Source organism: Neofelis nebulosa, chromosome 13, assembly GCF_028018385.1.
Source record: "Neofelis nebulosa isolate mNeoNeb1 chromosome 13, mNeoNeb1.pri, whole genome shotgun sequence".
NCBI classification, from domain to species: Eukaryota; Metazoa; Chordata; class Mammalia; order Carnivora; family Felidae; genus Neofelis; species Neofelis nebulosa.
In genome coordinates, this window is record NC_080794.1 from 42425444 (window position 1) to 42712543 (window position 287100).

General features: G+C 48.6%; 3 protein-coding genes and 3 long non-coding RNA genes across 12 annotated transcripts; 2 read left to right on the top strand and 4 right to left on the bottom strand.

The window, feature by feature from the left end:
- Positions 1-24137: 24137 nt before the first annotated feature.
- LOC131492881 (uncharacterized) lies at positions 24138-35264 on the top strand. The gene is made up of 2 exons (XR_009252326.1): positions 24138-26685; positions 30550-35264. It is a non-coding gene; the product is annotated as an uncharacterized LOC131492881 (long non-coding RNA).
- Positions 33354-162461, bottom strand: DLG5 (discs large MAGUK scaffold protein 5). 4 transcript variants are annotated; one of them, XM_058696804.1, is made up of 32 exons: positions 161591-162461; positions 111353-111421; positions 99974-100136; positions 97712-97855; positions 96919-97102; positions 83597-83856; positions 82070-82382; positions 76492-76676; positions 74833-74958; positions 72098-72230; positions 71545-71672; positions 70694-70869; positions 70228-70331; positions 67160-67252; positions 64228-65220; positions 63311-63434; positions 62816-62960; positions 60800-60912; positions 60049-60138; positions 59601-59751; positions 55768-55930; positions 55532-55665; positions 54703-54849; positions 53223-53406; positions 52468-52616; positions 51431-51601; positions 50376-50572; positions 39154-39297; positions 38794-38921; positions 37479-37588; positions 36671-36780; positions 33354-35179 (listed from the first exon to the last, which is right to left on the bottom strand). In XM_058696804.1, exons 1-32 carry the CDS (start codon positions 161892-161894, stop codon positions 35076-35078), a joined length of 5739 nt encoding a protein of 1912 aa, XP_058552787.1. In that variant the 5' UTR covers positions 161895-162461; the 3' UTR covers positions 33354-35075. The 4 variants fall into 4 exon arrangements, with proteins under 4 accessions (XP_058552787.1, XP_058552786.1, XP_058552788.1 ...); XM_058696803.1 differs by having other exon boundaries at positions 64201-65220; positions 161591-162460; XM_058696805.1 differs by lacking the exon at positions 111353-111421 and having other exon boundaries at positions 64201-65220; positions 161591-162460.
- Positions 162462-185520: 23059 nt separating this feature from the next.
- LOC131492883 (uncharacterized) lies at positions 185521-188400 on the bottom strand. The gene is made up of 2 exons (XR_009252328.1): positions 186749-188400; positions 185521-185727 (listed from the first exon to the last, which is right to left on the bottom strand). It is a non-coding gene; the product is annotated as an uncharacterized LOC131492883 (long non-coding RNA).
- A 6-nt stretch (positions 188401-188406) lies between these two features.
- Positions 188407-193206, bottom strand: LOC131492882 (uncharacterized). Its single transcript, XR_009252327.1, has 3 exons — positions 191922-193206; positions 189072-189153; positions 188407-188735 (listed from the first exon to the last, which is right to left on the bottom strand). It is a non-coding gene; the product is annotated as an uncharacterized LOC131492882 (long non-coding RNA).
- An 8106-nt stretch (positions 193207-201312) lies between these two features.
- On the bottom strand, positions 201313-254133 carry POLR3A (RNA polymerase III subunit A). The gene is made up of 31 exons (XM_058696807.1): positions 253942-254133; positions 251238-251373; positions 250870-251007; positions 249553-249724; positions 249151-249305; positions 241050-241289; positions 240777-240939; positions 240462-240598; positions 239033-239136; positions 238022-238163; positions 234700-234840; positions 230615-230684; positions 229841-229968; positions 229375-229513; positions 227955-228119; positions 224437-224609; positions 220766-220877; positions 218913-219031; positions 217368-217505; positions 215377-215547; positions 214327-214440; positions 209799-209885; positions 209626-209708; positions 208882-209052; positions 207702-207795; positions 207424-207516; positions 206003-206167; positions 205377-205541; positions 205030-205161; positions 203651-203783; positions 201313-201962 (listed from the first exon to the last, which is right to left on the bottom strand). Exons 1-31 carry the CDS (start codon positions 253983-253985, stop codon positions 201814-201816), a joined length of 4173 nt encoding a protein of 1390 aa, XP_058552790.1. The 5' UTR covers positions 253986-254133; the 3' UTR covers positions 201313-201813.
- Positions 254134-256200: 2067 nt separating this feature from the next.
- Positions 256201-262506, top strand: RPS24 (ribosomal protein S24). 4 transcript variants are annotated; one of them, XM_058696811.1, is made up of 6 exons: positions 256211-256274; positions 257751-257816; positions 257906-258115; positions 259022-259132; positions 262015-262036; positions 262424-262506. In XM_058696811.1, exons 1-5 carry the CDS (start codon positions 256272-256274, stop codon positions 262015-262017), a joined length of 393 nt encoding a protein of 130 aa, XP_058552794.1. In that variant the 5' UTR covers positions 256211-256271; the 3' UTR covers positions 262018-262036; positions 262424-262506. The 4 variants fall into 4 exon arrangements, with proteins under 4 accessions (XP_058552791.1, XP_058552794.1, XP_058552792.1 ...); XM_058696808.1 differs by lacking the exons at positions 262015-262036; positions 262424-262506 and adding an exon at positions 259258-259695 and having other exon boundaries at positions 256201-256274; XM_058696809.1 differs by lacking the exon at positions 262015-262036.
- Positions 262507-287100: the final 24594 nt, after the last annotated feature.

Sequence of the window (287100 nt, forward strand, 5' to 3'; positions counted from 1 at the left end):
AGTTCAAAAGGTAGGAGGAGGTTGACAAGAGGCTATTACCTTGAAGCTAATGAAGCCTGATTTCAGGACCCCACACTCACAGGACCTCTCCTCCAGTTCTCTCCCTTTTTTCTGCCCATCTAGGGAAAATTGTATAAATTTGATTTTCTGCTTTTACTGATTTTACAAACTCAAATCAGTTCGTGGGCACAGATGGAAATTTATATTAGAAACAAAAGCAAAAGCAGTTAAGTGCTGTCCTAAAAGCACTGCACATTGGAAAGTTAGCCTGGGAAGCATCTGGACCTCTTTTCAGACCATAGGTTACTGGAGAAGACAGGAAGAGCTGGCTGGCAGGACCGGGAGCACAAGAAATACCTCATTGGAGGGGTCCAAGGGTGGAGGGTGGGTCAGCCACCAGGACTAAGCTTAGCCTCCCCCACTTCCTGTTAGTCTTGAGGCCTGATTGCAGCTCTCTCCCCTCCCAGCATAACCAGGATGCCCCGCTAGGATGCGGGGATAGTGGGCTAAGTGCCAGGCAAAGGAGCACTCTTTTACTTCTCTTGGGGTATTTACCTAAGTGCTTCCTTTCACAGCCCTCTGGACTTAACCCTCCCAGTAATATGTGCCTTGATGCCAAGGCTAAAATCCTCCACATCTCTCTGCTCCATCCAGGAGCTCCTAAGGTTTGCGCAGAGTACCTGGCAACATGCTCTTGGGGATGGAAGTAAAGAACACAGGAGCCAATAATAAACTCCAAGTGCATTTCCAGTCCTATTGTAATCAGACACTAGTAAGCACACTCAAGTCCCACACGTCAGTGAAGCAGCACATGAGAGTTACCAACAGTCAGGAACAGAGAGGGGTGCAGGTTTTATGTGGGCTGGAAGTTTCCAAAAACAGGAGATCTGAGAACTTCAGGGTAAACAGCCCGTGGTCTTGCAAGTGGCTGGTGAAGGTGCTTATGAGATGGGATTTGAGTTTGGTGGACCTCGAAGGACAGGCAGGATTTGGAAAGGCCTGTGTGGCAGGATGAACAGAGATTTAAGAATGCAAGAGAGCTAGCTGCTCGGGAGCCAGGGGCAGACCCATCCAGCTGGACAGGAACTTTGCAAAGCACAGGCGGAGAGACAAGGAAGGCAGCCTGCGGAAAACTTGAGTGCAGACCGTGGGACCTGACTGGTATTTCACGGGCTACAGGAGCCACGGACATTGTTCTTACATGTCCCTGAGTGATCTGAATAAAATGTTTTAGGAAGACCGGCCCAGCTGTTTTAAGGCAATGAAGCAGGGGGAGTTTTATTATAAGAGTCCAGGTTTGGGGAACAAGGGCTGGTGGCTGTGTGGAAGGGAGTAAAGGGAAAAAGCCATCTTGATGGGCTGTGGTGGTTTAGGGACCAAGAGGGAAAGCATTCCAAGATGACTAAAGCTTCTGCTGAGTGTTAGCTAGAGAAGGGCTGTACCAGGAAGGGGAATGCAAAGATCAAGAACGGGGGCAGATCTGAGGAGGGAAAATAGAAGGAACATTTTAGACGTTTAGACTTGAGATGATGGAGGACCTGTGGACTTTGAGATGGATATCTGACCCCCTAGGAAGTAAGGAATGGAGAAGTCTCATTAGGTAATCAGGGCATCCATTTATTCATTCATTTAACACGCACTTGTCGGTAGCCTCTGGCACACCAGCCCTGTGTTGGGTGTCGAAGGGTGTAAAAGATGAAGTGTTCCCTCCCTTTGCATAATTGAATGTAGGCTCTCAAGAGAGAAGAGACAGAGGGGAAACCAGTTGAGTAAGGCAGGGTCTGTGGGGCATAGAATGAGCAAGGCAGAAGTGGGGGAGTTGGCTGTGACATCGGTCACCCTGTTGATTCCCAGAAAGTCTCCCTGTTGACTCCACTGACTTATGGATACCTTTACCACAGGTGACCTCGAGTCATCCTGTTGACCCCACTGACTTGTGGATACCTTTACCATCTGGATACCCCTCTACTTCTCCCCAACTCCACATGTGTTCTGAAGGTAGACTTGTCTGAAGAGAACAACGTTCCCAGAGCCCATAACTATACTCTGGTCAAGGGTCCTTGAGTAACATGGGTGGTAAAGACAATGAGAGGAGTTCACAGGATGGAGAAATCCCTAGGAGAGGAGGGACAGTTAGGCCACGCTCCTGGATTCTGGAGGAAGTGATACTGGATCTGAATCCCAAAAGGTTGAGGGATTTGCCTAAGAGAAGTGGGGAAAAGACCTGGCCCTGAGAGAGAAAAGGCTTCATTCATCTAATAAGAAGCACCTGGTATTGGGCAAATCCTCTTTAACCCGTAAAACCTCAGCTAGGAGGAAACCTCAGCTAGGAGGAGGAGGAAGCAGCCTTCCCCGTGGCAGCCGTGTTAAAGCAGGGACCATGTCCCCTATGAAGGTAGTATAATCTCCATGGTCTCACTTGCCTGACTCCTCTTGTGCTCTTCTCTCCATTTGGAATGGCTTCACCAAGAAGCAAGTGGCAGAAACTAAAGAAGGGGAGGGGCGCCTGGGTGGCTCAGTCGGCTGAGCGTCCAACTTCGGCTCAGGTCATGATCTCGCGGTTTGGTTCATGAGTTGGAGCCCCACATCGGGCTCTGTGCTGACAGTGCAGACAGAGCCTGGAGCTTGCTTCGAGTTCTGTGTCTCCCCCTCTCTCCACCCCTCCCCGTCCCCCCCTTCTCACTCTCTCAAAAATAAATAAACATTAAAAAAAAGAAGAAGAAAGAAAGAAAGAAACTAAAGAAGGGGAAACGAGTAGAGGTGGGCAGACGGAAGGAGCCACCAGGTCCAGGGAGGAATTAGGCAACAATCTGAAGACAGTCAAGTACATGTAAACTCCCAAATTCGAACCTGAAGATGTCTTCTTGGTAGCAAGCTTGTCTAGAGCTATTTTTGCAGTGCCTTAAAATGAATAGGTGATGCTTTTTCCCCCCTAACTTCTATCACCAAAGTGTGTGTGTGTTTCACTTTCCTTCCTTCACTATGCCTTTTCTTGAGCATTCTATGTGAATGTGTACAATACATATTTCAAATGTAACACATTGACTTTAGGGAACTCGGATCAAAACGGCCACTGTTGAGGGCCATCTGAAATCCATTTCCCTCTTAGCAATCAAGCAGCGCGTCTCACACTATTAAGAAAAAAACATGCACTGCACACCTTCAGAACATAGAGATGGTCGTATCACCAAAGATGCTATGTGTGAGCTATCATTACTCTGTGTCTCCTTGGCTGCCTTTTGCTCTCCAGTTTTCTTTGCCTGCCATGAGTAAAGTGAAGACAGGAAATATCAGAAAAAGGAAGAAGTGGCAATCAAGTTAATTTTGCCACTTGTTCCTGCTCAGCTGCCCCGCCATGATGTGATGCTGAGGCTTCGAATGTGATGAGGGCGTGCAGTCCCTCCCTGGCGGAGCCCCATACTGATAGACCAGTGGCCCATGGAGCAGGAAGGCTGGGCACTTCTCTGCCGATGGAATGGGGCTCCCATTCCCATTTGCGCCAAGTACCGAATAAGCTCACCCTCCCACAACCTGAGATAAGGGGTGGGGCTCGAACCCCAGGGGCTTTGCCTGTAACTTCAACTGCCAGTATCCCTGAAGCTAAGCTTCTTGTCATGACCCCTGCAAAGTTCTCACGTGGAAGAATCCGACCCTCCTCGCTGCAGGAAGACACCTGCTCACACTTAAAGCTCCTTCCAACTGGAAATGGAAAGGACCTTAGATAGCAAGAAAGACCTCTTTGTTCCCTGATCATGAAATATTTCAGCAAACTGAACAATACTGAGGATGAATCCCCATATACCCCCTACCTAACTTTAGCAAGTCCTACTATGTTACTTTGCTGGTTCAGATCTTTTTTCAAGAAGGTTAAATATGATTGATGTCTATGGGGCTTCTGTTCTGGCATCGGGGCAGACCAGGATAACCTGAAAGGCTTCCTGCAGCAAAACACCTAGAAAATACTAGGTACAACTTGTCAAAGAGAATTTTAATGCATAGTGGAGCTTGCCAGAAGGTAAGGGAAACTCCCCTGGGCCAGAACAGCAAGAGAACGGAACTCCATAAGCAGCTGCTGTTGCTGCCTAAGGCAGGAGGGTGTGGGAGTGTGGGACCATGTTTCACAGACCTGGTCTTCAATGCCCACACACAGAGCAGAGACTGTGACCTTGTTAGGGGGTATTGGAAGTAAGACACTCCTCACACAGACGAAGTTGGAGCTTTCTAGAAGCAATACTTAACTCTCAGATAAAGTGAACATTAGAAAAGTTCACACAGGAAGACAAGGGAATCTGTCTATCGGAGTCTGAGTTCTGGGTAGAAAAGTCTCCCCAGAGAATTCTTAACCAATGTCTAGGCCTCATAGGCTTCTGGGTTTAAATATACACTCCACTCATATTTGGGGAACTAAAAAAATTGACGCTGAGCTGGTGATATCCTTTGGCTACCTGGCATAAGCAAATGAAATATCTCTGTACAGGACCCACGCACAAGCCAGGGCTCACAGGGGTCCCACAGATAAAACCCTTCTAAAAATGAGTTCAGAGGTAATAATGTTTAAGGGAACAATTTGCTCCTTGTCTTGTATTTTTTTTCTCCACTGCTTTCAGCTACAAGCCACCCCTGTTGTATGATACTCTTCCTGTTAGCAGCAAGTTCCTGACGCCCAAGAACTGTGTGCCCCTCCCCTATCTTGTTCCTTCCTCCCTTACAGCAACCACTAAATCCCTGATAATTCCCATGCATCATCTTAAACTACACTGAGTCCATAAGTAATACATACATTTGTTTGCAACCTCAAGCTTATGGATGAAGAAAATGATGCTCGATTACAAAGGCATGTGAATCAGCACATGCCAGAATTGAGTAGAATACAGGTCCATTGATTCCCGGGCTCCTACTCTTTCCAATTCACTATTTTGCTTCTCTCTTTCTTACGGCCAATATTTGCATTATTAAAACTCGCTTCATTTCTCTGATAATGCACCAACAATATTTGAGAGAAAGCACCCGAGAAGTTGGTTTGTTTTAAAAACTGTGACTAATTTCCAACACAGATGATCTCTGATTGGATGATTGTCACTTGACTGTCCACCAGAGCATGGCTGACGTAGAGAATTAGGGAGGGATGTGTCAGGATCACATGTTGAAGTCCATTAAGAGGGGATAAAGCCACATGTGATCAAAAATGACCAATGAAGATCTACTAAATCACCGAGACACTGAAAAGCCCGGGGGTGGTGGGGCAGTCGAAAGACTGGAGGGGAGGCTGGATCAGTCAAGGACTCTGTTTTGCTGGGAGCCCATTGCTAAATGAGGTGCACATCCCAGAGTCCCGACAGAGGCTGAGTGTTCCCCATGACTATGTGGAAGGTGAGGGACCCTTCTGGCATCAGCATCACCAGATGGTTGTCAGCATTTCAAGGGCAGGGCCCGTGCCTGATTCAATATCTTTGTATCTTGAGCACTCAGAAAAGAATACGGCACCTGTCAGGGCCCATGAAAAAGTTCACTGGATGATGAATTAGGCCACTCCCCTGGCCCAGTATAATAACCACCAAATCCCCAACTCTTCTGACAACACATTCAAGGCAGGCAGGTGGGAGAAGGCAAGGGAGACCGGAGGTGGGAGGCTCTGAACTCTACAGCTACAGGGCCACACTCTACAGCTGTGGCCCACAGCTACAGGACCAGCAGTCCAGCTGGAGACCCTAGAACAGCCATCACACTGAAAGCACTGCCCCTTCTCCTGACCCACATGTCCCCATCACTCTCTACAAATTACCCCAGCTGTTTGACAGCACCTGCTGTAACTTTCTCTCCTGTAGCTTTCTCCTCCCTGATCCACTTTGGCTGCCATGATACTGGGCCATCACTGAGATGATGATGTTCTGTGCCTGGAGAGACAGGAGGGGCCTGTGGGCTCAAGTGCAGTCCGGCCTGTTGGCTTGGGTTCAGGGCCTCTCCCTATTCCAGACACTGTTGGCCAGGGTCCCACGGCCCTCACCGACTACCGAGTCTCCTGAGTGATTGCCCTTGGAGCAGCCCCTCCCAGCCACACAGCATACCCCGGCCTCTTTCCAAACAGTGTTTACTGAGAGTGAGGCCAAAAGGAAGGAAATTGGGGAGGGAAGGAGACAGTATTTCCGACTTCTGAAACAAACTTAAACATTAACTCTAACCTGGCCTGAGCTTTTCTACAACACCAGTCTGTGGAAGCCCCCTCACCACCGTGAAATCCTTAGACTCACTTCTAGGAAAAAAGCCACATTTCTGTCTGTCAACCATTAATTATCCTGCATTCTCCCTCCTACACCCCACAGTCCCGCCACCCTTACCCACTCTGCTCCTTCCTAACCTTCCACTGGCACTGTCCTGCCCTCACTGACCCTCGCCTGAGGGCCCTGTCAGCACAGCACACCCTTCCCACCAGAGCCGCCCACACCCGGGAAGTAGCAGCTCCCCTGGGAAGACTTTTACTGGTGGCTCAGTCAGACGGACGTAATTTCCTGTCACCACAGTCAGCATCCCCATTTGTAGTTCTTGTCCTTTGGAGGTTCCTGAAGTGACTTTTAGAAACTGAAGAAAAGACACAAACCACTAAGACTTGTGAGCCCTTGGGAGACTCCTCCCCTAGGGGATCAGGGCAGACAGGCCTGTCTCAAAGTGGTGCATCTGACCATGACTTACCCAACTCACAAGGAACCCATTTCCCCATCCAAGCAATCCACCATATTATCCCCACTCTGCGCTCTCCCAACTCCACAGCACCCACCGCCTCAAATGGCGCTGGCCATGAAGGACTCTCTCTGCAGTGAAGAGCTCCAACACTTGCCTCCTGCCACACTGGCTCCTTGTTCCAGGAGTTCCCCACCACCATCTTCTGCTTGTGGCAGACCCTCTGGCACCAGATGCACAGGTACAAGCCACCTTGGCCTTTGGGGCCTTGTCCCATGTCCAGCATAAAGAGGACAGCAGGAAAATGCCACAAGTGGAACGATCCTCCACATTCAGCTGAGGAAAGGGACAAAGCATTCTAAGCCCCACGGAGCGGACACAAAACTCTTGTCACATGGGAAGGCAAGAGGGCAGGGAGCTGCCTGGACGGAGCTCCACCACGGCGCCCAGGCACCGATGCACAGCCGCCTGGCACGCCTGTCCCCCACAAGACCGTGAGCTCCTGGGGACAGGGACCATGTCTTATTCACCTTTGCTTCCCTGTGCACAGCATGCACAGCTGCTCGATGAATAAATGAATAAAAGCAATGAATGGAAACTGCAAACGAATGGTTCCACTCAGGAACCAGTCAGGGTGCCACCTAAGGAGGAAGGACTTCTCTGAATGAACCTTCATCTTCAACTAGAGTTGAGTTAGAGCTCTCCCTCCGTTGAAAGGGGCAATGGGGGATTCAGGGGATAATGAAGAATTGGGTCCACCCAGCCCAACATGAAGACAGGCTATCTCAGAGACTGAACAGAAGGAACCCGGCTTCTGATAGTCTCCAGGGACCGCCTCTCACTCCCACTGTTCTTACCTGAGCCCTTCCCATAGGTCAAGGCCTATTTCAAACACACCTTTGCTGGGAAGCCTACCTATGCTCCCTCATACCACCACTCCCTCTGCCTCACAAAAGGAGCTTGCCTTTGACCTCCTGGAGCCTGGTGCCCAGATGGCCCACTCAGGTGTGGAGACGGGACAAATGTCAGGAAACAAACAAAACAAAATCAACAGTTAAGTAACAAAAAAACAAACAAACAAAAAAAAAAACCGGGGCACATGTCTGCTTGTTGCTCTTTGCATGTACTCTCTGGAAGAACTCCCTGGAAATGTAACGAGTTCTGGTGCCATGGCTGTCTCTGGTGACGGGGACAGGAGTGGGGCTGGGTACCACATGTAACTGAGGGAAGCTTACTTTAACTGGATATTCTTCATAATGTTTGGGTTTTTACCATATGCACACAATTTTTTTTAAAAGAAGTATAATATCAGGGGTGCCTGCATGACTCAGTCGGTCGAGTGTCCGACTTCAGCTCAGGTCATGATCTCATGCTTTGTGAGTTCAATCCCTGCATCGGGCTCTGCTGACAGCTCTGAGCCTGGAGCCTGCTTCCAATTCTGTTTCTCCCTCTCTGTCTGCCCCTACCCCACTTGTGCTCTGTCTGTATCTATCAAAAATGAATAAAGGTTAAAAAAAATCCATTTTATAAAAAATAATTAATTAAATAAAAATAAAAGAACTATATCAAACCACAGAGAAAATCAGACGTTCCAAAATGTAGAAATCTTTACAGGCCACAGTCACAGACCTCGTTATAAATAATTGAAGTTCCAGCATCATCAAAACAAGATAAATGACAATGATGAAATGGAAGACTTAAAGTCTTTCCTAAAACAATAAACAAAATCAAGAATACAATGAGCAACTATTTTGAAAGTAAAAATACTATCAGTTTAAGTGAGAAGAAAGAAGTTTTCAGAGGAAGTTTTTTTAATGCTTATATATCAGGAAATATTAAGAAAAAAAATAAAGGAAAGGGGCGCCGGGGTGGCTCAGTCGGTTAAGTGTCTGACCCTTGATTTCGTTCAGGTCATGATCTTATGCCCGAGCCCCACATCAGGCTCCACGCCGACAGTGCAGAGCCTGCTTTCTCTCCCTTTCTCTTTGGTCCTCCCCTGCTTATACTCTCTCTTTCTCAAAATAAATATTTAAAAAAAGGGGGGGGGGGAATAGGTGAGAAAGAGGACTGCCAGGAAACCAGGGAGGGAGGAAAATTTGCTAGCCACCCTGAATCCACAAGAAATTTCACATCGAAACAAGTTCAGCCCTCAGGTGTCATCGTTAGGAACACTCAATTTATGCAGGTCTTACCAGTACCTTCTTAACCGGTTCCTTCCTCTGACCCAACGTCCCTCGCCTCCAATCCATTGGGAAATACTCCTCCTCCCAAAATCTGATGCCACCATGTTCATTTTAAATTTGCAACAGCTTCCCAAATGATCTCCTATGGAATATACTTCTGAATCACATCCCGTGTCTGGCTTCATCCTCTCGCCTGTCTCCTGGGCCCTTGGTTCCAGCTCTGTGGGCCTGACTGTAAAACACAGGCCGCGCCTCCATGCTACTAGCTCTGTCTACCAGCCGCTCCGGTGGCCCACCTCCACTGCTCTGAATGGCCAAATCTGACTCTTCATGTTTTAGCTCAAATGTCACTTCTTCTGTGAAGCTTTGTTAGACTTTCCCTGGAAGTTTCTCTTCCACAGGGCTTTGTTCATGCAGCTAGTGATTTCTGCGTGTTTTGTAACATCTGCCTCACCCAAGGAGTTAGGGAAGAGACTATGCCTTGTTCATCTTTGTATTCCTAGCTCCTCCCATGCCAGCATATAGCCCAGAGCTTAGATACCCCTCACTGAAGGTACATTGGGTGCCTCAAGTGACTTTTTGTAAGAAGCAAAAGAAAGCTAGAAGACTTCCCAATCCCAAGCCCCAAGACAGCCCATCTACCCATCTTAAAGTCTCCTGCCCACCATGGACCTCAGGCTCACAGACATTGCTCTTCATGATGGTACCCAGACAATGCCTTCTCTGGCTGAAGCTTCTTTCACTAACTATTTAGGACCTAGGTGCACTGCTGGGGATGTCTGAACTCTGTTCACAAAAGACCACCCCATTTCCATTATGATTCTCCTTGTCCTTGATGGGTCTTACCCAGATAGGTCCCCAGACTCTTGTACACAAATGCCAGTGATTCCATACCCTGCTCCAGGACCTGGGTCTGGGCAGAGCCCCTATCTAGCTCCTGATGCAGGGTCTCAGACCTAAAGGAGAAAAGCAGATGCATTCAGTTATGCATCCGGTTGTTTTCCTACATTCCTCCTGATCTCCTGATTGGACAGCCCAAAGAGAAGCTTTATCTTTAGATACTCTTCCACAAGCCCAAGAGAAAAATACTATGCAGCAGCTGAGTGCCCACCACAGTTCTGTGTATGAAGGTGATGGGCCCTCCCTTATTGCCAACACCAACCAGATAGTTGTCAGGATCTGAAGGGCAGGGCCCTTCCATCCTGAGCACTCAGAAGAGAACCTGGCACACTGTCAGCTCTCCATCAATAAGTCAATGGGATGATGCAGTACCAGGGCCACAGAGCAGGGTCAGACCAGAGGTAATGAGTGACACCACTCCCCTGGCCCACTACAACCTGCAAATCCCAGCTTGGCAAGCCCACATTCCCGGCAGTCAGTGGGGAGGAGAAGAGAGACCTGGGATGGGGAAGCTCTGAACACTCCACCCACAGCTACCAGCACATGCTCTATCCTTCAGAAACTTAGCTTTCTGGTACACATTTGAACCTGAAAAAAAATGACACTTCTCAATCTTCAAAAGGGTTTGTTTTAGAACACAAGTTTCTAGAAAGCAGATTTTCCTTTCTGTATAACAGCAAGCACAGCACTTTTCATTCATAAATATTATTTGATAGGGATATTACTTTACAAAATGGGCAAATATTCCTGCTTGGTTATTTTCAGAAGTAACTCCTAGAAGAAGAACTCCATGTATCAGGTAGAGAATGCATTGCTTCAACAGAGGGTGATTAGCATGTTCTCTTCCAGCACATAATCCTAAAAAGGGAATCCTTTCTAATAGTGGTAAAATTAGTACCCTCTCAAGGTTGTATATAGTGTTTTAATTTTAAACCTGTTTGGTTGGGGAAGCTCAGAGAAATGTAGTCATTTCCCTACACATCCAGCATTTGAACTCCCATCTAAATCTCTATAAGGACAAAAAGCTCACTACCTCTCGAAAACCCCTACCCATTTTCAATCATTTCTATTAGAAAACATTTCCTTACGGCCAATCCAGTTTTGTCATTAGAATACTGCTTGCACACCAAAAAACAAAACAAAACAAAATGAGAAATAAACCCAAGACTCACTACCAGATGCTGGCATCGAAACGATCTTCCTGCTCTATACCAGTGCTACACATGTGACTGTCTTCCAAATCCTACAGCTGCTCTCTGTTAAAGTACATTGGCACATTTTTGAGTGAGGAATTTGACCTCAGCTTTCTGTAAAGGGTATCTGTTGGGGTTAAGCATGGGCCCTGGGGCTCTTAGCCTCTTGAGTTCTTATCTTAAAAGGAAGATGTCAAAAAAAAAAAAAAGAGAGAGAAAAGGAAGATGTTGCATTAAATATATTTCTCAAGGTGATTCATGTTAAGTATGGCTGACTATGTTTTGACCAAGACTTAACCCAACTCACAAGGAATCCCTTTCCCCAGCCAAGCAATCCATCATCTTATCCCCACTCTGCGCTCTCCCAACTCCACAGCACCCACTGCCTCAAATGGCGCTGGCCATGAAGGACTCTCTCTGCAGTGAAGAGCTCCAACACTTGCCTCCTCCTGCCACACTGGCTCCTTGTTCCAGGAGTTCCCCACCACCATCTTCTGCTTGTGGCAGACCCTCTGGCACCAGATGCACAGGTACAAGCCACCTTGGCCTTTGGGGCCTTGTCCCATGTCCAGCATAAAGAGGACAGCAGGAAAATGCCACAAGTGGAACGATCCTCCACATTCAGCTGAGGAAAGGGACAAAGCATTCTAAGCCCCACGGAGCGGACACAAAACTCTTGTCACATGGGAAGGCAAGAGGGCAGGGAGCTGCCTGGACGGAGCTCCACCACGGCGCCCAGGCACCGATGCACAGCCGCCTGGCACGCCTGTCCCCCACAAGACCGTGAGCTCCTGGGGACAGGGACCATGTCTTATTCACCTTTGCTTCCCTGTGCACAGCATGCACAGCTGCTCGATGAATAAATGAATAAAAGCAATGAATGGAAACTGCAAACGAATGGTTCCACTCAGGAACCAGTCAGGGTGCCACCTAAGGAGGAAGGACTTCTCTGAATGAACCTTCATCTTCAACTAGAGTTGAGTTAGAGCTCTCCCTCCGTTGAAAGGGGCAATGGGGGATTCAGGGGATAATGAAGAATTGGGTCCACCCAGCCCAACATGAAGACAGGCTATCTCAGAGACTGAACAGAAGGAACCCGGCTTCTGATAGTCTCCAGGGACCGCCTCTCACTCCCACTGTTCTTACCTGAGCCCTTCCCATAGGTCAAGGCCTATTTCAAACACACCTTTGCTGGGAAGCCTACCTATGCTCCCTCATACCACCACTCCCTCTGCCTCACAAAAGGAGCTTGCCTTTGACCTCCTGGAGCCTGGTGCCCAGATGGCCCACTCAGATGTGGAGATGGGACAAATGTCAGGAAACAAACAAAAAACATCAAAAAAAATAACTAAGGATTCAGTGCTTCCTTTTATTTTCTGTTTGAGTGTCTTGTTTCCACAGTTGAACTAGAAACTCCTGAGGTGAAGAACACAATCTCCTCTTCCCTGATCTCCCCACAGCAGCCAGCACTGGACTGGGCTATGCAGTCTGCAAGCGTCACTGCACTGCCCGAGCAAAGGGCCTCACAGGCCTCTGTCTCAGGTGCAAGGTCCCAAATGAGAGCCTCCCAAATGCAAATGGGCCTACCATAGATCCCCACTCCCTGTTTAAGGAAAAGGCACCTTCCAGGGTTCTTCTTTTTGCAAACAACAGTACTGGTCACCACATCTGTCTGTGAAAGGCAGGGTAGAGAAGGTGAGCCTCATCACTTCAAATCCCAGCTTTACTATGTTGTAGTCATGAGATCTAGAGCCAAATTATTTCTCTTTCTATCCTAGGCTTCCTCATTTATTAAGTGAGAGTCAAAAGTAGTTATTTTTCTAGGGGCATCTGGTTGGCTCAGTCAGTAAAGCAGGCAACTCTTAATCACAAGGTCATGAGTTCAAGCCCCATGTTGGGCATGGAGCCTACTTAAAATTAATTATTTCAGTAGTTATTTTTCTAGGTCATTGTGAGGATACAAATAATACATGTAAATTGACTGGCACATGGTAGGCCCTGAAGAGATCCAATATGGTCATCATCAATTTACTGTTAGAGCAAATAGAATCAGCCACATGTGCTCACTGACCAAGCAAGCTCCAGAATGCTGCTGCCCCGTCCTGATCTCCCAGCCAGCACATCCTCACACCAGAGGGTAAGGGAGCATTGCTTGGAGAAGTGGCAGGAGCCCCCCGCCCCATAGGTTATGCTAGGCCAGATCACGCAGACTGCTCTTTCTTCTTCAGCGATTTTTCTGTCTACTGCTTTCATATTAGGCTTAGTATATCTGCCCCCAAAAATCCTCTCCAAACTGGAATCTCAATTTTTTGGCAACTGCAAAACACTGATAATGTAATAATTTTTTTATCAGAGGTCTTTTTTTATTATTTGAACCTTTTACAATAACAATTTTTTTTTACTAATTTGAAAGGTCAATGTAGTAAGTAAAAAAAAAAAATCAAGGAAGTTGGTTTTTATCACAACTTTAAACTGTACACCATTCAACCCAAAAATTCCATTCTGAGCATCTATCCTAGGAAAGCATTCACATGTAGATAAAGTAACTTGCACCATTTTTAGGAGGTTTTACGGCAAAAATGTCCACCGTCAGCCGGGGAACAGATTAGTAGTAATCAGTACATTAGGACACATCTAAACTATTGGAATTCAGCAACAAAAAAGCAAAATTTTTTGAACTCCAGATGCTATGCCTATACAAATCACAGGTCTGTTACCACTTTTCCACCAAGGCCCAACTGCAGAAATACAAGGCAGAATTTAGCTGTCATGAGAAGAGGAAGTGCTGAAACAATCCCAGCCCCAAGACCCGCACACACAGAGTCTGCCTAAGTCTAAGGATGACCAGAATGATGGAAAACCCCTACCAGTCCCAACCTGAGCAGTAGCAAGTAATAAGCCACCACAGTCTACTGCCAGAGGGGAGGCAAGAGCATGTAGAGACACCCTCTCTGTGGTATAAGTGTGCACTTGTGAAAGCTGGTGGTGTATCAGGAACACAGAAAAACCCTCTTGACACCCCCAGGCCCAACTTTGAACACAAGTTAACAGCCACCCACTGCTAAAGGAATTTGAAGTCTGTGATGCTCTGGAGTGATGACATCAAAAACATCAAAAACTATCCATCTCATGACTAGATTGATTCCACCTCTATACTAACAACCTGACAAAAGAGCCATGCTCATTTCTGGGCATAAATACTGAATGTCTTAGTCTCTTCTAGTTTTCCAAAATGATGTCCAGCATTAAATTTAAAATGTCAAGACAACCGACTGGGTGGCTTAGTGGGCTGCGTGTCTGACTCTTGATTTTGGCTCAGGTCATGATCTTACAGTTCGTAAGTTCAAGCCCCGCATTGGGCTCTGTGCTGACAGTGTGGAGCCTGCTTGGGATTCTCTGTCTCTCCCTCTCTCTCTCTGCCCCTCCCTCCCCCCCTCTCAAAATAAATAAGATTTAAAAAGGGGGGGTGGTGTTTGTGTGGCTTGGTTGGGTAAGTGCCCAACTTCGGCTCAGGTCATTATCTCAGTTTGTGAATTCAAGCCCCACATCAGGCTCTGTGTGGGCAGCGTGGAGCCTGCTTTAGATTCTCTCTCTCCCTTTCTCTCTGCCCCTCCCCAGCTTGCACTCTGTCTCAAAAATAAATAAATAAACATTTAAAAAATGTCAAGACAAAGCAAGGTTAAATAATCTATTATCAAAAAATAAAGAATAAACACAACTCTATTCAAAGATGACCCAGATCTTGGAACCATCAAAGAGTTTAACTATTAAACGGTCCAAAGGAAAAGGTAGATGGGGAATTTCAGCAGACATAAGGAAACTATAAAATAGAGTCAAATGGAAATGCTCGATATAAAAAACATGATGTCAGAGATGAAGAATTACTTTAACAGGCTGATCAGCAAACTATACACACCTGACGAAAGAATCACCGAGCTCAAAGAACAGGTCAATAGAAATTATCTAAATTGAAACACAAAGAGAAATGAGTGAAAGAAAAAATACCCAGAAAGAATATTCAAAATTTGTGGGATAATATCAGTCTAGAATAAATGGACTTGCAAAATAGAAAGCAGAATAAATATTTGAACTAATGGTCAAGAATTTTCTAAAATTAAAGGCAATAAACAATACACCCAAAAAAAACCCAGGTACCTCAGAAGACAATGGAATGACTTCTTTAAAGTACTAAAAGGGGGGTAGGGGGGAGACCAAAATCGTCAACCCAGAATTTTATAACAATGAAAGCATCTTTCAAAATTGAAGGTGAAGTTCATCAAAAAGTTAAGCAGAATTACCATATATGACCAGCAATTCCATTCTCTTAGATATCTACCCAAAAGAATTGAAACCAGGTATTCAAACATGTTAAAAGAATGTTCATAGGAACAATATTCACAATAGCCAAAATGTAGAAACAATCAAATTTGGGGGTGCCTGGGTGGCTCAGTCAGTTGAGCATCCATCCAACTCTTGACTTCAGGCTCAGGTCATAATCCCAGGGTCATGGGATCAAGCCTCATGTCGGGCTTTGCACTGAGCCATGGAGTCTGCTCAAGATTTTCTCTTTCTCCCTCTGCCTCTCTCTCTCGCTTGTTCTCTCTCTCTCTAAAAAAGAAAGAAAGTGGGGCGCCTGGGTGGCGCTGTCGGTTAAGCGTCCGACTTCAGCCAGGTCACGATCTCGCGGTCCGTGAGTTCGAGCCCCGCGTCAGGCTCTGGGCTGATGGCTCGGAGCCTGGAGCCTGTTTCCGATTCTGTGTCTCCCTCTCTCTCTGCCCCTCCCCCGTTCATGCTCTGTCTCTCTCTGTCCCAAAAATAAATAAAAAACGTTGAAAAAAAATAAAAAAGAAAAAAGAAAGAAAGAAAGACAAAAGACAAGACAAAGAAGAGAAAAGAAGAGAAAAGAAAAGAAAAGAAAAGAAAACAAAACAAAAGAAGTAGCCAAATTTCCATCAATGAATAAGTGGATAAACAAAACGTGGTATACCCATACAAGAGAGTATCATTCAGCCATGAAAGGAAGGCAGTACGATAGATGTTACAATCTGGATGAACCTTGAAAACATGCCCAGTGAAGTCAGAAACAAAATGCTACATGTTGTAACATCTCACTTATATGAAATATCCAAAATAGGTAAATCCATAGAAATGGAAAGCAGATTAGTGGCTTACAGGGGGTGGCAGGAACAGGGGAGGGGGGACCACTTTTAGAACTAGACAGAGGTGATGGTTGCACACAGTCTAAATATGCTGAATGCCACTGAACTGATATTCTAAAATGGTTTTGTGTTATGTGAATTTCACCTCAATTTCTTACAAAAGACACCAAAAAATCAGACAAAAAATAACTATCTGCTTTAAATTAACTATGTCCAGGCACTTCCACTGCATGGTGTGGAACTCTATAAACAGCTATAGCCATGCAATCAATAGAAAAGTCACCCTCAAAGGTAGCTTAATTAATAAACAGCAGCTGGCTTTAAAATCACTACAAAGGAAACATAACAATAAAATTCACTTGATTTTTTTTAAAAAATATGAAAGAATTTTTCTTACCACCAAAGCTGAAAAAAAGTCATTGTCATTAGACCTATACTTTGAGAAATACTAAAGAAAATTCTTCAGGCAGAAGGAGTATGATACCAGATGGAAACTTGGATTTACACAAAGAAACACAAAGTTTCACCAGAAACAGTGAAAATAAAGGAAACTCTGGCAAGTTAGTTTATTCAAGTCAGTTGTAAACAACTTACAATTTACTTATCAAGGCTCACTGGAAGACCCTCTCCTCGGTGTTACCGATCCTAAATTATAGTATCCTAAAACTTGCTAATCTCAATCAGTTTCCTGTCTGCCTTAAACCACCCAAGTCTAGACCCAAAGCTTCAAAATTATCCAGCTTCCAAACTTCCCTTTCTGGGACACTGCTAAGATTGTCAAAGTGTTCTTTCCTACTGCAGTGAATTCACATAAACTTAGTTTGTGTGTGTGTGTGTGTGTGTGTGTGTGTGTGTGTGTGTGTGTGTGTGTGTTTTAAACAGCAAGTAATACAATATATTCCTCAGTAAATGTACTACATTCCTCAGTAAATGTACTGAGAAAGACCTGGGCAGGTAGGTACCCACCAAACCCTTACAACAATCACAGTGGGAGAGGAATGTGCTGAAAGGTTCTAGGAACAAAGGGGACTGACTTTCCTCCTTCATGCTATATGCTTCTGTGTTAGTTGAATGCTCCACAGTAAGCAAATATTATCTCTGTGATTTAAAAATCCAATGTCTAAAAGAATGACAAATTGAAGCTTAGGCCATACTGTTATGAGTTCAGGGGAATATGTTTGACTCAAAATGCAGCATGGGTCAGTATGACCTAGGCAGGGAAGTGTTTTATTTTGACAAAATTTTGTCTAAGTCGCAAAGTATAGGAGTCATAATCAGACTTTCACTCAGCCCACTCTTAGAAGAAAATTAGCCAATAGGGTGGAAACCTTTCCCCTAATGCAAAAAGGGTCTGGGGAGGAAGGCAGTGGGGTGCTGGCCCTGCCCTAATGCTCGGGAGGCAAGTACAGGGGACACTGGAGGAGGAAGGTCCGGCCCCAGAGTACCGCAGCCACAGGCAGACTCAACTCTGCTTGGTCAGACCACACTCTGAGACACAGTCGACTTCTGAGCAACTTTCCCTATGACCCCAATTCAACCCATCCTAGTCCAGACCAAGAGGCATCATTACCACCACATCTAGTGCCAGCCGCCCTATCCAAAGGGTGGGCAACCTGCATCAGCGTGGCCACGGACTCCTCCCCAAATACCACAAGGTCAAGGACTCCTTATGAGGCTGACTGCTCTCCTAGGGGGATCCTCCACAATGCCTTTTCTCAAACCTATCTTTACAGATGGGAAAACTGAGACCCAAAGAACTTGGGTAACTCTGGCAAGGTCACAGTGAGGCAGACCCTTTTAATGCTGACTCCCTTGGCTTGAAAAAGAAAAAAAAGAAAAGAAAAAGTCTGGCACTTAGAAGAGATTTCTGTACTCGGAGAAGAACTTAACATCATACAAGAAACTTCAAATGGCTTGCTTACTCGATGCACATGCCCTAAGCCAGATCAGAATTCCCACTAACTACATCCAAGCAGTTTGGTCAGGCTTTCTACGGAAGCTGGGACAGCAGCTGTCATTCTACGTCTCGGCGGACGTGTGCTGCTGTTTCTTCTAGTTCCGAGAGGAGTGTCAGTGAGACTTCGTTAAGTCGTTTCAGTTGTCATTTTTAATAAGTAGGTGTTAAATCGGCCATCAGAAGCTGTATTCTCAACCTCCTCCCAACGGGGTTCATCTACAGGGACCCAAACATACATTCCAAAGAGTCAGTGCAGAGAGAACTTGAACTTGGCCTCCTCCTGGGTTTGCTAATGGAAGCAGTCCTGCCCCAGGGACTGGGCAGCCCAGAGAGCTGATGGAAGAGCTCCACGTGCAGGGTGAGGGGCTGCCCACCTGCAAAGAGCCATGCAGGAGCATCTGGGGAGGGATCCTTTGGGAACCCCCAGACTAGCTCTGTGTGCAGGCAGGGAGCTGCAACCTGGGACGGGACCAGGTCAGTAAGGGAGGAATATCGAGGACACGAGCCCAGACAATCCATAAGTCACTTGCCCTGCCTGGTGTCTCAGTGCCCCATCATACCACACAATGGGAGCAGTAGCCAGAAAGCTCTTCCCCAAACTGAGCCGTAACCCCCCTCCGGGAACTTCTGTCCTTGGGCCTGGTTCTGATAGTCCTGCAGATATTTGAAGCCAGGCATCACGTTCCCCCTAAAATGTTTTTGGATTCATCCTCAGGGTTTGCTGCAGGGCTGGACTGTGTAGCGCCTTCAGGGACAGCCGCAGGGGCTCAGGGAATCTGACTGCGTATCTTATGTCTGTGTGAGCATCCTGCCTGCTCCAGTGGCCAAATTGACAGCACGTTTTGTATCACTTTCGTGTAGACCTACTCCTGACCTCCTGCCTTCTAGATTAAGAGGCCAGCCCAGGATCTGTCCTGGGGACTTCTTAAGCTGCCAGAGACTCCCTGGAGTTGCCCAGCCTGTTCCTCTGGCCTGGGGCAACCAGGAACCAGCAGCCGTATTTTGTTGGCATTGCTTCTGCTGCTTCTATACAGTGTTGCTGCTGACCCCAAACAGTGAGACACCCTCTTGCCTGCGAATAGGATGGTGTTCTCGATGGTTCGGATCCCCACTGATGTCAGGAGCTGGTGCTGCAATCCCACATACACTCAGATGCTCTGTCCCATCCTCAGGATTCTCCCATGGGGCCAACCAGGTTCCTCACCATGACAATGCCTCTCTGGGTATCTTTTCTTTGGGGTGGCCCTCAGCTGCAAAGGCTAAGGCTAAGTACAATTCCAAGGGAACCTACCTCTCCGAAGGAATACACACTGAACCACACCTGTCCCTAGGGTCACAGTGGAGTAAAGGGTCCCACAGCCCCTCTCGGGTCCTGCCCTAATGGCCGATGCCAATCTTGCCTCTACGTTGAAGTGGACAGTGGCAAGGCTGGCTGTTTTGAGTCTCCAGCCATGGCATTAGCCCCAAGGGCTCACATGCCCTCTAGGTAGGGCATGAGGAGGGTAGAAAGGCAGCTGTTTTTATCCTGAGGATGTCCCGCAGCTAAGCATAACTTCAGAGCCCACGGTCCTCACTGGGACTGGCTGAGTGTGGGGGAGAGGCTCCATGTTCTCTGGGGGTTCCCCTTCCTTCTGGCTCCCACTTCCCTTAGCAAAGTTATGTGCCCTGTTGGGTCAGCATGCCTGCCATTTCCTGCAGACAGTGGTCCTCCTCCCAGGTTAGGCCAGGTGGCCCAGATCTGGGAGGAGAATGAACGCCTTCTCAATTGCCTGGCAGGCATTCTAGGGGAAGAGTTAAGAGCATGGAGTCTGGCATTGCCACATTTATGACCTTAAGCATAAGTTTTTCAACTTCTCTGTGCCTCAGTTTCCCCATCTGTAAATGGGGATAATGGTACCTAGCAAACAGTGTTGTAAGTTAATATATATGAAGCACCTAGGGAAGGGTGGCACGCAGTAAGGACCACAAGCTATTATCGTTACTGTTTTTCCTCCGCCTGCCTCAGGACATCATAGCTCGTCACGCCTCCGGCTGCCCACGGTTGAGCTTACAACTAGTTGAGAATCTCTCATTGGACGCCTACAGCCCGGAGAGACTCACCCACCCTTACCAAGGTTCCCTGCTCTCTTCCACTTCTTTTTGTCTTGGGGGAGAAGTGCTGACCAGGGATGGGAGGCAGCCCCTGGCCTTGAGGCCGCAGGCTGACGTTACTAACCCTGCAGTCACGCTGATGTCAGGGAGGCAGGGAGAGCGCATCTTCGTGGCAGCAGAAGCCCCTGAAGGGTGCTGAGTCTTCAGGCAAGTCTCAGTTTCCCCACTCCCAACCGATAAGGCTGGGAACAGATAATCTCCAATTTTCTTTAAGTACTGACATTTTAGGATCTGGCTTATTCAAAAGGGTCCCTGAGATACCCATGGGTCTTTATAATCCGCCGAACCTAAATTTAGGGACTGTGGAATATGCCCAGTAGAAGGCGCCCTTGGCAGATAGGAGGGTTTAAAATCTGAGTTGACTGACATCCAAATCATAGAAATGAAGTTCTCCACATATATGGGCTGGTTTTCCAGATGACGGACGCTCACTTTTCTAAAAGCACCAAAACTTAGAGCTCAAAACTGTAGAATGATAGGAAAGAAAACAATTGGTGTTTTCTGCATCCTCTTTTAAGGCTGATTTTCAGGAAAACCAAGTTGCAAACTGCATTTTAAAAAGTGGCAAGTGGAGGAAAAGCGCAAACTTCGGTGGGAAAGCGTGACGGGTAGCACAGAAGCAGCTGCTGTAAAGAGAGGCTACAGGCCCCTCCTCGGGGGCTTCCACGTGCCCAGCCAGGGGGCCGCTTGGGGCTGTGGCCCCCCCCCGGAGCTGGCAGTGCTGGGCTCTCCACCCGAACCTTGGTTACATGTATTTGTGCTGGATGTACATTGCATGCCTGGTGGCATTTCCCAGTAGTAAGGGATTTCAAAGAGCAGCAAAGGAGTTACTTGGGCAGATTTAACAACCGTAGCTTTCTATACTTCTTATGTGCGAAGAATCCAGCTCAAAAGTCACCCCTCATTTCGTCAATACGTTGTGGTGGCCGTGAAGATGCATCACCCACTCTCCTTCAAGAGAACCTGCTGTGGGCAGATCTCCTCCCCAGACTGACCGCTTTCAGCTGTTGCACGCACGAGCCCCGAGGCCCTGCTTCCCCTGGGCTGCTATCCAGGCAGAGGTAGTCATGCCGGCCCCCTCCTGCCAAATGCAGGGCTCTTCTAGCACCTTCCAAACGCAGCTTTGCTTGGGGCCTTTGGCCCGGTTGAGATTTTCTCAGAATTGCACTGCAGTTTGAGGCTCTTCCTTCTCGGTCCTTCCTTCCCTCTTTCTGTCACAGGAGTCGGGCCCACTGCCAGCTGAAGGCTTCTTTGCGCACCAACTCCCTCCCCTTTTATCCTTCACAGGCGTTTCCCCCAATAAACCTCTTGTATGTCTAATCCCATGTTGGCACCTGCTTCTCAGAGGACCCACACGGGCACCTATATTACAAGGCTTTTCCCCTACACATCTTTTTAAAAATAACGAGACCACCCTCGATGAATGGTTTTGTATATCTTTTCATTGACCATATTTTGAGCATTTTTCCATGCCATTAAATGTTCTTCAAAAGGGGCTTATGAAATGGCTGCATATTACATGTTACGAATGCACCACACTTACCTTAAGGCATTTAGACTCATGCTGTACATTTATTGCTTGAAGCTGCCCAGCACCTTTTTTTTTTTAATGTTGAGAGAGACACAGTGTAAGTGGGGGAGGGGCAGAGAGAGAGGGGGAGTCACAGAATCTGAAGCAGGCTCCAGGCTCTGAGCTGTCAGCACAGAGACCAATGCAGGGCTCGAACACACAAGCTGTGAGATTATGACCTGACCCAGTCGGTCGCTCAACTGATTGAGCTACCCAGGTGTCCCTGCCCAGCACGTTTTGAATAGCCTTCCTCCATATGGGAAATCCCTCACGTTAGGGGGTCCTGCCTCCCCAAGCTAAAAACCCACATTTGCTTTCTTGGGCTCCCTTACAGCTAGGGTGTCGACAGATGACTCTACCAGAAGCGGTCACAGGAAACCTGAATTAGAAGTGTACTGTGTGGGGAACATCTTCTACTGATGGCAGTGACAGGGATGTTCAGCTTTCCGGGCAGTGGTCCAGGTGGTCCCTGCTTGTGCCTCATCCTTCAAAGGCATTATTTTATTGGTTGTAAGGAAGTAGCAGGCCCATTTATAAAAAAGGACACTAAATATCAGAGATAAGTGCTTAAAGTGACACATCCATTGTTAGGTACAAATCAGTTGAGGTATTTTTGACTCTTGATCAAATGCCCCCATATTACACACCAGGTGACAGGTCAGTCTCTGAGAGGCCGAAGACAAATCAGTCCCAAAAGGGGGGGATGCTAGAAAAAGCAATTGTTTTATGAACACTGTGTCAAGGGCTCTAGAAACATGAACTTGGCTTCAAAGCCTGGTTCTCTCTCTTACTTGGCTATGTGTCTTCGGGAAAGCAACAAGCCTGTTTCCTTCCATGCCTCTTTCACTCTTTGAGAGAATTAGATAATGCTTCTAACAGCAGAAAAACTATTTATAAAAAGTACCAATATTAAATAAATGATGGTTCATTCATGCAAATAAATACTGTCATAAAAAGAAGAGGCAGATTCACATGTTTTGATATGGAGAAGTCTCCGTGGTATTGGTGGGGAAAAATCAAGTGACCAGGTTATGGTTTTATTTAAGTAAACATATAAGGGAGAACACAAGTCTGTTTCTTCCTTGTGTAGACATAAATTGTAACTGTGGTTATTTAAAGGAAGTAGAACGGAGAGCAGGTCAAAATACTCTTTTCTAAGTGTTACAGGAAGAAGTTCAGACAAGTGTACTTTTCTGTGATGAAAACCCAGGACTCACCATCCAGATCTAAAACTACATTTTGCCATGTGGCCTCATCTTTACCTTGCTGAACCACTTCAAAGGAAATGACACTAGGCGCCGTGCCTCTGAAGAACTGAGACAGCATTGCCACAACACATTGCCCTAACACCCCAACATCTTGACCCATTCCCTAATACAATTTCACTCGGGGTCCATATCCAAACCTCAAGTTTCCCAAATGTCTCATAACTTTTTTTCTTATAGTTGGTTATATGTCCTTAAGACACTTTGAATTTAAAACAGTTTCTTCCATCCATCCACCCTGCCCGCACCGCCCCCCCCTCCCGCCCCCGCCCCCCCCCACCTCCCACCCCCCCCCTCCTCCCCGCCACACACACACCTTTTTCTATACCTCGCACTGAAGAGACCAGGTGATTACCTTGTAGAATACTCCTCATCGTAGATCTCATTATTTCTTCATTCCCTAAACTTCTGTAAACCGGTGCCTGGATTTAATGGCTTGATGTGATCCAGGGGAAACATTTTTGGCACAAACGCCTCACAGGCGATGCTATGTCCTTACTTCACACTGCATCTCATCATAATAGCTGGTGATTCCATTATGAGATTGAATATATTAATGGACAACAGCAGGTCATATATAAAAATAGGACTTGGACCCACAATCTGTAGCCACCAGGCCAGACAACCTCTATAACAGTTGGCTCCAAACGGTCAAGAGTTGGTCAATACCTGCCAGCTTCCGTAATTTTTGCCGCGGCATCTAGCTTAGTAAAACCAACCACAGAAAGCCGAATAAGCACCCTAACTGATCACGCAGGATGCCCCCCTGCTAGTTAGCCTGCCTCCAGCTTCCCAGGCCAACAGACTGATCAGAGCACACCTGACCCTTTCCTTTTCCACCACACAGCTTTCTCACTCCCCTGCCTGCCTTTGAGTCTCCACCAAAGGCAAGTGCTGGGGGCTGACTCCCTTCCTACGGCAAGCTGGGAGTAGCCCTGGCTTGTTCTCATCAGAGCAGCTCCTATTTATTTCCACAATTGTTACTGATGCTAAGTGGGATCACATTTAATGTGGTAACAGCCAGACCTCTCACAATGTCAACGACAACAGAATCTAACGTCAATTCTTGCAAATACTATTTGCCACATGCCTGTTAATATTTACAAGAAAAAGATGGTTTAATTTTTTTTCTCTACAATGTAATTTTTTTAATTAAAAAAAGAAAGTTTGTGTTTTTTTGTTTTTTAACTAAGTGCCTCCAACTAGGCAATTTTAAGTCTTGCATATCTGGCTCAATAATGCAAAATAATGTCCTGTTGCTTTAAAATGACAGGGTTTCATCCTCTTTTCATTAGACATGTGGTTAATTAAATTGACCTCCTAAAAATGAATTTAATTTAATTTGAATAAAAGAATGCCACAAATACTGATTGCTAAAAAAGAATAAAGAATTTTAACCCTGGAAAAAACGTAGAGCACAGAGCCTTTGAAAGTCACCTGGTGTAATACATGGCACATAGTTAGTATCCTGCAATATTAGGGCCCATTGCCATGGTGGTGCACATGGCTCATGACCAGCCCTTTTTTCTGTCAGGTTATGTTCGGTCACAATCCGCAGTGCATCCTAATAACCGCGTTGCCACCCCACGGCATGGTGGCATTGCCACAGGGCCACCAACCTCTCCTAGTGCCCAGTGGGAGGGAAGTACAGCACCATTTTCCTCCCTGGACAGCATCACATATTTCCTCACTTTCCGGGACCCTTGAAGAACACTCAGTGTCCCTTGGTCCAAGTCCCTCATTCGTGCCTCAAGGTCCTAGACGACACATCCGGCTCAGGATATTCTATAAGGATCAAGGGCGTGAGGCAAGGCGGGCACTCTAACTTGTTGAGTGCTAGCAGAAAACCTCCACCCCCCCATGACCCCAGGGAACCCAGGGCTATTACAAGCACATAAATTACTACCCACAAACCCTAAAGCAGGGGCCAAGACTTCTCCTAGCACCCCCACCCCCAACATGTGGGCACAGAGCAGAGCTTCTTGTCTGGCTTGACATGAAACATCTTTAAACCTTTTTTTTTTTTTTTTCTTTTTCAACCACATTCCCTGTTCTCCACTACCTAAGAAAGACAGGAGATAGTGGATGCCCCCTCCACACACTTGCCCCTCACCCCGAACACCACCCCAATCTCCGGCCCATCTTCGGAGGGGCATTGTCAGGGAAATGGGCTCTCTTTGGTGGGATGTGAACCTTGTGCCCACTTCACATGGGCTTGTACTTTCCCACCTCTACTGATGGCACCTGCATTTGCATTCTCAACTACAAGAGCCCCATCTGCTGCCATTGTAGTGTGTGCAATATAGAGCGAAAGGCCACACCAGCGTTTTGGGTTATGCAGAAAAAAGTAGGATACAGAATACAGGGTGTGTCCCTTCTGGATGAGAGGGGCGGGTGGGGAAGCTCATCTGATTTAGCTGGTGTCTGCTTTAAGAAGCCATAGGGACAAGGATGAAAGTCTGTCCTCTTTCTGGGATGAAGGGTGGAATGAACCCGAGAGGAGACATCTCATGTATAAAAATATACATTTTTATATCTTTTCTACTTTTGAAGCAAAAAATAAAAAATACTCCAGGAAGCCCTGATCAACAGATCCTTCCAGAGAGAGATCTTCTAAGCCAAGGAGGCACCTCCAGTCCCACCCACTGAAATCCTGAAATCCTTTACTCACCCATCCCACCTCATCACCCGATGTGTTTCCAGCCACTTCCTTTCTTTCACATCTCCACCTGGTCCCCCGGGGTCACGTGAGGCCTGCAGGGGCAAAACCACAACAAAGAGTCCAAGAAGCCTTTCCTGCCCCCCAGCACTTCCTACAGATGGGCCGCCTCACAACAAGGGGACACACACCTCCCCCACTGTGGGCCTCTGGCCTTTCATCCCTGCATTTCCCCCCCATAGATTGGCTGTCATACCGGACTATTTCGACTAGCCTGAGGACACCAAGTACATCCTAGAGGATGTCTTCGGGTCAGAGCCCATGTTTGATCCTGCCAGCTAACGTAGTAACAAGTATTGTAACTGTGGCTCCTGGTGTCCATTCTAAGGCTTCGAACCCAGCACATGATGGTGTGTGCTCTATCACCAACTGGCTGCTGTGGGGACATCAGAAAGCCTTCTGCGTGAGAGTTTAACCCCTCCAGGGTATCTGATGGAGCCTGTTTGTCAGCCTTCTTAACCTCTTCTACTGCAGCAGGAATGGCTGAATGTCTGCTTCCACTTGGCAGACCGCAATCCCAATGTTGGTTTTGGCTCCCCCTGATGGTGCTGGCTGCTGTCATCTGGGCACATTCAGACATATCTTGACTTGCTCCTCCGCTAACTCCTTCCCTGATTGACCTCAGGACGACAGCCATCATGAGGATCCAACCCAAGGCCGCACACTGACCCAATCAGTGTTTGGTGCAGAGAACTGTAAGTGATCAGATCAAAGACTCAGTTCCTGCTAATGGACAGACACCACAAAGGCCTTCAACCTCTTTGAAGGTGATCAGCACCGCGTTACCTTCTCCACACAGCAACAATGCCAAAGAGTGTACCAGGGACACTTGTGCAGATTGACACAACTTTGATCGCAGTAGCCTGTGCAGAGCGCCTGCTACAGTGACTTCTGCTGGCCGAGCAGCTGGATGGTAAGCAGTAGCCCTTGACCTCTCATGAATAGCACCATCGTCAAGAGCGTCACATAATCCATTTGTTACACAGCATAGGAAATCAAGCCTGCTGTTACGGGATTGAAGGATGGACTCCAGTCGGGATGAGGCATTGCTTTGGCACGAAGGCCAATACGCTCCTGTCCCCCCATACCTGGGCCCTCCTCCTTGCACTGTTGGGGAAAACAAGTTAGCAGTCTCCTAAAGACCCAGAGAAGTTCTCCTGCTAGGCTTCCATCCATGTTCTTTTGCATTTGTAGACATTTTGAGAGGCTCCTTCCCTGCATTCTTAAGGGCCAATTATCTGGGCTTTGACCTGAAATAAGGGCCCTGCCTTCTGATCTTCAACGATATGTACATGGACACACACCTTTCAGATTCAACTCTGAGATTTTTGGTTCTAAAGAAACAACTGTATTCCCCACAAAAGATGACCTCAAGCAGCAGCCTCCTTAGAGAGGTGCTTGCTTAGTCTAGACCCTGTAACACTGCAAAGAGATTGAGAATGCCATTAAAATGGAATTTTTAAAAAGACACTGATTTCTAAGAACAAAGGGAACTGTTTAGAAATTATAAAATGCTATCAAAATACATTCCAAACACAAAAATGTAAAAGTTATTGTACTTCAAGAGACACGTAAACTTGCAAAATGCAAAAGTTAAACATAAATTACCTTCATGCTAAGTATTAGCAGATAATCTTTAAAAGTAAGCTGTTCGTAGGGGCGCCTGGGTGGCGCAGTCGGTTAAGCGTCCGACTTCAGCCAGGTCACGATCTCGCGGTCCGTGAGTTCGAGCCCCGCGTCAGGCTCTGGGCTGATGGCTCGGAGCCTGGAGCCTGTTTCCGATTCTGTGTCTCCCTCTCTCTCAGACCCTCCCCCGTTCATGCTCTGTCTCTCTCTGTCTCAAAAATAAATAAACGTTAAAAAAATAAATAAATAAAAAAAAATAAAAGTAAGCTGTTCGTCAAAAGAGACCACCGTTTTCAGTAAAATATCTTGCAATTTTAGATACATTACTTTCATTATTTCCATAGAGAACGAAGACCAGCATGCGTTGTTACTGAACTCAGAGGACCTTCTGATTCTGCTGTTTTACCATAATGTATTCTCAGACGCTGGCCATGCCACACCACGAGCGGCAGAACGTCCCAGTCTGTGGCTGGACCCCAGGGGCCCTGCCAGTCCCTCCTTTACCCTCACAGGCACTCGGTTCTCAGAACCTCTGTCCCTCTTTCACAGACTCAAGCAGGCGTGAAGTGGCTTAGATGATTAACATCCTCAGAATGGGTAGCATCTGTACAAAGATAAAGAGAACTCCAAAATAAGCACGAGATTGGTTTTATCCCAAAGGTAACCTGGTGTTAGAAAAGGGCTCAGGCAATCTCCTATAACTGCATAAAGCCTCTCGATGTCTGATGTCCGTATCTGTGAGGTACCGACTCCACATTGAAGCTTCTATGAAGATTAGGCTAAGTGAATCTATAAACAAACAACAAACTTAATCTGAATGCCCATTTGTGGGGAACTGGTTAGGTAAATGATTGGTAAACGCCCCTGTGATGGTTTTTTGGAGGATGGTTTTTTCGACTTGGCTAGGCCACAGTCCTCCATTACTCAAACACCCAGCTAGGCATGGCCATGAAGGGATTTTTCACTTGCGATTAAAGTCCCTAATCAGCTGACATTAAGAGCAAGGGAGTATTCCAGGATAGTCTGGGTGAGCCTGATTCAGTCAAAAGACCTTGGAAGCAGAAAGGCCTGTAAAGGGGAGACCTCCCTGGAATAAGGGAAGAAACTGCACGAGTGGACAACAGTGTCCGCTCCCCTGAGGAGTTTAACCTGCCCACTCTTCCCTCCGTCAGTCCCCTGCCCAGGAGACCCACCGGCCTGGGACCTGCAGGCGGGACCCCCAGCCCTGTGGACCTCACGCTTGCTCGCCAGCACTCACTCTCCCATAAGCCCATATCTTGTCACAGGTTCATGTTCACACACCCACGGTCTGGTTCCTGCTGGCCCTGCCTCTCCTGTCGAGGCTTGAACGACATACCCCCCAACTGGAAGAGACACTGCTGTTGAAAGGCATGCATTTGAGGTCCTTCCGGGCCCCCAGTGAGATCAAAAGAAGTGTAAAGGACCATGAAAAAGTGTAAGCCTGCCTTCTGGGATAAGAAAACAGAATGATACATACACTGCATTTTGTTCCTCCATTAAAACAAAGTAAATATAGGAAAAGGATTTCTTTTTAAAAAACTATAAATCCAGAAACACAGGGAGAGCAGAGAAATAGCCACCACAAAGTCACTTTAGAAAATGAAAAGGAGGGGCACCTGGGTGGCTCAGTCGGTTAAGCATCTGACTTGGGCTCAGGTCATGATCTCATAATTCGTGCGTTTGAGCCCCATGTCAGGCTCTGTGCTTGCTGACAGCTCAGAGCCTGGAACCTGCCTGGGATTCTGTGTCTCCCCCCACCCCCCACCCATTCCTCCCCCACTCATGCTCTCTGTCTCTGTCAAAAATAAATAAACATTAAAAAACAATTTTTTTTAAGAGAAGATGAAAAGGAGATGGGCCAGTGGCAAGTTATGTAGCAGACCTAAGCATGCCCGATCCTAAAACAACAAGGGAAAACAAGGCATTCTCTAATGCAAGGAACCGAGGTATTGTTACTTCTAGAACCTGGGGTGGAAAGAAGACTCAAGGAATTTCGGAAGGCCAGAAAGAGACTTATTCCTAGATTCCAAACTCCAGGGCTCCTGCACTTCCCTCAACTCAGCAGAAGTCAGGAAGTTTTCTCCCTGAAGAATGTAAGAGAGGTTTTCTGGACAAGGGAATGGCAGACACAGACCAGAGGATTGATGGCACACTGAAAACGAAAGGAGTATGTGGCTGTGTGCTGCCATATTGAATGCTAAATGTCAAGTATCGGCCTTCCCCCGCCAATGTGGTGCCACACATGCTGCCAGGCCTGCCCTTCTGGTCAGACCCAAACGACTCCTCTGGGGAATCCGACCAACTCCTGCAGACGTAAGGGGCTCATCACTGACACTGCCCAATGAGTGGCACAGCCAGTCCATGATAATCCTCAGCAGACACCCAAGGATTCCTAGACACCTGAGGTCAAATCCTCTGAGGTCAAATCCAAGGCTGAGGCCAAGACAAATAGGAAAAAAAAAAAAAAATGGAGAAATCAGATTCAGGAGAAAAGACAAAAGAAAAAAGTCTATCTTCAGACAGAATATTGTACCCAGGAGACAAATCCAGAATGACATAAAGAAGAACGTTCAGGGGCACCTGGGTGGTTCAGTCAGTTGAGCATCCGACTTCAGCTCAAGTCATGATCTCGTGGTTCGTGAGTTCAAGCCCCACATTGGGCTCACTGCTGTCAACCCGTCAGCCCAAGAGCCCACTTTGGATCCTCTGTCCCTTTCTCTCTGCCCCTCCCCAGTTTGCACTCTCCCAAAAATAAATATTAAAAAAATAAAAGACCATTCAGAAAATAAAGAGTTCTTGGAAATTAAAAGCAAGATAGCAAGGATGAGAACTCACTAGAAGGGAATGACAAAGTTGAGTAAATCTGTGTGAAAGAACAGCAAAATGACAAAATATACTGACAGGGGATCAGAAATGGAAAGACTCAGTCAAGTACAGCTGACACACGAATAACTGAGGCCCCATGCCAGTTGTCGATGCAGTTCCTTCTTATTTGGGCTCTTAGCATCGAGGTGCTGCCTCCCAGGCTTCCTGACCCAGATGTACCGATCTGGAGACAATGGTGAATACAGACTTGGCTACTCTTTTCTTAATTCAGAACTCTTCTATTTTTTTCTTCTTTTTAATTCAGAACTCTTCTAAAAGACAGTGTCAGGAGAAGGTAAACCAAGTCACCCTGCATATTCCGATATTCCAATATTGGAAAGAATTCCAATATTGACCCTTTCTTCTCACAAGTGGCACCAGAAACAAGAGATCCATCAAGAGAGAGGAGAGCCCAAGAAAGAAATGATGAAAATCCCCAGGAAAGCAGAGGAGAGATTTTGGCATGAGAGCTGGCACCAGACTTCTTCAAGGGCAACGAGTCAGGTTTGGGGCAGGGACTCAAGACAGAAACGGGAAGGGCTGTTAGCACCAGTGTCTCTCTCTCCACGTGGCTTTGCTAAGAGCAGTGCATCCGGTGACCCTGGTGCACATTCTCATTTCTACTAGGCTTGTCTTGACATGAGCTGACAAACTTCCTGCCCTGCAGATCACCTTGAGGTATCAGCATTCCATCCCACAGAAGTGTCTCTCTTTGAGTTGCTGGCAAAATCCAGACGGCGGTGGTGAGCACGCAAGCAGCAGCATCCCAAGTCCTCCGATCACATTTCCGTCAGACGGTGAGGACCTCGTGTACGGAAGGCACCGCTGCCATGTGCCCCGACTGGCGGCCCCGACCCCCCTGCCCCTGGGCCCATTCTAGGCCTTGTGTGCTGACTCCCCCAGAAGGGGCTCCGGTAAATTCCCAAGGGGGCTGAGAGTCACTCTGACCCAGAGATCGCATTACTCTTCCTGGCCAACTTCATCTAATGGCGGCAATATTGTTCTCTCCCCACACAGCTAAGTTGGTACTGGATGCCAGGTGTTTGCAACACTGAACACTATATTCTTTCAAGATCTCTCTGTCGGGGATAAAAACAGAAAAGCAAGGAAATTATTAAACTACAAGTCAGGGCACGGCTTCCTTTGGTGGAAAAGGCAGAGAATTTGACCATGTTGGGCCTAAGAGGCCTTCTGAAGGATTGGTAGTGTTGTGTTCGCTGAAGAGAAACACCCTGCCCATTTTATTGTTGTTTGGGCTGTACGATTACATTGGACACACTATTCTATATGTAGGATACACTTCACAGTTGAAATATTTATAGATAGATAGATAGATAGATAGATAGATAGATAGATAGATAGATGCATAATTGCAAAGAGAACATCAAGGGGAGCCATCAAAGGGCCAGAGACTAATTCGGGCGGGTACGAGCCGGTGAGGATATAGACAGACGAAACAAGGTCAATGAAACCTGCAAGTTCGAACACCAGTGGCAGGGGGCAGTGCCACCGCAGGCCCTGTGAGAGGATCAGCCCTCTGATGCCAGCCACATGCTCCCCGGTGGCATAGGCTTGCTCTGAGTCCCGCCCTGCACGTCCTTGTATTTCTCTCCATCCTTGGTATCTGATCCAGGTGGCCCTCTGCCCTGTCCATCTAAGGCGGGCAGCAGGTCGGTTTCCTTGCACCAAACCCTTTGTTCCAGCCAAGGAGAGGTCCAAGACTCTGGGGCGGAGCCTGGCTCCTAGCCCAGACCCTGTCAGTTTCCACTCGTAAGCACGAGATGTCGAGCAGCTCCTCTGACCTCCGAAAAGGCTACCTGGAGCTGGGGTTCTGTTGAAGCCCCATTTCTCACACCTACCCCGGATGTCAGCACGGGAAGGGTCTTAGAGATGATGTAGCCTACATTTGTCTTCAAAGGCCCAGGTGCTGAGGCCATGAGTGTGATGCATCCAAGGCCTCACGGCCAGACGAAAGTCAGCTCTGCCTTTCCAGAAGGATCTGAGCCTGCATGAGACAGACACCTGCTTGGGGCAGAGCCCCATCTGCCTCTGCAGCCCTCCTTGCTGCCCCAGTCTCGGCATGGCTTAGAGACGAGCATGAATTCCCTCAGTGGTACTTTGTAGCATCCAGAAGCAAGCGCTCTGGGATCTTAGCAACTCAGCGGGCCTCCACTGTTAAAAGCCATAGTAAAAAAAAAAAAAAAAAAAAAAAGCCATAGTTTTTTTCCTTGTAATCATAACAGAAAACCAAGTTTCCTATAGGAGATTTGGAAAATACAGATAAGTCTAAAAGACCCATTGCTAAAACAAGTGGCCCTTGCCCCCATTTGCCAGGTGGGTGACAAAATCCGTGCAGCCGCTGCCGCTCTCACCCTGGCTCTGGGCAGCCCGGTGGCTGGGTGCACATGGACAAAAAGAGGAGGCCCTCTGGGCCCCGGCCAGCCGCACCAGCCCCCCACCCCCACACCTCAGCTGCCACAGTCCACACAGCCCTGTGACTCTCGTGGCCACCAGTGAGCCCAAGACTGCAGGTCCACGATGGAACTTCACCCAGCAAGAAGGGACCAAGGAGATACTAACACCAAGTCAGCCCCCGCTGGCCAGGTCACCGCAGCGGCATGGTGCGGTGCCCCTGCACGCCTCCAGGCAAAAAGAGCAGAGGAGAAGGACTCTGCTCTGACGGAGACCTCGGCGCATCTAATGAGGCCAGTCTGGGCTTCCTGCCACCCCAGAACTCCAGAGAGCCCTACGTGGTACTGCAATGCTGGGTCCTATCACAGTGCAGCCCCCACACCAGGCGCGGCCTTCTTTAGCCCCAGGCCTGACCTGGGCCTCCTCCCCCTACTGAGGACATTAGGGGATCTCCGTGTCCTTCAAATCTCCTTTGCTCTTCACAGCTCTGAATGTAAGCAGCTGAGGGTGCAGGCAGCAGGTCAAAGGGGCTCCTGAGCATCACAGGCGCTGGAGAGAACCTCGCACACCAGACAATTCCGGCTACATGCAGAGAGCCGAAGGACGGGGAACAGACGGAAAACCAATTTAAAAAACAGGTATCTTCATTTCAACAGGTTACGGAAATTGACCTTTATTTATTGTACTAAAGTCTGTGTAACTTTTGATACAAAGTAAGGTTTTAGTACAGAAAATCCCAGTCTGTCAGAACAGTACCTGTGCACACTACCATCACAGTCCCACTCGGGCCGCAACCCAGAGAGACAGCCAGAGGGCACCAGGTGGGACCGGACAGCCCACCGTCTGTCTTGGTTGTCTGAGCTAGAAGACGACGCGTACCTGTGAAACAAAGGGCAGCACTGAGGACTGACACATGTCTCTTTTTGAACAACTGTGCAAGAAAATATATCCCTTTTTTTAAAAAAATGTCAGTTTGGCTAATCTACAATCTAGTGTCTAGAATTACAAAGAATAAAATGAAATCAAAGATTTCTTGCTAGTAAAATGAAATGTTAGGAATAGTATTAAAATATAGGTCCTACCCCAGTGACACTTCCACGGAGCCCAGTACAGTACCTATTATTAACAGGACGCACAGTTTAAGGAGGAACCACATCAAATCTTCAGCCGGAGATATCCAGCATCAGAAGTGCAAAAAAAAAAAAAAAAAAAAAAGAAAAAGAAAAAAGAAAAGAAAAGAAGAAAACCCAACCAAAACAAAACCCCCAACAAAGACGTTCTTGTGGGGTCGTGTTTATGCTGGGAGCACGGTCACCGAGACTAAGAAGGTCCTCAGCCGCTCTCTAGATGTCTGACAGTGAGGACACTCAGCATTAAGCTTCCCCTAAGCGCTCTGGGTTCAAAGTCTGAAACACGAGTGTCTTCACATCAGAGACAGCTGATGTACCTGCCCCAGCCCCCAGCGTTTAAGAGTTACCCTGCAAAAATTGCACTGATAAAGCGGTCATTATTTACAGAAGCTGAAGAGGTCCCAGTAGCACGCGCCAGCCCTCGGTTAACTAACACCCTGCCCAGAACTACGGTGTGGTGGTGACCCCAGGTAGAATGCGGACGCAACAATCACAGATGGAGAAGAAATGAGAGAACACGGAAGGTAGGAGAGAAAGCCCGAGCAATGAGGGTGCAGGAAGCCTACGTGGTCTTCCTGGCGCAGGAAGGGAGAACACGGCTGCTGGTGACTCAGCCCTACAAAGGCACTGGTCCTGCCACAATAGCGGCTAAGCCTGCACAGTCACCGTGTCCCTTCCAGGAGAGGTGCCACCGTGGAGTGGGAAGTTTCTTGAAGCTCTGGTCCCACCGACAGGAACCTCCCAGAGCAAAGTGGGCCCCAGCGAGGTTCCAGAGTCATTTTGCTAAAAGCAGGAACAAAACCCAACACACACCAAAGCAACACGGGGGGTGGCTGACAGAGGGATAGGGCTGGGCACCGACAACATGGAGCCGTTCAAGTAAACATAAGCAACCAATACTTAGAAAAGGCTTGTAAACGTGTGATCTGAAAGGTTGTCTTTGCAGCATCTCTGATCGGCTGGCTAAAGAAAGGGTGGTGTTGAACCCCTCTATCGAAAGTCTTTTGTGTTTTTTTATTTCGTCTTAAAGCACATGTGTGAGAGGAAGGCAGTCCAATGGCCTGGGCCCGGATCCTGTTCACTTGTGGCCCTGGGTCTACAGAGGAGATGCTTCCGGAGTCCATGTGCACAGGTCCTTCCCCTCCATGTTTATATACAGATAGACTTGTACTTTCAGTCACTGAGAAGGAGCTGGGCCAGACGTTTATGCCGGCAGACAAGCCGCAGCGACTTCCAGCGTGGCATTCTTCTACAGCGGGCAGGCTGGAATCCACAGGACTTTGTTTTGTTCTTGATTGACCATTGCCAAGATCTGAGTGCAAATGCTCGACAGGGCTCCTCCCTGGATGACCCCTGCAAGAGAGCCCCCAAACACATCATTGAGTTCAGAGTGAGTGAGACCCCAGGCTTGTGGCAAATAAATACATCTTTTACTCTTTCTGGTTTTCTGCCTGTTTGGAGCTGCTTGGTTTTCTTTCCTCGCTCTCTTCCATCAGCAAGAAATTGGGGAAGAGAAAGAAAAGAGTTGAGTGCAAATAACTTTGGTTTTTTTATCTGTCCCTCTGCTCAGCTGTTGAGTAGGAGGATGCTGAAAATGCGGACTCAGATGAAGGTTGGTGTCAAATTTTGCCAGGCTCAGGGGCGCCTGGGTGGCTCAGTTGGTTAAGCGTCCAACTCTCGGTTTTGGCTCAGGTCAGGATCTCACGGTTTCGTGGGTTCGAGCCCCGCGTTGGGCTCTGCGCTGACAGTGCAGACCCTGCTTGGGATACTCTCTCTCTCCCTCTCTGCCCCTCCCCCACTCACGCTCTCTCTAAAAATAAATAAACTTTAAAAAAAATTTTTCTTTTGCCAGGCTTCGTGGGCCCCTGTAACAGGGATGACCAGGATCTGCCCACTCACACCAACTGCACACTCTCACCGCATGCCCTGGGTGGGGCTTGCCTAGTCTTGCAATGTGGAGCCTGGCACATGGGAAAGCAGTTTGGGGCTCTGTTGCGATGGTTCAATCAGCAGCAGGATTCTCCAGAAACAAGAATGGGTTTAAGGAGCCGGGGCATCCCCATAGGCCAGTGAAGACTCCCAGGCAATATGATGATACGTCCCCAGCTATGGCCAGCCCTGCCCTGCAGGCTTTCAACACCAGAGGTCCCGTAGACACTAGCCCAGAGCTCTCAGTGTGCTCCATGGAACAGCACCGGTAGACAAAATGGTCCCCGGCCACTTCCCACAGGTATGGACAGAAATAGACAGGGAGCATTTAGAAACTGCTGTTGAACTGTGACAAGAGTAATTTTATGTCTGTTGAAACTAAGAGAAGAAAGTCAAAGGTTATATTGTGTAAGTTCTGGAGTTTTAAATTTTCATTTCTCTAGTAATTACTAACATATTTGACTAAATACTGGTCTGTGACAGATTGCAGATTGAAACTCCCATACACATACATAGAAGCTCCGAGTCTGGTTTTTGAGACCCACTGTTTTGCACAAGAAACACAAAACCAGATCACAACAGTCCCTACAAGTGAATTAGAATCACGGTCCTTGCCTCTGCGAGCCCAGTGTTAATTAACCCCACCACAAAAGACTGGTTTCATCAGAGGTTGAAAGCCACAAAGTGAAGTGCTTCTTTTGGTTCGCGGTGCTTCGAAGATCAAAGCTGGTAAGAGTGCAGCTTTTTCTTCGCCAAACCGTACGGCGAGAGTGGAGCGCCCTGGAGGGTGTGAAGGGTAGATGGCCGCAGCCACCAACTAGAATGCTGGAGCTCTACGCTCGGCACCTGTGCTATGAGATGAAATTGTTGCTGCCTGGGTAAAAGTCCGGGTGGACAAGGCCAGACCACACCTACCTGTGAAGTATCTACTGTACTCCTGTTCGATCTTCTGAGCCGTCTCAAACTGCTCTTTGGAATGCCTCTGAGTCACCTTGTCCTTCAGGTAGATGGGGTCTCTCTGCTCCCTATCAGACATCCAGAGAAGCAGGCTGAGTCTCCTGCCTCCCTGGGCCCTCCGCCTTCCAGAGTAACAGGGCCTCTGTCAACAGGGCCCCATGCGCTCCTCTGGTAAAGCACAGCGACAGCCTGCAGGCCCCATGGAGTGCTCTGGGCAGTAGGCGGGAGGTGGGCGCCCCACTGCGGGCACACAGAGAACAGACACACCCCCCCCCCGCCCCCCAGCTGGTCCCCAGGTGCAGGAACCAGAAGCTTAGAAGCACAGAAAGGCAAAATGGAGAGGAGGGCTTGACGAGCTGTCAACCCAACCAGTGTGAAAACTAAAGCTCAGTGAAAACAAAGGCTCATCCATGACCCAAGCCAGCTCCTAGCAGACCTGGATCCAGCCCAGGTCAGCTAGTCACCGTGTCCCCGTGAGCACCAAGCTGAGAGGCGGAAGGGCAAAGAGGGGTGGGACGCCCAGGAAGCAGAGCAGACAAAGCCGCGCATACTCCGGGAACCGTGGCAGCAACCAGAGAGGGCAAAGGTGCAGTGGGAGGAGGGCTGTGCTTGGTTAGCCCTGCCTGACTGAGCGCTGAGACGGGGAGGGTCCCACACACACTGCCCGTCTCATTCTCCCACGTCCGCCCCCACTGCCTAGCGTTTGAGCCAGCAGCCCCATCCCCAGCAAGGCCGCTGCCGAGCCCCCGCCGAGCCGGGCACCTACTTGATGTGTTTGGCGCTCTTGTAGTGGATGAAGATGACAATGGGGTAGATGTGCATGTGGTGCAGCCGCTCGATGGCATGGGGGGAGATGTCCAGGAGACAGTGCCGGTTCTGAGGGGGGGAGGGGGAAGAATAAGTGCCCCGGGACAGGCAGGGGGCGGTGGGCTGGGCCTCAGAAACACTGACACCCTTCTGAGGACACCTCCTGCCTTTCTCTGCCACTGCTGGGTCCCACCTCTCCCACACTGCTCTCCCTCACTCCATACACAAACACGAAGGTCTTACCCGCGAACCAGGCAGCATGACCAGTCTTCCACGAAGACCACGTAGGAAAAACCGTGGGGAGCTTTACCCCAGAAAATCTCTCCCCCACAAGCTGTCAACTCTGATGGTGGTCAAGGCTCGGAGCCAGGGTGGAGTGGGGTCTGGACAGCCCACCTCCAAACTTCCTGTCCTTCCTCTGCCCAGATACAGGGAACTTTCTTAAAGCCCACCCCCAGCCGGGCCTCAGAAGCCTCACTTCTGCCAGATTGAGCAAAAGAAGACATGGAGATTCAGCAGAGCCTGCCCCAGGGAAGGGGAGTGCGTGTCTTTGAGTGGCTGTGACTGAAACGTGTCCCGGGGTTCCCTGAGCCTGTGGGCAGAGTGTGAGCCAAGGAAAGACCACGGGCCCTCTGCACGTGGCTCTCCCCAATGCCCGCAAGCTGCAGAGAGGGAGCCCAACGTCGGCCAGCTTTCCACCTTCCTGGAGCACCCCTAACTGGAGCACATCCACCTCCTTCACTCAGTGAGGAGGAGACCAAGGAGTAGCCACACCTTCAACAGCTGCTTTTCCAATATCCCTTCCAGATTTCCCCACTCTTCCTCATGCTGCCTGGCAAACGGACCCCAGTACCTTCAAGAGCCTTAAAGACACACAGAAATGGCTCTTAATCCTTTCAGGGGCAGTGACCCTGATGGAGGCTGGGAGCCCTGTCCCCAGAACAAGGCACATGTAAACACGTCTGCACATAAGCAGAGCAGATGCAGGACCCTGCTGTAGAATCCCCCATGTGGGGCTTTCCTAGAGTTCAAAGCTCCCATCAGATCCCCTCAGAGGGACAGAGGTGACATGTGCGCAGAGACTAGCATCCTGTTGGTGACCGTGGAAGCACACAAAAGCAGTGGGGGCAACCCTCAAGGAGAGCGACTTGGACTAAAGGGACACAGGCAAGTTCACCGAAGGCCCAAGAAACACGCAAGGCAGAGATCCAAAAGGGCCAGGCATCCAAGTCCAAATGCTCAAACCCTAACCCTGGGTCTGAGGCAACAGGTACCTTTTCTGTGATCTCCTTTATGGAAGCCACTGTGGTCACATCAAAATGGCCACTCCTCCGCTTATAGTCGACGAACAGGCAGTCTTTGACGCCCCGCTCGATGGCCTGCTGGGAGGCCTTCATCACCTCTGCAAAGCACAGACACGGGAATGAGGGTGCCCCCTGGCATGGTGAGCTGTCCTGGCACATTCTGGGCAAGGACACTGTGCAGAAGAGCAGTTCTGCCATCCTTACTTCCAGAGAAGGATCCAGAAGGCACACAGCAATGTGACCCAAGTCAGGAGGGCTCGGAAACACCGTGGAACGCAGCCCCAGGGGACAGGTGGACATAGCCCAGTAGGCACAGAGGGTGCCCCTTACCAAGGGGGCATCTGCAGAACTTGCCGGGCGCCTCGTTCACCAGCATCTCCTTCACCACGTCCAGTAAGGGCCCCAGAATGAGGACGGGCCTCAGGGAGGTGCAGTCTACTTTCTGGACCCGCTGATAGGCAAGGCTCACCGAATCTGTGGGAGACAGGGGCAGTGTCACAGGCACGTGCCTGGAGCAGAGGGAGGGAGAGAGGCCGGGGACCCACTGCTGCCCTGACCTTTCTCAGCCCAGGCAGCTTTGCCCACTTCAGGCCACACATCCAGAGCCAGGTGGAGTGAGCAGCTCAGCACGGTTCGCCTGTTCAGTACTGGAGAGTCCCCTTGTCCTGGGCACACCAAGCTCACGGGCAGAATTGAGGGGAAGTCTGTCCCCTCCCTCACCCAGACCTCCACACCTCCACACCTCCATACATGAAGATTATCCATGTATATCTACATGGCTTCCTATAGAGCATTTCTCAACCTGGTGACCAGCTGACCTGTTCCGGTCAGCAGGGGAGGGTTTGATGGCCACAATGACCATCTGGGAACTCCTATGCATTTCTGACTAAAGCCTCTGAGGAGTCCTGGGGCAAAGGAACTGCTCCACGAAAAGATGAACACATCTTCCCTTTTAAAAATCAGAACATTACAGGTAAGGCGAAACAGCTCTGACACCCATTCTCCAGTCCTGGTCCCCGCCAGCCTCCTCATAACCACTATTATGAGCTGGAAGTACATCCTTCCAGATGTCTGTTGTTGTCACATGTTGATTTTTACATACTCAAAAAAGACTAGTAAATATGCTGTGTGTGTGCATGTGCCCAACAAAAATGACACAACACTATAAACATTCTGCACCTCCCTCTTCCAGTCAGTGTTATGTTTCCGGAAGGCATCCCTGTTAATTCATACTGCCCTCCCACATTCCTTCTGAACTTCCCATGCATGGATACACTGCGTCTACACCTCCATTTCCCTGTGTATGGACATCAACTCACTATGCCTTCAACTTATTTGAGCAAGAATCATATTCTACCCTAATGACTATGAACATTCCACACAGTGGGATACCAATTTAGAAGATTCCTGTTCCTCCCTGAATAATCTGCTTTGTTGGAAGTCCTCACAATTACAGATTCAGAGAGCTATAGAACATCTCACAAGTCATTAAATCCAACCACAGAAAATATAAAACTCCCTGGGAAGAGAAAAGATACATATAGAGAATCTGGAAGTAACATAATGTAGGCATGTAAATCACTCTAAATCTGGTGTAGATATTTAAAAACGAAAGCATAAAAGTAATTATAAATCTATGCTAATCTATACACTGATAGAAAAAGAGGTAATAGGTGTCATAAACAACATAAATGGGGTTGGGGTCACAGAAGTGTAACATGGAATTTTTGCAGGAGACTGAAATTAAGTTATTATCAGTTTAAAATGGATTGTTATAACTTTAAGACTTTAAGGGGTTTTATGTAATTTCAATGGTAACCAAAAAGAAAATCTCTTAAAAATATACATGAAGGGAAATGGGAAGGGAATCAAAACCTGTCACTACCAAAAGCAAACAAAAAAACCCGAAACCCACAAAGCATACAACAGCAGGCAGCAAGGGAGGAAGAGATGGACAAAAATGGTATAAGACACACAGAAAACAATTCAAGTGGAAATAAGTCCTCCCATATCAGTAATTACATGTGAATGGATGGGCTGAATGGATAAATAAATAAGATCCAGCTACATGCAGTTTGGGAGAGTCACTTTAATTCTAAGAATACCCACCGGCTAATAGTGAAAGAACAGAGAAAAGCTATTTCGTGCAACTGAGAACGTAAAGAGAGCAAGGTAGTCATGTTCTAGCAGCCTACACAGACTCTCAGGCAGACGATGTCACAAGAGACAAAGTAGGACATCATATAATGACAAAAGGGTGAATTCTCCAGAAAGATACAACAATTATAAACACACATGCACACCTAACATCAGAACTCTCAAATACATGACACAAACATTGACAGAACGGAAGGAAGAACCAGCAACACAATATTCATAGGGACTTCAAAGCCCCACTTTTGTTATGGACAAAACAGCCAGACAGAAAATAAGGAAAGAGCAGCTGAACCACAAAGCACTACATACCACGTGGACCTAACAGACAGGCACAGAACACTCCAACCAGCAACAGCAGAATACACACTCTTCTCAAGTGCACAGGGAGCATTCTCCAGGATAGACCACAAAATTAATTTAAGAAGACTGATATTATATAAAATATCTTTTCTGACAATGGAATGAAACTAGAAATCAACAGCAGAAAGAAAAAAAAGGAAAATAGACCCATACTTGGAAATGCAACAAGTCACTCTTAACCCAAGGGTCAAAGAAACAAATCAGAGAGGAATTTAGAAAACTTTGGAGACAAATGAAAACAACACAGCATACCGACGCTTGCAGGATGCAGAAAAGCAGTCCTAAGAGGGAAATCTGTGGTAGTAAATGCTGACATTGAAAAAGAAGAAATCAACAATCCAACTTCACGCTTTGAGGAATCAGGGGGAAAAAAGAAAAAACTAACCCAAATTTAGCAGAAGGAAGGGAAAAATAGAGAGCAGAGATAAATCAGAAAACAGAAAACCAGAAAAAAATCAATGAAACCAAGACTTGGCTTTTTAGTAAGGTCAACAAAATTGACAAACTCTTAGCTAGAATAAAGAAGAACAAAAGGGGGAAGCCTAACGTAACTGTAGTAAGTGAAGAAAGGGACATAACTGATTTCACAGAAATAAAAAGGATTATAGAAAACTACTATGAATAATTATATGTAAACAAACTGGACAGCCTGGAAGAAATGATAAATTCCCAGAAACATAGAATGTATTATGACTGTGTCATGAAGTAATTTTTAAAAATCTGAACAGAGCTATAACAAGGAGACTGCAAGTAATAGAAAAAACTTCCCAACAAGAAAAAGCCCAGGACAAGATGGCTTATTCAGCAGAGAATTCTACCAAAATAAAATTTAAAAAATTAGTATCAGTCTCTTCACACTCTTCCAAAAATTGAAGACGAGGGGGCACTCCCAAACTCATTCCTCAGCACAACAAGAAAACTACAGACCAGTATCCCTGATGAATATAGACACAAAAATCCTCAACAAAATACTACCAGACTGAACTCAACAACACATCAAAAAACACATCATATGCCATGACCAACTGGGATTTACCCCTGGAATGCAAGGATGGCTCAACATACAAAAATCCATCAATGTCATACACCGTATTAACAAAATGAAGGACAAAAACCACATCACCTCAATTGACACAGAAAACGCATTTGACAAAACTCAATACCCTCTCATGATAAAAACACTTTACAAACTAGAACAGACAGAAAATACTTCAACATAACAAAAGCCATATGAAAAGTCCATAGCTAACATCATATTCGATGGCAAAAGATGGAAAACTCTCCCTCCAAGAGCAGAAACAAAGGCAAAGATGCCCCCATTTGCCACTACTATCCAACAGGCTTACTGGGAATCCCAGCCAGGGTAATTAAACCAGGAAAGAAAGACAGCATCCACGTTAGAAAACAAGTACTAAAATTATCTGTTCACAGATGACACAAAATTATGCAACAAGTTCTAGAGAATACACACACACACACACACACACACACACACACACACACACACACCCTGTTACAACTAATGATTTCAGCAGTTTCAGAATACAAAATCAACATACAAAAATCAGTTGACTTTCTATATGCTAACAATGACCATTCTGCCAAAGAAATTAAGAAAACAAACCCGTTTACTAGAGCATCACAAAGGAAAAAATACTTAGGAACCAACCTAACCAAGGAGGTGAAAGACTTGTAAACTACAAACTACACAATATTGCAAAAAGAAATCAAAGAAGATACAAATACATGGAAAGACATCCTATGCTCTGGACTGGAAGACTCAGTATTGTTAAAATGTCCATACTACCTAAATCAATCTACAGATTCAATGCAATCCCTCTGAAAATCCCAATGGCATTTATTGCAGAAAGAAAGAAAAAAAAAAACCCTGAAATTCATATGGAATCTCAAGCGACCCTGAATAGCCAAAAGAATCCAAAAAGAACAAAGTTGGAGGCCTCACACTTGCTGATTTCAAAACGTACTAGGAAACAACAGTTATCAGACAGTGTGGTCCTGGCATAAAAACATATATACTGACCAGTGGAAGACAGAGAGAGCCCAAAAATAAACCCTGTATAATGGCTACGTGATTTTTGAAAAGAGTGCCAAGATTACACAGTCAGGAAAGGACTTCAACAAATGGTGCTGGGAAAATTGATACCCACATGCAAAAGAATGAGGTTGGACCTTTATCTTACACCATATACAAAAATTAACTCAAAATGAAATAAAGATCCAAACAGAAGACCTAAGATCATAAAACTCTGGGAAGAAAACAGAGAACAACCTTCATGACATTGGTGTGGGCAATGGTTTCTTTTTATTATTACTTGAGAGAGCACAGGTGAGAGTGGGGGGCAGGGTGGCAGAGAGAGAAAGAGAGAAAGAGAAAGAGAGAGAGAGAAAGAGAGCTAGAAAGTGAGAATCTTAAGCAGGCTCCACACTCAACACAAAGCCCAAAGCAGGGCTCAATCTCACAACCATGAGATCACGACCTGAGCTGAAATCAAGAGTCAGATGTTTATGGAATACTATTTGGTAATGAAAAAGAATGAAATCTGGCCATTTGTAGCTACATGGATGGAACTGGAAGATATTATGCTAAGTGAAATAAGTCAGGCAGAGAAAAATAGTTACCATACGTTTTCACTCATATGCAGATCCTGAGAAACTTAACAGAGAACCTTTGGGGGGGGGTGGGAAGGGAGGAAAAAAGAGTTGCAGAGAGGGAGGGAGGCAAACCATAAGAGACTTAAATACTGAGAACAAACTGAAGGTTGATGGGGGGTGGGGGAGAGGGGAAAGTGGGTGATGGGCATTGAGGAGGGCACCTGTTGGGATGAGCACTGGGTGTTGTATGGAAACCAATCTGACAATAAATTATATTTAAAAAAAGAAAAAAAGAGTCAGATGTTTAACCAACTGAGCCACCCAGGCGCCCTGGGCAATGATTTCTTGAACAGAACAAAAAGCACAGGCAATGAAAGCAAAACAGACAAATGGAACTACATCAGATTTTAAAACTTCTGAGCATCAAAGCAAATAATAGAGTGAAAAGGCAACCTCTGAAATGGGAGATAATATCTGCAAAACATACATCTGATGCTAACATCCAGAATTGATTTTTCGAGGGTTTATTTAAATTTCAGTTAGTTGGGGCACCTGGTTGGCTCAGTTGGTTGAGCATCTGACTTTGGCTCAGGTCATGATCTCACAGTTTTTGAGTTTGAGTCCTGCATCAGTCTCTGTGCCGACAGCTCAGAGCCTGGAGCCTGCTTCGGATTGTGTGTCACCCCCTCTCTCAGCCCCCCTGCTCCTTCTCTCTCTCTCTCAAAAATAAATAAATATTAAAAAAAAATTCCAGTTAGTTAACATACAATGTGGTATTAGTTTCAGGAATCGAATTTAGTGATTCAACACTTACATAGAACACCTGATGTTCACCACAAAAGGTGCCCTCCTTAATACCCATCACCTATTTCACCCATGCCACACCCATCTCCACTCTGGTAACCCTCAGTCTGTTCTGTATAGTTAAGAGACTGTTTTTTGGTTTGCCTCTCTTTTTTCCCTATGATCATTTATTTTGTTTCTTAAATTCCACATAGTGAAATCATATGGCACACTTAGCTTTCTCTGACTGATTTATTTGGCTTAGCATTATACTCTCTAGCTCCATCCATGTTGTTGCAAACAGCAAGAGTTCATTCTTTTTGATGGCTGAGGAATATTCCATTGTACATATATACCACATCTTCTTTATCCCTTCATCAGTTGATGAACACTTGGGCTGTTTCTATAATTTGGCTATTGTTGATAATGCTGCTATAAACATCAAGGTGCACATATCCCTTTTAATTAGTATTTTTGTATCCTTTCGGTAAATACCCAGTGGTGCAACTGATGGATCACAGGGTAGTTCTATTTTTATAAAGAATTTCTACAACTCAACAACAAAAAGACATATAATTTTTAAAAACAGGCTAAGGATTAGAACGGACAATTCTCCAAAGAAGATATACAAATGGCCAACAAGTTTATTTTTTTTTTAAATGCTCTACATCACTAATTATAAGAGAAATGCAAATCAAAAACTACCCTCAGATATGACCTTTACACCCATTAGGATGGCCACATGAAAAGAACAGAAAATAACAAGTTGGCGAGAATGCAGATAAATCAGAACCTTTGTGCACTGTTGGTGGAAACGTAAAATAATGCAGCCATTATGGAAAACAGTATGGAGGTCCTTCAAGAAAATTAAAAATAGAGGGGTTCCTGGGTGGCTCAGTCGGCTAGGTGTCCGACTTTGGCTCAGGTCATGATCTCACGGTCCGTGGGTTCGAGCCCCACGTCGGGCTCTGTGCTGACGGCTCGGAGCCTGGAGCCTGTTTCAGATTCTGTGTCTCCCTCTCTCTCTGACCCTCCCCCATTCATGCTCTGTCTCTCTCTGTCTCAAAAATAAATAAATATTAAAAAAAAAAAAATAGAAACCATACGATAAAGCAATCCCACTTCCAGTAATATAGCCAAAAGAATTCAAAGCAGAGATATTAGCACACCCATGTTCATCCAGCCTTCTTCATAAAAGCCAAGAGGCAGGAGGAACCCAAATTCACTGCAAGATGAATAAAAAAAATGGGGTAGGTATACACAATGGAATACTATGTAGCCTTAAACAAACAAACAAACAAAAAGAAATCCACAGAAATCCTGTCATACTACAACATGGATGAGACTGCAGGGTATTTGCTAAGCAATTAAGCCCATCATAAAAAGCCAAATGCTGTATGATTCCACTCATATGAAATGTCTCAAGTAGTCAAAATCATAGAAACAGAAGTAGAAGGTGATGTGGGTGTCAAGGTGGGGAATGGGGTGGGGGAGGGAAAATTAGTGTTCTGTGGGTACGGTTTCAGTACGGCCCGATAAAAAGTTCTAGAGGTCTTGGGCACAACGGTGCAAATACACTTAACACTACTCAACTGTACCACACTTACAACTGTTAAGATGGTAAATTTAAAGTTATGTGGATTACTGAGCAAGAAAAAGGTCTGCTGAAAACATCCAGGCTCTCCAGGCTGAAGCACCCGGAGACAAAAAAAGAGATGGAAAGGCATATAAAACATAAGGGACATCGCCAAGCAACTGACGTACAGGAGAGAGAAGAACAGCACAGAAGGAGCTTACGAGAAACACCGGACCGTCCTTTTCCAAAACTGACGAAAACGTCCGGCCTCAGATTCCGGAAGCGCTAAGAACCACCCACCGCCACCACCGAAGCCCCAGCCGAGTAGACATAAAACCACACCTCGTACCTCGTGGTAGGACTGCTGAGAAACGCAGACAAGGAAGATCTTCAAGACAGCCGGGGGGATGGAGAAGGGTCAGACACACGTTACCTTCCGCACGGCGAACAACGTGAAAGATGACTTCTCACCGGAAACGACGTGGGGGGAGGCTGCAACGCGCCCCCTAGAGCAAGTCTCCCCCAGCGCCGGAACCTGGGACTGTTCCCTTACAGAGCGAAGAGTAACTGAGTGAAGCATCTTCGGAGGAGGCGCTCATCCTGGATCGCCCGGGCCCTGAGCGCAATCACGTGGGCCCTTGTGAGCGACAGAGGGAGTTCTGAGACAGACAAACATGGAGAAGGTGAAGGAACACGGAGCAGAGAGATGTGAAGATGCTGGTGATGTGGCCACACGTGTAGGCACGCTGGCAGCCACCAGAAGCTGTAAGAAACAGATTCTCCCCTAGAGCCCTGGAGGGAGTGTGGGCCTGCCATGCCTTTTTTTTTTTTTGGACCCAAAGGTAGATTTTGGACTTCTAGCTCCCAGGACTGTGAGAGAATAAACGTACATTGTGTTAGCCACAACACCTGTGATTATTTGCTACCACAGCCTTAGGAAATGAATGCCCCACGAAAGCCAGAAGACCGTATCTTAAAAACGCAGAAATAAAAGACTGCCCGTTTAAAATTCCATATCCGTTTGCATATCCATATCCAAAATATCCATATCCATTTTTCACTCCATTTGGAGTGAAAGTCTCCAAAGATGATGGGAAAACACATAAGCAAACAGGGAGAGAATGTGTCGCCCAGGATCCTGCATGACAGGAAGTGCTAAAGGTCACCCCACAGCAACAACAAAACACCCACTATGTGAGGTGAAGTAACACGTTAACTCACCTTGCTGTGGTACTATGGTACCTACTGCGCGACACACGTAACAAATCATCACGTTGTGGACCTTAAACCCACACAGGGTTACATGTCGACTCTATCTCAAGGAAGCAGGGAAACAAGAGACGCTAAAGGGAGCTGCTCGGCGGGAAGGAGGGAGCATGCGCGGGGGGCAGAGCTGCAGGCAGGCGTGAAGAGCAGGAGGCAGGGCGCCTACAAGTGAATGACTGGCGTGCACACCAACGATACGGTCTCCGGCTCAAAATACACGTCGAATGAAAGTGGTAACGGGAATGGCGGGGAGGAGGTACCTGGAAGTCAGAAGGTTCCCGTGTTTTAGAATTTTTAGGGAAATGGCCAGAGTGATGACTTATGTTGGTGCTGAGGCAGACACGTACGCCGTGAGGCCTCCTGCAACCCCCCCAAGGAACAAACAAAATCAATTAGGAAAACGAACAGACGGACTGGGGGACACAGAATAATGAAAATACTTGATGCAGCCAAAAAAAAAAAAAAAAGGTAAGCAAGGAAACAAAAGAAACATAAAACAGGCAGAACCACAGAAAACAAATGGTAAGACAGTAAAAGTAAATCCAAACCTACCAGTATATTTAATCGGGTAATTAAATACTCTGATCAGATGATAAAGATTGCTACAAGTATGCTCACTCAGACTGTGAAAGCTCATGTCATACACTGTTCTGTAAATGTATGTGCACTTTCTTCACATATATGATATTTCAAAAAATGAAAAAAGACAAATTGTCACAGTGGGTTTAAAAAAAAAAAAACAACCAAAACCAAAAAAACCCTAGGGGTGCCTAAGTGGTTCACTTGGCTAAGGTCATGATCTCGCGGTCTCTGAGTTTGAGCCCCGTGTCAGGCTCTGTGCTGACAGCTCAGAGCCTGGAGCCTGCTTCAGATTCTGTGTTGCCCTCTCTCTCTGCCCCTCCCCGCTCATGGTCTGTCTCTCTCTCAAAAATATGTAAACATTAAAAAACAAAACAAAAAACAAAAACAACAAAAACACCCTACAACCTGCTTACAGGAGACATTTACATATAAAGCTACGGAACAGTTTAAACAAGAGAGACAGGAAAGGTGAACTATGCAAAACTAACAAAAAGAAAATGGGTGTCACAATTCAGACAAAACAGACTCTAAGGCAACAAACATTAATAGAGATGAAGATTATTTCATAATGAACAAAAGGGTCAATTTACCAAGGAAGGATCATAAATCAAAAGGTGTGTGTGCCTAAACACAATTTCCAAATATGTAACGTAAAAACCCCGAAGAACCAAACGAAGAATGGACAAATTTCTATTCTTCAAAGACGTCCCCAGGACACGCATGGAAGACACCAGAGATGGTGTCTACGGCAAAAGGGGAAGGGGAATGTGAAACTAAAGATCAAAAAAATGAAAGGGGAAAAAAACCAAAAAAACTAAAGAACAAAACCTTGCTTTAAGATATCAACAGATTTTTCTGTAAAGATCAACAAAACCAAGCAAAAGTTTTTGCCAAAAGGTTCATGCACCTAAAGATAGTCTTTCTTACATTTTACATTTAAACATGTAAACATCAGGGCGCCTGGGTGGCTCAGTTGGTTAATCGCTTGGCTTTGGCTCAGGTCATGATCTCGCAGTTTGTGTTCAGGCCCCGCATCGGGCTCTGTGCTGACAGTGCAGTGCCTGAAGCCTGCTTCAGATTGTGTGTGTGTGTCTCTCTCTCTGCCCCTCCCCTGCTCACACTGTCTCTCTGTCTCTCTCTTAAAAGTAAATAGATATTAAAAAAATAAAAACAAAATAATAAATAAAATAATAAAATAAAAGAAAAGAATAGAGTAGAGTAGAATAGAAAAGACTACACAGAAAGATCCATTCTTAGCTCCAGGACACAGAAAAACAGATGTGGCCCACTGGCTGGGGTTTGCCAACCCTGTCCTGACGGGGAGAGACAGAGACCATGAACAAGGGTGGGATTCACTCAACCCCCTGTGCCTAAAGCCTTAATTTTAAAAATAAAAAAGGGAGGAGGGGAGGAAGGCAGGGAAGGAAGAAACCAGCTATCCTACTGGCTGCTGCTCAGTGCCACCTTCACTGCCTGCCTGCCCGTGAGGGCGACATTCTAGGACACTGGACACACACCCGGGTCCCAGGAGCGGCATTCACAAGGGCCTCCTGCTTTACAGGACAAGTGCACCCTTTCCACAAGGGCAATCTGCCAGGGGACGTCTGACGCTCCCAAATATGCAACTCCAGCCCTGGCTGGGTGCCTGGTCCTGGAAAGATCTTGTAAGAATCACCAATGGACACAGGAGTGAAGCCAGAAAAGGCCAAAGATCCGCAGAGACTGGTGGCTCTCGGTTACCACCAAACAGCCTATGATAACCCCAAAACAAACCAGGAGCAACGCATCGAGCAGAGGCTGCTTCCGCCCATCCAATGCCTATCCTTCCTCTCTTCCTTACTAGGTACTGAGGCCGGCACAGTGCCAGCTAAGACCCTGCTTTTTCAGGGTCTTTTGCCGATGCAAGTAGCCAATGAGATGTGAGCAGAAGTCACACGGTGGGACTTCCAGGTAAGCCGTTTAAAGAGGCGCACGCGGCTGCAGCACACTCTCGCCCCATCCTCCTTCCTGCTGCCTGGACACGGATGTGACGGCTGGAGCTGCAATGTCACACAGAGGGCAGGCCCTGGGGACAGCAGCGCCGCCACCCCAACCCAGACAACTGCTTCTGCACGAGAGCAGAGCAAGCCTCTATCTTGTCTAAGTCACTGTCACTGCTGTGCGGTTTCTGCGGTCAATGGCAAACCTAATTCTGAGCAAGTGTGCTCAGCCTTGCCTTCAAAGAGTGGAATGGTGTCGTTGGAAAAGGTGTCCAAGGCCAGGAGGTCCTTCCCATCTTTGGACCCGCTGCGTTTGTGCTTATGTTTCCTTCGGAAGAAGGATCTGCGTGCAGCTGCCGACAGCGTCTTTGTGGCGTTGTTGTCGTCTTTGACTTCAGACATGCTGAGTCTCCTGGAGAATTCTTGGTCCATCCTGTCACAGGGAACAGTGGTGCTGGGAAGGGCCTAGGGACCACCTCTCGCCCGTCCTGCCCTGCCCGTGCAGAGGGTGCGAGCCAGGACTCCAGGCTCCTCCAACACTCCTCTCCAGGTTCCTTGGCCACATCACCCACCCATGCCACCAAGGACCCCTTGGGACCACTGCTGTGGGGGCGACACACACCCCAGTGCTGGGGGAGCTCTCAGAGCGGGACAATTGCTACACTCAGGTGAGTGTCAAAAGGAGCTGCTAGGACAGCCCTCCCTTGGTGACAGGACAAGTTACACTTCCTGCCAAAAGAAGGAATGAGACACGCATGCACACCGCAACATGAAAGCACCTTGAAAATGGTATGCTAAGCGCAAGCAAGAACCCAGTCTCGGAAGACCACACTCACATGAAAGTCCACAACAGGGAACTCAACAGGGGCAGGAAGCACAGTCATGGCCGCCTCGGGTAGCGGGGGCAGGAGGCAGCTAATAGCTAACGGGGACAGGGCTGCTTCTGAGGTGATGGGAAGGCTCTAAAATGGATGGTGGGGACAGTGGCACATGGCTGTGAATACACTGAAAGCCACTGAACCCGTACACTTTGGGTGAACTGCACAGTGGATGAATATATCTCAATAAATCGGTTAAAAATAAAAAAGTTATGTCTCCTAAGTTGCCACCGTGCTTCCGTATAGCAGTGACTTACAAACATTGAATTGTGCTAGGAGCAGCTTTTTGGACAAGCGGTGTGGGCAAAACATACAGACCAGAGCCAGGGTGCACGGCAGAATGTGTCCCAATCCTGTGGGACAGCCCCAGGTTGGGCCCCACCCTACCCCCAAGCCCAGACACAAACACTTACACGTATTTGCTGGGGATCTGCCCGCGCTGGATCTTCTGGGCATTCTCATCCAGCTGCCAGGCCATCCAGGACCCAAATGTGCCCTGAGGCAAAGTGTCGTCAACGTAGAGGATGTCATCTTTCTTAAAGCTCAGCTCATGCTCCACCTCGGCCAGCCGGTCGTAGAGGGTCCTGGACCAGGTGACAGAAGGACCGGGATCAGAAGCTGCTGGCTACTGGAGGACTGACCAGCCACACAACTTGGCAGCCAGTCTCCTGGGACAGTCCCCTTGCTCTAAGCTTTCCCCAGGCCATGATCAGGACCCACCTCTCCCCTTCCTGGTGGCAGTTCCCAAAGGAGGGAGCCCCGGCTTTACATAACAGGACAAAGTCACCTTGCCTCCCTGAGACCGGGGGCTCCCTGGGGACAAGGGCTGCCTCACATCCATCAGAGAAAGATCTTGTTGCCAAGGACCAAAACCATATCGCCCCTTCCAAATGGAAGGACTTTCTTCCCTGAGTCAAGGTCAATGGTTCCTATAGAATGGAAACTCCTCAGGATGGAAATGTCATCTCCCACCAAGGAAGATGTCCTAGAGACAGAGACCTGCACCTTATGGTACACAGTTAGTTGATAGGCATTTTTATTCATTGTGGCTTCAGAACTTAGAGAACATGAAGGAAATGTGAGCCCCTTCTAGACAACACCTGCTGTCTGAGCCACACACAAGTCATAAAGCACTTTGGGCACACACTGCAGATGAATCTGCAGACTTGGGTTGCGGGGGAGGACAGGAGAAAAGTGCAGCCCACTGGAAAATGGGGTTCTGTGGCCTCAAAATTTCCCAGGCCCCAAACCCTAGGGAGCCTGTGTGGTCCTGCAAACCCTCAGGCATTTTCCTAAGTCATAAGCATCTCACCGTGAACTTGTGGTTTGGGACCCAAGCAACAAGGACCCTGGTCCCACCCTCTGTGTTTCAGAGACACTCATCAGGACCAGTCTCCTCAGGAAGCCCCGCCCCTGGCCCTGAATCCCCAGAAGCCCTGGCCCCTGGTACCTGATGTAGAAGCTGTCACCAGGCAGGCCCTTCACCTTGGTGAACTCTTCAGGGCGGTACTGCACCTTGAGACGGACACCGTCCTTGGGCTTCAGCATCTCCACGTAGACCTCCTCCACCGTCTTGCCGCGCATGTCCAGACTGCCGTACTGCCCAAGGACAGGGAATTGAGGTCAGAGGACAGGGGCCGGGGCGGCCCGGGTACTCATGAGTGGGCAGTTGTGGGACAAGGCAGAGATTTAAGATCCCCTCAACTGGGAATCTGCCTGCCTCACCTCTGCAGGTAAGGCCTAGTCCTCTGCCCAGAGGCAGTCTGGACCTGCCAGTCCTCTGCCAGGGTCTGCCCTGCCCTCAACAGTTTCTCCCAGGAGAGACCCTGTGCCAGTTCCCCAGCAAGTAAGGGTTATAAAACATGGCACTTTATCTCACTCGTGCTACTTGTGTCTATGAACACCTATGAGCCCTCTCCCCCATCAAAGGGAAGACCCAGCCAGAGGGAGAAGACACTCCATCAGACCACAGTCCTGCTGCTCACACAGCAGAGCATCCTGCCTCCTGCTTCCCTCCTGACACCAGCGCCCAAGCCAGGGCCCTGCCCACATCCCTGTGACCCACCCCGAGGATCCTCAAAGCATTCAACAGGGGGCACCAGACAAGAAGCTGTGCTCTCTGCCTCCTGGGCCACTTGAGATCACAAGAGTCCAGAGGTGTGGGCAGAGAAGGGCGGGCCTGCTGCTCGGCAGCCCAGAACTCACCTCAAGGATGAGGTCTCCTGGCACAAGGCCATCGGGGCCCTTGGCAGGACTATCATCCTCCACCTCAGCCACAAATACCCCGTGCAGGTTCCCTCCACATAAATGCACGCCAAGCTCCAGCTGGGACTTTTTGATGAAGACAAGTCTCGGCTCTGGGGTCTTCTTGTTGGCTTCTCCCACCATCCTTTTGGTTAGGAAAATAAAGTTCCTCAATCGCACATGGCGGGGAGCGGGGCATGAATGACCAAACAGGCTAATGACTGGACAGTTTTCCGCTCACTCCATGAGGTCTCAGAACCACTGGGAGCTGACAGGTGGTTCCATCTGGGTTCTGGTTCTAGTGACTTGGTTTACAGGCCGGCTGCTGGGGTTTGTAGAGGTGAAAACGTGGCCCCACTTGAGAAAACGAGCTGGGGATCGAGTAGAAATCAACACCCCTACTTCCTGGCCCAGCTGCCAGCCGAGCGCCATAGGCAGCGTCTCTCCCCACCTGGACGGCACGTGTTCTCCTGACCTTGTTCTGCCAGAACTGAGAGCCAGTCTCATGATTCAGGGCACAAAACAAACCATTCAGCAATGTTTACTGAGCAGCTTCTATGGCCCAGAGACCATGCTAAACCACGAAGAGAGGGCCCCTTGCCATCAAGGAACTCACAATGTAGGAGGGAGACTGAGTGCCAGCAAACTGAGTGGAGGCAACACGACAGTGCCTGTCACCGATGAGGGGGCCCCAGGGGACAGGCCGGCTGTGATTACTGCAGACAGGTTCCAGCGAGATGGACCCAGGGCAGAGGACAGAGGTGGCTGCATCCTGGGTGAGGCCGGGGCTTGGTCAAGGGGATGGCTCTGTCTGGAACTACAGAATGACTGCCGTGTGCCCTGGCCCGGTGGCCCTCTCCTCATCTTCCCTCTGGATCCTGCTGCTACACAAAAGTTGACCCCCTCCTCCTGACCCCTCTCCATGCCCACCACTTGCGTGGCTAACCCCTGCTCACCCTGAACATTTCAACTTAACTGTCACAGCTCCCTGTCACACTCTCACTGACTGCTCCGTCATGGCCCACAGTGGCTCTCCCAGCACATGCTGCACATGCCTGGACACCTGCCTGTCACCCTCTAAACCCGCGGCTCCCTGGGGCAACTGCTGGTGATGGCCACAGCCCAGGTCCTGGTTGGGTGTTGACTGTGGAATTCTGTCTAAAGACAGTCAGAAAACGAGTAGATGAAAAAAGGAGGAAGGAAAGGAGGCAGAGCTAAGAACAAGTCAATGAGAAAAAAGGAAAAAAACAAGAAAGTGAGGAAAGGTCAGGACGGAGGGAGGAAGAAGGAATGGCACGCTTCCCATCCCAGATCCTGACAAGCTGCTCTGCGGTCTGCGGCACAGGGAGACGCCGGCAGGATGTGCTCAGGCCACAGCGATGGCTGCCTGTCCACCCCACCGGGCCGGGGAGCAGATGCGGAACAGCACGCATTTGCTGACCTGGAACTGGGGGTGCTCTGCTTGGCCGGGGGGGCACCAGGGCCCTCGTCCTGCTCCATCAGCGGGTCGATGACAGAGGGATGCTCCGGGCTGGTGGCACTGCTGCCCTGGAGGGTGGAGTGAGCGCCAACAGGGTCCAGGTGGGAGCTGGGGACCGAGGTCAGGAAGAGTAAGGAAAGGCACACAGTCCTCAGCCATCCGCAGCCACCCGCTCTCTAGCGGTGACCAGGACTGGGCTGTGAACAGAGACCGGGTCACATGGCTCTTAGCCCTGAGAAGAGTAGCTCTCCTGGGAGCTTGGACTCGGGTCATCCACCCGACAGGATCTGCCTGTCTTCTCCTCCCCATCCGTCCTCAACCAGGGGGTCCTCTCTGAAGGTGTCGGCCTGGGGGCACACACATTCACTGTGTTTGCACATCCCGCCCCCTTCGCTGAGCTGCGCAGTGCTGCATGGCAGGGGCAGGTGCTCCCCTTCTCTCACGTGCCCTGCAACCCACAGCTCGGGGGCAGAGACAGGCAGCGTCTGCTCGGGGACTGAGGGCCAGAACACTGTGCGTGAGAATCCCGCCCCCAGGGCCTCAGCTCCTGGCTACCACACACCTGTGTGGGGCTTCCTGCTGCACCGGGGGACCCAGCCACATGCTTCCAAACCCACACCTCAGGTATCCTACTTCACATCCTCCCCCTGTATGTCCTTCTCCCCAAGTCCAGGGCTGGCCAACTCCCTTCTTATGGCAACCGAACAGCCCAGAACATACAGCTAGCACCTTGGCTGCATCCTCTCTCCTCCCCCAGCCCAGATGGCCCCCGTAGAGGCCAGGCCCTCACCTGGACCGAGAGTGGCAGCTGAGCTGGTGCATATGTGGGTTGTACTGGGCCAGAATGGTGATAGTGTCACACTGCTGTCCAATGATGAGCCGGGCCTGTTGCTCCGTGGCGCTCCGCAGGTTTATGCCATTGAACTAGGAAACATGCAGAGCACGCTTGGTGACGTGGTGGGGGTGGGGACCGGGGGAGGAAAGGCGGAGGGAAGTACAAAGTGCAGAAGGCCAGCTCCCACTTACCTCAAGTAACTGATCCCCATACTCGAGGCCAGCCTGGTGGGCAATGCTTCCCCCAGTCACCTTGGAGACGTAGACCCCGCCCTTCTCTCCACTCACGATGGAGATGCCCAGAGGCTCCGAGCCCTTCTGCAGCTTGACGTGGCGTGGCTCCTCCACATAGGGCCTTGGAAGAGAGCCAACAGTTGTGGGGACTCAAACACAAAGGAAAGGGATGGGGAAAATCTGAAGTCGGGCATGCAATCGGCTACGCAGAAAGGGCCAGGGATCGCCAGGTGCTCCTATAATGACGCAGCTGGATGAAAACACAATGACCCCACTTTGTATGGCAGTGGTACACATTCCCACAACCTCATGCAATATAAGCACGACACCCCCAAATGGACACAGAAGCACCCAGTCCCAAAGACACAAAGAATGGGCCATGTGAATTATAAACACTGATATAGCAGGGAAAAAGCGCAAAGTTTCATACGTGAGAGTTGCCTCAACAGAATGTGCAATTTACAAACCCCAGTGGGGTCCCAAGATGCCCCAGGAGGAAAAGAAATGGCTCCTGTGATGACAGTCACCCAGAAGAAACAATATAAAGTATCACTTTTTATATTTACCAGTATATAGGGTGATGTACAATGACCATGGAAATTAAGCCGCGGCAAACCCAAGCCATTAAAAAGGGAGCAGGGAGCCTCGGAGCAAGGCGGTGACCATGCACTTGCTGGCCCGGGGGCAGCCGTCCACCGTGCCAAGGGCACGAGGGGGCTCAGGCGGGGGCCTCATGTCAGGCCAACCTCAGACTCCTCAGGGAGGAAAACCTGGGCCTGGTGGCCACGGGCAGTCTCAGGAGGGATCTGTGGTGGTGAAGACATCTGGAAGGTGCAAAAAGTTAGAAAGAAAAGAGGGATGCTCAGAGAAGGATGACAGACGCCTGGAACCTAACGGAGAGAAAGATGGCCAGGTGATGCCAAATCATCCCATGAGGACTGTGCTGTCCTAAGCTCTTCCTCTCGGGACAAAACCGCAGCCAAAGGTCCAGGGAGGAGCCAGCTGGAGCACCACGTCCTTGGGCTCCCCTCCAGAGCACGTGGGTGGGGGCAGACTCACAGACCGTGACAGACTGCCAGACAGACCGGCAGGCCGCTGAGCCACCCTACCCCTGCCACCTAGAGGCACAGTAGTCTCTCCAGCACAGCGGGCCTTGGGCTGGGACCCCACGGCCCAGGGCTCAGTCCTCTGGCGATCTGAGATCACAATCCTTCTTGACTCATCCCTTCACCTTCCCTGCCCTCTCCTCCTCCCAAACTCACCCAGCCGCAATGCCCCCCCTGACCCTGCAGCTCAGACACCTCAGTCCCTGGCTTGCACCCGTGGTCACTTCCAGACGCAACACGTATCAGAGCACTAGCAGTCTGGAGTTATAAGAACCCTTATCCAGCAGCCACCACACCATCCTCACACCCCCAGCCAGCCTCGGAGGACAGCACAGCAGGTGCGGGCAGATCTCGTTTCTGGTCTGGGCTCCTCATCCCCTGCTGATCACCCTTCCTGTGTTCCACCTCCAAAACATACTTCTATCTCAAAAAAGCAGGAGGTAAGAGCCATATAACAGAAGGCACAAAGCCGTTATGAACGATATGAGTCAGGATTTGCCGACACGGAAAGACACAGAAGGCACACACTGCATGAGCACACAGGTGGGTGTAATCCTATTTACATAAACCTGTACATGTACACGTGTCTCCTCACGCATGGAGACGTCTCTATGAAGGACCCTACCAAAATGCTAACAATGGCACCTCTAGGTGAGGGACTTGAGGTGATCCTTACTTTTTCATCCCCTTAATGATCTAAGTTTCTTACAGTAGGCACAAGAGTTTTCTCAGAATAAGGCTGCGTTGTGAAAGAGATTAACAAAGCATACTTCACGATACAACAAATACTTTGAAGCAAGTATTTCTGTATGGAAAATACAAATAAAACATGCCTTTAAACCATGTACATCACACACTTAACAGAAGGGAAACAGCAACCGAATCTTCGGTTGAGGAGATTATATGTGACTTCTCTTCCACTTTTCTATTTTCCCCATTTTCTATAATGAGAAGTTATAGGATAATGTACTTTAGAATCAGGGGAAAGAGGCTGCTTTTTCTTCAGTCAGGCTACACATGCTAAATTTCATGCCTCCATCTAGAGCACCATGCAGGCAGGAATGTGGACACTTTTCTCTCCCCAGAGCAGTGCCCAGTTCTCTGTACGCTACAGGAACTGAGGGGATACCCGACCACAGGTGACAAGGCCCTTTCTGCTTCCAGGGAACTCACTTCAGTTGTCACCTAGTTTCTCAATGACCTAAGCTGGGCTTAGGTAAAACCACCCACCAGACCCAGGACTTAGTGCCGGTTTGTGCTCCTGTGTATATGTCACATGGGCGAGACACTCCCACATGAACCGTACATGCTTCTTCTGTGGGCCAAGGTGCGTTGGCGTTTAGGTATACTTCTGTGCTCCAGTTAGTATGTGCCAGGTTCTTAGGTTACTTGTTAGGTTCTCTTACAAATTCAGATTTTCAAGTCAAAGGACTTTCCTAATGCTGGGCCCACCCTGCAGGGTCTCTTCCGTGGCTTACAGTGACGAGCGCCCTCAGCATTTTGGATTTGAGGGGAACAAGAGTGGCTCTGTTGCTTTTAAGTGATTCAATAAAGCCAAGTTTGAGTTTCATCAGATCTTCTGAAGGTTTAGGATCTGGATAGGACCTCTTCACTATAAGTATGACCTGGTAAATTCTACTGTGAAGAACAAGAGAGTTGGGTGAGGTGTGCAGAGCTTGTGGGGGGAGTGAGGGACCCCTCAGAGGAAGCATGTCTGGACTGATACCAGCCTTAAGTTAACCTGAAACCTCAGCAGATTGGCCAGCATTTTACAATAAACCAATAAATGGCTAAGCTATACTTCTGTGCTTTATGTATGTTTTCTTCTGTGTATATTTTATTTCACAATAAAAAGCTCAGTGGGGGCCACCCGGTGGCTCAATCAGTTAAGCGTCTGACTCTAGATTTCGGCTCAAGTCATGATCTCACACAGTTCGTTAGATCGAGACCCAAGTCGGGTTCTGCGCTGACAGTGCGGAGCCTGCTTGGGATTCTCTCTCCCTCTGTCTCTGCCCCTCCCCTGCTCAAATGTGCATGAGCACTCTTTCTCTCTCTCTCTCTCAAAATAAATTAATTACTTGATTAAAAAAAAAAAAAAAAAAAAAAGCCTGGGAATGAGGGGGCAAGCGATGTAGGTGTGTCCTGAGGCCAAAAAGCAAAGAGTAAAGATGGGACCTGATTCTAATAAAGGTGGGCTGGCCACCAATCACGTGACCATAGACCCGTCACTCCAACCTCTGGCCTCAGGTTCCTTATCTGTAAAACAGAGCCAATAATGATGACGGTGATAACGATGCTCATGGGGTCACTGTGAGCATTTCCTGACTTGTGACACGGAAGTGCTTCATCAAGGGCCAGGGAAGCAGTGAACGGTGCCACTGCATCGTCGCCACCAGGTGATCCAGTATCACTTGCTACAGCTCACCACTTCTCGTGGACACTCAGCGGAAGCAGCCTATCTGCCCCTCACTTTGCCCCCTACGCATACCACCCCGTGGCAGGGCTTCCTGGTGAAGCTTTGGGGCAACACACCAGAGAACGCTAGGCGACCCAAAGCAGCCTGGCCCTGGGATCGACCCTGTCAGAACCCTCCCACACCTGCTGCCTCTCCCAACAAGCCCCGCCCCCTGCAGGGACACACCACCCACTGCCATGCCCACGGCACGGATGCCCGGTCCCGCTCACCGGTCCTTTCTCCGTTCCCCGAGGGCCGCGGGGTTGACGGCAATCCTGGGCAACGTGGAGGCTGAGGTCTGGGACTGGCTACATGAGGACAGGGTGTCGATGTTCAGGGGTGACTGGGGAGGCGTGCTGCACTCAGAATGTGACAACGAACCTGCCAGGAGAGGTGCAAAGTAATTAGGGCCGCAGTCTCCCATCTCCGTTCTCCTGTAGCCGAGACCAAGAGGGAGACGTGATCCAGGCACACGGTTGGCTCCACACCATGGCCACACCACATGGTCTCGAATTTAGGTGCCGGGCTCTGCGTGGCCTCTCTATCCCCTGTATCACCAGGCCTGAGGCATGCACGGACTGGCTGGGATGAGGAGGAGGTTGCCCGCTGCACCCAGACATTGCACACAATGAGGCTGGAGTCAGCTAGCAAGAGAGGAGGGGAGTGCTGAGTCCTCACCTCTGTCGGAGCCCACAACAGACCGTGGGTATCTTGGTGTTGAAGGGATTTTAATGCGTTCCGCCTTGAACTGCAAGTTGCTCGAAGACCCTGTGGTTCCACAAGGGGACAAAACTTCAGGGCTGTGATTTAACACCACCCCTTGCTCCTTCACCACCCCTTCAGTAGTTAGGAAAGAGGCACAGTCAGGACAAATGCAAAGCAGGCCCTGCTACTTACCCCTGAGGGTGCCTAAATGTGAAACAGTCTAGGAAAGCAGATATTAACCCAGTATTTGAGTAAACTGTGGGCCTGGACCACTCCAGAGCAGAATCCCACAAATCTCACTCCTAGCCCTGGACAAGGACAGTAACCCAAGTGACAGAGGGAACTGCTTGTCTCCACCCCACATGGCTGGAAGCAACACCACCGGAATGCCTATGTGAGGGAACTGCCAGTCTCTCTCTCTGGGTTCCATTTCCCACAAGTGAGCAGTGATACAAACCCCCGGAATCGCTGACAGGCTCAGGGACAGAGAGTAAGGGTCATGGGCGCCATGGGTCACCTGGAACAACCACGTGGCTGCTAGGGAAGGCCTAAGAGACACAGAAGGCTAAGGGAGATGACTCTGAGTGCAATGTGGAGACAACCTCAGCCCCAGGAGCAGAGAAGGGCCCATGCAGGCAGGCCACCGGGAGGCCTGGCCACAAGGATGCAGGCAGAGAGGAAAACAGGCCCCACTAAGGTGAGATGGTTCCAGTGGCACAGTTACCAAGGCGGGCGCTGGAGGGCAGAGAGTTGGACCCATGAGAGGTTCTCATCTCTGAGTAGTCGCTGCCAGTCCTGTGGCTCAGATCCAGGCTCAGGCGTCCCTGATGCTGGACGCTGCAAGAGAAGCAGACAGGTGAGGCATCAGGAGAAGACCAGAACCAGACCCAGCCGCTGGGGAGAAACAAGCAGCGGGCCTGGCCCAACACATCCCTGAGCCCACAGAAGGGAGGCCCAGAAGCCACCTGCCATTAGCTGGGGACAACAGACTGCCATACCCAGAGGCGGCACCCAGTGAGGGTCCTGCCTACAGAGAAGGGCTGTGAAGGTAGAGGAGTGGCATACTCACTTTGGCCCTGGACCAGGACTGGGCTCTACCGGGAAAAAACAGGTTCAGAATCCTGTCTGTGCCCAGAGAAGTGGTGTCTCTCCTCCAGGATGGGTGGGGGAGGCTGGATGGGCACCAAGGACCTTGGAGAGGAACCTATATACCTCACTCAGGACAGCTGCCTAGGACGCTGGAGGGCAGAGAGCCCAGGCATCACCCATATCAGGGGCCTCCAATCAGGCCCAACAATGTCCTTTTCTAGCTATGTAATGAGACCATCTCTCTTCCCAGCTTAAAACCTAAACTAGGAAAAACTCCAAACGTTGCATCATGGCTACAGGCTCTACAGGATCTGTGCCCTATAACCTGTGCTCTTCTCCTGATTCACTGTACCCGTGCCAAGCTCCCCACTCTGTGCCAGCCTACTGCACTGTTCCTAGGTGCCTGGGCTGTGGGTCCTACGGCCCTCTTTCCTGGAGACTCCACCCAGGTCTTATGTAGCTGACCTCATCTCAGCCTCTGGATCCCGGTAGCATCCCCACTTCCCCCACCGCAGAGCCCTCCCGCCCACCCAATTTAACTGTCCACCCTCTTCCAAGTCACAGCCTAGCTGGTCGCTCCGTTTTGCGGTCTTCAGAGCTACTCAACATCACCTGGTATCACTCTGTTCATTTTTCTCTCTGCCTCCCACACGCCAACATAAAGGCCACATGAAAAGAAGCTCACTGGTTTAGTCCTCCACTGTATAGTCTCCTGGAACTAGTACAGTCCATGCCACATAGTAGGTGCAAAATTAAAACCTGTCAAACAACCGAATGAAGGAATGGGTGACCCCGAGCCAGTCCATTCACTTTTTAAGGCTCAGTCTCCTCATCTATACACCAGAGACAACAACAGTCCTTAGCTCGCAAGGTCACTGTGGCAATTACAAGAGACGAGGTTTGTTTGTTTTCTTTTTAATTTTTTTTTTAAAGTTTATTTATTTTTGAGAGATACAGAAACAGAGTGTGAGCAGGGGAAGGGCAGAGAGAGAGGGAGACACAGAATCCGAAGCAGGCTCCAGGCTCTGGGCTGTCAGCACAGAGCCCGACGCGGGGTTCGAACTCATGAACCGTGAGATCATGACCTGAGCCGAAGGTGGACGCCTAACCTACTGAGCCACCCAGGCACCCCAAAAGAGACGAGGTTTAAATGGTCCGGCACAGTGCCTGGCATGTGAGCACTTAAGCACCAGCTGCCATCACTCTCTCTTTAAATGCCTTTTCTTTATTTTACAGAGAGAGAGACAGAAAGACAGAGAGACAGAGAGAGACAGAGAGAGAACCAGCAGGGGAGGGGCAGAGAGAGAGGCGGGGACAGATGATCCAAAGCAGGCTCTGTGCTGACAGCAGAAAGCCCGATGTGGGGCTTGAACCCATGAACCATGAGATTACGACCTGAGCCGAAGGTGAATGCTTAACTGACTAAGCCACGCAGGCACCTTTAAATGTCTTTTCAAGCTTCTTGTTGGTGAATGAAGAGAACACCCTTAAAGTTCACTCCTCCTGGGGTCCCAGCGCTGCTCTAACCAGCCCCTTCTCAGCTTGGCAGGGACGCTTCTCTGCCCATGGGCCACTTTGTGCACCAGTAGCTTTTTGTGCACACGAATTTGGCCGGCTGGCGTGCAGGTAAGTGGGGGGTGACTTTACATACCTGGGGTGCAAACCCTGGGGGCCGACCTCTCTGGGCACAGGCGGAGAGCTGCATGGGCCAACCCTGTGGCTACGCACAGTGTAGATGGGGTTCCTCAGGATGGAGCTCACAGTGGTGCTCGGGGTCATACTCCGGGGAACAGTACCTAGAAATGGACTGGGTAAGAACAATCACCCCAAAGCACCCAGACTGCCCCAGACCTGTGCAAACTATTGGCTTTCTGCATCTGTAAAATGGGAGAACTCACTTTATGGCTTCCTGTTTCCCAGGCTGCTATGAAGAGGTGGTCTGAAAAGCTAAGAAATGTCCCTGATAGAAGATTAAACATCTCAGAGAGGGGAAGTCATTGCTAGATCTTTGGACCTCAGGGCTGAGGACACACAGTAGCACCTTGACATGACTGACTCCGCTCTCCCTGGGAGAGTGCTCATACAGATCTCATACAGGGCCCCGTGAGCCCACCATGGACCCTCCTCCCCAGCCCCAACAACTCACCCACAGACGCCCTGCCAGGGTAGAATGGGGGGTTGTTGTGCCTGCTGGGGTGCCCTGGTGAGTAAGGGGACCATTCCTGAAGCTCTGGGCAGAGCTCTCCACTGGCCGGGACACACTTCTGCTCCTGCAGGGCCAAAGATGAGAGACAGTGGCTGGAAATGGAAATGCACAGGCATCTGCAAGTCTGTCCCCTACGTACTCGCTCTCCCACTTGGACACATGATGGGACAGTTGGGAGAGGTCACTGCTCATTCATGTTGCCTTACACTCCTGGAAGGGAAGAACCTCCTTCAAAACTACTCTGGAAGAAAACCCCAGAGAAAGAATCCATTCTCTCAAGTAAACAAATTATGTGCAGGAGGTGGAATGCACAGGTGTCTCTGGCACAGATGTGACAGCTCCTCAAAACATGCATGCCTGTGCCAGGGTCTTTGTCCGCAGAGAGAGTGGCATGGATCTGTTCTCCAGCTCACAGCAATCGCTCCCATCTGAAAATGACTACAATACCCACACAAACAAGCTGGCCACCGCCTCCTGCTGCCGGCGACAGACTCACAAGTGCTGTCTTGGCTCCCAAGACCCTTCCAGGCAGGGCCATGTCACTTGCTTTTGTTGTGCAGTTCAAAAGCCTCTTGTTGGAAAAGCAAATCAAACACCACACCCAAGAAAGTGTTCCTGTCTTGGCATCATATGGCCACTAACATGCACGCCCCCTACGTTACTTTCCAATCTCCTAAGGAGGGCTCCTTCTCATGGCACCCACCAGGTACCCCATCCTCGAGTAGGTGCTTAGAACGAAGGCAAAGGAGCCAGGGCTGAACATGAAGCTGGGGACACCGGTTCAGGGTCCCTCCCCACGCCTTCACCCCCACCCCAGGATTGAGCTCTACCTCCAGGAACTGAGCAGGAATCACTACTGGAGCCAGCTTGGGCCGAAAGCTGGGAGCTGACTTTGGACGACGGCGCTTCTGCCCCAGCTCATCCATCTTCTGGGAGGTGAGGTCCCCGTCACAGGACTTCTTGGCAGGCAGATAGGAGGAGTCCCCTTCCCCTTCAGGGTAGTAGCTGGAAGCAATGCGGACTCTGGCCTTGCGAGGGGGTGAGGTGTGCGTGAGTTCCCCGGGGTCCACGCCAGGGGGCAGTGCGCTCGGGGGGCTGGCAGACGGGGAGCTGCCGACCAGAGTGGCCTCAGACTCGGAACTGGTTTCCAGTCTGTGCTGGAACTTAATGGAGTCGCTCCTCCTGGGAGGTTTTGGGGGCGTCAGAGGCCCCACCCTCTTAGAGGTCTGGGGAGAGTGAGCAGACCCAGGGCCTGGGAGCAGGTAGTCAATTTTGGGGGGAGTCTGGGGGCGTTTGAAAGTGTTAGGGTCAAAGATAGACTTTCTTTGCTTTGGTTTCTTATAAACAGAGAGCTTCTCGGGCCCTGCCGCGGAGCCGAGCACAGCCTTGGGCCAGGTCCCGCCGCTGCTGGAGCTCTCAGGTTCTGTCTTATCCAGGGGGGCCTCTGCCGCCCCGCAGGGGGCCCCCTCTGTGTCGAAGGGCAGCAGCGGTCGCCGGCTGCGCACATCCACCAGCCCGTAGCCACGCTCCCCGGAGGTGTCTGAGCGGAAGGAGCTGAGGCTGCGCTCGGACGCGCTGGGACAGGCCTGGGGGGAGACGGGAAAGGGTCCCGCAGGGAACGGCTTGTGCAGGAAAGAGCTGCTGCCTCCTGGGGGGCCCGGCTCCCTTCTCTCCTCCAGCCTGTCCGCATAGAAGATGTCCGTCTGTGTGGAGTTATTGTGCTGCAACAGACTCCGTTTATTCTGGGCCTGTACCTCGGTGCCGTGGGCTCGGATGCTCAGCATCTTATCAGAGTCCTTGATGTTCTCGAAGATGTTCTGGCCACTCCACGAGGAGCTCTGAGGGAACACCTGTGTGGGGGTTACAGAGAGTGAGAAATAGCGGAAAGACCGCCGAGCCCGGTGCAGCCACCGAACGCCGTCCCCGCAGGGGCCACACACACCCCAGAGACGGCTAGCGCGAGGCGCATGCGCACGCACACCTCTCCCTGACCGGCGCTCTCTCCTGGCCCGGCCGTGAACCCGCAGGAGAGGGACTTGGAGCGCTATCTGCAGTTTGCCTGCGCAGTGCCCTGCCTGTATTTCTCTTTTAATTGTCAAATGAAAAAGGATTCGTTACTAAAAATCTGTATCATGTAGCACATTCACATGATTTTAAATTATTCAGCAATAAAAAGAAATGAGCTACCAAGGCATGAGAAGACAAGGAGCAAACTCAAATACGTATTACTAAGCAGAAGAAGCCAATCCAAAGAGGCTACATACTGTGTGATTCCAGCAATATGACATCCTGGACAAGGCAAAACTACGGTATAAAGATCAGTGGTTGCAGGGGCTGGGCTGGGGGGGGGCGGCGGGGGGGGGGGTGCGGGGTGCGAAGGAAGGGAGCACTAGGAGGAACACAGAAGATTTTTAGGGCAGTGAAACCATTCTCTATGATACTATGATGTGGATACCCATGTCCAAACCCACAGAATGTACAACACCAAGAGTGACTCCTCATTTCAGCTATGGACTTTAATACTATTACAGAGGCGCCTGGCTGGCTCCGTCGGTGGAGCATGTAACTCTTGATCTCAGGGTCGTAAGTTCCAGCCCCACATTGGGTGTAGAGATTACTAAAAAAAATAAACTTAAAAAGAATACTATTATATTAATATTGGCTCATCGATGGGGCATCTGGGTGGCTCAGTCAGTTAAGCATCCAACTTCGGCTCAGGTCATGATCTCATGGTTCATGAGTTCGAGCCCTGCATTGGGCTCTGTGCTGACAGCTCAGAGCCTGGAGCCTGCTTCAGATTCTGTGTCTCCCTGTCTCTCTGCTCCTCCCCCACTCACTCTGTTTCTCAAAAAATAAATAAACGTTTAAAATATGTATGTCATATATACATCAATTCATCATAATTCATCAATTGCAACAAATGAACCCCATTAATGCAAGATGCTAACAGGGGAAGCAGAAGGGTTGAATAGGAGAACTCTCTGTACTAGCTCAATTTTTCTATAAACCTGAAACTGCTCCAAAAAAGTCTATTAATTTTAAGATAATTTTTAAAAACATCTCTCAGTGAAGTGGATGGGCCCACTTTTCTCAATCTCTATTATAAATCTTTTCAACTATGCAGAAAAGTTGAGAGAAAAGTACAACAAATGTCCATAAACCCACCATTTAGATTCAACAGTATTTTACCAAACTGTATCTATCCATACTGCAGAACATTTGAAAGTGACAAATATTATGACATCCCACGCCTAACAACCTTAGCATGTCCCCTAAATAAGGCCATTTGCCTCTATAAACCCCAATACCATCACTGTACCCCGGAAAATCAAGTTCCTAAGATCATCTAATTATTTAGTCCAGATTTGAATGTCCCCCACTGTCCTCAAAATGTCCTTCATAGCTGTCTTGTTTTATTTTTGTTTAAAAAAATTTTTTTTAAGTTTATTTTGAGAGAGAGAACAGAGAAGAGACACAGAGAGAGGGAGAGAGAGAATCCCAGGCAGGCTCTGCGCTGCAGCACAGAGCTCCATGAGGGACTCGAACCCACGAACCGTGAGATCATGACCTGAGCTGAAACCAAGAGTTGGATGCCTGACTCAGCCACCCAGTTGCCCCATTTTTGTTTTGAGACCAGGATCAGGGTTCATGCACATCCTGCACTCTGTAAATCAATACCCTTTATACAAGGATCCCAGGGATGCAGAGTAGCAGCTCGGGTGTATGGAGCTGAGGTTTTGCCTGTCCCGCAGCCGATGAGAGCAGCTGGTGTGGGGCAGGGGCCCTTACCTTCAGGAGGGAGAGGGTCAGGGAGTCCTGGCAGCTACGTAGCAGAGATTCACACTCATTCAGAGACTTGTTGTCCAGGGCAATGCCATTGATCTAGGGCCAAACATAGAGCTTTGTCAGGCCCACCCCCAGCTCAGGGTCTCTGCCTGCCCATTCTGGACAGTGGGCCTGATTCTATATAAGTGGTGCCCAAGTCTGGAGTCAGCAAAGGAGAGACAGGCCCTCCCTGATGAAGGCCTGAGGAATCTAGTTTAGCGGCTTCCGAGGCAAAGAAAAGACGCAGCCTTACAATCACTTTCAGGGCATTGCTCTCGGGGCAAGCACTCTCTTGCTTGTCTGACTGGGACCAGAACACCAAGCATCCTGGGGGATCAACCAGGCTCCACTGCTGCCTGCTGTGTGACAAAGGACCACGGCTCAGAACTCCTTCACGTACAGAATGGAAGATGAACATGCCTGCCCCCTGGGGCGGGAGGAGACCAAAGAGGAGATAATGGTGTGAAAGGCCTTTGTGAACTGTTCACAAAGATTCTCTTCTCACAATCCCTTAGGCCTGAACCTCTGTCCCCATTTCTCTCAGATGTGTCCCAATCTTTAAAACACACGTATGTGCAAGCGTGAACGGTTAGACTGGGGTGCCACCATAACATGCGATACTGCTCAGCACCAACAGGGACACACTCACGGGGCCCCCAGCCACCTGATGGATCTCATGGCACCATGCTGGGTGGAACAGCCTATTTCAAAGGCCACATACTGACTTATATAATGTCCTCAAGATGACAGAATTATACAGATGGAGAGCAAATTAACTGCCAGGTGTTATGTATGGGGGGTGTGGAGAGCAGGGTTGTGGATGTTCCTATAAAGGGGTAACAGGAGGGAAATCTTTGTTCCGGTGGAACAGCTCTGTAGCTCAAATTTTTGCCACTTAAATCATGATAATAAAATGACATGGAAATAAACACACACGGTTCCAATATCAATCACCTGCTTTTGATATTATATAGTCGTCCAAAACATAACCATTAGGGAAAACTGCATGAAGCATACATAGGACCCGCCTGTACTACCTTCACCACTTTATTTAGCTTTTAATACTATTTATTTAATATTGTAACTGAAGTATTTCTGTAATCATTTCAAAATCAAAAGTTAAAAAAAACAGGCAGAGTGATTATTTTGGAGTGGTAGATTAATTTGGCTGGGTTTTTTCTTCATAATTTTCCACATCTTATCATTTTTCACAATGGCCATCTTGCTTTTAAATTCTGGCATCCCCCAAAATCTGAAAAACACTGGCAAAGATGCAAAGCAATGCACTCCCCCACGCACTGCAGGTGGGATCAAAAAGGCCACGATCTCCTTGATCACATGGGAAAAGATCATGTCAAATGCTAACTGCTTATGCCCACTGATCCGGCAATCCCCCACCCAGGAATTCACCCCGTGGGCCCCCATGGAGGGATGGAGCAACAGCCTTGCTGCACTGCAAAGGTGTCCTGTCTGCTGATTAATGGCTTGAGCAGCTGCCCCTAAGGAATATGCAGTTACTGAAATGACCTAGGCAGATCTAAAGATGTAAATGCAGAAGACTCTCCAGGGCACGCTGTGGGAAACAAAAAATGAGGTTAGCAAGTGAGAATATTATGATCACACCTGGGAAGAGGGAACGGAAGGGTTAGGGTTAGGGAAGGGAAGGGAAAAAGGAAAGGGAAGGGAAGGGAAGGGAAAAAGGAAAGGGATGGGAAGGGAAGGGAAAAAGGAAAGGGAAGGGAAGGGAAGGGAAGGAAAAGAGGAAAAGAAAACAAAAGAGAAAACAAAAGAAAAAAGAGAGATATATATGTTTTGAATATTTCTGGAAGAAAACAGAATAATGGGAACTGGTAGATGAGGAGTCTAGAACCAGAGAAAAAGGTTACCATCGTGTGCATCTTTTATACAGCTGGGATTGTGTGTGTGTGTGTGTGTGTGTGTGTGTGTGTGTGTGTGTGTCTTCGATCTTAATGAGTTAGTCAGAAATACTAAATTAGACTTCGTAATCTTACAGCATTTTGGGATTTAATCACCAGGGATGCCACTGGGTGTCCCCCAAAGGTCTGTGCACACAGGTAAAGTTCATGGCAGGGTGGTTTGCAATGGCAGAAACTCAAAACAATGTATCTGTCCACAACGGGGGCATGCTTTAAACTACCGCACAACTGAATACCATGAGGTAGATAAAAGTAATGAAGATCAATTTGGTATCCATGAAATGGAATCGCAAAATGATTTGCTTAGAAAGCAAACAAAAACCTGGGGTGCCTGGGTGGCTCAGTTGGTTAAACATCTGACTTCAGCCCAGGTCATGATCTCACAGCTCATGAGTTCAAGCCCCATGTCAGGCTCTGTGCCGACAGCACGGAACCTAGAGCCTGCTTCAGATTCTGTGTCTCCCTCTCTCTGCCCGTCCCCAACCAGTGCTGTTTCTCAGTCTCTCAAAAATAAATAAACGTTAAAAATTAAAAAAACAAAAAGCAAACAAACACCAGAAATCTTTATCTGTGTATATAGATCTGTAAGAGACATACGGTCTGCTGGGAGCACATCTTGCAAGTGGGGGCAAAGAATATCTCCAGGAGCAGGATTAAAAGGAAAAGAGGGGACTATCACTTTCTACATTTCTGTATTGCTTAACTACTTTATGGCACATGTCTTACTTTGGTGATAAAAAAAAGTAATGGACATAATGTTTAATAAGATTTTTTTAAAAATCACATGCAGATGCTATCTTCTTTAAACTGACCTAAATACAGATTCATGTGCAGAATAAAGGCTACAGAAAAATACATTTAAAATGTTCATAAAGGTTATCTATAGGTGGTAGCAATTAGGATTCTCATTTTCTTCCTAAAGTTTCTATTTCCTGATTTTCTACTATCAATGGAAACACACTATGAGAAAAAAAAAAGTTTGTTCCCATTTAACAAACAAGGTTAACATAAAATCTCTGTTCGTTACTTCCTGTTCAATCTCTCAAATCGCATCTACTTTCCACGTGGGGCAGACAGCCCGGCCCTGAGGCTTACCGCCACAATCCTGTCTCCCACGGCGAGGGACCCCTCTTTGGCGGCCGGGCTTCCAGGCATCACGGCAGCAGCATATACGCCATTCTCCAGACAGATGCCGCTGTCTGTGAACCACAGGGCAGACATGGGCAATATCCAGTTAACCCCCACGCCGGTCACAGGGCCCTCTGGTCCTCCCACCTTGTCTTCAGGAGGCAACATTCCCTTCAGAAGGGAACATTCGCAGACTGCGACCTGCCCGTCCCAACACCCGGGCCAGGTCAGACCACCCGGAGGCTCAGTGACGTCTGGTCTGGTGAATCAAACACCCAGAGACCGGCAAGACCCAGGACCCGGGTGGCCCCCAGCCAGGGATGCACACGCACTGCATTTAACGGCATCAGTAACTCAGAAACATCCCCTCTGCACAAAAAAGGGGTCTGCCCCGCCATCTGAGGTGCTCTGTGCACTTTGGCAGGCCCACTACCTTTCTGTCCATTCAGGTTGATGTGCAGTGGTGTGACCACCTTCCCGCCCAGGGACTTCCTCCGCCGCACGACCATGTTAATGGCCCCCTCCCCGTTGAGGAGGGCCTTGATGGCCTGCTTCTTGTCCTTGTTGATGAGGTCCACATCGTTGATTCTCAGCAGCCAGTCATTGACCCTGAGGAGGGGCACAGCCAGGTCAAACCCTGAGCCAGGGCATTACCTGCTCAGGCCTTGGGACCAGTGGGCAGGCCCCACCGCTCTAGTCTGAGGAGATGAGTGCCAGAAAGCGGTTGCCCTGCACACACATTCAGAAAGATCTCCTCTTCAGCAGGCTCAAATGGCTACACTCACAGATGCTGGGGCCAGGCTGCTTGGGTGCCAATCCTGGCCCTACCACTTACTAGCTGTGTGACCTAGCGCCTCCACACCTCGGTGTCCTCATCTGTAAAATGGGGACAATAGCAGAGTACAGACCTACCTCACTGGGTTTCAAAAATTAATGAATTGATTATACAAGGGGCCTAAACCAGCACTTAGCAAACGGTAGTTTATTCTCGTTGCTATTTCATGGCATGGGCATGCAACGCACATCCTAAACTCTCACCCATACTGCCTGAGCCTTTTCCTACCTAGAAAAGTGAAGGGCAGCACCTGGGGCCTGTGGAAAGGTCAGACGCAAAGGCCCCCATGAGTCACAGAGTCTCCTTTAAGGGTAATGTTAGCAGTTGAGCCTTCGAGTCCCGCAGACCCTGGGGTGCACTCACTTAACAGCCACCTGACACCCTGGGTCCCTTGCATTGGGTCAGAGGGCCCCCCTTCCCTCCAGAGCCTGGGCCTCCTCCACTCTTACCGTAAGCGGCCATCAGCAATGCTTCCTTTGTCCACTTTAGTGACAAATATCCCACAGTCCCCCGGCAAACAAGGCTCATTCACACCTTCTGCCATATCGAACCCAAGTGCCTTCAAGTCAATATCCTCCTGTCAAAAGAGCAGTAGCCGCACACTTTATAAAGCAGTGATTAGAAACATTTCACTCTGAAACCTCAAGCCACTTGCTTCTCTGTGAGGACTGCTCCTTCACCATGTCTGATGGGGCACTCAGACCACAGGATGAAGCCCAGAACAGCTGCCATGTGCCCCTTCCAGCTACTGCACACACCCGTCCCTACAGAAGAGCCCTGCTCTGCCCTCTGCCCTCCATGCACTGTCTCCAGCCGCGGCTGGAGGGGCCACGGACACCAACCTGTCACAACCCAGCTGGGACAAGGGCAGGGCAAGGATGCACGCACCCTGGCAAGAAAAGCCAAAGCCCCAAACTGACGCCGAGAAATGGGGGACCCCACAAGGGGGGCATCCTCTCCCAACCCCCGTTCAAAGGGAGTAAAGACATCAGGGCAGCTCACCGTCTCCCTTTCGAACTCCACAATTTCCGTTTCCCACTCCATGGAATCTGTGTCGATGGCCGAGTCGTGGGAGCTGTGTGCCATCAGCTGCCGGAACCGAGCCTCTTTCTCCAGCTGGGATTCCATCTGCTCCCTAGGAACAGAGAGAGCTATGACGATGGTCCCCAGGGAGGCAACACATCCCACCCAAGTCACAGCTCAGAAGGCAGGAAGGGCACCGTGAGAGCCAAAGGAGGTTCCTCTCCCTCTCACACTCCATGCCAGCTTCCCAACAAATCTGGAGCCGCACGCCAAGGCTTCTTAGCTATCAAGGCATTTTCATAGAGGTTCATTCAAAAAACAGTCAAAGTCTTCCCAAACTTAACCCAGGGTTTAATGCAATTCCTTGAGAAATGCCAGCAACACTTTTTTGTGGATACAGACAAGATTATTCTAAAACACACAGGGAGAGAAAGGTAAGGAATCAGAATAGCTGAAACAATTCTGAAAATGAAACATTAAGTGGGAGGAATCAACTCTACTCAATTTTAAGACTTTTTTTATAGCTACAGTAATTGAGACATTGCAGAATTGCAGGAAGACAGACACAGAGATCACTGGGACAGAATGAAGAATCGAGAGACACCCCCACAAAGTATGAGAGGTACTAAAGTACTTCAGCAGAAGAAAGACAGCGTTTGACCAGTGATGCTGGAGCGCCTGCACACCCATGGCAAAAAAAACTGAGCCCCAATCTACATGTCACATCTTACAGAAAAAGTAACTCAAAACGTATCACACATTGAAATGTATAAAATAAAGCTGTAACACGTTTAAAAGGAAAATACAAGAGAAAATCTTTGAGATGAAGCGTTAAGGGTCCTTAGACATCATACACTCAATTAAAAATTAAAAATTGGGGCACCTGAGTGGCTTAGTCAGTTAAGCATCCAACCCTTGATTTCGACTCAGGTCATGATGTCACAGTTCATGAGATTGAGCCCCGAGTCTGGCTCAGCACTGACAGCGTGGAGCCTGCTTGGCATTTTCTCTTCCCCTCTCTCTCTGCCCCTTTCCTACTCTCTCTCTCTCTCAAAATAAATAAAAACATAACAACAAAATTAAAAAATTAGAAATTAAAAATCAGTAAGTTGGATTTGACCAATATACAAACACTTAAGCTCTAAGAAAGACCCAGTTACGAGATGAAAAAAGACTCAGAAACTTTGTACTATCCCCCAGGAACTTGCACCTGAAACCCCTTGTCCTAGAACCCATACCCAGCCTTTACAGTTCATCGGTACTGCCTACTGGGCTCTGGGGCATACTCATGACCTCCTTCTGGTTCCTTCTCAAATGGACAGGCTTGCAGGTCCACATCTCTGTCTGGGCTGTGCTCTCACTGGCCGGCTCCAGAATGCCACCCAGCCTCAAGGCAGAGCCCCAAAGCCTCCTTCCCTGGACACGACCCCCACTAGCCCTGTGCAGCCTGAAGCTCTGTGTTTAATGCTCACTGCACCTGCTCATCTCTCATCCGCCGGGGCATGTCTGCTGCCTCTGCAGACTGGGGGGTCCCTGAGCAGCAGCACCAGTTAGAAAGCTTAACAAAGAGGAGGTGCAAATTCAAACGTGCAGAACAACAAGTGGAATTTGACTTCCTTAGAAGCTCCAGGCAATTCCAGCTCAATTAAAATGCAAAACTTTCTCCTGAGCTCAAGCCCCCAGGGGCCAGGCTTTACCTTAATTTGATTCCATCAGTTGCTAGACCCAAGGTGGGTCTCTGGAGAGAGTGCTTCACTTTGCCTCTTAGCCCCTGAGATTTTCTTTAGAGTACTCAAGCCCAAGAGGTTCTGGGTTTTCATCTAATAACTAAAGCTGGTTGGCTCATGTTAGAGGTTACTGAATGGGGAGGGAGGGAAAGCTGTCACTCCGTGTGAAAGGCGTTGCTCGAGCAAGCGAGGCTTGCACACTCACACTCACGCTCCTCACCACCCTATACCACTCTATCAGCTGAGCAAGTTTCTCAGAACAGACAGCCACTGCTTCTCAGGACAGCCTTGTTCTACCCTACAGTGACAGCTCCTGGGTTCTGCCAATCTCTCCTTTTAACTTTGATCTTTGTATTTTCAGTCCATTGCTCAGGGTCACCATGTCCTGAATCACAACCCTGGGTGCAGTGCTATAACCGAGGGGAGGCTGCCTGACACCCCAGTCTCTCTCACATGGGCATTCGCACGACACAGGCAGAACGGACTACTGAATGGTGGTCTGTCTCTCCTGTGTGCTGTGAGCCCCACAGACAGAGACCTGGTCCTCTGTTCAGCTCCCCCAGGGCCTCCCCCAGGGCCTCCCACAGGCCTGGCCCATACACAGCAGGCGCTTGGTAAATCCTAGAGGTGGTGAATGAATGAGGTAGAAAGGGAACAAATGAATGAATGAATGAATGAATGAATGGAGAGTACATGCATGCCTGTCCCCAAATGCACTGCCTCTGAATAGAGACTTTCCTTCCTATGTACCTTTGCACACGGTGCCTGCCCGTCTCCATATGCTCACAAAAGGGCTGCCATCTTCTGTGATGGCCTAAGAATGTCTAATTACCTCTCCGCATGGAGGTGGCATTCAGACCCATTCTACAGGCCGACAGAGTAAGCCTGTGAAGGGACAGACAACCCTGCCCTGCCCACAGAGGGGCCCCTACACCCCCAGGCAGGCGCCCACCCTGTCCCCCCACGCAGGCACCTGCCCCAACATACTTGAGCTCCTTGAGCTCCCGGCTGACGTCATTCTTCTGTTTGCGAGTGTCATCCAGGCTGCGCAGGGCCTCGGCCAGCTCGCTCACTGCTCGGTCCCGCTCCCGCCTTAGGTTGTCACAGAGCGTCCTGGCAGAGAGGGCAGAGGCCAAGGTCACCGTGAGGGTAAGGGGGCAGAGGATTCACGGCCTATCCCCCAGACACCCCAGGTGCCTGCCTTGCCTCCAAATGCACAGGAGTGCTGGAAAATCTGGAGGGGAGACCACCCAGGCCAACCCCATCCAGGGACAGAGAAGACGCTGAGGACCAGGAAGGAGACACCTCCGCAGTTATTGGGCAACGGGTTCTGAACATCCAGTGCTCTTCTCACTGCTTTGCCCTCAACATAGCCGCAGCCCACCAGGCAGGCCCTGCTATCCCATCACCTACCACATGCCTCATAACTACCCCCATGCAGGCCTTTCTAGAGCTGCCTCCCACCCTGCAACTAGACTGAGCCCCCCACTCGGACAGCAATAATGTCTCCATCGTCTCTGCAGCCCTGTGCAGTCTCTGTGCAGGTGAGTGCAAAGTGCAGGCCTGACAATTCCCCACCAAAGGATGCGTGGCTCCTGGGGCCCCAGCACCACCTCAGCCATTCAGAGAAGGTAGGGATAGGTGACCTGGCAGCCAGGGAACGTGTGCTCTGGGTCACCTCCAGAACTGCATCCTGTCATAGGATGGCACCTAAGGGCTGGTCCCCACCTCTCCATGGCCCCCAATCCCTCCAACCGTGAACCCTCATCTCCTGAGCAGCCCGGGTAGATGTCAGTCTCTAACCACAGGGATCGTTCACAAACTCTCAATGACCAAATCACCACCAGCACCACCACAGCCCCTCGTGGCTCTACCCCCGCCAAGAATTAAGGCTACGCTCCTGGGCTTCCCTTTCGAGGCCCTTACAGCCTGTCCTCAGGAACCCCATCAGCCACCTCTCCTGGGACTCCCCCAAGTCCACAAGCATGTCCCTGCCCTGAGCAAACCACACATCTTTGTTCATGTTTCCTCAGGTTGTAACACCCATCCCCCTCCTCCACCTGGAAAACCTCCACTTGAGCTTAAGTTCAAGCTCATGCTTTCTGGGGAGACTCCACACCTGTTCCCCCAGTGCCCTGCAAGCCCCCATCACAGTTCTAACTGTGACCCTGGAATTCACCATTCTAACTGTGACCCTCCCTTGCTGCCCTGTCCGACAAAGCTGCCGTGGCCCCCACAGCGCTGGCCCCTCCAGGGCACCACACCTGTCCAGGAGTCCCAGGGTGTCCTTGTATGAGGGACCCACCATCCTGGCACACAGCAGGTGCCCAAAGAATACCAACTGAAAGAGTGCATTTTTGATATGTCCATTTCATCAGAAGTCCCCTAAGAGAAAACCCTGTCTTTGTGCCACCTCATGGCAGAGGGAGGGTCTCACCCAGTCTCTACGCACATGCAGACAGCTAGGTTGCAGCAGACACTTCTAACGCTATGAAGCAAGGCTGGGGCACCACCTCAGGTGAGAAGGGAGGAACGACGGTCACTCCCACCTTACCTGGACATATGGCAAGTGACTCCGACCATCCCCAGAGACCCAGAGCATGGTGGAGAGATGAGAGCCCACACCAGCCCAGGGGCTCCCCGTACCGGATGCTGTCCCGTTCTGCCACGATCTTATCCCGCTCCTGGAAGGCCCAGTCCCGCCGGCACTTGGCCACGTCCGCCTCCTGGAGGGCTTCCTTCAGTTCCTGGCACAGAGCCTTGCACTGCTTTCGAAGGATTTCAGCCTCCTTGTTGGCTCTCCCAGCATCCATTGTCACCGTGTCTTTCATCTGGTGGGGTCAAGGGGCAAGCAGACAGGGTAGTTAGTGAGCCTTCGGGTGAGAAGCACCCTCCAGCCGGTGCAGGGGCTGGGCTGAACCCTCAGGAGCTGGATGGGGTAAACATGGGATCCTAGCCTGAGCCCATCCCAACACACCCCTGCCATGCACCTGCACCCCCGGTGACTCCATGTCCCACAGCCATACTCAAGACGCCTAGTGACATTAGGTAGGGTCCAGTCCAAACTCTCCCAGCCCCACAGAGCAGAGCCTGGACCAGAACCCCAGCCCCTGTGCCGTGTGGCCGAGGTCTCAGTGGCGCAGGTGGAATGCCTCCCCTGGAGTGCTTGCTCCAGGCTCCTCCTCCCTGCCACTCGCAAGGCTCACATCGCGTATCGTGTGTCTCTCAAGAGCTCTCCTGTCAAAACATAATGACACAAGGACTGACTGCAGTGAAGGGTGTAGACGTCGATCATGATAATTCCCAACCCTCTGTGTCTGCAAGACTGGTTTTTATGCTCTGGCACACGGAGTTATTTTTAAATCTGAACATACACCAGCATCTTTGCTGGTGAAATCCTGCGTCTCTCAGTTTGTTTAAAAAGCCAAAATCTGAGGGGGACCTGGGTGGCTCAGTCGCTTAAGCGTCCGACTTCGGCTCAGGTCATGATCTCGCGGTTTGTGAGTTCAAGCCCCGGGTCAGGCTCTGGGCTGATGGCTCAGAGCCTGGAGCCTGTTTCAGATTCTGTGTCTTCCTCTCTCTCTGACCCTCCCCGTTCATGCTCTGTCTCTCTCTGTCTCAAAAATAAATAAACGTTAAAAAAAAAAAAAAAAAAAAAAGCCAAAATCTGAAACATTTGCATCTTGACACCTCCTCAAAGCATTACATGCTCTGCTACAGTTTCAAGTCAAACACCTGGAAGCTCTCGTGTAGAAAGCTCCCTCTGCGTCTCTCTAACCCTTAGAAAACACGGGGAAAACGACAAAGGACACAGTGAGCATAAGGGCTTTCAGAAGCAAAGTACAAACAGGACACAAGAGGCAGGCACTGATGTCTATGCCAGGAATCCCCCCCTCTTTGCAGAAAGAATAAAGATGACAAACACAGCAAGAAGGCCTCTGCGGACTCCACGGCTCACCCTCCGCAGAGGAGCCGGACGCGCAGCCCCTGATACACACATTCAAAAAGATCCCAAAGGTTCAGACGACAGACGAGGATGAGGAAAGAAAGGAAAGTACACGGAGTCATCTCACAATCACCCCTCCTCTCTCGAGTACAGACCCAGGAGAAGCTGGAAAAAAGTCTGCACAGAAAGTACACCTTAACCCAGAGTGACACAGTGGTTGGTATGCTCGTGCTCAGACCTCACATTTCCCAACATCAGTTCAAAGCATTTCGGTTTTGATTTTCCCCACTTTATGCAGTGTTGGGAGTCTGTCTAGTTTGCCATTTTTTTGAAAACTGATTACTGCTATTAAAGATGTCAAGAATTTATTATAAACAGTAGGTTTAAGGATAACACTTAAATTAACACTTTACTCGGTGTTTTATATGTTAGTAGTTTGATATAAGAAACGTGTTTCCATATGGTGTCACTGAAAGGTCTTTGCACTCTGGCCTGAGGTGACACACTGGAGGCCAGTCCCGGGTGTTAGGCAGCTCCCGCCCTCTCCCCCAATTGTTCATGTCCAAAATGAATTCGCTCCCCAAACACCATGTCCATGTAAGAAACACAAGAAGCACAAGACTTGGTTTTACGGAGAGGGGAGAAGAACAAGGAGTATTTTAAAAGCGCAAGAGCTGGGAGCTGAGGTCCCTTCATCCGGTCCCCGGATAATTCGGATGAGGGTGCTCAGGGCCCAGGAAGTGACTGGTCCCGGGTCCCACCCATCAGCCAGGAGCTGAACTCCATCCCAGGTCTCCCATGGCCACTCCAGGGCTTCCTGCTCTGCACCGTGCTGTGCCTGCCAGGGCCAGGTCTTACTCTGCCACAGCACCCCCAACACGTACCTCCTTCTGTCCGCCCTGGGGAACGTGGGGCCACAGGCTCGGGAAGAGAGGGACTGGCTTTCACGAGACACTCACTGGGGCCAAGCACGAAGCCAACAAGAAAGACCCAGCAGAGGCTCACCAGGGTCCAGGGAGAGGGCAATGTTCCCCGAGCGGGCAGCCCACCCTGAGCACACTGGTCTCTTCTATTTGGGCAACATGTGACAGCCTCTAAGTTCCTGGAACGCCCTCGCGCTCCCCTGCTTGTCCTCCCTGTCCAACAGTACTTCCTCCCCCCCCCCCCCCATCACACGCGGCTCTCACTCTGCCCCCCACACCGAGCTCAGCGCCACAATACTGCAAGTCAGAGGTACAGCAGGAAGGCAGGGACACGGGAAGCCACTGCCAGCCTGAGTGACCAAGCTGGCCTTTCTATGGGACAGGAGCTCTGCCAGAGAGGCTGGTCTTGGGACATAACTTGTCATCTAGAAGAACCTCTGTGATAGGCAGCAGTGCCCCACAGCTTCCCAGTAGCAGGGACCAGCTGCCCCAGGCAGTTCCTTCCCATCCTGAGGGCAGCGAGCCTTCACGGCACCTGGTCAGCCAGCGGCCAGAGGCTGGGGCAGCAGCCCTAGACAGGGAGGCCCTTGTGGACACGGCCATTCAGGGAGGGGGAAGCTGCAGAGAGGGCAGCATCCAGAGCCAGGCAAAGACCGTAACAGGCCCCCCAAAGCCCTCTTTTCACCACAAAATGCACTCCAGAGAAGAGGGTAGAACGGCAGGGGTGGAGTGAGGTGAGCGAGGAAAGAGGGTCAGTGAAGAGGGAGGAACAAAGAGAAAGGAACAGTGTAGAGAACACACAGTCTGTCAGAAAGAAAAGGAACCCCCTCCTCAGCTGAGCACAATGAAGACAGTTCCGAGACTAGGGAGGCAGCCTGGCTAGAAGGCCAACCTCGGCTGACCCTGCCAGGAGGCGGCTGCTGGACAGAGACGGGGTCAATCCCAAGGGGACTCATCAGACCATGGGGGAGATAAGACCCTCCCAACGGCACCTCAAGGCCAGGACCGCCAAGGCCACAGACCCGGCCTCCTCTGGCCAGGTGGGGAGTGGTCTTGTCTGAGAAGCCAGACAAACTGGAGAAGGAGCGGAGCGTTTCAGCTCTGGGAACTGCCGGGGCGGGAGCAGAGCTTCTCCTGTCCGGCCCGCTGACTCGGAACAGTGCCTAGAAAAGATTCCTGCCTCAGCTGACAGGCAGACTTGGCATCCAGCCAATGCCCCCTGCGAAGGCCCAGAAACTGGGCTCCAGGCCGAAGGGCACGCTGAGTGCTGGGAGCAAGGGGGGGACGGCAGACTGCCACCAGCTGCTGGCACCACGGGAAACTGGGAGCTCTATCACACCCCTACAAGAGCACCATTAACCTCCAGAACCTTGAAAACCCCTCGAGGGGGCTGCTGTCCTACCACCTTCCACGCCTTTTACACATTCTCCTGGACCTTTTCGTTCAGTGACTGACTAGTCACTTCCAAAGTTTCCTTCTTCATCATTTTGTCTTCCTTCTTTAATATCCACATTTCCCCCAACAGTTAAGCTCTCAGATACCAGAATGAAAAAGCGAAGGGATGGTTTCTCTGGCACAATGCCCAAGTCCTAATATGTTATCTGTGCTTATTAAAAATTCCTTCATCATGGTCTTGTAAAAATTTCATCAAAGTAGATATTCCTTTTCATGAGGCTTTCGTCCTCACGGCCTGGAGAAGTCTCACCACCCACCCCTGGCCCCCCTTATACTAAATCGCTCCCATCTGGCCCACTTTTGCCTACAGAAACAACTTCATAGTGCTCACCCTAGTCCCAAGAGGCAGTAAGATCCAGACAGGCATAATAATCATCTTAACAATAAAGTAAACACTCAAATCATTCCTACTTTACGGGGCACCATTCTAAGTGTGTTTTCCACATGCATCCATTGGACTGTCACAGCTACCCTGTGAGGCACTGCTATTATCTCTATTTTGTAGATGAGGAAACTAAGGCCCAGAGAGGTAGGAGGTCCCATGACTGAGGAGCGCCCCTCTCCAAGCACAGGGCGCTGTCCCTTGCATTCCCACAGCCCCTCGCGCCGCCTGGGCATAAGGAGGCATCACTGTCTGCAGAGACCCTCACAGGCCTTGGCCCACCCCTCAGGCATCAGCCCTGCCTCATGCTCAGTCTGGAGGGAGCTGGGTACACTAATCTAATGCATGCTGCCCCTGCCTACTTGCCCGACGTTTAACACCTTGCTTTTCTCTTCTCACAGACCAGTCTTAAAGACTGCATTCTAACAGAGCTGCAGAGCAAGTAGAATGCAGAGGCAGGAATGGAGAACTATTTCAATGGGATAAAAGTCTGCTGTGATCAATTTCAGCAGCTCTAAGCAAATCAACCAACAGGATGGGAAGGGAATCTCAAATAGGACGAGTCCACCAGTCCACACAAGCCCCAGAAGCGCACACCTGAACCTGAGGGAAAAATGTGTTAGCAACAAGGCCAAGGTGGCTCAGGTAGGAAGGATGTAGAGACTCCTTGCTTATCACTCAGGAGTCACGCTTTCTGGCTCAGTTCTGACGCTACTCAACCCCTAGCCGCTGAACCTGGAGGCCATGGGCCCCAGGGAGCAAGGCTTTAGAAGGGCCTTGTGCTCAACCTACTATCACATCTTCCCAGCTGGAGTCCAGATGATCCCTTTAAAGAGCAGACTCCAGGGCGCCTGGGTGGCTCAGTCAGTTAAGCGGCTGACTTCGGCTCAGGTCATGATCTCACGGTCCGTGAGTTCGAGCCCCGCGTCGGGCTCTGTGCTGACAGCTCAGAGCCTGAAGCCTGTTTCAGATTCTGTGTCTCCCTCTCTCTGACCCTCCCCCGTTCATGCTCTGTCTCTCTCTGTCTCAAAAATAAATAAACATTAAAGAGCAGACTCCTCAGATGTAGAGGGGAAAAAAATCCTTGAGGGTGCTCTCCTGAATTCACAAGGCCAAAGGTATGGATGGCTTTGAGCCCTTGTCCTTGGGATCTTGCTTCTCAGTGAGCAAATCTTTGAGACACACACTGACCGTCAACACAAGGCTGATCTCCAATCACTTAACCAAGGGTTTGGGTGTGAGAGTGTCTATGAGCGGAGCCCACGCTTGTCTGTGCGTGTCCTGCGACTTTCTGGCTACGCTCTGAGCTCCAAGGGCCAGACCACAGCCGGACTTCCCTTTGCATGCCCTGCGGCCATGCTAGAGCCGGACCCCAAGTGTGAGCTCAGCAGCTACCCAGGCCGCACTCGATAACTCAGCCAGCACGCAGACCAAACAGGAAGAGGCTACCAGTGCGGACGCCGTGGCCCCCATCGCCCTGCCTTCCCGGAGGCGGGAGGCCAGCCGCCCCACACCCACCTGTCTCAGTGCCTCCATCTCCTCGCTGGCCGCCTTCTTCTCGGACGTGCTGCTCTTGAGCTTGGACTCGGCCAGCTCCACCTCGGTCTGCAGCTTGTCGAGCTCAGAGATGACCTGGTCGCGCTCGCTCATGATGAGCTTGTACTCGCTGTACACGGCATCCCGCTCCTCCTTGTACTTCTCCGACTCCTTTGCCATTTTTAACTGCATGGTCCTCAGCTCGGTCATCTCTGACTGCAGCAGCTCCATTTCCCACTGCAGGTCCTTGTTCTGGGCTGTGGCCTTGTTCAGCTCGTGGTGGATGGCCTCAAACCTGGGGGAGAGAGGCAGCTGGGACGCGGGGGGCGGGGACCTGCCCAGGCCGTGCCGCCGTACTGGACAGTCAAGCATGAAGTTTCGAGTGAGGTCATCTGCACCTCCGACAGAGGAAAGTCACGGAGTGCCGGTGCCCCCGGACCTGGAATTTTTCTCAGCCTTTACAAATACCAGAAGTTGATCTGAGGACTTCATGCCCTCTGCTCTACTAGAAATAACAGTGTATTTCTTCCACAGTCAAGCCACATTATTTTTAAAAAATAAAAACAAAACGATGCTAGAATCGCAGCGTATGAGAGGTAAACGTGGACTTAATGATCATTTAGTCCGACCACCTCATTTTTCAGATACAGATGATAAGGCCTGGGTGTGGATGACTGGGGCGAGAACACAGCTCAGTCCTTCTGGCCAGGAGGCACCTTCCACACAGGCAACCCTGCAAATCAGAGCCTGCAGCTCTATAGAAGCATTTGTGAATGCATGTTCTTTAGAACGCCAATCCTTCAGGAAGCGCCGTCAAAAAAAAAAAAAAAAAAAAGTGTGTTCTCTGATGGCTTTACATTGGGAAACACTGTGTCCCCCTCCTGGAGAGACTAGTACAGAGTATCAGAGTAAAGGCTCTGAGAAGTCCCGCAGACTTCTGTCTAAGTATAACCTGGCAACTCCTAATCCCTTTTACATCCAGAGAACTGCATGCATAGGACACCAGTGAACCCTCCAGAGAACTGGCGTTCTGCAGGAATGTACCTTACGAAACAGTGTTTGAGGGCAAGGGTCACTTCCCTACAGATTTTATACCTTTAAAAAAGTGAAATTTTAGAAGAAACAATGACTAGGATGAATAACTCTCCTATGCTGGGTGAGTAGATGACACAGAAGGGAGAGGCTTATGAGGAGATCTAAGAAACGAGGTGATCAGAACACATCAGAGCTGTTCAGACGGGAGGAAAAAGTGCAATTCCCAGGCCACACTGAGTGCCAACAAAACATTTCCAAAATATTCCAAAAAAAATTTTTTTTCAAATGAAAAGGCACAGTCACTTGTGCCTTCCCTTTTTTTTTTTTTTTTTTTTTTTCATTCCTTGGGAATGGCTGAGAGCCTTACAGATAACAATCAGCCCACAAAGGAGAGCGGTCCCAAGGCACAGAAGACCCACTTGGCCCTCTGGCCGTTCTCTGCACACAGGAGACGGGCGGACGGGCGGCTCTTACCTCCTCAGGGAGAGGGCACACTGGTGCTGCAGCTGGATGGCCGTGTCCCTCTGCTGAGTCAGCATCTCCGTCTGCTTCAGCAGACGCTGGTTCTCCTCCTCCAGCTGTTCCAGGCGGCTCAGGTCGGAGTTGTGGATGGCAACTTTCTCGCTGTACCTCTTCCGCAGGGCATCATAGTCCTTCTTGACCACCTCCAGCTTGTCCATGGCCGTGTCGTACAGTTTATTGAGAATTTCTGACGACCCGTTGTGCTTCAACACCTGGGGACCAGAGAGGCACAGTTACCAAGGACCTGAGGACAGGAGGAAGGGTGGACTCACCACTGTCCTCTGTCCGGGGGTATTACTGCTGACAAAGGAGGGGAGGCCACACCTTCTGGCCTTTGGGAGGCTCGAGATGTGATTCCACAGGCCTCTCAATCACACTGGCTAATTCACTCACTCACAAATATTTCCGAAGAGGGAGAAAGGAGTTACTGTTGCAGCCCCGAGATGTCTATCCTTAGAAAGACCTGCTTAACGAGCTGACCCTTGGCAGGCAGCTGGGAACTTGAATGGCAAGCAGTCCCCTACACTCCTGTAAAACGTTCCTCAAGGTGATAAGAGGGGCTCCCCGTGCCTGGACTGGACAGAGCGTGGCTTACGCTGAGCACGTTTTCTCCTGGGAGTCCAGAATTTCAGTGTATGCTCGGCAGAGGGTGCCTGTACGGCCAGACCCCACTAAAACCCCGGGGCAGGGAGTAGGTCACAATTCAATGATGGAAGAATTAAGTGTGTCCCATGTGACTCCGCAGGGGAGGACTCTCAGAAACTCGCAAAGTCCTCTGGACTTTGCCCCACGCACCTCTTCCCTTTGTTGATTTTGCTTTGGATCCTTTCACTGAAATAAATTTTTAGCCCTGGGTGTGATTATATGCTGAGTCTTATACATCCTCCTAGCAAATCACCAAACCTGGGGGGAGATGTTGAGGACCCCCAGTACAAGTACCTAACATATTCTAGATGCCGGTGATGTAAAGACTGTGACCTAGGGACCTTTTATCCTCATGGGCAGAAACAAACACACAGAGACAAGTAGAGAGGTAGAGAGAGTTGTTATTATAAAAATGATAACTACAATAACTTCAGATCATAATCAGGGCTACTAAGAAAACATAGAGGGGCTAAGGCTTAAGGAGGCCTCTCTAAGAAGGTGACTTCTGAGCTTGGATGCAAATGAAGAGCAGTAGCTAGAGCACACAGTGGTGAACAAGTGCAAAGGCCCTGAGGCAGGGACCACCACACATGGTCTAGGCACAAAGAGAAGAGTAGGGCAGGGCTCCAGTCAGAGCCCCACAAACAAGGCTGAAGTGAAAAGGGGCTGCAGAAGTGGGCACAGCTCCAAAGCTCACAGCAAGCAAAAACTGTACCCTGAGCGAGATGGGAACCATGCAAGGCTTGTAAGCAAGAGGATGGCCTACTCTGACTTACAGGTACTGAAGTTCACTCGAGGTGCTGCTCTAAAGAGTAAACAGCAAGATGAGTTCATTAGTTGCCAAGGGCCTTCTGACTTCTGCTAAGCACGACAGGGGATCTGAGCCCTTGGGTGGGTCACTCCACATCTCTGGATTCCAGTTTCCTTACTCCTCCAATGATAGGACTCAACCAGAAAAGCTCGCTTAACTCTTCCAACTGCAACACACCAGGTGTCATCTGCTTATTCAGCATGGACCCAGGGTTATCAGATTTTCGCAGCACCAAGAACCAGAAGCTAGGAGTACCGAACACTCCCTTGGAAGGGAATGTTCGCTCTCAATAAACATGATAAATGAGAGCCAGAAGTCAGAATCCCAGAGACAAGGAAAGTGAGTCTGTTCCCCTAAGACGTAAGCCCTAGCTCCCAGGATCGCAGACATCAGAGAGGAAGGGCACCCCACAAATCTGCCCATTCGGGGCGGTTACTTTGTTGCTCCCTTTTTTTCTAGTTGGCTTTCTTTTTTTCTTCTTTCAAGCAAAACTCTTTCCTACAAAGGAAATCTCACAAGGCAAGGACACTGAAATACAAACTCATTTTTAAAAACCAGTAATAGGGGCGCCTGGGTAGCTCAGTTGGTTAAGCCTCTGACTTCGGCTCAGGTCATGATCTCTCAGTTCGTGAGTTCAAGACCCACGTCGGGCTCTGTGCTGACAGCTCAGAGCCTGGAGCCTGGAGCCTGCTTAGGATTCTCTGTCTCCCTCTCTCTCTGACCCTCCCCCATTCATGCTCTGTCTCTGTCTCAAAAATAAACGTTAAAAAAAAAAAAAATTGGGATGGTGCCTGGGTGGCTCAGTCGGTTGAGCATCTGACTTTAGCTCAGGTCATGATCTCACAGCTCGTGAGTTCGAGCCCCGTGTCGGGCTCTGTGCTGACAGCTCGGAGCCTGGAGCCTGCTTCGGATTCTGTCTCCCTCTCTCTCTGCCCCTCCCCCACTCACTTGCATGCTCTCTCTCTCTCTCTCTCTCTCTCTCAAGAATAAATAAACATTAAAAAAATTAAAATTAGGGGGCGCCTGGGTGGCGCAGTCGGTTAGGCGTCCGACTTCAGCCAGGTCACGATCTCGCGGTCCGTGAGTTCGAGCCCCGCGTCAGGCTCTGGGCTGATGGCTCGGAGCCTGGAGCCTGTTTCTGATTCTGTGTCTCCCTCTCTCTCTGCCCCTCCCCCGTTCATGCTCTGTCTCTCTCTGTCCCAAAAATAAATTAAAAATGTTGAAAAAAAAAAAAAATTAAAAAATTAAAATTAGATTAAATTAAAAAGCAATAATACGTTCTTTGGCAGTTAAAATCTTTTTAATTCTAATGTTTATTTATTTTAGAGAGAGAGAGAGAAAAACAGCATGAGTGGGGGAGGGGCAGAGAGAGGGAGACACAGAATCTGAAGCAGGCTCCAGGCTCTGAGCTGTCAGCACAGAGCCCGACACGGGGCTCAAACTCATGAATCGTGAGATCATGACCTGAGCTGAAGTCGGACGCTTAACCGACTGAGCCACCCAGGCGCCCCTGGCAGTTAAAATCTTGACTGTTTTGTAAAAATGCTTCAATGTGGCAGACAAGAGCTGCACACTTAAACCAGTCAGAAAACCTCAAAGCACACTCTACTGTCTCAAGTCTTTTTTTGTGAAAAAAACAGAGTATCTTCCAAACATACAGAAAAGCAGAGCACCTAATATAACACCATTTTAAAGTACTCACCACCCAGCTCTAATCCTGCTATCTTGTCACATGTCTCGAACTGTTCTCCCAAGAAATAAAGCATTATGGGTGTTGCTAAAGTCCCCACCACATTCTTCCTCTATCCAGCACCCCCCCCTTCCCCTCCTGAATCAATCACTCCCCTAAATTTGCTGCCACCCATCTCCATGCACAATACTTTATTCATTCTCCCTATTATTCATAAAAATCTCTTATGGTATCATACCATGTGTTCTCCTTTTTATTCAATGTTGCTTTTGAGATGCGGTCAAGCAACGCAAGTAGGATTTCACTACATGAACACATCTGCGTTCTTTGCCTGTTTGATGGAAGTTTACATGGCCGCCATAATAGTCTTCACCATTTTCTTACGTTTTTAAGTGTCCATTTCGGTAGTGTTACGTATATCCATACCGTTGTGTGACCCACCTCCACAACTTTTTCATCTTGCAAAACTGAAACTCAATCCCCATTAAACAACAGCCCCCCCATTCCCCTCTCCCCTCAGCCCCAGGAGCCTCCCTTCTGTATTCCCTCTCTCTGAATCTGACGACTCTAAGCACCCCATACAAATGGAATCATGTAGTATTTCTCTTTTTATGATGGATTTACTTCCTTTAGCAGAATGCCTTCAGGGCTCATCCATGCCATAGTATGTGACAGAGATTCCTTCCTTTTTAAAGGTGGATAATGTTCCAGAGTAGATATGTACTGCATTTTGTTTATCTATTCATTTGTCAAAAACACTTGGGTTGTCTCTACCTCTTGGCTATTGGGAAAGTTAGATTTTTTTATAGTATTGCTAATTTCATAGACAAGTAACAGCTCTTTTAACTCCCATCCCCAAATGACTGGAAAGACAGAGCAATTCTCTTTATGACTCCTGCTTACTGACTACACACATCTTCTTGTCTATGAACTGCCTGTCAGTATCTTTGATTTTCCTTCTTCCCTCCTTCCCCACCCACCCCTCTCTCTCCTCTTCTTGTAGGACTTATTTTTAAATTCCAGACACTAATCCTTTCCCAGTTGTATTTATTACAAAATCTTCTCTCAGTATATGGCTTATGTTATACCACAGTTTCCCATGTTGATACAGTAAAATCTATCAATCATTTCCTCTACGGTTTGGGCTTTGGTTGTTTTATTGAAGAAGCTCCTTCCGGGGCGCCTGGGTGGCGCAGTCGGTTAAGCGTCCGACTTCAGCCAGGTCACGATCTCGCAGTCTGTGAGTTCGAGCCCCGCGTCGGGCTCTGGGCTGATGGCTCGGAGCCTGGAGCCTGTTTCCGATTCTGTGTCTTCCTCTCTCTCTGCCCCTCCCCCGTTCATGCTCTGTCTCTCTCTGTCCCAAAAATAAATAAAAAACGTTGAAAAAAAAATTTTTTTAAAAAAAAGAAGAAGCTCCTTCCTACCTTGAGATCACAAAGATACTCTCCTATTATTTTTATCTAAAAAGTTTTAGTTTTACTTTTCACATTTAAATCTTTCAACTACGTGGAATATTTTTTTTTCTGCACATTGTGAGATGGAGATATAGCATTATTCTTTTCCATAAGCCACCAAATAAGAACTGAGCCCCTGAGTCCAGGACAAACTGAGGATACCAGAAGGTATCCAGGTGCAGGCAGTGAGGCCTGGAGGACACCAAGCACATCACCCAATGCGGTGCCCACAAGTGAGGAGTGAAAACAATGTCCCACAAGGACTCATACCCACACAGGCCCAGGACACAAAGAGAGAAAGGAAGAGTTCTGACTTCTGCATCAACCGGTGCCTCCACCAGTGTCTGGAAAAGGTCCAGCTTTTAGACTGGAGTGTCCTGACTTGTGGACAGTACCTCAAACATTCCAATTAAAAATCACTTCAAATGTGGCACAAGAACAGACACTCAGATCAATGGAACAGAATAGAGAACCCAGAAATGGACCCACAAATGTATGGCCAAATAATCTTTGACAAAGCAGAAAAGAATATTCAATGGAATGAAGACAGTCTCTTCAGCAAGTGGTGCTGGGAAAACTGGACAGCAACATGCAAAAAAATGAACCTGGACCACTTTCTTACACCAGACACAAAAATAAACTCAAAATGGAGGAAAGACCTAAACGTAAGACAGGAAGCCATCCAAATCCTCGAGGAGAAAGCAGGCAAAAACCTCTTTGATCTTGGCCGCAGCAACTTCTTACTCAACATGTCTCCGGAGGCAAGGGAAACAAAAGCAAAAATGAACTACTGGGACCTCATCAAAATAAGAAGCTTCTGCACAGGGAAGGAAACAATCAGCAAAACTAAAAGGCAACCAACAGAATGGGAGAAGATATTTGCAAAAGACATACCAGATAAAGGGTTAGTATCCAAAATCTATAAGGAACTTATCAAACTCAACACCCAAAAAATAATCCAGTGAAGAAATAGAAGACATGAATAGACACTTCTCCAAAGAAGACACCCAAATGGCCAACTGACACATGAAAAAATGCTCAACATCACTCGTCATCCAGAAAATACAAATCAAAACCACAATGAGATACCACCTTACACCTGTCACAATGGCTAACACTAACAACTCAGGCAACAACAGATGTTGGCGAGGATGCGGAGAAAGAGGATCTCTTTTGCATTGTTAGCGGGAATGCAAGCTGGTGCAGACACTCTGGAAAACAGTATGGAGGTTCCTCAAAAAACTAAAAATAGAACTACCCTACGACCCAGCAATGGCACTACTGGGCATTTATCCAAGGGATACAGGTATGCTGTTTCAAAGGGACATGTGCACCCCCATGTTTATAGCAGCACTATCAACAACAGCCAAAGTATGGAAAGAACCCAAATGTCCATTGATGGATGACTAGATAAAGATGTGGTATATATATACAATGGAGTATTACTCGGCAATCAAAAAAAATGAAATCTTGCCATTTGCAACTACGTGGATGGAACCGGAGGGTATTATGCTAAGTGAAATTAGTCAGAGAAAGACAAAAATCGTAGGACTTCACTCATCCGAGGACTTTAAGAGACAAAACAGATGAACATAAGGGAAGGAAAACAAAAATCATATAAAAACAGGGAGGGGGACAAAACAGAAGAGACTCAGAAATATGGAGACCAAACAGAGGGTTGGTGGAGGGGTTGTGGGAGGGGGGATGGGCTAAATGGGTAAGGGGCATTAAGGAATCCACTCCTGAAATCATTGCCTCACTATATGCTAATTTGGATGTAAATTTTAAAAAATAAAAAATAAAGTTAAAAAAAATCACTTCAAACGTTTTACTCTCGCAACATCCCCTCAGCCAGGTGAGAACCCCACTGGCTCCAAAAGCATCCAGTAGCTTCTGCAGAACAAAGGCACTGCTGCCATTCCTGGGCTTTCCCACAAGGTGGCAGCCCTGGGCAGACCAGCAGCATGCTCTCCTCAGCTGCCTTGTCCTCCAAGCCTCCTCAAGAAAGCAGCTAGTTCTAAAGGCAGCCTTGGCACAGCACAAAGACCTCGTTTTGGGCCATGGTATCTTCACGGGTCCGCAACAGAATCTGGAGTCGACACTGTGGCTTGGCCTTTCTTCCTTGGGCAATAGCCCCCAAATGCCCTAACCATAAGGAGCTTGGATGAGAGCCTGGGTGACAGTCCAGTGCAGTGAACCGGCTGCCAGGATGGGTCACAAGTTCCCAGAGAGACGGCGTCAGTCAGGGAAAACCCCGAGCAGATCCCGGAATCCTTTCTGATGCTCACTCCCAGCCTGAGCTGAGTGGTGGGATCCAGGCTGTGTTGTTTCAGCCGCGGCCCAGCACCACAGGTGACCACTGTGCAAGACCAGATCTTGCTTATTATGAGCTGAAATCCACCTTCCTCGACTTCTACCCTCTCATTCTCGTTCTAGCCCTAGTCATGTAGAATAATTCCTTTCCCGACAGACAGCATCCACTCAAAGAGGCTCGCAGGCCCCCAAATACTTCTCAACTTTCCTCTACAAACAAGGCTCAGAATCATGCCTGGGGGAATGTGATCAAAAGCCTCTGAAGAAGTTTGGAAAAATCATGGCCACAGTTAACTCCAGAGAATTTGAAAAGCCATCCTATCTATTAGTGTAGAATTTTTCCTTTTTATAATCAGAAGACTATGGTCTTATTAGATAGATAGCTTGACCTATGTACACGCCTGCACACACAGTGCTTAGCTTCCCAGCAAGGCTAATGCAATTCCCAGTGAGAGAGAATACTAAAATTCAGTCCAGCATTCTAAGATGAGACGGGCAGGAATGTTCTCATCTCAGGCAGGCGACTCTCCCAGCCCTCGAGGATGGGGAGGAAGTGGCCCAGGGGAGGGGCAAAGCCAGGGTCTGGTTCCATCCACACAGCAGGACCAGGCTGCTGGGCTGCACCCCACAGGGAGGCCGATGAGAGAACCGCCCTCATCTCTTCACTGGTCAGAAACACTAGTTTTGCTGGGCTTCTGTGAGGCCTGCCCATCAGAAACTAAGAAATACCCCTTTCTCGGGATATCTGAGAAAAGAAGTCAACTTTCAGGAGTCGCCAAAAGCTGTGGTGGGGGGAGTGACTTCACTGTTGTCTGTAGTTTTTCTTTTCTAACCAAAGAGCGCGTGTCACCGCAGTGAAGAAAGCAGACACTGCTCCCCCAGCCAAGGCTTGGCAACCTCTGCCCAGGATCTCTTGGGCAACCAAGAAGAATCCAGATGGCGCATTCTGACTGCGGCACCTGGAGATGGGCCGGCCAGGCTGTAAGCCTCCCCCGACACACAGGCATGTGGACACACGCACGCGCACAGGGAAAGTGGGAGAGCCCGTGCCGCCCCTCCCCGCCAGGCCTGCCTCATTTCCTCGGAGATAAATCATGCAGAGGGCTGGGGAGCCCCACAAATCCCTCAAGCAAACACGCAAGTCAAACAGCACCATTTACCCCGCAAGGGCCTCTTCAAGTTAACAAGGCGTGGGAGGAGCCAGGCAACAAAACCAGCCTTGTCCAGTGAGGTCAACCTTTGCCCTCGGGCCCTGTGGGGAGGAAACCTGTGGCCACCCCCGTGTCCCTTGCTCCCCCATTTCCTCAGCTGCTGGCCTACCCAAGAATGAGCTTCGCCTCAGTCCTGGTGAAGGTGAGGCAGCCCAGGCTGAGGACAGCAGGTGGTCCTGGCAGTTCAGAGATGTCCCCTCACCCCCACCCCCACGGCAGCCAGCCTCCTTTCCTGATGGGGTCCCAAGGTGGCACTTGCCAAGGGACCCCAGTCCAGCTGGCCAGAAGTGGGGAAACCTACTGACCATTGTAATAAACTGCCCCTCCACCCCCCGCAAGGGTCACAGCTGTAGGAAAGGACAAGAGAACAAGACATGGGCTGGAGGGGTCAGGGAGAAAACCTTCCCATGTCATCTGCGGGAAGAACAGGAAAGGGGAGGAAGGGAAAGAATAATCTCAGTCCGGATGTTTGTTCAAGCTGTAAAAGTCCTCAGGAAAGTCAGAGAATGGGAGGCAATGAAACTTTATGCCTCATGAGGGCAGACATTTTTCTTACGACAAGGTGGCAACTGGAGTCTTGTTTTCAAGATATAATTCACATACTGCACAATTCACCCTTCAAAGTGCACGAGTCGGCGGAGTTGGTGTATTTACAAGGTCGTAAACCCACAAGGTTGTGTAGTGACGACCGCGACATAATTCCAGAACACTGTCATCCCCTCAAAAGGAAACCCGTGCCCATTAGCACTCACCTCCCTCCTCCCAATCCTCTGGCCCAGACAACTCCTCGTCTACGATCAGTCCCTGTGGGGTCCCCTGTTCCGGACATTTCACGTAAATGAAATCATACACCATGTGGTCTTTCTGTGACTGGCTTCTTTCACTTAGCGCCACGTTTTCAAGGTTCATCCATAGAGCAGTAGGTATCAGCATGTCATTCATTCTTATGCCGAACAACATTCCACTGTAGAGAATATACTGTGTTTTATTTACCCGTCCATCAGTCGGTGGACATCCGGACTGTTTCCACTTCTTGGCTGTTCCGAACGATGCCGCTATGGACATTCCCATTACCGGTTTTTGTGTCAACATGTGTTTTCAATTCTCTCGGGTATACACCTCGAGGTGGAACTGCTGGGTCACACGGGAACTGTATGTTTAACACTTTGAGGAGCTGCCAAGCTGACTGCAAAAGTGGCCCCTTTTACATCCTGCCCAGCCATGTATGGGGGCGTGGCCACTACTCCACAGCCTCCACGAGAGCAGACTACAGTCCAGCACTGATGGGACTAGAATAAAAGCGATGATAGCAAGCATCCATGGAGCGCTTCACACACGCAGGTACACAGTGCCACTGCTTTATATGCAACATCTAACCTCCAGGACAGACGACCACAGGAGAGGAGATCTGCCTCCCTGAACAAGTCCCCCTCTGCCACTTTCTGGAAAGACCATGGGGCTTCCCCTTAGGCTAAGATGGAGCCAGCAACACATCTGGAATGAGAAATCGTTCACAGAAAAATAAAATCCAAGCCAAACCCAAGGTGAAAGGCTAACTGAGCCAAATTTAAACCAGGGTGGGAAAATGTCCACAAATAAATGAGCAAGGAGACAGTGGGGTAAAGGTAAAGGCAGGGAGGGACGGCCTGCCCTCAGACTGGGGCGGCCAGCACTCCCAGCCCCTGGGCAGAGAAGGCACACCAAACCCTCATCCAGGGCTATCATCCCTGCCTCTTGCTGTGGTTTCACACTGCCATAAGAGGGAGTTAGCAAAAACAGAAAGAGAGGCAAGCAGAATGAACCTAGGACATTGTTGTATTGGACTATAACTGGGAGTGTGAGATTTTCAATATATATATTACATATTGAATATAGGGGGGGAGGAGAGTCATGGAAATGGAGATGTAATTTGGGGGGGGGGGTGGTGATGGAGTACTCAGATATTCCCTACTCTGGCCACTGAGAGGACTTGGGAGCAGTGATGCCCAGTAGTATCACTATGCTACTATCACTATACCCAGTAGCTACATGCAGACCCAGCATTCAGATCTTGTTTCTAAGTGCCATCCTCTATTAAAAGGAATGAGGACTCCTTGGAGAAATGGTTGATTCCCAAGGCAGGGGCAGGAAATAAAATGAGCCTGGGACATTTTCTTGTGCCAAAGAACAAAAAAGTGCTCAAAGAGTGGGAAGGACCTGTCAAAAAGACAGAGAAGCAGTCCTGAAGAGGCTCCCACTGGCCACAATGAATCCCAACCCACCGAATAAAACAGGGAATCAGGAGTGCACACAGAGAGAGGCAGGCAGGCAGGCGAGGGGAAAACAAGTAACTCTGCAGTGGAGAAGCCCGGAGAGCACACCGTCATTTAGTGATCAAAGGAAACATCACTGGTAATGGCTCCTATCCAGCCAAGTCCCAGTCTCTAAGACACAGGGAGAAGGTGGCAGTGTCCCTTCTATGGCAGTCCCAAGATGCACAAATGGAATCCAACCGGGAGCTTGGACAAATCCAAGTGGAGGGACATGCTACAAAGTAACTGGCCTGTAATCTTCTAAAGCATTACAGCTACGTGCGTCACAGCCTGAGGAGCCCTTCCAGACTGAAGCAGACCAAAGAGACAGAAAAGTAAATGCACTGCTTTGTTCTGGACTGGATCCTCTTCCTATTAAAGACACTATGTATACGACTGGGAAAACTCAAATGGGGGCTGATGATTACATGGTATTATGTATCAGTGTTAGCTTCCTGACGTTGATGTTTGTATTACTGTTATATAGGAGAACACCCTTGTTCATGAAAAGCACACAGGTTGGCAGTTTGTTCTGGAATAAGAAGGAAAAATTGTTTGTGCTATACTTGCAACTCTCCTGTAAGTTTGTGACAGTTTCACAATTTAAAAAGTTTTCATTGTAAATGAAAAAAAAAAAAGCAAAGAAGATAATGTCATGCTAAATTATCAGATGAGTTCAGATCATCCTATATGAGCTCTGTCTCGAGCAAGCTCCAACAGTCCCGCTTTAACTCCAGGAGCCATAAATGGTTTTGATGGGGAGGGGGCGTTCTGTGACAGTGCTCAGAGGACACCCTACCGCTCACTAGGATTGCCTTCCAAACCCAAACACGCAACCATCGATGGACTAGAACATGGCCTCGGCTCCTACCATAAAACCAAGCAATTCCAGTCTCCAGTCCATAAGCTACAAGAACTGGCCAATATCACTCACAGCAAGTCAGTTTTCTGACTGACTGGCCCACCCTTCATGCCTTTGCCCATGTGCAACAAGAGCTGAGCAAAGAGAAAAAACTAACTTGGAATGCAATCCAGCAGCAAAGGAAGAGGCCACATTCCCACCAAAAAGTAATGACAGTAACTACTCTATCTCAAATCTGCATAGGGCTTCACTATTTCCAAGCTTCTCTCCATCTGTGTTCTCACACGATCCATATAAAGGAAGGAAACTACAGACCCCCAAGTCCCCTTACTAAGTCAAATTCCTATTACACAATGAACAGCACTGCACAGCACCTCCTCAATAGCTCTTGCAATGTGTACCATTGACAGTGATACACAGATGTGCATGATTATTTGACTAGCCTTAGTCTCCCCCATTAGACTGCAGAGTTCAACAGAGCAAGGGTATAGTGTCTGCTCGGATACCCCAGTGCTTCACACTAGGCAGACACTCCAAAAATACTTGCAAAACGATCACATGGATACAGGGGAAGAATGGAAAGGGGTGGGGGGTAGAAGAATGGATGATGGGTGGGTGGATGGGGGGTTGGGAGAATAAGGGATGGGTAGAAAGATGGATGATGGGTAAAAGGATGGACGGAAGGTGGGAGGATGGAGGATGAGTGCAACGATGGACAGGAGGTGGGAGGATGGACGGAAGGTGGGAGGATGGAGGATGAGTGGGAGGATGGATGGGAGATGGGAGGATGGATGGGAGGTGGAATAACAGAGGATGAGTGGGAGGATGGACGGGAGGTGGGAGGATGGAAGATGAGTAGGAGGATGGATGGGAGGTGGGAGGATAGACAGGAAGTGGAGGATGGAGGATGAGTGGGAGGATGGACGTGAAGTGGGAGGATGGACGGGAGGTGGGAGGATGGATGGGAGGTGGGAGGATGGACGTGAGGTGGGAGGATGGACGTGAGGTGGGAGGATGGAGGATGAGTGGGAGGATGGATGGGAGGTGGGAGGATGGATGGGAGGTGGGAGGATGGATGGGAGGTGGGAGGATGGACGGGAGGTGGGAGGATGGATGATGAGTGAGAAGATGCATGGGAGATGGGAGGATGGATGATGGAGGGAGGATGGATGATGGAGGGAGGATGGATGATGGAGGGAGGATGGATGATGGAGGGAGGATGGATGATGGAGGGAGGATGGATGATGGGTGGGAGGATGGAAGATGAGTGGGAGGATGGATGTGAGGTGGGAGGATGGAGGATGAGTGGGAGGATGGATGGGAGGTGGGAGGATGGACGGGAGGTGGGAGGATGGACGGGAGGTGGGAGGATGGACGAGAGGTGGGAGGATGGACGAGAGGTGCAAGGATGGATGGGAGGTGGGAGGATGGATGATGAGTGAGAAGATGCATGGGAGATGGGAGAATAGATGATGGAGGGAGGATGGATGATGGATGATGGGTGGGAAGACATGATAGGTGGGAGGATGGAGGATGAGTGGGAGGATGGACGGGAGGTGGGAGGATGGAGAATGGTGGGAGGGTGGATGGGAGGTGGAAGGATGGACAGGAGGTGGGAGGATGGACGGGAGGTGGGAGGTGGGAGGGTAGAGGGTGAGTGGGAGGATGGACAGGAGGTGGGAGGATGGACAGGAGGTGGGAGGATGGACGGGAGGTGGGAGGATGGACGGGAGGTGGGAGGATGGACGGGAGGTGGGAGGATGGAGGATGAGTGGGAGGGTGGATGGGAGGTAGGGGGATGGCTGATAAGCGGGAGGATGGCTGATGAGTGAGAAGATGCATGGGAGATGGGAGGATGGATGGTGGAGGGAGGATGGATGATGGAGGGTGAGTGGGAAGACAGATGATAAGTGGGAGGATGGATGATGAGTGGATGAACGAGTGGGTAGGAGGCTACCCAACCTCGGTCTGCCCCCAGCCACCCTGCCTGGCTGTACCTGCTGCTGTTGGGCCCGGAGGTCACCAATCTCCTTCTGGTCCTCCTCATGGAGCCGCTTCATGTCCTCCCATGACTGCTGCAGCAGGTTACGTTCCCGCAACAGCTGTCCGTTCTCCCGCCTCAGCATGTCCACATCATCCTTCAGCTGGGTCTGGTCGCTCAGGAGCCGGCTATGGAGTGTGCTATAATCCCCGCACACACAGTGAACCCCAGCCAGCCTCCAACCCTCTCCAGCCCCTCCAGGTCCCAGGACTCCCAGTGGGAGCCCACACAGCAACCAGGGTAGCGGCACTCAGAGGCAGGCCAAAGCTTGGTATCAGCCAAATGCCAGGAGGACCCAAACCACTTTTTAAAAACCTGACACCAAAAAGGGCACACGTATGAAGGCCAAGGTGAGGGCTGAGCCCTTACCTGGTACAGGCCCGGCACCTCTGAGTACTGAGGCGGGGCAAAGGGCAGCTGATGGGCAGGTACGGCCGGCCAACAGCCTCAGAGGGGCCCCAGGAGACCAAAGGGAACATGCCCATCTGCCTCTCCTACTGCAGGAGCTGCAGCTGGGTCCTGGGCCGTGACCCAGGAGCGCAGCAACCTGACGGGCCTGATCCCTTTCCTGCCCGCTGCGCTTCCAAGGCTGTCACCAGATGGTGTGAAGGCTCCACACCTCGCCCCGTACTTAGAAAAACCCACCTGAGACCCAAAGACCCAAACCCACTTGCTGAAGGCCCACTACCTGCTAGACGGCACCAGAACCGCTGGCTCCCAGCCCAGAGGCAAAGAGTGGGCCCACTCACTGGTAGAAGTCGGTCTCCTTGGCCACCTCCTCGCACCGCTTCAAGGCATTGGTGTGCTGCTTCTGCAGGCTCTGAAGGTCCGACATGGCCCGCACACACTGGATCTTCAGCCTCTCGTAGTCGGGATTCAGCCTGTGGTAGGGCCTGGCCCAGACAGCAACAGTGAACACGGGCTCCGGGACCACTCGGACAAGGAAGGTCTCTGCCCCAGGAAACCTCCAGCCCAGCGTCCCCGGATACTGGCTCCTACACACCACGACCACCTGGGGTTTGTTCTGCTCAGACATCCTGGCCTCCCCAGACCGACAAGACCCCTAGGATGGAGGGCCTTGGTTGCCTGGGCTCCCTGCTTGAAACTGGAGAGCTAAAAAGGTGCTGTTTTGGGGCGCCTGGGTGGCGCAGTCGGTTAAGCGTCCGACTTCAGCCAGGTCACGATCTCGCGGTCCGTGAGTTCGAGCCCCGCGTCGGGCTCTGGGCCGATGGCTCGGAGCCTGGAGCCTGTTTCCGATTCTGTGTCTCCCTCTCTCTCTGCCCCTCCCCCGTTCATGCTCTGTCTCTCTCTGTCCCAAAAATAAAAAAAAATAAAAAACGTTGAAAAAAAAAAAAAAAAAAAAAAAAAAGGTGCTGTCTTATTCTCTAGCAGCTCCCGGGAGACCGTGCAACAGGCCTTCACACAGAGTGGGCACACCAGAAACCTAGGATGGAGTTTCTCCTCTTTTTAGGAAAGTGACTGCCAATCCTGGGTGCACATTAAAACGCCAAGGCCCAGGCCAAATACATCGGCATCCTTAGGGATGTGACCCAGACATCAGGATTTTTTTTTTTAAACTCCCCCACGGATTCCAGTGTGCAGCCACGGTTGAGAACACTGGCCAGGAGTAATGCTTCCCAGAGTGGGGTTCCCAGACCTGCAGCATTTGTTTCACCTAATGCTGTGAAAACTGCAAACCTCAGGTCAGCCCCAGAACCCCTGAATCAGGCACCTGGAAGGGAGGGAGGGCTAACCAGCAAGCGGTGCTTTAACAAGCCCTCTGGTGATTCCAGTGCACAAATTCGAGAACCCCTGCCCTACAGCTGGCATCAGTAACCTTTCTCGTACAGGGCCAGGCAGTAAATACTTCAGGCTTTGCCAGCCACACAGCTCTGTGTAACTACCCGCTCTGCCTTGGTAGCATGAAAGCAGCCAGGGACAGTATGGACTCTAGCACACTGGGTCTCCACTGGCCCTCCCTTTGTGCTGAGGACCATATCGTCATCAACACAGCCTGAAAGAACAGGCTTTGCAGCCTTGACATCACCCCAGAGGAACCTTCCTGAGGAAGAGGCACACAACTCTGATGCCCCTAAGGGCAATCCCCCTCCCCTCAGAATCCCTACCAGCATCTCCTGGAAGGATGAATCACACTGTATCCCTCCTCCTCCTCTATGAAGCCCCCCTGGACTGTGCAGGTGGGTAAAGACTCTCCCTCTGCCCCACCCCATGGACCACCCTTCCTTGGTATCTACCTCTAAATCCCAAAAGAAGCAAAGATTTTCTTCAAAACAACAAAGAAGCCAGGTGGAATATACCCTCCTGAAACACATGTGGCAGGGAACAATTAATGTGTGAACATATAACGACCCATGTTATCAGTGAGGAGGAGCGGCACACGCACATGCAGAGACACACACACACACACACACACACACGCACACACACGCATGCACGTAGCTGGGACTGGTCGGGGGCTCAACCATGGGATCACTATCTCTATTAGGACAGGGGCTGCATGCAAGCAGCAGACAGAGATAGAGAGGAAGCACACCGTCTTGGTGCTGGAAGGCAGAGGCCTAGAGAGGAGCAGTGATGAACCCAAGACCACCTAACAAACCCATGAGGAGGCACCAGAGTGGGACCAGGCCCCGCCAGCTGCTGCCAAAACCACCCACCAAATGATCATGAATAGAGGACGGATAGATGACAGACACGCCCACACTTCTCAATCTCCGTGTGGTATGTGACTCAGGCCACAGGCTCCAGTCTGGCTTGGAGGAAGCGTAAGCAGCCTGTGTTCCCTCCCCCCACCCAGGGCTGTGGGGACGGTGTTTCAAAGTGCAGTGGGGACTGGGGCAAAGGGACACTCTGGCGATGCCATATGCACCACCGGGAGCTAAGGATGAGCATGCGGTGGGGGGCAGGGCGGGGAAGGGGGGGCACGATGGCATCAGGAGAGTAGCCCCTGTCCATCGGGCCCGGGCAGGGGAGCAGGTGTTGATCACCACCTCTTGTCAAAGGTCGTCCCATGTGTCGCGAAGGCCAGGCGCTTCCGCAGCTCGTTCCTCTCTCGGGTCATCAGCCGCAACTGAATGGAGAGGTTCTCCACCTTCTCGTTCACTTGCCTGTCAGGCAGGAGGGGTGGAGGTGATGGCGCCTTCCCGGTGGTACCTGGCGGAGGAAAACAACAAAGTGAACTTGCATTTAGCACTCACTGGGTCTGCCAGGCACTGTTCTGAGCCCTTGGCCTGAGTCAGCTAAGCCCAACAACCCTACCAGGCTGTCCTGCTAGCATCTGCCTTTCAGATGACAACGCCGAGTCAGGAGTAAAAGGGGGAACTGAGACCCAAGCCCGGGCTGTCTGCTCCAGCATCCAAGCATCACCCACCCACTCTGCTGGTCCTGCTGAGGACTCCCACTCTCTTCCCAGCCCAGCTTTGACACCTCCAACATAGAACCCTTTTAGGCCCTGATTGGCACAACTCTGCCTAGTCTGGAAACAGCAGCTATCCACGCCTGGGCACGGAGAGGCCAACATGAGCCCTGAGCAGAATGGAAGACACTGCTTGCAGAAGGAGGGACAGGAGGGACCCAGAGAAGCTCCTGAGGCCCAAAGCAGCCGCCTCTGAGGCCGGGGCCCAAGGCCTGTGTCCCTGCCCCCAACAAGGGCTGAACGAACACTGCACAGCTTCCTTCTCCAACCTCTCCAAATGCCCCAAGGACCTGCCCCAACCAGCCCAGGTATATGGGCTCCTAGAAGGCTTTCAGAGAGAGCTGGTCACGGCTAAGGTCAATGTAATGTGCTGCAGGTAAGTCCTGGGGCCTCTGGCTGCTCAGTCCATTCATATCAGGCCCTCATCACCTGTGTCCAGGACTGAAAGTGTCCCAAAGGGCATCCTATGCCTTATGCTACTACTAAGGAACAGCCGCAGCAGTGGCCACCACCAGTACCTCTGACAAGATCCAAATCCTTTTCTAAGAAGAAAACATCTCACCCAAATGTCAGAGACACAGAGACAGGTCAGTGGTGCTTCTGTCTTTGACTCTGTTCACATATTCCCCCGGGACAGCCACTACCCCCTCCAAGATCCTAGGTGGGGTCACGGGAAATCACAGCAGCCATCTCATTTTATGGATGTGCTCTGGGAGGCTGATTCACAGGGAACAGAGTGCCTGTCTCCCCAGCAGCCCCGAAACATGCAAAGGGCAAGATGCAGGTCTTCTGACCCTGTGCCATCTCGACCACCAGCCCCCCGACTGATCCTTGTTGGCTGACTGCTTATGCAAGCCAAGTGTCCCCCACGACAAAAGATGGGCACTTCGACACTTTGGGGGGACAGGCTAGAGCACGGTGTGAGGCAGGAGCCTCCACCACTCAGTTCAGCATTATGCAAAGTGGGTACCCCCACCACCTGAGTGTAGTACCCCCTAAAGTACATGTTATTATAAACCATCACCACCATAACACCCGGGGTTCCTGTGCTCCAGGCCAGACCTCTGGGTCAGAATGCCCTCTGAGGTGGGGCCCAGGACCAGCATTTCCCACGAGCACTTCCCCCGCCCCACATGGTTCTACTCCACGGCCTAAGAAGCCTTCCCTCACCTGTCCCCAAAAGACCCTGGACCCTTACCCCTGTCCCCAGAGTTTTAGAAATCAGCTGGTTACAGCTGTGCAAGCTGTAACTTTTTCCTCTTCTGGCAAACGAAGTCACTTGTATGAGCCTTAACCCAGAGCCAGGTCTACACTGTCATCCAGTCTGCAATAACTCAGCCAGCTCTCTGACAAGTGGGGCTTCCTCTGGACATGTGTCTGATGCCTCTTCTAGTGATGCCGATGAGCCAACCCTCTAAACAACTTTAGCAGGCAATGATCCCTGCAGGACTGGCAAACCCAAGACAATGGGATAAAAAGACAAGGAGCATCTGGACGAGAGGAATTTCGATGTTCACGGCCACCGCCAACCCATACAAGAGCAGCCAACACAGATGTCCCAGGCATTAATGTAATCTCCCAAGAAACTTGGGTGGGCACTAACATTATCATTCCCATTTCATAGCTGAGAAAACTGAGGCCCAGCAAGGTTAGGTAACTGACTCAAACCTGCACAAAGAGCAAGTGATGCCCTGGAGGAGAGCCCAGGCACCTGGATTCAGAGCAGGTCCTCTCCACCTCCGTGCCTCGCTGCCTCCCACAGGACCACCACGACTAGCACTTACTTTGTACCTGGCAGTTTTTGAGATGCATCCCACCCCCTTACTGAAGACACTGCTGTCATTCCCATTTCACACATCAGGAAACAAAAACTGTCCAGGTCACAGAGCCAGTCAATGACAGCACTGAGAATTAGACCTCCCTCTGTCTACCTGACCCCAGAGCCCAAGGTCTTAACCTAAAAGTCCACAAACCTTTTGATCTTAGGACCTCTTTACAACCTTAAAAATGATTGAGAACTCCCAAGAGCTTTTGTTTACATGGGTTATATCTATCTGATGATGTCAAATTAGAAATTAAAACTAAGAAAGAATTTTTAAGTATTTAATTTTAAAATAAGCAAAAATGTTCACATAAGATTTTCTTTCTGAAAAAGTTAACTGCCCCTGCCCCTTTCCATTACAAAACAAAAAACGTAGCAAGAAGAGTGACATCGCATCTTTACAATGCTGTTGACATCTGGCCTAATAGAGATGGCTAGAGTCTTTTCTCTGTGTAATATCACACACGAGGGATGGAACCTCTAGAAAACTCTGCTCTACAGCAAAGTGTGTGTGAGGAATGACAGTGGAAAAGGCAAGTGGCTTCTTACGATCAATAGGAAAACAGTTTTGACCACACTGGCCCCCAGAAAGGGCCTCGGAGACACCATGCCATGCGAGAACAGGTGCTCTGTACTATAATCAGGTCCAAGAAGTATCACAGAAACAGCAAATCTAGAGTTTGGGAAATGGAAAGTACCACCAGGCTCAGCAACTTGCGACCTGGGAGGTAAAGAATTTTCACCCCGTTTTGTAAACGAGGCAACAGAAAAATGTATCCCTTCCTTGGCTTATGAGGAAGCTGGAGAGAGAAGCAGGACAGAAAGAGAGGCCATCAGATCTGTCACCACACACAGCTACGGCCTCCTGTCCCAGCCTCCGGCAGAATGAGGACACTTGCTCGAAGATGCGAGGACCCAGGGACAGCCAATCATACAGACAGTGAAATGAGCGCGGACACTGCACAACCCAGGTGCTGGGTTCTGTGCTAAGTGCACTCTGTCTTTACTCGATTAACCCCCAGAGCGCCCTCCCACGGATGTGCTATGACCATCCCGTGAGAAAGTGACATCCACAAAGACTGTACACCCCCATGTAAATGTGGCTCCAACTGGAGAGCCAGGGCCTCAACCACTGCATTACACTGTCTCTGGACAAGAGTATCCCTTTCCTGCTCCAAAGGTGTGAACATACATGAAACACACAAGAAATAAGGCTGCCCAGATCTGAGAAGCCAACACACAGCAGACTGACAGGGGAAAATGCTGCCTGAATGCCTATCCTACCACAATAAGGAAGGTAGAAAGCACAGTAGGACCACAGGGCACCTCAAGAAGACTCCCAAGATATGCTAAGCCTGGACGTTCCAAATTAATGGCAAGTGTTGCAGAAAATCCTCTCCATCCCCAGTCAATTAAAAATAAAGTTTTTCTTTTTTTGCTTGCACCTCAAGGTTGAAAGATGTTTTCAAGAGGTATAGCCCCTCCATCCAGATGATTGCCAGAATCCCCCAAATGGCCACCAAGACTCTTTGGTGGGGGAGCTCACTACTTTACAGCAAAGCCCAGCCAAACTTGCCCCATAAAAATTATGCTCTGTACAGAGTTAAAATCTGTCTCCCTCTACTTCCCCCAATGACCTAGATATACTCCTAAGGGCCACACGATACAACTGTAATTCCTCTTCTACACAACAGACTTGCAAGTGTTTGAGGACAACTACCAAGTCCCTGTATCACTATCAGAATAGCTTAATTAAAACATGACAACACCAGGGCGCCTGGTGACTCAGTGGGTTGATCACCCAGCTCCTGATTTTGGCTCAGGTCATGATCTCACAGTACATAGGATCGAGCACAGAGCCTGCTTGGGACTCTCTCTCTCTGCCCTTCCCCCATTGGTGCTCGATCTCTCTCTCTCTCTCTCGGTGTCTCAAAATAGATAAATAAACTTTAAAAATTTTTAAAAACTTGAAAAAAATTAAAACAACACCACCTCCAAATGCTGGCAAGGGGCACGGAGAAACCAGAATTCCCAAATATCGCCAGTGGGAATATGAAGCAACATGGCCACTTTAGAAAACACTTTAGCAGGCTTGTTTATTATTATTTTACGTAAAAGTAATCTCTACACCCAGTATGGGGCCTCAACATACAACCCCGAGATGGAGAGTCACACGCCCGACTGCCTGAGCCAGCCAGGCACCCTGTCCGTCTTTTACAAAGTTAAACATGCACTTGCCATACCGCCCAGGAATCCCGCATCCAGGTATTTATACAAGACAAAAGAAAACGTACATGCACACCAACACCCACACACAACTACTAAAGGTAGACGGCGAATGGATAAACAGCAGCGTTTCCTTCCCACAAAGGAATACTACTCAGGAAGAAAAGGCCTCTGATACAAACCACCAGGACACATGACAGCCGGGGAATCTGAAAGCCCTCTGCTAAGTGAAAGAAGCCAGACTCAAAAGGCTATACCCCATATGATTCCATTTATAGGACATTTGGAAATAGGCGAAAATATAGGGCAGAAAAGAGATGAATGGCTGCCAGGGGCTGGGGGACGAGGGAAGAAAGGCTGAGTACAAAGTCACAGAAGAGAATGTTTCAGGGTGAGGGAACTGTCCTGTATCTTGTGGTGGTGGTCACAGAACAACGTGTGGTCGTCAAAGCTCGCTTAACGATATAAAAAGGAGAGACTTTACTGTAGGCAATTTATATCTCAATGACATGACTTTTTAAAAAATTAAGCAAAAACAAAACCCTTGGTGCCCCTAAACTGAAGCCAGGGTCCCAACAGCGGCATGGTTGGTGGCCCTGTGGACCATCAGCACCCCCACCCCATCAGTCACCCCAGGAACAGCAAACATCATAAAGAACAAGCAAAATAAAAACTGACATCAAGTGAGTTGTCCACAGAAATCTCACACGTCTTTCCCTTGGCTCTCCTCTCCCTGCACACCTGTTTTTTTGGATTCAAACGCAAAACTGTCCACTCTTCCCAACTTTGCTCCTTCCTCTTTCCAAATCGGGAACCACTGGGGAAGGCAGATTTCCTTCTTCCATTCTGTGTCCAGAATGGGGCTCCAGGGGTAAGGGATTTGGACTGTACTAAAACAGGGGTGCTGGGAGATGCCAGGAGAGCGGGCACAGGCCCTGGATTTTGGACAAAGAGCCCTCACTCACCGGGCCTTGGTGTGAAAGGGACGGCAGGAGCAGAGTCCGGCCAGGAGACTGGGCAGGCCCCTTTCACCACCACGAGACCTGGCTCTGCCTCCCAGTCGCCATGGCCGGTGCGGCCACCTCTGCAGGCTCAGTGAGCGACTCAGCAGCTGGGTGGTCTTAGCCAGAAGACCCTCTGTCCTTAGCTCTCTCACCACCACACTCCAGCTGAGGGCCACCCCCTATGTCTTATTTACAGCCGGACAAATCACAATCCGCTCCAGAGCTCCGCGGGTCCATGGTGCCAGAGCCAAAGAGAAAACTGGCACGGGCCAGCAGTGGCCGGGTAGAGGGGCGATGCCCAGATAAACTTCCTGGCTACCCCCAGGCCCTGGCGGTCGGGGGAGAATCAAAGCAGCAGCAGAACACGGTCACCATAGGCAGCAGCAAGTGAAACCAAGTCATCCTGATCTCCAGCCCAGGAGAGCCAGCGCCATCAGGAGAGACACAGTCCCACGCTGTGAACCAGTGATTCTGAAAGCACCTAGCGTCACACACTTGTTAGAAATGCACATCTCAGGCCCACTCAGACCTCCTAAGTCAGAAACCCAGAAAGTGAAGTCAGCACAACCCTCCAGAAGATTCTGATGCCTGATCAAGTTTGAGAGCCTCTGGCCTGGAGTTGCATTTGCTGGCCAGAGTGGCTTTTTTCTCCCTTGTTTTACTGGCTGCCCGGGAGCCACTCCATTTGAAGGCATCACCCACTGATAACATGCAGGGAGGGGCCCTCCCCTAACAAGGGGCATGCCCCCCTTGGTCAGTCAGTACTGGACAGCAAGCTCAGCTCCTCCCAGGACTGACAGTACAATGCAACGGCTACAGCCACGCCCAACTCCTAGGTAAAACACTTGCTCTCAGAGCAGATCCTTCACTTAGGGTCTGCTCTGCAGAAACCCAAAAATAGAGGCACTGATGGCCTATTGCTTCCTAGCTGCTCCTACTTCTGAAGCACCATCCATAAAAGACCCAACATAAGGACCACCTCCTCCTTGAAACTTGCTCTGATGCCCCCTCATCAGAAACAGCGCTCCTCCCCCTGAGCTATTTGTTTCCTTCAGTTCTACACAGGGCACAATGGCCAGTCGCTTAACTCTCTGATGCTATGGTCCGAATGCTGGTGTCTCCCCACCAAATCCCTACAATGAAATCCTAACCCCAAGGTGTGGTATTGAGGTGAGGTCTTCAGGGGGCGATTAGGTCACAAGAATGGATCCCACATGGATGGATCTAGTGTCCTTATAAAAGGACCCCAGGGAGCTCTCCCCTCCTCCTGCACGTGAGGACACAGCAGGAAGACGCCATCTACGAACCTGAAGCGGGCCCTCACCAGACACTGGACCTGCCTTGATCTTGGACTCCCAACCTCCAGAACAGTGACAAATAAATGTCCTTTGTTTCCCAGCTGCCTGGTCTGTGGTGTTCTGCTTTGGCAGCCTGGACAGACTGAGACATCTGGCTGGACTGTGAGATCAGGGGCCAGGGCTCTCTGTGACCCCCACAAGCATCAAGCACGTACTCCAAGAGAAGAAACTGCCCACATTCAGCAGATGAGCTGGGAAAATAGGCCCCTGTTCCAGAAGGACCAGGAAAGGGTCAGAGGGCACAAGGAGTCAGGGTGCACGCAGAACCGGCCTCCAGGCTGACTCACCCGACCTTCCTGTGCCAACCCAGAAGCTGCACTTTCAAGGAATCTTCTCTGGGAAACGAAGGAAGCCCTCCGGCTGCTTCTCCTGCTGACAAGCCAAGAGACTTCTTTGTTTCATACGAAACTTCTCCTGTTGCTTCAATTTGCATAAATTTAAGGCTTATTTTATACATGCTACCCAAGGATGTCTGTTTGCCTTAAAACCTCCCCAGCTGTCCCAGGTGAGAAATAAAAGGCACCTGAGAAATTAGGTCAGGGTGAATGGGGAAGAAAAATATCCATTGCCTGACATGAGTGTGCGTTCCCTGGGCAGATCCGTGAGGCCTACCGACAGGCAGGTTACCTACCGTCGGGCTGCATGGGATGGGGGAGGCCTCTGAGAAGCCACACGCGCTCAGCTGATGAAAATTGCCTGAAAAGGCCTCCGCAGAAGAACTCTGCAATCCTTAGGGCTGTTAACCCTGAAGGTTAGCACAGGCATGGGGAGTTGTCAGCAGTGTCCAGCTGGAGAGCTGGAAGGGGACAGGCCACCCGCAGATCGAACGCTAGCCAGGGCAGCCGATCAGGCACAAGCTGTCACAGAGAAGACACCACATGCAAGGCTTCCCCTACCAGTCTTCTCTTCTGCTGACTGTAACTTGCCATTCTTTCCCCAAATGTTGTTTGTGACATGAGTGGGAAAGTGGAGGTGACATTTTTATCATAAGACGTTGCTCTTGCCTCGCCCTTCCTGAGGTTCATGGAGAGAGACCATGCACAAACCAAAACAGCCAGTCCCCATCTGACCTACCGGCCCCCTTCTGCCAGGGCTGTGGTGCAGGGAAAGAGCACCGCCAGTCATTAGGTGAGGCCAGGCCAGCCTCCTCCTCCAGGAGGCACAGCAGTGGTCCCCATGGCCAACCCCACCGCTCATTCCACTCCAAGGGACAGGTCCAAGCCAGCCTCAGACACTCCAGTGCCCTCGCCAGGGACTAAGGTCAGCCCATGTCAGACCAGGAGTCTGTTAAATGTAGATGCTAGGCCCCATCCTCATAGCTTCTGATGTAACAGGGATGGGGTGAAGCTCAGGAACCTGCATTTCTAGCAGGTGCCTGAGTGCTGCTGGTCCAGAGACCATACCATGTGAGCCACTGATTTGGGCACAGCCAAGCTACCCAACTATAGTCGGTGTGAGGAGACCCTGCGAGGGAATTTCTGCAGAAGGCTTCTTTGCTGACAAGGAGACAGTAGAGGAGACAACCCCCTTCAGCCTCTGGAGCATGTGATGACAGAGATGTTCTTTTATCTGCTCTGTCCCGTATGGCAGCTAGTAGCCACGCAGGTGGCCAGAGAGCACATGAAATGTAGCTGGTGTTACTGTTGAAACTAGAGGGGTATCTGGGTGGCTCAGTCAGTTGAGCGTCCAACTCTTGATTTCAGCTCAGGTCATGATCTCACTGTTCGTGGGACTGAGCCCTGCATCTGGCTCCAAGCTGGGAGAGTAGAGCCTACTTGGGATTCTTTGTCTCCCTCTCTCTCTCTCTGCCCCCTCCCACACGTGTACACGCACTCTCTCTCTCAAAAATAAACAGACCTAAAAAAACTACAAATTTTAATTTTAGTTCATTTTAATTAATTTGAACTGTAAATAGCCACCTGTGGCTAGTGGCTCCCATAAGGGACACTGTAGCCCTGGACACTTCCAGGTCTAGATGTGACAGCCGGAACTGTTGCTACAAACGCCCTGCCATCAGCCTGAGCGGAAGACACACACAGAGAGGATCACAGAGCCACATCCTGATGTACTCAGCCCAACCTCAGCAGCTTCTTACTGTGAGATCACACATTTCTCTACTGTTTAAGGCAATGTGAGAGGGTATTCCCTCCTCTACAGCCAAAGGTCTCCAGGCTAACACAGTCTGCACAAAAATGGGGCCACTCACCCCAAGGACGATGTCAACTGCATAAGAACAAGAAAAGCAACACTTGGGTCCCAGTGAACTGAGGAGGGTCTGACCCAAAGGGATACAACCAGGCCTTTCAGCATCCAAAATCCAGGCACCAACAAGCAAGGCTCAGCCTACACAGGACGTCCTGCACAGCACTGCCTGCTTGTCAACAAGTACCTGGGGACAGTGTTCACCCCTCCATCCCAAGGGCCGAACCAGCTCCAGGTACGCATAGAACCAAAGGTCGGGTCAGTGACATGAAGCTTCTTCCAGAGTTTACGGAAGTCCGGCTGCATAAAAAATACCTACTCCTACTCCTCCTTGAAATTCCACTACTAACAATAACTGCTGTGGTTTCAGTAATCCCACTGTCTTTGGAGAGAATGATGCAAATGTTCCCAGGAAAGATAACCACTGTAAGCCCTGAAGTGTCGATGTGAATGAATTTGTCAGGTATCTGTTAGATCACTGCACCTCGTTTCCAAGGGGAACAGGGAGCCAACAGAGCAGAGCATGAGGCAGGAGAGGTGCACTCAGGATTCAACCCCCTCAGGTTTACAAAAGCCCCATGACAGCGTTCCATTCATCCTGACTGCCCCACCCCACGGGATTCCCGGAAGCCAGTCCCGTGTTCAAAATTCCAACAACCCCTTCATTGAGTCAATGGACTCCTAGCAGACAGCACAAAGTAACAAACACTGAAGTTCTGTCCTGTGGTCCCGGAGGAGTCCTCCCAGACAGGGAGGAAGGAAACTGATTGGCTGCTCTGTGTCCTCCCCAAAATGTTGAAATCCTGACCGCAGTAAATGTGAATGTGACTTTACCAGAGATACAGTCAGACACTGAAGATAAGGTCATCCTGGAGTAGGACTAGTGTCCCTTGAAAAAGTAGGAATCTGAAGACAGACATGCACACAGGAAGAACACCATGTGAAGACAAAGGCAGAGACTGGGATGATACATCTACAAGCTAAGGATCACCAAGGATTGCCAGCACCCGGGCAGAAGGAAGGAGAGGTGCCTGGGACAGACCGTGCCTGATGCCATCAGACTAACTATGAGAGAATACACTTCTGTTACATAAGCCACTCGGTTTGTCGTACTATGCTATGGCAGCCCTAGAAAACGAATACAGTACCTCCCTGCTGGTAGCTCTCTTACTGGACTGACCTCACATGTTGTATTTACTTATGAAACCGTCTTCCCCCTGGACCCGAAGATCCACAAGCACTAGGACCACCGTCTGCCTCACTCACTACTGCATTCCAAGCCCACTTCTGGCGTTACAGAGGTGTTCTGTAAGTGTCAGTCGAATTAACGCATGAAAGGTCTGCCCCCGGCTGGGTCTGGGTTCTCTGACATGAGACTTGCCCTCTCTCAGTGTCAATTTCCCCATCTGTCTATGTGGAAGAAATAAAATAATTGGACCAGATGACCTCCGTGAGCCCTTCTGACTCGGAAACTCCAGGACTCTGCACTGAAGGTGTACGCATCCATCAAGGTCAGATCAGGACATCAGAAACCGCACGAGGGTGTTAAACAGAGGGCACATAACACAGGAACAGGTAACAGAGGTGTGGGAAGGCTACGAGACCATGAGAACCTTCCTGCTGAGATATCTTCAGTAAAGTAAAGGCTTCTGGAAACACTTGGACTGGCTACCCCTGTCCCTAAGGCAATACACTGCCCAGAGGGCTGTTCCTGCTTACAAAGGACAGTCCCAAAAGGGGCCTTTCTCATGGACAGTGGTCACTGAAGTACAAAGCCTGGGTCAGGGGGACAACAGCTCACTGAGAAGCCCCACGCTCTGACAAAGTGAAGAAATGGTGAAGCACGGCCTCCCCTACCACCCGCCTCCATTCTAACACCATAACCAGATTTCTGCCCTCCTCTGTTAAGAGGATGTATTGCTGGGGCACCTGGTAGCTAGGTCGGTTGAGTGTCCAACTCTTGATTTTGGCTCAGGTCATGATCTCATGGTCATGATCTCATGGGCATGAGATCGAGTCCCACCTAGGGCTCTGTGCTGACGGTGCAGAGCCTGCTTGGGATTCTCTCTTCCTCTCTCTCTGCCCCTCCCCTGATGGTGCCATCTCTCTCTCAAAATAAATACACATTAAAAAATAATAATAATAATAATAATTTTTTAAAGAAGAGGATAGATTGCTGATGGAGAAAATGTGAATGGAGTCAATAGGAGATGACCCCATGAATGATCTGAAAGGGGAGGCCAACTTCCCATCCCATAGACTCAGGGCTACCTCAGCTCACACCCAGACCCCCCACCTACCCGGTGCCCTCCAGGAAGGAAGGGTGTCCAGGTGGTACTCACCCACACTGCTGAGGGAGCTGCTGCTTTCTGAGTCTGAGGGCATGATGGACAAGACGCTGTAGGTGGAGCCTGGGGACAGAAGGACAGACCATTTGTTACTAACCCCAAACCACTGTCGGACCAACTGGTCTTCAGTCAACGCCAAACTGAGAACCAACACCACATCAGGGACTAGAAATCGGATCTAAGGGGCGGGCAGGGGAGGTGTGGTCAGCAGGGCCTAGTCTCTGGTGTTTCTGCCCGATATCCCACCTCGCCTTTCCGCCACCCTCCTGCCCTGGAGACCTATCTATGCACAGACAGAGGAGAACTTGGAGCCAGTCAGATGGCTTCTTGTTAAGACATCTGGGGAAAAGCTTAGCAAGGGAGCAACATATGCCCCAGGCTAAAATAGGGTCTCGGGATTTCCTACAGATCTTTATCAACATGACGCTGGCTTCCATGCAGACGGCAAGAGAGGAGAAGCTAAACATCTATGAACTATTTGTTCTTTTTGCCTGACTGTTCTGCTCTCGCGTTCTGACTATATTCAAGCTCAGTCGTTAATGATGTAGTCAGTGCCTGCCCCCTTATTAAAAGTTACTTATAAAATTTTGAGCAATTACACGGTCACCAAAGCCAGGGAGCAGTACGTGCCCTTTGTTTGGCCAACACTTAACGTTGTTAACCCCTGAGGTGGGCACACAAGCACCACACCACAGCTTCCAAGGCTAGGATGTTACCTGCCTGGCATCAGTAAAACCTCTGGGTGAAGAAACCCAGCTTCTGAACCCAGCTCTCATCCACTGAGCAAGTCACTTGTTTCCTGGAACTGTGCTCCCGACCTGAACAAGGATGGGGTTCAGCCAGACAGCTTTTGAGGTCCTCTCCCCTGTCCCATGTCAGGATTACACGTTCCCCCTGACTGCATGCTTTGCTTGTGGCTACAGGGGACACAGTGTTAAGAGGGCAAGCCGACCGAGACTACCTTGGGAGCTGAGAAAAGCACCCATGCGCAGGCGGTGGGTCAAAGAAAACAAGGTAACAGCAGGAATGCAGGGTTTTGTCCTGCACAAAACTACACAGTGAAGAAGTGTGTGTATCAGGCAGAGCGGGTGAGCGAGAGACGGGATTTTTGCAGTAAAGCCTTTGCATAAGCCTCAGGGCTCCCATGTGAGAAAGCAGCCAAGAACTAATGAGATCTAGGGCTCCAGGACCTGAAACGTGGGGGCCAGATGTCAAAGTTTCTTCTCTCTCACCTCAACTCTTTAAAAAAAAAATTTTTTTTTTAACATTTATTTATTTTTGAGACAGAGAGAGACAGAGCATGAACGGGGGAGGGTCAGAGAGAGAGGGAGACACAGAATCCGCAGCAGGCTCCAGGCTCTGAGCTGTCAGCACAGAGCCCGACGCGGGGCTCGAACTCACGGCCGCGAGATCATGACCTGAGCCGAAGTCGGCCGCCCAACTGACTGAGCCACCCAGGCGCCCCATCTCCCACCTCAACTCTTCACTAGCTACCTGATACCTGCGCACTCCCCAAAGGGACACCAAAGGGATGAAGAGATGGGGGTAAACAGGGGAGAGAAAGAAGGAGACCCGTGGGGGTGGGGAAGGGAGAGGCCAGCAGGGTGACAGATGACCCTGAGCAGACGGGAAAACCTGGGGGGAGGAGAGGAAGGGCAGACAGCCGGGCAGCCCTGGCATAATGGTAGGCGGGAGAGCTGGCAGGTACGCCCACCAGAAAAAGAGACAAAAGCGGAGAGCAAAGAGAAAACACAAGGAAAAGGGACTTTCATAATAGCAAGAACTAGGACAGTGGCCAGGGTGACCAGTGGCCTTGTGGCCGAATTTTCTGAGACTCTCTTAAGACCTTAGGTGTTTAGGGTGGATTGAAGACGTTGTGTCTTCAGAAGGGACTGTCAAAGGGATCTGTTTGTTCAACACAGCTTCTGGCACCAGAAATGGACACAGCAGGTAGGTGCCGGAGAAAAGCTGCGGGTGGGGGCGCCTGACAGACAGGGCTGGCTCGGTCTGCAGATACCTAGGAAGGGCAGGGCCCCCCTCGACACATGCATTCACTTCACGGAGGCCCCGTGCCCACCTGGCAGGGAGACCACAGTACGGTTCTGCACATCACTTGAAGGGAAAAGGAACTAGGAAACCCTGTTCGGCCCTGAAATTCCTTGATCCCACCAAAAAACGAGTAGCAACATTCAGTGAAATACCTCCCATATTTCAAGTCCGACCCACACAATTCATTTTGCTGTCCATTCAACGTTTCTGCATTTTTGTCCCAACAAAACAACGAGCACCACAAGTTTCTTAAATCATCTCTCTTCCCATGCCATAAACATCAAACATTGCATAAGGATCCACGAAGCAATGTCAGATGCAATTCAAGGCAATCCGCTGGTATGTCAGAGGACAAAAACGTAACAATGCCTGTTTTCTCAACTCAATTGCCAATTTCTTAATTATTTTTTTCTTTATAGGGACGAGGAAGGCTAGCCAGCTGGTATGTTGGTGGACTGTTTTCAAAAGATGCCCACTCAGAAAAGCAAGCGCAAATAAACTCTCCCACTCACACCTTGCGGATCTCTGAGCTGGATCGTGCTTGCGACAGCACGGCCCTGCGCTCCAGCAGCCGCTCCTCACAGGAACGCCTTGCCTCTTCCTCACTACTGGTATCGGCAGAGCCCCATCTTCCAGTAAAGCGCCCCTCCTCATCAAGTTGCCTCCCTCCTCCCCCACGGCCAGTTTCCACTGTTAATTAAACTTGGCAGACGCCCTTGTCTCTCTCCGCCCATCTCCCTCCCTGGCTGGGGGAGTCAACTGGCCAACCAACACATTCTGTCCCTCTTCTCTGTCCCCAAAGTCCTGCTGGGGTTCTGGGGCCTGACCTGGGGGCAGCGTGACATCTCTATCTGCATCTCTGGGCATCACCACCCGAGTCGGCTGGCAGGGCTCCTAGGAGCTGGGGGCCGGCAGGGAGTGATTAAAATTGGACAGGGCCCAGTTTTTACAATGTTCCCAGGGCCTTAGACGTCATTCAGAGGGAAAAAAGGCCCGAAGACGACGCTGTCTTGGTCATGCTTTGTCTCTGCTGCTATTGTTGTCTTAAAAAGCCTGTGTGGTCAGGATGTCGGGAAAAGGCAAGAGGAGTCACTCTCCTCCAAAGTCACGCGGTGTCCTTTCAAAGCCGGTGGCTTCTGAAGGGCGGGTGTCAGGCGTCATCTACCTCTGGGGTTTCACAATCGAATCTGGAGGCCAACAGCAGCCTCCTCTCACAGGCACACGCCTCCCAGCCACCCCCAATTCCCCCAGGAGTTCCATGCAGGCACTCACACCCCACCTGCCCTGAAACCTAAAGCATACCCCCACCGGGCAGAGAGGCCCAGGCCAGTGAGGGCTGTAGAATCAACCCGACTCCCGCGCTGGCACTGCCCCCACTCCCTCCCCATGTGCCCTCCCACATCCCCGCAGGACACCACCATTCAGGGCACCCCCACAAACTGAGAGGACCCAGAAGTCGATGGTCTGGAAACGTTTCCAGGAAAGGAGAGCAGGGCATAAGCCCAGCTTTTCATGGACATGTAGACCACAGAGGGACACAAGGGAGCTCTTTCCTGCCATGGGGGCTACCCGGGGACCCGAGCAAAATGTAGGTTCTAATGTGGGGAGATGACGGGGGCCTGAGACTCTGCATTTCCAACAAGTTCCCAAGGGCATGTGGTCGACAGACAGAATAAACGCAGGGCAGCAGGGCAGCAGGGATGACCGGAGTCATCGGGTGGGAAACCAATGCAAACCGTGGCAGAGGCCCCGAAAGGCAGCCAGCAAGCCGTGGGACCCACGCATTGTCTGCATCCTTCCCAAGAGCCCAGCCCCTGCTAATTGTGTTTACTCTGTGACTCAGCCCCACTGGGTCAGGGAGACCACTTCAAAAGAACTTCCAGTAAAATCACCCAAGCGATAACAGAATGCCCCAGTCCTCCAACAAGGCCACCTCCCGCAGCCTGTGGGGCCCAAAAGAGACAAGCTTAGCTTGTCACCTAATACACCCCTTCCATTCACCTGGAGCTCATAAAGGCCCCAGTGACTCACGCTTCCTCCCCATGAAACCTGTAGGCACCAAAGGGACTTGTTCCAGCCTTGAGCCAGCACACAGAGTCCTCCCTGTGCTCCGGGAGGGTGAGGAGAGGCCGGGAGGACATGACAACCAGCCCCCCCCCCAAGCACCTGGGAAGCGGGAGGGAGCAGGCAAGCCACTCTTTTCCTGGGGGCTCTAGCCAGGAGGTCCTGGAACCCTCCCCCAGGTCACAAGCAGACGACCGAGGGCACCCAATCGCTCGTGTGCTTGCACATGTCCACCAGGTTCCTGACGCACGCCTGAGCCCTGCAAGGCCCTGGGCCAGGCCTGGTGAAAAGAAGACAAGCCAGGGGCTCAGGAGGCTACTCAGCTGCTGTGAAACCGTGCAGAAGTCCCTTCCCCTCTCTGAGCTGGGGTGCCTCAACCTTAAATGAAGGCAGTATTGACTAGAACACCCACAGCGGTGCCAGCCTGCCTAGGCTGAACTCCCCCAACTCTGCCACTTAGCCACTGTGTGCCTTTGGGAAAGCCACTCAGCTCTCCCTGCCTCCATGTGCTTATCCGTAAAATGGGCTAGGAGGAACACTTTCCTAACAGGAATCTACTGAGTTAATGTGAAAAGGACTTGAGACAGCACCTGGCACAGCCAGCGCTCCAAGTGCCAGGTGCTGCCACCGTGGTGAAACCAGGCCTTCCAACCCTGCCATTTTCAATCCTCTGCTTATTGAAAGTCATGGCAGTACTAGAGTGACAAGGTCAAACAGTGCAGGATGAACAGACTGCCAGACTATATGGTACTCACTAACAATAATAATAATAGCAGCTAATACACACTGAGCACTAGTGTCCAGCTGTGCTAAGCACTTTAGGAATTCCTAAAGCAACCCTGAGGCTGCCATTAGGTCCATTTTACAGAGTAGAAAACTAAGGGTTAGCAAAATTAACAAATTTGCCTAAGGTCCCGATAGAAGGACGAGTAAGGGTATGAACAGGACACAAACCCAGTCTAGCCCCAAGGCTGTGCTCCTGATCCCTACACACAACACTGCTGCCAGGCTCTGAAGGTAGAAGGGCTGTCAAGGGAGGCTTCATGGAGGAAGCAGCCTGGAGCTGGCCCTGGAGGATGGTGAGCTTGGACAAGCACCTGAGAAACCAACTCAGCCTGGAAGCAACACAGGCAGAGCCTATCCTCCTGTGCAAATGAAAAGTCTCAGAGTGGAGCCAGCCTTGCCCATGGCCTTACAGCCGGGATGCCCCCTACAGTGGGCTTGTCCCCTCCTTGCCTTCCTTCCCCCAAGAACACACTCAACAGGCACTGTAAGCTAAGCCAGAGAGGGGACTGAAACTGGGAAGAAAGGGAGTGAGAGGAGTCATGGCTCCATGGCCCTGACAAGTGCTGCTGCTTCCTGTCCACCCCAACAGCCATGCCAGTGCTGGGTGCGTGGCAGGTCGTAGAGCAGAGGCACCCTCATTCAAGAGGCACCAACTCTGTGAGCTGCAGAGATGAGGAAGGCGGCAAGAGCACGAAAAGTGCTTCGTGCTGTGCAGAGAACACCTCCCCTGCTTCTGAGGACCTCAGGAGTTGCTGGCGGGAGGTACTTTGGCTGCTGAGAAGTCCTTTTGCAGAATCACGGGTCAGTGCAGCAATGCCCCCACACACACACACACCAGGGCCTCAGCTTCTCCTTCCGTTTAAAAATATGAGCCAAGGTGGGGTGCCTGGGTGGCTCAGTCAATTAAGCATCCGACTTCAGTTCAGGTCATGATCTCGTGGTTCATGGGTTCCAGCCCCACGTTGGGGGTGCTGACAGCTCAGAGCCTGGAGCCTGTTTCAGATTCTGTGTTTCCCTCTCTCTCTGCCCATCCCCACTCATGCTTTGTCTCTCTCTCTCTCTCTCTCTCTCTCTCTCTCTCTCAAAAATGAATAAACATTAAAAAAAAAATTTTAATACTTTTCCTTTAAAAAATAAAAATATGACCCAAGGCTGTGGATACCAAGACCCAAAGTGGGAGGCTGGCAAGCCTCAATATGTCAGAGAGGTATGGGGTGACCACAGCCTCGGAATGGAGCAGCCAGAGCCTGGCCTATCAGTGAAGAAAGTCCTGCTTCGTGCACCCCATGTGCCTGCCTCAGGACAGGCAATTCACCTTATCCCTGACCTGCTGTCATGGGTCAAGTGATGATGTACCTCTGGTATACATAAGCCACCCCCCTAAGTGTCAGGTTTTTAAGTGAAGACTTAGTTTTCCCCACTGAGATGCAGCTGTAGTATTCTCTGCCAAGTTTAGGACAAGGATAATGAACTTGCTAAAATATCACAGTTAAGGATGCTTACTTCTCCCTTCCTGGGGTCATGATAAAAACCAGTAGCCCTTCTTTCAAAGGTGAATGGGGGTGTGCCTTTCCTGGCTAAATGGAGGGTTGACATCCAAGTGTGCAGGTGAGATCTGCATGGGGGGAGTGTGAAGACGGATGCCTGCTGGGCTTGAGGCTCACTCCTTAACCCCCTCCCACTGGACTCTGGAATCATCCATGAGATAAGGAGCTAAGGAACTGAACTACCTGATCCTGAGGAAACTCAGACGTCAGTGTTGTAATCTGTGACCCACCTCCATCTCCTGCCACAAATGCCCCAAAGCGAAAGTATGAACAGGTAGGGAAAACAACACATGCACACCCAGAACTGATCACTCAGTAAGATTAAAATAAAGATGCTTCTCTCACTGTCGGACCGTTTGAGTCCCCCCCCCCCACCCCCCAAAGGAACAAGAGGAAGATGGAAGTTCGTTGATTTTCCAGAGATTAAAAACAGCAGTCAGAAAGCTTGCTCCCCCTCATCAGCTGGAAAAGGCTCCTGGAGGCTTTGTCATCTCCCGTCAGGGGGGCTAAGCTCCAGGATGGGAGCAGGGGGAGGACCTGGGACCATCAACCTGGCACCAGGTGGGAACACTTCTCCTCGCTTCTGGCTTTCTGTCACCCAAAACAACAGAAAAGGTCCTGTTTTCTTCTGTCACCTCACAGCTGGGCTGGGTTACAGTTCTGAACCTAGAAAGCACAGATGGTGGCCCAAAGCAGGGTCTGGTGGGCTCCCTGGGAAGGAGGCTAGGCTGTCACTGCAGGGATGGGAGGGGAGGAGGGGGAGGGAGATTGGGATGGGTGTTAAGAGTTTCCTACTAAAACGCAATGATCTGGCACAAAAACAGACACTCAGATCAATGGAACAGAATAGAGAACCCAGAAATGGAACCACAAACGTATGGCCAAATAATCTTTGACAAAGCAGAAAAGAATATTCAATGGAATGAAGACAGTCTCTTCAGCAAGTGGTGCTGGGAAAACTGGACAGCAACATGCAGAAAAATGAACCTGGACCACTTTCTTACACCAGACACAAAAATAAACTCAAAATGGATGAAAGACCTAAACGTAAGACAGGAAGCCATCCAAATCCTCAAGGAGAAAGCAGGCAAAAACCTCTTTGATCTTGGCCGCAGCAACTTCTTACTCAACACGTCTCCGGAGGCAAGGGAAGCAAAAGCAAAAATGAACTACTGGGACCTCATCAGACTAAAAAGCTTCTGCACAGGGAAGGAAACAATCAGAAAAACTAAAAGGCAACCGACAGAATGGGAGAAGATATTTGCAAACGACATATCAGATAAAGGGTTAGTATCCAAAATCTATAAGGAACTTATCAAACTCAACACCCAAAAAATAACCCAGTGAAGAAATAGACAGAAGACACGAATAGACACTTCTCCAAAGAAGACATCCAGATGGCCAACCGACACATGAAAAATGCTCACCATCACTCATCATCAGGGAAACACAAATCAAAACCACCATGAGATACCACCTCACACCTGTCAGAATGGCTAACGTTAACAACTCAGGCAACAACAGATGTTGGCGAGGATGTGGAGAAAGAGGATCTCTTTTGCATTGTTGGTGGGAATGCAAGCTGGTGCAACCACTCTGGAAAACAGTATGGAGGTTCCTCAAAAAACTAAAAATAGAACTACCCTACGAACCAGCAATTGCACTACTGGGCATTTATCCAAGGGATATAGGTGTGCTGTTTCAAAGGGACACATGCACCCCCATGTTTATAGCAGCACTATCAACAACAGCCAAAGTATGGAAAGAGCCCAAATGTCAATCGATGGATGAATGGATAAACAGGATATGGTGTATACACACACACACACACACACACACACACACACACACACACAATGGAGTATTACTCGGAAATCAAAAAAAAATGAGATCTTGCCATTTGCAACAACGTGGATGGAACTAGAGGGTATTATGCTAAGTGAAATTAGTCAGTCAGAGAAAGACCAATTCACTCATATGAGGACTTAAAGATATAAAACAGATGAACATAAGGGAAGGGAAGCAAAAATAATATAAAAACAGGGAGGGGGCCAGAACAGAAGAGACTCTTAAATATGGAGAACTGAGGGTTACGGAGGGGTTATGGGAGGGGGGATGGGCTAAATGGGTAAGGGGCACTAAGGAATCTACTCCTGAAATCAGTGTTGCACTATATGCTAACTAATTTGGGTGTAAATTTAAAAAATATAAATAATTTTTTTTTTAAAAACACAACGATCTAGGGGCATGTTCTCCACCAATGAACGTGACCAAGCCTGAGCAGCATCCCCCAAATCACAGCTCAGGGCTGCTACCCTTGTGACAGCTTATTTGCCTGGCAGAGCAGCCAAGAGGACACAGCAAGAGGGAACAGGGAACCAGAGCAGCACGAACACCTAAGGGGCAGCCGAGCCTCCACGATGCTGCAGATGGACAGCTCACTGTGGCACATCTGCCCTAGAATTAAGTCACCGTGGGCAGGAAGCAGCTCTCACAAGGCACCCGGCACTGCCGGCTCCCTCCTGCTCTCAACTAGGACTCCCCCTCCACTCCTCAGTAAAGGGAGAAGAGGCCACGTCCTCTACACAGACTACAACCGGAGGCACCGCCCTGCACCACTGCAGGGTGTCAGCGCAAGCCCCCTGCGCTGTGTGATCCTGAGCAAGTTGTTTCCACCTTCTGTGCCTCACGTCCTCGTTCATAAAACAGGAAGGGGCACCTGGCTGGCTCAGCGGGTGGAGGGTGCGACTCTTGACCTCAGGGTTGCGAGTCCGAACCCCATGTTGGGTGTAGAGATAACGAAAATAAAGAAAACTTAAAAAAAACCAAAATAATAAAATAAAATAAATAAAATAAAATAAAATAAAATAAAATAAAATAAAATAAAATAAAATAAAATAAAATAAAATAAAATAAAATAAAATAAAATAAAAAATAAAACAGGAAGAATGATGGGTTTGAGGACTAAGTGAGTAAAGAGAGGTAAAGCCCTGAGGACAGAGCCAGGCACAGGGCACGCACTCCATAAACCCTAACTCCACCTGTTTCTTTGCCTGTAGGATAAGGAGGCCTCTTTTCCCCTCTTCCACCACTCTGCCTGGCCATGGCCAATTCCAATCCATCCCTAGCCTTCCTTGCGGGTCTCTAGTTTCTGAGTCACATGGAACAAGCCAGAGTGCTCTCTGCATGCTTGGCATCATTCCAGCCCGCCCCAAACCTTCTCACAGTCCTCGCTACCACCTACCTACACACGGGCACCGGTCAGCCCACCTCAAGAGAGACGGAGTGAGGGCACTCTGCATCAGACACCACCCCTCGGTGGGCACGTCTGCCCCGGGGGAGCACAGAGCCCATTCATTCACCAAATGCTCAGTGAGCACTGTGCTAGGAGGTCCTGGGGGTGCAGCAGAGAACGAGAGAGCTCATGGAGCTCACACGGAGCTCACAGGAGTGGGGGCGGAAGAGGACAGCCTCACTAATAAACAAGTGCAGACTGCGTCAGGTAATAAGTACTACCAAGAAAAATACTACACAGTAAGATGGAAGGTGACTGGGGTGTGGTGAAGAGATAGGCACTGTGATACAATGGCGGGGGGAGGGTTGTCTCTCCGAGGTCACATCTGAACAGAGACTTGAAGGAAGTGCAGAATGCTGAAGGATTATTTCAAGTAGAGAAACAGCAAGTGCAAACTGTACCTGCACTCCACTTACACCCTGAACTTCCTGGGTATCAAAGAGACCGATGGACATGAGTCAGAGAGTGACAGGGAGAGCTACCAACGAGCACTCGCCACCTTACACGTTTGGGCTCAAGCTTTTCTTGAATATACTAACCACCGAGTTCTGACTACTCATAGCAGCTAACATTTATTAAGTACTTGTCCCAGATGAGTACTATTTATATGGATTATTTCATTTAATCACCCCAACAACACTATGAGAAATGGCCTATTAACAACTCATTTTCTAAATGGCAAAATACAGTCTCAAAGAGGCCAAGTAACTCACCCACGTCCACAAAGCTAGTAAGCGGATCCAGATTCAAACAAGACTCCTATCTACCAGCCCTGTATTACTTCCTTTGCAATAAGGTCAGAAAAAAACAAAACTCACCAGTTCCTTGTCCCAGTGGACAGCAGAGGCTGTGAGCAGCCATCCCCCTACTCAGTGACAATGCTCAGGTGAGGAGTCACAACTGATGGGTTAGAAACTCTGGCAGGGCTGTGCCAAAAAGTGGCTTATGCGCCAGCATTTGGCACTGAGGCCAAGGTTATCTTTCCAACAGCGGGAAGGAAGAAAAGAAACAAGAGAAAGATGGGTTCTAGTCATCTCTGCCACTCCTCAGCCGCCAGCCTTGTCCTCTGCTCCTGGCTTCGACCCCTCCAACCTTGTCACTCCTCTGGCCATCAGCTCATCCTGACCCACCCAAGGGAGACCAGCACAATCTCTGGAACAAGCCAGATAGGTATTTCCACCCTGGCTTAGAAGGCAGCAGGAAATAGAATGAACCAATGGGGCTTGGGGAACCTGTTCATGATTCTAATGCTCAGACTGAACGCAAAAGAACTGCAAAACATTTCCCTCCCACCGTCCCCTTAATGCTACGTCATCCCCCAAAATGGCCATTTTCCATTAATCTCAGATCAGGTAGGCTGAGGAGTCAGCCAGAGGAAACGATGGCTCTGGGAACAGCCCAAGTCTCAGGGCGTAAGCTGCAAAGTAGGCAAAGACACAAGACCCAAGCTAGACAGGTCAGGGACGTTCAGTCCACAAAGGGCAAAGAGGAAAGGTCTTGCTCTCATCAGCAATGAGCTGCCACTTCTGCCCCTCTTCCTTCAGCAGCATCAACAGCACCCTCCTCATCTGCTTTGCAGGGCACCTTGAAGATTACTGACCACCAAGCCTGGGTCCCCAGGACTCTGAGACCATGGAGAACCACTAACTTCTCCCTCCTCACAACGTTCCTGCTGAGTTTGAACCCACCAAGACCCCTGCCACAGGGGTGGGAGGTACACAGTGACTGCACAGTACACACGACAAAGGGCACAGGATCAGGAGCTGGATGGACCTGGGCTCTCCTTGGTTTGGTCACCTAATGGGTGACCAGGGGCAAATTATTTTTTCTGAGCCTCAGTTTCCTCATCTATACGCCAGAGCTATAAAAAGTCTTTATCTGTATTTCACTGATTATTGTGCCGGGCAAATAAAGTAACAGATGCTGAAAGTACTTTGTAACTGGGCAGGAACTGCTTACACGTGCTAACCTGCCCCGGAGATCCAAGTCCCCCTGCTCCCTGACTCCACTGTACGTCATCCCCAGCTGCCGTAACTCCCCTACTCTTCACTGCTGGCCTCTCCCGGAAACTCCTTTTTCAGTACTCTTATTCAAAACACAACACTGCAGCAACAAAACACAAGGAAATAAATAAAAAAGCAAGGGCTTTGTTAAGATGCCAACATCAGCCAACATGATCTATAGTCTCAACGCAGTCCCTATCAGAATCCCAAAGACCTATTTTGCAGAAACAGAAAAGCCCATCTTAAAATTAATATGGAGCCTCAACGAACCCCAAATAGCCAAAACAATCATGAAAAAGAAGAATAAAGCTGCAGGACTTATATTTCCTAATTTCAAAGCTAATTTGGAACACAAATAAACCTTCCCATAAATGCTCAAATACTCCTGACAAGTGCCAAGACCATTCAATGAGGAAAGGACAGTCTTTTCAAGAAATGATGCTGGGAGGGGCACCTGAGTGGCTCCGTCAGTTGAGCATCCAATCCTTGATTTCAGAGCAGATCATAACACCAGGGTCATAGGATTGAGCCCCACATCGGGCTCTGTGCTGAGCATGGAACCTGCTTAAGATTCTCTCTCTCTCCCTCTGCCCCTCTCCCCTGCTTGCATGCACTCTGAAATGAAATGAAATGAAATGAAATGAAATGAAATGAAATGAAATAAAACAAAACAAAACAAAACAAAACAAAACAAAACAAAACAAAACAAAACATGCTGGGGAAACTGGATATATACATGCAAAAGAATGAATCTGGACCCTTACCTAAAACCATAAACAAAAATTAACTCAAAATTAATCTAAGTCCTAATATCAAGTCCAACCCAGAGCTAAAACTATAAAACTCTTAAAATATAGGGCTTCATGACATTGAGCTTGGTAATATTTTCTTAGATACAACACCAGAAGCATGGGCAACAAAAGAGAAAGACATAATGAGTACTGAAAGGCACTACTGACAGAATAAAAATGCAACCCACAGAAAGGCAGAAAATATTTGCAAGTCACATATATGATAAAAGATTAATATCCAGATACATAGAGAACTCCTAAAACAACAAAATAAAACAAAATAAAAATTTTTTAAAAATTTTAAAGCTGATTCAAAAATAGGCAAATGGGGTGCCTGAGTGGCTTGGTTGGTTAAGCCTCCAACTCTTGATTTTGAATCAGGTCATGATCTCACAGTTTGTGAGTTCGAGTCCTGCACAGTGCAGACCCTCCTTGAGATTTTCTCTCTCTGCCCCTCCTCTGCGCTCGCTCTCTCTCTCTCTCAAAATAAATAAAAATACTTTTAAAAAAATAGGCAAATGACTTGAATAGACATTTCTCCAAAGAAGACACACAAACAGCCACAAGCACATGAAAAGATGCTCAACATCACACATCCTTAGAGACATGCAAATCAAAACCACAATGAGATACTACCTCAGACCCCTTGGGATGGCTACTACCAATAAAGCAAACAAAAACAGAAAACAAAAACACAATGTAGAGAAATGAGAACCCTCGTGCACTGTTGGTGGGAATATAAAATGGAATAGCCACTATGGTAACTAGTATGGTGGTTTCTCCAAAAAAAAGTAAAAATAGTATTAGCACATGATTCAGTAGGTCCACTTTTGGGAAAAAACTGAAAGCAGGGTCTCAAAGAAATATCCCAATACCCATGTTGACAGCATTTCTCATAATATCTAAAACACAACACAACTAAATATCTAAATATCTCGTAATATCTAAAATGCAGTACAAGTGTCCATTGCTGGATGAATGGGTAAGCAAAATGTGGGGCATATATACATCGGAATGTTACTTAGCCTTAAAAAAATAGGAAATCTACACATGTTCTACAACACAGATGAGTCCTGAGGACATTACGCTAAGTAAAATAAGCCAGTCACACAAAAAAGACAAACACTGCTTGATTCCATTTATAGAAGTACTTAAAATAATCAAAATCATAGACATAGAAAGTAGAATGACAGTTGTCAAGGGCTGGGGCGAGGAGGAAAAAATAGGGAATTACTGTTTAACAGGTAGAGTTTCAATTTTGCAAGATTGAAGAGTTCTGGAGATAAATGGTGGGGGTGGTAGCACATTATGAATGTGTTTAATACCACTGAAGTCTACCATTTAAAAATGGTAGACTTAACCATTTAACCATTTAAAAAATTAACCATTTAAAAAATGGTTAAGGGGCGCCTGGGTGGCTCAGTCAGTTAAGCGTCCAATTTCGGCTCAGGTCACGATCTCGCGGTCCATGAGTTTGAGCCCCGGGTCGGGCTCTGGGCTGATGGCTCAGAGCCTGAAGCCTGCTTCCGATTCTGTGTCTCCCTCTCTCTCTGACCCTCCCCCGTTCATGCTCTGTCTCTCTCTGTCTCAAAAATAAATAAAGGTTAAAAAAAAATTTTTTTTTAAATAAAATAAAATAAAAAATGGTTAAGACGGGGGTGCCTGGGTGGCTCAGTCGGCTGAGCATCTGACTTCAGCTCAGGTCAGTCTTGTGGTTCATGAGTTCAAGCTCCACATCGGACTCACCGCTGTCAACGTGGAGCCTGCTTCGGATCCTCTGTCCCCCGTCTCTGCCCCCCCCCAACTCGTGTTGTCCCTCAAAAATGAATAAACATTGTTTTAAAAAATGGTTAAGATGGCAAATGCTACATTATACGCATTTAATCACAGAAAAAAAAAGAAAAAGAAAGAAAGAAAGGAAGGGGAAAAAAAGGCAAGGGCTTTATCTCCCTCTCTCTCAGTTAGTTGTCCAAACTCTTTGGGCTTACAGGGTGCTCCAAACCCCACCTACCTTCACACAACCCTATTATAATAACCTTGGTTCCTACAAACGAAAGCCCCAGCTCCTCAGCCCTGGAACTCAAGGATACCCCCTGTTTTTGAGCACAGGAAAAAGAGAGCAGGGATGAGCTTCAGCAACTGTCCCCAGCAACTGTGAACGAGGAAGATAAAGCGGAAGGGCCTGGAAGTGTGGCGAACAGCTGGAATGCTCACGCGAGGAGCTCCCCTGAACCAGTGTTCACAGGGCGTGGACGGGGATGGAACATGAGGACAATGCAGGGGTGGAGAGGAAGGGATGAAGGAGACCATGTGGGAGGGGAGGGGGAGTGGAGGTTGCTGCGAGGAGTTTGGGTTGGGGTATCTGGGAAGGTACTGCAGTTGATGTCTTAAGGAAAACCCCTGTGCGCACAGCCTGTTGATGGTGGGAAAGTGGAGTCTGGAGTGAGGGGAGTTTCAGACTAACACAGTCCCCTTGGGACTGGAGGTCGTAAGTGACAGGCCCACGGTCACTACCTGGTAATGCGAAGCCCTTGGGTAAGAAAGGAGCCAGGGAAAGGGGAGAGCGGGATCTAGCGCTTCCTATAGAGCAACCACACAGAAAGTACTATTCTGGGCATACACAGGACAAAATCCTGGGATGCACACTCTGTGAGGCTAGGAGAAGGAATAAAAATTTCTGGAAGAGACAGAGACCACTCAGGGAGTCAAGAGAAGCCAGAGAATGGAATCTTCTAGATGGCAGTGGGGTTGAGAGTGGTCAGAGGGGTGGCCTGCTGCACCAAATGCTGGCGTAGGACATGGAAGGCAAAGAAACATCTGATTTCATCATCCAGAGGTCAACAATGCTCTGCCAACTAAGTGAGGCAACTGACTGGCTCTGGTTTCTCCATCAGAATGGAAGTGCTGGGATTAGACCAGAAAAGGCAAACGGTCCTTCGGTCCTTCCTGAAAGAACTGCCAAGTCTTGTTAGAACTATCCCAAGTACTGTGCTAAAAGAGCTTGAGGCCACACCTGGGCTTGTGGAAAAAGGGGCCTGTGATGGATGTATCTATGTCTGCCGAGAAGGGAAGGCATGCACCACACTCCCTCTGGGTGGTTCCTAAGGGGCAAGTCCACCAACAAGAAACACAAGGTGCTCAGCTCTTAGCAAGGTTACTATCATTGATTATTGGTTGGAATTAAATCTATAATCCAATCTGTTTCTCCAAGATTCTTTAAATGACCAGGACCACCCAAAGGGTCCTCAGAGTAAAATAAAAGGACAATGATCCTCTATGTATTTTTTTCTTTTGAGGCCCTGAGAAACAGAGAACATTAAAGAAGGGTTTGGCCTTTCAGAGGGGTTCTAGGAAGCCCAGACCAAAGCAGATGGTTTTCCTGTCCAAGAAGAGCCCCCAGACACTTCCTCTTGAATAAGGAGACACTGTTCAGGAGGGTTCACTCCTTATTCTCAGAGCCTTGTGTGGATTTTGAAAAGGTGACCTCCAGAAGTGGCTGGAAAGAATCCATTCCTGAAACCACAGGGACCTTTTACACTGTATTACAAAAGGGACAGCTACGCGTAGTCACCTGCAGAAACACACTCAGGTACGACATGCTCACCTCTGTCACACCCAGAGCAGGGCACACCTGGGGCTACAGACCCACTGCACCAACACATGCAGGCTGTGAGTGTTCCCCTTGGCAGGCACCCCACATCCCATCAAATAAAGGTGAAACATCTCAAACATCTTTCTCCCTAAAAACCCTGTAACAAAGGCTCCCTTCCGTCATATTCCAGTTTCACACCTATTTCAGCAGATCTAGTGCTCCCATTAACCTTCAACTTGAGTGCATAACCGATTTCACATTCTCATGTTCAGAAAACAGGCCCATGGTCATTCTTTCGTCAAAGGCAGAAAGAAGAGTCCCCCCCCACCCACCCACCCAAGGCAAAATCTGGCCACGCAGGGTCTTCAAAGTGCCCCAAGTCAACGCCAGGAAATGGGGGAAGAAATCAGAGGAGGATTTCTAATGCACACAGGGATGTAGGTTATCTTTTACACACAGGCAGCCCTCAGGAGAAAAAGTAACAACATCTTGGGTAACGAGAGGAAATATTTCAAAGCAGAAAAAGCCAAAAGCCAAAATCCACATCCACAACCACAGAGTACAACAAATGAAACCAACATGTACCAGCCCCCAAAGGTCACAGTCTTCTCCTCGCTCTTTTTCTACTGGCCATCTGCAGGTCGTCACGACAGTAAACACACCCAGCCTCCTCCCAGTGGACAGGACACCCCCAAGCCTGTGTCACTCTGCCTGCTGTCCCCAGTTAAAGTCTGAAGAGTAGTGTTAGATCCACGTTTCCCAGTTACCTTCAGTTGCCTCAGAGCTTACAAGGACCCCTGTACAGCCGGGCCCTGATGCTGTGCAGATGTCCAGATGAGGCACGACTGAGCCAGGTCACACTGAGAGCTGGAGACAGTGCCAAGGCCAGTTTCCGGGCCCCTCATCACTACAGAACCATGCATAATAGAAATAACCGCTATGAAGGGCTGAATTGTGTCCCCTCCAAAATTCAGAGTCTAAGTCCTAAGTTCCCAGTACCTCAGCATGTGATTGCATTAGAGATAGGGAACAAGAGGTGATTCAACTAATATGAGGTCAGTAGGATGGGCCCTGATCCTTATAAAAGGAGGAAATTTGGACACAGACGTGAGCACACACACATGAGGACACAAAGACAGTCATCTACAGGCCAAGGAGAGTGGCCCAAGATCACCCTGCCGACACCTTGATCGGAGACTCACAGCCTCCAGAACTGTGAGACAATAAATGGCTGTGGTTTGAGCCATCTTGTCCTGGGTACTTTGTGCCCCACACCCCCAACATCAACATTTTTTGTCACGGCACTAATACAGCTGCTACCGTGCCAGGCTCTGTGCTGCCCTTTCTAACACAGACACTCAATACAGTGCCAGCTGTGAAAAACCATCAAATCGTAACTGAAAACTCACAGCACTCCAGGAAAGAGGTATTGTTATTAGCCCCTATTTATAGACAAGGACCCTGAAGCTCAGAGAAATTAAGGAACAAGCCCTTAATGACTCAGCAGCACCCACTTCCGAGCCCTGCACCTTTAACTATGGCTAAGCTGCCTCTAAACCAAACCCTTCTGCCCATCCTCACCCACCCAGCAGTCACAGTATGATCCCCTAGAACACCCTGTCCACCTGGATGACCACCGTCTGAGGCCACTGAGCCTCTCCCCCAGCCTTTGGCCCCCAGCAGATACTCAGGTTTAAGGGAACTCAGGCTTTCTACCTTGTTACATGGTTCTGGAATCTTTTCCTGGATTTTTTTTTTTTTTTTAATGAGCATTGCTTTGGTAATCAGAAAAAATATATATATTATTCTTAAGGAAAAACACTGTAACACAGTTAAGGAATTCTATAGAATCTGTGGCCTGTGTGCAAATAGACAAGTAATCAAAAGGAATATATTTGTAAAGACTATTAAGAATAAAAAGCGGGGGTTGCCTGGGTGGCTCAGACGGTTGAGCGTCCGACTTTGGCTCACGTCATGATCTCACAGTGGGTGGGTTCAAGCCCCACGTCGGGCTCTGTGCTGACAGCTCAGAATCTGGAGTCTGCTTCAGATCTGTGTCTCCCTGTCTCTCCTGCCCCTCCCCTACTCGCGCGCGCGCGCACGCACTCTCTCTCTCTCAAAAATAAATAAATGTTAAAAAAAAAAAAGAATAAAAGGGGAGGGATGGGGGACACAAGCAGCCGTTGCCAGTGTCCTATCAGCCAAGATGAGATAAGGGACTCACGGGGCAGAAAGAAGACCGCCACAACCAATAATCCCAGCCAGGACATCATCCCCAGAAAATACCTATTTTTAAAAGCACGTTCCATTTCATCACATTTCAGAAAAACAAAGAGGAGACCCTGAGGGGCAGACAAGCAGGCTCCAAAGCCACTCGCAGCACGTGTGCGTGCTTGCGGCCGAGGCGATGGTCGCCCGTGGCCAGCCAGTGATTTTCATCTGAAAAATTCAGATCTCTAGTGACAGACGGGGATCCGACAGGGAGCTACCATCGGCATGCAGCCCATGAAGCGCCAGTTTTCATATTTCCTACAGCCTGCTGGGCCCCCAACTTCTTAGCTAAAATGAAAACCGTCAGACAGGATTTTGTGCAAATATGCACTTTCCTTGGGGGCAAACATTGTGAGTCTACAATTTGTTCTTTCATTTTCTGAGCTCTCTGTCCAAGGCGACTACATCAAAGATGAAAGAGGCGGGTGGGGAGGGCATTGGGAGCACAGCAGAGCAAATGCAAAGTGCAGGAAGAGCAGGCTGAATGACTAGAAGGCAAAAATGCAGCAGGAGCCCCTTTGCTCAGCCTCTCACAGTCACAGAGAAATGACCTCGCGGGGCCCGTCCTTCAGCAGCTCCTGTGTGGCTGTCCCCATCTGTGTTAGCACATCTTGCCTCCAGATGACTTGAGAGGAAGATAATGTGAAAGAACATGCCAAAAAAAAAAAAAAAAAAGTTTCAAGGTGGGGAGCAGCGACAATACCACGATGAACGACAGAAGAAAGCAGGATTCCCATCTGAACAGGATTAGACGAGCGGCTTAAAGCTATCAGTCATGTTGGTTGGGCAAAACTGTTGAATGTAGTTTTCGTTAATGATACTGATTCTTCCGGAACCATTTTAAAGGGCCGGCCACTTTTTCATTGTCAGATCATTCACTGGAGCCTCGTCAAATAGTCTCAACACACAGACAGACATGTGCCCAAAGCCACCTTTACACCATCAGCGCGTGTGGGGCACGTGGCATTCTGAGGCAAGAGCGTCTGTAAGGACCAGCCCAGCCCCTGTTACTAAATACATCTTCCTCTCGGGGCGCCTGGGTGGCTCAGTCGGTTAAGCGTCCGACTTCAGCTCAGGTCACGATCTCGCGGTCCGTGAGTTCGAGCCCCGCATCGGGCTCTGGGCTGACAGCCTGGAGCCTGCTTTGGATTCTGTGTCTCCCTCTCTCTCTGCCCCTCCCCCGTTCATGCTCTGTCTCTCTCTGTCTCAAAAATAAATAAACGTTAAAAAAAAAAAAAAGGATTTAAATACATCTTCCTCTCGAGTTTCATAATTTAAAGCTAATTAAACCACGTCACCTATTACTTACCGAGTTCCCTTGAGGTGTGTGGTCTTTTGAAATGTGTGGTATGTTTGGGGTTTGCGTTGAGGAAGGGAGTGAGAGAAAGATTCCCTCAAAGACTGCCAAGAATCGCCAAATTTGAAACATTCAAACCTCCTACAGTCTCATTTCTCCTCTGTTGGCATCTCAAGGAGACATGGTAAAAGCCCAGCCATGAAGAAGGGTCACAACCCACAGGTGACCTCCCAGGCCTATGTCAGGTAGAAGAACCGATGAAGTCTCTTCATATAGGCACTAGAAAACCACTAGAAAATACTGTCTTCAATAGCAACCCAAAGGGGAGAGAAGTGGTCCCTGCAACTCTGTACCCCACACCCCCGACATCAAGAAAAATGGGGCCCGTTGTGGGCCTCTCAGCTCAGAGCTGGCTGCCCCGGGCCCCACCCAGCCCAGAAGGCCCGCGTGTGCAGCCACCTCGCCCATGCTGACGGCCACTCTGTCCACCAGCTCACCACAAAGGCCACTTGTTTCCCATGAGTGCCCAGAACAGTGGCTCAACCAGTTGGCCCAGTCAGGGACTGTGGTCCTTGTAGATGGGTGGTGACAAGGGCTCTGTGATCTCAGCAGACAATTAGCAAGGCAGTGTCAAGTTACCAAGCACCTGCCAGGCTGGGAGACGGTAGGCCTCAGCTTCCAGACCCAGGAAGGGTCAGGCAGGGTCAGTTGCAGGCTATTTCATCTCCATCTTGTCCCTCGACACTAAGCATCAGATCTTCCGACCCTGGGGACAGAAGAAAGGTGTTCACAAGGAGAGGTCACATGAATAACCACAGCAGGCCTTGGGGTGCCAAGTAGAAGAGTAGAGTCGTCCAAGAGGGTGCTTGGAGATGTGCGGGGACACGGTTCAGTAGACACATGATGGGAAGGGGCACACCAGCCCCCCATGGGTGGAGGCCAACAGACAATGAACATCTTAAAAGTGCAGGAAGATCCAAAACCCAACAGCATCTGCTGAGACGTGCTGAAAGTCAATCCCATCTATCCCAGCTGCTCGCCACACCTGAGCCACCATACGCAGCATAAAACCACAACAAACGTAGGAAGGGGAGGAATGAACCAGGGGTTGCAAAAAAGAAAGAAAGAAAAGCTCTGGAGGAATAGACTACGGTCTCTACATGCCCAAAGGGTGATGATGAGGAAAAGGAGAAACTTAGAGACAGACTGGGGCCAAAACCCAAGAGGTAACAACCAGCAGGATCCACCGATGAGAAAAACAGGCAGCTTCTCAAAGTCAGGACCGCCCCCCCCCCCCCCCCCCCCCCCGTTGCCGCTGCAGCAGGATGCCACCCACTAGGACCGCAGATCTTCGGCTGCGGGGCACTCCTGACAGTGAGACGCGCTCAGGTGCCCACGTCCACCTGACCCACCTGCAGCCCCTCTCACCCTGGTCACCTCTCCCCCCTGCCACCATCCTGGTACCCGTGGCAGCTCAACAGTTTCGCCCGCCTCCCGATCCCCCCCCCCTCCCCGCATCCCTAGGGTCCCAGCTCTACCACCTACGACCGCAGGCGAGGTTCGTGACACCTCTCTGCACCTCCGCTTCCTCATCTGCACCAGCCTGGGAGGACCGAGAAAACAAGCGTAAAGTGCATCGACATCAGAGGCATTCCGAGACTTTGGAACATCAGCGAGGACCCATCCCCAGAGTGCTTCCCAGAGCCCCACGGTGCCATCTCCAAGTTCCCAGCAGTCGCCGGTTGCAGAATAAAGCCTCCCTTGAGGCTGGCATCTGAGGGTCTTCGAGGGCTGAGCCCAGCCTGTCCACACTCCCAAATGCCGCCCACCACCACCCAGCCATCCAGCCAGGCTACAGAGCTGTGAGTTCATCACTCCCTGCCCACGCCCATGGGTCCCTGCCTCCACCCTCACCACCACCTCCACCAGTCTTAGCCATCCCTCCATGTCTAGCTTTACTAGTATTATCACTACTATTATTTTAGAGGGAGAGAGAGCACATGTGAGCAGGGGAGCGGCAGAGGGAGGGAGGGACAGAGAGAGAGAGAGAGAGAGAGAGAGAGAGAGAGAGAGACAGAGAGAGAGAGAGAGAGAGAGAGAATGAATCCCAAGCAGGCTCCATGCTCAGCGTGGAGCCTGACATGGGGCTCGATCTCACGATCATGACCTGGGCCAAAATCAAGAGTCAGACCCTCAACTGACTGAGCCACTCAAGCGCCCCCAGCTCCAGCTTTAAATGGGACCTCTCCAAGGAGCCCTCCCAGACCCCTCCATCGGGAAATCACTGTTTTACCATTATCTTGCTTGTACTTCCCCTACGGTTCCCCACGAGGCTGAGGACCAGGACCAGTGTCATGGAGCAAAGCCTGTACAGTCTCAGGAACGTCACACCTAGCTTCATGCTCTGCTGTCACCGTCTTGAAACTCTTAATGATTTATGAGCAGGGACTCTACATTTTCAATTTGTACCAGGCCACAAATTAAGTATCCAGTTCTACTGATGACTTCCCAAGGAAGAGGCTTTGTCAAACCTCTATACTCCCCACAGCACACAGTAGTACCTGTTACAGAGCAGGGAATTCAGTGAGGGAGGAAAGGGCGTATCTCTGTTTGTGTGAACAGCTAATGTACATCCCTGCCATCCTGGGCAGCTCGTTCGCACATGGCAAGCTGACCTCCCTCCCTCCCAGCCCCCAGTACTCACACAGCAGAGGAGGGAGCAATCCCCCTCAGCCCATTCTCTGTACCCACATTCCCCTCTGGTCCCTACTACACAGCGCTCCACAGGAAACCATGAGAAAGTTCTTTTTAAATTTTTTTTTTTTTCAACGTTTTTTATTTATTTTTGGGACAGAGAGAGACAAAGCATGAACGGGGCAGGGGCAGAGAGAGAGGGAGACACAGAATCGGAAACAGGCTCCAGGCTCCGAGCCATCAGCCCAGAGCCTGACGCGGGGCTCGAACTCACGGACCGCGAGATCGTGACCTGGCTGAAGTCGGACGCTTAACCGACTGCGCCACCCAGGCGCCCCCATGAGAAAGTTCTTTGGACCCGACAGAAGATGTAGCATCTCGGGGCTTCATCTTAATGAGACACTGGTTTGCTGAAAAGCTCATTCTCTGGGGAGCTTCAAGACGCAGGAACATGGACTCAGGAGTCATCCGGCTCTACCCCTTGCTGACTGTACAGCCTTGACCCAGCTCCCTAGCATGAAGCCCAGAAAGGAGCCCTAGGAGGACAGGGCCCCTCCAACCCTCCCCAGCCAGCACCCCCCTCCTGCAGCCTGGTCCAGGGGCTCGGGGCCACACCGACCACCTCACCCTGCTCACAGTCTGTATTTGCGGCGCCCACAAGCCCCAGACTCAGGACAGACACACCCATGGGCCAGACATGGCCTTACGAACCAGGGATGGCGGCTGCTTCCCTGGGACACCTCAGCCAATGGAATCACACCCAGTCCTGGCTCAGATCCGCAGTAGCACATCTGACACGTGCCCTCAATCCCTCTCTACCCCGTGACCCATAAGCAGCCTGCTGGCACCGACACACAGCCATAAGCCAAACCAACTTCTGAGAAAAACATTCCCTGGCCATACAAAACAAATGTATTTGGCCCGTCAGAGAATGCAAGGTTGTTTGTGAAAAGAGATACAGAACCCAAGAGACACCTCTCTCTCCGTCTGACTCGGGAGCACTTTTAACATAAAATTTTGGTTGACGCTAGGTGTGTTCTAACCCTCAGGATTACACTCTTTTCACAGAGAGTCACAGAATGTAAAAGACAGAGGGACCCCAAAGACCAAGTAGTCTAATGCACCCATTTAACAGATGGGGAAACTGAGGCTCCAACAGGGTCCAAACCGCCTACTTCTGTACTCCCAGTGTCCCACCTTGCTCTGCTTGGACACTGCACCCGCCTGCTGTATTAGCATGGACTATTTACAAACTGTCACCCACACCAGACCGTGAGTTCCCTGTGACCAGGGTGTTACCTCTTTCGTGTCTGCAGATCCAGCATCTCCCACAGGACGAGGCATGCATCTGTGCTCAGTAAACAACCAGTGAATGAACAAGTGACCCAGAGAGGTATCCCAGAGCCACAAAGTTGGGCAAACAGAGCTGACTGAGTCTGGACCCCTGGCTTCCCGCTCTCTTTGGACTGAATGCAGTGCTAGATAACTGGGTGAAGAAACACAAAACTCAGAATGGCAAGACCAGTATGCTGTGTGCTGCAGGGTTAGGGCACTGGCCTGAAGGCCACACCTGCTTTCAGCCCTGCCTCTGACACTGGTGTATGGGTCATGTGACCATATGAACAGCCCACTCTGAATGGAGGAGAAACAAGTCTCACCTTGCCTGCCTGCCTGCCAGTACCAGAGCAAGGAGAGAAAAGGAAAGTGCCCGTGCGCTGAGGACAAGGCACCAGTGGGACTGAGCTCCCCAATGACGCCTCGTCTCCCTGATCCCCCAGCTCATTATTTCTCCCGTAGCTTTGGGAAGCAGCAAGAATAGACCCCATCAGCCCACTGCACATCGGGAAAACAAGGTACCGAGAGGCTGTTCCAGTCCCTGCAGTGTCCCTGGAAGCCCGGGTGATTGCTCCTGCTCGAACAACTGCCCCAGGGGCAGGGAAGGTTTCCAGGAGTGCCTGCCCCCAGGCAAGCAACAGCGGCCAATCCCACATCCCACATCTCGCTGGGCGGCAACTCCTGGCTGTGAACCGCCAAGTCCACAGCCAGTGCCTGGATGCCACAGGGATCCAGCTGTGGACCATCCCATGCCTTGGGACAGAAGGACAGAAGTCCAAAGAAGCTCAGATGGCCAAGTAAAAAATAACGAAAAAAGAACCACACCCTACAGCCTAGAAATCACCGCAGACACCATTACCTGGTTTACCAATTCTCCTTGGAAGGAACATTATTAACAGCAGATGGGGGGAGGTGGGGGACAGCTTTAGTCCCCACCTGCCCCCGGGCCTGAGATGGGAAGCCCCTCGTTCTCCTCTTCCCAACACGGCCATCTTGGGTCCTTCCCACCGAGGGACTGATTTATCTATCCCTCAGGCAACTAGAGCAAGTAGATAAAACCTTGGTTTCTAAACCCCAGACCACTGACCAAAGGCTTTTGTACAGGGAGCCATGGGATGGAAGATGGTACAGAACCGCGATGCCCCTCCATACGCACCTCTGTACGGTGGTTAGCAACTCTCTTCACAAACTGCGAATCTGAACCGTAGGCTGTGTGTCTAAGGACATGTGCGCACATCCACAGTGATCAGATACCTGCAGGGGTGGTCAGTACCCCAGCGGAGTTAGCAGTGTGAGTTCCAGACCCACCTGCCTGCTGGGAATCCCAGCTCAAACACGGTCTGAGTGACTCGGGGCACCTTCCTTAACCTCTCTGTGCCTCGTTTTCCTCTCCCATAAAAGAGGGATAATAAAAGTACCTACCTCCCAGGGTTTTTGCTAGGATGAAATGAGATAACATTTGGCACAATGCTTGGCATACAATAAAAGCTCCATTTTCCCCCAGCACAATGTTAATAGGGTTGCCTCTGGGATTCTGTGTGCCTTTCCTTTTTCTTCTTCATTAATTGAATTTTCTACATGAATGTGCATGCTTTATTGTCAGCAAAGAATAAAGCTTTTTTTTTTGAGATGGGGTAGGAAGAACAACTCATAATCCCAAGTAACCCTTTCCTCGAAACACACAGTACTAAAGCAGCCTTCTCATCGTCAGGCTGTTTGGCGGGGGGGGGGGGGGGGGGGGGGGGGGGGGGGGGGATTTTTTTTTTTTTTTTTTAATGTTTGGGGGTTTGTTTTTTTTGTTTTTTGGGTTTGTTGTTGTTGTTGTTGTTGAGAGAAAGTGCACAAGAGAGGAGCAGAAAGAGGGGGAGAGAGAATCCCAAGCAGGCTCTGCACTGTCAGCACAGAGCCTGATGCGGGGTTCAAACTCATGAACTGTGAGATCATGACCTGAGCCAAAATCAAGGGTCGGACACTTAACCGACTGAGCCATCCAGGTGTCCCTGGAGGATCTTCTTTAGAGCAGGAAACTTACTGCCTAAGGCAGGCCCCGACTTTTCTGCTCCCTCTCACTATACCTCTTCTCTAGCCAGCGCATCCAGTAAGACTCAGGCCTGACCTTGTGCCAGAAGCTCCTCCTGTGGGCGCACACTGCAACCTTCCTCTCCAGGAACACCACCTGTCCTCACTTCTGTCCCCTCCTCGTTGGCACTTGCCCCCCAAGCGCAAGCTGGTCTTATACCAGTCTCTGACAGTCCCCGGGAGGATGAGCTTATCAATCCTCCCCCACCTCCTCCATGGACAGTCTTGAAGGGAGAGCCACCTCCTTCCATTGCAGTTTCAAAGAACTTACCCAAATCTCCTCTCGGATCCTCATGACAACTCTATGGACTGGGGATGAAGGGTTCAGGGAAAGGAGGGAATGAAACAGCCTCACAGCTAGACTTAAAACCAGTCCAACCAATGCCAACCAAGGACTCATTCCCAGTGCTGAGGGAGACGTACAGCAGGCCCTCGGCTAACAGACCCTCGGGTCAACCGAGTGGCCCAGCTCCTTAAGGGCAGAACGACAGTGGCCACCATGGCACCTCTCTCTGCTCTCTCCCTTCCACGTCCTGTCACCCATATCCCCTCTCTTCCCTCTTCAGGATTTCCCTCCTCCCCTGGCTGGGCTTCGGTCCTTGGTAGCCCCACTGCAGCAATCAACCCTTCTGAGGGTGTCCAGAGCTAAGAAGGCCAGTGACCCCACACCAAAAGGGGAGAGGGGAGGAGGAGGTTCTGAGCTTTGTAGAAGACACTATCAGTTTTTCTCTGTTTTATGTCAAATGACCTATAACCCTCCAGGCAATGGTATATTTGAGCCCTGGGTACTTAAAAGAATTTAGCAGGACAGTTTAAAATGCCCAGACTTGGAGGTGTCAGATTTCATAAACCAAAGAAATTCAGAACACATATGCAGACCTCAACACTGGGATACTGGAAAGGTCTCTCTGATGTTCAGACACAGATTCTGTAAAAAAGAAGAGGGTGCATCTCTCCCGGGCTCCTCCCAAGTTTCAAGAATTCTAAGACCGCCTAGGGGATATCAATGAATATGGTATATGTACACATCCACAGTACAGCACTGTGTTCTAACAAACATATGTCAATCATGGATAATCAAGTGTATAATCCAGGGTTTTTTTAAATAACGCTAGCCTAACAACCAAATGCGTGTTTATTAGAGCCTAGACTTTTTTAAATTGATAAAGGCATATTTAGGACAACCAGGAAGACTTGGAAGAGACCACGTAGTAGAACATACTATATACATCAGCCTGGAATTCAGGTTTGGTAATGGTGATGTGTCACATAGGTGCATGGCCTGGTTCACACATGACACACGCGTCAGTGCTTCGGGGTGAAGTGTCCTGATGCCCGCCATTTTTTGTCCGAGCAAATTGGTAAAAAAAAAAAAAAACTGTACTTGAATATAGAACGTGACAGAATGAAAAAAGCAAAGACGGCAGGCTGTTACCCACTGGTGAATCTAGGCGAAGACCATACAAATGTTTATTGTACTGTTCTCACAACTGTTCTGTGCATCAGAAAATTTGCAAAACAAAGTATCAGGGGGTAAAAATAGTACCATTAAGAAATGTGTTTAAAACAGAAAAATAGGTCGGGGCACCTGGGTGGCTCAGTCGGTTGAGCATCCGACTTTGGCTCAGGTCATGATTTCATTGTTTGCGAGTTCAAGCCCTGCATTGGGCTCTGGGCTGACAGCTCAGAGCCTGGAGCCCGCTTCAGATTCTGTCTCCCTGGCTCTCTGTCCCTCCTGTGCTCACACTCTGTCTGTCTCTCCCTCTCTCTCTCTCACAAAAATAAACTTAAAAAAAAAAACAACAAAACCACACACAGAAAAATAGGAAGAAAAATAAAATGCCTCTTGATGCCACTGACCACTGCCTACACAACACTTTTAAATTGTTGCTACTTAATCGTTGATTTAAAAAGAGGTGGATAATGCTGCACGTGTCGCAGCTATGTTTTACCTACCCCAGAGGGAAAATACCCTGAGAGCATTTTTTCTCTTAATAAATGAATGTTTAAGCAAATAAATAATAAAGAAAAAAGTCTATCATACCATTTTTTAGTAGCACAATGAATTAAAAAAAGAAGAAAGAAAAAAAGATTTGATTCCCAAAATGAGGGCCTGTCCAAAGATAGGTGGCATGGGGAAGAAGCTTGGTAATATTTTACCAAAATATTCTGGTCCCCTTGCCTGTGGGTCACCTGAAGGCTCCGGAACTTCCAGGCAGGGCTCTCCTCTCCCTCTCCGCTGCCCACAGGCGGTACAGCCATCCTGGGGTTGCCCAAAGAGCCTCAGGAGCCCTGTGACCACCTCCCCGGGGTCCAGGGTCATGGTCCCACCCAAGCCCACTCCCAGCCACGCCAGCTGGGAAGCAGCACCTACCTCCCCAGACTCACAGGTCCTCGAGGAGCCAAACAGCCTCCTGCATCAGCGACGTCGAGCCACGGCTGCCAGCTCAGCCACAGTGGCCCTGCGCTTCCCCCCTCAACCTGGCACCCCCACCAGCCTAGCCTCAGTCTCCTCGTCTCCACCTTGCCCCACCACACTTCTGTCTGCAGTTCCAGGGGACTTTGTTTTTCTCAGACAGGAAGGGAGACAAAGGAAAGCAAGTCTTGTTGAATTGCTCGTTAGGATTTTAAGACCCGTCCCCAGAGGCAGACGGGGGCAGAGGTGCCATCTGAGGAGGGCAGTCCCGGCAGCGGGAGGGAAAGGACCAGAGGGGAGCAAAAGGAGAGGCAGAGGCACCCAGCAGCAGGGGCTGGGAGCACCTGCACGGAGCTCACCAGGGCCTGGTGATTAAAGCCAGCAAGGGGCCGCTCCTCCTGCCAACGGAGTTATCTTTTAATCCAACCCCCGGATGACACCATCTGGCACCAGCCCAGGAGCAGCTCCTGAGGGCACACGAGTCACGAGGCTGGGCCCTGGGTCTCTCCTTTCAGGCTGGGGCTTGCTCCTTGCTCCCGAGGAAGCAGGGCCCCTGCCCCTCCAAGGCCTGGCTGCTGACAGGCCCGTGCACGCCTGGGAGGGTGAGGCGGTAGGTGAGGAAGTACAGGAAGCTGCCGCACTCTGTAGGTCACCAAACGCTCCACGCAAAGACTGGACAAAGGAAGGCACTGGTCACTGAGCATGCTGGCATCATGCCGGGATGAGGCAGCGATCCTAGGATCTCCTTTCCATCCAGATGTGGCAACGAGGTTTGCGGCACAAGAACAGCTGCTATCAGCGGGCTGTGACGGGCTGCCTGGGATTCACGGCAAGAGAAATTCCGTGGGCAGGCTCGGCCAGCAAGACCACTCGGTACCGCCCCAGACCTGCCACCCCTCTATGCACTCTGACAACCCATGGACCAGCCTGGAGTTAGTGCCACCTGCAAGGCTGACTTCCGACGGCCTGCAGTCATTCGGGATATGGTAGCAACACTCTCCAAGACACGATGGGTTTATTCCCACCCCCATGCAAGGGGCTGTCTCTGTGCCTGCGTCTATGAAGGACGTCGGGGAAGGAGGTGTGGGGGAGGTGGGGACGCCAATCCGGATGTCTGGAGGCTGCCAGGGACGGGGGGGTAGGGCAGCCCCTCTCCTTAGGAGGTGCAGACCCGCCTTCCATCCAGGCCCTCCAGGACTTGGGAGCATACCACCTCCAAAGGCAACCATCCCATCACTGCCCAGCTCTTTGTGCCCAGCGCGCTTCCTTGTGGGCAACTACAACCTACCACCAGGAACTGGGAGCCAAAAACTCCAAACCTAACAGCTGCTCCAGTTCCCACCACAGCTCAGTGGATATGCCCTCTAGATTCCAACCACCAGGGGTGAAATCCGACTCACTAGCCTGCTGGGACTCTGGGCAAGTAACTTCCCCTCTCTGTGCCTCAGTTCCCTCATCTACAAAATGAGGACGTGCCGCGCCTGGGTGGCTCAGTCGGTTAAGCGTCTGACTCTGGATTTCGGCTTGGGTCATGATCTCACGATTCGTGAGATTTAGCCCCGAATCAGGCTCTGTGCGCTGGCAGATTCTCTCTCTCAACTCTCTCTCTGCCCCTCCCCTGCTCTCGCTCTCTCTCTCTCCCTCTTTCAAAATAAATAAACTTAATTTTAATAAAATAAAATAAAATGAGGACAATAATAGCCCCTCATCTTCTGGTGGTTGGGATGAGCCCATAAGCTCCCTATGACACACCCAAAGTGGTCAGTAAATGTGTATGCGACTATGGCTATACTATGGTTGCCACCATGCTAACCATCACTATCATGGCCTGTTCTGCAGACTCGAGCCCAGCCATACGACACTCATCCCGCTTTCTCATGACCAGACTCAAGTCCCACAAGTATCCAGTTCTGTAGTTTCCCTTAGCGCTAACCGGCTCCCTGGGGACACATTCCAAACCCTACCCTCTCCTGGCAAAGTCTCTGCCCAGAGTTTGGGCAGGGCATCCCAGCAGCCCACTGCAGCTGGTAGACAAGAAATTCAGCAGGAGACCATGTGGGGCAGGATTCTTCTCACCCGTCCTGGTCTTGGCCCATGGCTCTAGCCTCACCACCCGAGACCCCAAAAGTATCCTCCACCAGAATAACACACAAACAGGGTGCCTGGATGGCTTGGTCGGCTAAGTGTCTGATTCTTGATTTCAGCTCAGGTCATGATCTCATGGTTAGTGAGACTGAGCCCCTCGTCAGGCTCTGCGCTGGCATCTCAGAGCCTGTTTGGGATTCTCTCTCTTTCTGCCCCTCCCCCACTCATTCAGGCACGTGCACACATTCTCTCAAAATAAAGAAACTTTAAAAAATAAAATAAAACACATAAACACCCAAGTAAACAGATATAATCTTATTAACCTTGTGTTCCACAACCTTCCATGGCTCCTTTGGCCTACTAGGATAAAGCCAAAAGGTCTCACCCTAGCATTGCAAAGGAAGGAAATAAACATTTATGGAGCATGTGATCCTGTGCCAAGTTCTGGGCTACATACTTTACGTGTATTACACACTTAATAATTTCCTCCAAGGTTGGTCTGATTACTGCATCTCATAGGGGAGGAAGTCAAGGCTCCAAAATATTAAGCACCTTGCCTAAGCCAAAGAGCTGAGAAGCGTCAGAAGCAGACTTATAGGCCAGGTCCGTGGCCCGGCCCCTGCCTCCTCCAGACCCTCCCTGACCACCCAATCACCACGGTGCCCACTATTACCCAGAAGGCCTGGCTCCTTCTTGACTCGATGCTCTTTCTTCCCCTGCCCGGAAGGCACCTATCCAACATTTGACAACTTCTACTCAGCCCTTTTGCCCAGCTGTCCAGTTACATCCTCCATGAGATGGCCCTCAGCCCGACTCTCCCTTCCATCAGACAAAATCAGTTCCTTGCTTGGCTATGCTTCATAGCACAGTCTCTAACCACATTAGAGCACAACTTAGCAATCCCCAAGCTGGCAGTGTTGCTCCCTGCTTCTCCTAACGTAGATCATTTATTTTGACACCACCACAGCTCAGCGTGTTTGCTTGAATAAGTGAATGAATGATCTCCCTTCTAGATTTACGGACCAGGAAACAGAGGACAGTCAGAGGTGGACCTGGCTTTTGCAGGGACAACTGGTAAACAGCCTGTCTAGGGTAACCTGCTGGAGATTACACACGGCAAAGCAGTTGATCCTTAGCTGGGGACCGCTTGGGCAACCCCATAGGGACTGCCAACTCCAGTGTTAGGACGCGGCACATCCACATGGGGACCCTGTGGTCAAAGGCAGCATCAGGGACTCCTGGGGCCACACTGCTGGGGAGTGACCTCCCTGCCTTCTCCACCACCATCCTCCCTGGGGCTCTGCCCTGGGCCTCTTGGCACTCTTGCCGGTGGACACAGGAGGCAGCAATCCAAGGGCAGAAGCGGTTCCTCTCTGCCGACCGGGACAGAAAGACACCAGTGCCTGGAGGGGGCCTCAGCTGGCAGCACCCTGCTCCAACAGTTTATCAGTCCCAGGTCCCCTTGGGGAAGAGGCGGAAAGAGGAGCTCTGCATCCTGACCCATTTTTCCCAGAGCTCCCTTCCCGGATCTGGCCTGGCCCAGTAAGATCCTGCTCACCTGTGACATCAGTAAGAGAAACACTCACACATGTATTCACACAGAGAGTATTTCGGCTCATCAAAACCACTCTGAGACACCCACTTTACAGATAAGGAAAAGGGTGCCCAGAGGTAGGTCCTCGAACTGGCTCTTCTGGCTCTGAGGCCTGGCCATGCACTGAGTGGAAGAGTCTCCTGTATGCTGAAACATACAGATGTGGAGACCAGCCCACTCCCAGATTCTGTTTCAGGAGGCCTGGGGTGGGGCCCTGGAGTCTCATTTTTCAGGAGCTTCCCAGGTGATTCTAAAGAAGACAGCCAAAACCACACCCAGAGAACCTAGGAGTGACTCAGTGCCATCAGCCTGCCAGTGTGTATCAACAGCCCCCCAAAACACCCACACCCTTTTACCCAAAAGAGTCACCACTTCCAGAAACTTATCCTGAAGAAATAAAAAAGTGCACAAATATCTATGCATAGGGATATCCACTAAAGCATGATTTATACTGAAAAATGGGAAATCTCTGAATCTCCAGCCAGGGGGAACTGGTGATACACTTCATAATAGGGTAATACTTGCAACCATTAAAGATGATTCCTTTCGTACTCTTAAAAGAAAAAAAAGGGGGCGCCTGGGTGGCTCAGTCGGTTAAGCGTCTGACTTCGGCTCAGGTCATGATCTTGCGGTTTATGAGTTTGAGCCCCACATCGGGCTCTGTGCTGACAGCTCAGAGCCTGGAGCCTGCTTCGGTTTCTATGTCTTCCTCTCTCTCTGCCCCTCCCCTGCTTGTGCTCTGTCTGTATCTCTCTCTCTCTAAAATAAACATTAAAAAACAATTTAAAAAAAAAAAGAAAAAAATGTACTTAGGTTAATTCCAGCTGGTAAGATGACCTATAAACTTATTTTCCTTTTGATTATCTACCTTTTCTAAACTCTTAACCATACATACGGCTAATTATATTTTTTTAACCAAGTAACCTTTCTGTTTTAATTATCAGCATGAGCCCTAAAATTTAAAGCCCCGTTCAGTCAGAACAGGAAGGACTGCAGGAAGCATCTATTCCAACCATGAACATGACAGAACTCTTTCTATCTGCCTGAAGTTCTACTTGAATACTTCCAGCAGCCAGGAGGTCAACCCCTTCCCTAAAGCAGCACCTTCTGCCAATTAAAAAGTTATTCCTAGGGGTGCCTGGGTGGCTCAGTCGGTTAAGCATCCAACTTCGGCTCAGGTCATGATCTCACAGTCTGTGGGTTCAAGCCCCGCATCGGGCTCTGTGCTAACAGCTCAGAGCCTGGAGCCTGCTTCTGATTCTGTGTCTCCCTCTCCTCTCTCTCTGTCCCTCCCCTGCTCATGCTCTGTCTCTCTCTGTCGCAAAAATAAATAAAAACATTAAAAAAAAAATTAAAAAAAAAAAAAAAAGTTATTCCTAAACACGATTCTACCTTCCTAAAGCCAAAATCCCCAGTCTCTCTATACAGTTGGTAGTACCTGGCATCATATGATCAATAAACACATGGAACAGAGCTGTTTTTCAATGAACTGACTTACAGGATAACTGCCCATACTTTCCCACTATGACCAAGATGAGAGTGTGGGGTTTTGCAAGCATTGTTCACAATGCCAAGTTCAAAGCAAGCATTGTTCACCTCTTACTCCTCACAATTACCTAGATGATTATTAAAACACCTGCGTCCCTACTGAGCCCACTGTTCCATGAACAGCCACCCCTATCTGGTGGCCCAGTACCAGGATGGATAACTCTTCACCGAGGCCAGTTTTGGGTGAACCATCTGCTGGAGGTTGCCAGCTCCACGAAGACACACAGATGCTGCACCACCAGAAACTGAGCAATCGAGCACAGCCGAGAGAGCAGGCAACAGGCCCTTCCCTCAAAGACAGCAGCCTGGAGGAAAAGTGATGTTCTTTCCTCCCTCGCTTGATTTCCTCTTATTGCCATTTCCCTGCCCATTCTCCTCCCCCACATCCACAAGCAACTGTTCTTTTGTGTTTATCTTGTGTTCTTGCAAAATGGGTATCATCTGTATGATTAATTTACATAATAGCACCGCATCATCCACCTTACTCTATTTCTTTCTCTTTGAATGCTATGCTTTAGGATCGATTCCACTGCCACGAGTGTCTCACCAGCCATTTGCAACTACTGCAGAGGACCCACCGCTGCACCCACCAGCTCCCCCAAGGACAGATGCCACCCCACAGGGCACTGCAGCGAACCTAAACCTGTCCCCTCAGGACCTGTGTGAGAAGCTGGGCAATCCCCACCCAGGAGGGGAACTGCAGGGTCACGGCTTTGTGGGAGCCCTGCCGGAGGTTTCAGGATGGCCACGTCAGCAGGGTAACCTCCTGCACCCCCAACACTCTGCTGTGCACGGACAGCATCCAGCTTTCTAGTTGCTGCCAGCCTAAGAGGTGGAAAGGGACAGAGTTCACAGTGTATTCTTAACAAACCTGCCAGAACCACACTTGCTAAGAGAATAGCAAGAAAGGCATTTGCTACTGTGAGCGTCAACGGCGCTGAATGGAAACAAATGCTCATTAATAAAAATCTCCATGGGGAGACCTCACTGCCTTGAGCTGTCACAGACTGCCGAAGCACAAACATCATGCACTGGCTTACAAAATGCTCTGGATTCGCCTGGTCTGCTCGGTTGGCAGAGGTTCCTCCCAAGGAAGCCAACTGTTCAGGAGTGGGCAGCAACAGAGCCCAGCTATCACGACACTCCACTTTTTTATCTGCAGTCACACGGTCCTACTACTGATGATGATTATGCACGGCTCCTCCCACATGTGACTCCCCATGTGATCTGACAGCACCTGAAGCAGTCTATACCTGTTCAATGAGTCTTGGCAAGGTCAAATCGCTCTAATTGCCAAACACTTATTCTGATCTCTGTGCTAACTTCATCACAGATCAGGAACCAAGAGTTTACAGACCGGCACTGGTCTGGAGACCACACCCTGAGTGTGGGATAGTGTGGGGAAACAAACCAAACCAACCTGCCCTGGAAGTCAGTTTAAGGTGGCACTTAAACAGCCATGGGACAGGGTCACTAATAACAACGTAAAGAACAGCCGCTGCTTACATAGGGCTGTGTGCCAGGCACTACTCTAAACAATTTACAAACAGTAAATCCTTTACTCCTTACTATACAAGGTACGATTTCTATCCTCATTTCACAGGTGAGAAAACTGAGGCACAGAGAGGGAAAGTGACTTGCCCAGAGTTTGAACCCAATACTTGGCTCAGATACAGGCTCTTAACCATTCTTCTGAACTAACTCCCAAAGGGACATGGCCTCCCCAACCTGTTCCCTCATTTGTCAGGTGGAATAAGCACCCCCCCCCACAAGGGGCTGCTAATGAGATGAAATGAGACAATAAAAAATAACAGACAAAGCATCCTGTGCAATAGAAATGTGAACCATCTGCACAGCATACAACCACCTATGTGCACACTTTCGCACCAGCTCTCAGAAGAAGGCGGTGTCACGGACCCCATCAGACAGACAAGGATGAGGCCTGGAGAGGCTATCTGAACAGGCCGGGGGCACAGCTAGAGACCAGTGGTCGCTCATTACCCTCAACCACCTCATTCCTTAATCACCCCTGTCTCCTCCCCAAAGAGCAGGCCAGCACATGAGACCGCAATCCCTACACTACTCACGAGCTGACTTCTAAATATCCCAGCCATTAACTCTCAGACTTGCACCTTAGGAAACATTTGACTTTTCAGTCCCGCTAACAGATCACAGAAAGCCAATCACACATCTCCAGGGATTCTGCAAAGGCTGCTGGACCTATTCCCCTCACTCCATCCTCCTCTGGCAGTGCACCCTCCCACCCCAGGCCAACGCTGCCCATTCCTCTCTCTCCAGCCCCGTGCTCAAGGCGTCTCATGGAGAACCGATCACAGGAAGAACGACTGGAAGCAGCAACCAGGCCTGCCTTGTGCCTCCCAGGGCCTGGTTGACCTGGGCTCATCTTCCCAGTGCCTGCTAAGTGCACACCCGAAGCAGAAGCTCAGAATTCCCGTAAAGACCCACCATTCACAGAATGGATTCTCCTCCGAGTCTCCTGCCCCTGCCCCGCGTCCCACCTTCACGGGGCCCGCACGCCTCCTTGTGCCTCCCCAGCACCCATCCAGCCTGTCGGCCATCTGCCCACACCCAGCTCACTGTACACTCCCCTCTCCTTGAGGCAGCCTCATCTGCTCTGGGGGATGTGCCCTGCTGGACGGCTGCTCCCTCATGCTGGGGCTCTCCAATGAGACACTAAACTCCTAGTGGGCAGGAACCATCTTCTTCGTCATTCTGAGGATCTTACAGCTTTTTACAAACAAAAACCCATGCCATTTGCTTGAAACCACCAAATGGAAGGTGAGGAACAGGAAGTCAATAAGCCGGGCTGATAACTTTCTGGCATTCCTAAAAGCTCCATGACAGAGCAACAGAGAAGAAAAACCTTCGATGAACGATAGGATATATACTGCAGCTAAAAGGAGTGTTTGGTACAAGTCTGTGGAGCCATTCATGGAGGATGCTAAGGGTTTTCTCACCTTTTCACACTCAGCACTTAGCAGAGCACTGATCAGGGACATGCTGCACGGATGATGGGTGGGCAGATGGATGGATGGACCCACTGGTAAAATCTGAGTCTGAATCTGGGCTCCACCCTAAAGCCAGGTGACCTCACACAAGACGACACTGTGGCCACGTCCAGTGAGTTTTCACGAGAAGCCTTGAAATGAGGGGGGCTGACGGAAGAACAAGCTTACACGAAATTCCACAATCTGGCACAGAAAGTAAGGACAACTGTTCACTGCTTTGCTCCCTCCCGCTGGGTTCATAAAATGGGAGAGAAAATAGGACAGGATTTGATTTATAAAGGCAGTCTGCCATTTCCTATCAGAAATGAGCTGGGTGAACAGAAAGGCATATATACGTACTCGCACACACATATCCCCTAAATTCTAAGCTGCTTCAGGTTCAGCTGTATTTTTTTCCATAGAAAGACCCAGAACTAGGGGCGCCTGGGTGGCGCAGTCGGTTAAGCGTCCGACTTCAGCCAGGTCACGATCTCGCGGTCCGTGAGTTCGAGCCCCGCGTCGGGCTCTGGGCTGATGGCTCGGAGCCTGGAGCCTGTTTCCGATTCTGTGTCTCCCTCTCTCTCTGCCCCTCCCCCGTTCATGCTCTGTCTCTCTCTGTCCCAAAAATAAATAAAAAAACGTTGAAAAAAAAAAATTTAAAAAAAAAAAAAAAAGACCCAGAACTAGCACATTTTAGTTTTATCTACTTTCTTGCTTTTTCTATATTCAGCTCCCACTAATGTTAGGCATGACAGTAGGTCCCAACTCAGCGTCCACAGGCCTCTACCCTCTTATCTTTGTTGACAACTTTCTCCTCTGGGGCAAGAGGCTCGGTAGCGTCATTTTCCTGCTTGAACTCTGTCCTGTGACTAAGCATTAAGAAGCTACAGCACTGGAGGTTTTTGCTGTGTCACAAAAAGAATGAGGCAAGGAGGTATCTCCTGCCAATACCAAACCCATTCTCTGACTCAGCACTAAATTTAGATGTCATGCCCTATGTCTACATCCAGACAGTCCCCTGTGTGACAGGTGCTGAATGAATGAGTGTTGTGGCAAGAAGTGTCCAAGGCTCAAGACACAGACAACTCAATGGGGACCTGCACCGGATGGGCTGAAGTACACACAACAAATGTAGTCTTTATAAAGAAACTGACAAGGACTCCAAAGCCTGCCCAGCCTCGCAGCAGCTGGTGGCCCGGAGCAAAGCCAGCGAGCCTCTCTTGGCCCAGTCTGCCCATCTGTAGAACGTAAACATCAGTCACACAGACTGGTAAAGGCGTTTCTCAATGGTCAGGAATGAGAAGCTAGAGCACAGCTCCGCGAACTGAGATACCTGCTTCTTGCCCTCCCTCGCTGGAAAGCCGGTGCTTGCAAAGCCAGGCCAGATCAGGAAAAACCAGCTAAGGTTCCCTCAACTCCCCACCCAGCCTATGGCTGACAGAGATGCCTTGGAAGGAGCCCCCACCTGGGAGGACATCTGGGTCCTGTGTTCAGCTCTGCCAGTGGCATGCTATACGATCCTGGTGGAGTCCCTTTGTGTCTATGGACTGCTGTCGGTCATTTACAAAATACGCTGTTTGGGCAAAGTAGTCTCCAAGACCCTTCCAACTGTGACATTCAACAATCATAAGCTGCTTAAGAAATACAAACAGAAAAAGAAAGTTCTGGTCAGGTAAGAAAAAAAGGCTACTCTGGGTAAGAAGAGAGATTATCGGGAATATTGAAAAGGTCATTACAGGGATGCCCGGGTGGCTCAGTCGGTTAAGCATCCAACTCTTGATTTTGGCTCAGGTCACGATCTCACAGTTCATGAGATCGAGCCCACACTGGGCTGTATGCTGACAGCAAGGGCCCTGCTTGGGATTCTCTCTCTCTCCCTCTCTCTCTTCCCCCCTCCAGCTCGTGCTCGCTCATGTGCTCTCTCTTTCTTGAAATAAACATTAAAAAAAAAAAAAAGGTGATTATAACTTTTTAAAGCATGACTTCTTACATCACAATATAAAAATAAAATTTTCTTTCCAATTGTTCTCACATCACTCCCCATTGGCTAGACAGATTTTCACATGTGGACAGCAGACTCACAACGGTCAAATGAGGTCTCAGAAGACTCATCTGGGGATCCCAGGCCATCCTAAGGAGTCAGACAGGTACCATCCAGACAAGCAACCTGAGGTTGACTCAGAAAGAGGCCTGAGAGACACATCACACCTAGAAAAACACTGTGGGCAGAGAGAACACGCACTGGCTGGAGACGGCCACCAAGGCAGCAGCTCAGGGTTGTGGCTGATTACCTCAGAAGCTGCTGCTTCACACACAGGTGGCGGGCGCAGGGACTCCGCCTGCAGGCTGCATATCAGCAGGGGCTCATTCATGCACGCAGCAACAGTTCCCTTATGCAATGTAGGGGTAATGCCAGCTAGTGACAATATAAACGAACAAGCAAACAAAAGAATAAGAAGAATTTTTCTAAAACGGCACTCACTTCCCACTACAAGGGACCCCAACAGATGGGGTTGCACTGTGCTCCTAACCACAGTACTGTCTTGGATAGCAGAGAGCGTGGTTTGTTGTTTTTTTTTTGTTGTTGTTGTTTTTTATCAGCCGCATTGTGGTCATTTGTCATTTTTGAGAGCATGGTTCATCCCAAAAGGAAACCTACAAAGGTAAACAGAGGAAGCAGACAAAGACAAGAGTATCTCCTGGAAACATAGCTGTCACTGATGGCAGCCTCTGGGTCCCAGCTGTGACTCGCCAGCCCAGCTCTTGTCTTTCTCCACATGGGGAGCATCTTGAAACAAAAGCATCCCAACAAGTGGTTTTCAAGCTGTGTTCCGTGAACCCTGGAGAACCTCACGCACCTCTGCAGAGGGGCCTCGGGGAGGCCACAAGGAAAACCAGCACGCTCTAGGCCTCCACACACACTCACCACTTTTGTCGTCACTTTTCGTCTGCTTTACACAGCTGGCTTTCACGTACAAGTCCACTCAATGAAAAGAGCCCCTACAGCTTAAAATCAAAATTTAAGGGGCGCCTGGGTGGCTCCATCCGTTAAGCATCCAACTCTTGGTTTTGGCTCAGGTCATGATCTCACAGTTCCTGAGGTTCCACACTAACGGTGTGGAGCCTGCTTCATATTCTCTGTTTCCCTCTCTCTCAGCCCCTCCCCTGCTCGTTCTCTCTCTCTCTCTCAAAATAAATAAAACTTTTTTTAAAAATTTAAGTCATAATAAACATTTACACTTCCCATGTTTTCATTTGTTTGTAACAGCCCCATGAGGAAACTGAGGCCAAAGAGCTTTATGGTTGGACTCCACAGCCCATTCTCTTAGTAACCACCCTGTGGTTACCCTATGTGGACTCTCCGGGAAGAGATCTAGAACAGTCGACGCCATGGCTGGATGGCACTGGCAGGCTCTTTCTTAAGCAAGAGACCAGAGGCAGGGAAGCTGCCGGGGATTATGGAAGAGACTCAGAAGGCAGACATCAACTAAATGCAACGTGTGAACCTTATTAAAATCCTCATTTGAACAAACCATCCATAAAAAGGCATCTCTCTTTTCTTTTAACGTTTATTTATTTGAGAGAGAGCACAAGAGCGAGGGAGCGAAAGAGTATGGGTGGGGGAGGGGAGGAGAGAGAGTGGGAGAGAGAGAATCCCAAGCTGGCTCCGCACTGTCAGAGCAGAGCCCGATGTGGGGCTCGATCCCACGAACGCTGAGGTTGTGACATGAGCCGAAATCAAGAGTGGGATGCTCAACCGATTAAGCCACCTAGGCGCCCCAAAAAAGGCGTTTCTGAGACAAGGAAAACCGAGTATCAAGTGAGTAGGAGACAACATTGAATTATCATGAATATTGTTGGTTGTAAAAATGGTCTTCTGGTTATGTTTCTTTAGAAGGCCTTATTATCTGTTAGAGCATTTATAGGGAAGCGGTACACTGTCTAGAGCTTGTTTTACATTACTGAGGAAAGCAAAAGTTGTTGGGAGAGTGGAGCATGCTTTACATTACACACTCCGTCCCTGTGTGTGTTTGAAAGATGTGCAATATGGGGGCACCTGGATGGCTCAATCGGTTAAGTATCCGACTTCAGCTCAGGTCATGATTTCGCAGTCTGTGGGTTCAAGCCCCGTGTCAAGCTCTGTGCTGACAGCTCAGGGCCTGGAGCCTGCTTGGGATTCTGTGTCTCCCTCTCTCTCTGCCCCTCCCCGGCTCACACTCTATCTCTCTCTCTCTCTTAAAAATAAAAAACTCTTAAAAAATTTAGAAAAAGAAAGATGTGTAATATAAAGTTTAAAAGGAAAGGAGGGAAGGGGGAGGTCCCTCCTTAAGTCAAACTCAGTTCTACTTCCCAATATCTTTAATCTGTCAGACCATGTTCAGCTCTCTGGTGTCCAGAAGAATCAGGTCTCACCACTGCCCTGTATCCATTTGAAAACAGGTATCCAAGCCCCTCTAAGACTCCTTTCCTCCAAAATAAGCTACTCCCACAGTCTTGTGAAGCCAGTGGCAATGCCCTCCTCAAAATGTAGCCTCCATGGGGCACCTGGGTGGCTCAGCTGGTTAAGTGTCTGACTTCGGCTCAGGTCATGATCTCATGGTTCATGGGTTCAAGCCCCGCCTTGGGGTTGTCAGTGAGGGGCCTGCTTGGGAGTCTCTCTCTCTCCCTCTTTGCCCCTCCCCGACTTGTGCTTTCTCTCTTTCTCAAAAATAAAATAAATAAACTTTAAAAACAAATGTAGGCTCCAGGACCAAAGCAACCGTGAAAATGTGTCCTGAGCAGCCCAAGGAGATGGGCCTCCTGGTCCGTGCACACTCTAGACTTCCCCTGACTCCAGGAAGGGCATGGGCCCTATGATACCTCCTGACTCCCAGCCCAGGTGGGACACTGGCTCTCCTCTCAAGGACAGGACTCTCCCAAGAGCAGCAGCAGCTCCAGTAGCTTGCCCTCACCTCACATAAATCGCCTCAGTCCTCACCAAAGTCCTGGGAGAATACTATTAGCCTTTTTACAGGTAAGGAGAAAGAAGACCCAGAGAGGGTAAGCAATTTGCTGAAGTCCCACAGCCTAAGATGGAAGAGCCAGGATTTAAATCCCAGTCTGTGGGAGGCCCCAAGACTGGTTCATGACACCCAGCCGTCTCCAGTCTTATGGCCTCCCTCCCTGGCCCCAAACCTACCACCGATGCTTCACCCACCTGGCTCATTCCTCTGTGTCAACGGTCTTCCCAGAAATGACGTAGCACTCTCAGGGCAGAGACTATCTTCCTGCTCCCCAGTCCAGTACCAACGGTTAGCCAGTCCCAGACCTGCAGGTGTCACACCACCAGGACAGATCACACATGCTCACCAGGTGGCCCCGGAAACCCTGACTGGGGACCAAAGCCCAAGCCTACTCACTCAGACCCAAAGAAGACCACAAGACAGGGCGCCGGGCCAGCTCAGTCAGTGGAGCGCGTGACTCTTGATCTCGGGGTCATGAATTCAAGCCCCATGTTGTGTGTGGAGCCCATTGAAAAAAGTAAAATAAAATAAAAATATTCAAAATATTCAAAAATATTCAAAAATAGCATCTGGGTGGCTCAGTCGGTTAAGCGTCAGACTTTGGCTCAGGTCATGATCTCACAGTCCGTGAGTTCAAGCCCCGCGTTGGGCTCTGTGCTGTCAGTTCAGAGCCTGGAGCCTGCTTTGGATTCTGTGCCTCCCTCTCTCTCTGCCCCGCCCCCACTCATGTTCTGTCTCTCAAAAATGAATAGTCGTTAAAAAAAAAAAAAAACTAAAAAAAAAAATATTTAAAATAAAACAGACCTAAAAAAACCACAAGACGGGAGGCACCTGGCTGGCTCAACAGATGGAGCATGCAACGCTAGGCCTCAAGGTTGTGAGTTCAAGCCCCATATTGGGCATAGAACTTACTTAAAAAAAAAAAAAAAAAGACGACAATGACCACAAGAGGTTTCACCATCTGAAAGAACAGCCATCATGAAGTCAAACTTCATTCTTGTCGAGCTACACTGGAGAAATGGAGGCCCAGAGAGGTCAGGGTTCACACCACTTCAACATCTTCTGGTCCCAGATTCTACGGCATATCTAAGTTATCCACACATCCAAAAGATCTGGCCCCAGAATCGCACATGCCTACGTCAGCTGGTACTGGAGTTTAGGAGATGAGGAAGTTCAAGGTCCGGCACCCCAAGAGAGAGAGAACGGGGAGAAAGTTTGAAAAAAAAGATGGCGTACACTGATGTTCCAGCTCCGTGCACCAATGCTAAATGTTCCAGAAAGTACGCTTCTCAGAATTCTGATGTCGCAAGATGCTCAATGAAAAAAGATGTTGTGGTCAAATCCGTTCGGGAAACACTGCATGGTGAACCCACTCCAGTGAAATCTCCAAGCATACTGGCCTATTAGGGCTCTCAAGAGGCTCCCAGTAAGGGAGCCTGTATGACCTGCTCAAACCAGCACTGCTCAAATGCTTTGACCACAGAACCCTCTCGTCAAGTAACACCACTAACATCCCACCAGGCCAGTGCTAAGAAGACGTTTCCTTGGGAAATGCTGACCTAGAAAGAAAATCTTGCTAGCCATTACCCTGGATCCAAGACTGAGAAACCAAACTAAACCAACCCAGAGTGGGGTAAGGAGAAAGTGTGCACAAAGCAGAAATAACAAACATACTTCAAGGCCTTTGGGGATGGAGATATTAGTACTGGAAACGAGACGGAGATACGTGAACACCCTTCAGCTGCCAGATGTGAATGTTGCTGGGATTGTAGTTAACTTCTGGCCTCAAAAGTCAGACATAACTACTGATACTGAAATCTTTCTTTAAAGTCCAAAGAAACTGGGGCGCCTGGGTGGCGCAGTCGGTTAAGCGTCCGACTTCAGCCAGGTCACGATCTCGCGGTCCGTGAGTTCGAGCCCCGCGTCAGGCTCTGGGCTGATGGCTCGGAGCCTGGAGCCTGTTTCCGATTCTGTGTCTCCCTCTCTCTCTGCCCCTCCCCCGTTCATGCTGTGTCTCTCTCTGTCCAAAAATAAATTAAAAACGTTGAAAAAAAAAAAAAATTTAAAGTCCAAAGAAACTGTCCTGAACTTTCCAAAGTAGGCTGCAGGCAAAAATCTACAAGTTTTAGAAGAAAAAAGGAAAGAAAATGTTGGAACTTGGACTCCAACCAGGCCATTCATCCTTGAGTCAAGATGCCTGGACCTTATGGATTTCATAATTAAAACTCAAAGCAAACAGGACAGTTCCTCAAAAAAAAAAAAAAATCAAATGTAGAATTACCAGTATATATATCCCCAAAGGACTGAAAGCAGGGACTCCAAGAGGTATTTGTACATCAACTTTGATAGCAGCTTTATTCACAAAGCCAAAGGGTGGAAGCAACTCAAATGTTCACCGACAGATGAATGGATAAATAAAATGTGGTCTATCCATGCAATGAAATATTATTCAGTCATACAAAGGAAGGAAATTCTGACATTTGCTACAACATCAGATGCTACAAAGTCAGATGTTTAACCGACTGGGCCACCCTCTGCGCAGACTGATAAGCAGCTCAGCCCTCTTGCTCTATGCCTAATTTTTCTGTGGCTCACGCCTTCCCAAGTTTACAGAACTTATTGAAGAGCCCCCTTGTACTGGTCTGCAGAATATATAAGTGGCTGGAACAAGGTAGGGGGCAAAAAACCAAAGAAACCTAAGACAAACATTTCCCCTAGTCTGCTCACTTTTTCAGGAAATATAAAGCCAAAGTATCAAAAAAATCACTCAACCCTAACACTAAATCAGAAAATAGTAACCATGGTACAGACCTAGAAGAAGTCTCAGAATCTAGTTTCCTAATCCAAGTTTCCTTGGACCTAATACCACCTTGGCAGTGCTGAGAATCCCACTGGACTGAGCAAGCCCTTACTTTGTCAATGCTAAACTTCTAGTCTGACTGCTACATTGGAAAAACCCCCAAGCACCAGGTGGCTAAGAAGCTCATCCAAGGTCAAGATGTCGCACAGTTAGAAGCAGATCCCCATCCAGGTCTCTTTCGAGGACACCAAGCTGATATTCAAATTCTGAGTGTGAAAAGGAAAGGTGTCTCCAATCCCTCAACAGCCAATGTGGGCACTCCACATGGCTCCTGGCAGCCAGCCCCACCGTGCTGATACCTGATGGGTAACCTTGGGAACTTCAGACATCAATGTCACACCACCTGCTTCCATCACAGATGTACCGTGGGTGGTGACATCCGTGTGTGCATCTGGGACTCACTCTAGCCTTCCTACACTCCCACAACCTTCTGTCACCGCGAAGTCACCACTTATAAACGCATTTCGGAAGAGAACCTGGACTTACACAGGAGACACCATTCATTCTACACACAGCAGACTACTCATCCATTCAACAGAAATTTACTGAACACCTATCTTGGGCTAGGCTCTATTCTAGGCATCAGGAATACAACAGTGAATTCAGAGAGATTATAATCTACTCTTGATGACCCACAGCCACGGTAAACGCAGCTCTAGCACAGTTTACAAGGAGAAAGCTCTCAGAAAAATCAGGAGAATGCCAGGTTTCTGGTCCTAAGGCTGCTTCCAGGCTATATTGCTCGCCACAATAACAAAATAACGTCGTGCTACTGATTGTCAAATAGCATAGTGAAGCAGTTATTGTTTCAATTGTTTTGTAGAGTAGGAGATAAGCTGAACTGCTCTGCTCAAAGTCTAAAACTTAGTAAAAGATGGCCACCTTGCCCCCCCCCCCACTCCAGTGATGACCTCGCCTGCGAGTTGCATCATCACACAAAGATGGGACCACCTTGGGGCGCCTGGGTGGCGCAGTCGGTTAAGTGTCCGACTTCAGCCAGGTCACGATCTCGCGGTCCGTGAGTTCGAGCCCCGCGTCGGGCTCTGGGCTGATGGCTCGGAGCCTGGAGCCTGTTTCCGATTCTGTGTCTCCCTCTCTCTCTGACCCTCCCCCGTTCATGCTCTGTCTCTCTCTGTCCCAAAAATAAATAAATAAATAAATAAATAAATAAATAAACGTTGAAAAAAAAAAAAAAAAGATGGGACCACCTATGGTGGATATTCATCTGATGTTTTAGCCGCACCAACATCCTCCCTTTGGAGAACCACTTCCCCCCAGTCGAAAGAACCATGATACTGTACGGGCTGCCAGTGACAGCATCCCATCACCCTACTCTATTCATTGTGTCAGCTGCTGAGCCAGTCTTAGTCCCCTAGCCCTGGCCACAGTGACTGGGCCTGACATGGACAGAGACCCTAGTCCGGCCACGCAGAACCCTTCCATAAGATGTTCTGCCTGGGCTGATTAGACTGAGCTCCCTTTAGTCTCTGGCCAGGGGCCATGAAGATGAAATCCTTGGGGTCCTGAGACCATGCTCCAGGCCCACAGGAAAAGCATCACATTCGGGGATCAATCACCCCAAGGCTGGTTTCTCCCATCCATCCCAAGCTCTTGGAATACTATACAATAAATTTCTCTTTTCTGCTTACTTTCAAGTTCCTCCACCACTTCCTCTCAAATAACACAGTTAAAAGAACCAAAAGAAAATCTACAATGGTTGGAACTTTTACTTATGTCTCCGTCCCTGCTGACCCTCCAGGCTGGAGTAGATGAAGACGATGTAGCTGGTACCTGAAGAGAGCAGATAGAGAACAAAAGGCCCAGGAAATCTCTAATGAATAATAAACAATCCACACCTGACAAGTGGCAGTCACCAGCTCTCATCCTGCTGGAAAAGCCTGGCAAGTTAGTCCTTTAAAAAAAAAAAAAATTCCTCCAGCTTTAACTTCCGACAAGTGCACAGTGTCTAAATTCGTAGTGCCATCCAAACCCTTCGCTCAGCCTAGCCATCGCGGTCCCTCTGGATCACCTTTGCACCCCTATCCACCCAGAGCCTGTGCCGCCCTCTGCTCAGGCTGGTCTCATTTCCACAATCTGAACCAGCACGTCCTCCTCCTTTGCCTCTGCACGTCCACACGGCCTCTCTGACACCCAGCTTGAGCCCCAGTCCCTCCTCGGAGGCCTTTGTCCAGCAGCCACCGCTGTCTCCAGTCTCTTGCCTCTGGGGAAGCCAAGTCAGCAGCTCGCTAGGATGCTTCAGAGAAGGCACATAGAGGGGATGAGAAGGAAACTTGCATCTCTGAGCACACAGGAGCAGCTACCAAGTTCTGCCACTTCTGTCCCATAAGAGACGCCTGGGGTGACGTGGTTTGAGAAGACCTTCACGTTTGGGTGGTACTTAGAGCCACTAGAGGTAGATGAGAGTATTCAGGGAAAGTATGTGCTAATCAGTGTTTTAAAAGGAAGAAAAAGCCTACCTGTGTCTATATCACTCAATTGATTAATTGCATAATGTCACTCTCCTGAGTGACCCATTCCCCCAACTAGATGGCAAGCTGCGGGCTGGAATTACATCCTACCCACCCCTGTCTCCATCTGCGGTGCAGCCCCACCTGGGGAAAGCACAGGACCAGGCACTTCCATCCTCCCCAATTACATTCCTCCCTCCCAGTGGCTGAGACAGGCAGCCTAGCACCCTTAGCCCCATCTCACAGATGAAGACATTGAGGCTTCCGGCCAGGAAAGGACCCTCACTCCAGGGACAGGCAGTCAAAGGTCTTCAAGCGAGAAAACCTAGGTGTCAGTAACTGAAGCAAAGAGAAACGAATGACAAAGGACCGAGCAGGTTCTGAATGACCAAACAAGATCCTGGTACACCTGCAGAAAAAACATGAGACACCTGAGCCATTCCAAGAACAAGAGTCCTCCCTCTTACTACCACTGCCAGCAGGGGCAAAGGTTATCACCTCTTCCTCACAGATCCATGTATTGGGACAGGAAAGGCTTCATAATTCCAGAGTTTCCGAATGTAGGAGATGGCCTGAAATTGTACTGAGGGGGCCTAATCAGGTGACAGGAAAAACACCCCAACACGGAACCAGGAGCACTGGGCTTAGTCTCGACTCAGCCTCCTTCCTGCCCCTTTCTGCAACTTCTGGCCTGTCCTCAAACCATAGAGATGTGAGTGCGGAACCCAGTGCAATGCAGATAAGGCACCACCACCCCCATCTCCCTGGGGTTGCTACAGAATTAAGTGAGACATGGAAGTATGCAGTGAGATTCGAAATGCTGAGCAGCAAGGTACCATCAACCCTGGAATAGGAATGTCCCTGCCCCCGAAATAAAACAACACGGTATGCTTGTTAGTCATCTTCATACCCCAGGCCTGAGCACGGTGGGTTATAAATGTCTGGGGCTCTGAGCATGAGCCCGTGGTTGGCTCATCTACCCAGGACCTCCCAGGCTAGTTTCACCCTGGGCTCCAGGCCCTTGTGGGGAGCTACCAGCCATCATTTGCCTGCAGTGGACCAAAATCCCAGCGCACAGGTGCCAGCCAGGGAATGGGCATTCTGGACCAGGGGCCCACAAAGCATGCGGAAACCACCAGGAAAGTCCCTAACTGGATGATGGCAGCACCTGCAAAGAGACATGACAAACTGGCTGCCCCTTGATGCTGTGGATCCCTGGGAAGGCAGCTGGTTTGTCTCTCGGGCTCTCGCAAGGGCCTTGCACAGAGGCCGACTACAGGCAGAGCCATGGACCCGCGTGCCTACAGAAAGGTGCCTCCAGCCCTGTACTGAGCTTTGCCCCAGAAGAAGAGCTCGCTGGCTAAAAGAGAGAAAAAAAAAGTTGGAAAAGCAGTGCACAATAACTCATCCTTTACAAAGGTCCCAACGCTACTGTTTATTTGCACACCACATCACCCCTCCCCAGAAGCTCTATTTTGCCATACCAAATGCTGCCCTAATTTTTCTCTAAAGCGTTAACTAAAATGAACATAACTTTCCCCCAGACAACTATTTTCCTGAGGCTTGCATGACCCTCTGGAAAGCCACAGAATTCTGCTCTGTGGTAAAACTAGGGTCTTCAATCACTGCCCTCAGGAGGAAAACCCAAACCATAGTCCATCCCTTCCTCAGAGGTCAGGACCAGCTCCTACAACCTCAGCCCAAGCGAGGCCCCACCTCCTCTGCCAGGCACAGAGCAGGGGGAACTAACTAATGGCAATCCGTCCAACTATTCCAGAGATTAAAGCTAGCACTGATTCAAACACATCCCAGGGAGGACGTGGGTCTGCACTCTAACTTATGCACTTCCTTGACAAACTTTCTCCTTCAAAAATAGAAAGATGAAAGCAATTAAGGAGAAAAACAATTACCCCAGTGAGAGTTCCCTGTCTCTTTATCCTCATGGACATATGTGACAGCCCTCCTCAGCATCCTCCAAACCACCATCCCAGGAGACTGGGTTTGCCCAGCGACTCAAATACGACCAAAACTGGGGGGACAGAACGCAGGCTTGAGGGATATAAATGCTAGAGTCAGAAATCCCAAAGTGGAGACAGAGGACCACCGATGAAATGATGCGCACTGTGCGACCAGCAGTTTATTCCTTGTACATCAGTTTCCTCCACTACAAGATGTGAGGTTGAGATGGCCAATATACACTGCAGCTCTAACCAGGAACAGCTTATAAAATCACCCCCTTAATAAGTGAGGCTTTTAACAGCCAAATAAATGGGTTTCATCAGCCTCTGGCCTACAGTTACTCAGGGCTGCTTTGTCAGCCCTCTCCATTCACTCTTAAAACAAGGACAAGACATAGAAAAGGTGGCATTTGCCACTTTCGGGCTCTGAACGAGTTCAACAAAACAATAGGTCATAATTGAAAACTCCTGGTGCCTAATACTCTGAGCATTTTAACCACTCCAAGCCAGAGTTTTCTCTCTGGCAAAGTAATAATAAGTAGGCAGCTCACAGAATGGTAACAATAAATGTAATAAGGCAGAGTGCCTGCCACAACAGTAGGTGCCTAATAAGTGCAGGTTCTCTTCCTTCCTCAGTGCTGTGCCTTTTTCCTCGAGCTTCTGTCTAAAAGGCTGGCTTTCCACATTCCCCAACCAGGCCAGGCCTATCATTTATCACAAACACCCAGTAGTACCCCCTCCCCCCCCCCCACACACACAGGAATACTCACAAATCCACCACCCAAGGGCACCAGCCACCAGCCTTCCCTCCTCAGGCAGCTCAGCACTGCCAGGGAGAGATCTGAGCCCCAGCAGCCACTACTAGGATTTTCCCATGGTGCAATGCAACTTCCCCAACTTTTCCAGGCCCACAGTTTCCAAAGAAACCTAGCAGGCATTGTGCATAATCAAGCACAAGTCTGGGCGAGCAAACAGACTGAACTCTGGGCAAAGGGAGCAGAGAGAGCCAGAAAGTGAAACGGCACCAGTTATCATCAAACGGGGTGGCAGGGACCAGAATTCAGGAGGACCAGTCCTGGCCCAATTTCCATTCTTCTAGACCGTATCACCGATTAAAAGCTAGCAGAGACTCCAAAATGACTGGTGGATGATGAAGAGCCTTAGGAGAGACTGCCGGACATCCCTCCGAGGTCGCCCCGCGGCTGGACCTGCTGGCCTCAGGAGCACCCCGATGCCGTGGCACCCGGAGAGTCAAGGCCCACAGTGCCGGGCATTGTTCACAGCGACAGGCGGGGACTGAGGGAGGAGGTGCGAAGTAGAGGACCACGCAGGGGCCCCCTCCCCAGACCCGCTAAGGGAGGGAAGGCTCCACCCGCGCGGCCGGCGCCAGGTGGATGAGTGGCCCTCGCGAGTTCCCCCGACTCAGAGCTGCAAAGAGAGATGGTGGAAAGCGGTCCGAGAGGCCGGGCCGCGGGGGTCTGCCACTCACCGGCGCCCTCGGAGGGCTGTGGCGGCCCGACGACGCCGTTCAGGTAGAGAATGGGCAGCAGGTGAGGCTGCGTCTTCTCCAGCGCCGCCCGCAGGTCCTGGAAGTGGTCCCGCTCCTTGGCCAGCAGCAGCTTGAGCAGCAGCTCCGCCTTGGCGCCTCCCGCCTCCTCGTCCAGCTGCCGCCGCTCGCCGGGGCTCAGCGCTCCCGCGGCCTCGAGCAGCCCGAGCACGGCCTCCACCTCGGTCATGGCCTGGGCCAGGCTCTGCTGACACTGGGCGAGCAGCTCCCGGCGCTGGGGCTCCATGGTGGCTGGCCGCCCCGCCCCGCCCCGCGGACGGCTCCGGCTCCCCGAGGGCGGCGGGCGGGCGCGCGCGCGCGCGGGTGGGCGGGCGGACGGCGGCGGCGAGTGGCCTCGGGCGGCAGGCGCTCGGTTGCAGCCCTAGCGCGCCCGGGGCCGCGGGGTCGCGGGGGCCATGGGCCGGAGCCTGGCGGGCTGGGGGCCCGGGCGGCGAGCAGCGCTCAGCAGCGGCCGCCTCCCGGGCTCAGGAGCGCAGCCATGTTGGCTGCGGCGGCGGCGGGACTGGAAGAGGAGGAGGAGGAGGAGACGGAGGAGGAGAAGGAGGAGGCGGAGGAGGGGACGGCGGCCGGGGCGCGCCCCGAGGCCGGGCTCCAGCCGGGCATGCTCCCCCGCCCCCTCCGCGCGCGCCGCCCGCCGCTCCCTCGCCGGCCCCGCGAGAGATCGCGCCCCGGCTCCGGGGCCCCGCGCCGCCCCCCAAACTAGACCACAACTCCGCGGGGAAAGTCGCCGGCGCCGCGCTCGCCGGGCCCCCGACGGCTCGGGCCCGGCTCGGCGGCCGCCCCGGCCCGGCTCACCGGGGCCCCGCCGCCGCCGCCCGGTCAGCCAAGGCCCGAGCCCCGCCGCCGCCGCCGCCGCCTCCCGTCCCTCCGCCCTCTCCCCTCCCCCGCGGTCCCTCCGTGCGCCCGGGAGGCCGGCCCCGAAGGGATGGCGAAGGGGAGGGGAGGGGTCCCCGCCTCCCCGCCTCCCCGCCTCCCCGCCTCCCCGCCCCCGGCCCGCCCGGGAGGCGGGGACGCCGCGCTCGCCCGCTCGCTCTCCGGGGCCCCGAGGCCCGAGCGCAGCCGGGGTTGGGACTCGGAGTTAGAGAACCCGCTGGAAGTAGCAGGCTACCCCTACCCTCCTCGACCAGGCACACGGCCAGCCCCCAGGCTGTTGGAGCCGGCCTCAAACAAAACCCTGTCCCCAATCCAGGGTCTTCAACCTGAGAACTCCAAAATAAAGCTTGGAGACAAATGAGGGGGGTGGGGGGGCCCCCTGAATTTGGACGTCTCAAAATTAAGACCTCTTCTGAATATGTGAGATTTCCCCCACTCCCAGGAACCCCTAGATAATTTCCCAGTAGACTCCCCTGAGTCTCGTTTCATCAGGATGTTTCCCGTCACCCCTATTTGAGACGGGTTGATGGTCCCCGAGTCTTAGAGGGGTTTGGATTTTGGAGGAGGGGATGTGTTGCTAGATGAAGAAGGAGGGGGCTCTGTGGTGGAGCCCTTGGTGTTTTTCACACGAGAGGTGCACCCCCTAGATGTCACCCTGAGATTCTAGCGAGGCAAATCACCGGGTACAGAAACCTTGTAGCCTGACGCACTCAGTGAGGATCTACAGTCCCACTCTGAGTCCAAGAACTCTTCTGCCTTCCTTTATAGGCTTTCACAGACACATACCACATACCCCCCAAATGCAGGAGGAGGTCCTTAAAGCTGGAATGCCAACTGTTGGCTCAGTAACCCCACAGCACTAGTGTAAAGTGGGATCCTGGGACCATTGCAAATGTCTGTGTTGGAGTGAATGAATCTCAATTACCAACGCCAGGGGCCAAGGGTGCTTTTCCTACTGACTGCCACTCCTACCCCAACCACTTCCTTTCCTCCCACCAAAAGCAAAATTTTCTTCAAATTCTGCCTCTTTAAGGGAGGAGTCACTTTTATTTAATGGAAACAAACTCTATATATACACAGTGGTTAGAATGAGCAGACCAGAATTTGCACTTCACTTTTGGATTTCCCTTTAAATAACTGTGCAGTGTGGGAGCAAATCAGTTACTCTGGATGATCTTACTTTCCTCCTCAGAAAAACAGGGTGGGAAGGGTGTTTTTAATCAGGGGTTATTGGCCTTGGGTTCATAAATAAGCTGGAGGGTGTCAGTGAAACTTTTGAAATTATCTGAACCTTTGTGTGCACATGTATGTATCTCTGGGGCGGGGGTCCATAACTTTGATTAAATTCTTTGAGACCTCCGTGACCAAAAATGGCAGAACTAAACTCTTAAGAAGCCTCCCTGCTCAGATACTCTGAGCTTCGATATCCAAGCAAGGTTCTAAGGTAGCAGAAGCCTGGTAATTGCACACCACCAGGGTCTAGACAGGCTCCCTAACTGTCCCTTCACCCCTGCCCCTGAGAGATGGTTCCCTCTTCTGGCCACCACCTCCTCCACAGCAACTGCAGAAACTAAATTATCCGCAAAGGCATCCTTCAAGACACACCTGAAGGATGGACCCTTTGTTCTTAGAAATCTAGGGGATGGAGGGGTAGACGAAGGGGAGAGGAGAAGCTGGAGACTAATTTGGCTTATGGTTGGAACCATGTAGGAGTAAGTCCTGATCCAAAGGGTGCCTGAGACAGCAGGGAGACCCAGTCTCCCAGTGCCCCCTAAAAGGGATGCAATGAGGAAGCTCATTTGCTAAGAGCATTATTTCCCAGTGATAGACACTACTTTCAGCAAACCCTTTATTGGAAACTACAGCATTGTATGCAATACATAAATCCCTGGGAGGAAATAGTTTACTTTACAAACATATTTAACTTTAGCATTTCTTTAACCAATGCCTCTGTACTTCTGTAGCATTTTATACCCTTTAGGGCACGTTCTCACACACTATTTCTTTTGTGCCCTCTTCTGGGTTGAATTGTATCCTGCTAAGAGATATGTTCACACCCTAACTCTCAGTACCTATGAACATGACCTTATTTGAAAATAAGGCCTTTGTGGAGGTAGTCAAGTTCAAATAAGGTCACATAGGATTAGGGTGGGCCCTAATCCGAAGGCTGGTGTTCTTATAAGAAGGAAATTTGGACACAGACACACACACACACACACACACACACACACACACACACACAGGAGAATACTATGTATTCTGTCTCCAAGAAGATGGAAGCAGAGGTTGGAGTGATGGGTCCACCAGCCAAGGAACACCAAGGATTGCCAGAAGCTAGTAAAGAGGCCTGGAATGGATTCTGCCTCAGAACCCTCAGAAGAAACCGGCCCTGTGAAGCTTGATTTCGGACTTCTGGACTCCAAAACTGTGAATTACTAAATTTCTATTGTTTTAAGCCCTGCAGTTTATGGTAACTTGTTCTGGCAACCCCAGGAAACTAACACAGTTCCATCACGATGGGGGAGGTTGGAAGGACAAGGCTGGGCATCCCCATTTTACAAGTCACCCTGTCACCTATTACTGCCTAGGAATTTCTCTGTAGATGGACCCATTTTTCCTTCTTTCTTCTGATCTTAGAAACAGAGGGCTCCCTCCTCCTTGGAAACAGCCCTTTCTTTCATGCTCTGGGTACAATCTCCACACTCTCAACACACATGTGTGCTCACGGTCTCCCTCTGCTCTGACGCAGGTCTCCCCATTCTCAGAGGCCCCCTTTGCCTCTCTACTGTCCTCAGGAGACACAGAGACCTCCACAAGCTCATCAACCACTCACTACTTAGTTGGTGCTTTGCAATCCGCCTTCCGAGCACAGCCCCCCACAGAAAACTGCTCTCTCTCGGCAGGCATTCACGTCCTGGTGCCACCCAGGCCCTTCCTTCACACCTCCTGCAGTGTCCACTCTGCTCTGCTTCACCCCACTCTGAGAACCTGTTGCCCCCACCCCTCCCACCCCCACTGGCTCTTTTCTCCCCACGGCTGACCACCTTCTTTCCTCTCGTCTCCCGAGCTCCTTCCCTCCTAAAGGGAAATCACTCAGAAATATGCACTGAGATCCCACTACACTCGCTGGCTATGTATCCCTGGGCTAGCTACTTAACTTTCCTGAGCCTCAATTTCTGCGTTTCTAAATTGGTAAGAAACATCACCCTTTGGCAGGGCTAGGAGGATTCAGAGATAGGGCTGATACAAAGCCCTAGCACAATGCTCGGTGTCTGGTGGACATAGAACCTTCCTGGTGTAGCACTTGAACAGGCAACTCCGCAGCCAGAAGGCCTGATTTAAATATTAGCCTTGCAACTTATTAGCTGGGTGCTGTTGGATAAACCTCTCTCTGCACACACTGAGTTTCCTCATCTTTAATATGGGGATATCGATAACAGTGAGTGCTCATTCAATAGTAGATGTCACCGTGCTTTTGGCTTCCACTCTCTCTTAGGTCTGAAAGACTCTCCAAGGCACGTAGAGACAGGTTTGAAGCAGATGTTTCCAGATTCCTGAAGGAAGGTTGTGGCCTCCGGCTTAAAGACTTCCACTTGACTTGTATTCAGCTGGAAAGGGCAGGGGCCCTTCTACCTTGTTCTCTGCTTTACTGTCCTAACACGGCGCCTGGCATGTGTTAGGTGCTCAATAGATCTTTTTTAATTAATCGGTGAACATATGAATGAATAAACAACTAAAGAGTTTTGCGTTGAGGCCACATTTCAAAAATAATTTCTGCCGCAAACGGAAAGATGGGAAGGAGAGTGCCTTAAATAGGAGCAGCTTCGGAAGCAAAGTCAGATATCCCCGGAAGTGGGCAGCGGCTTGAGTGGGTACAGGTGCCTGAACTCCGCCCACTTCCAGAGCCCTCCTACCCCCTGGATGCTGAGCCCCCCCCCCCCCCGCCCCCCACCGCTTCCAGCTCCACCCACCAAACCCTGAAGAAGAAGATGCCCTAGCTAATGTAGTCTTGAAGGCAAGGCTCCCCTTCAGGACTGCAAACTAAGTCCTGCCCCGAGGGTGTTAACCCTTCAATTCAGAGCCAGTTCTTCACATTTCAACTCAGATGTTATTTACTTTAAGAAGCCAGACATGCCTCACCAACCTCCTCTCAAAAGGTGTCTCTGATCTGTGCTCTCATTTGCAACTTTTTACCTCCCCTTATTAACATTTATGAGTGTGTATTAAACTTATCAGTTTACTTACCTGTATATATCTGCGGTAGATAGGCAGAATGGCCCCCCTAACGCGTCCACGTCTAGTCCCCAGGGCCTGTGAACATGAAGTATGTTACAAGGCTAAAGGGTCTGTGCAGATGTGATCGAATTTACAGACTTTAAGATGAGGAGAGCTGCCTGGATTATTCAGGTGGGTCCAGTCTCATCACATGAGCCCTTAAAAGCAAAGAATCTTCTCAGGCTGGAGGCAGTAGAAGGGGGAGTCCAAGAGATTCCAAGCACAAGAAGGACTTGACTTGCCGTTGCTGGCCCTGAGATGTAAGGTCCCAGTGCAAAGACCCAGGATGGGCTGTTAAAAGCAAAGGAAGGTCCCCAGCTGACAGCAAGCAAACAGGCTCCCTGTTAGGGTCCAGCTGGCTGACACCTTGATTTTTAGGCTTGTGAGACCCTGAGAGTAGAAAACAGTTGAGCCCACTTGGACCTATGGCCTCCAGAGTTAGGAGATCATAAATGTAGGTTGTTTTAAATCCCTACATTTGAGGTAAGTTTGTTATGGCAGCAACAGAAAACTGACAATCCTCAAAGACTCTGAGGTCTGCGGACCCAGGAACAATATCTTCTTGTTCACTGCTGAACCCCCAGGACTTACACGGTGCCTGCTGTTTGGTACGCACTCAAAACAAACCCTCTTGTATGTATGAGTGAATGGGAACCTACTCTTCCAGCAGGACTTGGTTTGGGGGTAATTATTTATGGCATCTTTAAGATTTTTTTCCCCCAATGTTTATTTATTTTTGAGAGAGACAGTGACAGCGCAAGTGGGGGAGGGGCAGAGAGGGAGACACAGAATCCCAAGCAGGCTTCAAGGTCCATGCTGTCAGCGCGAACCCACCAACCATGAGATCATGACCCGAGCCGAGGTCGGACGCTTAACTGACTGAGCCACTCAGGCACCCCTATTTATGCCATCTTTTAAAAACAAAATCCAGGAGCACCTGGGTGGCTCACTCGGTTGAGCATCCAATTCTTGATTTTGGCTCAGGTCATGATCTCAAGGTTCGTGGGTTCAAGGCCCACATCAGGCTCCCATGCTGACAATGGGGAGCCTGCCTGGAATTCTCTCTCTGTCCCTTGCTCTTTGCCCCTCCCCCGCTTGCACGTGTGTGTGTGTGTGTGTGTGTGTGTGTGCGCGCGCCCTCAAATTAAATAAATTTTTAAAAAATTTTTAATGAAAAAAAATTTTTTTAATGAAAACAAGATTCAGTTCCCCACCAACAATTGGAGAGGAAGCTTTCAAATGAAGAAACCTAGAAGCTTTGTCTGCAGGCTGAGTGAGCTGGGGCCCCAGAGGCTTCTGACCCTGAATTTTATGTTCTAATAGATAAGCAACAGCTGTTCCCTGGAGAAACGGAGACTGATGCTTTGCTCCACGTGCCCAGCTCCTTTGACAGGAAACGAGGCTGCACGCGAGACAGTGTGTGCGCATGTGTGCACAGCAAGAATGTGAGGGCAGTGCGGGACTGTTGTGGTGTGAGTGCGGGTGTCTGGGAGTACAAACTGCACCAGGATGAACACCTGGATGTGTGTGACTAGAGAAGTAACCCTTTCTAGAGTAGTTTCTCTGCCCCACCCCCCGAAATTGCAGGTGGCCCTACATCCGAGGTGTGACATTTAGATTTCCTTGAAGAGTTCTTGAAGAGAATGAACTTCCCCAGGATGCTGAAAATGGAATTCTATTTATAATGATGCTGTGTTTCACACAACTTTTTTAGGAATACTATGGCAATGAAATGGACTATATACCTGTTAAGAAAAAAATTAGCTTAAGCTAGGCTCTTGGTAGCTTCTCAAATCATGAAGACATTTTTCTTCCAGATGGCTTTCGTTCTTAGTTCAGGAATAGCCTAGGGGCAAATTTCCTGCAATTTTAAAGCAGGAAATCTGGGAGAGTCTCATTTAATAATGAGTCTTGTCCAGGGTACCTGAGACCAGGCAAAATTCTGAGTGTGAGAACCTTAGAAAGAAGTAATTAATGATTAACAATTAAATAAATAATTAGCAACTATTTATTGAGTGCTCACTGTGTGCCATGCCCTAGGCTAAGGCCCTAAGGCTACCCACCTCATTTTGCAAATAAAGAGCCAGGAAGTTGCTTGCCCTAAACTACACTGTCAGAACTGGGGCAAAGATTCCAGCTCATCACCTAACTCCTACGCTCTCGTCCACGCCCTCCCTGGAGCCTTCCACTCCAGTTTTTTAGTCCCTCTGCATACCTACACAGTTTGTGTGCAGCAACCGTGTAAGGCTCATGCCCCAGCTCCTCACCCTTCATCCCTCCCCTGCATTAAAACACTTCCCGGGTGTGTCCCTTCTACAGAAACCAGCTTAAAGCCACATTTGGAAAGGTTCTGATATCATGTGATAGCATCTTCCTTTGGTTACTTCTCCCAAAGGATGGTCAGTTTAACAATGTTGCTGAGCCTCAGGTGTGAGCAGTCACCTTCGTGAACCTTAGCTCAGTGGGTCCGGACTGGCTGCCTAGTCTCCCATCCATGCTTCAACAACTGCAGGATTCCCCTCTTCAGAACACTGCTACCTCTTCGCTTCCTCAAGAGTCTTCACTAGCTCCCCATGGCCTACAGGACCAAGTGTACCTCCTTAGCTGGACGTCCAAGGCTCCTAATTTCCTCTATCATCACAGACCCACCCCTACCCCCCAATGTTCCAGTGACTGACCCTCTCTGCTCTCGCCTTGGAGCCCACTCCTCCTGGCTCCTCTTTACGTGTCCAAACCCCTTCCATCCCTTAGGACCAGGAAAGCTTCCTGCTGACCCCCGCTCCCCCTCCCCAGAAGTCCAGAGGTACTTATGCCTTGAACCACTTCTCCCCCAGTGGCCATTATCCACTGCCTTGCATTGTTTATGTTTTCCCCGGGGTAAGTTCCACCACCCTGAACACACTGGGACAGGGACCTCGCACTGTTACTCTTTTCAGAGCCCTTCACAGTATGGCCTATGCAGGTAGAGGTCTGCAGCAGACACTTCAGAGGAGCTGAGGATTGGGGCACCTCGTGGCGCAATCGGTTAAGCATCAACTTCAGCTCAGGTCATGATCTCACAGTTTGTGAGTTTGAGCCCCACATCGGGCTCTGACAGCTCAGAGCGTGGATCCTGCTTCCAATTCTGTGTCCCCCTCTTTCTGCCCCTCCTCCACTTGTGCTCTGTCTCTCAAAAATAAATAAATATTAAAAAAAAAAAAAAAAAGTCTTTCCCAGAAAGACCTGAGGATTGAAAGAACCCAGACAAGGGAAAGCAGGGCAAGCACATTTTTATCTTTTAGATCTCAGGGTTTTTTTTAAGTTTATTTATTTTTTGAGAGAGAGGGAGCAGGGGAAGGGCCGGGGGCGGTGGGGAGGGACAGAGGATCCAAACAGGGCTCTGCACTGACAGCAGAGAGCCCGACAAGAGGCTTGAACCCACGAACTGTGAGATCATGACCTGAGAGCCAAAGTCAGAGGCTCAACCAACAGAGTCACCCAGGAACCCCTTAGATCGCATTTTAAAGGTCACTTCTGCAGAAGCCTACCTAGTCCCAGCATCTCCCCAAGTTATCAAAATGGGGTTCTATCCCCTTTGAGCAGCAATTTCCCTTCCTGGCACTCCTCACAATTTACATCATTTCTTATGTGACTCCGTGCTTAGCGACCGCCTCCCACTGAACTATAAGCTCCACGGAACACCTGTCTGGCTCACCTGTGTATCCCCAGCATCCAGTCTGATGCATGATAGAGGCTCAGAACTGTGTGTAGGAAGAACAAATTAGAGAAGGTGAGGATATTACCTGCTTCTGGTGCTCGGAATTGCGCTCAGGAACTCCCTAGGGGGCACTTCTGTCTCCCTAGTCTAGAGCAGAGATTCTAGTCTGAGGATCAGGGTCTCTGGGGTTACTACATCCCCAGCCACAGAGGACATTATGACAGTTCCCCTTTCCTGAGTGCCGAGTACATGCCCTGCACTGTACTGAATGTCTCCCCGCCAGCCCCCAATCCCTGTCCACTACACCCACAGGCAGTACTGGACCACGATCAGCTCCATTCTACAGGTGTGGTGCCTGAGTCTCCCTTCCTACCCTTGCCAGCCCTACTAGCTGTGTGCGTGTGCCTCTCATCTGGTAGGGCAAAGAATCTCTACTGCCAGGGAACAGCCGAGAAGTCTCAGAAGAGCTTTTGAAAATGCACCAGAAACTACCCCTGCCTTCAAAGGAATGAAACCCCACTGCCAGAGAACAGGCTAGAAAGCAACAGCTGTCCTGCCGTGCAGACATATGTACATCAAATGCGAATGGACCCACGAGCCTGGTGAACTCTCTCTCGGAGGTGGTGAGAATGAACCAAAGCCAGAAACTGCGTGCTAGGAGGGACGGTGCAGCTTGGGAACTCTGGTTTGGGTAAATCAGAAACCCACTTGGGCACACCAATACTTTTAGGGCATTCACAATCCTTTCACGCATTCTCTCCATTGTCTCTCCTTCCGCCACGTGGCAGTTAACAGTGCCTCTCCTCCACATGGAGGCTCAGAGAAGTCAGCCTGCTCAGGATCACAATGGGAGAACGCGACAGAATCAGGGTTAGCACTGATGGCATTAGGAACAGCTCCCCGTGCTGCCGTCAGGGCGAACCTCCTCGTTGCAGAAGCAGCAGCTAAAGAAACAGCTGCCCGATGGAACGCTGGCCTCCAGTTTCCAGCCAGGAAGCATCCAGCCCTGTGCAGCCTTCCTGGGGTTGTTCCCTGGAGTGAAAGTCCCTCCATGGGAGGCCTCATTAGGCATGCACACCCAGGCATTTCTGCATCTGCAGCAGCAGGGCCATAGCAGAGGTGGCCGCTGGAGTGCAAAGCCAGGATGACCTCTAAGAGACTGAATATGCAAATGGACAATGGCCAGGGGCACCTGGGTGACTCAGTCAGTCGACTACGGTTCAGGTCAGGATCTCACAGCTCGTGAGTTCCAGCCCCGCATCGGGCCCTGTGTTGACAGCTCAGAGCCTGGATCCTGCTTCAGATTCTCTCTCTCTCTCTCTCTCTCTCTCTCTCTCTCTCTCTCTCTCTCTCTCTCCCCTTCCCCCACTCGCGCTCTGTCTCTCAAAAATAATAACCATTAAAAAATTAAACGAACAGGGGCGCCTCGGTGGCTCAGTCGGTTAAGCGGCCGACTTCGGCTCAGGTCATGATCTCGCGGTCCGTGGGTTCGAGCCCCGCGTCGGGCTCTGTGCTGACAGCTCAGAGCCTGGAGCCTGTTTCAGATTCTGTGTCTCCCTCTCTCTGACCCTCCCCTGCTCATGCTCTGTCTCTCTCTGTCTCAAAAATAAATAAACATTAAAAAAAAATTAAACGAACAAACAAAAAAACACAAATGGACGACGGCCAGACCATACATAAAAATAGAACTCTGACCCTCAATCTGAAGCAACCAGTTTGAACAGCCACCTCACTGCCTGAAGCAACACATAGGCCCCAAACAGCCAGAACTTCAGAAATGACAGCTTCCCTAATTTCTGCCTCCGCTTCAGCTTAGGACCAACTGGAGAAAGCCAAATGTGCTCCCCTAGCCAGTCCTACAGGGTGCTCCACTTCTAGGTAATCTGCCCCTGTCTTCCCCTTGCCAAGCCTCCAATCTGGTAGTACCTGAAGTCTTCCCCATTTCCTCTCTAAAACTTTACCACTTCTCCGCACACCAAAAAGCAGGTGATGGTGGCTGACTGCCTTGCACACTCAGAGTAGATGGCCTTTGCTTGTCCTCGTTTGGGTGGTCTTCATTTATTTCCACATCTCTTCATTGCCTAGTTGCTTTGTGACTCTGTTTTCGTACCTGTGAAATGGGATAATCATTCTGGGTATGAATCTTTGGGGAAGAAACTGCCTTGGGTTCCGGGAGAACCTCCTGACACTCCCCTGCTCCCCAAGTCACCTCTGATCTCAATTCTGCAGGCACATAACCCACTACCCTCTTGTTCTGAGCACGCCTGGGCATATCCACTTGTCCACGGCCCTCATTTTTCTTTCCCAAGGAAGGACCTTGAAGCCCAGGGAGGGAAAGCACCTACTTACCCCAGGTGAAAGCAAACACGTGAGCCTTTGCAGGAACTCCACCGGTGTCAACCTTTACCTACGGTGAAAGTGAAGCAGGCTAAAGAGAGCAACCACGCACCCAAGGGTGAGTTACCAGGAGCCTTCGTAGAAGCCTCCCAACCAGGGAAGCCTCGTCACGGCCTGTACATGGAGGGGATTTTCCTCCTTGGTTTTGGGACACCCCACCCAGCCTCTCTCAGCCTCTTTTCTTCAGGTAACTCACTCCCGAGTCCCTCTTCCTTTCTTGAGGTCAGCTCCACCCACCGCTGGCCCCAGCTTCTCACCACAAGACAGAAGCAACAGGAGCACAATGTTAACAGTTACCATTCTTTAAAGCTTATTTATTCATTTTGAGGAGGGGAGGGACAGAGAGAGAGGGGGAGGGAGAGAGAATCCCAAGCAGGGCCACACAGGCAGCACAGAGCCCGACTAGGGGCTCCAACTCATGAACCGTGAGATCATGACCTGAGCTGAAATCAAGAGTCGAACGCTTGACTGACTGAGCCACCCAGGCACCCCAATAGTTACCATTTTTTCAGCCCCGGGTGCGAACTATTTTACGAGGTTCCCGTGTATCAGCTCTCTTCATCCTCAGAACAACCCTCTGAAGTGTGTGCCATTATTAGCGGGCCTGCTTCACAAATGGGGAAACTGAGCCACAAGGAGGTCAAGTGAGGTGTCCAAGGTCACATGACTGACTAGCAAGTAGAACAGCCATGGAAACCAGGTCCAAAGAGGCGAGCTCCTTCAGCACCTCACGGCACCACCTCTACGTGTTTCCACATGGACACAAATACTAACAGAAGCACCTGTGGGGGATTCCCGAAGCTGGGAGCACGATTCTTCTAGTTTCACAGATACGCTGGGTTGTGTCTCATTCATTCTTCCATCATTTTGATTCCACACACGCTCTTTAACCCCAAAGAGAACAAGAGGACGGTTGTGAATAAGGCCTTCTCCACCTGAGATCTAGTACCTTTCTGGGAATGAAGAGGTCCCCCTGCTAATGGCCCTGCCAGTCACTTCAGGGCCTCCCAGGCAGTGAAATGCAGCTTACGTCCGGAAGGAAGCAGAACATACGTCTCCTTGGACAACACATGTGACACAGAGGAGAGGGTTTGACATCCAGACTCGGGAGCCCCAGTCTAGACCTGCAAGGCCAGGCCCTCCAGGGCAGCGGCCTGACAACCTGACGTTTTAACCGGCACGCCAGGTGAATCTCACCACAGTCTGGCAAACAGAACCCAGGACCTGCACTCTCTGAATGCATCGTGCAGGCTAAGCTCACAGAGCCTCACACTGTCTTGCACAGCGGCCCTGACCAACACTGCGAGTGCCCCTGAGGCCTTGCTGGGAGGCAAGAGCTGCAGGAAGGCCCATCCAGCCTCTCAGGTAGATCACTCCTTCAAGCTCAAACACTGCCACCTCTATGGAGCCCAGCCCTGAAGGCACAGAGCCAAATATGGCCACATTGTTGGAGGCTTGTGTGTGTCCCCAGCCAGATTCCAGATGCCAGGTTTGTTCATCTTTATTGGCTGACTCCCTCCTGTCGCCCCCTCCCTCTTGCCGACACTTTGGGGACTTTCAGTAATTGTCAGCTGAATGAATAAATTAATGACAGAGGGAGACAGACGTGTTAACAGCTCAGAGTAATTCAAGCAGAATGGAGTAAGTGCTAAATGGTGGTGGAATGAGTCATTATTGCTGACAGGGAAGGAAGAGGGGAAAGGCATTCACCCTCTCTCCCCTGCGCTGTCAAAATAAAGCCTTAACTCTCCCTCCCTCCCTGTCTCGCTCACATTCAGAGGAGAGCAGAAAATGTATGTGTATAGTTTACAGTGTCATGCCAGAGCAAATGCCCGTACAGTCACCCCCTCTCCTGCCCCTCAGGGCAAGAAATAGCATTTCACCAGACCTCAGAGTCCTCCTGGGCTCCTTCCATGACAGCCCATCACCCCTTCTCTGCCCTTCCAACCTCCATCCCGAATCTGGTGTGAACCATTTTTGGCTCTTCTCTGAAGTTTGGCCCTATATATGTGCATATATATATATATATATATATACCACTATATATATACCACTAAACAACGCATTGTCTAGAATGGCCTGGTTTTGGGTTTTCTAGGATTGTGCATTTTCTTCCGTGGCCCACTGCTTTTCTGCAACATGATTTTTTTGGAGTTTTTCCCACGTAGATGCTTGAGGTGGTTCATTCTTTCTCCCTGTTGCATGGTCAATTCTATTGTGCGAACACACTCCAATTTACGCAGCCATTCTCCTGCTGATGGTCATTTGGATTGTGTCCAGTCTTTGGTGATTGCTAACAAGGCTGCTGGATGTGACTCCTGACTGATGCACATGTGCACAAATCTCTTTCACATATTTCAGGGGAATTGCTGGGTCACGGGTATGCGAGTTTTAACTTCACCAGGTAATGCCTAACTGTTTTCTGAAGTGGTTCACCTGCTTCTAGGCATCTCATCCGGAGTTCGTCTCACTCGACACCAGGGTGGTCTCTTTAACACGGGCCTGTAACACCAATTGAATTTCCTTTCATCAGGCTGAGAGTTTGAGGGAAGTCAAAAGCAAAAATTGTTCAGAAAGACCACCAAAGGGAATAAGCCCAGAGTTTATTGGCTATGACAGTTAAGATTGTTTTGCTGTGTTTTCCTGAGTGGCTCAGTCGGTTGAGTGTCTGACTCTTGATTTCTGCTCAGGTCATGATTCCAGGGTACTGGTGTTGAGCCCTACACCGGGCTCTGCACTGACAGCATGGACACTGCTTAAGATTCTTCCTTTCCCTCCCTCTGCCCCTCTTCTCCTGGAGTACCTGGGTGGCTCAGTTGGTTAAGTGTCTGACTCTTGATTTCGGCTCAGGTCATGATCTCATGGTTCAGGAGTTTGAGCCCTGTGTGAGGCTCTGTGCTGACAGCATGGAGGCTAGTTGGGATTCTCTCCCTCCCTATCTCTGTCCCCTTCCCCTGCTCACTCTCTCTTTCTCCCTGTAAACAAACAAAAAAGATTGTTTTGCTGTAAGTTACAAAACCCCACAAATAATAGCAGATTGAGCTACAAGTACATTCCTCTCCCACATAAATGAAGACCACAGATCAGCTACCTAGGTTGATATAAAGCTCCATGGTTTCTTCTATCTTGTTCCACTCTCCTCTGCACGTGACTTGAGCTGCTTAAACTCCCATGAGGCTGCGTGACTCCAGCCATCATATCTATATTCCAGCCAACAAGGATGAAAGGAAAATAACGTTTCACCCCTTTTTCTTTGAATACACTTTCTGAAAGGTACACAAGATACTTTCTCTCATATCCCAGTGGCTAACTGCAAGCAATTCTAGGAAATGTAGTCTTTATTTTTGTGCCCATGTGCCCAACTATAGGAAAAGAGAGAGAATGCATTTGTAGGACAATGAACAATCTCTTCCAAAGATGTACTTGCTCAGAAGAGCGCTTCCAAACAGGTCTGCCTAATGTTCTTACCACACAAACATACACACATACACATATTTCACAACACAAAATGTTGGAGAGAAAAATACATAATTAACAAGGCCACATCTGTTCACTGAGGAAACTGTGGTGCCCACATGGCCAGTTTTAAAGTAAGTTTTCTTTTTTTTTAAAATTTTTAAAAATGTTTCCATTTATTTTTGAGAGACAGAGTGTGAGCAAGGGATGGGCAGAGAGAGAGGGAGACACAGAATCTGAATTAGGCTCCAGGCTCTGAGCTGTCAGCACAGAGCCTGATGTGGGACTCAAACCTGTGAATCGCAAGATCATGACCTGAGTGAAGTCAGATGCTTAACCGACTGAGCCACCCAGGCACCCCTTAAGGTAAGTTTTCTTACCAAATAAAAGCTGTGCTGTCTAGTTAACAGTAGGTTTACAACCTACTGGAAATATATATGACCCACCCCCACCCCTGCATAATGGAGTTCACTTCCTGGTTCTTCTTCCCCTCTCCTTTTTGAGGGCTTATTTTTGTGGGCTTTGCAATGGCATGTGCCAATGCACAAAGGAGGGACCGAAAGTCTTTGCATCACCTCAGGAAATGTACATTTATTCCAATCAGACTACTTTGGCCTTACACGGACATGGGCAACATCCAGGGAAGGCTGTAGTGTCTGCAGTACTCAGCCAATGAGGAACCAGGGGAGGGACTTGTGCGCTAGGAGATAAATTGTCTGCTGTGACTTCCCCAGTGTGTCGGTCCATCAGACACCCGCTCTTGCAAGAACGTTGATTAAAGCCTCGCTTCACTGTGAAAATAAAGTAAGTAAGTTCTCTTCCCCAGTTACAATTGTACCACCCTCCTCTCCAGGTCTTCTACATTTTTTTTTAAAGCCTAGGGCTTTTCTCTTGGGCTCCTCCTGGAACTGGTACTTAAAACCCCTCTGATCCATAAACATGGCACCGAAACCCAGATGGGATGGCCTAGAAGCCCACACATCCAGCCCAGATAAATATAAGGTAAATATATAAACTTGGCTGCAAGCAAATTCAGTTCTAACATCCCACAGCGTCTCTTCCTCAAAAGCCTTCCAGGGCTCCTAACTCCTGGGAAAATATGACTAATTTCTAGGCTGTTCAAGACCTAATCTGACCCTGACCTAAGTTTTGGCTTTCTCTTCAACCATTCCCAACATGGATTAAAATATAACGACAATAATGGTGATGATAATAGTAATGATACTGTAAGCTACCATTAAATAACTGTGTATTTTGTGCCAATTCCTGTGTGAGACTATTGATATACAGTCTCTCATTTAATCCTCATGGCACCCTTACAATGAATGAGGAAACCGAGGCTCAAAGGAGTCATGGAATTTTCCCAGAGTCCTAAAACTGGTGTGATAGATAACCAGGATCTTCTGTTCTGATCAAACCCTACTTCCTGTAAAGGGTGCTGCTCAAATGTCCTTTCCTCCCAGAACCCACCCCCCATCTCCACCCCCAAGCAAAATGAAATGCTTCCTCATCTGTGTTTGCTCATACTGTGTGCATTCTTCTTTACAGCACTTTCCAAGAAAGCCGTCACTGGTACCTATGTGTAGCTATATTCCCATCTCTCTGCCCAGCTGCATCTGGGTATGTTAGTAGAAGGAATTGTGTCTTTTTAAAGGACGACTCCCTATTCCCCATCCCCTCAGCCCCTGGCCATCACCATTCTTTCTGTTACCATGAATTCACTATTGTAAGTACTTCATATAACTGGAATCATGCAATATTTGTCTCTTTGTAATTTGCTTATTTTACTTAGCATAATGTGCCTAAGTTTCATCCATGTTGTATCATGTGTCTGAATTTCCATCCTCGTTAAGGCTGAATATCCCAGTATACGCACATTTCACATTTCGTTTATCAATTCAACCATCAACAGACACTTGGGTTGTTTCCACCTTTTGGCTATTATGAATAATGCTGCTATGAAAAAGGGTGTACAAATATCTCTTCAAGACCCTCCTTTCTTTTTTTTTTTTTTTAATTTTTTTTTAAACGTTTATTTATTTTTGAGACAGAGAGAGACAGAGCATGAACAGGGGAGGGGCAGAGAGAGAGGGAGACACAGAATCTGAAAAGGCTCCAGGCTCTGAGCGGTCAGCACAGAGCCTTACGCGGGGCTCGAACTCACTGACCGTGAGATCATGACCTGAGCCGAAGTCGGGACGCTCAACTGACCGAGCCACCCAGGCGCCCCTCTTTTTTTTTTTTTTAAAGTTTATTTACTCACCTTGAGATAGTGAGAGAGAGAGCATGAGTGGGGAAGGGGCAGAGAGAGAGGGAGTGAGAGAATCCCAAGCAGGCTCCATGCTGTCTGCACAGAGCCCATGAACCATGAGATCATGACACGAACCGAAACCAAGAGTCAGCCATGCCGGCACCACATGAGACCCTGCTTTCAATTCTTTCGGGTATATACTCAGAAAATGCTGGATCACATCTTTGCCAACACTTTTTATTTTCTGTTGTTCTTTTTTTAATAGTGGCTATCCTGATGGGTGTGGGGTGGTTTCCTTTATAGAGTTCTTGCTAAATGAGTCCAGACCCTGGCATATCAGAATGTTTGTGGAGCGAGTGGATGAGTGGATTTGACCACAAATGGATGAGGTAGTTTTGTTTCCCAGGGTTTGTTTGATGAAGAAGTAGGTATCCGAGAGGCTAATATCTTTTCTAAGCTCAAGAGCTTGAACTGGGATTGTTTGACTGTAAGACTGCACATTCTCTATACAACAGTGGTTCTCCCCTGAGCCCCAAGAGGCTGGTTTCCACCTGCCAGGCCCAAAGGCCCACGCTCAGTCCTCTTGGGGAGCAGCTCCTGGAGGTGGCGGGGAGAAGCAGCCTCTCCTAGAGTCATCTCCCCAACCTGGCTCCACTCTGCACAAGGCAAACAGATCCTGGAGAAAGAAACCAGCAGGCTTGCCAAATCCATGGCCCCCCAGCCCACCAGGGATGCTCTGGGGGCCAGGGGAGGGCACGGGCAAGAGCCCCCCACCCTACCCTCCCACCCCAGGGCTCAGTGGGGCAGAGCAGAGCCACATTTCAGGGACACTCCCAAGCTGACTCGAAAGCCCAAATAGGCAGGCTTCCCTGCTCCCGAGAACTCCTGCAGGCTTTTGCTGGGCTGAGTCACTTCCTCACCTTAATTCTCCCTAATACCTTCCCTTTCTCTGCAGCTTTACTCCCGGCACCACTGTCTGAGTGTGGAATGTCTGGTGAAGCTACGCAGGTGGGTCGGCTGAGCGGTGTGCCCAGACATTGTAGACATGACCATGACGGGAGTTAGAACATGCGGGGGTTGGGGTGGGGGCAAAAGTAAAGCCAGGTTTGTCTGCTGGCTCTGAAGCACATCCTGATCCCCACAGCTGGTCTGATCTCTGCAAGCCTGGGCACAGGTCAACACCTCCAGGCAGTCTTGAGGGGCAGGAGCAGGGCTGGAGGGTGGAGCGAAGGATGGAGAGGAGCGGAGGAAAGCGTGGGGAGCCATGGCTGCTTCGCCTTGCATCCCGTGCCACATTCTCTAGAGAAAAGGGCTGCACCCTGAAGGTCAAGTTCAAAGATTATGTTCTGTGTACCAGCTTCCTGGGTGCGTCTAAGGACGCCTCACTTTTACCCTGAGTCCATATCTGGAAGCACCACTGTTCCTCTTACCTGCAGGTACTCTTTCCGTCCCTGTCTACCACTAGAGTTTTCTTTTAGGATCCTAGTTTCTTCGTTTATATCTTAGCATTGCTTCCTGGGCCGGCCTGCCTGAGCTTGTATATTCCAAGATAGAAATCAGGGCAAGGTTTTAATTTCTAGTAACGTTATTCATTTACACAGCTCAGAGTCAAAGGGTGGCGCAAGACTTAGGAAAAAGAGCCTTCTCCCTCATCGGGGAATCCACCTTCAATTTCTATGGCTCGTTCTTACTCCCAACAACCCACTCACTCTTTTGGCCCCCATCCTTCCAGTGTCGCCATATGATAATCTGGTTAGAGCAGCAGTAGGTGTTGACCGTACTGGTACTAGATAAATGCTATTCCCATGCGTTTATACCATGAGCTATGGATAGACTGTGATTACTTCCCATTTCATGCACAAGTTTTTCATTTTTTCCCGGAGGGAATAATTATCCACCCCGCTCCCTCATTTGCTTCATTTTCTTTGTACTCAATGCCAAACTCTATCAGTTGTTGAAATCTCCCCTCACTAAATTCAGATGATAGTCTACCAGTTTAATTTCCGTTTTTTTTTTTCTTTAAAGTTTGCTTTTATTTTGAGAAAGATACCTAGAGCAAGCAGGGGAGGGGCAGAGAGAGGGGGAGGGAGAGAATCCCAAGCAGGCTCCTCACTGTCAGTGCAGAGCCCCATGTGGGCTGAAACTCACAAACTGTGAGATCATGACTTGAGCCAAAATGAAGAGTTGGACGCTTAACTGACTGAGCCATCCAGGCGCACCACCCCCCACCCAGTTTAATTTCCTTAATGAAATCTCTCCTGGAGTTTTCTGACCTAACCTGAGTTGGGCTGTTTGCCCTCTAGGCCTGTTACACTGCTTTCCTCCTGTAGTCAGGCTGCCTGCAGAAGTATACTCTGGGATTCTCTCTACACTTCTCTCCTGGGTCAGATTCCTAGTTTCCTTGGTCTGTCTCTTTTTTTTTTTTTTTTTTTTAAAGCAATCTCTAGGCCCAATGTGGGGCTTGAACTCACAACCTCAAGATCAAGAGTTGCATGCTTTGCTGACTAAGCCAGCTGGGCTCCCCTCAGTTGTCTTTTTCTTGGTTTATTGCCTTATTCTGGCGAAACATATCCTCCAGCAGCATTTCTAACTAAGTACATGAGAACAATTTTTTTTTTAATTTATTTATTCTGAGAGAGGGAAAAGAAGGAGAGAGAGCACAAGCAGGGATGGGGAGAGAGAGAGGGAGAGGATCCCAAGCAGGCTTTGCCCTGTCAGGAAAGAAAAAAAAAACTTTTTTGATCTTTAAAATTTTGTTTTCAAGTTTATTTATTTATTTTGAGACAGAGAGAGGGAGAGAGTATGAACTGGGGAGAGGCAGAGAGAGAGAGAGAGAGAGAGAGTCTCAAGCAGGCTCTACAAGGTCAGTGCGGGGCTTGAACTCACGAATCATGAGATCATGACCTGAGCCGAAACCAAGAGTCAGATGCTTAATGGACTGAGCCACGCAGGAGCCCCAGAAGCTTTTTTGATCTTAAATGACTGAAAATGCCTTTTTCTACTTTCAAATTTGATTGATAACTTGGTTGGGTATGAAATTTTAAGTTGGGGATAACTTACCTTCAGGATTTTGAGAACATTCCTTATGTGTCTTCTGACTTGTGGTGCTTCTTTTGAGACATTCAAGTCATTCTTCTTTCTTTTTTTTTAAAACAAAATTTAATGTTTATTTAGTTTTGAACGAGGGAGAGAAACAGAGTGTGAGAGGAGGGGCAGGGAGAGAAGGAGACAAAGAATCCGAAGCAGGCTCCAGGTTCTGAGTAGTCAGTACAGAACCTGATGTGGGGCTCGAACTCAAGAACCATGAGATCATGACCCGAGCTGAAGTCAGACACTTAACAGACTGAGTCACTCAGGTTCCCCAAGCCATTCTTAAATCTGACCGGTTCCTCTATCCCTTTGGAAATTTGTAGAACCTTCTTTTTGTCTTCTGTGTTCTGGATTATGATGATTTTTCTTGATGTGGTTCTGTTTTCATCCATTGTGTCAGGTGTTTGGTAGGTCCTTTTATTTTTCACTTATTTATTATTTATTTTTATTTTTTAAAGATTTTATTTGGGGGGCACTTCAGTGGCTAAGTCGGTTGAGCCTCTAACGTCAACTCTTCGGCTCAGTTCATGATCCCAGGGTTGTGGGATTTAGCCCCATACCCAGTTCCACACTGAGTATGAAATCTGCTTAAGATTCTCTCTCTCTCTCTCTCTCTCTCTCTCTCTCTCTCTCCCTCTGTCACTCTCTCCAGCTTGTGCTCTAAAAACACAAACAAACAAAACAAAACTTATTTTAAGTAACACCCAACGTGGGACTTGAATCCAACAACCCCAAGATCGAGAGTCACATGTTCTACTGACTGAGCTGGCCGGGTGCTCCTTTGTGGGCCCCCCCCCCCACCTTTTTCTTAAATGTTTATTTTTGACAGAGACAGAGAGTGGGGGAGGGGCTGAGAGAGGGGACCGAGGGTCTGAAGGAGGCTCTGAGCTGTCAGCAGATAGCCGGATGCACAGCTCACACTCATGAACTGTGAGATCATGAGCTGGACCAAAGTTGGGTGTTTAACCTACTGAGGCACCCAGGCATCCCTGTATGTCCTTCAATTTGGGGAAAATTCTTTCAAGTATTTTTTTTTTAGTGTTTATTTTTGAGAGAGAGAGCATGAGCAGGTGAGGGCAGAGAGAGAGGGAGACAGAAGATCCAAAGCGGCCTCTGCACTGTCAGCAGTGAGCCTGATGCAGGGCTCAAACTCACGAGCTGTGAGATCATGACCTGAGCCAAAGTGTCAGTGTGCTTAATCCCACACTTTAGGTACAGAACCCCATGCCTGGTTTAGCCCAATGTCTCCTAATCTGAGACCCTCTGGTTTACTTTCTCCTGAAAATAAACTTTTAGTGTTACATAGTAGTTTAGATGGTAGAATAGGAGTGGCTATTCGGGGCGTCTGGTCTCTTCTTAAATTCTCAAACAATTCTCTTGTTCTTAGCCCGAACCTCACTGCTAATTCTGGCGCCACTGATTCCTGAGCCTTTTGGAGATTCCACATAGTAAACCTAGTTGCCTTTTGCTTCTCCCCCTGCCGATTTAGGATTCGGCCCTCGCGGACCTGCTGAATTCGTTGCCACTCATTAGTTTTCCAGCTTCCAAAATTGAGTTGTGTTGCCGGCTCCAGGCTCCATTCCCATTCCTAATGCCTGGCCCTTTCTACACGTTCATGGTCCTTGTAGGGTCTCAGCCGAAAGACCGCTTAGGTCTTTGCCAAGGTCTGTCTACTGTGGCTGGGGCCAGACTCCAGCTGTCCCGGTGCTGGACAGCTAGAAATCTCCACTCAGCTGTCCAGCTGCAGAGGCCTGATTCTCTGCTCTGTTCACGAGTCTGGCGCTCTGGGTGGGTTGGTTTAGGGGTCAGCCAAGCTTCAAGGGGGATTCTGAAATAATCAACTCTACTGATTTAAAATACAAGATATTGATTTACTTACAAGAACATTCGCTCATTTAAGAGTACAATCTTGACAAATGTAAACAGCTATATGACCTTCATCACAACCAAAATATAGAATATTCCCATCACCTCAGAAAGTTTCCTATGCCCCCAAGGAGGATTGTAATGTAAATTTTGGGGGGAGAGTCTCCTTTTCTGTATCTCCTCACCATACCCCTTGCCTTGGCAGCCTTGCACGCTGATCTGCTTTTCCCACCAAGTGAGACGGCCATTGTCTCCTTGGACACTATTTTCCACAGTTTAGAAAATGTCCTCAGGGCGCCTGGGTGGCTCAGTCTGTTAAGCATCCAACTTTGGCTCAGGTCAGGATCTCTTGGTCTGTGAGTTCGAGCCCCACGTTGGGCTCTGTGCTGACAGCTCAGAGCCTGGAGCCTGCTTTGGATTCTGTGTCTCCCTCTCTCTCTGACCCTCCCCTGTTCATGCTCTTTCTCTCTCTGTCTCAAAAATAAATAAACGTTAAAAAAAATTTAAAAAAAAAGAGTTGAATGCTCAACCAGACTGAGGCACCCAGGTGCCCCCAAATATCTTTTTAAATATTATTTTAATGTTTTTTTTTAATACAGAGCACAAGAAGGGGAGGAGTAGAGAGAGGGGGAGACAGAGGATATGAAGTAGACTCTGTGCTGGTTGGGGCTTGAACTCACAAACCACAAGATCACAACCCGAGCCAAAGTCAGATGCTCAACCGACTGAGCCACCCAGGTGCCCCCCCAAATATTTATTTTATTTTATTATTAAAAAAATTTTTTTTCAATGTTTATTTATTTTTGAGAGAAAGAGTGTGAGTGTGAGTGGGAAAGGGGCAGAGAGAGAGAGGGAGACACAGAATCCAAAGCAGGCTCCAGGCTCTGAGCACAGAGCCTGATGTGGGGCTCGAACTCACGAGCAGGGAGATCATGACCTGAGCTGAAGTCGGGCACTCAACTGACTGAGCCACCCGGGCGCCACCCCCCTGGCAAAAATATTTTTTTAAATACACATTCTATACGTTTTTTCCTGGCTAAATAAGAGAACATGAAGAAAACACCCTGGCAAAAGCTTCCTTACATCAATCAGGTGGGGAGTGGTTGTGTTTGGAGCCTTCCCGGACCTTGAAGAGCATTCAGAGATCCTGATAGAGCAGATCCAGCCAGAGGCTCCGGGGTCACACTCTGCTACGTGCTCTCTGGGTGGCCTCTGGCCACTCCTGGGGAGGCAGGTGTTGTGACTGGTCAACCACGTAGAAACCCTGGTGACTTTGGAGTCAGATGGAACTGGGTTTGTTTTCTGGTTCCAACATTTATGCCTGACCTGGAAGAGTGAAAGAACCACTCTGGGCCTCAGGTTTTTCACTTACAAAACAGGGACAAGCATACCTGTTACAGGATCATTTGAAGAGTTAATGACAACATTTGATATGTTCACCGGGGTTCTTGCTGCATAACCCTATCAGCAAAACCCGATAAACAGCGGCTGTTGATTGCTACTCTTATGGACACAAAGATGGTTTATACTCTCTTAAGTACTTGGTGTTTCTCATCTTCTGGATGGCCCAGCATCTAAATCTCTCCTTCCTCCATCAAGTGAAGGCATTTCCTTGTCTCCTGTTCCCCAGGACAGGAATGACAGACCCTTACTACCCCTGCCCTTGGTCCCTGGTGGCCAGTGTGCTCAACCGGTTGCCCTGCAAGGGGAGAATGGAGAGTCTTAGCAGTAGGGCCAAGGCGGCACCAGGCCCCCCAGCAAGGCGCCCCAGGCCCTCACCAGACCACGCAGGGGTGCGGCCCCGTCGGTTCTCTGCTGCTGTTTGCTCTTGCCTTTTGCTTATCTCTTCATCGTGAATCCCTGCACTGCCTTCCCAGCCTTTGTGACGACTCTGTGCGCTGCCTGATACGTTTCCAAAAACAAACAGAACAAAACTTTTCCACATCGTGAGCTGGATTTGGTTTCTATCTCTTGTCACTAGGAATTCTGACTGAGACACCGGACGTCCAAGACTAGCAACTTCTCAAAAACAAGGGCAATGACCTTTGAGGTGCCAGGGGGACCAGGAAGCACTTGTGTTTCTGGTTGTTCTAGGAGCATTGACAGCAGGCCACTTGTGAAAGATGAAAACCACTAGTCAACAACAAGTTGAACCTCAGGAGAAAACAAACAAGTGCAAATTAGAGAGAGAGCATTTTCTCCTGTCACATTAGCATGAATCTATGTGCGTGCGATTAACTTAAAACAGCTCATACTAATACAACACTGTAGGTTAACTATATTGGGATACAAATAAAAAGGAAAGAAAATAAAAAATAAAATAGCTGGTGTGAGCAGGAAACCTCACGTTCCAGGCACCTCACGGACAGAGAGCTCGGCCTCCGCGGGCTCTGAGGGGTCCAAACAAATGTTACCACCTGCCTAGTGGAGAAGCACTTTATTTACTTACTTACTTACTTATTTATTTTTCCCTTCTTCGGTTTAAAATTATTTTAATAATTTATTGTCATGTTAGCTAACATACAGTGCATACAGTGGTCTTGGCTTTGGGAGTAGATTCCCATGGTTCATTGTATATACAACACCCAGTGCTCATCCCAAAAAGTGCCCTCCTCAATGCCCATCACCCACTTTTCCTGCCCCCAATCCCCCACCTCCCCATCAACCTTCAGTTTGTTCTCTGTATTTAAGAGTCTCTTATGGTTTGCCTCCCTCCCTCTCTGTTGGTAACTTATTTTTCTTTCCCTTCCTCTATGGTCGAGAAGCTTTTTTTTTTTTTTTAAAAATGTTTGTTAACGTTTATTTATTTTTGAGACAGAGAGAGACAGAGCATGAACGGGGGAGGGTCAGAGAGAGGGAGACACAGAATCTGAAACAGGCTCCAGGCTCTGAGCGGTCAGCACAGAGCCCGACGCGGGGCTCGAACTCACGGAGCATGAGATCATGACCTGAGCCAAAGTCGGCCGCCCAACAGACTGAGCCACCCAGGCGCCCCTTGAGAAGCATTTTAAAGATCGCTTCCCACTGCCCTGAGCAGTTTTCCTAAAGGACGAGGGTCACTACTCTCCTGTGTATGGATTTGTTAGCAAATGACTTGGCTGTGCCTTTAAAACGAAATTGTGGTAAAATACACATTACATAAAATCTATCACTTAAACTATTTTTAAGTGTATACTTCGGTGGCATTCAGTACATCCACGTTGTTGTGTGGCCATCAACACCATCCATCTCCAGAACTTTTTCATCCTGGAAAAACTGAAACTCAGTGTCCATTAAACAACAATTCCACATTTCCCCCTCCCTTCAACCCCTGGCAACCACCGTTCTACTTCTGTGTCTGTGGATTTGACTCTTCTAGGCACCTAATATAAGTAGAATTATACAGGATCTGTCTTTTAGTGACGGACTTATTTCACTTGGTGTAATGTCCTCAAGGCTCATCTAGGTTGTAGCGTGCGTCAGAATTTCCTTCCTTTTTAAGGCTGAATAATATTTCATTGTGTTCATAGTGCACATTTTGTTTATTCATCTGTCAACAGGCACTTGGGTTGCTTCCACGTTTTGGCTCTTGTGAATAATGCTGCTATGAATGTGGGTGTGCAAATATGTGTTCATTTGTAGACTGGGCATCAGCTCAGTTCATTTTCCTTTGAGATTTAAATGACATCGGCTAGGGGCGCCTGGGGGGCTCAGTCGGTTAAGCGTCCGACTTCGGCTCAGGTCATGAACTCGCGGTTTGGGAGTTTGAGCCCCGCGTGGGACTTTGTGCTGACAGTTCGGAGCCTGGAGCCTGCTTCGGATTCTGTGTCTCCCTCTCTCTCTGCCCCTCCCCCACTCACGCTCTGTCTCTCTCTCAAAAATAAATAAACATTAAAATTTTTCAAAAAATTAAATGACATCGGCTTAAGTACACCCATGGCCCCTTATCCCCCCAAAGCAAAATAGAATGGAACCCTTCCTTGGGGCGCCTGGGGGGCTCAGTCGATTGAGCGTCCGACTTCGGCTCAGGTCATGATCTCACAGTTGGTGAGTTCGAGCCCCGCATCGGGCTCTGTGCTGACAGCTTGGAGCCTGGAATCTGCTTCAGATTCTGTGTCTCCCTCTCTCTCTGCCCCTCCCCTGCTCACACTCTGTTTCTCTCTCTCTCAAAAATAAATAAAAACATTAAAAAAAAAATCTAAGAATGGAACCCTTCCTTGATACTGTCACGGTATCTAGGAACCCTGTCCCGCCTTCTGGGACCATGATGACACTATTTCTGGCATGCTAGGTGCTGTTCTACGTACTCCACAACTCTTAACCCTATCAGTCCTGGTAGTAGCACCATATGGTGGCTGAGGGCCACTGCTGACCCACCGGGGCCTTTTTATGTATTAGGAACCGATGCCCTTTTTTCCTGGCACATCCATAGCTTGAAAAGCAGAGCAGGAGCTGGACTGGAGTGCCCACTCGGGCCCTTGGCACAGCCTTCTTTTGTAAGCCACAATGGATTATAAACACAACACCGGTCTGTGAGGATCCTGAGCCCGGCCCAGCTGGTAACCTGGGTTTGTGGAGGAGTACAGGGAGACACAGAGGTGGAGGACTTTGTCTGAGGTCACGGGGGGCCAAGGCAGACTTAGAGCAGAACAAGGCCTGCTTTAAAACATAGACCTCATTTTTGGGGTACCTGGGTGGCTCAGCCGGTTAAGCAGCCGACTTCGGCTCAGGTCATGATCTCGCAGTCCGTGGGTTCAAGCCCCACGTCGGGCTCTGTGCTGACAGCTCAGAGCCTGGAGCCTGTTTCAGATTCTGTGTCTCCCTCTTTCTCTGACCCTCCCCTGTTCATGCTCTTTCTCTCTCTGTCTCAAAAATAAATAAATGTTAAAAAAAAAAAATTTAAAAAAACCCAACAAAACATAGACCTCATTTTTATTCAGGTATGGTGAGGCCAACAGATCGGGGGATAATTGTCCTAGGAAAGGTAGTGTGTGCCCAGCATGGTGACTGTAGCTAACAATATTGTACTGTATGTCTGACAATTGCTAAGAGAGTAGATTTTAAAAGTTTTCATCACAAGTAGAAAAAAAGTTTTATGATTATGCATGGTGACAGATGTTAGCTAGACTTACTGTGGTGATCATTTTCCATGTACACAAATATTGAATCATTATGTTGTGCACCTGAAACGAATATAATGGCATATGTCAATTATTCCTCAGTAAAAAAAAAAGAGAGTATGTTACTCACAGTTCCCAAGAGGAGGGGACGTGCCATACAGGGGCACACTGGGAAGCACCAGAAGGCAGGTGGGGAAGGGGAAACATGGCTGAGACCCTTTGTTGTGGTTTCTGCAGGAAGGATGGGCAAGGTGGGGTAAGCACATTCAAGATTGTCTAGTTTGAATAGTGTCAGTGGCTCTGGGGCATAGGGCTGTCCCTTGTTGTCTGGTACCTGGCCCTGGGGTGATTAGGGCAGGGGAATAGTGGCTGAGTGTAATAACAAGGCTATTGGGGTACCTGGCGGGCTCAGTCGATGGGAGTATGTGACTCTTGATCTCAGGGTTGCAAGTTCAAGCCCCATGTTGGGTGTAGAGATTACCTAAAAAAAAAAACACAAAAAACTTATATGTATTAAAAAAAAAAAAGGTGATTGGGATATGGGCTCTAAATCAGTTGGTTTGCATATTAAAAGTGCACTCCCAGGACAATCCTTTATCTCCAGGAATTGGCTAGTCCTGGAAGGGGTAGTCTCTCCAGGGTCAGCAAGGCCCCAGCATATCAAAGCATCAGAATAAAAAGACAGGCTTCCTACAAGGCCAGTGGCTAGGTTCTTAATCACTTTGCCATCCCTCCTTAATACTTTCTCTGGTCAGTGTCTTTCAAACTTTTACTTTTCTTTTCTTTTGACAGTGGACCCCTTTCTCTAAATGAAATCTTGAGGTTGCCCCATTTGTTAAAGAATGATGGTCTGGCTGAGGGCCGTGGGGAGGAGGGCACGATCTGAAGCCCCCAGCACACGGCACCCACTCATTTCAGAAACAGCCCGAGAAGCCCTACTGGCCCTCCTAAAGAGAATGGGTGCGAGGAGGCTGGCCGGTCGCCGGGACCCCAAAGCAGCCACTAGTGGTTGTGCGACCTTGGGTTAGTACTTTCCCTCTCACTCTCTTGTTTAAACAGCTTTATTGAGATATTATCCACGTAGCATACAATGTACCCACTCAAAGTATACAATTTAGTGACTTTTAGAATATTCAGAGTCATGCACCTATCACCACAGTCAATTTGAGAACATTTTCACCACCCCGGAAGAAACCCCACACCCATTAGCAGTCACCACCCAATCTTCCCCGCCACCCCCCCCCCCACCGCCCCCTGCCCCGAGCAGGCACTAACTTACTTTCTGTCTTTACAGATACCCCTGTTTCATGTAAGTGCCATCACATATATGGTATGTGGTTCTGTGTGGTGCTTTGTGAGTGGCTTCTTTCCCTTAGCATGACCTTCTCAAGGATCACCCGCATTGTAGCGTAGGTCAATACTTTGATCCCTTTTATGGCCAAATAACATTCCATTTGTGGATGTGCCACATTTTGTTTATCCACTCATCCACTGACGGACATTTGGGTCCTTTCCACTTTTTGACTATTTTGTAGAATGGCGCCATGAACATTCCTGTCCCTGTTTTTGCATTAACCCATGTTTTGAACCCTCTTGGGGATACACCTAGGTGCAGAATTGCTGAGCCATGTGATACCTATGTTTAACCCTTTGAGCAACTGCCAGACTGTTTTCTAGAATTTTTTTCATGGACTGAATGTTTGCGTCCATCCCCCCACTAAATTAATGGTTGAAGCCATAACCCCCAATGTGATGCTATTAGGAGGTGAGGCTTTGGGGAGGTAATTACATTTAGATGAGGTCATGAGAGTGGAGCTCCATGATGGGATTTGAGCCCTTATAGGAAGAAAAGAGACACCTGAGCTTCTCCCTCCACCATGTGAGGATACCTCAAGCAGGTGGCTGTCTGTACATGGGCCCTCATGAAGAACTGAATATAGTGGCACTTTGATCTTGGACTTCTCAGTGTCCAGAACTGTGAGAAAGAGGTGTGCGTTGTTTATTTTGTTATTATTATTTAAAAAAAATTTTTTTTAAACATTTATTTATTTTTGAGACAGAGAGAGACAGAGCATGAACAGGGGAGGGTCAGAGAGAGAGGGAGACACAGAATCCAAAGCAGGCTCCAGGCTCTGAGCACAGAGCCTGACGTGGGGCTCGAACTCACGAGCAGGGAGATCATGAGCTGAGCCGAAGTCGGATGCCCAACCGACCGAGCCACCCAGGTGCCCCTTGTTATTATTATTTTTAAGTGTTTATTTGTTTTTGAGAGAGAGAGTGCGAAGCAGGCTCCAGGCTCCTGGCTGTCAGCACAGGGCCCGACGCAGGGCTCGAACTCACAAGCCATGAGATCATGACCTGAGCCGAAGTCGGACACTTAACTGACCGAGCCACCCAGGTGCCGCATAAGTGTCTGTTATTTAAACTACCCAGCCAATGGGATTTTGTTGTAGCAGCCTGAGCTGAGACACAGCTGAACCATTTGATAGCTGTGTATGTAGGTTCCAATCTCCCCACTAGTAGTGTATGAAGGTTCTAATTTCTCAACATCTTTCCAGACACTTGTCCTGGTTCATCTTTTTTTTTGTTTGTTTTGTTTTGTTTTGTTTCCATGATAACCACCCTAATGGGTGCGTGGAGATAGGTCATGGTTTGGGTTTGCATTTGCCTGGTGGGTCACCTTCCCTCTCTTGGGCCACACCCTCCTCCTCTGCTAAGAGGGAATATAGAGCTTCTTCAAAGGTCCCTCTGGCTTGGCTCTCTGAGTGAAGTGTTTCCTTTGGAACCCTGCAGATGCACTGCTGTGGATGGGGACTGGAGAGTGGCTGAGGGAAAGGGGGAGGAAGAGAAGGGCTGTGGTGATCATTCTCAGAAACCCTTCCAAAGAGCCCCCAGTCACAGGATGTCAGCGCTATAGCAGGACTTTAGCTTTCACCCAGTCCCCACCGCCCAGCTGTTGCAGGGGAAGACACTGAGCTCCAGGGGTGTGACAGTCACCTAACAGTGCTCAGCGGGCCAGAGGCAGATCAGAGAACTCAGACGTGCTGGGGGTGCTGGAGAGCCCTGGGTTTAATTCCCACTGATCTGTGTGATGGTGGGCCGCTTTCTGAACCCCAGTTTGCCCATCTGTGTAGTGGGATTGATACCTAACCTTATGGAGTTGTTTTGAGGGTATACATATTGAATGTAGTAAATGCTCTGTAAATAACTTATTTAATTTTAGTTTTGGAATATTTAATATTTACATACCTGACAAAACAAAGTCCGACAGTACACAAAGGAGCACACATGACGAATAAGTCTCTCTCCCTCACCCCCTTCTTTGGGGCCACCAAAGTTTCTAGTTTCCCGACTTTCCCGTCAGATGGATTCTGTGCATACGGTAGTTCTTTATCACACGGGACCTTAGACTTGGTGGAGATCATTAACTTGCCCGCCTTCCCAGGCTGGTCTTTCCCACCCTGCCCTTTCACCCCCTCCTCCTGCCAGTACACAGAACCGTGGGGCTCCCTCATGTGCCCAGCTCCCCCTTCTCAAGCCCCATCCACCTGGTAATGATTTCCTAGAGAGTCTCCCAGGGGTCTCCATGGGGACGTTTCCTGCTCCAATCTCCATGGCAACTCTTCAGGTTGCCATGGTGACACTTAAGTGATTATTTGGAGACCCTTAAATAAATCACCCATGGTGGTATATGCTGGAAGTGTTTGGCTCCGACTCTTCTGTTTGGGGCCAGGGTTGGGGCCCAGGCCCGCAGACAGGAATGGGAGGCGGGGAGGTGCTCATCAGCCACTTGCCCCGGTTGCAGCGTGCTGCGAGGGGCCCGCCCTGGGCAAAGGTGGAATTGAGCCTTTGGTGGGGGGAAAGTGGGAGACGACAGTCCTTGGACAGAGACCCTGCAGCGAGGACACCCTTAACGGGCCTGTGGGCTCGGGGCAGCTTCGAGGAAGCTGCAAAGTGAGCAGAGATACAAATCCAGGCTGCTGGGCTCCAAGGGCCTCACTCCTTGATGCTGAATACTAAGAGGGAATTCAAGACTGAATCCACTTCATTTATTCCACCCACTACGTGCCAGGCACCGTGCTAAGCCTGGAGGACACAGCGGGGCGATTAAAACAAAAGGAGCTACCCATCCTCGTGGAGTCTGCATTCCACTGGGGGGAGACACAATTAGCAAAATAATTAAAATACGCAGGCCAGACGGTGGTTTGTGGACTGGGAAACTGGGAGGGAGGGAAAGCAGGTAAGGTGGCCAACCCAGGCAGGGTGGGTCTTGGCTCGCTCAGACCAGGACCATTTCTGCCGGACCCGTGGAGTTCTTGGCACCTCTGTGAATTCACACGGAGCCTGAGCGCTGTCTTACTGAAGGCTGAATACATCGCTTGCCTTGAGCACCTGGGAGACTGGTGTAGTCTAGCCGGGAGTCTGGTCAAGTTTACTTCTCATGCCAGCCTCGGGTGGTTACGATATGCTCCCCGACCTGTATGGGGTGAATTGGTCAGGCCTGTTGTTTGGTGGTGAAGTGACTGCAGGGGACAGGGGCATGATTCTCCTCACCCCTGGCTTCCCACCAGGAAAGGAGTATGGAAGTACAGGCCCCAGGCGCACTGTGAACACGGAGCGAACTCTGTGCCAAAAAGCTTCTGACGGAGGCTGTGGGACTCGGTCTTTCTCCGCCAGGCTCCCTCTGCCTTTTCAGAGTGTGGATCATCCACCTTCTAATAGGACTTGGGTTTGGGGCCAGGTGAAGAGGCCACAGAAAATGACTTCTGGACACTTCCAAACTCCAAGAGATAGACGTTCACCAGAAAGTTCCTTGGACAGTGAGTGGGGGGAGCCGAGGGCCCAGCCTCAGAAGGCACAGAAGTCGGTGGAAACTCCCTGGGCCTGGGCTCAGCTCAGATACCGGTTAGAAGTTTCTGGAGAGGATGTCACTGGCTTCCTGCTGGTGGCCCTTGGCCCTTGAACGGGCCAGGCTCCCCTTCCCCAGGGCCTCCCTGTGGACCAGTCCCTCTTCCGGAGCCATCGCCCTTGCTCTTCTCATCCTTCAGGTGGCCCCTGCTCTGAGGCCCGCTCAGACCACCGGCTCTACATTCTTCTTCATTACTGTAGCTCTTCCCTGGCTCAGCACAGCACGTAATTGCGTACCATTTACGGTCTCTCCTCTTCCACTAACCCATGCTTTCCAGTCTTAATATGATAGCCACCAGCCACATGTGGCTATTGCACACATGGAACTTGGGATATGCTGTTAAGTATAAAACATGCAGTGGATTATGGGGCACCTGGGTGGCTCAGTCGGTTAAGTGTCCGATTCCCCCTCCGGTCATGATCTCACAGTTCGTGGGTTCGAGCCCCACATCAGGCTCTGCGCTGATAGCTCGGAGCCTGGAGCCTGCTTCGGATCCTCTGTCTCCCTCTTCCTCTGCCCCTCCCCTGCTCTCTCTCTCAAAAATAAATAAACATTAAAAAAAAATACACTGGATTTTGAAAACTTAGCATAAAGAGTGCAAAATATCTCATAATTTTTAAATTGATTACGTAATAAAAATATTTATTTTGGACGTGTTGAGTTAAATAAAATATATCGTTGACATTAAGCTTACCATTTTAAAAAAATGTATGGATGCTAGAAAATTTAAAGTTACATTTATTTCTGCTGGAGAGTGCTGTGACTGGATTAAGTCAACAAGGTAAGGGGCCACGGAAATTTTGCCCACACTCTCCACCCAGCACCTGGTAGCAGGCGAGCAATCATCAGGGCTACTGAATGAATGTTTGAGTTATATTCTCCAAGAGCCCAGAAACACTTTGAACAGCCTGCTAAGGGAATGTGATCTAATTTCAATATCAGTTTATTAAAAACAAAACAAAAAAACCAAGCCAAAAAGCCAAAACAAAAACTGTCAGGTGTAAAATTTGCCAGAAGGGGAAAAGAACAGGGGGAATGAAGGGGTCAGGGTCTCGGTCCGTTTCTTCTGAAGAGGAAGAGGTTCCTTGGTCCCACCTGCCCCAGCAACATTCTGTTCTGAGGGGTTCAGGGGGACTTGTGGACCTTTGTCAATCAAAACAACGAATTAACAACAACAAAACCCCGAAGGTCCTGATACACCAGAAGCAGAGACACGATTGTTTCCCACTTCCTGTTCCTCCGGTTATCTTTGCTAGGCACACGGCTACCCAGAACCCAAGCGGCATTTGCCAGCTTCCCTTGGAGCTAGGTTCGGTTAGTTCTGGCGGAAGGGATGGAAACAGAAACGTCATGCAGCTTTTGGGAACTTTCCTTAAAGGAAGTGCTATGCCTCTCTTTCCCCTTGTCTTCTGGCTAGAATGCCAGGAAATGGAGGGGCCGCCTTGGATCATGAAGGATGAGTTCAGGGCCATAAACCAGAGCTGGTACAAGGGGAGAAGCAGGGCCCGGGTCTGACAGCTTCGTGGAAGTGCCGTTTCAGCCCTGCAACGCCCACTACGGTCTTCTTATGTCAGAAGAGAAAATCGTGGTTTTCTTTCTTAAAGGTTTATTTTTGAGAGAAAGAGCGTAAGCACGGGGTGGGGGTGCAGAGAGAGAGGGGAACAGGAGATCCAAAGAAGGTTCCTTGCTGACCGCGCAGAGCCTGATGCGGGGCTGGAACTCACGGACTGTGAGACCACGACCTGAGCCAAAGTTGGATGCTCAACCGAGCCCCCCAGGCATCCTGAAAATCTTGGAGATTTAAGGCCGTGTCAACTGAAGACATCTTTGTCACCTTATCCCAGTGACCGTGTCCACCCTGCGTATCTGGTGTGTACTTGCTGTTTGAGTAACTGGGAGCCACCACTCCGCTACTCTCAAAACACCTGAGCACTTTCCAACATGACTTCGTTACCATCAGATATTGATTTAAAAAAATGGCAATACCTTCAGAAAGCACGAAATTAGAAAAGCCCAACGGAACACAGTGTGAAAAATACCTCCATCCTCCGTCATTGCTTCCATTGCCAGAGGCAACTGTTACTACCGGTTTCTTAACATATTCTTTGCGGAAGGCTTTTAAATGGTAACCTCTCGTTTTGTAATGTTTTTTTACTTTATTTTGGAGAAAGAGAGAGCGAGCAGGGAAGGGGCAGAGAGAGGGAGATAGAGGATTAGAAGCTGTCAGTGCAGAGCCCAATGCAGGGCTTGAACTCACGAACCATGAGATCATGACCTGAGCTGAAGTCAGATATGTAAGCAACTGAGCCACCCAGGAGCCCCGGTCACCTCCCTTTTAAAGAGAAAAACGTTGCACCTCCTGTGACACCCTATTGTTTAATAAACCCATATAAATAAATGTATCAATATCCACCTCTATAAAGACTTTTGTTATTTTGGTCTTACTGCCCACAACTCTTAAAATGAGGTCACATTTACATTATGGCCTAAAGTAAAACGTTCAAGCCCCCAGTCATATGACTGCCTAATGTCAGTCCCCTTCCCTAGCCTTCTCCCTGGTATGATATACTTCCTGGATCTACTGATCAAGTGGACTGTGGGGCAGAAGTTATGACTAGGGAGGCTGGATCCTCAAGGCCACAAAGGGCAGCTCCATCTGGGTGAATTAAAAGGATCAGAGTTTGGGTTTTATTTCTTTTTTTAAAGTTCATCGGGGTGCCTGTGTGGCTCAGTTGGTTAAGCATCCAACTTCGGCTCAGGTCATGATCTCGCTGTTTGTGAGTTCAAGCCTCACGTCGGGCTCTGTGCTGACAGCTCAGAGCCTGGAGCCTGCTTCAGATTCTGTCTCCCTCCTCCCCTGCTCATGCTTTCTCTCAGAAATAGACAAACGTTTAAAAAAAATTTTTATTTTGAGGGGGAGAGAGAGTGCAAGCAGGGGAGAGACAGAGGGAGAGAGGGAATCTCAAGCAGGCTCCACACTGACAGTGCAGGGCTCGAACTCACGAACCATGAGATCATGACCTGAGCTGAAACCAAGAGTTGGAAGCTTATTTGACTGAGCCATGCAGGTGCCCCATATATATTTAAAAAAAAAAAAAATGTTTTAAGGATATATTTTATGTTTAGAGAGACAGAGTGAGGGGAGGAAGGGCAGAGGGAGAGAGAATCTCAAGCAGGCTCCACACTCAGTGTGGAGCCCATCGTGGGGCTCAATCCCACAACCCTGGGATCACGATCCGAGCTGAAATCGAGTCACTCTACTGACTGAGCTGCACAGGCACCCTGAGAGTTTGAGTTTTAGTTCTGAATTCTCAGACCATGTTTTTCATAAAAAATACTGATAGTCACCATAACTGTGAACATAATGAGTGTGTCCTTTGTGCCCCCGCTATATGTGGATCTTACATGCATAATCACACTGAAATTTCACAATGACCCCATGAGTTGGGTACCACTAAATAGCACTCCTATCTTATACAATGAGGCAGAGAGGTTAAATCATGAGTTCAAGGGCACCAGGAAGAAAGGGGAAATTGGGATTTGAATTCTGATAGTCTGTTCATGGAACCCAGGCTCTTAACCGCAAGCTGGTTGACCAGATGGTAAGTCCCATGCATGCAGGGATTTTCTCTGAGGCGGGCACACCACCTGGCACAGAGCGGAAGCTGAACAAATCTTCCTGGACTTAAATGTCCACTTAGTAACACTGTACATGGAAGGTGGGGTAAGTATGGGAGCGTCCTCCCCCAGGGGCCACAGGACACCCAGTGAGTGTCCTCCACTCCGTGCCCACCTTCTAGAATCCAAGTCCTAGGGACAGAGGCCAAATCAGCAGGGAAAGACCCTGTAGAGGGGCTGGAACCAGGGGGCTGTGCTGGCCGAGGGAACTTTCTCTTTTTCCCAGTGAGCCTGAAGTGGCGGGCCTCCCACTGGATCCTCAACTGTGCAGCTGTGACCCTAGACGGTGCTGGACACACTTCTGCAGGCTTGATCCACAACCTCTTTGCCCTCTTCTGCTGAAGAATGAGTTTTAGGTGCATCGGCATCTGATTTGCCTGTTTCGTTTACTGCTGCTTTTCTAGTACCTAGTGCTTTAGCAGGCCCTTATTAGCTGAATGAATTTAAGAGTAAGTTAAGAAAAACTTGAAAAAAAAGAAAGAAAGAAAGAAAAAAACCCAAACAGTTAGGCAAGGCACTTGATCCTGGCTAGGTGGCACTTCTCAAAGTGCACAGGCTTAGGAGATGCTGCATCGTGTCCCGCGGAGTTGGGAGTTGGGAGTTAGGCCACATGACAGGGGCGGGGCACAGCATTCCCTGCTGACCTCCAGCACCTGGGAGGTGGGCTTGTGGCAGGGGACATTGATTATTTCAGGAGTGAGAGCCCACAGGTGTCCCAACCCACAGGCCTGAACTGTTACCACTGTATGTATAGCAAGTTTTCCTCTTTTCAGTTCTACTCAAAAAGTAAGAGTTCTGCAGAGGTGCTGCAAAAATTCAAGAAAAATAATCATACAGTGTCAGGCTCAATCAGACACGAATCAGTGTGAACATGCAGGGATACACTGTGAAACAGAAACGAAGCACTGTGATTTAACTCTGACACACTTTCTGAAAGACTCCAGAATGTCTCTCCCACCCCCACAGTGCTGAACAAGTAGGGGGCTGTAACTGAGCTGACGACAGCCATTTAATCCCCTTGTACAAGAGGTGTAAAAAGGGCAAAGGACTGGACAGGTCACTAGTCAGAAATACGAATTTGTTAATATGGAGGACACAATTTAAATGTGTTTTTCTTGGGGCGCCTGGGTGGCTCAGTCGGTTGAGTGTCCGACTTCGGCTCAGGTCATGATCTCACGGTTTGTGAGTTCGAGCCCTGCGCCGGGCTCCGTGCTGACAGCTCGGAACCTGGACCTGCTTCAGATTCTGTGTCTCCCTCTCTCTCTGCCCCTCCCCTGCTCATGCTCTGTCTCTCAAAAATATATACACATTACAAGAAAAAACAAACTGTAAATGTGTTTTTCTTATTTCTTCCAAACAGGCACACAGAAAAATCCTAACCTTGTACTGAGCTTGCTCTGGAGGACACTGCCGCGTGGATCTGGGGTCCGAGTTCTGTGCTTACCCACGGCCCAGTGCCAGAGCGGGCGGGTGACCCCTCGGGGAGAGGTGAACGCCCACTACGGCACCCACGGTGGGGAGCAGGGCGGGGGCTGCCAGGCACCCCAAAGACATGTGGTTTCTTCCCAGGCGCCACGCTGACCCACACCCTGCCCATGCCCGCATGCAGCGCAGTCACACACATCTCCTGAGGGCACCCAGAGCACTGGCTCAAGCGGGACGCGGCTCCTGGCGGGATCGTCTCTACCGCTCACGGCAGCGCGCGTCATGTTTCCTCTGCGTTTGTGCACTCCAGCAGTTCTGCCTCTGGGCAGGCCGGATGCTTCCCTGCCAGGCTGGTTTTCAGGAAGGCGGTGGTGTGGCTCTGAGGTTTCTTTGCAGGTTGTGCGAGAGAAGCGGTGCCTGTGGTGATGTTTCAAGCGACAACCCCGAACAAGCCAGTTGACAGGCTTCACCTGTGTCACGAACCAGGCTAGCTTAGGTCAGAGATACAGGGGTGGGAGGCAGAACCTGAAAAGTTTTCACTTTTCACTTTTTAGGTGAAAGAGTTTTCACCTAAAGAGTTCCTAAGTCAACCTCATGGGTGCAAGGAGACCACAGGGCCAAACTAATTTTAACAGAATTTTAAGCCAGAGAATGGCCAAACGCTCAGGTCAAGAATGCTGAATTTAGAATCACTTCAGTACGGGAGAGAAAGCATTCATTCTAACACAGACCCCAGAACGAGTGGTTATATGAAATATACCCCAGCAGCATGAACTCAGAACTGGGGGAACCAGCTACGGAACGTCCGAGGAAGCCAAGCATAGTTCTGTGTAATACTACTTGAATTCTGTGTATCTTCTCTACTTTCTCTTTTCTTTGCTTGTTAATGTTTATTTTTGAGAGAGAGAGAGAGAGAGAGAGAGAAAGCAGGGGAGGGGCAGACAGAGGGGAACAGAGGATCCAAAGCGGGCTCTGCAATGACAGCAGAGAGCCTCAAGCGGGGCTTGAACTCACAAACCATGGGATCATGACCTGAGCTGAAGTTGGATGCTTAACCAACTGAGTGGTAAAGAGGTAGATGGGGGGGGGGGGGGGGGGGGCCTGGCCCCCCTCCCCTACTTTTTCTTTTACCACATCCGCCTCTTCAATCAGCCACACCATCTTCTTACTCAACAATAAACTCTTACGTCTTCAGTTTGGGCTGCTGTTTCTTCCAGCGGCTGGATACAATGAGAGAATGGGCGACATCATTTCGGAAGTAGACCTTCTCAGGTACATGGAGCCAGGAAGCAGGGTCAAAGCCCCACTTTTCACTATCATCTCACTTCCAACTAAACAGCCTTGGTTTCCCAAGCCTCTGGTGAAGAGGTAAGAACCACATCAGTGGGACTCGGCTCTGGACAGGGAGGGAAAGGAGGGCAGACTTCACAGAACATTCTCCAGAGGGAGTAGAGAGCTGCGGCCATCATCACTCTTCTCCGTGACCCTGGCCCAATCTTTTTTTTTTTTTTTTTTTTAATTTTTTTTTTCTTTTCAACTTTTTTTTTTTTTTTTATTTTTTTTTATTTTTGGGACAGAGAGAGACAGAGCATGAACGGGGGAGGGGCAGAGAGAGAGGGAGACACAGAATCGGAAACAGGCTCCAGGCTCCGAGCCATCAGCCCAGAGCCCGACGCGGGGCTCGAACTCACGGACCGCGAGATCGTGACCTGGCTGAAGTCGGACGCTTAACCGACTGCGCCACCCAGGCGCCCCGACCCGGGCCCAATCTTAAGGAGCAATTCGGTACAAAACACCGCAGTCTCCAGCAGTAAAACCGTCTGCTCTCTGAGACATGCTATGTCCATTTCTTTCCTCTGTTGCACAAAACCCCATCTCAAGCCCTGGAAAACCCACCAGTGATGGTGCAGTCACCAGCAGAACACCAAGAAGGCAATTAAATGTGGGTTTTCCTGGGATACCCTGCGGGCTCTCCTCCCAGCCTGACAGGTGCTTTCGATTGTTACAGATTTACCCTTTGAGTAGCCTGCTATCGCCAAATGGGGCACACCGCCAGCTCTGACACTCCACCCCCATGTGGTCCTCCTTTCCTGTCTGGGTGGCCTGTTCACCCCTTACCTGTATGTAAGGAGGATGCCTGTCTATACCCAGGAGGGCCCTATCCCACCGCAGCCCCCGGGGCACTTTTTAGGCCATAGCTCTGCACCTGCTCTGCTTGCTCTTTGGATGTGGGAGGCAGGGCAAATGCGCACATACCTCAGGGGGTGTGGTCGCCACCCAGGCAGTGCAGGGGCCTGGACCAGCCTCATGCATCACCTCCATGTACACCGACAGTCCCCACCTCAGTGGGCTCCAAACTTTGGCAAGGCTTCTATTGGCCACAAAGGAGGGTCTGACTCCTGTCACAAGGCAGAGTCTCCCCCTACGGGGGTCAGAGGTAAACAAAAACAATGGGGTCGCCAGGGGTGTCTGTTAAAGATGTTTCAGAGTATTGGGGTCTCATAACAGTTTCAACTTGGTTACAAATCCTAGTTGGTCCCTTTGGTTAACCAGTTTTTCCCATGATACTTTGATGCTGGCTCTCTTAGTTTTTATAGCTTCTTGGTTTCGAAAGTAAAGCCAAAATAATAACAAATAACGAGACTCTTTACTGAACAAATAAATAATAGTGATAACATTTACATGAGTAGGCCATGTTGAGAGATTCTAGCATGACTGAGGGACAGGAAAACCAGGAACATGCCCTGACCGTGAGGCTTATAGCTGGCTCTGGGTCATGGTGTGAAACTCCTGAGAGCCAATGGTTGGATGGGTGAAGTGAGAAGGACAAAGATGCCTGGCCGGGGTCTCCTCGTGACTCCAGGGTTTCAAACAGACAGACAAACCTCAGTTCTCCCAACCATGCACCGTGGTGTGATCAGGGCCACCGGTGAGCTGCTCCTGGGGTGCATGCTGGCCGCATGCCGTGGCGCCTGGGAAGAAACCACGTGACTTTGGGGTACCTGGCAGCACGGTGGGGATGTCAGGGTCTGTCTCAGGAAGCACAAGCTCTCCAGATCGGCCGCCAATGTCGACCCTTTCCAGACGGGACAAGGAGCCAAGGTCAGGAATGGTCCCCTCTTCCCTGGACTATGTGACAAGGGGGATGTGGAATTCATTTGTGTCGAAGATCAGGGGCCTCCTGGGAGGGCTTGGGTCCCTGTCGGCCTTGTGTAGCAGCTTGAAGAGCCCAGTTCCAATGTTCATGGGGATCCCCATGATGATGCATTCAGACACCCCTGAAACCAACCAGAAAGGGGATGAGAGGGCTTTTCAACACAGGGGTGGGCTCACAGCCCAGCAGGTCCCCGCTGTCTGTAGGCACGCCTTCACGTAGACAGCAAGGATACTGAGTGATGCTCAGGAAACACCAAGCCACCCAATATTTCCTTAACTTAGGGCCTAGAAGAAAAGCAACCAGGCTGATGGTCGATAGATGCCAATCCCGTTGGAAAGAGCAGCAGAAACTTGTTCCCTGTGCTCGGGGTCAGGGCTGGGCCAGGCCTAACAGCACACCTGTGCCTTGGAAACCCACAGCCCTAACCAGACACACTTAGAAGACAAGGCTCCTGCACAGACACAGGAGTGAGGTGATGGGGCAGATTCCTTCTCTGAACTCCATTCCAACTTTGGATCAGGCTTCTGCTTCCATAATGAGTGCCTGCCTACTGTGTTCTGGGCTTTGTGCTACCAGGAGACCAGAGAGACAACCACCAAATTAAAGACCAACCGATGTGAGGGTTGACACTGAATCAGCAACATTAAAGGACGAGGAAGGGGGAGGTTTCAGAGTGGGAATGGTGTGACCACGCCAGGCCCTAGAGGCGGTCGGCATGGAGAGAGGTGGCAGTGTGTGGGGTGCGTGCTGGCTGTCAGTCCCATCGTCAAGCATGCTTGCTCTTACTTTTGCCTTGCCTTGCCCTGTTCTCCTGCCCCAATCTCTGTTCCCTTTTCTTTCCTCCGACCATTATCTTAAAAACGATGTAGTAATTTCTCTGCCCCTCTATCTGCAAGCTGCGTCCCTTCCAAAAGGAGGAAGAGTTAGCCTTAGGAACAAAAAAAGCAGAGGTGTCTACCCTGATGGGCACCCCCACCTGACCGCCACCTGTTTGGCAAATCCACCTAAGACTGGGAGAGGAGACGGGAAACGACCGCCAGGAAGCAGAGCTCTGGTGGTGGGGACGGCAGCCAGGCTGGGCATCCCTGCTTGGGCCAGATGAGAATGTGACCTTGGGCAGGCTACTGAGTCCCCCGGGGACTCCCGCCTCGGGCCTGCAGGGTCTCACATGAGAAAGGATAGAGAACAGCAGGCACTCAGTGCTGGACTCAGGGAAGAGCCAGCTGGGCAGCGGGCACTGTCGTGACGGCTCCCCCACAGCTCTCCTCTCCCAGGCTGTCATCAGAGATGCGCTGCATAGCAGGGGGAGGAGGCCGGTGTAGGGCGAGACCTGTCAGCAAGCAAGTTAGTTTCTTCTTCTCGCCTATGCAGGGTTTAATACCTGCACCTCACACACGTGCTGAAGGAAGTGCACGCACGGTGCTGGGCCCGGCGGCTCTTTCCCAGGGGGTCACGACATCAGGGGCGCTGGACGCTGCCCCTCTCCTGTCAGCCCAGGCACCACACAGAGGGGTGCAGGATCAGAGTGGCTGACTGCAACTCCAAGGTCGAGAAAATTCCTTGGTGCCCAAGGTTGATCTTTTCTTCTTGGCCCCAAAGCCATTTGTACTGACAGAGGAGCCATGTAACAGAGGGAGGGACGCAGGGTGCCACAGCCAGGCTTTGGAGAAAAAAAGATCATCCGTGATTTTATTCTCAAAAAATAAAAGCTCTGCCTACTCAGTTCCCTCACCTCCTGGGAAGCCCTAGCCCACGAGATAAGCTGTCAACAAGGGCCTCTGGTGAAGCTCCTAGAGACACCAAACCTACCACACACGGAGTCCTTCTGCCCGAAGTAGGCAGCATCGAAGAGATGGTCAGCTGTCTTCTCAAAGGAGGCCAGCATCAGCACACTCTCTTTCATCTTGGCCAGGCCAAATCTCGTAATGCCCAGGACTTCACCCTGCATCAGGAGAGGAGAGGACAGGGTGGTACTCACGCCCCTTACAAAGGCCCAAAGCAACCCCATCAACAGAATAAGCAGAGATCAGCGAGGTGGCAGTTCAGGTTAGTCTCAGGTGTGAACAGGACCCTAACAGCCATCTGTCCCGCCCGTATCCCACGGCGACACGGACCCTTACACTCATGACCACGTGTCATTGGAAGAGAGAACTAGGAACTGAGAGCTAGAATTAAAGACCTAATTTTAAAAAAGAGAGTATTGGGGCGCCTGGGTGGCTCAGTTGGTTAAGCGGCCGACTTCGGCTCAGGTCACGATCTCGCAGTCCGTGAGTTCGAGCCCCGCGTCGGGTTCTGTGCTGATGGTCAGAGCCTGGAGCCTGTTTCAGATTCTGTGTCTCCCTCTCTCTGACCCTCCCCCGTTCATGCTCTGTCTCTCAAATAAATAAACGTTAAAAAAAATTTTAAAAAAATAAAAAATAAAAAAGAGAGTATTTCTGAAGATATTTACTATGGCTCAAAGAATTCCAAAGTCAAATAATTTGAGAGTTTCAAAGTAGGGAAAGAGTTAAGTAAATTTAGGTGCCTTCATTCAAGTAAATACCGCATCATCGTTTAAAAAGGATATTTATAAAAACTACATAACAATGTGGAAGGTACTTACAACAAATAAAACAGGATAAAAACGGTATGTCCACTACTCACTGCAACTACGTAACACATACGTGCATAGAGAACAGCACAGGAAGGGAAGACTTAAAAACGAGAGCCTTTACCACAGGGTGGAGGAAACGGGTCATTTCCCCACCTAGTTCTATGGGGAGGCATCCTGAAAACCTTATGGCACTACTCCGGGGAATATGATTTGTGGGAAAAGAGGAAAACAAAATAATCAATCTCATTTCCATCTAACCTCCCCTTCAGAACACATTAACTTATCATTTACCTGGAAATGGCTATAGAAGTGTGATGAATGGGTTCAAAGGGAAATAAACACCTTGGTTTTCCATGGAAATCCCTAAGCTTTCGGCAATGGCCAGTTTTGCTTTAGGAGGACATTTCTAATAAGGACAGAAATAACATCCCACCTCATTCCATGAGGTGGCACATTTCATCCTGGAAGTTAACCAGAACACCCAGCCTGACCACATGCTTTGGCTTTTGGGTGATGGTAACATCTGATTTTCTTTCAATGGTGTTATCACAGCCGTGTGTGAGACAGCCCGGCACACCACACCCCTCCCACGAACCTTGTAGGTCATCAGGTCAGATAGCAGCATCACGTGCCTCCTGTCGATGCTCATTCCGTGGTTGACCATCGTGTACTGGATTTCGTTGATGATAGTTGTCCGGGCAGCTTCGATGCCCAGGGTTTTCTCCACCTACAGAGAGCCAGGATGAGTGCAAGCAGCCTCTTCCGGCAAGCCGTCCCAAGTTCTCCCTCCATTCTCCTCTGCCCGGAAGCTAAACGGCAAACTCCGGGCCCTCTACCAGAAACGGACTGCTGGGCAATCTTTAGTGGTAGGTCCAGGGCAAGTGGCAGGGTCAGAGGGGTGTGCCGGGACAACTGGGAGGTGACCCTGGGCAGGAGCTGTACCTCGTAGGTGTTGTTGGAGGTAGTGCGGGTGCCCTTCACACCGTGAGTGGCCATGACTGCCCGCAGGTTATCGCCCTCCACCAGGAGTTTGTACTTTTCCTTTCCGCTCTGCTCGTCGATGTGGATGACAGCTCTGGAAACCTCTGGGATGCCCTGTACCACCACCTGCACTCGGAGACACAGAAGGCTCGAGGCCCTGCAGTGCCCATGGCCCCATGGCCCCGTTACCCTCAGAAACCACAAAGGCTGTGAGAACTGGGTTGGCACTTTGACCATCCCCATTTCTCAGGTCTTACCAAACCGAAAAGTGTCTGTGTGCTGTTAGCGGTTATGCAGAAAACAGAAGATCAGGGGACCATGCCATATATACTCCATCAATTTTACGACAGAACAGACAGGAATCTAACAAGCAGAGTCAGCATGGCAGTGCTAAGATGGGAAAAACCTGATCCCAGAGGGACGTGGCAGAAAAGAAGAAACAGGCACCACCTTCAGTCTCCGCAGGACCTTCAGTCCTCAGGTTGCCAGACAGCTGGGTATTTGGGGGAGAGGTAAATGCCACCTCTCCCTTTACAAATCTCTGGGCATAGGCTGGGGGAGGGGCCAAGAAGGGACTTTTGTCTCACCTTGGGGAGATCCTCTTTCAGGAACTGCAGCACATAGTACATGGAGCTTTTGCTGTTCTCTCTGGGGGTGACGCACACCACGGCCTCACCGTGAACGGCCACGTCACCAGGCTTCACACGGAGCTTAGACATGCAGATGGAATACCGCACTGTCTCAGCGTTCACCTGCAAGGTGGCCGGGCACGGGCCACACACGTAGGACGTCACTGACGTGTGTGGAGGCTTCAATGGCCTTTTCCCATCGCTGCCCCCAGTGAGCCACCTCATTTCCCCCCCAATCTTGCTTCTCACCATGAAGTTTTAAAATGAGACATACTATGTATTTCCTTGTTAGGTAGAGACTTTTTGTTTTTTTTCACAACCTCCCCTTATCCCCAAACCAACGTTTTTCCCCACTGAAAATGGATGGTCAATTCACAGCAACACACACAGGCTCTGAGGAGGTTCTGGGAGCAGGGGCTGGAGAGCAGGACAATTTAAAAGTGTCAGTGAAGCCTCCCCCTTACTGACCTCACTACAACTGCTCATGTGCCACATTTCTCAATGCAACCCGGCTCTTCTGGTAGAAGAGCCACAAGGCAGGTGGCCCGAGCTAGGCTACAGAAGCCCCCAGGCCGGGAAACTGGGCACTCAAATCTGGAATCACAGTCTACGGGCAACACAAACTTGGTACTTGAGAGAATGGGCTGAAACAATGTATTAAGGGCAGTATGGATGTTAACTACCTGGGAGGAAGAGGAAAGCGCCAGGAAGTTACTCAGTTTGCAACCTTACCTCAACTGATCTGTGAGAAAGGCTGATGTTCTTTCAATCTTTATGTATTCAGGAACACCAGTAATAGTAAGTCGGAGTAAGCCACCCAGCCAAGAACATTCGCCGAGCCAGACAGGCACTGTGCTGAGGGCCCACAGACGAGTGAGACACGGGTGGCCCTATGCTCCCACCAGACCCCGCAGTACTATGCTATAGTGAAAAAGTATTGTGGCTTCATAAAATTTCAACTAATTTCTTGCGTGTCTTTAGATGGGAGTGTGTGTGTCAGGGTCAGGTTTAGAAAGGGAGAAAGGGGGGAGGGTCTGGTGGCTCAGTCGGTTGTGTGTCTGACTCTGGATTTCAGCTCAGCTCACGATCCCACGGTTTGTGAGATGTGACTCCGAGATGGCAGGCTGCTTAGGCTTTTCTCTCATTCTCTCTCTGCTCCTGCCCCATTCGTGCTCTCTCTCTCAAAATAATAAACTTAAAAAGAAAAAAGAGAGAGAGAGAGAGGGAGGGAAGTACAATGGACTCTTACAGAGCAGAAACCCAAATAAAGCCTCTGCAGTGCTTCTCGTGCCTCGCTTAGCTCCTGCCCCAGTTTACTGGCGCCCATCCTGGGACTAACGGAGGATGACTTCCTGCCCACATTTAATTACGTGACTCACTTCCAGTCTCAGAAGTCTGATCCGTTCCAGGGAGAGTTTGACGAGGATAAAGCAATCATCCGGAAGAAACACTTCTTCAATATACTCTGAAATCTGTCATGTCAAAAGAGCAGAACGTTACACAGTCACTTCTCCCTTTCCAAAGAGCATATGCTGCTTGTGGTTAGGGACACGGGCCAGCATGGCCACAATGACCAGTACACCCACCACTGGTGTTTACGCCTGCTCACAACGTTGCTGATCTAGCGTTCTTGTTGCCAAGAGAGATTTCTTCTTACCTCTCCCAAGAGGGTTTTCTCAATTCTGCCCTTCACGAGGCGAGCGTAGTCTGCGTCGTCGTCCTTGTCCAGCTGGGCTGTGATGATGGGAGTGCTGAGAAAAGGCAGGGGGACAGTGGTTACAGCAGGAGAGAGCCCACCGGGAGACGGCTGCTCTGTGAAATCCAGGCACTACCGGATCCTAGCGCTAAACACAACTGCAATTTCCTGGGCATTTACTGGGGGCTTCACAGACATTCTCACCCAGACTTACTATTTTTAGAAATCATGCCGTGACCCACTCTATCAGTGAATGAGACAGTTTTTGGGACGTTCTTCCTGACCAAGTGAACCTATCTCTTCCTCTCTGGTCCTCGCAGGTGTTATTCTGGTTCTGCTCCCCGAGTGAACCGACCCTTCGTGTTTGTGTATTACAGCTTCCCATCGCTGTGCCCTACCTGCACCACCGCCTCTCCAGGACGTCTCCAACTCTTCCAGTCACTCTCTACCAGCCTGTGCCCTGAACGTGCTGGCTGGCGACCCCCGAACACACTCCTGGGAGAGACTGGAACCACCCAGGGAGGCTGCAGAGCCCCTGCCACCCTGGACGCCTCCAGGTCCTGCTCTAGAACCAAGCGTGGCGCTCCTTCGTTGAATGCTACCTGTCATCCCTTTGTTGGATGTGGAGCGCGAGTGAATCATGATTTTGTCACAGAACGCACTGTAACGTATTTTTTTAATCTTTTTCTTTTTAATTTTTTGTTAATGTTTATTTATTTTTGAGACAGAGAGAGAGAGTTTTTAATCTTTTTCTAGTCTCAGATGACCTACAAGCCCTACCACGAAATCACCTGGGAGTCACAGAATATGGCCAATAGTCAAGTGACACACTCACTGTCAGGCGTGATTAGGCTGGGAATAATCAGATCTCCAGTTGAAATCTACAGGGACCTATTAATAGCTTTCCCAGTCATTTTTTTTTGTTTCTCCCTTTCATGTGACTTGTGGCCATAAGCAACCACTGCCTCAGTTTTCACTGTATCTAATTTTGACTTTTCTCAAGCCGGTCTTTTAAAACCCCAGATCTGATTAACACAAGCCTATCACCAGAGTTTACCACACTGCCCATCAGAGTATCACACGTGATGAGAGAATGTGTGACAGGCAGCAGGAGAACAAAAGGGAAACGGAGGGCGGGCACCTGATGGCCTTGGAAGCGTTGATGATCTCTTTGATCCGGGGCACACCCAGGGTGATGTTCATGGAGGCCACGCCCGCAAAGTGGAAAGTCTTCAGGGTCATCTGGGTGCCTGGTTCACCAATGCTCTGGGCACAGAGTGCACCCACTGCAGAACCTGGCTCCATCTGTGCCCTGTAAGGGAAGGGTATGGAAGAAAAGCCCAGCAAAACTGCTGGGAGGAGGCTCCACTTCTCTCCTCCCTCAACAGACAAGAACGCAGGTGTCATCAGGGTCAGGAGGGAATACGCTACAAGCTGGGCTGTGCTTGCAACAGGTCGGCAGGAGGTGCAGATGGAGGCGGGGAAGGGGTACGACAGTCAGGGGGCTCTGATAACGGAAGTGACCACTGGCTCCTTGTGGTCAGCATGTGGTGACTGGGCCCAAACATCAACTGCCCGCAGAAGATCCAAGAGCCCTGCTGACACATGGTGCCGACGGTGGACAGAGCAGCTGGTACCCGCCAAACATATCGATAGTTACTCCACAGGGAGAGGACACTCGGAAATGTCTTTGAGATTATTTCCACCGCCTGCAGCATCCAGCCTACCTCCCCACCAGAGCCCCTAAGAGATGAGGGGACAGAACCTACTCAGATGCTGACAGTCAGGAAGTGGTGCTGACGCAGGATTTTGCTCCACTGGGGAGACAGGAAGGACAGGAGGCCCATGCAACTGCCTGGCAGTCTAAGAAAACTAGCATGCGTACCTCATGTACTTGTCCCTGCAGGTCTCCAGGAACTTCTCAATCTGGGTGGGGGTGATCCGGTCCAACTGGTACAACACCCGGGGCTGGAAGGACAGAAGCCGGGTGCAGGGTCAGGCTGGTGGCACCTGAGCCCACGAAGGTGCCTGAGCCGGTCGGGGAAGGCCGCCCGTTACCTCTGTTGTGCCGTTATCATTGATGCCGTATTTGTCTCTGGTTTTCTTGATCTTCTCAGAAACACCCTTAATGAATTTTTTTATTTCCTGAAAGATTACACAGCAAGCATCAGTTGTGTATTTCTCGGGAACCTAGACGGCAGTTTGTTTTACAAATGTCAATAATGTCAGGTGTCCACTGATTTCGTGATGGCTAGCTCCGCCCCCTGCGCCTGCTCCACGAGACCCTGGCACGGGGAGCGTGTCCCACGCTGTCGCCTTCTCCTCTGCTCTCCCATCACCTGCACTCACACAGCTCAGCATGGCTAGAACAAACCTGTAGTCTCTAAGCAGACTCACTCTGAGGCTTTCTTCTGAACTTATGATCAATTTAAGTAGCAGCTAACGCATAGCTTTGTAGATGCTGTATATATATCACAAACACGTGGTTTCAGCCTGCCTTCATTTCAAAGAAAACACTCCCAAATCCCTGCCTCTCTTTCTCTCTCTGACCCTCACCTCTGCATCTCCCCCACCCGGGGTCACTTTCCCTTCCCAACAATTAGGACTTTGTAAGGATTCCTGGAAAGCAAAGTTGGAAATGAAACATCTGTGTATTTGTTGTCCCCTCTGTATTTCAGAATAGTACTCAAAGCCCTGGATGAGATCTACATGGAGCAAGGAAGAAGGCGACAAGGACATCATGTGGAGGAGGCATAGGGCAGGGCTATTGGCCACAGGCCTAACTTTTCTGGCAACCGTTCAAAGGGGAAGACCCATCTGTTCTGCAATTTATGGTGTATCTCTGAAATAAATCCACCCTGTAGTTACTCCTGGAAGCAGGACTGGCCAGCACTCAAGGAGGACTTACAGAGGGGTGGTGAGTTTTAGTGAGCTACACCCACCAAAGTCTGGCTCCCAGACGCTCACACGTCAAGTGCTGACTCTTAGGGCAGGTCCCAGGTGAGTTGATGGCACACGCCATGCAGCAGCCATCCTTTAGAGGCTGCTGCGATGCAGGCATGGGGGCTGATTAGCTGCTCTAGTTTGATCCAGGGCGTTTTTGAGAATATGGGAGAGAAGACAGACTGCACTTCCCTCAGCAGCCCTCCTAGAAATGTAATTTCCCTCACTGATCGTGGACAAGTAACGGTGGCAGTGAGCTTAAATGTCACTCTTGAATGTCAGTGCAGGCACCCAGCTGCTCTGTGTGGCTGGCAGAGGACAGACCCACACACATGGACAGCCCGAGGGTGGACTGCATATTGCGGTGGCCGCAAAGCTTCAAGAAGTCTTGTTTCTTGATTATAAGGCGGGCTGAGGGACCCTAAGGAGAGACCAGTATGCCCTACCCAAAGTCTACTCAGTCTATATCACATAGCTGAAAATGTCTAATGTTTTGTCTGAAACAAATATTTTAAAGCAGATGGAACCAGAAGCCTACTTTTGCAAAGATAAAATCCTATGGGCACCCACAGAGAGCTTAACACTTACTAGAGCCCAGTTTTATCATAACCTTGCAAAAATTAATCTCTTTAGCTTCCCACAGACCACCTGGCGATTTCTTACTATCTTTTCTGAAAGCAAAAAACCCCTAACACTTACTGTTGTTATGTTTAAATAGCCTTAGGTTATATCCACACAGTCCATGGCTCATGGGCCCTTCTCGGTCAGCAGCTGCCCAGGGGTTGAGACCTTCCCGTGAGGTGGTATGGCATTAACCCTAACAGGCTAGAGTGGAGGGCCCTGAGGGGCTCTGGGAGGTCATGGGCTTGGCCAAGGTAACAGGCCTGTCCCTGAAGTCAGATGCTTTCTCTGAAGACTGGTCCTGGGCCAACGGTTTCTGCAGTGCCACCTCTGCCCACTGGGAGCCCAGCTAACCAAGGGGCTACCAGAGATCCACTGCCCTCTGGCTGCCCCCCGTTCACGAATGCAGCTTCCTCATGACGACTGCTCCTGTGCGCCAACTCTCTTCCTTCTCCTTGACCAAGCGTGGAATACACGAGGGGTACTGTGCCCCTTCGTCATTCTACTCAGAGAGGACTTTTATCAATTTATAAGAACTTAAAAAAATTTTAAGTAACTCTTTAAAAAGCTCTCCAGATTTACTCACTAACTGGGAGTTTGAGACTACACTTTTAGACAGTCAGCTCCTGCAAACCAGAGCAGGGAACCAGACCAGAGAGGGCAGTGGAACCGTCTCTCCTGGCGTGGCTCTGCTTGACGGCAGGAGCGTGCAAAGGCACGAGTACGTGCTACGGCCTCGTCTTCCTGCTACGCCATTCAGCGTTAAGAGCCTCTCTCACGTTGGTGATTTCCTCCCCCAGCCTACTCGTCTAGCTGTGCTTGTGTGCCCTCAGGGAGAGTTCCTGAAAGGCCTCTCGGTCCAGGTGTGGTCATCTCGCGCCAGCTGTTAAAGGCTGCCCCACCTGCCAGCACAGAGAAACCGGAGGAGAGCCCAAGGCTGAGCAGACCCGTGGATTTTCACCTGTGAGGAACTCTGCACGCAGAAGGAGTAAAAGAACACACACCTACAACCATTGCTCAGCTTAGGCACTGGAGATGAGTCTTTCAGCTACCACCCAAACGGACATTGCTTCCAGTGGCTTTGCTGAAAGGAATGACTTTCCTTACACAAAAGTTAGGGCAGATATTCTGAAAGTTAGGTTTAAAAAAAAAAAAGGCTCATTTTGTAGAAATGAAAACTGAAATAAGCTACTAAGAACTCAACTGAATGAACCCATGCATACTAAAAGAGAACTCACAACACGGCAACTGGCAAGCAATTAAACACACGGTTAAGCGGCAGTTACGTCTTCACACCCTCCGCAGCACAACTGTGGGCACCGGCAGCAGCCTCTGGGGCGGCCAGGGCTCTGTGCCACTCAGGAGTGGCCTCCGTGGCCTCATATAAATCGGGTTCCGGCCAGTGGATTTTGGACCTGAGCTCATTAGACCGTCAGCCCGCAGAGGGCAAGGACACAGTCATCTGGGTGTCCCCGGGATCTGCAGGGCATGTGACATATTGAGGGCTAGGAGTGCTCACTGAATATGCACACACTCCTGGTCAGGGAGGCACCCGTAAAACCCTGCAAAAGGCAAGAAGGGAGCCAGAGTGATGAGCAGGGAAGCCGATTGTGCCGGGAGTGAGGCGGAAGCTCGCCGGGGCGGGCAAACAGCCAGACTGCTGCCAAGTTCACCCCTTAAGCTTAGCACTCCCAGCATGCTCAGCACGTTACCTCGTTGTACTTCTCATAGCCTGTCTCAGTTAAGGTCTTTGAGGATAAACAGAATAGTAAATAGGTGAATATAATATAATCATGCGTAAACACCAAATCACAATTCTAATTTGTTAAAAAAAAAAAATGAAAATTTGGGAAAAACCACAAACAAAGGCACCCAGCCCAACCATACTCTGGATTTAAACTTATTGAAATCTGGAAGTCTCTTTTTTGCCTTTCACACCTCAACATAGGAAAAGAAAGAATCAAGGGCATACCTGACTAAAATACTCTTTCAGTTTCACATGACTGTTGTCATTTTTGATATACTGAAAGGGACAGATTCCTGCCAATTTTGTGCTGCATTTGAATCACCCATTGGCACACAAAGGCAACCATTTACTGGCTTCTGTATCCCTCTGCTTTTGATCATAACCGTGATAATAAACAGGAAGGAGCTGCTCCAGCAGGTCAGTGAAATTAAAAAAAACAAAAAAACAATAAACTAACAAAGCCCTAAGAGGTTATCAAGGTAACAGCTCTCTGGAAAAAGGAGGCTGGCTGACTCCATGAACTACTGATCCACACTATGGTAACAGGAAGAGCAATTTATACCACCACCACCACCACCAGGTGTGTCTGGCTGGTTAAGGCAGTAGAGCGTGAGACTCTTGACATCCAGGGTGTGGGTTCAAGCCTTGCGTTGGGTGTAGAGATTACTTAAAAATGGAAGTCTTGGGTAGCTCAGTTGGTTAAGCTTCTGACTTCAGCTCAGGTCATGATCTCACGATTTGTGAGTTCGAACCCCAAGTCGGGCTCAGTGCTGACAGCTCAGAGCCTGGAGCCTATTCGGATTCTATGTCTCCCTCTCTCTCTGCCCCTCCCCTGCTCATGCTCTGTCTATCTCTCAAAAATAAATAAACATAAAAATTAAAAAAAAAAATGAAGTCTTAAATTACCAGGATTCGCAATGACTGTGGGAAGAGCTGGTCGGCAAGATGAGACAGCAGGTAAAGGGGTTGATAGGGGACAAGGTTAAAAAACAAGAACCACAACAAAAAACAATAGTTCTCTAAAGGAAGTATTTTTCTTCTAGCAGGGTGACACCTGCGTGAGAGACAGACACTAAGAAGGACATGACACAAATTCTTCATGTCGGCTGCTGAGAGTTTGCCTGGGCCATTCCTGAAATTTTTAACAAAGAAAACACTTTTAACACACTCCACCCCACAGCCCTCACCCCTCGCTTATAAAAACCATCTGCCGGCACTGGGCAACAATCTCTTGCTGATGGCCAAGCTGGGTGCTCCCGCCAGTACAGAGCTCACCTGCAGGAAGCTGTCCTGACAGCAGAGGAACTCTGTCTTCTTCATGATTGATTCCGTGGTCAGGACCAGCTCGTTTTTACTCAGCGCAGGCTCGCTCTGACACGGGAAGACTGCCTCAAGTATCAAAAGGAAATAGTGTGATGTGTATGGGGGTGACTGAGGGTGGGGGCAGGATTAAATGAAAGAATTTACAAGAGACAAAATGACTTTTCTCAGAGTGAGCATGATTTTTTTCTCACCAATCTATGATTTTTTTTCTTTCAAAGCATATTTTATATTCTGAAGACAGGATAAACCCACTCCATCTCACATAAAGAGTGAGTGTGAGTGATTCAGTGGGTACCGTTCCATTACTTCTCAACCTTCACCCCATCCCAGATTTGCATTGAAATTATATATTGCTGTTTTTTTAAAAAAATAAAAAAATAAAAAATCAACAAAAAAAATCAACAAAAAAAATTAAAAAAAACCCCAAACATTTCAGGAGTGAAACTACTCCCCTACCCCAATGCTCACGGGAGTCCCCCAAAGTTTTAAAGGCTGCATATTACCCTAATATATGGGCAAAAGGTGCCAGAAAAACATTCTTGGTACATTTAAGTCATTTCTGTTGGGCAAATTCCTATAAGTGGAATTGCTGGGTCAAAAGACACCCACATATAAATTCAGATTAGTATTGTCAAACTACCTTTCAAAAAGGTTTTTTAAAATATATCCCTAGTTAAAGCATGTGCTTTAGTAAAAGCTTAAAGCTTGCTTCTCAACACCCACGACTTTTAACACTGGCCGGTAACATGCTTCACTAGATAGAAACCAAAGCCCTCTTCTGTTGGCATTGGATTACTACCAATACTAGACTTTGAAATTGAAAAAATATTTTTCCTTCAAATTTGGGGAAATTATGCAGAGTAACACAAGACGAAAAATACTACCGGTGGCTGGATAGATATAACTCGAGCATTAACTGTGTGTGATACTCCAAAGGATGCCTCCATTGTAAACACACGTCCTTGGAAACACACTAACCCCAGATATAATGCTAAATCTTACTTTGATGTTGTCCAGAACCCTTCTGAACTCTAAAGGTTCATCTTTTCCCTCCATAGCTGCAGGATCCAAGCCATCTCCCCCGTAAATGAACTGGATAATATCACCCGTAGAGCTTCGGACTGTCAGATCGTATTGTGAGCAAAGATCTTCAAGGGACTTGACAAGCCTTCTCTGAAGGAAAAGGAGGAGAGGAAATAAACGCTCAGCTGCTTTGAGAAGGCCAGTCACGTGTGCAGGGGATGAGATCTGCAACGCTAACTTTCAAGGTTACCAGCACTTTCATCATTTAAAATATTTTATTAGAAATCCCTTAAAAAAGAGTCCCCTGGCCCTTTGGAACAGCAAGCCCAGAAGTGACCCGTAAGCCTGTGCAGTGGGATTCAGAATACGCCCAACCTCGAGTGCTTTAGTGTGTTTTTGAATACATGTAATTTAAGGCCCATCACCCCCAAAGGATTCTGTAAACACTAACTGTTTTCCTAGGCCCTTTTGCCCCTTCCCTCTCTTTCTCCCTAAGGTATAAATTAATGCAACAGCTTTACATTTCTAAACACAACTGAATCCAGGACCCCTGTGGGTGGACTTCAATATGAATTACAGAGGATCTCAGGTGCATACCCCCTTCTGGGACCGAGGGGGAAGAAAAGAGAACAGGGATGGCATTGTGTCTGAACCAGCAGGCAGCAGCCATTTCTCACATCTGCTTAGGGAGAACCGTCCACCAGTAGAACGCTCCAGCCAGCAGTGTGATGGTGGTGCAGTGAATTAAAGAGAAATCTTCCTCCAGGCAACCTCAAAACAAAAATCCCTCGTGCCAGAACTAATTTGTTCTAAGTTAACACAGTGCTCTGGGAAAGTCATACTCTCTACTTCAAAAAGGTAAAGTAAAAAAATAAAGTCAAAAGACATTCTGGCAAGAGTGGTAAAAGCATTTCACAGTCTGTTGGGTTTTTGACAAAAGCAGCACACTCCAAAACTGAAGGGCAATTTCCCATCAAAACGTGATGAAAAGGGGAAGTATTGATGAGGACACACACATATTTATGGAAATAGCTATTTCTATGGACTCCAGCCTGCTCTCACCTTCATCAACCTTGTTTGCTCTGCCTGTCTTATTCACACCTCTGGTTGATCAGTTCTGCTTTCCCAGCCTGCAAAGGGCTGTGCTTCTTAAACTGGGATCCACAGTGGGGACAAAGGGGACTCAAAGCCACAGCAAGTTCACAGCCCAGCAACTGGGAGATTTGACTTTATCTGATGTTATAAGGAGACAGGAACATTGAAAAAATATAAAAGCAAACACAGGTCATGGAAGACAGAGGAGAAAATCATAATCAGGGAATGAAATGAAATCCTCTGCTTGTGGTCTTATATAAGGAAGAATGAAGTCGGGATGTGTTCTTACTTCTCTGCCATTAGGGATATTTTTATGGCGGTCTGAGAAGCATGGGAACAGGAAGCCCTCTAGTTTCATCCTGTCGCCCTGAGCCTACTGTCCCGGAGCTGCACATATGATGGAGAGCCATCCCTCCAAGTGTCCAAGACCTCCTGCAGGCACCGGAGTAAGTTCTTGGAGTCAGTTGAAATTAAAAAACAAGAGGCTACATAAATAGTTGCCAAGTGAGAAGCAGAGTCCTCTCAATCATTGGGATGTAGGTACTGTCATCCACATCTTCATGGATTAGGAAACAAAAGCCCAGTGAGGCTCACTAATGTGTCCCCGGATACACTTCCAGTCCACGTTCTCAGTACAGCTTTGGTGAGTGTGGCCCTGGCCTGGTCTGAATCACTTAAGGCATAAGGGATGAAGTGAACATATTACCTTCTTATGCTGTTTATTTCCAGGGCTCCCGCATTTTCCAATTATTCTTTTTAAATACTAAGACTCGATACATGACAGTTCATGTACAAAATATGTAAACACTCAGCAGTCAAAATCCTCGGAACCCTGTCCTGCTCTGCCGCTAATGGCCTACATTTCTTCAAATTACCTGCATGTATCCCGTTTCAGCAGTCTTTACGGCTGTGTCGACTAGACCTTCCCGGCCAGCCATTGTGTGGAAGAAAAACTCGGTCGGTGTCAAACCGGAATAAAAGCTATTAGCCACAAAGCCTTTGGCAGCTGGGAGCTAAAGAGAGGTAGGGAAAAAAGAAAAGCCAGACAAAAAACCTTCAAGGTCCACAACTTCAAACCTCATTCAAATCACAAAATGTCCCACCTTTAGACTATAAATACCTGGCCAATGCACGCTTATGAAGGGGCAGACTTTACACACCCTTTCTCAAAGGAGAAAGAACTTGGCATAAACCATCCTTCCCAGAGACAAGGAGGGTGAGCTCCCAGGCAGGGCTGGTGCTGGTGCTGGTGCTGGTGCCAGTGGCAGGCAAGTGGACCAAGCAGTTTGAATGCCCCCAGCCTCCCCTTTAAATTTGTCAGGCTCCCTTAGAACTCTGAGCCTGACATGCACAGATAGGCACCATTCCAGTGACCACTTGGCTCTCTGACTTCTACTGAATTCTTTTATTTATTTATTTATTTTTATTTTTTTTTTTTTTATATATTTTTTTTTCCACGTTTTTATTTATTTTTGGGACAGAGAGAGACAGAGCATGAACGGGGGAGGGACAGAGAGAGAGGGAGACACAGAATCGGAAACAGGCTCCAGGCTCTTGAGCCATCAGCCCAGAGCCTGACGCGGGGCTCGAACTCACGGACCGTGAGATCGTGACCTGGCTGAAGTCGGACGCTTAACCGACTGCGCCACCCAGGCGCCCCTGACTTCTACTGAATTCTGATCTTGGACAGAGTCCTTAAAATGTTCCTCAGACTGTATGATACAGAAAATACCTACACATTCCCAGTACAGCAGTTCTGTTTCCCTGGGGGGAGGGGGGGGTGGCTGGACAGAAACCCCACAGTCCCGTGGGATAAGAGCAGCTGCAGTATCTGTGCTTTAATGGGAATAAGAGCTGACTCCAAATCCAGAATCTGAGTGACCAAACCTACTCTAAGTTCCTCACCTAGACTTAAAAGTTGTCTGTCCCTGAGTCCCAGAAGAAGCCTAGCACAGACAGATTTGTCTATTTCTGCTTATACCAGTGCCCAAACCACCAGTGCCACTGAAACCCAGAGGTCATTTAAAAACCGAGTTCGAGAAGTCGAGAGGAAAATCTGGACTTTCCTGGTCGTTTTAGTGTGGTTCATATTATCACTATTTTAAAATCCCCATACTTTGATGTCAGTGTTCCCATAATCACACATTGATCAGACATGAGGTATCTATAGATTTTGATTATTGGAAAGGACCTTGAAATCCTCCCTCTTGGAGAGAAAACAAGAGGGCATTGATCAAGTTTGGTAGCAGCAAATCTAACAAGGCTCCCACACGACTCTGTAGGGGTTGGAGAGGGAAGGCCCCAGAGGAGCCCGCCCACACACGCCCCCTCTGGGAGCGCTGGCAGCACAGGGCTCCCAATACTCTTCCAGACTCCCCACGGTTGCCCTCCAAAGTTCTGTCTTAACCACTACTACTTACCTTTGAGTGTTTTTCAAAGTGAGGCAAGGACCTGTTTTCAAAGCCATCTGGCACTCGAGAGCCACTGATGGCTTGCTGTCCTACACAGGCAATCATCTGTGATATGTTAATGAAAGAACCTGGGGAAACAGGTCAGGAATGTAACATTTGTTTACCGAACCACATTAATTGAAGCACAAGAAGATCTGTGGGATAAAACAGGAATATGACAGCGCAGGCTCATGGTCTAGGGACAGTAAGAGCCAAAACGAGAATAATACAGGGTGGAGCCCTCAGCAACAGAAGAAAAGCTGAGGGAGAGCTGCAGGGCTCAGCAGGGAGTGTAAGCACTTTGGGGCTGGAGGAAAGACTTGCAGGGAAGAGTCTGCCACAAGGCCGAACTTTTGGAGGACATTACAATGTGGATATAAGAAGGGATGAGGGGAGAAATTCCAAAGTAAGTGGAAAAGTGGGAAGCAAAGACACAGGAATGGGAAAGTGGGGGGCATGCTCACCAGGAGCAGGAAGGTGAACACTGCAGGGGGTGGGAGGGAAGTAGCAAAGTTGGACTTTATTCTGCCAAAAAAATTTACAGAAATAGAAGCATGGAGGTTTTGAATCGATGCAGTACCATGAAACTTAACGCTTTAGGTCCTAGACAACTATGAAATTAAAGCATTTACCATATCACTAAATACATTAATTTAGAAAGCTTTTTTTATTTTTTATTGTTTTTTTAATTTTTATTTTTTTTAACATTTATTTATTTTTGAGACAGAGAGAGACAGAGCACGAACGGGGGAGGGCCAGAGACAGAGGGAGACACAGAATCTGAAGCAGGCTCCAGGCTCTGAGCTGTTAGCACAGAGCCCGATGTGGGCTCAGAGCCTGGAGCCTACTTTGGATTCTGTGTCTCCCTCTCTCTCTGCCCCTCCCCTGCTAATGCTCTGTCTCTCAAAAATTAAGTAAACGTTAAAAAAATTTTAAAAAAATAGGGGGGCGCCTGGGTGGCTCAGTTGGTTGGGCGACCGACTTCGGCTCACGTCATGATCTCGCAGTTTGTGAGTTTGAGCCCTGCGTCGGGCTCTGTGCTAACAGCTCAGAGCCTGGAGCCTACTTCGGATTCTGTGTCTCCCCCTCTCTCTACCCCTACCCTGCTCACGCTCTGTGTCTCTCTGTCTCTCAATAATAAGCGTTAAAAAAATAAAAAAAAATAGGAGTTAAATGTCTAAGATGTAAATAATTAAGTCTCTTTCTATACATATGATTTAAAAAGATATGCCCTGGGGCACCTGAGTGGCTCAGTTGGTTGAGCGTTCAACTTCAGCTCAGGTCATGATCTCACGGCTCATGGGTTCGAGTCCCATGTCGGGCTCTGTGCTGACAGCTCAGAGCCTGGAGCCTGCTTCAGATTCTGTGTCTCCTCTCTCTCAAAAATATACATTAAAAAAATTTTTTTAATAAAAAAAAATATGCCTTTATATATATACATATATATATGTATATATATATATGTGTATATTTTAATATGTACATATTTATATATTAAATATACATATATTTATTTTTCGAGAGAGACAGAGGACACGAGTGGGGTATGGGTAGGGGTAGAGAGAGAGAGGAAAGAGACAGAATCCCAGGCAGACTCCGTGCTAAGAGCATGGAGCCGGACACGGGGCTCTGACTTATAAACCTCGAGGATCATGACTTCAGCTGAAACCAAGAGTCGGATGCTTAACCAACAGACGCACCCAGGTGCCCCAAGACATACCCTTATAAATGAACGGTCTGAAATTACTCCTGCATTTTCTGGGAGAAAACCTGCCAGCCCATACAGAGAATGCAATGAGGGCAGTTGGTGGAGGAGCGCACACCTTTGGAGCCGCACAGAGCCATGGTGAGTGGGCTATTGCTCTTATCCAGTTCCCGGAGGCAGGCACTGCCCGCGTGGTCGCGGATCACAGATAGCTCCTTCAGGATCAGAGCCTGGAGGGAAAAAGCGAGGTGCATGAGGACTCTGCTGACTACCAACGTTCAACCTGACATTTAGTGAAATCTGACAAAATTTAAGCCAGATGTCAGATTTCCAATAGAGAAAGGGTTTCAAGCTTTTGAAGATCAATATGCCTTATCTATAAAGACCCTAACCTTCCATGAGGAAGGAAAGGTTCCAAATCAGTGTTTAAGGTAAAAATGATTAGTAATGAAGTCTTGCAAAATCCTTTAAATGGCCCCTAAGGCAGAAAGTATAATATAGCATGTGTATAGCATCCTCTACAATACGTCTGTATACATATCGACTGTACATGCACATGTAGAGGCCCAAATACACTTAGGAACAGAAGCTACCATGTAGTATGTAGTAACGGAAAACTGTTTATGCTAATTCTAAAATTTACCTCTTATTTTTACTTTCCAAGCACACATGTGAATTCTCACAAGTTAAGCGTGTGATAAGGTGACTCTACAGGAATATTCTAGTCCATGAGCTCATCCACAAGGTGTCCTTTCTCAGCTCACAGAGAGGGTGCTAAATCAGTTACGAGTCATGGTTCCACTAAAAACAAATGCTGCTGGAGTCTCAAGTAAATTCCTAGGTAAGTGCCAGTGAGGAACATCCATTTCTCTCTCTCTCTCAAGACTCAGAGAGATTAATCAAAAAACTGCTAGAACTGATAACATGAATTCAGCAAAGTCGCAGGATATAAAATCAATTTACAGAAATTGGTTGCATTTCTATACACCAATAATGAAGCAGCAGAAAGAGGACTTGTTCTCATTGCAATTGCACCAAAACCCATAAAATACCTAGGGATAAACCTAACCAAAGAAGTGAAAGATCTGTACGTTGAAAACTATAGGAGACTTATGAAAGAAACTGAAGAAGACAATTCTGACAATTTTTCTTTTTGGAAAAACATTCCATGCTCATGGATCAGAAGAACAAATATTGTTAAACTTTGTTTATTTATTTTATTATTGTTAAATATCCAAAGCAATCCACATGTTCAATGCAATTCCTATCAAAATAACACCAGCATTCTTCACAGAGCTAGAACAAACAATTCTAAAATTTGTATGGAACCAGAAAAGACCCCAAATAGTAAAAGTAATGTTGAAAAAGAAAACCAAAGCTGGGGGCATCACAATTCTGGACTTCAGACTATATTACAAAGCTGTAATCATATGGTACTGGCACAAAAACAGACACATAGATCAATGGAACAGAATAGACAACCCAGAAGTGGACCCACAAACGTATGGCCAACTAATCTTCAACAAAGCAGGAAAGAATATCCAATGGAATAAAGACAATCTCTTCAACAAATGGTGTTGGGAACACTGGACAGCAACATGCAGAAGAATGAACCCAGACGACTTTCTTACCATACACAAAAACAAACTCAAAATGGATGAAAGACCTAAAAATAAGACAAGAAGCCATCAAAATCCTAGAGAAGAAAACAGGCAAAAGACCTCAGCCGCAGCAACTTCTTACTTGACAAAGGCAAGGTAAACAAAAGCAAAAATGAACTACCGGGACCTCATCAAGATAAAAAGCTTCTGCATAGTGAAGGAAACAATCAGCAAAACTGAAGGAATGGGCAACTGAAAGCAACTGAAGGAATGGGAGAAGATTATTTCCAAATGGCATACCAGATAAAGGGTTAGTATCGAAAATCTATAAAGAACTTATCAAATTCAATACCAAAAAACAAATAATCCAGTGAAGAAATGGGCAAAAGAAATGAATAGACACTTTTCCAAAGAAGACATCCAGATAGCTAAAAGACACATGAAAAGAAGCTCAACATCATTCATCATCAAGAAAATACAAATCAAAACCACAATGAGATACCACCTCACACCTGTCAGAATGGCTAAAATTAACAACTCGGGAAACAACAGATGTTAGTGAGGATGCAGAGAAAGGGGAACTGCTTTTGCACTGTTGATGGGAATGCAAACTGGTGCAGCCGCTCTGGAAAACAGTATGGAGGTTCCTAAAAAATTAAAAACAGAACTACCCTACAATCCAGCAAATGCACTACTAGGTATTTATCCAAAGGATACAAAAATGCTGATTCAAAGGCGCACATGCACCCCAATGCTTATTGCAGCACTACTGACAATAGTCAAAGTATGGAAAGCCCAAATGTCCATCGACTGATGACTGGATAAAGATGTGGTGTATATGTATGTATGTGTGTGTATGTACACACACATACATACATACGTACACACGATGGAAAATTACTTGGCAATCAAAAAGAATAAAATCTTTGCCATTTGCGACAACGTGGATGGAACTCTAGTGTATTATGCTAAGTGAAGTAAGTCAGAGAAAGATAAAAATCGTATGATTTCACTCATTTGTAATTTAAGAAACAAAACAGATAAACATAGGCGAAGGGAAGCAAAAATAAGATAAGTAGAGCGAGGGAGACAAACCATAAGAGACTTAAATACAGAGAACAAACTGAGGGTTGCTGGTGGGGTATTGGGTGAGGGGATGGGCTAAATGGGTGATGAGCATTAAGGAGGGTACTTGTTGGGATGAGCACTGGGTTTACATGTAAGTGATGAATCACTAAATTCTATGACTGAAATCATTACTACACTATATGCTAGCTAACTGGGATTTAAAAAGTAAAAAAATAAATGAAAAGACTCAGTGAGATTAAGAATGAGCTAATGGTGAATGGTGCCTACAACTCTGCTTTCTTCCTATTTCACAAAAAATTCATGTCATCAGAAAATTTCTTATTGCTTATCCATTTTTCCACACTTAGGTGAGTTAAAGCTCTGAGCCATGGGCTGCAGGGGAGACAGAAGAAAGCCAGGTGAAATCCTGGTGCAGTCAGACTGCCGACCCAGGCTGCCTGAGAGAATGCAGAGCTCCCAGAGGCTGGTCCTCATTCTGATTCTGACCCTTGCTCGGCACGTTCTCAGCTAACCTAGTTTCTAATGTGACAGGGGAAGCAGATAGGCATGTGATATGAATTTTCCCTCTTCTGTGCCCCAGTCTCTTTTGAAGACCATCCATTGATTTTTATTTTTTTAAAGATTTGATTTTTAAGTAATCTCTATATCCAATGTGGGGCTCAAACCTACAACCCTGAGATCAAGAGCTGCACGCTCTACCCACCGAACCAGCTAGGTGCTCCTTCAAAGACCATCCGTTTAAAGAGCTGTGGTTGCCAGTCTCTACTCCAAAGATGCTAGAAATAGAAAGGGCACAAGCATGTGAGTACCAGCTACAGAAGGGGCCTAAGTGTGACGCTGGAACAAGAGCAGCCCCATGTGGTCAAGTGAACAGATGGCCCTGTTTTCACCACCTAGAACGTGAAAGCTGCTAGGGATGTAAAGGATCCGATTGAAGGCCCTCCCCTTGTTAAACGAGAACACACACACGACACACAGGGCTGACCTGGGGCTAAAGGCACTGCCTTTACTTCCTCCTCCCTTCTGCTACCTTCTCTTCAGGCTTGCAGCACAGCCCTGTGGGCATGAAGTGGCTAACCCACCCAAGGAGCAGACTCACCTCTAGAGTCTCCTCAGCGGTGCAACCAGGCTGCTGCTGCAGCTTTCCTGTGTTTAGGGCTTCAATGTACTCATCACATTTTTTATAGCCAGCATTCAGCAACTCATACTTGGCCTTTAGCAACCCTTGACCAGGTGTGACGTCACCAATCCCGATGGAGAATCCACGGTTTGCTGCAGAATAGTCGGCAGGTAGAGCAGAAAGGCAGTGCCATGGATGTTAGTCAACCCACTATATACAAACCAGTTTATACCTTGAGAGAATATATCATGACCCAATTAAATAAAAATGTATCAGTCTGTAGAGAGTTACATCAAAATGACCAAGACTCACTGAATCCTGTCAGAGACGTTACAACCCAGTGGGGAGCAAGCACTCCCCCCAACTAACTATAATATACAGCAGACCAATATTAAATACCAAAAAGCAGCTGGACAAAGTCAGCAATGGAAAGTGAGCCATCTGACTTTTTGTTCTAAGACATCATCTCAGATACCTTTCTGCCCACACCCCCTTCCTTCTTCAGAAATCCTCCCCAAACACAGAAAAACCCCACCTTTGAGGGAACTACACATGGTCAATAATCCCAACGCTAACGTATGTAGAAAATGGGTGGATGAGAGGCACTTGGCTTAGGAGGGTGGGGAAGGGATACCTAAGAGTGGCTATGGAAATGAGGACCCATGAGTCTGGAAATGCTCAGAAACTATACTGCCAGCTTCTGAAGATGCTAGAGACAACGTATGTGTTGGAGATAAGGAAACCTGATAGAAAACCAGTATTTTCCTGTGGAAGATGAGAGTTTATGTCCCAGTATACGGAATTAGAGAGCTCTAGACTGAGGGATCCTAAGTGCAAACAGCGAGGGAGGACTGTAAAGCAGGGCATGAGGTCTGTATATACTATGACTGTGATTCCTTAGTCCCTTTCCCTGGCCACATCCCAGAATCCTGAGAACCAGGTCTCAACTTTGGGTGGGAGACTGAGAGTGGAAGTTATGTCCCTGCAGAAACCAAGCCTCCCTAGAGAAAAGTATTACTGACAGGGCTATTTGGTAGTTCCTCAATGAAAATGTTGCCTTGCAGCTCAATCAAGGGACTGAGAAGTCCATCAACCAACAGGCTCCATCCATTTCCAATCGGTGTTTGGTGTCTCACTCCCCAAAATATGAATGGATAGCCAGGGACCACCAGATTAAAAAAAAAACATAACATTTATTTGTTTTTCAGAGAGAGAGAGAGAGAGAGAGAGAGAGAGAGACAGAGCACAAGTCGGGGAGGAGCAGAGAGAAGGAGACACAATCTGAAGCAGGCTCCAAGCTCCGAGCTATCAGCACAGAGTCCAACGCAGGGCTCGAACTGACAAAATGTGAGATCATGACCTGAGCCAAAGTCTGAGGCTTAACCAACTGAGCCAACCAGGCGCCCCTGGGACCACTAGACCTCTGAGGAAAGTCTTCAACATGAAAGACTAAAGACAACAAATGCACAGAAAAACAAAACTAAAGAGAAAATTCAGGGAGAATTTTCAGATAAATCTATGAAAAACATTGTCTCTGATAGAGAAGAGGTATCTGGAGATCAAGAACAGGAAGTCTTCAAACAAAAAAACAAACCCAAAAATCAAAATCTACCTGCAAATAAGAAACATGGAAAATATAGTTGGAAGTGAAATAAATGATAGTTAAAATAAAAAAAAAAAAATCAATAGAGGAATTCACTTAAATTTTTTTTTAACTTTATTTTTGAGAGTGAGAACATGAATGGGGGAGGGGCAGAGAGCAACTGAGGGGAGGAGAGAAGAATCCCAAGCAGGCTCTGCAATGTCAGCACAGAGCCCAGGGGGAACTCATGAACTGTAAGATCATGACCTGAACCAAAACCAAGAGTTGGATGCATAACCAACTGAGCCACCCAGGTGCCCCGAGGAACTCACTTTTAATTTTTTATTTATGTATTTACTTTTGAGAGAGAAAGAGAGAGAGAGAGGTGTGAGTGGGGGGAGGGGCAGAGAGAGAGGGAGACACAGAATCTGAAGCAGGCTCCAGGATCTGAGCTGTCAGCACAGAGCCCAACGTGGGGCTTGAACTCACGGACCATGAGATCATTACCTGAGCTGAAGTTGGCCCACTTAACTGACTGAGCCACCCAGGCACCCCCTAATTTTTTTTTAATGTTTTTTATTTATTTTTGAGAGACAGAAAAACAGAGCGCGAGCAGGGGAGGGGCAGAGAGAGAGGGAGACACAGAATCCGAAGCAGGCTCCAGGCTCTGAGCTGTCAGCAGAGCCCGATGTGGGGCTCAAACTCACAAACTGTGTGATCATGACCTGAGCCAAAGTTGGTCACTTAATTGACTAAGCCACCCAGATGCCCCTCTAGGAAATCATTTTTAAAAGTTAAACTGAGGGGCACCTGGCTTGCTCAGTCGGTTAAATGTCCTGACTCTTGCTTTCAGCTCAGGTCATGATCTCACGGTTCATGGGATTGAATCCCCCCTACTGGGCTCTTTGCTGACAGTGCTGGGGCCTGCTTGGGATTCTCTTTCTCCCTCTCTCTGCCTCTTCCCCCACCCAAATAAATAAACATTAAAAACAATAAAAAGATAAAGTGAATCCAGAAACAAAGAAATGGACAACAGAGAAAAGAAGGTAAGAAAAATCATAGAGTCAATCTAGAAGCTCTACTTACAAAATGAACAAAAATTCCAAAAAGAACAGAGAAAGTTAATGTGAAAAAATTATCAAACAAAAACAAAATTTCCACAACCAAAGGACACACGGAGGCAGATTAAGAGAGCTTACAGAGTGCCCAACACAATGAATGAAAAAAAGACTCATACCAAGCGTCTACAGTGTGAACTTCCAGAACAAAGAGGATTTGCAAAGCTTCCAAAATGAAGACACATACAAAAGTTGAAAATAAGAATAGAAATACACTTTCACGGCAACTCTGTAGAGTAGAGCAGTACCTTCAAAATTCTGACGAAAAATAAAATTCAATCCAGAGCTCTATACCCAGCCAAACAATCGATCAAGCGTAAGGGTGGAAATGAAACGTTTTTGGGCATGCAAAAACCTGCACGTATGGCATGCTCAGAGATGGGCCAAAAAAGGAAACAGAACAGTGCAAGGAGAGAAGGGAAACACAGAGTAACCCAGCAGAGCTGAGCTGTGAGGGCCCAGAGGGCCATAGGTGGAGCGCAGGTACCTTGGAAGCAGCCTGCGGAGGGCCCTTGTCTAACAACCCTGTCTGACTGGCATTGAGGAGCTACTGGGCATTTTGAGACAAGAATTCAAGAGCAAGTTCAAATCTGAAACCAGGCAAGTCAGTACTGAGCTGATCCCGTTCTGTAAGTCCCAAATGATTCAGCCTGGAGTAAGTCTCCTTTCCTGTGTGCGGGTATGTGTGTGGCATGTGGGGACTGGGGGAAGGAAACAAAGGTAAAAGAACAAGCTAACGCACAGCCCTGAAACCCGAGCAACCACCACCATATGCCGAGGACGCTGGAGATACTCACAGAGGTAGACAGGAGCCAGCCTGGCAAGCCGTGACATTGCATCGGCAGCTTCGTTCTGCCCCCAGTCTCGCAGCAAAATGTAAAAAATATTGTTCTTCGATCCTGATCCCAACGTTCCCTTGTCCATGCTGCCGCTCATCAACTCACTGTTCTGGATGGTAACGTCTGCAAGGACAGCAAAGATTGGGCACTTGAACAATTACTTACTACTCAGCCTCGTTCCAACGTGGGGCAGTGGAGAAAGCATGCTCCCATGATGAAAATTAAAGCAAAGCAAAGCAAAATTCTCTCAAAATTTTTTGAGGGGAAAAAGAGAGAAATCTAGGGACTTTTGAGAAGCATGAAAAGCCCAGTTGTTTACCTTACAGTCCTAACTCTGAAATGTACTACAGGACCCTCATTTTCAACTGTGAACTATAAGTGACAGCACCGAGCACTTATCCTGTGTCACAGGGATGTTGTGAGCATCTGATGAAATCACATGCCACAAACTACTCCATAAACTGTAAAGCACTTTGTTATTCCCCCAAGATGATGAAAACTGATGACACCACCATGAAGAGCCTATACAACAAAATGGAATTACATCGAGAAGAAACAAAATACAATCTAAAACAAGGAAGCCAAAACACCTGAAAGACCAGAGGTGTGTTTTCAAAGCAAAGGCTCTAACCCTGAGAAAAATTGGTGCCCTTCAACACATTTACTCTTCATTACAAAACAGGAATCTTGACCTTCAGAGACTCTGTGGTTCAGTTCTTCAGCACAGAGTCCTGGAGATCCATTTCTTGTCACAAGACCTTGCTAGCAAAGCCCATTCGAAGTCAGTGCCATCCAGAGGAGCCTGCTGGGGAGCTGCTGGTTAGCAGTCTGGGGTGAGCAAGGGAGCTCGCGTCAGAAAGGAAATGCTGGCTGAAAGGTACTGGTCTGTGGACTATACTTTGGGTTGAATTAGTCTGGATGACTCAGATGGCTTAACATTTATATCCTCTTGTGGTTACACCTGATCTTCGTGTTATAAGAAACAAGTTGACCAGGAGGCGATAGAAAAATAGTCCCATTATACTTTTAGACAATGCACACATTTTTTGGACATAAAATGATAAATTATATGCCTCATATGATGAGATACTTTCTTATGGCAAAAAAGGGGGGGGCAGAATAAAAGAAATTGCATTAATTTACAGACACTAGTCATCTAAAACACATCCAGAGAGGAACATTCTAATCACTGGATCATGTATCTATATGACCTCTACTTTTTAGAGAAATGGGGAATCACAGCTGAGGAGACATACCAACTACACTTCCCTAAAGAATAAACTTCCTGCCTAAGAGAAACATTGCATTTGCTTGCTAAGTGAAGGCAGTCATTGGCCACCTGCTTTCTGCCCGCTCCCACCCCGCTGCTTTGACTCACAGGAATCGTTGACACAGAGATCTTCTCCTTTGCCACAGTACTGCTTTCCCTTGGTTCGGAGATTGGCCCTTACTGGATTGTCATCACTAGGTCTGAGGATGACGCTGAATATCTGCTTTCCCGTCCACAGGGTGACAGGCTGAAGGAGGAAGAAAGTCACAACGTCAGCTGGCTGAGCCTGGTCTGCAGAGTACTCACATGCAAACCTGTCCCTGGCATGCCTGGCTCCCGCACAAAGCTTTACGGTCTTAAATGTATAGTTATTTGCATAGAGAGAGAAAGAAAATGCATGCGTACACATGGGGGAGGGACAGAGAGAGGGGAGAGAATCCCAAGCAGGCTTTGCACTCTCAGTGCAGAGCCTGAGGCAGGGCTTGATCTCATAAACTATGAGATCATGACCCGAGCAGAAACCAAGAGTAAGATGTTTAACTGACTGAGCCACCCGGGTGCTCCCAGCACAAACCTTTAATATTGTAGGTGGTGGGAGGCGAACTTTAATTTTCTCATCCTTGCCAACTAATATTGAAGCAATGATTTGGCAGGCCTTGGCTCGGTCAAAGAAAGTGTCCTTAAGAGTGAGGAGATAGGCGCCTATGAATGTCGCAAACACCACAAAAAGAAATGGAGTGAATGTGCGAGACAATTACAAGGTTTCAATTTTATTTTTTTTTTACCTTAAAAAAGTATTTATTTTTTTTTGGGGGGGGGGAGGCACAAGCAGGGCAAGGGGCAGAGAGAGAGAGGGAGACACAGTCTGAAGCAGGCTCCAGGCACTGAGCTGTCAGCACAGAACCCGACGCGGGGCTCAAACTCACCAACTGTGAGATCACGACCTGAGCCGAAGTCAGACGCCTAACTGACTGAGCCACCCAGGCGCCCCAAAAGATTTCGATTTTAAAAGGAATCTGGAATATTGCTAAGGAGTGAGTTAAAACCTATAGCTGCTTGCTGGCTCCCTCTTCCACTACAATCTAAGCTCCACAAGGGATTTTGACTCACTGTCCTATCTCCAGTGCTTAGAAAACTGTCTAGTGCACGTCAGGAGCTGAACAAATGCTTACTGATTCAATGAATAACCAGCCAATCCAAAATCTCTCAAGCAGATTCAGAATCAAACATAGTAAACAACAGAATTAAACACATGAAATTAAATCGCTTCTCAAGTTGTTACATGAATCACTGTGAATGAGAATCCTAGTGTTCCATAGTCTCCTTTCAAGTGAATTCATAAACACACCTGTTAGAAAGTCCTGAATAGCAGCAATCAGTGGTTCTCCATTTCTTGGTGTTACAAGATTTGCTTTCGTCTAAAGGAAAAACAAACACAACATGTTAGCCATTCTCGGACACTCTTTGGATTGCATGATGCAGTCCAAAGAACCGCACCACAAAGGCTCTGGGTTGTCACACATAAATAAAGAAGAGCAGGCGAGCAGAAAAGTGGGACTGAGAAATGGCAGCCAAGGCTCTCAATCCCAGCTGTCACTAGCTCCTTGCTCCTTCATCTGTTAAGAGGAGTCAAAACATACCTGCAACACTGACGTCAGACGTTCCTGCCAACACTGAATACTGAGTGAAGCTTTGGATTCCTGTAAGAACTCTGTATGTGTAAGACTTCCTAGTTATTAATAAATTCACTTCTCCAAAGAAAATTCACTTTTTTAAAAAAAAAAAATTTTTTTTTTTAACGTTTATTTATTTTTGAGACAGAGAAAGACAGAGCATGAATGGGGGAGGGTCAGAGAGAGGGAGACACAGAATCGGAAATAGGCTCCAGGCTCCGAGCTGTCAGCACAGAGCCCGACGCGGGGCTCGAACTCACAGACCGCGAGATCGTGACCTGAGCCGAAGTCAGCCGCTCAACCGACTGAGCCACCCAGGCGCCCCAAGAAAATTCACTTCTGTGAATGATAAATAGCACTGTTCTCTTTGAGGTCAATCAATTTCATACCTCTCCACAACAAGGGCAGAATTGTTGAACTCTTAATGAAGACAGTGAGTCCTAATGATAATTAATGACACGATTTAATGAAAATTTAATGAATGCCCACACTGAGCAAAAAATGTCCAGTGCATAATTAACAAATTAAAAAAGATTCTGCGCATCAGAGTGCATATGCTCAAGTTTTGTTGTTGTTGTTGGGAAATAAGTGACACGTAAATTTGCTTAAATCATGATGTGGAGATGCTTACGTTATTTGTGGGTTGTCTAGGCAACCTTACCTGGAGTAAAAGGCCCTCCAAGGCAGAGACCTGTTCCTGCTTTATTGTGAACATTCACAGAACAAAGATCCTCCAATGAGGGCTGGAAGGTAATCGTTCATGCTTGTTTTCAAGAATCTCTCTGGGATGGGAAAGGGAGTGGTCTGGGGCTGAGCACGTGAAGCTGGGATTTGCATATTTTGTAAAAGTCTCCCCAGTTATTTGGGACCACATTCAGGCTAGAGCTCTACCTATTGAGACAGAACTGCTGAGTTGATACAGTTAGATGATAATTTTCTTACATGTAATTGAGGGGATTTGTCCTGATGGTAACAAAGATCTTCCATCCTGGCCTTAGAGCCTGTGTTTTATTGTCATTTTTAACCAATGATATATGCTGTTATAACAAAATGGATCCTCAGTACCGAACTCATGGCTGAAGTCCAAGTAGTTGGCTACGGGCCATTATCTCTAGCAACTAGCTTACATAGCTGATATCACTAGCAACATTCTAATTATTACTTTTTTGTTACAAAAATAGTATGTTTTTTACAGAAAGTCTAAAAATATAGATAAGCGAAAAAAACCAAAACGACAACAACAAAAAAAACCCCACCCAGAATCCCAAAAAAACATCTCTGCATGGAACTGCCAAACCAAAAGAACTGCAGTTAAAACATTTTGGTATATAACCTTCCCAATTTCTGGCTATAAGCTTTTTTACAAACATGGAAACATCTATTTACCAAATGAAATAAGATCATGTCTTTCTTACAGCCTGCTTTTTAAATAAAAAATAAATAAGTAGCTTTATGCTGACAACAATACTACATCATCATTTTTAAGGGCCATGCAGGATTTTGTGGTACGAATGTGATGTGATTTAACCTAACCGACTTTTTTATTGGCGGACATTGCCTGCTTCTAATGTTTTATCATTACAAGTGATTTTGCAACTGGTTATTTCCTTTGGAGAGCTTATTAGAGTAAGAGTACAAGGTCAGAAAAAATGACTGCACTGGTCAACGCACCATCTGACTGTGGGAGTGTGGATCTCACTCATGGCCATTCGCCCTCCTCATCTTCTCTCTTGCTATCTCCCAATACAGAGCACAGCACTCCTTACAACTGCTACAAATACAAGGCTTAGGAGGAAACAGGCTAGCCTCTTGTTACCTCATGTATGATCACACCACAGGGTCTTTGTACCTGTTGGTCCTCTGCTTGGATTGATCTTTTGCTGACAACCACACTGCTTGTCAACTTCTTTTAGAACTTGCCTTGAGTGTTATCGTTCTAGTGGCCCTCTCAGACCATCCTCCATGAAACAGGACCCCTCTCATTTTCTTTCCTCCTTGTTGTGATTTATTCTTTTCTTCTCAGCACTTGCCACCACACGACCTATTTTATATTGGTTTATTCTCCACCTCTCCCCATTCGAATAAGGATAAAAGCAAGAATTTTGACTTTTTTCTTCTGTCTTGCCCTCCTAGGAGAGTACTTGGTGGCACACAGTAGGTACTCATTAAGCATCAACCGAATCATTTAAAAAGGCTGAGGGGTCTGAAGAAATAACTCGGAAGAAAGACTCCAAATGCACAAAGATGGCCCTCAAGGGATTTGTCCTCATAGCAAACAGGGAAAACACCCTAAATTTTCAGAAGGTAGGTGAATCATGGTGTGCAAGCTTGTGAAATACTGTGAAGCCATTATAATCAATAATTATGAAAACTTTACAACAAAGGTGGGGCATTTATAACATGTTAAGTAGATAAAAGCAAAACCAAGGCTACTAAAAACCATGACTGCCACCATCTAAGTTCGTGGATAAGCAACAAACAGATAAAAATAGGGGTGCCTGGGTGGCTCAGTCGGTTGAGCATCCAAATCTTGATCTTGGCTCAGGTCATGATCTCACGGTTGTGAAATCAGGCCCCATGTCAGGCTCCACACTGAGGGTGGAGTGTGCTTGGGATTCTCTCTCTCCCTCTCTGTCTGCCACCCCTCCATTCTTTCTCTCTCAAATAAATAAACAACAAAAAAAGACATGGAGATAAAGAAAAAAGAGATGTGATGTGTAAAAACCTCACCTTATTTAAATAACTCCATTACACTACAATGTTTGAATAAGTAAGAAACTGATGTTCTAAAAAAACTGAAATTACCCGCATGAATTTCTTAGTATTAAGTGTGTGTACAAAAGAAGTAACACATCAAATACTTTACTAGAAAAGATGTCGACTTTAGGCATGAAAAACCGAGGCACAGGCCATGAATGCAGCCACTCGTTCCTGTCCCCACCAAATCCTCATGTACTTTTAATAGATCTGCTTACAGAACTTAACAGCCTTCACTTTAGAATCGATACTAACATCCTACCCCAAAAGAGATGAAAAACACTCTATCAGAAATGGTAAGAAGTGTTTTGTGGGTAGAAACACTAACAACCACAGCCAAATCTACTCATAACAAGAAAACCAGAATACTGGGAAAAAGGAAAACCTAGCCTCTAAAAACTCAACAGTTCGGGGCCCTGTTAAATTTAGGAGCGATGAGCCCCGCGCAGCACTGTGCTACAGCTGCGTTCGCGAGCCGGTAGTCCATGTAGCACAGCAACGAGAGCCCAGCTGCACGCTCCTGGAGAGCAGGCGTCTGTGTGACTCATCGCTGAACTTCTCTGCCATCTAAGGGGCTCCCCTTAATTGCTGGAAAATGAAATGGTGGTATGGGTCATCATATAATGATTCTGTTTAGGGTGACCTTTAGACGACAAACAAGTATGTAACACACTGTGGGAAAGTCTTCAATAAAGTGTATGGGTACTCAAAAGAATTTTCAGCTACCAGAAAATCTACTTATGCAGAACATCTGCTGTGCCCTTGACACCCAACAGTCAAGATACTGCTATGCCCGCATCTATCTTTTCCCAGCTGGTTTCCATGTATGTCCTGTACCTTAGAAACGCATATTACAGGCCAGAAGAATACCCACTCCTCTCAGCTCCCCACCTGTCACTGACACTCCCTTACACCCTACAGGGTGTTTTCACACAGGACACATGCCCCCCTCCCCCTCCTTTCAAGCTGTTACACAGAAGCGGGGCTGCCCTACCCTACATACCCCCATGAGAACAAGAGCCTCTGCTTTAGCTTCTTCTGTTTGAGGAAGATGAAGGTTCATCTCATCACCATCAAAATCCGCATTGTAGGGTGTACAGACACACTCGTTAAACCTGAAGGTCCGGTGCGGCTTGACCTTGGCCTGTGGAATACAAAAGAACAAAACAGGAGAGGGGCTTAGTCATTTATCCAAAAGCTTCATGGTTTCAAAATATTAATAAATGGCTTCCTCGAAAGCTGGACACTTTAGATTAAGGAAATAAAATCTTTGTATGTTTTGTTAAGAGATACATGTCACTTGTGGAAGTATTCTTTATGAGATCAAAACAATGCAATGAGTTTGTTTTAATACGAGGCAAGCACCAAGGTTAAGAGCCATGTGAAGGGGCTCCCACTGGCCACTGACGTCACAGCTGGGTATGAAAAAGATTTATGGCAGAAGTTGAATAAAACACATGGACTAAATAAAAACCCAGGGTTTATTATTATTATTTTTTTTTAATTTAAATTCAAGTTAGTTAACATATAGCGTAATAATGATTTCAGGAATAGAATTTAGTTATTCATCACTTACATAGAACATCCAGTGTTCATCCCAACAAGTGCCCTCCTTAATGCCCATCACCCATTTAGCCCATCCCCCTTCTCCACACCCCGCCAGCAACCCTCAGTATGTTCTCTGTATTCAAGAGTCTCTTATGGAAAAACCCATGGGTTAATGACACCGAAAAAAGAGAAAGCAAAAACAGACAAAAAACTCCAACCCGACCTCGTTGGAAGAAACTGAGCACCAACTTTTTCCTTCCCAGACTGACAATAAAGGAACAAGAATCAGGCATTTATGCTGCCTTTCCTTCAGGCGCTATACTTTTTGGATAAACAAATAACCGTAGTTAACAAGAACAGGCTCTTCATTATAAAAATGATAGGTATGGAGGTGTGCCTGAGTGGCTCGGTGGGTTAAGATCTGACTTCGGTTCAGGTCATGATCTCATGGTTGGTGAGCTCGAGCCCCATGTCTGGCTCTGTGCTGACAGCTCAAAGCCTGGAGCCTGCTTCAGATTCTGTCTCCCTCTCTCTCTGCTCCTCCCCTGCTCACTCTTTCTCTATCAAAAATAATAAATAAAAGGGGCGCCTGGGTGGCGCAGTCGGTTAAGCGTCCGACTTCAGCCAGGTCACGATCTCACGGTCCGTGAGTTCGAGCCCCGCGTCGGGCTCTGGGCTGACGGCTCGGAGCCTGGAGCCTGTTTCCGATTCTGTGTCTCCCTCTCTTTCTGCCCCTCCCCCGTTCATGCTCTGTCTCTCTCTGTCCCAAAAATAAATAAAAAACGTTGAAAAAAAAATTTAAAAAAAAAAAAAAATAAATAAATAAAAGATTTGAAAAATTTTTTTTTAATTTTTTAATTAAAAAAAAATTTTTTTTAACGTTTATTTTTGACAGAAAGAAACAGCATGAGTGGGAGAGGGGCAGAGAGAGAGGGAGACACAGAACTGGAAGTAGGCTCCAGGCTCTGAGCTTTCAGTACAGAGCCTGATGCGGGGCTTGAACTCATGAGCGGTGAGATCATGACCTGAGCCAAAGTCAGGTGCTTAACCGACTGAGCCACCCAGGGACACCCCCCCCCCAAAATATTTTTAATAAAATGATAGGTATGGAATATGAAAGGCATGATAAATGAGAAATTCTTCATTTTGCAGCCCCAATGAAATAACACGGGCAATAATTGGCCATGGATGAAGTCTTTAGATAAAAGGTTGGTAAGGAAACTTTCAAGGGAGGCATCAGGCTGAAGTATCTGACGCTCTAACCTTCTCAACATAAGAAGAGTGGGGCAGCCAGACAGCACGCCCCTCCTGAAATAAGGTAAGAAGCAGCCAGTGCCACCTAGGAGTCATTCTTGCCAGAAGCTGAGCCTAAATCTGATCGCGCCTCGAACACTGCTCAGTTCAGAGGGATAAAAGGAACAATAAACTCTTAGTGCCGTATGCTTACACACACACACACACACACACACACACACACACACACAACATGAGACATTGTTTAGGACAAGTGACCTGTTTTTTTCCAACGACGACACTGAAATTACAAGAACAGGGGGAGGGGAGATTGTTGTAGAGAGACCGAGGACCTGTATCAACCAAATGTAACATGCAGACTTTACATCCTGATTTGGACAAAGTAGCTGCGAAAAGACAGTTGAGACCCTTGGGGAAATGTGCACATGGGCTGTGTGCTAGACAAGAGCAGTGAGTGAGTGTTCATTCCGTGTGGTGTGACAATGGCGCTGTGGTTGTGTGTGTCTTGCACAAGTAAACTGTTTAACTGACTGAGCCACCCAGGTGCCCCCATCACACGTGTGAACTGATCACACACAGAGAAAAGACCTGACACCTGGGTCATCAAAGAAAAGGGAGAGAGAAAACAGGTGTGGCAGAATCTTGGAAAATTATTCAATATAGAGAATGGGAACATATGAGTTCATCATAGTATTCTTTCTACTTTTGTATATATTTGAAATTTTTCAAGCAAAAAAACCTTTATTTTGAAAATGTCCCAAAGCCAAGCAAAAGTTTCTGGAAAGGGAGGGATTTTGTTCACCTCCCCAGATCCCCATGATCGTAATCCCATAGTCATAAAGTGCTTCTTCGGTATTTCCACGCTTAAGTAAAATGACTGATGCAGCATGTTCGTAAACTGAAACACCGTATCTAGAAAAACACTAACTGAAGAGCCTGTTTAAATGCTGCTGCAAATGCTCGTGGATTTAACGGCTTTGGGGATAGGAGAATTTATGAATATTTAACGAATTACAGTTGCACCTCATTTCCATTTTAAATCTCCAGAAAAAGGAACTGCTGTTGTTGCAAAACTAAATCACTGAAAAAAATATGCTCCAAGGTCTTCATTGGAGGGCCACTGTGACGAAAAATCTCCTAAGCATTTTAGTTCCATAGTTAATAAGCCACGTTAAACCCCAAATCAACTTTCAGCTATATCTGTTTTACATAAGTCTGCATACACATATATATGTATATATTTTCATTTGCAAGTGAAATCATGCCAGTTACTTTCATGCCAATTTTCAATTAGTTCCTTTCTGTTTCACTGTTGAGTGCGGATTTTATAAATATTAAAAACGTTGAAGGGAAGCTTAAAATGTAAAAGTTTCACTCAAACTAAAAAGTGAAGGAAGAGAAAAATCAAAAGTGACAAAAAATTTCAGATTACCGGCAATCTGAATTTTAGGAGTCTGGAATTTAGCATGCGCACACAGCAGACTCCCACCCAACAGAAAATAACAACAGAATCTCACACTCACCAGATGCGCCATAATGCTCAATTTGTGCAGTGAGGGCTGCCGATTGAACAGCACCACATCTCCATCTATGAGGTGCCTCTCCACGATGTCCCCGTACTTGAGCTCCTGAGCCATCTTTTCCCTATTTCCGTACTTCAAAAACCTACACATGTGATAAGAAATGTGATCTGTGAGAACAAAGCTCCCTCACCAAGGTGCTCCCTCTTCATGTCAGGATTCAATCTCTAAAATGATGGATATTTCATTGGATCAAAGCTGCCTCCACAAGCCATTAAACTATGACACAGATAGGTCCTCATTTTGTAAATGTTAAATATGAGAAAATTATGTCTTAGAATCACAAAAATGCAGTCATAAGTCAGCTTCTCCCACAGCACCCTGTTTATATGTTTTGTCTCATGTTTGTCTCAAGAGATAAAAAGGCACCAGAGATCAGTGAAGGGTCAGAGCTGGCCAAACCAGTGCCCCCTAGGCTGTGAGTAGAGTCAAGTAATCCCAGAGAGCCCACACGATGCAGAAAATGATTGGCTTGCACACCCCCACGTGTTCTGTCTTCCTAGATCCAACGTTAAACGCAAGGGAACAAATAGACATTTTGTGTATATGCAACGAGTAAGCACAGCAAATGACATACCTAGGCTCACTACAATTTAAACAGTATTTTCCACAGGCTAAAATGTCACAAATGCTGGATTTTGGACGACATTCTTTGGCTGAATATGGCGACCTCTGTCATGAGAAGGTCATTACACACAGCTAGATTGAGACAGCATTGGGGTGCTGGGTGGCTCAATCAGTTAGGCATCAGACTTTGGCTCAGGTCATGATCTCACAGTTTGTGGGTCTGAGCCCCGCGTCAGACTCTGTGCTGACAGCTCAGAGCCTGGAGCCTGCTTTGGATTCTGTGTCTCCCCCCCAGTCTCTGCCCCTCCCATGCACATGTTCTGCTCTCAATAATAAATAAATGTTAAAAAAAAAATTAAAAAGAAAAACAGATTGAGACAGCATTACCTTTTCATCTGTGTGTGTCTCTGCTGAATGAAATTGGCTCCTGGGTGAACTTCAGGGCCATTTCGAACCAGTTTCCTCAAAAAGTTGATGTTTGCTTTGTTCACCTGCACAACCACGGTAGAAGACACAAGGAGAGGCTGTTAGCTTTCTGTAAGCTAGCACACTATACTGTACTGTGTCTCAATCTTTACTTTCCTTGAGTGATTCCAGAAGAAAGAGAAGAAACTTGTTTATCTCCTGCTGCCTAGAGTCTTGGGTTTAATGACAACAGCTGACTGGCACACAGGCACCCGGGTTCCAGTCCGAACTCACCACTGGTAGGGTGAAATGGCCTAGTCCTTTCTGGCCTTTGGTTTCCCCATTAGTAAAATGAGTGGGCTGGACTCAGCTGAAGGGACCTTCTAGAACATTCTATGAGCAGTTGGCAACTTTACTAGCAGTGATTTACCATGGGCTCCTGAGGTTTAAAAGCTGTAGCATCAGCACTGTTAGACCCTGGTCTGCAACATCATGTCCCATGACCTCTTGGACAACAGTCTCATGAAATACCGTCTGAGAAGGAAACTCTGGATCATTAGTAAATCAACTAAGGATACTTACACAAGCTTTACTGGAAGCTTCCATGATCTGGACTAATTATGAATCTCAAAAGCAAACCTGAAGCCAATACCTTCCTGCTATCAGGCCTTGCATTTTCTATACCTCAGTTACTGTAAAGGCCATTTTACACTCATGATGAGTGTGAGTTAAGTGTAAAGTGGGGCAGCCTTTCTGGCTATGCCTCAATAGTCTTAAAACACCCCAGATATTGGACTCGATGGTTGTTAAGGCCTTAAAAATAATAATCTATCCCAAGAAAATTAACTGGGTGTGGTGTTTATCATTTAGTGGCCTTATTTTATTTTATTGCTTTTTAAAATTTTCATTTATTTTTGAGAAAGAGGGAGAGACACAGACAGTGTGAGCAGAGGAGGGGCAGAGAGGGTGGGAGACACAGAATCCGAAGCAGGCTCTAGGATCCGAGCTGTCGGCACAGAGCCTGACGCGGGGCTCGGACCCATGAACTGCAAGATCATGACCCGAGCTGAGGTCAGATGCTCAACCAACTGAGCCACCCAGGCGCCCCTATCATTAGTTATTTTAAAAGAAGAGGTAAGAACCAACACAGGAAGAGGTCAAAGACCATACTCCTTGGAGAAGTAAGTTGCAGAAGAGATGTCTGACATAAATGTGAATATATACACACAAAGGCAGACATATCTGTGTTTGTGTATGTTGTAGACACTACATGTGGTGGTTTATGCGTCAGACTGGAAGATAACACTTACACACACCTCGGGATTTTCCAACTGTCTACTGTTTGGAATCTCAAAATAATAATGTAAAAGACTGGAGTCAAAACAGAATCGAGTGGCTGAATGGTACTTACCTTCTCAGGAAAAGTAAGAATTTTGGCCACGTGAACTGGCACGGCTACCTCATCAATCCTGAGGTTGGGGTCAGGTGAGATGACTGTTCTGCCAGAAAAATCTACTCTCTTTCCTGAAAGGTTGCCTCTAAATCGACCTAAATCAATAAAAATAGGTTATAGGTCTCTGCAGCACAAATGTATGCTGTTTGGGGATATAGTATGACCACAAACAAGAAAATTCTGTAATTTTTAACTAGATACACTAGACACACTCCAAAAAAAGGGTAACAAAAGGCAGAAGACTGTCTCCTGCACATCTTGTTGGAAACGTACCCTGTTTTCCCTTTAGGCGCTGGACAAAACCTCTGGTCCATTTCTTGGGTGCCATGTTGAGGGGGATGCCTGAGAGCTCACTGTTAATGTAGAGGGCGCACTGCAGCTGTAGGAAATCCCAGTCTTCCATGATCATCTGGGTCTTAGCTCCTGATATGCGATGCTAAAAATGAGCAGAAATAAAGAAAAAAAAAAATGATCCTGGGTCAATCTTTCTCGATAAGAAGGGTTTGCATAGATACACTCCTAAACCTGGGGCTTGGAAATACTGACCTTTTTGATGACATCATTTAGGAAAATGATTTCTGTCAGTTTCATTGTCAGATCATCTTCATTGGTGCCAGACTTCAAATCACTCACGACGGAGGGTCTGATACACAAAGGGGGCACTAAAAGTCGCGTGAGAATCAAATCAGAGGGCTTTCCAGCTTCTGGGTTCATTAGAAGTAGAGGGACATCTTCAGCTGGGATTCGTTTAAATAAATTCAGAACTACTAAGGGATTCAGGTTTTCCTATGAAGAGCAGGAAAGGAAGAATGGAGACACACGTTAACTTCCCACAGCTTGGGCACGGGTTTACTTCTCCATGCACTCTACCCGACCCACCACGGAACTCAGAGTAAGTACAAACATGGGCAGAGATTTCTGTTGGTAACACGCTACACTGGCAAAGCCCTAAACATGTGTATACCTTTCCTTCCAATTATTTAATGCCAGTAATTCCACTTCTCATAATTATTCCACAGGGTCTGACTTTAGAAGTCAACACAGAGATTTGGCTATAGGGATGTTCAGTAATGCCGTTAATAGCGAAGAACTGAGACTGTCTGATAGGTTGCTGGCTAGACAAAATCATGGTATATCCATATGTGAGCAAGCATGAAGCCATTAAAAAATGACATTACAGAAATGTAGCCACTGTTATGGAAGGTGTTCATAAGACATTGGTAAATGAAAGAAGTGTGTGTATAATATGATCTCATTTTGGGGGAAAATGTACGTCTGTACAGAAAAGAGGAAATGTACGTTTAGCGAGGTGTTAATAGTACCGTCTACAGGTGAATGGAATTATAATCGCTTCTTCGTTTACATTTCAATTTTCTACAGTGAACTTATATTGCCTTTGTATTAACTTCATTTAATAGAAGTGCTATGCTACAACTCACTCGTAATACAAGAACTATACAAATGATCAGAGATACCCAAAGACGAAAGTTAAGAACAGTCAGTTTGTGTCTTGTTGCTGCTTATTACATTTTCTTGGGATGAGAGACTGTGTGACCAAGAACACGTTACAACCAGAACTTGCTATGCGTAACTTAATGAAATAGGGAGCAAAACCAAGAAGAAATGTTTGAACAGCCACTGCCCTTAAAACACTGTCGCAAGAGGAAGTTTCCATGGTCCTACCCCGGAAGAGATGGCAGTAGTTGGGGAGGAATCCTGCCTGACTTTTGCAGTCTGGTCCCTGCCCACAGAATTCACCTCCCTCAGCTTCCCTATCCCCCAGCAACAAGCACCTCATGCCCACCTGATGCAGTTGGAGGAAATCTAAAACTAAGAGCTCAAGGAACAGGATGAAGGCTGAATGTCACCTGTAGTACCAGAGTCGTGCCAGACAAGGACATCACGGACATCCACGATGCAGGGGGGCAAGACTGGCAAGAGTCACGTAACAATAATCTCCCAAGGGACACATGGAAGTGGGCCTGACTTATCGTTATGTGACAGGAAACAGAAGTTGGGGACCACTAGAGAGACAGAAGGGCTGTTTGGTCTGAGGCGGAATATCCCAACAGCTAGGGCTCCCTGGTGGAGTGTGGGCTGCCTTGGGTGGTGGTGAAGAGAGCACCGCGTGCCGCTCAGTCTGCCCGAGATGCTGTGGAAGGCATTTATACCTGGTGGGGAGGCAAGACTGATGGCATCTATGGACAAACTCCTATCTGCAGGTCCACCAACCCCTGGATTTGCATTAAAACTGGGACTGGATGGGGCACCTGGGGTGGTTCAGTTGGTTGAGTGTCTAACTCGACTCTTGATTTCAGCTCAGGTCACGATCCCGGGATTGCGGGATTGAGCCCACGGCAGGCTCCATGCCAAGTACAGAGGCTACTTAAGATCCTCTCTCTCCTTCTTAAGATCCTCTACTCTCCCCTGCCACACCAAAAAAAAAAAAAGACTCTCTTTCCCCCTCTTCCCAGCTTGCATGCTCTAAAAAATGAAAATAAATTGAAAACAAAACAAAAAATGGGGAGTGGATATACACTAGTCTGGAGATAGAGTCCAGAGTTTTTGTTCAATTCCTAAAGAGGTCTGTGAGCCAGGAAAGGTCCAGAACCACTGCTCTATGGTCTCCATCAACTCAAGAATGCTATGCTACCCATAAAGGCATACGGGGTTCCATGTTCCTGGAAATTAAATGGGTAGGTAAACATGTCAGGATGTGGATCATCCTGAGATCAATGAACTTCAGGGCAATACGTTTGCCTGTCTGCACAATGCCCCTCTCCACAAAAGGTAAAAGTAAGTCACTGATGCTTTGTTCACTTCAGGTTACTAAGGGGTTCTGAGGAAGGGCCATTCGGAATCAGGCAAATGGTGAATTCCTGTTTTGCCCCCTCCCTTCTTCCACAGCTGGTATAAGAACCAGGATGAGGCGCCCTGGGTGGCTCAGTCTGTTAAGCGTCTGGCTCTTGATTTCAGCTCAAGTCACGACCTCATGGTTGGGCTCTGCACTGATAGCATGGAGCCTGCGTGGGATTCTCTCTCCCCCCTTCTCTCTGTGTTCCTTCCCCAGCGTGCACATATTCTTTTGAGATAAATAAACTTAAAAAAAAAAAAAAAAAGGCAGGATAAGCTGATGGTCTCTGATGAGTCTGGAGGCCCCCACACTGTCCAAGCACTGTGAGTAGCATCAAACAGGGCCTCAGAAAAACAGATCTTGTTATACCACACTTAAAAGAGAAACCAGCAGAAATGTAAGATGGAACACAAGTGCCATGGAGGCACAGACAATAGACATGTGGTTGAGGAAAGAGTGAGGTCAAAGGGTCCGGAGAACAGAGGTGTGCCAGGCTGCAGGGAAGAAGCCAAGGGAAGGGAGAGTTTGGTAAAGAGGGGAAGGGAGCAGGCTGGGTAAAGCCAAAAGGACATGGAGTCTGAGCCTACATGTGGAGGGGGAGGAAACCTCATCTATCCTCACCATGTCTTGTCATTATTTTTTAAAAAATAATTTCATTATCATAAATTGAATCATATAGATGCACTAGACAAAATTGCTTTTATTTATTTTCGAAGTTGATTTATTTGAAGTAATTTCTATACCCAAAGTGGGGCTCGAACTCATGACCCTGAGATTAAGAGTCACACGTCCTTCTCATTGAGCCAGCTGGGCACCCCTGTCATTGTTATCATACTGTCAGTAGCAGTCCTAACTACTGCAACTGGGTAATACGGTCTAAGCACTTGCTATGCACCAGGCACTCTGTTAAGCACTTGATCTGGAATTCAACTCTTAATCCTCACAATAGCCTTAAAGCAGATACTCTTGTAATCCCTGTTTAGAGTTACAAAACTCAAGTCCAGGTTGGGTCACGTGTCTAAGGTCACAGAACAAACAAGCAGCAGAACTGGGCTCTGATCTTGGGTCCGACTCCAAGGCCAAAGCTCTTCACCACTACCCTAAACCACCTCTGGGGCATCAATCTGGATAGAGTGGGGTGAGATACACGGGGGTGGTGGCAGTGGGGGAATGCCCAGAGAGCCAAGCTCGATGCTCTAGACTCTGAAATGGGAGGGGTTACCTCCAGGGCCGAGTCATTTAGGAAGGAGACTTTCCCAAACAAGATGCCTCCCAGGCTGTATGGGAGAATCGTGCTACTCCCTACTATGGAGAGTGTGTGGAGCAGAGACCGTGGTCACCCGTTCCGGACAGAAAGCTGGCAGGGGGCAGTGGTGGGCTGTCAAGGATGCTGATCCAGGAGCAGCAGAGTGCGTGCAGGGGCACCCTGCAAGTCAGGCCACCGCCGGGAAAGCCCAGGCACCCTTCACGCCCATGACCAAGGCTGCTCACCAGGCTTCTGAAAGCTTTCTGCACAGCCACCAGCCTGGACAGTGCCTCTCTCTCTTGGGCTGTACAAGGGCCAAGACCATCTTCCTCAGCCCGCCCGCACTTCCTCTGTAGCAGCTTCACCCTTACTGCCTTTGAAGACATTTCTGCCTGAATCAATTGCTGACACCCTCTCTCCCCATTTCCAGAACACTCCCCTTTCCCAGACGTCTGCACGCACACTTGCAGCCCGTGGCCATTCTTACTGCGTGCAGTGACTCTGGCCTCTGGCTCCTTTAACACCACCAGGTTCACGGTCTGTTTTCTTTGTACCCGCTCTGTTCCCCAGTCAAGGCATAATTCACACATACTAAATTCCACAAATCCTAAAGAGACTGACATGTTTCTACGCATATATACCAGACACACACTAGTGTTCCAATCAAGATACAGAGTATTTCCATCTCTCCATAAAAGGACCTTGGTATTTTAAAAAAAAATTTTATTTTTGACAGTGCAAGTGAGCACAAGCAGGGGAGTGTGGCAGGAGGGAGAGAGAAGCCTAAGCACGCTCTGCATTGACGGCAGAGAGCCCCATGGGGGGCTCAAACCCATGAACCATGACCTAAGCCAAAGTCGGACGCTTAACCAACTGAGCCACCTAAGCGTCCCAGGACCCTGATACCTCTTTTCAGTCAGTACCAAGCTCTCACCCCAGGGGTAACTACTCTCCTGATGTCAATCACCACAGATCAGTCTGGCCTATTGCTGGACTTGATCTACGTGGAATCATACACTACGTACTCTCTTGTATATGCTTCTCGTTCTCTGCAGGATTCTGACCTTTGGCCAGGTTGTGTGTTGCGAGTTCACTTCTTTCATTACAGCATAGTATTCCATCGTGTGGATCTATGACAATTTGCTAGGGGCACCTGGGTGGCTTAGTCAGTTAAGCACCAATCTTCGCCTCAGGTCATGACCTCATGGTTTGTGGTTTCGAGCCCCGCGTCAGGCTCTGTGTTGACAGCTCAAAGCCTGGAGCCCACTTCAGAGTCTGTGTCTCCCTCTCTCTCTCTCTGCCCCTTCTTGGCTCATGCTCTGTCTCTCTCTCAAAAATAAATAAACATTAAAAAAAAAATTTTTATGACAATTTGCTATGCTCCCGCTGACAGGCATTTGGGCTATTTCCAATTCTGGCTTTTATTAATAAACTTGCAATGAACATTCTCGTACAAATGTTTCTGCAGACATATGCACTCATTTTTCTCAGGTATGTACTGAAGATTAAAACTGCTCAATTGTTGGGAATGCAAGCTGGTGCAGCCACTCTGGAAAACAGTATGGAGGTTCCTCAAAAACTAAAAATAGGGGCGCCTGGGTGGCGCAGTCGGTTAAGCGTCCGACTTCAGCCAGGTCACGATCTCGCGGTCCGTGAGTTCGAGCCCCGCGTCAGGCTCTGGGCTGATGGCTCGGAGCCTGGAGCCTGTTTCCGATTCTGTGTCTCCCTCTCTCTCTGCCCCTCCCCCGTTCATGCTCTGTCTCTCTCTGTCCCAAAAATAAAAAAACAAAAAAAACAAAAAAAACAAAAAAAACTAAAAATAGAACTACCCTATGACCCAGCAATTGCACTACTAGGTATTTATCCAAGGGATACAGGTGTGCTGTTTCGAAGGGACACATGCACCCCCATGTTTATAGCAGCACTATCAACAACAGCCAAAGTATGGAAAGAGCCCAAATGTCCATCGATGGATAAATGGATAAAGAAGATGTGGTATATATATACAATGGAGTATTACTCAGCAATCAAAAAGAATGAAATCTTGCCATTTGCAACTACGTGGATGGAACTGGAGGGTATTATGCTAAGTGAAATTAGTCAGAGAAAGACAAATATCTATGACTTCACTCATATGAGGACTTTAAGAGACAAAACAGATGAACATAAGGGAAGGGAAACACAAGTAATGTAAAAACAGGAAGGGAAACAAAACATAAGAGACTCATATATGGAGAACAGAGGGTTACTGGGGGGATGTGGGAGGGGGGATGGGCTAAATGGGGAAGGGGCATTAAGGAATCTACTCCCGAAATCATTGTTGTACTATGCGCTAATTTGGATGTAAATTAAAAAAAAAAAAACAGCTGAATCGTATGGTTAGTGTAGGCGTAACTTTGTAAGAAATTGTTAAACGGCCGTTCAAAGTAGCGGTAACCTTCCACACTATCAATGTGAGTGCTAGTCACTTCACGTCCTTGCAAGCAGGCAGTTTTCAGTTTTTTTTACATTTCCATTTTTCCGTGAGGGTATAGTTATAATCAGTGATTCCCTGATGACTAGTAACATTGAGCAATGTTCCTTTGTTTATTGGCATTGGAATGGATGCTTTGGGACGTGCCAATTCAAGTTTTGCTCCCACTGCTTAAAATCAGGTTGTATTTTGGGGCACCTGGGTGGCTCAGTCAGTTAAGCGTCTGACCTTTGATTTCAGCTCAGGTCATGATCTCACGGTTTGTGAGTTCAAGCCCCACACTGGGCTCTGCATTGAAGTGCGGAGCCTGCCTGAGATTCTATCTCTTTTCCTCTCTTTCTCTGCCTTTTACCTTCTCTCTCTCTCAAAATAAATATAAATTCAAAAAAATCAGGTTATTTTTCTTACTGATTTTTAAGGACCGTTTCCTGGATACGAGAGTCCTTTGTCAGATATATGAATTGTGACCGCTTTCTCCTAAGCCGTGACCTGCCCTTTCTCTCTGGTAATGGGGTCTTGTGAAGAGCAGTCAGGCTGTCCTACAATTCTGTCATTTATTCACCATGAACCATTCACCACCTCAAAGCCTCTGATGGGGCCACGCTCCTCGGAGCAGGACGCGCTCTACACCAAGCTCTCAGTTGTGTCTTTTCTCTAGCACTCCAGCTGCCGTGGCTTGAGTCCTCTCTGTCACTTTGGGCAGGGCTGTCTCAAGCGCTGCTGAGGATTAAATCAGAGGCAATCCATGTGAAGAGCAAGGAACAGGTCCTGTCCCTCTCAGCAGTCCCTGAAGGCAAGTGCTTTCATTAGCACTCTCTGGTCTTTCAGAGCCTCAGCCTCAGAATCAGCCGAGGCATTGCCGCCTGGATGTGCTGAGCTCACTACCCTTGATTCTGTAAACCCTACTCCTGTTCGAAGACCAGAACAAACCACACCTTTCCTCAGTATTTCCCAATCAAGACCAAAGCAACACGTTCCTCCTCCTTGCCCACCGTACTGTACTTCCGGTCTCTGCCACTCAAGTGATGGTTAGCGCCCTGGCCCAGGATGTCAGTTATCTTTTCAGACTACTTGCTCGTGACACATCTAAACGGTGGGGTCAGTGACAACAGACCCACTGTCTTACAGTTCCTGACACTCCCCATATGACTGACAGAATTTGGTACTCAGTAGCCACTCAACTGGTTTCTTAGTTTTGTATACTACCAATTCTGGACGGTACTGTGTGAATTCAGTACTAATCGAAATCAAAGTGAGGCAGAACAGGATACTTCATAAAGTTCTACTAGTTAAGCCTGTACCAAGAAAAGTAACGGGAGTTACCTACAATTTCTTAGATCTCACCCATGTGAGACACAGGCTCTCTCAGTTTATGCTCTGTATAGCTGTGATGCCACAATCTCTTATGATACAACTGTGACATGCTGTCTGCACAATTCAAAGTGTGTTAGTTAGTTGAGCGTCTGACTTCGGCTCAGGTCATGATCTCACAATTTGTGGGTTTGAGCCCCGTGTCAGGCTCTGTGCTCACAGCTCGGAGCCTGGAGCCTGCTTCGGATTCTGTGTCTCCCTCTCTCTCTGCCCCGCCCCTGCTCATGCGGTCTGTCTCTCAAAAATAAATAAATGCATGGGGCGCCTGGGTGGCGCAGTCGGTTAAGCGTCCGACTTCAGCCAGGTCACGATCTCGCGGTCCGTGAGTTCGAGCCCCGCGTCAGGCTCTGGGCTGATGGCTCGGAGCCTGGAGCCTGTTTCCGATTCTGTGTCTCCCTCTCTCTCTGCCCCTCCCCCGTTCATGCTCTGTCTCTCTCTGTCCCAAAAATAAATAAAAAAAAAAATAAATAAATAAAAAAAAAATAAAAATAAATGCAAAAAAAAAAAAAAAAGCGTGTTAGTTACATGATCAGTCTACATTCAACACTGAACACACTGTAAGATAAACACTTTTCATGGAAGTATTCCTAGAGATCTACCTTAACGGAGCTTCTCATTTCGGAAGACGTGTCTATCAGAGAGGGAGGGGTAAGAATGGGTGCGTGTGATGCGGGGGGAGGCAGGCATGTGATTTCAGGCTCACCTGTGCCCTTCCCAGCAGTGGTTCTACTTCTTTGTTATGCTCGATGGCTGTTTCAAAAGACTGAAGGAAATTTGATACAATAGGATCCACCACTTTTTTGTTGGTCTTGTATTTCTCATGAATTATCTTCAGTAATCCACATTTCTTTACAGTACCTATAAGAGAGAATTTATTTACCAAGGTTGGGAAAAGGAGATACTTGCTCAGGTTGGCCTGAGGCTGCAGTCTGGCTAACGAAATCACTGAAAATGCATTTGGCTAACAGGGCATCAGTTGCTAGGCTCTGATGTCTAGTTTGCAAGAAAAAAACCTGACCTCCCAACACTCCATAAAACTAATAAGCTAAATGGACCAGAGTGAATGGAAAGGACTATCACCAAACCTTTTATGTGTTCTCCTCACCATTAAAAGCACCGCAGTAATGGCAGATGTTTTTCTTCCGGCACTTATCAGAGATTTTCTTCTTCAGGCCACGTTTCTGGAGGTAGGTCAGGCCGGGTCTCTTCAGATAATCCAGAAACTGCTTCTTCTCCTCCTGGGACAGCATGATGTGGCAGCAGGTTTTACAGATCATCTTTTAAAAATTAAAACCGATGAAAGGATGAGAGATGAGAAAGTCTTTTCTTGAAGGAAAAAAAAAAGTCACCCCTACCTCTTGCCCAGGAAACTTTAAGCGATGTGCCCGGAGATATGCACAGAGAGGGGGCTGATGTTCACCAGAATGCTACCTATAGTCAGAGCTGCCTGGTAGAATTTTTGCTGATTTTTAAATTTTGTGTTGTTCTGTACTGCTTGATTCATGATTATTATTATTTTTTAAGTTTACTTATGGGGCGCCTGGGTGGCTCAGTTGGTTAAGAGTCTGACTTCAGCTCAAGTCATGGTCTCATGGTTCGTGGGCTGAAGCCCCACGTTGGGCTCTGTGATGACAGCTCAGAGCCTGGAGCCTGCTTTGGGTTCTGTGTCTTCCTCCTTCTCTCTGCCCCTCCCCCACTCATACTGTGTGTCTCTCATACTCATACTCTCTCAAAAATAAGTAAAACGTTAAAAAAAAAATTTTTTTTTAAATAAAAAAAAATTTTTTTAGCGTTTATTTATTTTTGAGACAGAGAGAGGCAGAGCATGAACAGGGGAGGGGCAGAGAGAGAGGGAGACACAGAATCCGAAACAGGCTCCAAGCTGTCAGCACAGAGCCTGACGCGGGGCCCGAACCCACGAACTGTGAGATCATGACCTGAGCTGAAGTCGGATGCTTAACCAACTGAGCCACCCAGGCGCCCCAAAAAAAATTTTTTTTTAAAAAAAAGTTTAGTTTGAGAGAGAGACAGAGAAAGCAAGCAGGGGAGGGGCAGAGAGAGGGAGGTGGAGTAAGATTTCCAAGCAGGCTCTGTGCCGTTAGCACGGAGCCCGATGTGGGGTTTGAATCCACGAACCGTCAGATCATGACTTGAGCAGAGATCAAGAATTGGACCCTTAACTGACTGAGCCACCCAGGCGCCCATGATTACTTTTTACAACACGTACTTACCTCCTACTCAAGAAAAATCAAGAGTAAAGAATCCTTATGCGTCTTCTTGTAAGATGCAGTATTACGTTACGTAATGTAAAAATCCTCCCCAGATGTCCCCCTGACCACTCACGGCTCCTAAGCTCACTCCCAGTGTCCCTGAGCAGTAGTTCCTAAGTTTACACCCTGAAAACGGACACCTCTGCGCCTACCTGTAAGATGCCTATAACTGCTCTGAAGTAGCCCACGTGGAAGCATGGCAACTCCAAGTCAATGTACCCGTAGTGTCCCAGACAGTCAGCCAGGTTCTTCCCACAGGTCTCACAAGGACGGTCCTTCTCACTTGTACCCTTTGGAAAAAAGCACACGCAATCGCTAATGGAGACCACTGCACAGGAGAGAGGGACCAGGTGACTCTGAGTCAAAATCGCTTGGGAAAGTGCAGTGTATTCAAATCCTCCAGACCGAGGTCTGGAGACCCTGAGATGTGCAGGGGGAACAAGGGAGATGGAGAGAAGCTCTTGCTTCCTCCAATCTGGCAAGTGAAAACGCACAGAAGCGGGAAGGGTTGGGACCTTACCATCCTATGGTCAAGCACACCATACAGCAAGGGGGCGTGGTTGTTGTCCTGGCTATACAGGTTCTTACTCACAACCTGGATGTGTGCCTGCTGGCGCATCTCCTCAGGTGACTTCATTCCAAAACAGATGTGGCTTCTGGAATAAAAAGAGACGGGAGCTGGGGTGCCTGCCTGGCTCAGTCGGTAGGGCACCGAGACTCTTGATCTTGGGATCGCAAGTGGAAATCCAATGTAGTGCATAGAGCTTACTTAATTAATAACGAGAGAGGGGAAAAATTACATCAAAACCGCTTACCAAAAGCGGCTATTACACAGTGAGCCGCCACAACCAACCTTATCCTTCCAACTGTCTGTAGGCTCGCTGTACTATTATTAAATATATTCAAATCTCTCCCATTTTTCCTTGGTAAGCATCCCTTCGTCCTACTGAAATAATTTCCATTCTTACTATCAAGTGAATGATTGCTTGCTGCTAAATTCTAGGAGAATGTTCTTATTTTCCTGCTCTGCAGTGCTGGATGTTAACTCCCTCTCCCCCTTATCTTGAAATATTTTCTTCTCACGGCCTTGGTGACACCACATACTCTTTGTATGCCTTGGCCCCATGCCACCTGTTCCTTCTTAAGTCTCTTTTGTAGTTGTTTTTTCTACTACCATCCCTTAAGTATTATCTCTCCTCACCTAGGGATGCAACACAACTCCTTTTTATTCTACACATCCCCCTTGAGTGACTGTGTCACTGGAGTACCTGTTAATGTGTGTCTAATCTCCTATAGACCAGCTACTACTACTTGGCTGGAGACGGTAATAGACACCGCTTCTGCATAGCCGTACAGGCACCTCAAACTCGACACATCTAAAACAGAACCCGGAACTTTCTTTCCCAAATCTTTTCCTTCAACCATCTGACCAACAAACCGGGGATTTACTATGTGCCAAGCTGAAGATCCATATTAGAGGACACAGACAAGGACCCTGCCAACATGGGACTCACGGTTCAGGGTGGGCAAGAGAGACAAGCAAATACAGACACAAAAGTGAATAGATGCAGAGATTGAAAATGATATGAAGTGGTAGACAGAGTCTAAGAAAACTATGTTATGGGGTCAGAAAGCCTCTGTAAAGTTGACATTTAAGCTGAATTCTGAGTAAGAGGGAGACAGCCGTAAAACAAGACAGAGGTCCGGCATTTTTAGTAGAGAACAACTAGGGCAAAGGTCCCAGAGCCAGCACAAGCGTGGCATTCAAGAACCAAATGAACCAAGCCAGTATGATGGAGCACAGAAAACTAATGGTACAGGACGAAATCAGTGAGGTGTACAGGGCTCAGGTCAGGTTGGGCTTGGGAACTCTGGTAGAGAATTTAAATGTTAGTGCAAAAGAAAGCTGTTAGAAGGTTTTAAATGGAAGTCTCAGATACCTAATTTGCATCTTAACAGAGTCTGCCAGCCTGCTTTGTGAGAACAGATTACATCTGAATATGGATGGGGTTTGGGGTGGGCATGAGGGGCCAGGGAAATATGGATTCTTCCAAGTAAGATACTTGTTCCCCTTGAATGGCAACCATCCACACAGCTGCCCAAGGAAGAAATTCTGTGTTCCAATCTCATTTCTCCCTTCCCTCATCCCTAACAATCCTGTCAGTTTTATATCCCAAACTCCTCTAAAATCCCCTTCTCTCCAATGACTCCACCACCCTCATGCAGACCATCATTACCCCTGCCTGGACCCCCTGCAGTGGCCTCCAAGGTCTCTCTCTTACTCTGTTCCCCAAGAATCAAGAGATCTTCCAGAAGAAGAATTCTTATCGACACACTTCCCTGCTTAACACGCTTCAAAGGTTCCTTACTGCCTGCCAGATGACTCTGGAACACAGCTTCAGATCTCCCACGTCCTTCTCATCACCCCTTTCTCCCTCCAGTGCGCTCCTTATCTGGCCGGCGTTTTTCTGCTTTCTCATTACATACTCTCCGAACCCCTATACCTACGCTTGTACTTGCCAAGGTTCACTTGTCTACCTTCTTCAACTAGACTAGGCAGTAAGGTCTTAATCACACCCCATCCCTAAAGCCTATGGCTGGGTCTAGCACACCATACCTTCCTCAGTAAGCATCTGTTGCAAGAACAACTGGTTCATTTTCCCCCTGGAAGCATTAAGGAGAGGTCATGGCCTGATAACTAAGCTCTGAAGGAGTAGACCCAGAAGCGCAGCCTTATTTTTGAGACTGCCACCCACAGCCCAGTGGTAGAGCTTTCTAGCTGGTAACTCCAACCTTTTGGTCAGCAAATGTTGCCTCCGTGTTGGGTGCTTTGCAGTAATACCAGAATTAGACACACTCCCCGGCCCAGATTGTTCCCCCACGCTGCAGTGGCAGAAGATTCGCTGAAACAAAGGGGGTCATCGTTTGACCTCGAGAGGACTCGTGCTTAGGCCCAAGGCTCACGTCCCATCCCACCTACTCCTCCCAAAGCCCAGGGGCCACCCCCGGCCTGCAGTCCCCCGAGTGCTGGAATGCCCTCTGCCTGACCGATTTCTTTGACCTACCTTGATTACTTCTGAGCTTTGCCCACCACCTTCCGCTGATTCCTGGCCCTCCCCTTCCAACTGACCCTCATCTCCGACTCTTTGAGACCCAGGACCCCTGACCTCGCGCCCCTCTGCCCCTCATTTCTCCGTCCTTTGGCCATTCTTGCCCCTCCTTACATTTTCTTGGCCACATCTGTCTCTCGGAACTGCTCCTTCACCATGGTGACGGCTGCCGGGGCACCCTCCTCGAGACCGGGGGAGCTAGATTAGAAAAACGTAGCTCCGGGCACCTCCCGGCCGTGCTTCTTGCCTCGTTACTACAAGAGCAGCGGCATCCTCTCGGCCACCGTAGAGCGCCTCACGTGGTCGCTTCCTCTTCCGCTACTCGCCGGCGCGGCTGTCAGTCAAGAGAGGCTTCGGACACGCCGCTTTTCGCCTTCTCCCTGCACTGCCATCTTGCGGCGCCTCTTTGAAACTGCACCAGGGCCTGTGCTGTATCTTCCAAAAGCCCATTTCCGGTCCATTTCTCCAGGTCTTCTGACACCTGCAGAGATACTGCAACGCTTTGCCTCAGGACTTTCAGGCAGTCAGGGAGACAAAAACTGCATAAAGAGGAAAATCGTCGTCATCGTCATCAACAACATCTTAATTAAGATCCTCTAATTTTTAAAGTAAAGGTGGAGGCTTAAAATGAACCTGCCCAGGGTACAGAGGTACCAACTGGACGACCACGGAAAGAAATAAACAGGTCAGAAAACACGGCCATGCGTGCACCTTCAGTTTACAAAGTTACTTTGAAAAAGAAATGAATTAAACATGTTATTGATTACAAAAACAGAAGCTGTTAATCTGTGAAAAGTTATTCATGATGAGCTAGGGATACAAGATGAGGGGACACTGCGAAGTGAAAATCATTGATGTATACAGGAGATAAATTGCTTACCCAGTCTGTGACAACCTGTGGGAGGTGATCCTAGTGTGATATCTAAGCACATGAGACTACCAAGGAAACCATACTACCATAGGATTCAGTGCTACAGAGCCAAAAATGTCTTTACTATTTGTGGGGAACTCTAAACCGAATCCAATGAAGTGGTTTAACACCTTTGAATTGTAAGAAGGTACGTTAGACTCCATGGATTCTTACTAGCAAAACACAAATGCAACAGACGAAAAGCAAAGCAAATCAGATTTTACTTTACTTATTGTGGACAATACTATACTAACAAGACTATACTAACAAGATTTGATGAGTGATTTTGTCATAGAGAGGTTAAGAGCAAACGTTCTGGAACCACAGTGCCTCCGTGGGTACTACCTCCTAAAAGTTGTGTAACTTTGGGGACGCTATTTAGCCTCATTGTGTCTTAGTTTCCCCATTTTATAAAAGGGGTCAGCAATAGGTACTCTACTTCTTAGTTGGTCAAATGGCAAAATGAAGGTGAAAGTAATTAGAATGTAACAGGCACATAACAATCACTCGGTGAATATTAACTATTATTCTAGAAAATATAGGAAAGTTGTCCTCAAAGACTGCACTGTGGTTTTCTCGTTCATTCTAACCTTTGGAAAGTTCTTTCCTAATGTCTCTTTGAACATGTACATATATTCTTTATTCTTGCATGACCATTTTACTTTAAACAACTAAACGAATTTATGGATCAAACAGCTTTTTTTTGTTGTTGATAAGGACTAATATTTTCAGAAAAAGCAAATTAATTAATGAGTTTTTTTGTTTTTAATTTACAAAATCACCAGGAAAATCTCAGAAAAACAATACGTAGCAATCAACGAAAATAGTTTTATAGATTTGACATAACAAAGGTTTTGAGTCAGGATTTCTGCAGTTTTCCTCGCTATAAAATGAGGAGGCTGGTTAACAGTATCTCCTAAGATGTCTTGCATCTTTACGAACCTCTAACTCGCAATGAGACAATTTAAACTATAATTCGGCTTATCGGAACTTTAAGGAAGCGCAGTTCAAGACAGTAAATTGAGCTGAAAGGGGACCCACGCTGGCGTAAATCCGTCGGCTCGAGTTGTTCCGCCTCTGGATTGGCCAATCCAAAATCCCGGGGGTGTGGCCGAAGATCCTTGGCTCACCTTAAGCCTTTTTTTTTTTTTTTTTAATTTTTTTTTCAACGTTTTTTATTTATTTTTGGGACAGAGAGAGACAGAGCATGAACGGGGGAGGGGCAGAGAGAGAGGGAGACACAGAATCGGAAACAGGCTCCAGGCTCCGAGCCATCAGCCCAGAGCCTGACGTGGGGCTCGAACTCACGGACCGCGAGATCGTGACCTGGCTGAAGTCGGACGCTTAACCGACTGCGCCACCCAGGCGCCCCTCTTAAGCCTTTTTCAATCCGGCATTGGCGCGGCCGCCCTCACGGTTCGGGCCACGCCCACACGCCGGCGCCTCCTGGGGTCCTTCCGAGCGCATTGATATGATTGGCCCGCGGTTAGTGGTTCTCTTTTCCTCCCTGGCTGCCTAAAGCTCGACCGCCATCATGGTGAGTTTCCTTAGACCCGTGCAGTCATCCGTCGCGTATCTGAGCCATCCTTCGTCTCTGGGTCCTGCCTTTTGCGCTATGGCTACCTGAAGCCCCGTCGCTCTTCTTTGGCTGTGTCTGACGGAGGCTGGTTGCCTAGAGACCCGGAGCCGTCGGCGGGGAGTCCGGGCTGCGCTGCCGGACCCGGACACGCCGGGTTTCAGGGTCCAGGGCCTGGGGACTGCGCGAGCGTCTGCTGCGTTTGTCGCCTTAGTGGAGCCTAGTGGATTGGGCTGGGTGGGGTGAGACTCATTTCACCGGGGGTCTCAGTTTGCGATAGGCGGTTTGCAAGTGATGGCAGCTCTAGAGGTGAAGCGGGTACTGGCGGCGCCCGGGCGAGTTGTGGCGAGTGAAGCCGATTCCACGTGTAAGCTAAAATATTGTCAGCCGGATGGAACTTCTTGCACACTGGGGAAACCGAGGCCCTGGACATGGAAGCCTGCAAAGAGTGTGGATTAAGTCATGACTAGTCAGCTCTGTCTTAAAGGTTCAGCACCCATTTCTAAGTCGACCTCCTCTGCCCCACCCCCCCTTCCCCCCGATCTTCTGAAGAGTTGGGTACTATTGAAGTGAACTTACTTTGGTGTGGCTTTGCAAACTGAAATTGAAATGTAGCAACCAATTGTTGTCTCTCCCTTCTCTCCTCTTTTTGTAAAATTTTTTCTTAGTGGAAACATGCCGAATGCCCACGTTTCCTTGGTGGTCACTTGTGTAAGAGCTGTTGGGCCATTTAGAAGGGGGTAGGATTTCTTGTGGGCCATTCAAGATGGGTAGTTGACCTGCAGAGTGCAGTGTTTGTGTCCGATTTGTGCAGGATGTTAGGAACGTAGTTGAGACTATAACCTTTGTTAAAGTGGAAGTAGTTTTAGTTCAGAGAATGGGTTCTTGGGTGAGGGTGATTTTGGGGTTTGTTTACACTTAAGGGTACAGTCTGCAAAATCTGGAGACATTTTTTCTTATCATGACTGGGGAGTTGGGGGTGCTACTGGCCTCTAGTGGTTAGAGGCCATGGGTGCTCCTAAACAGCTTAAAATAGGACAAACCTCACAGAATTAGGACCAAAATGAGGTGTTGAGTTAGAGAAACTGCTCCAGAGTGATTCCCGTAGCAAAGAGAAGTAAGTTTCCAAAAAGCTGTTGAGTGGGTTTTCTTGGTACTGCGTTTATGTGTGTTAGAGGTGTCCTAGAAGTTAGGCACTTGGGATTTGTTTTTCTTTTCATGGAAGCATTCCCACCACTGGTTCCTGTGGTTCTTGAACATTTGAAATGTGGCTCCTGGAGCTGCGGGATTCGGAATTGCATCTTAAATGTCATTTGATATTTAGAAATTATTCACATATGGCTGGTGGCTACTCCTTGGCAGTTCCAGAGCTTGGAAAATTACAGCGGATCAAGAAAAGGTTGAGTGGTATCATTAACTAGTGTGTAATATTTTCAGAATGACACAGTAACTATCCGGACCAGGAAGTTCATGACCAACCGACTACTTCAGCGGAAACAGATGGTAAGGAAGGACACATCACAGTTTGGTTGTTTTGCTTCAAAAAATGCATTTCGTAATGATAAATGCTAAAATTTGTTATTTCTTTTAAGGTCATCGATGTTCTTCACCCCGGAAAGGCAACAGTACCTAAGACAGAAATTCGGGAAAAACTAGCCAAAATGTACAAGACCACACCAGATGTCATCTTTGTATTTGGATTCAGAACCCATTTTGGAGGTGGCAAGACAACTGGCTTTGGCATGATTTATGATTCCTTGGATTATGCAAAGAAAAATGAACCCAAACATAGACTTGCACGAGTAGGTGTTCTCATTTGTTCAACAGCTACTGAAGACTGAATTTCAACAGCATTGTGCTGTGGGTGCAGGGGAATGAGCAAGAGCAAGCAGTCTGGGGAAGGACAAGCTACAGATCTGAACACTAATGGGGTTAAGAGAGAAGGTTCTTCGACAGATGTACAGATAAGAAAGAGTGTAGGATGTCAGTAATGGAGTCGACAGCTTTTGAAGAGATGGCACTGGGGCTGGGTTTAGAAGGGCAAGTAATAATTGTGAGGATAGGAGCTGGAAATAGGGGGATGAGTTTGAAAGGTTGGCACCAAATTGAGATCCTTGATATTAAAGTCTGAGTTTGGATTTGGTTCTCACAGGTAGCCAGGAACCATGAAAGGTTTTTGATCATTTTGTGGGTGCCAAGCACTACAGTGAACTACAGCAGTGAGCCGGAGAAGCTCCCTTAGATTCTAGGTCGTAAACTAGTACGCAGATGGTTACTTTCAAGTACTTCTGTTTCTTTTTCTCTGCCATCAGATCAGTAGAACACAGGTGAGGGAAAACATGATGTGGTAGATAGATGCTGCACTCTTTGATTGGGTGGTCTGGGAGGCCTTGCTGAGCAGGTGACGTTGAAGCTGAGGTCCATGTGAAGGTTGGTTGGAAGCAGTCTTCAGGCAGCAGGAACGGCAGAGTGACGTGGGGCATTGAGAGCACATCTGATTCCTGTGCCATTGATTTGTACATGTACGTGTCCCTTAATTTGATGACCAGGTACTAGCACAAACAAGTATTTTTAAATGTACTTGAAGAAGGATTGATTTTGGGAAGCTGCATTTCTTGAGCTGTCTGGCTTGGTCATGGTCCTTACCAGATTAGTTAATGCTGAGTTGATGTTGCCAGTCACTTATGAGGTACTCCTTTCTCCTTCAGCATGGCTTGTATGAGAAGAAAAAGACGTCGAGAAAACAGCGGAAGGAACGCAAGAACCGAATGAAGAAAGTCAGGGGAACTGCAAAAGCTAATGTTGGTGCTGGCAAAAAGGTATTGTTCATCAAGGAGAATACAGAAATGTCAGTTGCAGGTCTTTAGTTTCTAGAAAGGAGGGATTTGTTTTCTTAATAACCTTTTTTAATGTTTTCTCTTTTCCCACTTCTTCTGGATTACAGAAGGTAACGTGTTTTGAGACGCTACACGATGTAGTATCTTAACCTCACTAGAGTAGCTTTGCCCACCCTTTGTCAGCTCACAGATTAGCACAACGCGGGCCACATCGGTTCAGTCATCTTGGTGGGCCTCTTGCAAGCCCTATCAGGAAAAGTTTCCCATTTTACTGCTAATTGGTTTAGACTGTTAATGGGGAAGTATGTCTGGTTCCCGGAGATTAAATTTATTTGCTTAAAACGGATAACTGGTTTAAGAAGCTGTTGAATCAATGTGGCCCATGTTCTCCTGGCATGCTGGAGAGGCAGCTGAGAGATCTCAATTGCTTCCTCTCCAGTTAGCCAAGACTGAAGTGATTTTAATGATAAGCAGCTTTTTACCAGCTTTGCTAGCTAACTGTAAATAATAGTTGAATGGAATTAAGGTGCTGGGTTGTTAAATTAACAAATAATCAAGTGTTCTGTGAATTTTTTTTTTTTTTTTTTTTTTTTTTTGCCTTTTCCCTCTACTTTCTTGGATTTCTTGTTCATCAGAAATGAAGTGTCTAGCAGGTACTGAGATTGTGAGCACGGTGTGGGGATGCATCACCTTCACGGAGTTTGCTTTGATGCTTTGCATGTTGGCTTTTGGACAACAAGAGTTTTCTGTAGTATGGTGTTTTATAATTGAAATGCTATGTTTTAAAATGGTAGATTATGAGCAAAGGAGAAAAACTTTTAATCTCGTTTATTTTGGAAACTCAAAAATGCATGTTATGTTGCGAAGTGACCTGGTGGAGGAAGGTGGGTACTCTACCAAGTAGGCACCTTTTAATTTGTACTGGGAAATGCTGTGCCCCAGTTACATACCCAGGAAATGGCTTTGGTTGATACAGGCTTTGGGAAGGGTTCTTTCATTTTTTTTATCAACGGTCTTTCCCTTAGGGACCCTGGGACTGGTTGATTTCATTGGCAGCTCTAGTCTAGGAAATCTGGCAAAGCATCTGTCCAGGAAGCATTTGCTCAATAGAATGGCCTTGTACCATTCTATTGCTTTTTCTTTTCTTTTCTTTTTTTTTTTTTTTTAAAGTTTTTAAAGTTTATTTATTTTGAGAGAGCGCAAGGGAGGGAAGGGTGGAGAGAGAGGCAGAGGGAATCCCAGACAGGCTCCATACTGTCAATGCAGGGCTGTATGTCATGATGGTGCGATCATGACCTAAGCTGAAATCAAGAGTTGGAGGCTTAACCCGAGTGAGCCACCCAGGAGCCCATACATCGCTTTTTATTGACCTCTGATTTTCCATCTGCTGTCCATTTTTCTTTTAATTGAAAAAATTCCAAGGTAATTGTATATTCACACCAAGGTTTTCGACAAATACGCTTTTTCCATAACTATCTGGCCACAGTAGTTCACTACCCCCATGTTAACCATTTTTGTGCATTTGAGCAGCCCCAATCCATAGCATGTGAAGTGGGCTAAGACCGGGTTGGAGGGTAGTAGGGTTTTGAAACACTGTAGTCACTGTCCCTTTGTGCTTCCTCTAGCGATGACTCCTGCCAGGCAGTGAATGTGTTATGCCTGCCCACCTCTCTAATCACATTGTCTTCCCAGCCGTGGAGTTCTAGTAATGGATGAACTGCCAGAGGAACTACTTGCTGCTTAGAACTGCTCCCTGTTTGTGAGGCTTATACCTGTCAACGGAAGTCCCAGAGGTTGCAAAAAGATTCAGTCAGTGGACTGATCTAGACCAAAGGACATTTAACCCGTTCTTGTCTTCATTCAGCCTTTGAGACCTGTGTGTTAGTGCTTGACGGTGACGTGTGTGGAGGGGCTACCTCTGTGGACCTGAGCATCACTGTCCATACTTCAGGTTGCACTGGTGCCTTTCACTAGCATAGCTCTGAAAACCTGGCTGGGAGATGAATGCGTAAATATGCACGTGTATTTGACTCAAAATGGCCAGGCATACTGATGTTAGCTTTTGTTTTTGTTTGGATGTTGAAATTGGTATTTGCTCTTAGCTTTTGGGTACGATAGTTTTTTTTTTTTTTTTTTTTAACGTTTCATTTATTTTTGAGAGAGAGGGACAGAGGGTGAGCAGCAGGCTCCGAGCCTTCAGCACAGAGCCCAACGAGAGGCTTGAACTCACAGACTGGGAGATCACGATAGAGTTGTTTTAAATGAAGGAATAAATAGTCTTGCTTTTGAAGAGCACTTGAAGCCTTTTCATCGACTGAGTTTTGCCTTTTTAAAAACTAACTTGTACTGCTTTCAGTGGCTGTAAACAGTGACGTTTAAAGTATTGAACTGAGACAGGTTTTAGGCTTGCTTGATCATTTAGAGTTCTCTCTGAGGCTAAATTAATTTAGATTCTTGTGTGGGATGCTTCCCAGGTCTGTTGATGGTGCTTGTGTGCCCAGCATGATGTTGCTGAGCAGAGCAGGAAGGATAAGGGTCAGGCATGTGTACTTCATGTTTATGTAGGCGGTGGCAGCTTGGGTTGGCACTGCCGTTGGCATGATCTCTTCATTGTGAAGTCCTCGTGCCACTTTGTTTACATAAGAACGGTGGTAATCATGCGAGGTATTCTCAGAATGGGGGGGAATAAAATCAATGAGTGTCTGAAGAGTGTTTGGTATACACTTACAAAGCAAACAGTCATTTTTAAGGTGTCTGATTGCATGCATGTAAATGCAGATTATTTTGGAGTTTGAAAAGGGACTATTAATGAAATGTTTCTTTTCCTTCTTCCCTCCTTTCTCCCTTCCCTGCCACTGATTCAGTGAGCTGGAGATTGGACAACAGGTATAATTTAAGCTTTTCATGTAGATCATTAGACTTGTTTACTGATAATGGTAATTTAAAACTATAGAGCATGTGAAATGGTTTTAGAAGTCCACTTACAAATTCTCTCAAGAACTGTAGACTTTTAAATACTGATAATTACATGGTTTTGTTTTTAAAACCTAGTAGTATTTAACTGCTTTTTTATTTCATTTCTGACTTGAATGCTTGCAAGTTTTATTTCTTGATGCTTCCCTTGTGTTATCACCAAGTTAATATTCTAGGTTACTAATACTTTTTCTGCATGAGCGTCATTAAGTTTGGAGTTTGTTGAAGGGTTTGAACTTTAATTTTCAGGTTTTTAAAGGTGGTTAACTAACTAAATTTTTCTTTTTCTTTGTTCCACAGAAGGAGTAAAGATGCTTCAGGGACTATCTGGCGTTTGTGCAGATTTTTCATGAGAGGATTAATAAACTAAGAACTTTTATGTGTCTGGTTGTTTGAAACATTTGACGTTTACTGGAAGTGTTATGATAATTTGCTGTTAGAGCAGATTTAGATTGCTGCCCGGATTCACATGTTCACATAAGCTTTCAGTGAAAACTTGGCATGACTGTTGTTCCTTTCCGTGGCACAAAGGTGTTGGGTGTACAGTCTTAGCAAAGCAGGAGCATGTAGGTAGGGCCAGTCTGTTTTGCTTCATGTGAATACTTGCCATCAGTCTAGTTGGTCAGTCTCTGAAAAAGACACTTGAAATCTGAATTCCTTTTTGGTCTTCCTAGAACCTGACGTTATTCTTAATTAACTGAAAAATTTGCTGGCCTCGACAGGAAATTACTAGATTATAAGTTACTAGATTGCTAAATGTTTTGATCATCTATCATGAAGTCAGTAGGATCCACCAAAATCATTGTTAGTCCACTGTAAGTTTGTGCTTACGGGATAAGTGAGTGGGGAATCAGAGAGAGGCTCTAGTGTAATGAATATTTGGGTGTAGTGTGTAATAGCTTGGTAAATCTGATGGTATGTGCTTCTGGTGAAATATGGAGGGTTATGTGGTGTTACTTTTTCTTTGCTGGATGTTGATTCTGAGTTTGTCTTTTTCAGGCATCAGGGTTGAATACTCGAGCTCTGGATGATTGGTCATTGTGTACATTTGAGAGATTTGAGGAGTGGTTGTTTTAAGATTACTGTGAGGGTTGGGGTACCTTTTTTTTTTTTTGAAAAAAATTTTAAGTTTATTTACTTGGAGAGTGAGCTCAAGAGCATGGGTGAGGGAAGAGCAGAGAGGGGGAGAGAGAGAATCCCAAGCAAGCTCCACACAGTCAGTACAAGCCCAGTGCGGGGCCAAACCCACGCGTGAGATGACTCGAGCTGAAATCGAGTCGCATGCTTAACCGACTAAACCACCCTGGCGCCCTAAAGGTGGGGGGTGGTGCCTTTTGATGAGAGGATAGAGAGGGTGGAAAGTGCAGAAGTTGAGTTGAGGGTGAAGTGGCATTAATAGCTTAAGGGTTTTGGATGCTATTTTACCCTGAAGTTGGTGTAGGATTGGTTTGCATATTAACGTGGGTCCATATGGGAGTCTAGCTTATAAATACTATAGGAACTGTGTCTATGGATGAAAAAGCATCAGAGAAACCTCAGGAAGTGGTAATGGAATGAAAGACCTGGTTAGTTGGGTAGATGGGGATTCAGGAAAAGGCAAGAATCGTGATAGCAGAAAGCACAAGGTTGCTGGTAGGAATGGTTGTATGTTTTGGAGAGCATGGTGAGAGACTCTGAATGAAGAAGTTGGAGACCTGAGGATAGGGATGTGGGGGCTGGACCTGCTGGCCAAGGCCTGTGGCTGGTAGGGTGGGTGCAGTTGCTCCGCCTGGCTGCACCAGTATGCTCAGGCTGCACTCTTGGGTTTGTGGAACCCATGGCCCTGTGGGTGTCCTTGCTAGGGCCAGGATGTAGTAGGAGAGTGTGGAGGAGTGGGAGATTCAGGCCTGCAGGTGTCCGTTTTCACCAAAATGGCTGACTGGTGATGAATAGGAGTGGAGGGGGGGTATTTTATTTTGTTTTAATTTTTATTTCTTTTAGAGAGTGAGCAGGGAAGAAGGGCAGAGAGAGGATCTTAAGCAGGCTCCATGCTCAGTATGGATGTGGGGCCTGTTCCCACAGTCCTGGGATCATGACCTGAGCCAAAATCAAGAGTCAGCTGCTTAACCGACAGCCACCCATGCGCCCCTGGAGTGGGGGATTTCAAATTAGTGCAGAGGTCACTGGTGCCTGGTGGCCCACATTGTAGAAAGAGAAGGGGTTTCTGTGGCATTGAGACTGAGGGAGCAGAGGACTGGGGAGGAGCAGGCAGGAGCGAGGTGCTGAAGGGAAGGGACAGCTGGCAGAGGGGATGCAGGGCACCAGGTAAATTGGAGCTGGGGGAGGCGGGTGTGTGAACTAGCGGTCAGTGGATGGAAGGTTAAGCAGGACTGGTGGAAGCAAACTGAAGGGTGGTGGCTTTCAGAGCAGAGTCCCAGGGACTGATGTGAGCTAGCAGGCACAGCTGCAGGGAGCCTGAGTGGAAGTGAAGGTTGGTAGCAGTCACAAGGCATGGAAGCTTCTGTTGTGGTGTGCTCAGGGAGGGCGGAGTTGGCATTCATCCAGTAGCCTCTTGGAGTTGTGATGAACTCTGGCTGAGCTCACTGTTCCAAGGGACCTGCTGGGCTGGGCGGCTGCCGAAGTCACCAACTGGTAGTCTTGTCTGTGAGCTTTGTTGCACAGGGCACATTTTGAAACTGAACAAATGATACGTAACAATCCAGATTTCCAGCCTCTTGAAATATTGGGACCCAAGAGCAGGCTCACCTTCCTCCATACTGACAGTTGGCAAGGTTAGATGCCTGGCCACCTGCCTCAGGATAAGTGTTGTCTGGTCCACCATTGCCTCCACCGCAGCCTCTGCTCCTGCGCCTAGCTCACACCCTCACTGCCTGCGCTTTGATCTCATGTCCCTTCCATGTGATTTTTCCATGTAGTCCATGTGGATGTCTGGGCAAGTCATTTGGTCAAATGATAGGGTTAACTTCTCTTCAAATTGAGGTACCCATGGGTACCTGCTCTGCTGACCTGACTTAAGGCTATTTTGAGGCTCAAATGATGTAGCATCCACCTGTAAGAACAGTTTGGGAACTGTATTGCTAAGCAATGTGTGATAGGAAGGACTTGGCAGTAACTCAGTTTAAATTGTGGGCATCTGTGCTGTTGAACTTCAGGATTCTCAGATCCAGCGTTGTCGACCCTGACAGTAACCAGACCATGCTGTGCTGTCAGCAGGCTTTGAAGCAGCCCTTGTAAAAAGCAAAGTTAACCAAGGGGAGTCAACAGGGAGAATACCTCCCTTTCCTCAGTTTGGCCCTAGTGGGAGGCTTTGGCTTGGTGAGAGGTAGCGGGGATCTTTGAAGAAGCTAGAGGTGATTCTGATGGGGGTGGTTTTATAGTCTCCAGTGAATACTGGGGTGCTTCTTGACAGCTTGCCTCATTTGTAGTTGTATGTGCCCAAGGAATCAAGCAGCTTTTAACAGTGCTGTGGGCTTGGTTCCTTGGTTGGTTATTTTGGGTTCTCCTTCCAGTATCTTAATAGGTCATACTCTTGGAGCCAGGGCAAGCGCTGTTCTAGATTCCAGATAAACACCTCCTTTAATCTGCACGGTAACCATAAGAGGCAAGTGTCATTGGACCCATGTTGGAGAATTGACAGCAGTTAAGCAACTTGTGCAAGTAGTGGGGCTGGGGGTGGAACACAGCTGTCCGAATAGAGTCTTCATTGCTGTGCCTCTGATCACATGTTGAGTAGCTGTTGTCTGCAAGATACGTGAAGGTGAACAAGACCTGAGTTTTTTTAAGGTTTATTTTGAGAGGGAGAACGTGAGTGGGGGAGAGGCAGGAGAGGGAATCCCAAGCAGGCTCCAGTGTCCGTGCAGAACCTGATGTGGGGCTCGAACCCACAAACCGTGAGATCATGACCTGAGCCGAAACCAGGGGTTGGACGCTCAACCGACTGAGCCACCCAGGCGTTCCACGATAACTGATTTGTATGTCCACTGTGCTCAACAAATTGCCCGTTGCCGTGAAATTATTGAAGTAGTGATGGCCAACTGAATCTCCTGTTTACTGAGCTGCTGTGTGCCCTGGTCTCTGGTGGGGACTTGGGGAAGTGAAAGTCCCTCTAGGCTCAGGGGGTTAAGCAACTCCCCACAGTCTCTTGGCCTGGTTTCTCACCGTGAAGCAGCAGACGGTGCTTAATTGTGTTAAATTACATGATCGGTATCCAGAGGTGAGAGAAACCGTGCAGGGTGACTGGGTCTTAGAAGGCTTCTGAGGGAATACCACCAACTGGGACAATCTAATCTGGATGCACAGGAGCAGGGTTTTTTGATCTAGCGCCATGGAAGCTCAAAAAGAACTTTTGCAGGGTGGGAACAAGCAGCAGGTGTGGGTGAAGTGAGCCCACTCTTTTGGGGTACAGGTGGGTAAGGTGGGAGCAGCATGCTTGTAGATCAGATGGAAGGCCCTGTGGTGACTGGTGGCTTCAGCAGTTTGGCATAGTGTGTTTCTGGTATTAGAAACTCCCATTTCAAAAATAAGACTTCGGGTTGGCTTTAAGGGCACCAGAAGTTCATTTGTGCTGGCAAAGTAGAGGCTCTCCTGGGTTCTAGAACTCTGCAGTGTGGGTCTAGGGGGGTGAACACCCATGCTTTCATTTGCCCTTTACCATCTACTCCCTGTTGAATTTCTGTAGGCCAGACTTTGAAGTGAGATGCCCAAAATAAGAGTCCACACTGGTTGGGGGTTAGGGTATAAGTGAGGTTCTGGAGGGAAGTGAGACTAGAGAGGTCAGCAGGGAGCAGGTTACTGAGGACCTCGTGCAACAGGCTAAGAGGTTTTTTTTCCCCTTGTTCAATATTTTGGAATAAAAAACTGCTGGAGAATGAGATGTTGAGCTGTGGATTGAACGTCCGTGTCACATGCTGAATTCCTCTGCATGGGGGATACATAAAGCTGTTGGACTCTTCATCATGCATGCTGGAGAGGGGATTTGCGCAGGAGGCTAGGGATTGAAGAGATGGCATTCATGCAGTCTGGCTTGGAAAAGGACTAGACTAGAATTCGGAGACCTAGTTTCTGATCCTTGGTCAGCCTCTAGACACCTGGGGCTATGGATGGTAAGACTTTTCTGAGCCTCCAATTTCCCGTGTCTAGATGAGGTACAGGGCTAGCCTAAATTGGGCACCTGGGTGCTGGTTGAGAATACAAATGTCCAGGCCTCCTGAGTTAGCTGTGGGGGGCACCCAAGCATCTGAAGTTGTGATAACTTCCCCAGGCGCTGCTTCTAGTCTAGGGAAGTTTGGACTAATGGGCTTCTAAGGTCCCTTCTGCCTCACAAGTGTTGAGTAGGAGATATGATCCCTGTCCTCGAGAAGCTGGGACATGAACAGTAACACTGCTGATAAGATAATGGCAGAATAGCTGACATTTATTTTCTACATGCCAGTAAACCTGTTCGAGGAATTAGTTTTTCCTGGCTATCTGGAAGTAGAGTGATCCTGTGAAGCCTTTCAGAAGGTGTAAAGAACAAAGTTACTAATTTATATGAATTTTGGAGTGTTCTCAAACCCAGAAAGTAACCTCTCGAGCTTTCCTGAAATCTTGGGATACATCTTACTAATGGATGCACAAAATACATTGAGGTAAAGCACGGGTGCTCACAACACCGTTCAAAGCTATGGCGTCTTGGTGCTGAGTGTATGTTGGGGCAAGGGGCTTGGCGGTGACTCTTGCCACTCGGAGTGCTGCAAAACAAACTAAATGCTGTTTTTGCTTCCTCCCCCCCACTCCCGCAAAAATGAAAATGCTCTTTGGATTCCTTTCAGTTAGCAAAAATAAGTGCTCATGTAGGTTTTTTGAGGGGAGACCTGTGTATCATTTACCTTTTTCAAGTACTCTGTGAGGGAGCTATTAATATCCACATTTTACAGATAAAACTGAGGCTCAAGGTTAAGGAACTTGATTAAAGCTAACATAGCTTTGACATGGTATAAGTCTGGGGACATTTGGAACATCTCATAAAGGGCTAGAATTTTTGCTGAGCATTGGTGGGTGCAGAGAGATTAGCAAAGGCAGTGGTTTTCCAAAAGTCTTGAACTGGCTGTATCAGCATCACCTGAGAACTTGCTAGAAATGTAAAATCTTGGGCCCCAACCCAGAGCTACTGAACCAAAAACTGGGTTAGGTTCCAACAACCTGTGTTTTAAGAAGCTTCTTGTGCAGGCTGAAGTTTGAAAACCACTGAGGGGCAGGGGAGGACATTTCAGTGGGACAGCTGTGGGGACCAGGGAGGGCGGTGGTAAGGACTGCTCCAATTACTAGCCTTTCCTTTGGTGGAATAAAGAGGTCTGTGGAGCCACACAGACTCCCACAAGGTGGCACTGTAGGCACAGGCTCGGATGCAGCCTGCTTTGTTGTCCTGGTCGCTCTCCTTGCGGAAGCATGAAAAAAGCCTAATGCCACATCAACTGGAGAGGTCACTCTTTCTTCTCAGAGAAGGTCTAATGGGGGTGGTAATCTTGTTTATAGGATTCGGCCCTCGTAGGGAAGCTGAACCTGCAGGGCTTTCTGCTGTTCATGTGCACATGGCGATGTCTACCCATCCGTGCTGCAGTGTCTCTGCAGATTCAGTTCAAATAGCATTTCTCCTTTGTAAGCTGCCCCTTAGCTGTGTGCCCCAGCTAAGGGGCTTGCAGTTTATTTGGGTAAGAGAACACTTGAACCCTACTGGCCTGATTCTGGTTCAGTGTTCTCCCTGTGGTGCAGTGCCTCCATCCAGTTTTTGGATGGTTTGGGTGGGGGGCTAGAGTGCTGGGTCATGAGACTCATCTTCAGGCCTTAGCTCTGTCCCAACCATGTTTCCTCAGGCCAGTCTCTTTTTTCTGGGCCTCCGTTCCCTACTCTGCAAGATGGAGTGGTGCCGAGAGTGGTGGCCTTCAGACGCTTTTATAAAATTTTGCTCTGGGGAGTTGAGACCGACTTGTCCTAGTCAGGGAACCTGGATTGCAGGGCAGCTAGAAACCCTGCTGTAAGACGTCCGTCTCCTGTATCCACTTAAGTAAGCCTTGCTGGGGACTTGGTGCAAGGCAGTAAGGTGGAAACTATCAAATTGGGTTTTTTAAAAAGCACAGATCTCTAGACATAAAGGATTTACTATAGATTTCTATTCTGCATTTCTTGGAAGAAGGAAAGATTTACACCCTGTTCTCAGCTGCAGAGTGTATTCCACATACACACTGTGCAGAGGGAGGGGCCGTGACTGTGCGAGGCTTCATTCAGCATTCACCTCATTAATCCAGGAATTGGCGTACTACACACAGCTTGCTGTGACTGCTCACCCAGCTGAGCTGCTCTGCCTGGGTAGTCTCTGGAATTGTGTTTTCGGAGAGCTGTAGAGGTGCACATCACAGAGGCATGGGGGAGTCAAGGGAGGGTCTGGGTACAGCCCTCTGCTGGCTGCCATCCTCTGCAATGATACTCTGAGAGTTTGGCTAGAAATTGTCCGACCCATAGGCAAACACCATTGAACTGCAGCTCTTGTTGGCAGAGGAAATGTGTTCAACAAGATGCATCTTTCCAGCCAGCCTCCTTGGAGAAGGAAAGTTATTTAGTTGATCTGGCATCTCCCATTTTGTAGGCAGGTAGTGCTGCATTTTCTTCTGTTTATGGATAAGGCCACGGAGGCACAGTTGACTTTCCCTAAGTCCCCCAGCTCATCAGTAGTAGGGAGAAGACTAAGCTTCAGTCCTCTTCACCTTGAGCTCACTCCCCTTCTGACCCCAGACTGAGCTGTTTGCTACTCAGGAGTCACTTCTTACCCCGAGAGAGACAGACAGAGTGCAGAGGAGGGGTGGAGGGAGAAAGAATGCTGGGCTCGATCTCACAATCCTGAGATCATGCCCTGAGCCAAAATCAAGAGTTGGGCACTCAAATGACTGCGTCACCCCAGCGCCCTTTGTGATGAGAACTTTTAAGACCTCTCTTGGCAACTTTCAAATATATGGTATTGTTAACTATAGTCATCATATTGTACATGACATCCCCAGGATGTGTTTATCCTATAACTGGAAATTTGTACCTTTTGACTACCTTCACCAGTTTCTTCTACACTCTACCCCCTGCCTCTGGCAATCACCAATCTCTATTATTTCTTTGAGTTTGGGACTTCTTTTGGATTCCATATATAAGTGGGATCATATGGTATTCTCTTGCTCGAATATCACTTAGTGTATTGTCTGCCCTCAAGCTCCATCTATGTTGTCACACATGGCAAGATTTCCTTTTTTTCTTTTTTCAGTTTATTTTGAGAGAGACAGCATAAGTGGGGGAGGGGCAGAGAGGGAGAGGGAGACAGAATCCCAAGCAGGCTCTGCATGTCAGCTTGGAGTCCAATGTGAGGCTTGAACTCGTGAAACGGAGATCATGACCTGAGCCAAAACCAAGAGTTGGATGCTTAACTGACTGAGCCACCCAGGTGACCCTCCCTTTTTTATTTTTATTTTTATTTTTTTTTAATTTTTTTTCTTTTTAACGTTTATTTATTTTTGAGACAGAAAGAGACAGAGCATGAACGGGGGAGGGTCAGAGAAAGAGGGAGACACAGAATCTGAAACAGGCTCCAGGCTCCGAGCTGTCAGCACAGAGCCTGACTCGGGGCTCGAACTCAACGGACCGCGAGATCATGACCTGAGCCGAAGTCGGCCGCTTAACCGACTGAGCCACCCAGGCGCCCCATGGCTTAATAATATTCCACTGTGTGTGTGTGTGTGTGTGTGTGTGTGTGTGTGTGTGTGTATGTGTATGGTGTCTACCACATTTTTCTTTACTTTTTTTTTTTTTTTAGAATTTATTTATTTTGAGATAAGCACAGAGCTTGATGCAGGGTTTGATCTCATGAACCGTGAGATCATGACCTGAGCTGAGAACAAGAGTTGGATACTTAACCCACTGAGCCACCCAGGCGCCCCAATCTTTTAATTCATTTTCAGTTGATTTATTTATAAGTGCATAGTGTAAGATAGAGGCCCTGTTTCATTCTTTTGCTTGTGGCTGTCCAGTTTTTCCAACACCATCTTCCTTCTGTTTTTAAGGTTATAAAGCACTGCAGTTTTGTCTGGGGCACTTTTCCGTGCTGTTTAGCTCATTTCCCTGTGCTATCTTGCAGAGTATCACTGGTACAGAGGTCTTCCTTGAGAAGCTAAGAGTCAAAACGTCTACGACTGGTGCTCTCTGAGCTGGCTTTGTCTTTGGTTTAGATGGTGTTTTGGGTAGGAAGCCTTCAGCTGCAGAACACTGAGAACTCCACTTAAATTGCCTTGAACAATGAGGACATTTATTTGTTTATATAAGAAGCCATCTAGATGCAGAGGGGTCTTCAGGGTTGATTGATGCAGCAGATCAAGAGTATTATGAGGACCTAGCCACTTCCTCTGCTTTGCTACTCACAGTATTGGCTCCATTCTGCAAATGGTTGCCAGATATGGCGGGGCTATTCCTGGTCAGCAGGAGGCTCTCCTCTGCATGTGGTGAGTCAGGAACCCGGGCTCCTCCTACTCTGCCTTTTGCCATCTTCAGGGCCTCCTGGTCACTTGCATCTACCTGGCAGAATGGGGAAGAGGGAGGAGAGGCACCCTTTCTCCACAAAGTCCTGACCAGAAGTCACCCACATCATTGCTGTTCCTGTCTCATTGGCTGGGACTCAGTCTCCTGGCACACCTAATTGTAAGAGGGCTGGAAAATGTAGGCTAGCTCTAGCCCAGGCAAAAGTGGGGAAAATGCTTTTGGGGGACAGCTACCAGTCTCTGCCATGGCTGGATGAAGAAAATGGATGCTTCATAGAGACTCTGAGTAGAAGCCTCTCAAGCAAAAGGAAGTTATTGGAAAGCTGAGAGGTGTTTAAGAACCAAAGTGTAGGCCCTGCTGGCAGCCTCCCTGGGATCGGGACTGGGAAAGGATTCTGATACAAATCAGCCCTTCCCTCCTTCTTCCTTCCCCTTCTGTGAGTCCACTCCTACTCCTCCTTTGCAGGCAGCTTTCTATGCTCTCCTTCCCCACGCCCACCTCCCCATTGCTTCCTATTCTAGGTAGCCAGTTCCATTAACTAGACCTGGCATCCAACTTGTCACTTACCGGCAATGCGACACTGACCGGCCCCGCCCAGGACAGAGGTCCCTTCCTTGTCCTGCCAGTTCCTGCAGCCCAGTCTCCACTTAACTGGGGCAGAGGGAGCACTTCCTGAGGGGATGAACAGAGAGCATTGCCGACGTGTCCACAGCAGCTGCCGCTTGTGTTGCGAGGACTTCTGCCTCCTCCTCATCACTCCCAGACCACCCCATGTTGACACTGAAAAAAAAAAACCCACCAAACTTTCTTTTTAAAAACTGCTTTACTCGTAATTCAGATACTGCAATGTTTATCCTTTTAAAAGTATATAATTCAGTGGGCTTTGGAATTGTGCACCTCATCACCGCCACCGGGTTTCTGGGTATTTTCATCATGCCAAAAAGAAACCTTGTTCCTCTTAGCAGCCACTCGCTATTTCCTCCAGCCTCTGTTCCCTACCTTGGGCAACAACTAGTCTACCTTCGCTCTTTATAGATTTGCCTGTTCTGGACATTTCATTTCCTATAAATGGAATTCTGCAACATGGGATCTTTTTTATGACTGGTTCTTTTACTTTGCATCAAGCTTCATACTGTAGCACGTATCAGTACTTCATTCCTTTTTTTTTTTTAATTTTTTTTTTAACGTTTATTTATTTTTGAGACAGAGAGAGACAGAGCATGAACGGGGGAGGGTCAGAGACAGGGAGACACAGAATCTGAAACAGGCTCCAGGCTCTGAGCTGTCAGCACAGAGCCCGACGCGGGGCTCGAACTCACAAACTGTGAGATCATGACCTGACCTGAGCCGAAGTCGGCTGCTTAACCGACTGAGCCACCCAGGCGCCCCTATACTTCATTCCTTTCTAAAAATACAGTTTTATTGAGATAACTTATATGCCATAAAATTCACCTTATAAAGTGTACCACTCAACTATTTTTAGTATATTTACAGAGAACATTTTCATCATTCCAAAAAATAAACCTCTTACCCGTTAGCATTCCCTCCCTCCCAGCCTCTGACAACCACTAATCTGCTTTCTAGTCTCTGTGGATTAGCCTATTCTGGACATTTCATGTAAATGGGATCATCTCATGTGTATCATTTTGTGACCGGCTTCTCTCACTTAGCATGATGTTCTCAAGGTTCATGCATGTTGTGGCACGTAGAAGTAATTTATTCGTTTTAATTGTCAAACGATATCCCATTGTATGCTTATGCCCTATTTTGTGTATTCAATTGAAGGACATTTGAATCGTTTCTGTTTTTTTGGCTATTAGGAATAATTCTGGTACTGTGAACAGTTATATGCAAGTTTTTGTGTGGACATAACAATTTCACTTCTCTGGATATATACCTAGGAGCAGAATTGCTGGGTCATATGGTAACTCTGTATTTAACATTTTGAGGTATTCCCAAAGTATTTTCCAGAGAGGCAGCACCATTTTGTATTCCTGCCAGCAGTGTGTGAGAGTTCTAATTTCTCTACATCCTTGTCAACACTTACTATTATCTGTACTTTTGATTTTAGCCAGCTAAGTAGATACGAAGTGGTATCTTATTATGGTTCTGATTTGCATTTCCTAGTAACTAGTGGTGTTGAGCATCTTTACGTGTGCTTATTGGCTGTTCATATGTCTTTAGAAAGTCTTTAGCTCATTTTAAAATTGGATTGTCTTTTTATTGCTGTAAGTGTTCTTTGTATATTCTAGATATGTCTTATCAGAATTTTGGTTTGCAAATATTTTTTTCTCATTTTGTGCAGTGTCTTTACGCTTTCTTGATGATGTTCTTATTATTTTCTTTATTTTCTTATTAAAACATTTGATTTTTTTATTAAAAAAATTTTTTTAATGTTTATTTTTGAGAGGGAGAGAGAGACAGAGGGTGACCAGGGGAGGGGCAGAGAGAGAGCAAGACACAGAATCTGAAGCAGGCTCCAGGCTCTGAGCTGTCAGCACAGAGCCCTACATGGGGCTCAGACTCACCAGCCTTGAGATCATGACCTGAGCCAAAGTCGGACGCCCAGCCAACTGAGCCACCCAGGTGCCACTAAAACATATGCTTTTTAAGTAGTCTCTCTACCCAGTGTGGGGCTTGAATTCGAGATCTTAAGATCAAGAGTCACGTGCTCTAATGACAGCCAGCCAGGTGCCCCTTGATGGTGCTCTTTAAAAGGCAAATGTTTTGGGGTGCCTGGGTGGCTCAGTCTGTTGAGTGTCAGATTTCAGCTCAGGTCATGATCTCATGGTTCGTGGGTTTGAGCCCTACTGACAGCTCAGAGCCTGGAGTCTCCTTTGGGTTCTGTGTCTTCCTCTCTCTCTGGCTCCCCCACTCGCGCTTTGTCTCTACAAAATAAATAATGTTAAAAAAAAATTAAAAGGCAAGTGTTTTACATTTTGATGATTATCTGTTTTTTCTTTTGTCTCTTGTGATTTTGATGTTAAATCTAAGAAACCATTGCCTAACCCAAAGTTCATGAAGGTTTGCTCCAATGGCTCCTTCTAAGAATTTAATAGTTTTAGCTTTTACATTCATGTCTGTGACCTACTTGGCGTTAATTTTTATGGACAGTGTGAGGAAGGGGTCTGACTTCATTCATTTTCATGTGACTACTCATTTTGTCCTAGCACCACTTGTTGAAAAGACTGTTCTTTTCTCGTTGAATTGTATTGGCACCCTTGTGGAAAATCAGCGGACTATGTTGTCACTTCCTGAGTTTTCTGTCCTTAGAAACTTCTGTCAGGGCTCCCATGAGACTTTGAGTAGAACAATAATGCTTTTTATTGAGTCCTCACTGTTTGCCGTGCTAGGCACATTACGTATATACTCTGTGTCCTCACAACACTTCTGCAAGGTAAGCATTATTATCCTCATCTCAGAGATAAACAGGTTGAAACTCAGGATTTTAGTCATTTTCCAAAGGTTCAGTAAGTGGCAGGGTCGCGAATTTAGGTCAGTGTTGGCTCCAAGGGCTGTGTCATATGCTATGGTTCTCTGCTCCCAGGAGGCCACCCACCCACCTTGGGTGTCATTTCTGGGGTTCTTCAGGGCCATAACTAGACAGATACATGTGTGGCAGGGATTATGGCCTAAAACCTAAATGGAGATTATATGATTTCATGGTGTGATTTGGATACTAAAAAAAGCACAAATTGTTGCTTCCAGCTGCCTCCATAGGAAGTGGGCATCTAGAGTGAAGGAACAGTGGGTCCTCTTACCCTGTCCATTTGGACCACTCCTTGGGGTTATTTTATTTTTGGAAACTGTGAAGTGGAGCTTGTTCAGAGAGGAGTATCGGGATGATAGCCTGCCTTCAGATGATGGCTTATGAGACCTGTTTGCAAGGTCTGGAGTTATTTATGATTTTATTTTATTTTTAAGTAATCTCTACACCTAACATGAGGCTCAAACCCACAACCCTGAGGTCAAGAGTTGCACGCTTTCACCAACTGAGCCAGCCAGGCACCCCTGAAAAGGTCTGGAAGTATTTAGCTGGAAACAAGCGGGGATAGGTATTATTGGTCAAGGGCTATCATGTGGGAAAAGGGTGAGATTTCTCCCAGTGTATGGAAAATAAGGCAAAATGGTTTGGCTGGATAGGAGGAAGTTTTTAAAACTCAGAGCTGATGGAGGAGGGCAGGGGCTGACTTAGAGAGTCGTGAGCTTCCTGTCACTGGTTGTGTATAAGTAGAGTGTAGCTTCTTACTCTGTGGGATTGCTGTGGAGGCTCTTTGGGCCTTCTGCAAGGTGCAGGCCTGGGGGATTTTTTAGGGTTTCCTTTGACCCCTAAAGCCTGTACGTTGTGGCTTCTGATTTTATGGGGACTTCCTGTACACACAGCTGGGACTGCTCCCAGCCCAGATCTGTCATGTCTCACTGATCCCGAGGGCTAAATTTGGAATTTAATAACAACACTTTGGATTTATGTAGCCCGTTTCCTTGGAGGCACTTCATCTGTTATCCCATTAATTCTCATAACATCCCTGGGCGGAAGGTGAGGGAGGGCGAGAGAGGAGAAGGAGTCTCTGGCTTCTTAACATCCTGAAGGTGAGAGGAAGTGGCTGGATTAGGTACAGGCCAGGGGCTGGGGACGTGGCCTGGATCACAGCCCCTCTGGCTTCTTCCCCATACAAAGACCAGGTTGCCTGCTGGATAAGGGTACGTTGCCCCAGCAGGAAGCTCATGTCTTGTGCAGAGTATATTGGCGATCTGATTCCATGAACAGTTTAAGATAAATCTGTAGTGCGTGAGGCTCCAAGTCGGCTCCGTCAGTGATGGAGTGGTTGGGTGTGGAGGTAAGAGGGAAGACCGGTGTGTTCACCACTAACTGGCTTGCAGGGGAGGGTTCAGGGGCAGCAGGAAGGTTTCATTGGGGAGAGGGGATTTGAGCCGAGTTACAGCAGGGTCTGTGAAGGATGAGCAGGGATGGAAGGGAAGGGTTCCCCAGGTGGAGCGCACTGCTTTGGCAAACACACATTGGCTTTGGGGTTTTTGTCTACTCTAGACAAGAGTTTGTCACTCCTACCTCTACTCAGGCTCTTCTGCATCCTTTCCATGCTTTTTCCCTTCGAGTCTTAGGGTTTGTACTTCAGGCTGGCCCTTGGGGCATGCCCCAGCCTGCACTGGGATGCTCTCTGCTGGACTCTGGTGCCAATCTTCCCCTCCCCGGGCAAGGGAGGGCGTGGAAACCCAGGGCCACGGACTTGCAGCCTGGTGCGGCTGGATGGTCCCCTGCAAGTCAACAGGTACTACATTCTGCATCTTCTTTCTGCAGGCGAGGCAGTTGGGGCCTGGAGATGCAAACAGGCGAGGGATCTTTCAGGAAGAGAGACTAGCAGAGGCCAAGACTTAGAGGCAAGATAAGGTGGGTGGGTTTGTGGGAGCTGGAAAAGGCAGGACTGGGAACGTATAGAAATGTGGTGAGGGGAGGGGTTGGACTACGCAGGTGATTACAGGTTGGACTTTACTTAGAGGGCAGGGAGAAGCCGCTGGAAGATTTTAAGCAGAGGAATCGTGTATCATGTGCCTTTTACAAAGGCCACTGGCCAGAAATTGAGCCCCTGGTAGTCCCTTCTTGTCCTGCCTCTTGCTGGCCATCGTCTCCCATGGATGGCAGGTGGTTTCCACTTTCACTTCCATGGCCCGTTCATCTACACATCTTCTGGCTCTTCCTTCAAAAGTTATCCAGAATGTGATTGTTTCTTACCACTTTTGTGGTTCCTCTGGCCCAAGTCTGCACTTTTCTCACCTTGTTACTGCCGTGGCCCCTTCACTGCAGTCCTGATGACACCTTCACCCCTTAGAGTTACTCTCCATGCAGCAACCAGAGTGAGCTGTGAAAATGAGAGTCACATGAAGTCCTTCTTCTGTTCAGAACCTTCTAGTGGCTGCACAGTCACTTAATGCGATGCCAAAAGGCTCTCCATGATCCACATGGCCTGTGACCTGGCCTCCCATCACCGCTAGCTGTGCTCTTAGCTGTCAGCCGTGCCGCTAGCTGTGCTCTTCCAGCTTGTCAGCCCTGCTCCTGCTCTAGGACTTTGCACGTGTTGTCCCCTCAGCCTGGCCCACTCTGCCCCAGCTAACCTTGTGGGTCATGCTCTCCCTTTCATCTGGTCATTGCTCAAGTGTTAATCTTCTCAGAGATGCCTTCTTTGACCACTTCATCAAAGATTGTATCCCTCCTCAAATTTTCTTCCTGACTTTAATTTTTTCTCAACATTCACTTCTATTATTTTCTTGATTATTGACTGTCTTCTCTCTAGAAAGGAAGCTTCATGAAGGCAGGGTCTTGTGTGTCTACACAATTTTTATTTTTATTTTTTGTATGTACATCATTGCTGTTTTCCCCGTGTCGGGAACAATGCCTGGTACTCAGCAGGATAAGTAAATGCTTGCCGACTGACTGACCCAACGGATGGCGGCTTTGTGGAGAGCACGTTGGGCTGGGGTGCAGGGCTGAGGGGGGGGGGGTGGGGAAACCAGCCAGCAGGCTGTGGCAGAATCTGACAGTAGGTGATGGGGACTCTTAGGTTTAGACGCTCTCCATTTGCTGTGGTGCATGAACTGTCAGTTGAGAAGTGCTTTTAGGTTTAGTTTGTCCAGTCCCCCCTTTGACCATGTGGGGAAACTGAGGTCCACAAAAGGAATTCCACAGCCTTCCTGCCTCCCAGACAGTATCTTATGGAAGAAGTCTGGTCTCCGTGGGAGAGGGGAGGCCCCTCAGGTTGTGTGGCAGTGACCGAAAGGGGCTTTTCGTGTGCTCAATGGCAGGTTGAGGGCCTGTCATGGTGATGTATGAAGTGCTTTTCGGAGTGGTCACCTTGCAGTTGGTGAATAGGCATAAGCTGGCGCCTGCCCCAGCAGTGCCAGTCTGGTTGGAAGCCGCCATGCCTGCTAGCAGTTCTTGGAAAGACAGATCTTGGAAAATCTTCCCATTTCCCTTGCAGGTGTCCACTTTATCCCCTTGCCACTCTCCCAACTTGTTTTCTGGGGAGGTGGGTCTTGACTGGCTTAAGTAATAAAAGTGTGGCGTTAGTAATAGTAAAGCCATAGTAATGGCTTGGTGATGGGCAGTGACCCGGACCTAAACTGATCAGTGCATGGAATCGCCCCTGGCCAGAGCAACTGATTGAGGTTAGGCTTATCACAGTTGGAGGGAAGGCTTCTGCTCATGGCTGGGGAGAGATCCCTCCTGCTCCAGGTGGTGTGATGTGCAGATAGAAGGCTTAGAACCACCGTACCCATTTTGTTACCATGAGGAAAGCCAGCCTGAGGACAGAGGTGAGATTTGGAGCAGAGAAGAGGTGAAAGAAGAGCAGAGAAACAGCCAGAGCCCTGCTCAAACCTACCTGAAGCACCTGTTATCCTGGACCCTAGTTATGGAGGCTAATGAATGCTGTCTGTTGTTTAAGATAGTTTGAATTGGTCATTGAAGAAAGCCTAACTGATATTTGGGTGGATGGGCAGTGATGACGACTCATGAGTGGAGAAGGTGAGCCCGGTATGGCCTTTACTGGGAGCATGCCCCATGGCCCTGTCCGAGTCCCTGCTCCTCTGAGAAGCCTGTCCCACAAGGCCTGGAGTGTAAGTGCCGAGGGGATGCCAGCGTGGGCTGTCTGCATAGTGTCTAGCACGACTGGGCGCATGCAGAGATAGTTGTCTTTTATAGCTGTGTAGTTACTGGCTTTTTACCCTCTTCCCCTGTAGACACCTGCCTTCTTGGGAGGGTCTCCTTCAGAGGGGAAGGTACTGGTTCCACCTCTGCCAGGGTCCTGCACACCTCTCCATGTGGCATCCTGTGAGTGCTTGCTGGACTACGGCTGGCTCTGTCCATCCCCACACATGGGCTCTTTTACCTTTTCTTTGCCCCTGGGTGGGCTGGTGACCAATGGGGTCCATCCCGGAATATTTCTAAGTGCATAAAAAACACAAACTTATGAAGAAAACCAATTCTGTTCAGGTACACATAGCAAAATATCAGATAATTTGTGATGAAGTATCATATATGCTTCTTTATTAATGTGATAATAGTATCTCACAGCAGGTCTAAATACTTACGATTCAAAGTAGTGACTGAGAGTGTAAAGAACATCTTGAGATATATAATATCCATGGTGTTATATGAAGATACCTCTGATTTCTGTTGGCAACACAGACTACTACTGTGGGTTTGTTGTCTACATTTATAAAGGAAAAAAATTAGAAGTTAGTAAAATAAAGATGTCCCCTTTTTCCTCATCCAAGTTCATGTTCCTCTTGTACTCTGTCCATGGATGCCATGGTAGATGTGTGTGGGCCCCAAGTTAAGAACTGAGTGACCATTAAAAAAAAAAAAAAAAAAAAACCCTTACACACACATACTCTGTCTCATACACGTTGTGTGGATGCATGTACCTACACACCTACTGGGATTTTCATACCTGCATAGAAAGTTACAGAGAACACCTCGCACCTCTCCAGATGAATGTGTTGTACACACACACACACACACACACACACACACACACACAGAGCTACAGGCACACCCAGGGAGACACTGCATGTAGGTGCACATGCGCACACATATATCCAGCACGCGGGGCCATGTGTATACATCCCCCTACAAGAACATACACACAGGCTCACACATATGCTCACACACATCTCATTGTACCTAGAGCCTTCTGTATAAATGTGCACAATCCTAAGTTCCAGGCTGGGGTGGGGGATCCAGGGCCCTGGGGCTTAGTGTGAGCATTGCATGGCAGCCATGCACAGGCAGAGGAAGTCAGTCAGGCTCATGCCATCTGGAGGCCGCCACCTAGCCCCCAGGCACCGGGGAGACCTGGTCTAGGATGAGAATTCTGCCAATCATGTTTCCCAGGGTACAAACCAAGGAACCAGGAGAATGGCTCTTCAGAATCTTCTTTCTTTCCCTAATGAAATCCAAATCTGCCCCAAAGGGTGATGGGGGTTTGGTTGATGTTGCTGTGCCACCACGAGTGGGCTGGTCTGAGCCGGTGGGGGCAGTGGGGCAGTGGGCCCAGTATAGTGCAGGGGCGTCCTCAAAGGGAAACATTATTCATTGGTATTGAACATTATGTCTGCAGAAACGAATGGCCCAACCTCCTATTCAGTTTATGTAAAATAAAACAGGCCATATGCTGCTGCTTTCAGAGTTTGGGTGTTTAAATTAAATGTTGTTTAATGAATATTCAAACCCATTTGCTCCAAAGTTGTGCTCAATGTGGCGGCGGCTTTCATCCCCCTCCTTCCTTGCGGCCCCCTCCCTGCTCCAGTACCCAGGGTATTAAGCCATTAGAACGGGGTGTGAACATCCAGGCATCTGTCTTCCAACGGAAAGTTGGATATTAAAATGCCGAAGCAGATGACAGTATAAATAAAGACATACAGTGAGAAGCTCGTCTGGTTATTTTTTTGTTTGGTAATTAAGACTGAGGAGGTTTTGACTTAAGTTCTATCTTCCTGAGAAACAGAGGTGGGGGGCCAAGAGCTCTCCCCCCTTTCCTTTTTCCTTCATTTGTCAGTTTAGGGAGGGGCTTCCACATTGGCCTCTGTGTAACTGGTTTATTGATGAGTGTCAACTTGGTAGCATAGAGATGTGAAATGGTTTTATTTTTCTCTAGTCACTGTTTTCTGCTAAACTCTGCCAAATTACCCTTAACATTAGCTGGAATAGAGTCCATAGCTTTATGGTCAAAACCACTGGTGTATCTCTGGACTGAAGGAAGTGGGCGGGGGGTGGGGGTGGGGAAGTAGTGTTTGCTTTCTCACTCCTTCTCCTGGTCCAGAGCTTTGGGGCCCACCCCCTGGGGTCAGGTGCAAGGACAGGGGGCTGTGGAGTCAGGCTTCCTAGAGAAGTCCCTGTGTGTGGTGGGAGGCATCTCTACCTTGGCTTACTGCCGTGGCTGACCTGGGTAGATAGCAGGCCGGTGTCCTTGGGGCAGAGTACAGCTCATGCCAGCACCACCCATCCCTGATGATGTGCTCAGCGGCAACGGATCGCTTCAGTCCCATGAATGGTGCACACTCTGCCGCCTTTCTGTGCGGTGTCGAGGGGTACTGCTTCTTGGGCTGTCCTGTGGCTCTGGCCCATCCTCTCTTCTCTACACCTCCACGGGGCTGTGTAGGAGCAGCTGAGGCCCTACTATGCCTTCAGGGGCTGGTGGGGTCAGAGGTGTGGGCACCCCCTTTCTTCCTAAGCATTGTGCCCCCCGCTTTCCATACATTGGTGCTGCTGCAGGCTCCTTCTGCCTTGAGAGATCCCCAGGAAAAAGTGGGTGCCACATTCCATGCTCATGGAATCTCCAAGCTCCAGGGGACCCACGTCAGCTTCTCCTGGCACTACTACTGCCTCTCTCTGGTAGTACAAGGTGGAGCTGCAGACAGCACAGCTCAGCAAGCACCCAGCCGGGGAGGGAAATACCAGCTTCCCCCTCTCGTGGGCACTCCCCGCATTTCTACGAGTGATTCTCTTGAGCCCTTCTCACTGAAACAGTATGTTCTCTAGGACACCAGTTTCCCCAGCGATCCTCTTTTTCTTCCTTCCCTCTCATATAGACCATGTGTATGTGGCATGGTTTGCGATGGGGCCTGGTGTTAGAGGTGCTGGTTCAGTTTCTTGGTGAAACCTTTGGGAAGGTGTCAGCTCCTAGTGCCTTTCCAGGTACTTTTTTGCCTTTAACTCTGTGCACATACCAGTCTGGGGGCAACAGTAAAAATTCCAGCTGACATCCTGTGCACACACTGAGAGAGAGTTGGTCTGTGAGTGGAACAATTTTAGAAGCATCACGAGGGTTCCTATCCTCCCCTCCTATCCTCCAAAGTATCCTCTCAATCCAAAGAGCTCAAATTGCTTCCATGCCTTTCGTTATTAGCTCCACATGGGAGACCCCCAAACCTATCACCAGCCCTGTGCTCTCTCTGTGGCTCTGTCTCTACCTGGGCATCCCACCCGATTTCAATATGCTCATATCCAGCCTCTTCATCTCTCATTCCACTCTCTTCTCCACAATCCTAACCACTGTTTTCTGTGTGTTAAGAACTTGCTTGGCAAGCACTAATGGAGCACTCACTATAACACCAAGCCCTGTGATAGATGCTGGGGTGGTGACGAAGTGGTGACTACGAATAGTGTCTGCCCTCAAGGAGATCTTGGCCCACTGGGGACCATACACCTAAGAGAGACTCTTGGTATGAAGTGGAAAGAGCTAAGGCGAACATAGGGATGGGAGAGCTCTCATATGTTAGTTCACTAAGCTCCTGGGCACTGAGGAAGAGCTTCCTGGAGAGGATGACCTTTGAGCTCAGTCCTGGATTGTGGTAACTGGCAGGGTAAGAAATATTTGAAGGGCATCCTGAGGAAAGGCAAGAGCGAGAACAAAGGCATGGAGGCATATAGAATAGCATGGAAATGGAATGTGCTAAAAATTTGAAGCGCTTCCATGTTCCCGGGGTCTGTTTTGCATGGGAGGAAATGGTAAGAGATGCGCTGGTTTCCCGTCTCCATTCCTGGGCCTCTATCCCCCTAGTCCCCCATGTGTAAGGAGTTGTGGCTGTCTCCTCTTAAGCAGGATGTTGCCCTGCCATGCGTCCCACCATAGGTTGAGTGACAAGTTGAGGCGGCTCATCACATGGTATTTTCCTACTTCCCACTTTCTCATCATGTTGTCGGTAGGTGAGTATGATGATGTCTCTCTTAGGGGAGGTGGGCTAGGGGAACCACTTGAAGATGGGGAGGCTATTTGGAGTAAAGCTGCTACCCCATGGCCAGCCCCTGTGCCCTGACCCTGACCTCCTTTGAGCTCAGCTCTTGGTCCGAATTCTGAATCTCTTTGATCCTTGACTTCTCTTTGCTTTCTTGGTCCCTGAATTTGTTCTAGAATCTGGCTCTTTGATTCCATCTGGCCCCTTGAATAGGCAGCCTAGTTGGATCCATCTTTGTTGGTGTTGGCATTTTGTACATGACAGGATATACCCTCAGGAAAAAGGATGCACCTGTGGATCCCGAGATATCCCTAGAGGACCTGGCCCAGGTTCTCACAACTCCTGGCCCCTACCCAACTGTCTAGGAGGATTGAGACCTTGTAGGTGAGGCCAGCTTGGACATGTTCTTCCCTGACCTGGTTTTATACATGTGTGTGTGGGTGTGTGTGCGCGCCCGTGTGCGTAGGTTGGTAGGGAGTCAGTGTCCAAGGTGAGAATCTGTTCCGGGGCTTACAGGAAGTTGGGCGTCCTTACCCACTGGCCCTGGCTCTCAATCACACATACGTGCATTAAACACAGTGGGGGTATTCCATCTCAGATGGATAGAAGGCCTGGTCCAAGTCCATGCCTAAGCGTGAGTCTCCTAGGTGAAAGGCACGGACTCACAGAGTGTATTTTAATGATAACCAGAGCCAAACCATTCCAGAGCTGGATGTGCCATAAGGAACCCACTAGTTTGTTCCTTCCCTCTTCCAAGCTGTACTAGAGCTGGTGTTGGGAATTGGAGCATGGTAGGATGAACAAGATAGAGCTCCTCTTCTCCAGGGGTTCATGGTTTAGTGCAGCCAGGAGTGGATTCTGTGATGTGTGTGCTTGATGGCACTGCCATAGGCTGAGGAGGGCTTGGCCATCACAATACACTTATTTAGTATCTACTTGTTGCCAGTCACTTACAATGAAGGAAAGGCAGGCCGATGGATAGGCAACCTCTTCCAGTATTTACAATTAGATGCATTATCTTGCTGAGCCCTTTCCAAACCATACCAAGCAGATACTATTTCCACAGGAGATGAGAAATTTGAACAACAGAGGGGTTGAGTTATTGCCCTTGGTCACAAAGTAAGTAGTGGAGCCAGAATTTGAACCCAAGCTTTTCCACTCCGATCGCTTGGCTAGTGATACAATACTTTGAGTTACAGTTTTATTTCAGTTGGTGGAGGAGATTCTTTCATTTCTAGGAGACCAAAACAATCTATCATGTCATGGCTGCACTGAAGCTTCCTCATAGAAGGGCAGTAACTCTAGGAATATTTTACAGATGCCTCTTCTTATCTCTAGACAGCTGAGCCCTGATGTCCTGAATTCTCTGGCAGTGTAATCTGCATCCTGCCCAGGAACTCAGAGAAATCCTTGCAAGATGTGGGGCTTGGGCCCCTGGGAAGGATGGAGAGAAGGACATTAGGATGGCATGGAATCACCCCAGGGCCAGGAAACACCCCTGCCCCTTGAGCAGCACCATGCCCATTGTTGTAGGTGGGGATCATTGGGTTGAATGGACTACCATCCATGTGAGCCAGCTCGTGTACCAGGCAGGCCATGGTGGTTGGAACAGTATAGGGGGCTGCAGATGGAGAGTGAAGCCAGCTGGGCTCACAGCAGCCAGATCAGGTAGGCCACCAGAGTGTGAAGCGACTTCCCTCTGCCTCTCGTTTCCCATCTCTCTTGGGCTGTGTGGCCTTTGCTCTTTGCCCCTCTCTGAGCAGCCTCTTTGCTGTTTTCTTCCCTGTAGGCAGTACTCCTTTGCTTACTCGTGGCTTCTCTGCTCTGTACATCCCCTCCCCTAGCTTGTTTGCAGATGGCTTGGTTTGCTGTAGGGCCAGCTGTGGCCATGTCTCTACACAGCCCACAATGCCTATCCCGTGGTCCACATTCTTGACAGGAAATAATCTGACTGATCACTGGTTAGCCGACAGATGTCCTAAGGACCTAGATGTTTTTAGGTCAGGTATCCGTCTCTGGGTGAGTCAGAGGAAAACATGTGGGACACTTAGGGTGGCCCCTACAGCTGGGGCTATGGGTGGGGCAAATATACCAAATGCATCTGCCACAGACCAAGGGTAAGTTGAAGCTGTTTGTCTCACTCCAGATCACGGGCAGAACAGAACCAGGCATGGTTTCTTGGGGTGCGGGTGGGGGGGTCTTATGTTCTCCTAGTGGGCAGCTACCTCCTCAAGGCTCTGAGCAGGGAGGTTGTGCCCTTGGGGAGGCCTTAAAGACCACAGTTCACTGGCGCGTTCTTCCAGAATTCAAATCACTTTGCGCCCATGAGGGAGGGAAGGCATTGTGAGAGACACATATCCACATGGAATCCCGTTTAATTCTTGTAACTTTGCCAGGAAAAAATAGGCCTGATTACTACATCCAGATGATGGAACATTCATTCATTCATTAGGTATTTCTCAAGTGCTTCTGGGGTGCCACGGCTCTCCTGGTTATTGCAGATACAGTGGTGCATGGTGGCTAATATTACTGCAAGCTAACTGTAACGCAGAGACCATGGGAAGGAAGGGAGTGATATATATTTATCCCTTTCAAGCCTCAGATCAACAATATGAGAGAATTTCTGTTTTTGACCCATTGTGCAGATGAGGAAACTGGAGTCCAGAGAGGTTAACTTTTTGTAGAAGGTCACACAGCTAGTAAGTGGCACAGTCTGAATATGAACCCAGGCCCATGGCCTGTTATCATTTAGTCCAGGAGTTCTGGGTAGAGAGATTTCTCTGGCCAAGGGGTACTTGGGAAGTAGTGTTCTCATGGCCTTTGTCTCAGCTGGTTCCTTTATTTCCTGAAGGAGTGGTAGGGAGTGGGGTTCCTGGCCGTGCCCCTCCCACCTTCCTCGTTCATTTCCAGAGCTTTGTTTCTGCTTTCTCACCACATTCCTGCTCCTCCTTGAATGGTTTCCCCGTCCCAAGGTCATAAAGACCCTTGGCCTTCTTGTGGTCCATGTTGTCATACCATGTGCTGTGGTCTGAATATTCATGTCTCCCGAAAATGCATGTACTGAAATCTCAGTCTCCCAGGTGCTGGTGTTAGGAGGTGGGGCCTTTGGGAGATGTTTAGGTCACGAGAGTGGAGACCTCATGAATGGGAGTCGCATCCTCCTAAAAGAAGCCTGAGAGAGTGCCCTGGCCCTTTCTACCATGTGAGGACCCAGTGAGAAGTCTGTGACCCAGACCCAGAGAGGGTCTTCACCCAACATGCTACTGCCATGATCTTAGATTTCCAGCCTCCAGAAAGGTGTGAAATAAGTTTCTGTTGTTTATGAGCCACCCAGTCTGTGGTGTTTTGTTGTAGTAGCTCGAATGGACCAGGATGCCGTGTGTGTGTCTGAGTTCTGCTGGCTCAGCTGGCTGACTGGGGCCATGTTTGTGGCTGCCCCTGCCAGCCATTTCCTCTGTGCTCCTGTGGACCTCCTCTCTGTCAGGGGCATGTCTTCACTGAAGGAACAAGCTGTGTGTGCGAGGGGGAGAGGGTTGGACATCAAGGCAGGCCTTGGCATTGGGGCTTTTAATGGGCAAAGTGACAAGGTGACTGTCCTTAATTGGCTAGCACTACAGCCAACTGGGCCATGCTACATCCATACAGACCTCGTGCTTCCTTGAAGGGCAGCTGTGTCGGGG

Bases quoted from the DNA above. Each gene is read 5' to 3' on its own strand.
- DLG5 (XM_058696803.1), bottom strand. From the start codon at position 161,894: ATGGAGCCCCAGCGCCGGGAGCTGCTCGCCCAGTGTCAGCAGAGCCTG. The intron at 100,137-111,352 runs GTGAGTACCACC...TTCCTCCGCCAG, and splicing joins CAGCTCCCTCAGCAGTGTGG to GTACCACCGGGAAGGCGCCA. The intron at 97,856-99,973 runs GTGGTGATCAAC...TGTCTGGGCCAG, and splicing joins GGGACGACCTTTGACAAGAG to GCCCTACCACAGGCTGAATC.
- POLR3A (XM_058696807.1), bottom strand. From the start codon at position 253,985: ATGGTGAAGGAGCAGTTCCGAGAGACAGATGTGGCCAAGAAAAT. The intron at 251,374-253,941 runs GTAAGGAGGGGC...TTTTTATTCCAG, and splicing joins ACAGATGTGGCCAAGAAAAT to AAGCCACATCTGTTTTGGAA. The intron at 249,725-250,869 runs GTAGGCGCAGAG...AATTTTTAAAAG, and splicing joins CAGTTATAGGCATCTTACAG to ATGATCTGTAAAACCTGCTG.
- RPS24 (XM_058696808.1), top strand. The intron at 258,116-259,021 runs GTAGGTGTTCTC...TTTCTCCTTCAG, and splicing joins CCAAACATAGACTTGCACGA to CATGGCTTGTATGAGAAGAA. The intron at 259,133-259,257 runs GTATTGTTCATC...TCTGGATTACAG, and splicing joins ATGTTGGTGCTGGCAAAAAG to AAGGTAACGTGTTTTGAGAC.